This window comes from Erpetoichthys calabaricus, chromosome 2 (genome assembly GCF_900747795.2).
Source record: "Erpetoichthys calabaricus chromosome 2, fErpCal1.3, whole genome shotgun sequence".
Lineage (NCBI taxonomy): Eukaryota > Metazoa > Chordata > Cladistia > Polypteriformes > Polypteridae > Erpetoichthys > Erpetoichthys calabaricus.
Genome location: NC_041395.2, coordinates 288896028 through 289145037, shown reverse-complemented (window position 1 = coordinate 289145037; position 249010 = coordinate 288896028). Strand labels below are relative to the sequence as shown.

Below are 249010 nucleotides of genomic sequence, written 5' to 3'. Positions count from 1 at the left end.
GCAACAATTCTTTTTTTCAAATCCTCAGGGAGTTCTTTGCCATGAGGTGTCATGTTGAACTTCCAGTGACTAGTATGAGAGAGTGTGAGAGCAATAACACCAAATTTAACACACCTGCTCCCCATTCACACCCGAGACCTTGTAACACTAATGAGTCACATGACACTGGGGAGGGAAAATGGCTAACTGGGCACAATTTGAACATTTTTCACTTAGGGGTGTACTCACTTTTGTTGCCAGCGGTTTAGACATTAATGGCTGTGTGTTGAGTTATTTTGAGGGGACAGCAAATTTACACTGTTATACAAGCTGTACACTGACTACTTTACATTGTATCAAAGTGTCATATCTTCAGTGTTATCCCATGAAAAGATATAATAAAATATTTACAAAAATGTGAGTAGTGTATTCACTTTTGTGAGATACTGTACCATCAAACTATTAGAAGTCATTTTTAACAAAAAATCTGTTTTTGAAATGATGTAAACATTTTTAGAATTTCTGTGTAAGTTTTCAACCTTTCTTGTCTCTGTTTGTTTTATTTCTTTCTGTCAGTTGCTAGATGTAACTGAGAAGGCAAAGTTCATGTTTTCTACAGTAAATGTGACTAAATAAAAAATCATGAACCTTGGAAGCAGTACCAGTCCATAAGAAGACACAGTATCAGTCATCGAGACAATCAAAAATGAATCCACCCAACTCACAGGAGGAGAACATGTAATAACAACAACAACAACATTTATTTATATAGCACATTTTCATACAAACAATGCAGCTCAAAATGCTTTACATGATAAAGAAAGAGAAAAAAGACAAAATAAATAATTACAATTAGGAAACACTAATTAACATAGAATAAAAGTAAGGTCCGATGGCCAGGGAGGACAGAAAAAACAAAAATCTGCAGGGGTTCCAAGGCTACAAGACCGCCCAGCCCCCCTCTAGGCATTCTACCTAACATAAACAACCTCAGTCAGTCCTCATGTTATTCAGGGTTCACATGGAAGAACTTGATGATGACAGTCATGTGGACTTCTGGCCTTTAATCCATCAATGTAGGGACATCACAGTGCTTTGATTAGGTGGTGGTGGCGCAGATCATCTAATGTATCACCTGCTTTGTGTGTAGGCTGACTAATGTGCTGGCTCAAATCAAAAGAGTCCAGGAGGTTCATGAATTCTTTTACTTTTGGGTCACACTGATTATCGATATGAAAGTTAAAGTCACCGACTATTAGGAACGTGTCATAGTTCGTAATTGCAATTAATACCAAGTCTAATTTTTCCTCAAAGAAAGATGCATTGTATTTAGGAGGTCTATGCACACAAACTCCATATAGAACACAGCCCATTCAAGAAGTGAACCAAAATAGAGCTGATGTGGTTTATTAATGCAGATATTTCTTTCCCTATACACTATGTCCTGGAGGAAAGCAGTGGTTGCAGGTTTTTTGTCCCAGCCACTTTCTCTATTATTAAACATACTGTGTTGCCTTGATTTTAATTGACTTGTATTTTAATTGTTTAATTTCTTTTTTAACCAGTAGCCAAACAATAATAAGGAGATGTAAAGCAAGTCATCAGGTGACCAGGGTAACGAAGATTCTTTTGGCCCCTATGTCTTTCATTCAATAGCTGTTGAAATGTCTTAAAAATAAAACAAGTGAAGATCTGATAAATATTTATATGTTGTGGTCCACAAAGATTTCCAATGGTGATCTAAAAAAAAAGCAAATTTTTGGAAAATCTTTTGAAATGTCTGGTGTGGTAAAATGAGAACACTAACAAGCCATATAATTAAATAACTGGTTTCATTAACAACTAAGTAGCAAATTGATCCACAGTGAAAATGCTGCCCCCCAGGACTGTTTGAGACCAGGATTTAGTTTGTCATCTGCTTCTTTTGCATCCCTTTGATGGTTAAGGAAAAAAACAAAAATAATTAGAGAAGTCAATTATAATTAAGGCAAAATATATAAGTTAAATTAGCAGCAGTGAAGGGTTACTAATTAAGGAAAGTGCCTTGAATGAAAACCTACAGCTAAAGTTACCCTCCAGGGTCTGAGTTTGAAGCCTCTGCTATATACAGCAATGAGTGGACTGCAGAAACTAATACTAAACAGCATACAAGTCAATCCAAAGGTAAAATCACACACACTCATACAGGTCCTATTCAGCAAAGATAATTAACCACATTCATAGGAATTTGGGGAAAATTTGATAATTTTACATCTTAGAAGGAATCAAAGTCAGGAACTGAAACTTGGATTTAAACAACATGAGATGACAATGCCAAATGGTGTATCACTTTGCTGGATATAATTACATAATTATATTTTGTAAAGTGCTTCTCACAGGTTTGCATGGGGTTGCCACAGCGGATCATCTTCTTCCATATCTTGACGGGTGATAGTGGATTCAGGGCAGGTTTGTAGGGCAGTTTTATGCACAGTTTACATTACATTTCTATTATGGTATATCGTAATAGAAATTATACATCTTACCATAATGCAGAATCAGTGGGAGCCCTGAGCTTGTTTTCCTGCAACCAGGCGATCCCATCTGGGGACGATGGAAGACAGTGACACATGAAGTGTGTTTCTTATGTTCAGTCTACTCCGTAATCTCGTTTTGGTTGCTGTCACTACAGAAAACGCTGCCTCACAAAGATAGGATGTTGGAAGTGGAAGCAGACTTTTCATTGCTTTTGTGGCAACCTCAGGATATTCTGCCTTGACTTTAATCCAAAACGTATGGAAATTTGAAGTTGTCTCAAACATACTTTTAAGGCCACCATCACTTGCATCCTTAAGCAGCTGAGCCTCTTCAAGCACAGACAAAGTTGATTCACCTGGCTTATTCACAAATGGGTCACAGATCCATTCCTTCCCATTTCGGGTGTCTTTTGTGGTTGGGAATAATGCTCAAACTCTATTGAAAGCTGAGATAGGTTATTATCACCAGCTGGAAGAAAGAAGGCCCTGGCTTGTTATCTTTAACAACCTCTGCACTTTATCTGCCAACTTGAACAACAGGTATCTTCTGCCTCTGCCCCGTGCTGCTGCTCCACCACTGCCTCAGATTTTCTCCTCGGGCTCCTCCAGCACTCCTCCAGCCTGGCTGGATACTGAATCTGCAGAGTGGGTAAAGGTGGGGTGCCCAATAGTGCCTGTATGCCTGTTCATATTATGAGATTTCTGAACACTTTTTTGGGACGCTTTTCGGCATGTTGTCCTGTTGACGGAGGTCCCAAGAGAGTTTAGAAACCTCACAGTTTCCTGAATGAGTGCCGCATTAATAGGAATGTTTCTTGAAGAAGCAACAGCAGTGAACCACATAAAAACTGTCTTCAAATGCAGCAGTTTGCATATGTTTGCAATCTGAGATTTTTCTTCTTTTTTTGCATATAACAAAGACATATGCATTGCATTTGTCATTCTAACAGATTGTACATCACAAACATTAACACTGATAGATAGATAGATAGATAGATAGATAGATAGATAGATAGATAGATAGATAGATAGATAGATAGATAGATAGATAGATAGATAGATAGATAGATAGATAGATACTTTATTAATCCCCAAGGGGAAATTCATCGCTCTGTGGATGATTCATACAAGCATTTCAAGGTCACTTTGTTGTAATGAAAGCATCTGCTGAATGTACTTCGTAGTAACGAGATTTCTATATACTCGTGTCATATGGGGAAACTGTCAAGACCATAAAAATACTTCATTGTAATACTCTCTCACCTCGGTCTCTCTCCTCTCTCTACGCCACTGCAAAACCCTGCCCGCCTAGCATTCTGAAAAGTGTCCTCAGTGAAGGGGGCAGCCATTTTGCTGTAGCCCTTCACTGAGTGAGTCTCCGTTGCTGGCAGACAGCCACAGCCATCTAGTATTCATTCATACAATACCACAGCTCCTCTCAAGGCACCCTGTCATATGCTTTCTCCAGGTCCACAAAGATGCAATGCAACTCCTTCTGGCCTTCTCTATACTTCTCCATCAACATCCTCAGAGCAAACAACGCATCTGTGGTGCTCTTTCTTGGCATGAAACCATACTGCTGCTCACTAATCATCACCTCACTTCTTAACCTAGCTTCCACTACTCTCTCCCATAACTTCATGCTGTGGCTCATCAATTTTATTCCCCTGTAGTTACTGCAGTCCTGCACATCCTCCACATTCTTAAATATCAGCACCAATACACTTCTTCTCCACTCCTCAGGCATCCTCTCACTTTCCAAGAGTCCATTAAACAATCTGGTTAAAAGCTCCACTGCCATCTCTCCTAAACACCTCCATGCTTCCACAGGTATGTCATCTGGACCAACGGCCTTTCCATTTTTCATCATCTTCATAGCTGTCCTTACTTCCTCCTTGCTAATGCGTTGCACTTCCTGATTCACTATCTCCCCATCATCCAACCTCTTCTCTCTCTCTCTCTCTTGTTCTCTTCATTCATCAGCCTCTCAAAGTACTCTTTCCATCTGCTCAACACACTCTCCTCACTTGTGAGTATGTTTCCATCTTTATCCTTTATCACCCTAACCTGCTGCACATCTTTCCCAGCTTGGTCTCTCTGTCTAGCCAATCGGTGTAGGTCCTTTTCTCCCTCCTTAGTGTCCAACCTTTCATACAACTTATCATACACCTTTTCTTTAGCCTTTGCCACCACCTCTCTCTTCACCTTACGCCTTGTCTCCTTGTAGTCTTGTCTACTTTCTGCATCTCTCTGACTATCCCACTTCTTCTTTGCCATCCTCTTCCACTGTATACTTTCCTGTACTTCCCCATTCCACCACTAAGTTTCCTTTTCCTCCTTCCTCTGTCCAGATGCCATGCCAAGCACTCTTCTTGCTGTCAACCATACTACTTCTGTTGTAGTTTCCCAACTATCTGGTAATTCTTCACTACCACCCAGTGCTTGTCTCACCTTCTCCCTAAACTCAACATTGCAGTCTTCCTTTTTCAACTTCCGCCATTTGATCATTGGCTCTGCCCTCACTCTCTTCTTCTTCTTGATCTCCAATGTCATTCTACAGACCACCATCCTATGCTGCCTAACTACATTTTTCCTGCCACCACTTTGCAGTCTTCATTTTCCTTCAGATGGACTCTTCTGCATAGGATGTAATCTACCTGTGTGCATCTTCCTCCACTCTTGTACATAACTCTATGTTCCTCCCTCTTCTTAAATTATGTATTCACCACAGCCACAGTCCATCCTTTTGGCAAAATCCACTACATCTGACCTTCTTCATTCTTTTCCTTGACACCATACCTACTCATCACCTCCTTGTCTCCTCTGTTCCTTTAACCAACATGTCCATTGAAATCTGCTCCAATCACTACTTTCTGTCCCTTGGGTACACTGTTCATCACTTCATCCAGCTCACTCTAAAAATCTTCTTTCTCCTCCATCGCACACCCAACTTGTGGGGCATATGCACTAGCAACATTCATCATCACACCTCCAATTTCCAGCTTCATAATCATTACTCTGTCTGACACTCTTTTCACCTCCAAAACACTCTTGACATACTATTCCTTCAGAATAACCCTTACCCCATTTCTCCTGCTATCCACACCATGATAAAACAATTTGAATCCACCTCCGATCAACCTGGCCTTACTCCCCTTCCATGTAGTCTCTTGCACGCACAATATATCAACCTTCCTTCTCTCCATCATATCTGCTAATTCTCTCCCCTTACTAGTCATACATTCCTCCTGCCTCCGGACACGTCTCCCCCCTCTTCTTCTCCTTCTTCTTCTTCTTAGGCCAACAGTAGCCCAATTTCCTCCAGCACCCTGTTGGCTAACAGTACTTGTGGCGGTTGTTGTTAACCCGGGGCTTGACTGATCCGGTACGGAAATTTGCATTGTCCACATATTGATTTGGCAAAGTTTTACACCGGATTTCCTTCCTGACGTAACCCTCCTCATTTATCTTGGGCTTGGGACTGGCATGAAGAAACACACTGCTTTGTGCATCCTCTGTGGCTGGGTTGCAGTTTCTCCCTGTATCTGTGTGAATTTTCTTTAGGTATTCTGTGTATGTTAGGTTGTTTGATCTTTTAAGGGTGAGGTATAAGCATGTGTGTTATTTTGTGATAAATTGGCAACTCATTCAGGGCTTGTTTTGTCATTGACCTGCTGTAGCTAACTTGGACATTACATGGGAATATAAAAGTACAAAAAATGGATGGCTGTTTTGTCACTGTTTTATAAGTTTATAGGATCATTATTTCCATGTGTACAAAGTACAGTGAAATCCTTACTTGCAATATGCAACACAGCCCCTGGATTAGTGAGTGTAACTACTTTAGCTTGAAACGTCTGTGATTTTTACCTGAAAAATCTTCAAAAACATTTGTCATAACCTAGCAGCAATAAATTACATATATTATTATTTACAAATGAGGCAAAGGCAAGTTATTTATATGTTTGAGACTTTCTATTTTAGATTTAACCATTTCAAAAAGAATTTTTTGAATACGTTTACAAATTTTTATTGCCACTCAATAGTCACTATCACTTTTGCAAGATCTAAAATGGTTTATAATTGCTTTTTGCATTCAGACAACCTACTCTTTTCCCAACAGAATTAGTCATGCTGTCCAAAATTGCTTCTTTATTGTTCTTTCTTTTGCAGCACTTGGTAAGAGACACTCAGACTTCCTCTACTATAGGACTGAAACTGTGTGTAAGGTAAGAGTTGTATATACTACTGTTAACGGCTGCATGCTAATACTGTATAGCAGTTTATTGTAGGCTTTGTGAACGGTTAGATTTTGGTCAATCTTTTCTGTCCATAGCTGCCATGACTCAGGCACTATATAAAAGTCTTAGAATTAGTTTTATTTTAAGCAGTCAATAGGTTGTGGATGGCTATAGTCACTGAAAATCATTGTTTTATTTCTCAGTAAGTTAGAAAGAGGTACTTTGCATTTCTAGTGATAGCAATGTGTACCCCACATTTAATTCTTTGTTTTTACAGTAGAAGTATGCAGTTATTGTCTCTGTGGATCTATTGTTATATAATTTATCAAACTGAAAGGATGCATTAGATGGAGGAGCTTTAAATGGAAGAAAACCTCTTGTGTGCTCAAGCACCTCAGCTGATGATAAACAACTGGTGAGTTTAGAAACTGCAAAGGGGGTTAGTCTGGGCTACAAACTGGTGGGTAAGCCAAAACATTGAGAAAATATTTATTGAGGAAAGGAAAATTAATCACATTTTGTATAATTATTGTTAAAACTCATTATCTGTGTGGTGTATCATAACTTGATAGTTGTTATGGAAACAAACAATGAATAATTGTAATAGGCTTAAAAAAATAAAATTAAATATGGTAAATTTGTGTCTAGAATTATTAGTTTTAAACATCCTTAATAAAGATTGACTTGCACTAGCAAAAGTAACAGTAGCAGATTAATATATTTAATTGGCCAGGTCACCCAGACAGTTCATAGCAGCATGTAAAGTATTAGCCTGTAGTAACTTACAGAGCCTAAAAGGTTCAACTGACAAAGTTTTCACAATTACAGAGTAGATCATTCATAACAGCAAAAGAAATAGTCTACGCATTTTGTGTAATTACACTGTAATGTGTATAATGTAGTACATACAATCAAGCAATTTAACCTAACAGACCACAATAAAATAATAATAAAAAACATAATCCAAGAAAGAAAAACAGCATACGAGTAACACAAGAGATTGGTTAGACTAACTGGTACTCAGTAATCATTAATCTTTAAAAATTGTCTAATTGCCTTTTTTGTTTATTTGTTGTCATATTATTAATTTATTGTTTTCTTTGTGTATTAGTCCATTGTTTTGTACTAATCTAATTATCTAAATGCCAACATGTGAAAATTTGCATTGTCTTTTATTTTTACATAGTATGCTTTCCATAGTTGTGCTAGAAAAAAGTATATACATTTCTAAAGAATAACTCATTTAAATAAAATCAACAGAGATAGGGGAATGTCAGTTTTATGTCACTTTCAAGTTAACACAACTGGGATTGGGTGTGCAGGAGTGGTACACTTGACTACTGGATGGACAGAAAGCCTCAAGGATTGTTTCAAGTTTCTGAATTTAATTTAAACATTTGGTAGATATGGATTGTTTTATCTCACTCTTTGGTGACTAGCTGTCAGTGGCTCTGCTAACCTGATTTTAGGTCAGCATGGGACACTTTTTTTGGCCTCCCTTACACCAGTTGAAAAACTCAGCTCAAATGATAAAATGAACCAATTAGGCAATTTCTATAATGAAAGAGAAATCTGTAAAAGTGAAACAGGCTAGGGAGAAAAGTACAATTATATAAACAGTGTCTTTTAATAAAAATAAAAAGAGCTGATGACTTAAAACCCCCTAGTGTATAGTTTATAGATTCTTTTCTGTCACGTGTACAGAGTACAGTGAAATTCTTACTTGCAGATGCTCAACATGCAACATGCTGCCTCTCCCAGGCACCTAAAAAATTTCTAGATTTTTTTCCATTATTATAAAACTGACATTCATTTATCTGTATCACATACAGTATATTTCTGTTTTTAGTTTACTCCAGTCCTCAATGAAGCTCTAATATATAGTGCATCCGGAAAGTATTCACAGCGCATCACTTTTTCCACATTTTGTTATGTTACAGCCTTATTCCAAAATGGATTAAATTATTTTTTTTCCTCAGAATTCTACACACAATACCCCGTAATGACGTGAAAAAAGTTTACTTGAGGTTTTTGCAAATTTATTAAAAATAAAAAAATTGAGAAAGCACATGTACATAAGTATTCACAGCCTTTGCCGTGAAGCTCGAAATTGAGCTCAGTTGCATCCTGTTTCCCCTGATGATCATCCTTGAGATGTTTCTGCAGCTTAATTGGAGTCCACCTGTGGTAAATTCAGTTGGTTAGACATGATTTGGAAAGGCACACACCTGTCTATATAAGGTCCCACAGTTGACAGTTCATGTCACAGCACAAACCAAGCATGAAGTCAAAGGAATTGTCTGTAGACCTCCGAGACAGGATTGTCTCGAGGCACAAATCTGGGGAAGGTTACAGAAAAATTTCTGCTGCTTTGAAGGTCCCAATGAGCACAGTGGCCTCCATCATCTGTAAGTGGAAGAAGTTCGAAACCACCAGGACTCTTCCTAGAGCTGGCCAGCCATCTAAACTGAGCGATCGAGGGAGAAGGGCCTTAGTCAGGGAGGTGACCGAGAACCCGATGGTCACTCTGTCAGAGCTCCAGAGGTCCTCTGTGGTGAGAGGAGAACCTTCCAGAAGGACAACCATCTCTGCAGCAATCCACCAATCAGGCCTGTATGGTAGAGTGGCCAGACGGAAGCCACTCCTTAGTAAAAGACACATGGCAGCCCTCCTGGAGTTTGCCAAAAGGCACCTGAAGGACTCTCAGACCATGAGAAAGAAAATTCTCTGGTCTGATGAGACAATGATTGAACTCTTTGGTGTGAATGCCAGGCGTCACGTTTGGAGGAAACCAGGCACCGCTCATCACCAGGCCAATACCATCCCTACAGTGAAGCATGGTGGTGGCAGCATCATGCTGTGGGGATGTTTTTCAGCGGCAGGAATTGGGAGACTATTCAGGATAAAGGGAAAGATGACTGCAGCAATGTACAGAGACATCCTGGATTTAAACCTGCTACAGAGCGCTCTTGACCTCAGACTGGGGCGACGGTTCATCTTTCAGCAGGACAATGACCCTAAGCACACAGCCAAGATATCAAAGGAGTGGCTTCAGGACAACTCTGTGAATGTCCTTGAGTGGCCCAGACAGAGCCCAGACTTGAATCCGATTGAACATCTCTGGAGAGATCTTAAAATGGCTGTGCACTGACGCTTCCCAACCAACCTGATGAGAGGTGCTGCAAAGAGGAATGGGCGAAACTGGCCAAGGATAGGTGTGCCAAACTTGTGGCATCATATTCAAAAAGACTTGAGGCTGTAATTGCTGCCAAAGGTGTATCGACAAAGTATTGAGCAAAGGCTGTGAATACTTATGTACATGTGTTTAATGCAATTTATTGTTCAGTATTGATTGTTAATGAATTTTAGGGGATAATTATAAATAATAATGCAAATAAATTGATTCAAATAAAGGTTGATTCCATCATTTGCTACATCATCTGAGGATGACAGTGAAAACTAGTTGCTTACAGTGGTGACAAGTGAAAAGATCTAAAACGGACAAGAAAACACAAACAAATAATTTATATTTCTTTATCCAGGACAGTTATTGTAAGTTAAAGATGATCACTTGGAAATGCTGGTTTGTTATGATATAACCCAACCAATGGCACTATATCTTCATTCTTTATATCTTCTTTATAACTTAAATTTGTGTAAAGAAATTAATTTAATATACCGGTAGTAAAGAAAAGGACAGAGATGTAAACTCATGGCTATTACCACATCCTGTGATATGAATGCAGCCAAGTTGCCTTTAAAAATGTATTTATTTTAAAAATATATTTTATTTTTTATTCGCCTGATATTTTCAGAAACACGTTAGCAACAATTGCACATATGAAGATGTTCAGGTTTATTATATAGAGTCTGACAGGTCACATAGTTAGTCTGAGATGTTGCAGAGTGAGATGATCCCCAGATCATGATCATATAACCCCATAGACTATGTTCATGACCATTTGTTGCTCACCAGTCTGTATTGTAGCTCTTGAGGTGCTCCGTTTTAACAATTTATATTAACCATTTATACTTCATATTTCAGCACAAGGATAAACAACATAATTTTCCTGTTATTGTAAATTAAATGTTGCAAATTGTAAAATTTGAGTTATTTTCCTCTATGGATAGATTCAATGGGGAAATGTTTTCATGCCTGCTATTTCTGGGTGTTATACCAAATTCCTTAATATGTAAGAATAATTAATTTTATGGGATTAAAAATCAAGCTAGTATTTCATCTAAGTCAATACATGAAACAAATTGCAAAGCCAAAAAATATAAATCTATTGTATATTCATTACCAGTGAATCAAACTATGCACTTGCAGGAAAAGTTTTGAGAATATCCACAATCCTGGAAAATGATCTGAGTGCAGTTCCCATATATATAATGTTGTGCCACATGTCTTCCAGGATTATGCACTTTAGCAACCAATCTTGTTCCATAGCAACCATGTTACAAAATGACAGCACCCACATGAAGCCTGAATGGCCTTGTGGTAATTGGAAATATAAATGAAGGAATAATAAGTCTAAAAACACATTGTAAGTAAAAAACTAAAAAGAAAATGAATTCTCCACATTACAGTAAAATAAAACATAGTAGAAAATAAGAAAACCTCCAGGAAAAATTAATTGAGCAGATATCAAACTAAAGAAAATTTAACATAATAAATATTTCACAAATCAATAATAGAAGTACTGACATTACATATAAGCTGACATCAGATTGTTCATGATCAGTTTTACTGAAAGCAGGGAATAAAACAGTAAAACCAGGGCACTTTAATGCACAACTAAAAATTACTTGCCTGTGGCCTATTATGATTCCTCATCAATGTCTAACAACAAACACTAATTAAATAATATTTTTTTAATTTTTATTTTATTGATTTTGGGCATTACGTAAGTAGTACAAATCAATTAGTCACCCATCTAGTACGACGTCATGTACATTTATGTTTCATATCAGTTTCAGCACACTTTCCCTACTGAACCCAGAGAGATGTGATCAGAGAATCCAATAGGAAGAAGTCCAGTTTAATTTTGAACAGAAATAATAAAATTGTGCCAAATTATTAAAAATCTCCTCTTAGAGAAAATGTTTTTTTTTACTCATATTAAACAAAGTAAGACATTATTTTTCCATTCACTTAAGAAAGGTGGGTTAACGTTCTTCCAGCTGAATAAGATAAAATTACAAAGTTGCTGTATAGTGTATACTGTAGATACCACAATAAATATTGTGTGAGAAAATGTTGTCTTTTCATGTTATTTGAGGATATAGGGTAATTGCGAATTGAAAACTGACTAAGCAAAGATTTTTGCCAGTATGATCTGAATCATTACCTAAACATACAGTTAGGTCTATAAGTACTTGGACAGTGATACAATTTTCATAATTTTACCTCTATATGCCACCACAGTGGATCTGAAATGAAGCAATCAAGATTTGATTGAAGTGTAAACTTGCAGTTTTAATTTAAGATGTTTAACCAAAACATTGTATAAGCCATTTAGAAAAGACAGCCATTTTTATACATGGTCCCCCATTTTCAGGGCCTCAAAAGTATTTGGATAAACTAACATAATCATGAATATAATGATCATTTTCAATGCTTGGTTGAAAATTCTTTACAGTCAATAACTGCCTGAGGTGTGGAACCCATAGCCATCTCCAAGTGATGGGTTTCCACCCTACTGATGCTTTGACAGTCCTTTATTGAAGCTATCTTTAGGTGCTGCTTGTTCCTTGGATTTTCTGTTATCAATTTTGTCTTCAGCTAGTTAAATGCATGTCCAGTTGGGTCGAGGTCAGTGGATGGTCTTGGTCATTGAAGAATATTCCACTACTTTGCATTGAAAAGCATTTGGTTTGCTTTCACAGTATGTTTTGGCTCATTGTCCATCTGTACTATGCAGTGTTGTCCTGAACAGCCAGTATAGCCCTGTACACTTCAGAAATCATCGTTCAGCATTTGTCAATAGTCATATCATCAATAAACACCAGTGACCCACTTGGCAGTCACACTTTCCCATGCCATAACACTGCCTCCACCATGTTTCACAGATGATGTGGTATGCTGAAATTCGTGAGCCTTCTCTTCTCCATACTCTTCTCTCTCCAAATTCTGGTATATTTTGATCTTAATTCCATTTATCCGAAGAAAACTGTTCCAAAACTGGAGTTTTTTTGTTTTTTTTATATATATTTTCTGGCAGTCTTATCTGCCCTTCCTATGCTTGAGGTTTACCAGTGTTTTGCACTTTGTGGTAAACCCCCTTTATTTACTTTCATGCAGTCTTCTCTTAATTGTAGACTTTGGTGATGATAGATGTACCTCCCAGAGAGTGTTCTCGGTTTGGCTAATGTTGTAAAGGGTTTTTCTTCATCAAGGAAAGAATTCTGTGATCATCTAGCACAGTTGTCTTCCATGGTTTTCTAGGCCTTCAGTGCATTGCTTCTCTTAAAGAATGCACTAGATGGTTGGTTTGACCACTCCTGGTGTTTCTGCTATCTCTTGGGTGGACTTGTTTTGTTTTCTTTGACTAATGATGGACTGTTTTTACTTGCATGAACAGGTCTTTGGACCCCATATTGGGAATTCACAGGGACAGCTTCCAAATGCAAATTCCACACTTGGAATCAACTCCAGACCTTACACCTACTTAATAGTTAATGAAATAATGTGGGACCAGCTCAGACCTGGCTATGGAACAAATTTTCAGTCAATTGTCGTACTAGGGTGTTGTACCGTGTTAGCCATTATGAATGTAGAGAAAAGCCAAGCAAAATGACACCTTTTATTGGCTAACTAGAAAGATTACAATATGCAAGCTTTCGAGGCAACTCAGGCCCCTTCTTCAGGCAAGATATAATCAGTCAATTGTCCAAATGCTTTTTAGCCCCTAAAAATTGGTATGTATAAAAATGGCTATAATTTCTAAATGGCTCATACAATATTTTTGTTAAGCTCTTTGAAATATTGCAAAAAGTCTACACTTCAATCATGTAATTATTTCTTCATTTCAAATCAATTGTGGTGATGTATGACAATTTTGTTACTGTCTAAATATTTATGGACCTAAATGTATGACCTGTGGTGATGATGCATTTGTTTTCATAGAGATCAAACTGTGGTTTCAGATGAAATTTAAAGCCCATGTGTTAGTACCTGGAACTTCTTATTTTTCGTTACTTAAGTATAATGCTAGTTTTAAAAACACTAACTTTCTCATTCATAAAGGACTACGTTATTTTACAGTAACTAACACTAATGTTGTGGTTATCCTAAAAACACTCACCTTTCCTCTTGGGAATTAATATATAATCTATTCTATAATAACTGGAATTTTAACAGTTAAATGGTGTTGGCTATTGACAATCATAAATAAAATCACAAAACCAATACATAGTTTCTTTTAGCTAAGTCCCTATCTAGGATATATATAGTGCAGCAGTTTTTCCATCTCACTACTTTAGCGCCCCAGAGTTATGGCAGGGTTGTCCATATGGAGTTTACATTGCTTGCCACTTTTTTCACTGAAGACTTCATTTTCCTTCAAAAGTCTATCAAGTTAATCAATGTCTGAAAACTTCCATAGTGTCTGCCCAGTGTACCCTGCTATAAACTGGTGTTCCGTTTGGAGCAGGCACTTGTCATTTTTTTGTGAGACCTCAGAAGGAAATTCAGTTGTTGCTTTTGGAATCAGTCTTCTGTCTAAGACAATAACTCTCTTTTTTGGTTAGGCCTCTATCAAAGGTTATAGCCAGATACTTCATTGTAGACAGTCATAACTACTGTTTCCATAGTGCTGATTTATATTTGGATTTATAGAGGAGACAGGAACCAAGTAAAATATAAATGTGAAATGCAAGTTTGTTCATGGCCAGGTAAGTACAGAATTTGAGGGACAAATCAATAAATTTGGAAAATTAATAATTCTAAGCTCTGCTGTATAAGCAATTTCAAGGAACAGAAAAACTTGTTATGAATTTGAATGACACAAGACAGTTTTAAGACTAAGTTATGTCACACATTTTAATGCTGCCTGAAATAGTAACTCCCACTAATAAAGTAAAAACATACTCCAAAAAACTCTCTTTCTAGTCAATCTCTAAAAATGAAAATGATGCCCCTCAAAGTTATTTGATGACTAAATCCTTGAGTCACAAATCTTCGGACAATGTGGGCAGCAGTTGGGATTTGTACTTCATTATTCTAAACAGAGGATGCTAAAATCATTATGATATAAATGACTAGCTGCTCACTAGTGTCCATTTTCCACTCCGACTTATCTAGAACAGGGTCACAGAGAACCTAAAACCTATTCCAGCAAGCACTAGGCACAAAGCCGGAAAAATCTCTGAACAGGTGCCCGTCCATGGCAGGGTGAATACACACACACATACATACATCAGAGGCTAGATTAGCATTACCACTCAACATAATTTGCATATCTTTGGACTGTAGGAGGAAACCCATGTAGACAGTGTTCTGAGCTATCAGTCAAGCGCACTATACAAAAATAAATTGAATGGAATTGAATCAAATATGCCATCACTGATAATCAGCTTTAGGATTTTCTAATAAAAATCTATCAAAATCTTCAATGACAAGGATTGCATGACTGCTTTCTTAGAATTAAGGTGCAATATCATTAGCTGGATACAAATGTTAATCAACATAGAAGGAAGTCAACCTTTTATCCAAAACTGTGTGATTGTTTTGTTCTGTATAATAATACAGCTGTCTGCCTAGAAGGGTATTATAGCAATACCACTGTATGAAAGAGGTATATATATGCTAGGTAATGCTTTTACAAGAATAAATGATGATGTCCTGGATGTAGTATTGCAATTTTTTTTATTCCACCGTTCCAGAACATCATTTCATTGTGAGTATAAACAGCTAGCAAGTATCTTTCTTTAGGCATGTTTAATATCTGAGCATGCTCTACCCAACTTAGTTGGTGGGTCTGTAAACTATAGCAAAAAATGTACATCTTACAGATAAAAAAAAGAAAGAACCACTCTTGTACATAGCCTGAAGAATGTATCCCTAGGGAGCGGTTGCATAAATACTTGTGATATTAAAAATGGTTATTCAATGACTATAGAACTTTACATATGATAGCCAATAAACAGGGATGGTTCCATGATGCAATGTTTTCAACAGAAAAAAAGAGCGCAGATTTAGATTTCCTTCATTTTTGATTGCAACAGTTTTAAATCTGAACCGATAAATTGCACAGACTGGTTGAGTGCTCTTGAAATTTCAAATTTTTAACTTCATGTAAGAAAGCCTTAAAATACAGCTTTTTCTTAAAAAAGTACATCTTCTTGGACATTCAATTCATTATACAGTGGACTCTTCCTGAGCAGAAATACCTGAAAGTTCTATATACATTCTGTTATCTAAATTGTCAAAAAATCAAACATTCCTCTGTTAGTCAATCATATACTTCTTTATTTTTAAACCCTCTTATTCCATTAAAGAATTGCAGGATGTTAAGAGCCTGCATCAGGTTGAAGGCAAAAATCATTCCTTGAACAGGGCACCAGCCTTTTCCAAGAGTTGCTGACGCACAGACCCACACTCAGTACTATCCGCCTTATTTAGAGGTGTCAGTCAAGTCAACACATAGATCTTTGTAATATGGGAGCAACCTGAGTAACAAGATAAGAAACACAAGAATTCCAGGAAAATTTACAGACTCCACATAGACAGTGACTTGGGTCAAGATTTGAACACTGGTTGCTGCAGCTTTGAGACAGCAGAAATAAACACTGCATTACCAAACACCTTGAAACGCAAGCAGTGCCACATTAATATTGCTTACACACGCTAACACAGTTGGGTACTTTTGCATATAAAAAAAATTACAGTAAAACATAACATATCCACTAAAATATTAATATCTAATAATAATAATAATAATACATTTTATTTACATAGTGCCTTTTCTAATGGGGTCTTTCAAAATTCAGGTTGTCCACTGGTCCTATACTATGATTTTTTTTATGGAATAGGCAAAATAGTTGTATGATGACATTATCACACAAGGCGATTCATCTGCTATTATGCATTTTATATCGTTTACTCAATTAGTAATTTTCATGAATATACATTCCTAAATTATAGCATGATGAACTTTGTGTGGCTGAATGGCTTTTTTGTGTCAAAAAGGTTGTAATGTTAAGATCTACAGCATGGTTCTCAGAAATTAAAAAGATTACATTTTGACATGTCCTTTATTAAACAAGACACAAAATGCAAGGCTTTTAAGAATAGTATGACTGAAGAGATTAATTTGCATTGTTGCTAAATGAGATCTGAACATTTACGTATTTATTGCACAATTTAGTTGAGCTATAGTGTTTTACCTAGCAGAATCATCCTGAGACACCTCTTTGCATAGTAATGAGAAATACCTAATATGAAGTTGCTACTCATCACACTTTTGTAATTCACAGAAGTGACTCATTGTACACCACAAACCTCCATTCACACAAAGATACAGGGGACTTTCATTACAGCTGTAACAGTGAGACTAAAGGTCTATACATGTTGCTGAGGCAAAGTGTGACTGGTTTAGGTGAAGTTCTAATTATAAACCTGGCACCTTTCATACTTTGCATACTTTACATTAAATTCACACATGATCACACTATTCTGAATTCACATTTCATTTAAAAAAATAAACATACAATTTAATAAATAACTTTTTGTGAGTATAAGACTTTGCTTTTGAACAAGTTGTTTCACTAGGTACAACACTAACATTATTACTTGTCTTGAGCTGGGCACATTCAGACTACATGTCCCGGAGATCTCTTGTGATGTTCTTTTTCCCTGAGGTGAGAATTAAACTCATCCTGAACAAATGGATCCACCAGGTGCTCCCAAAATGTTTTATCTTCCTATGTGCTTTTTCCAGGTTTATCTTGCCAAATGCTTGAATTAGGCTAGTTTGCAAACTAGCTGCAGTTAGTTGACAGTTCAGCATCCTTCTTTTGGACACTCTTTACCAGACTGTCCAGATCCTACAGATTTAGGCTTGATGACACAACTGCAAAGTTGATTATTGAACTTTGGAGCAAAGTAGGCCTGAACCAAATACATTGATTAGCATTCTTCTGTTGGAACATGGTGTTTGCTACAGGCTCTCTCTCTGGCTAGTGCAGGGTGTAAAACACAAATCAAACACAGCATTATTTACTTACATTGAACTAATTTAAAGATGCATATACAATTAATCAATACATTTTAGGATGTTAGAGGAAAAAGGTGGAAATGAGCAAGCTCTACCAAGATCATGCCCAACCTGGGACTTGAACCCGGGACTTGGAGATTTGAAAGAACAACACTAAGCACTGGAATATCATGTTCCACATTCAGTTAACAGTGTTTGCTTCTTCAGACAAATACACATACTTTGTTTCTCCATCCGTTTTCTCCAATCACTTTTAGGAACAGTCAGTAACAGGGGAAAGCAGGAGTCTGGACAGGGAAAAGGAAAGGACAGGGCACCAGTTCATCGCAGTGCATACTTACACATTCATCCACACTGATTCATCTTGTGCCTTTTCAGAGTCACTAGTTCTTCTTACACATATTTTTGGGATATATGAGGAAAACCAGAGATGATCACATGCATGCAGACACAAGGTGGAATTTCAAAAAGAGTAAACTGGGCTTGGTTTCAAAACAAGTCACCTGGAGCTTTGATGTAGAGAGGGATAACCACTGCTCCAACAAATGTATGTCTATTTGATAAAAGTTATAGTGGTAAAAAAGAAAGAAAAAAGTAACAAAGTAGTGGATTAATTTACTGAATTTCAGAGTTAAGTACAAAGGCCAACAGCAAAGTCATTAATTAAATTTCTCCGCTAACACTAGGATCCAAAATGACTATCTGGTTCTAGGTGCTTTTCTACTACAAGCAAAACTATTAAATGAGGCACTGTTTTATAATACTTAAATTAAATGTAACCAACCAATATCTGCGTACTAATTGAAATGGAGGATGTAAATTACTACTATAGAAACACTTCTGTTCTACTGCCTTTTATTGCCTTGTTTTAGTTACCTTTATTCTGCACAAAATATCTATTTCTTACAGCTTCTTTGATATTCATCTCTCTGCTTTCTCCATACAAATTACAGTTTTCAAGTTGTATTAGCATTGTCATCAGTTTAAACTACAATAAGTGCCTACACTTTGTTTGCAGTCCATTGCATTTGTATCGAAAAAAATTTTGTACCACAAAATAAAATTGAAGCAAACAATCACAGCAAGTGCTTAAAGTGGTGCTGACAGAAACAATGCCGTGACAACAGACTTGTTGTCTGCATGATGACACAAGTTAAAATATGATCCTACTTTACTCTGTGTTTTCCATCTATAAATGTTATATGATTTAATATTGTACGTTTAGTGCATTTTAGTTGTAAATATGCATAGCTTTTCAGAGTCTGTACTCAGTAAAGACTGGCATACAAAAATAAATAGAAATCAATTTGTACGTCAAAACAGTTTCATTGAGACACACTCAGGTTAACACAGCATTCACATGCAAGCAAGATGTAAAATTTTATGGTTGGTTCCAGGAACCTTTATAAAAAAGGTATTGGAAATAAAACAGATGTCAGACATACAGTACCATAATTCCTTGTTATTTCTGGTGCTAGTGTAAAAATCAGTATCTTGAAATAGTAGTAACATTTCTAGTTTGATTCCACAATGCAGTTAAAATCTACTTGAAGATATTTTCTGCAGGGAGCAAAGAAGAATTTTCCAAATGCTATACCTTCTAAATCTTAGTTTCTGTAACCACAAGGGGTGCCACTGAGCCCTGAACCTTAGACACAATTTCACCCAACACAATCACAGGTTCAAATTAAGGAGTTTTATTTCTCATCAAAACTCTTCCAAGTGAACGGAGCCAATCTTAAGACAATGCACAAAACAAGTGAATACTTTTTCTCTACTTCTACTCATTCTGGTGAGTGACACCCTCTGGTGAGGTGGTGGGCTCCTTTTAAGCAGGACCTCAGCACCAGTTGTTGAGACCTCTTCTAGGTTGTGTGGAAACCAGGAATGTCCTTCCCCAGCAGCACCCTCTAGCATCATCCAAGAACCCTGACAGAGCTGCTCTTGTGCACTTGGAATCCCATGCATCCCTGGGGGTGTCCATACTGGGATGGCTTGAGAGGAATATTGCCACCTGTCATACAGAGGGATGAACTATTCCTGGCTTCTAACTTCCTTCAGTCAACACACTTTTCTGTTTTCTGAGACGAGGGTTGCAAGGCATCCTGGCCAGGTTGTGTCTCGAACTACTCAGTCTTTCCAGTACGGCCTCCCAGCCAGGCATTGTATCATCCTTCATCCCAGTCAGGATGTCTGTCCATCCTCCTTGGCACTTACACTGCACAATAACAGCTTTTACCATAAAATCACAAACCAGTTTATAACAGCTTAGTGGCAGTTAAGCAAAACCAACTTGCATTCAGCAAATACAGGATGATATGACACACAATAGTAGCCACCTAATTACATATTGTTGTAGAATTTTTTATAAGATGTCATGGGACAAGATGTCATGACATAAACCTTCTCCCAGACAAAAAAATATGTAAAGATGGCCAATTTACAAGAACAATAAAAAAATCCATGCAAAAAAAAAAATTGTGCTCTTCGATGCTATGACCAGGATAGAATACATACTGTACTTCTTTCTAGATGTAAGGATTCCCCCTGAGTCTCTGTTCTAGAAACTTTGTCTATGCTTTCTCAGTGAGGCTGAAGACTGTAATCTGTCAATAATTGAAGCACACGCTCTTCCACCCCTTTTTAAAAATGGAGGTTACCGATTCAGTGTGGTCCAATGCTGGCCACTATCCTCACCTTCTATGCAATATTGAAGATTTGTATTTACAAATAATAGTAAACACTTTTTAGCAGTGGGTGGCGCAGGGGTAGCGCTGCTGCCTTGCAGTAAGGAGACCTGGGTTCGCTTCCTGGGTCTTTCCTGTGTGGAGTCTGCATGTTCTCCCCGTGTCTGCGTGGGTTTCCTCTGAGTGCTCTGGTTTCCTCCCACAGTCCAAAGACATGCAGGTTAGGTGCATTGGCGATCCTAAATTGTCCCTAGTGTGTGCTTGGTGTGTGGGTGTGTGTGTGTGCCCTGCGGTGGGCCGATGCCCTGCCTAGGATTTGTTCCTGCCTTGTGTCCTGTGTTGGCTGAGATTGGCTCCAGCAGACCCCTGTGACCTGGTGTTAGGATATAGCGGGTTGGAAAATGACTGACTGACTTTTTAGCAGTTGTCTATGTATTTTATTTCACCATTTTGTCTCTCCTTGGTTGAATTTTTAATTCATTCCCACCAGATGCAGACAGAACCTATCAACTGGTATTATGTACAGAAGTTGAGAATGATGTTTGTGCATTATAAAAAATGGTGTACCACTTCAGTTTCCTCTGTGTGAACAATATGGTATATGTTAATAATTTGAAGCAGAATGCTTTCAGAAATTATATAGACTCCTTCACTTTTTACATATTTTATGTTTGCAACCTAAAATCGTTTACATTATTTTTTTCCTACATCAAACCACATTCAATATCCCAGAATGAGAAAGTGACAAGATTTTTTGATATTTTTTGCAAATTTAGTAAAAATAAAAAATTAAAATATCCCATTGACAAAAGTACTCTTTGGTCAGTACTTCATTGAAGCACCTTTGGCAGTGATTATGGCTTGGAGTCTTCCTGAGTGTGACACAACAAGCTTTGCACATCTGGATATGGGGATTTTCTGCCATACTTCTCTGCAGATCCTCTCAAGCTCTGTCAGGTTGGATGTAGACCTTCAGTAGACTGTTATTTTCAGGTCTCTCCAGAGATGTTTTATTGGGTTCAAGTCTGGGCTTTAACTTGGCAACTCAAGGACTTTTCCAGAGTTGTCCCTAAGCCACTCCTGTGTTGTCTTTGCTTTGTGCTTAGTGTCATTGTCCTGTTAGAAGATCATTCTAAGGTGCAGCATGCCCTGGAGAAGGTTTTCATAAAGGATATCTCTGTGCTTTGCTCCATTCAGCTTTCCCTAAACACTGTCTAGTCTCCCAGTCCCTGCTGCTAAAAAAACAATACCATAGCCTGATGCTGCCACCATTGGTTTTCTGCAGATTTGATGCTTAGAATTGAAGCCAGATAGTTCTATATTAGTGTCATCAGACCAGAGAATCTTGTTTGTCGTAGTCTGGGAGTCCTTTAGTTGTCTTTTTGCAAAATCCAAGCGAGCTTTCATATGTCTTTTGACCGCTGTGTCATGAAGCCCAGAACAGTGGAATGCTGCAGTGGTGGTTGTTCTTCTGGAAGTTTCTCCTATTTCCTCACAAGTTCTCAGGAACTCAGCCAGAATGAACACTGAGTTCTTGGTTACTCCTCTTACCAAGCCCATTCTTCTCTGATTGCTCAGTTTGGAAAAGGCTATAGGAAAAGTTGTGGTTGTTCTGAACGTCTTCAGTTTAAGAATTATGAAGGCCACTGTGCCCTGGGGAACCTTCAATGCTGCAGAAAAATGTTTTATAGCTTTCCCCAGATCAGTGGCTTGAAACAATCCTGTCTCTAAACTCTGTAGCCGCCTAATGGCTTGGTTTTTGCTCTGAAGCACATTGTCAGTTGTGGGACCTGATATACTGTAAATAAGTGTGTGCCTTTCCTTATCATGTAGAATCAATTGAATTGACACAGGTGGACTCCAAACAAGGTATAGAAACATCTCAAAGATGATCAACAGAATGAGGTGCACCTGAGCCACATTTTAAGTTGTTTCACACAGTTAGAATAATTGTGTCAAAGTGATATTTCATTTTTTTTATTTTTAACAAATTTGCAAAAAAACCTAAAATCCTGTTTTTACTTTTGACATTCTGAGGTATTATGTATTGTTTGATGAGGAAACAGTGAATTTAAATGATTTTAGCATAAGGCTGCAACATAACAAAATGTGAAAAATGTGAAGGGCTCTGAATACTTCAAGGTACTATGTAACTCTTTTACTCTAGATTTCACTGAAAATAAGAACTAATCTTGGCAGGTTCCTTAGACTGGCGGTATTAACAGATAACATGGTGTAGTAAGAAAATGGAAGAGATCAGGCACCAATACAATGCAAAATTGTGAAACACCATATTTAGTGTAACTGTGATCTAATGATTTTAAGGCTCTAAAGAATATGTTATTGCATTTTATATTCAACAATTATAAAAGCTGTGTTGTTTTTAAACATCTGCGTTTATATCCCTGTCAATGGATATAGTTACCTATAATGTGCAACACAAAGCACTTGGATCTAAACAATGCTGTTGGCTGACAATTTGAAAAAAATATTTTCTTTATGGAATATGTAGGTTTTCTGTGAACACAGAAGCCAATGTAAAATTTGAACCATAATCCAGTGTGAGATATCTGACTTGAAAATGGAGAACCACTACATTGAGAGTTTTCTTGAAAAAACTAGGAGCAGTTCCGCAAGGAGAACATTTACTTTGTCATGTTATGCAGAAATCTTTTAAGGTGAGAGGTTGATAAATAGCAACTATTAAATAACAGGTAGCTAAAATAGGGAAAAATTACTTCATCACGCATAGGAGTTTCAAATATGAGATACAAGCTTAATATGAAAAAAAAACATTACTATTGTGATGTTCTATTGTATCATTTTCAATGACATTTTGAACCTGTGTATCAACTGTTAATAATGTGTTTTGACTTTCAGGGGCGTTACCTTGCTTCTTTAAATAACAGGCAAATTGAATACATTAATGTCACTCTTTGTATGAATGGAAGACAATGTTATTGTAAATATATTACAATCAGTGTTGAAAGAGAAAAAATGTGGACAACAAATAATACAATAAATTACTCCAGTATGTGTCACATACTTCATGTTGAGAAAGATGCAAGTGTTTGCATAGAGAATGAACACTTATATTTATATGAAAGAGTATGGGGCTTCTATAGAGTTAAAAGAATTCAAGACACCTGCTTGCCTGGAGGAGCATATTTTAGGGAGTGCAGACAGAATAATGGTTTGCCTTGTGCCCTTCTGTATCACAGCTCACAGTTGCCATGGCAACAGTGCCCTCTCTTGGAATGTCTGTAAGAGAAGTTTTCTGAATGTGTATCATATATATTACCCCAGATTTGTAATCCTGCATATCAAAAATGTTCTATATTTGCTTAAAGCAGGTAGCAAATCCATAGGTGCTGCTTTAACCCTAACTTTAACCCTAACTTGTTTTGTGGATTAAAGAGAACATTAACAGTGTTCTCTTTAAAGAGAACAATGAACTTTATACCCATTAAATGACTATATATATATTCAATCTCCTTCCATCTTCCTTTTGAACCTATGAATTGAATAAATTAAGAAATAAATGTGAAAGAATACAATTTATTTTATATGGCATTTGATTACCTTCTATTTTTGCCTAAAACAGACAGTATTATTCAGCTTATATTTTTCCTTTATTTTGAATCTTTGGACATATCCTGTAAAATATATACTTCCAATTTCTCATATGTTATGTTTATTAATTTAAGGCTTTGACAATAAATAAATGGTGCTACACCCACCCGTCCTTAATCTAAATAATTATTGATCCAATTTCAGGGTTTTGGAATGGTTAAGTAAATACTGGGAAATAACAGTTCTTTCATTTAAGAATAACATACAACAAAGGACATATATAAACAAGAAGAAAGGAAAAAAAAACATGTCGTGCACATGTAGCCGTCATTTAAAAATGCAGTCTCACTCCCAAAATGGTGAGCTGTGACATCTGTGCTACTGTAAGCTTTATAACATCAGGCAGCATATTTCTGTTCGTTGCTCAAGTGATCCAGCCAAATTCTTCCACAGGCATCCCAGTGAAGAGCCCCTGCTGTAAGTGAGTGGAAAAGAGAGAGAGAGAGAGAGAGAGACAGAGGGGGCAGAGAGAGAGAGAAAGGGGACGGGAGAACCATGAAGAAGAGAAAAAAATAGCTAGTACATCTTTAAAAAAATCTTCATCACATGGTTGTTATTCTCTGAAATCTGTCTCACAGGTCACTTTGACAGCCCCCCCCCCCTCTTCCCTCTCACTCTCTCTCTCTTCCCCTGTTTCTCTCTCTCTCTCCCTCACTCATTCTCTCCTCCCACCAGCATTGTAATTTGCATATTAATGACTCAGAGCACAGCTAGCTGTACAGGAATATAATTCCTTCTTCCTGCTTCAGAAAGGACCCTTATTTGTGCATTTTATTTCTTGACTGATCCCCCTTTTTCTTGATCTGTAGAGCAAACCCATGCTAGCACCGTGCGAAGTGCACACAACCATTCCATTCAGAGCAGGGTCAAACATGTGAGAAGATGTCTGTAGGCTGTGCTTGCCCTGGTAAGTGCTGTTTTTCCTGTCTAATTCATGTGTAGTCAATTAGCTACAATATCAGGAGTGTTGCAGAGTCTAGGACTTGAGGCCTGTGCATTTTGACAGATGTAGAGCTGGAATGCTAGAGCAGTTGCTGCTTTGTTTCTGTTTCTTTTCCTTTTTTATATCTACTAGAAAAAGAATCCCGATTCTGATTTAAAACAAAAACAGTGTTAAAAGAGACAATATCTCTTGTCTGTGTTTTTGTAGTCTGTATATGCTTGGGTAAGGATTTTTTTCTGCTACAATAAGTGAATTGTTCAGGGAAAAGTTGGATTGTTTGTGTTTTGGTTCGCAGCTTGCATTTGTGACTCCACAGCTGACTAAACAAACTGCAAAGGACATTTTTATTTCTGAGGCACATTTAGAGGGCTGTATTGTTCACAACCATTATAAAATACAAAGTGAAGCTGCTGTTGTTTTTCATTTTTGTTTGAAGGATTGTAGTATATCTGGAGATGAAAATGGAAATCTTTGTTCATATTTACGGTCTAACCAGTGATTTGGCAAGCTAAATATTTCATAATTTCAAAGGTTCAAGTTTATTGTAGTACTTGCCTTTCCAAGGTATTTAGTCATTTATTTGGTTCAGGTGCATTAAGTATTCTTTATGCATATATTAAAAATTTGCCTGAAGTTTTAAAGATGTGTTGTCATGTATTTAGGAACAATTGTTTTTAAGGTTTAGTGATGTTTTTGATTTGAGATTACCTAACCAGATTTCAAATATATGTATGGTATATAATATTCTATACACTTCATATACAAAAAACTGTCATTTTTTTTTCAACAGATGTTTTCTGATATTTATGTTTTCTCACAAATCACAGTCCTATCTAGTAGTAAACAGTTGATAAGCATCCCTGTTGTCATCATCAACCATATGTGTTAGATGTCCAGCTGAAAATCAGGTCATTTCCACTCCATGAAAATTGAATTTCTGTTTGTTAGTACAGATTTGTGATATTATTTATCATAAAATGTTTATTTTTTCTTTGTATGTGCAAGATTCTGGGATTAACTGGTGGAAGTTTTCTTCAATGGGATGTAATGGGAATTCAGGCTTAGCAAACTGCTTTGTGTTATTCTTTTCGGTGTTTGTTAAATCCAACAAGTAAAGCATAACCGGTTCAATTTGTAATTTCTATGTAGTACCTATTCAGGAGACTTGTCTAAAAATGGAAGAGCAGGTGTCTGATCTCAAAGAAGAACAGAATATTCACAGAGTGAGAGAGATGTATTAGGCTGGGCAATAACATCCCTAATAACTTGTCTGTGACCAAAGATCTGTACTCAAAGGTGGACTCAATTATTGTAATGTTTCTCAGGTCAATGGAAGATCATTGTCATTAGCTGACTTAAATGTGATGTTACTTGGACATTACATATGATGGGTGCACACCAGACTTAATGAAGAAGAGTTTCTGGAGGATGCATTGAAGTAACATACCTGCATATCCACTAATGTCTTGATGATTGCTGTTCACAAAAGTGACTTCATCCATCTGTTTAGAAGGCTGTTTTATACAAAAGAAAGGTAATCTGTTGGCTGGAGGCATAGCACAGTTGCTTTCTATGAGGAAGTATAGAAGACGTATAGTGGACATGAGAGTAATGCAGATGTTTCAGCTGGGAAATTGGTGAGCCAACCCAAAAGTTCTAGGGACGAAAAATCATGTTTTTTGTGGTCCTCACCATATAGTTCAAGTTTTGTTCTGTCTCAGTTGTAACTCTACCCTTGTGTGTAAATTAAGTTTCTTTACTTAAGAAAAAAAAATACAAATTTCTTTAGGTGGTGCTGATACATGCACACATTTGTGCAAACTATCTAAGTTAAAGTGTATATAGCACATCGTGTATGTAGCACATCTGCTTTTCTCTAGTGAAAAGTTTCTTGAGATATTTTAAAGCTTCAGTAGATTTTTCCACAGTATATATATCTTTAATTGTCAAATGTTCTTTTATGTGACTTGTTCAATATCATTTACTTAATAGGTGGTAAGAACTCTACTTTTGTGAATTAGTCTTTTAAAATTGTTGTTGTATACATATTTCTATCATTGGGTAATCATCGAGCATGTGAGGCTCAGAAAAAAGAAGGTTTTGATCAGTGGAATCTTGTCTGTCTGTCTGTCCACATGACAATAAGAAGAACAGTTGAATTCAGATTGCTAAAAAAATAAATGTACTTGGGTAAATGTACATATGGTATCCTGCAAATTAAATATAATTTAATGGGCCAATATATATACCTTCAAGTTAAATCTTAAAACTTGTACTGTATTATTTGATTGCAGTGTTTAGACTCTGTTTTGTACTAGTGATGTTGCTTGGCATGTTTTATTTGTTTGTAGTTCTAATTCAAAGATGCTAAATTTAGACATTTAAAATTAGAGTTGTATTTAAAAGTGTATGGGGGTGGATTAATAAATTGATGCACATTACATCTCCTAGTGGTTTAAAAAATAATAAGGATTTCCTATTTTACGTTTTCTGTTGATTTACTGTTTTCATATGTCATGTTGCTTCATTTACTGAATTACTTTATCGGCGCCATCACTGAAGCCTTTTTACTCATTTTAGTTTCATTGTATTAAAATGTTAATTCAGTATAGATTACCACAGCAGACAATAATAACAACATTACCCTGTTTTGAATGTTATTAACAGTATCCTGCAATTGATGGCAATATGCAGATGGATATGCATGTCATTTGTGAGTTAACTGAATGTCATTTTAATAGTACCAAAGCATTAAGCATTTTGATATAAAAGTAGTTTTTGGTAATGTCAAAGTTTATGTTGTTTTAGAAGTACAGAATCATGACAGAACACTTTGAAATTGAACTTGCACATTTTTCCAGGTCTACTGTACTTGGATTTTTCCTATGGAAGATTGATTTGCAAGGCTGGATTGCCCTAGCTTGAGAAAGTATACTAAGATGTTTGTGTGTGACTGGTCCAGTGAAACTTCCTACCCTGTACATAATGCTGACTAAAAAAGCTTCAACCTCCAGACACCCTAAACTGAAAAATGAATGGATGGAAATACTGTATGTATTGAAAGTATCTATCATGGCAGTCTTTGGCTGGATAGTATTATTTTGATCTAAAAGAAAAAGAGTGTACCAACTAGGTTAAAAACATCATGCCAGCAGAACGTTCTGGATCCATGGTAATGAGGAATATTAGGAGAAGTTGCCCTTGATTATTATGTAGCTGTGTTTCAGGCCTAGGAAAAGTATTCTTCTGTATCTAATGTAAAAGGGTAGCCTCTAAGCAATGGTTGTCCTTCATTTACTGCTGGGGGTCCAGTTTGCGCATGAATAGCTGGTTGTAGCCTTGTATGGATAATCATAGATCAGAGGTATAGAATAGGGCTGTCTAAGGGCTGTACATGTGTTTGTTTTAAAGTTGAATGGCAAGTAAGTCTGACTTTGACTCAGAATTAGTTTGTCAGGAACATACAAACATGGGCAACAAAAGTTCTTTGTCAGATGGGTGATTGCCCAAAACAGGAAAGAATGATGGGACATTAGTCAGAGGCTAAGGTCATGAGGAACCGTGCTAGCTGCTCCCAGCTGTATAGTATGGTCCAGATGTATTATCCAGATTATTTATTTTCTTAAGTTTACCTTGCAAATTTCTCTTTCTTTATTTAATAAAATTGAGTATTTATTCTTTGTGCTCTGATGGTCATTAGGTTCAGAATTCAGGACAGTGTTATGAAGTAGCATAAAAACATTTATTATATTCATAAATATATTTAAAATTATCAAGTTTTCAGAGTGGTGACAAAGTGGTTCAGTGGTTAGCACCACGGCCTTATGTCTACAGGATGTTAAGTTAACTGAATAGTATAGATTGGCCTGGGTTGAATAAGTTTGGAAAATATAAAAAAGAGTCAGTTCACAAAATACAATTTAAAATTTTTCTCACCTTGTTGAATGAGTAGATTATCATTTATTGATCAGCATAGAAAATCTGAAGAATGCAAAGACTGAATTTCTAAGCCAAATTCAGCTACAGATATTACTTACAGTATCTGAAAGTTAGCAAATTTAACAAAGAGAGACTCCCTTTGGGAATTTTACATCTAGGAAGTCAATTTGAAAAAGTCTGTCTTGTTATATTTTCATAATATTATCATGTTTGATATGTATAACTCTTCATATAACAGTCATAAGTTCAATCTAGTGTTCAGTTGAGAGAAACCCTGATGAGTAAGGAAATCTTCTTTTAAATTATAAAAGGAAAGAGGAAATCCTTGGAAAAATAATTATCTTCAACTGCTGGTAGATAATACTTCTTGATTTACAGTTTCAGTGAAGGCTCTTTTGGCAGTACATATTACATGATTAGTACAATGTAAAAAACATGCACCGTTTCCTTGAAAACCACGTTTCTCTTTATACAAATACATTTAAGACTTAACTTAAAAAGGGTTCTTTTATTTCACGTTACATTTTATTTATAGCTTAAAAAATGCAGCATTAGTCTTTTGTTTATGCATTTTTACAGTAAATGCACTGTAAAGGAAAAAAGAAACTTACATATTCTGTCATATTTGTTTTGGTTTACTGTACACAAGAATAATATGAAATATTAATAGCGCTCGATAATTCATCATTATTAGACTTGCGGTAAAATAATAACAGCGAAACGTCTTTAGTTTAAGATTAATTGAAAAACACACTAAGACCTTTGTTTGATTCTTTAAATGGTTACTTAACAAGTTTATAGAATTTGGGTGTGGCAATTTAAGAACTACTCTTAAGAACTCCTTTAACTACACATTATAGTTACACTTTAAAGATTATGTACATACAGTTTGGGCTGCTTATGCTAATTATACTTTAGAATATTTTACTTTATAGTAAGACAAAGTCATATGCAATTGTTTGCTATCTTTACACCAAATTAGCAAGTCGGCTTCAATAGAACTATGGTTTATTATCAGATTTTACACATTCATCCTGTTTTCAAAGTAATTCAATATTTTCACTTGTGGGGTATACTGTAGGTCTTTCTCTTATGTTTTAAGTCTTAAGTCTCTCAGTAAATGTGTTGGCAACGAAATGATTTGCAGTAGGTCAATCACTCCACCTTAAATTTAATTTACTCCAGGTATCTGTCATGATTTGATTGCATATAAATAGCAACATTGGATAACTTTCTATGTTTAAGCATCTGCAGTTGTACTAAACAGTGAACATTTCATGAATCTGTGTGATTACTAGATGTTTTAGTTCTTGTTCATACATGTTTGACATCCCAGGGTAACTCAAAACACAAGTAGAATAGAGTAGAATATGAACTGATAAAGCAATTTTAATGCTAGATACTATTGTATGACATTTAAATCATTACTTGTTTGATGCAGAAATTTGTCCGCTTTATCATTTGTTCATCTGGTGTGGCTATGATTGTATGGCGTTATATAAACAAGGATATTAGAACATTGTAAATGTGCTTTAAGTAAGGCTTATTGACATTGGAATCATTTCTTCTTCCTTCCTATTTGCATGTTACATTACCTTAAGAGTAATGTAACTTGAGTCATCTCAATGGAGACCATAGTCTTGTTTTGCAAAATCTAAACAACCTGAATTTTACCTTCCTTTTTGCCTTTTAATTAAAGATAGTTGTTCTTCCTTTAGTGACTGCTGTTGGCATATGTTTTTTACATATTCTATCTGGGTTCTTTTTTATTGTATTTTCTGTGATGCTTGATTTTTTGCAAGATATGTTTCAATGGTCTTGAATGTGTACACATTTTATTTTAAACATTAAACTGTATTGTGCAATATATTCTTGCATCATGTTACTTTAGTGCTGATTTTCTTTCTGATTTCATATTAAAAGAGCTGAACTGTTAATAAAACTTTTTTTTTCATTAGCTAAAAATAACAATAATGAGCAATAAGAAACCCTTGTGAAAACTGCTTATTTTACAGAACATAATAGAGTATCTATGAAAATAAGGTTTTGTGTACAGTTTATGATACAGTAAACATACACATTTAAAAGACATGTCTGGAAAAGGGTTGGTTTTAAAACAGTAACCCTCAAACACTTTCATTGATACTGGGAACTTATCTTTTGATGACTTTTTATTTTTAGCTTTGAACATTTTCATTGCATCCTGATGTGAAGCAAACCAAAACATAGTACACTTGTTAATGAAATGTTTTAATCTTAACTAGACCACTGATGAAAAGCTGAATGGAATCCCATAACCTTTACTGTTTTTGCGTTGGCTTGTGTAGGTTCAGTTACCCATTTTAGCAATCCACTTTCAGTTGTCATAATGTTTATAACTATGATATTAATACAGTGTATGTTCAGGTATACTATTATATTGTATATGTTAGTCTATATTTAAGAACACAGAACATACGAAATTTTACAAACAGTTGAAGACCTTCCAGTCCACCTTTTTCAAGACTGTTTCCTGCCTCAGGGATAGGGTTTTAACATCCCACAACCCTAGATTGGATTAAGCGTAGTCTGAGAATGTTATGTTTATCACTATTTCAAAGAAAAAAAACAAAAAACTTCAGACCGTCTCCTCATATCAACACAAAAAAGGGTCCGTTTGCTTAGCCTGACATACCTGGAATCCTCACAGTCGCTCTTCTCTACACGCTGCCGCAATAGCCCATTATAGTGTCTGAGTATAACATCTGTTAATTTATTTTTACATATTTTTTGGATATACTGTATATTGAGCTAGCATTTTATTAAAGTTTTTTAGTCACAAATCACATTTGTGAATTGTCTAGTATTTTTTTTTATCTATTTCCTGCAAGTCAGCATCACCCATATTGTATTAATAATTAATGTGTATTTTAGCTGCATATTTTATTTTGCACTTTTTTATCAAGCTGCAATTTATAACTGTCTAGTTTTGGAAATTTTAAATTATATTTGCTGCGTTTATTGAATTTTCTTTTTTGTTCAGCTATATTGTTATTAGCAAATTTCACAACTTTACTCAGTATATTCAAATCTGTACCATTAATATAAATTAGAAAAGGTAATGGTCCAAACACAGAGTCCTGAGGCATTCCATTGATTACCACACCCCATGTGGAGTATTCTCTTCTTATTTGTAATCTTAGTCTTTTGCCCATTAACCAGCTTGCAATGTAATTTCATAAGTACTGCAGAAGCCAATAACTTCTAGCCTTCAGGAGTAATCTTTTGTGCAGATCCATTTTTTTGTGCTTTTTTGAAAATCTAAGTAAACCACGAACTTCGCCTTGGCCTAGTATTCTAGTTGCCTGTTTGAAAATGTCTAACAAATTTGTTTTGTGTGATGTTCCCCTTACAAATCCTTTCTGGTTATTTAAAATATAGTTTCAGTAATTTTATAGGAGATAGTGGTAAGGCTTATTTACTAAGATTCATTTTGCCTCCTTTCTGTAGTAACATTTGCAGCTTTTCCATTGTCAGATATTTTCCAATTTGAAATTTATATATACTGTAATACTGTTACTTTGCTTCAGCTGAACTGAATAACTTTCATGTATGGATATACATTTTGGTCATATTTTACAACCAATAGTTATCGCTAAGTTATTGATTAATGATTGTTAACCTTGAAATACCTTACACACAGAAAATAATGTAAAATTAATTTCCCAGAAATTGTTTTATTTATGCACATACAGGGGTACCTGGTATTGCCCATAGTGCAATGAAGTATGTGTGCAGTCACTAAGTAAATTCTCTAGGGTAAACATTTTGCAGTGTATGAAAAAATCAAGCCATTGAGGCCCAGGTGCTAGGGGCTTGTGAATTTGTGGCCATTACATGTAAAAGTCATTTATGGATATGAACTTACAGTTGATGTAAGTGACTCTAGAAATAAGTAGTAGCCTAGGTCAAAATAATTATTTGAATGACTTTGCCATCAGCCACATTGATTTCTATCACTATATACAATGTGATTTCCATTAACAATTGGTAATCACAGTTTTCCTTGGTAAAGCTATGTCATGCTATTGCTCAAAATAATCCCAGGTTAAGCTACATTTGCCACACTTACATTTCACTATCTGAAAAGCTTAAGTGCTGCACTCAGGTGTCTTTTTACTCATTTCGCTTAAAGAACATGTCTCAAAGTAAGTATATATTGGGTTTTGTAATGCAGCATGCAATTACATTTCTCAACACAAAATTCAAATTAGTTGTATAGGCAATATGATTGTTAAGCTAATAATGGTTAATTTGCTCAATTAATAAGGTTGGCTTTAATTTTGCTGTTCATGGATTTCTTCAAAAATTTGTATTAAAATCAGGTATAATATTTATTTAAGTATAATTTGCAGTATCATCTAGTGGCCAAAGTCTAGGATTTGAAACACTAATACTGTCAGTTCTTTCTCTAGCCCTTTACAGAGCACACTTGCACACAAATTCACACTCATATATAAAGTGTTAATTCAGAGCTATCAGTTAACTTAATATGAAAGTCCTTGACATGTGGGACCAAAACATTTGCAGACATTGGGATAATATGTAGACTTTTCAAAAAGTAACTGGGTCAGGATTTGAATCCAGTCTTGTTAAGCAGTAATAGCTGAGCCATTGTGCCACCTTAATGTTTATCTTCTTTTTCATACTGGACTCTATCAATAAAGTGCTTAATGAAGGTTTCAGAAACAGTAATATGAATACAGATGTTCATGTATTATTTTTTACTTGTGTCAGCATGCAGCCTTATCATACAAATGATTGCTGATAATGTAATACAATCCTATGTATTTGAGTTAGCTGTGAAACAAAAAAAATCCTGTGAGAATTGCTTCTCAGCAAACTTTTAAGAATAAAGGAAAATGACTTGATCATGTTTGCTGTTTTTAGATCAATCTCTTCTATAACAATGATTACTTTCACATGAGCACAATATTAATTTGTAAAAAAAAAACACTTTCTTTATTATTTTGTTTCTATGGATATACATTCTGCACACATTTATACTAAGAGACTGTGAAAACATTTGTTTAAAGAATGCTCACTTTGATTTTTATCTAAGTTCTCGTTATACTGCTGAATGTCTTTTTGGCAGTTCATTTGATAAACAGGCCAAATTTTAGTGGATAACATTTGTTTAAAATTAACTAGATTATGTTCACAAGAGTACATTTTTTACAAGCATAGTCATGGAATTTTCCAGAGATGCATGTCCTATTTGGTTACTTTTACTGTTTGTGAGGAGACAAGAAGAGAATTAGGAAACCCAACCAGTGGCACTGATGGTGTTTCTAAAATTTAAAATTGTACTAAGGTATCTGACCTTTTAATTTTAACTCCTCTTGTTCCAAACAGAAAACTAATCAACAGTTTTAGTTTTGCATGATTAGCAGAAACAAGTAAGAATTTCACTGTACTCCGTATATGTGACAATAAGGATCCTATAATGACGGTATAATAAAAACAACATAAGGAATTAATTTATTAGTGTAAAATGTAAAGAATAACATTTTTCTTCATATTTCTTGATAAACGGCTTTTGATATTTGGATTATGAACATAGCACAGATTCATTAGTAAGCAGAAATAATATAGGGAATAATAAGTTCATTTAAATAACCAAATATCATACATCAGTAAAATTTATTGACCAAGGGAAGGACCCTGAAGTTTTCATGACTGCATTATTCAGATTTTCCAGTAGCTTAAACCTTGTTGCAGATGCCTTTATGTAAGGCTGAGATTTTATAGCTCATTGTACACAGGTGGCAAAATACAATGAATATACCTTTAATTTCATACTTAACTGCCAGTGTTTTATTGCTGACAGGTTTATTTTTAGTGTCTGATTTCAGTACAGACATCATATTATACATTTGTATGTTGAACATTCCAGAGTAAACATTTGATAAAATGCTGCATGCAATGTGAAAACATGAATTTTTAGGTTTTTCAGAAGTTCAAAAACAGAAAAAACGGTTTTGTTTCTGATTAAATCTGGGAGAGAAACAACAGCCATTAATCCTCTGCCTGTCTCACTGATGTTTCTGAAAAGCTGTGCCTCTTCAAGCATAAAGTCACATGATTCCCTTGATTAGAGGAAAATTATATAAAGCACTAAAATGGCAACCAAACAAAAGACAGGCTGTTTAATCCTGCATAGCTTAGTGTGCTCGGGCCTTGGTGCACTGACAAAGGTGGAAAGGGGGAGATTTCTTAGGAAAAAAAGGTCCAAATTATACAGTAGGAGGACAGTTTTAAGGTAGCAACATATAGCAAAATGACCTTATATAAACAGAATCAAAGCCAGTTTTACTTTGAGTTATGCTTTGTTTTGTGTTTGCTTTATGAAAAAAATGCTCAGAAAATATAAAAGCAAATTTTACTCTCCATGTATAAGCATAGTAATAAAGGTTGTTGTTTCCAATATTTTAATATGCGTTTGTCTTTTATTTCCTTGCATTTTTTTTATATTTGTAAAGGACAGAAGAATTGCTTGTTTATTTCCTGTGTGATAAAATGCATCTGGTTTGTCTTCCTACCAAGAATTTTAGCAAGGAGTCTAAATGTAAAGAAAACAGTATATTTAATCTACCATACAATACATATAAGTGAGGTATAAAACAGATAAAACAAGTGCTGACAAAACCGACAAGCATCCATGAAAAAAGTTAAACCATTCCTTTCTAATCTGCAATCACTATTTTTCTTATATGGGACTCTGGGCTCTTCAAACACACCTACAAACCCTTTCCCCAAACTCTTCTGTCTTGTCCTGTCTCATCTACTCGTCTCTCTTTAAATGTTATTCTTATTCTTATTTCTGAAGTGGCTTGCTTTGGTTACTAAGAAACACCAAGCTAGAATGACCTGTAGCCACCCATAATTTCCCAGCACCCCTGACTCCTGTGTAATTGTCACAGGTCACAGTTGTGTTTTCAAGACAGCCCAATAAGTTGTCAATTTCCTTGAAGAACAGCAACGTTCCACTCTTCTTAGTCAGGGACCATATGCTGGTCTCTAGACCTTGGGTGACAGAGTCGTGCCAGCCTGTAGCAGAACCTGACCTTCCCAATGTGGCAGATAAAGGACCTTTTTGTTTTGCCACTGTGGTTTTTATTGTATATAAAATCATTCTATTTTTGCCATACTGGTAACTAATAATATTCTTATTAAGACCTTAGCAGCTCTCCAAACCTGCCGGAGAATAAATGTTGTCATTATTTCTCTTTTTTTTTTGTTTTTTGATTTAAAAACATGATCATAGAGAAACATTTTCCAAATAAAGAAAAAAGATACACCAAAGTATAATACATAACTTTAAATGGCTATGTTAGGATTATATTTAAAAAATACTAGATCGTGGATTAGTTGAGGAAATGACCTTTTATTATTTAGATGGGTGTGGGAGGAATTTGGCGAATGTAACATGTTTTTCCTTAATTAACATTAAATGTATTGTATTGATGAATACTCTTCATTCCACTCTGATTTTAAATCAGTGATTTTTGATGACAAACTGCCTAGCTCTAAAACTTACCTAATCATTTTTGTCTCCAAATGATGTTTACATGTCTTTTTAAGCAATTTTGGTGGTCCTCTGAATATAGGTAACACTGCTTGGATATTTGAGTACTACTGGGAGATTTTCATAAAAGCTGAGAGTTATACAGATGGATACCTTAATTTTTTTTGTTTGTGAACAGTGTGCAAATTATACATGTAAAATATTATTTGTTGTGGACACTAACAAAATTGGGGAAGTTTGGCTCCTTAAATTTGAATGTCAGGTCCAGCCAATTATTCTTATTCTGTTTCCACAAAGTATCCATATATATTATCTTTTGAGTGTTTGAAATTTGATGCTTAAATCACAGCTCATTTGGTTAAATGGACAATAGGATGTTTCTGATGCAGTAGTATGTTTTCAAGTATTTGTCAATACTTGGTTTTAATGTTCCAGGGTTTCTTTTAAAAAGTGCTAATAGAATCCATCAGATCCAAAACATTCCTTCCAGACTACTGACTTGCATCAAAGAATATTTTAAATATATATATAAATATTTATATGTAACTAAGGACTTTTTCTGGGTACATTACAATATATATTCTGATATTTTTACCAAGCCTTGTCTGTTTTATATAACCCAAGAACATTCAGACAGCTGTAACACCAGTATATATTTGCAATTTATTGAGATAAATCCTGCAGAAACCACCTGGAGTATTGGGAAGACTTTATTTTATCAGATTGTGTTAAACAAAATTATAACTTTCAGGATTTATTTTACACAAATTTGATGGCATCTCTGCAAAGCATTTCATTGCACAGCATGACTTTCAGAAAGAAATCTATTTATTAGAGAAATCTATCTATTCATCCGTCCTGAAGCTGCTGATTTCAGTCCAGACTTATGGAGAGCCAGAATTAGTCTGAACCAGCCTTTTATACTCATTAGTAATTAATTTAGCTGCCCAGTGTGGAGGGTGCTGCAGAGGTTAGCACTCCTGTGTGCAACTCTAGAATCTTGTGTTTAAATCCCTGCCTAGACATTAACATTTTGGAGTCTGAACATTTTTCCTTTGTCTCAGAGGATTTTTCTCTAGGCATTCCATATTTTTTTCTCGTATTCCATAGATATGCTTATTAGGTAATTGGTGACTGTAAGTTACCTTTTAATATATTTGTTATTTTAGAATCAAACACTCACCTGCAGCACGTCATGATTATGGAATACCCTTAACTGATTGCAAAGTAAAGAAAAAGAATACCCCCCCCCCCCCAATAAAAAAACCTCTGGTTCAATAAAACTAAACAAAGTCCTTTGAATATTTAAATTTTTATTTAGAAGGTTACAAAATGATTAAAAATCATTACAAAAAACAGGAATGTACTAAAAAGGGGTATCAGGCAAACCTGAAGTGAACAAAATCCAACAGATGTAAATCAGAGTCAGTGTCTTATAGCATGGGTCAAAACCACAAAATTTAAGAATGAAAACAAAACGTATAATCTTCAAACTTCTTCTTAAGTACCCCTGAGCATGAACCCCCTGTTGCAGTGTTGGGTGACCACGTTCCCCCTAGGCTGCATACAAAGGATACAAAAAACAGGTATTAAAAAAGAATAGACATTAACAAACTAACTTTATACATAAATACTAAATCAATAAAAAATATAATACCTCAGAAAACAAAATAATTAATATTTACAAAACATTTCTTAAGTGAAAATAGCAAAAATATTAAACAAAATGAAACAATTAAATTAAGGATGAAACCCTGGCTGAAACATAACAAAACTCAGCAAGATTTCTGGGATCACACTTCCTTGTAACAATTAGGCACATTATGGAAACCAAAACCAAAATGGTGGTGCTCTTAAAAAAACTCGTTTCAGAAATATATGCATAATTTTAAACAATCAAAATGAAAGTGACATAAAGTGAAACTAAAGTGCACCCTTCAGTCAGCAAGGCAATTCACTCCCCCAGGTGTCTTCTTGTCCATTGTAATATAAATGCCTTTTATATGTATGCTTTTGTGTGTTCTATAGTGTTTTTAAAAAAATGATTCTGTTTTTGTGGTCTTTTTCAAATTGACTTCTTTTTTGTAAAGTTTAATATTATTATTGTCTTGTTTCTATTGCTAAACAGTGCCTTGCATGACCATCATGCTGCTGATGTTACGGGATTTGATAAATATAGTGATGGTCTAAACACTCACTATCCCTTGATGAATGAATTTACATCTCTCAAGTATTACCATAGTTGCTTTATTTTCCAATTAGGCCCTAACACTAGGTTTTCTGGTTCTTTTGACTTTCACTTTGACTTCTACTTCTGATTCAAAATTTATTCTTTGGTTCATGGCAGCTTAGTTATTTTGCCTCTTTTTGGCTTTGACTCCTGGCTTTTCCGACCATGTCTTTCACATATGTGTATCTTCTCCTGGTCTTTTTGTTTCCTCACAATAATTCTTGGACATTATATATGTCTCACAACACCCATTTTACCAACCCAAGCTTAAAGTAACTGGATATCTTGGTTGATTTATTATTGTGGTTGCTTTTCTTTATATGTGTTATTAAAAAATTGCCATTTATCATTGTTTTTCATTGTTCATACAATAACAGTAATATCATATTCAGGAATACATTAGTTTTAATGTTTCTTTGCTTTAGTGTATTAATAATTTTTATTTTTTGCTTTTATGATTCTATTTTGTTCTCTTAATGGACACTGTGATTTTCATGGTGCAAGATGTAGGACATTAGTGGGCACAATGATGGAAGTGATACTGAAGAATTATATCAATTCAACTCCAGTATCAAAGAAGGCAGTAGGCAACCACTTGAAGGAAGGACTTTGTAAGGCACTAGCATGCCAACAACATAAAAAATGAAAAACATTCCAAGAAAGAACTTTGTGATATTAATTCTGGTTCAACTTTAATAAAATAAAGAAGGATATAAATTAATTTTGTGTACTAACTTGGCTAACATCCCGGAATATTTTCCTGCAGACTCAAAATACATGTGTTCTTAGGTGGCATGATTCCCTGAGATATTCTGAATTATTTTAATACTTATTGAAATCATTCTTTTATTCAATAATTTGCTTTACCATAACATCATTTTGATTTTTTGCAGGTGCATATTGTTGCTATACTGTTGTTAGGCCAACACATGGGTAATGTGACATCTGACATCATGGCAGCCATGATATAAAAATCTGGTAGCACACAGCTCACAGTGTCCACATTTTTGGACTTTCTATATAAACCCTTGCCAGTTAGTAGTTTATTTGTCTTTTGGTTTTGAACTCAAATTAAAGTCCATTTTGAATTATTTTTATTTTGCATTTTGGATTTGGTGCATAATCTTTCTTGAATGCACAAATTTTGGGTCATCTTTTGCTTAGCCCTTTTCTGTACTGTTTTTTTTCTTTTCTTTTGTCCTTTTCTATTTTAGTCACAGGTAAAGTACCTGGAAAATCCAGTCTGTTCCATTACATAGGACTTTAGGCAAGAGGTGACTTTAAACCTCTGTGTTGGACTCACATCCACATTAAAGTCAGGCAGCCACCAAAACACAGTGCCCTCTGCCAGATTGTCAGACAAATGCACCCCTGAGTGATAATCAACATGCAACGCTCTTTAGGTGGTATTTGGTATTTATGGCACCTATTGTGTCACCAGAAGTCTATTACCCTACCATAAGCTTTCATATTTACTCCCAGTCTGTGCCTCTCTCTCAACCTCTTTTAAGGGTTTTCAGTAAAATATTTCTGTCATGTGCTGCCTTTTCCTGGTCGGTAACCAAGCCATCTTTGAAAATATACAGCCTGCATAAAGAATTTAAATGTCATTACCTACTATGCCATCAGTTAAGTATGGATGTTTGATATAATCTCAGCAGAATGGTGCTGAAGTTTGTTTAGGTTGCTGCAAGGGCTATTAGATCATAGCTCATATCTTGGCTTCTTGTATGTAAGCTCTGGTTATTGGCAGTATTATTTAATGCTGATTGTATTCTATTTTTGGGAAGGACAATGGAAGTAGGGACCCCTGGCAGATGTGCCTAAAGTAATCAGTTGTCCCATATTTGAGGGGTTTTTAGACTAGTGGTGGTTGGTTCACAAAAGGCAGTATGTTGGCTGTATGCACTGTGTTTCCTCACCTTTATTAACTGTTGCTGGATATTGTTCTTGTATTTAACATACATGTATAAGATAAAATAATATTACTATATCATATGCAGTAATTTAATATGATTTATACCAGGTGTAGGACCACTGTAATCTGTATTTGGAAGATCTGATTTATACCAGGTGTTGGACCACTGTATTCTACAGTATGTTTGGAAGGGATGGAACAGTGGAACAAAAATTATAGCTGCTGAATACAAAAACTTAGGGTTACCATAGTTTTTTTCACATTTACACAATTTTTCTATGAATTACTTAATACCCACTCATTTAACTGGGACATTTAGATTACTTCCTAGAGCTATGCAGGAAATTAAAAAAAAACAAATACTAGTATTCTACAGTAGACACAGTTATGGCTACTGCTTCTGCTTCATAATTCCAGAGTCCTGGTTTCAAATCCTAACTTACCTTTGACATGCATGGAGTTTGTACATTCTCTCCATATTCAAGTTGGTTTTTCAATTGCATTTTTTGGTTTCTTTTTCTTGTACCAAAATGTGTGTTGTCCTTTAATTGGTGGCACAAAATTGGCCAGGTGTGAATGAGGGTGTCTGTCTGAGTATACCTTGTGATGGTCTGCTGCCCCATCTGAAGCTGGTCCTTGAAACAGCACTCAGTGTTATGGGAGAGGCTTAAGCCTAAGCCTATGCAACCTTGAACTAGATAGGTGGATTAGAAAATATATAAATGCATGCCTTATACTTTATTTTTATTAAAATAACTGAATAATAGAGTATTTAAGATATAATTTAAAATTTAAAAAAGTTTAAAATGCCAGGTTATAGTATCACAATACTAACTTAGCTAAGGTGTACTTCATAAGTAGAATCCTTATTTAGCATCTAGCCAGATACATTCAAGGTTTTTTTTACTCTGTTTTAAGTTTATAGATACACCTAGTACAAATAACCCAACATGCCTCTTCTTCGTTATAGTGAGAAGGTGATTATCAAAGTTGACCTGTGCTTGTCTTTAATTGAGACTTGATTAATAAGACCAAGTAGTTCTTTGCAAAGTAAAGGCAATGCTATCTTATAGCCATTTAATTTACTGTTATGAGGCTGCCATGTGCCTTTAAGTGTTACCTACAAATGGTTGTGGCAAATAACTCATGCGCATTGTAGATTGTAGACCTGTAAAATGAACAAAAACATTCTTTTGTTGACAGCAATATTTTTTTCTAGGTGTACATTTAAATCATGAAACTTTTATCTCTAGTGCCATCTTTTGAATATGTGTTGATGTGCAAGTAAATACTCGTATTTGCAATAATTACTCCTACTGTTAAATCATTTTTAAACATACAAGAATAATTAGTGAGTTATTGACATGACCAGTGCCTGGATGCGTTTCCTGCTGTATGTTCCAAATATGCTGCAGCAAACACACACTACTCAGGATGTTAGTGGCCTATCAGCTGCTGTGATTATTGATTTGTCTCTCTCTTTGACAAAACCTGTTCTTGTGCCTCTGTTAGCCTTCATTTCATTTTCACCTGCCTACTCTTTTCAGTCTACATCTAGACACTCAGATTAGCTTATTAAAATTTATATTTGAGTGTAAAAGAACATACCCAGCATAGATATTTCAAGTGCAAATGAAATATTTGCTTTGATTTGTCCGAAAATAAAAAATATTTCACAGTAAAATGTGACAAAACTTGGTTATGAGGAAGTTCATGTTTATTTAAAAGAAATAAAACTACTAAAATCAGCAGCTTATTTAAATTTTTATAAACAATTACAATGGAGTCTGAAATTAAACCTAATAGTTACGGTCATTCTTATGATTGTTTCTGTGGTTTAACAAAGTTCTGCTCATAATATAAACATTTGTATATATCGAAAACATTTTACAAAATCATTTCTAAATGTATGCCATTATATAGAATGTAAATAAGAGAAAGTACTTACTGATGAGAGGTGTAGGTAATTTACATATAGTTCAGAAAATTATTTCTGAATATAGATTTGATTAATGAGCAAGAAACAGTCAGTGTTTAGGCACTCCATGAATATTAATGTGAATTAATTTGAAAATTGACAAGAAATATGTGCAAGAGACAGTGGTCTTTGTGGTCTTGTTTGCACAACTCTGTGCATTTACATTATGATTTTCATTAACATCACAATACTTGCTCAGTAGTTTACCTTGTGCTTTTTGAGAAATAAATTTTTCCAAGGTTTGAGAATTTATATTCAGATGCCGAAATAACTGTGGTTACAATATTGTACATTTATTACTGAAAATATATCTTGTATGAGTTAAGAGTAAGCAGCTGTAAAAATTGAATGCAGTAAATCAAAACGGTACTAATTAATAAAAAATAAAAAAAAACTTTACCATTAGACAGTAACAGAAAGATGTTCTTTAAGCAATTTTGCATATACTTGGAATAAAGGTTTTAAATAAAATACTATTTTTCAATGTTTTTAAAATATTGAAATTAATAAATCTTTATCAGATATGCATTTAAATATAGGGCTGGCAAAGTGGTGCAGTGGTAGCGATGCTGACTCACAGTAAGGAGACCAGGGTTTAAGTCCTGGGTCCTCCCAGCATGGCATTTTCATGTTCTCCCCATGTCTGTGTGGATTTCCACCATGTGCTCTGGTTTCCTCCTACTGTCCAAAGATATGCAGTTTAGGTGACTTGGCAATGCTAAATTGTCCCTAGTGTGTATTCGGTCTGTGACTGTATGTGTTCACCCAGTGATGGACTGGCACCCTGTCCAGAGTTTGATTCTGCCTTGTGCTCTGTGCTAGCTGGGATAGGCTGCAAAACCAACCCACAACCTTGGTCTGGATTAAGCAAGTTAAAAAATGACATGCCATTTAAAAAAATATCTAAATGGCCAACCCCAGGAGGCCCAGGTTCATCAAAGAGATTAGAGCTTTAAAATCCCATGTACTCATATGCTCCAATATGTTTTGGTACTTAAAACAGTGACTCTGGAGCTTAGAAATAGGGTGAAATTATAGAAAATTGTGAGAAGGGGTGGAAAATTGATTTCTGTTATCTTGACAAAATTTCCACATCTTAGGGAGTTGAACATTGTTTAACAACTCTTCTCGCCTCTCTTGTGTGGGAAGAAAGTAAATTAGTAAGTCTATCTGTAAAATTGGTAGGTGGATACCCTTTATTATTGTTAGACACAATTCTGTTTGCAACAAGGTTATACAGACAGACATAGTTAGATAAAGTAGTGTAACATAAATCAAGAAATACTTCAAGGCAGCAGTGTTTCCTTATGCATAAAAGTATGGAGAGTTCAAGTTTGGATATGGAACATACAGGGTGGTTCAGATCTAACTTTTAATGCAATGCAATAATTGCATAATTAGATCTGGACCACCCTATACAGTAGATCTGCTAGCCTAACAAAATTATTATGTTGCACCTTATATAATTTAGAAATTCTACATGGAGACAGTGCCTTTTTATTGTTTCCCATACAGTTCCAAATGTGAAGTTACATTTCAGAACTGGTCAGGTTAAGTTATTTTTTTCTCTTTGTTCTCTGACACATGTAACATTTCTGAATGCAGCAATATGTGTAAAAATAAATGTAACAATCAGGTTTTAAAAAGTGTTTTCTGTGATTAACAACTAAAAAAAGAAGTGAACAATTACAACATATTTTAAAGCAAATAGATAAAAGAAAACAGCCCCCTGTGAGGAGAAGAAAGGAAAGGCAGGACAACTACAGTGCAAGAAAGGAAAGGCTAAGAGGAAAGTCTGAAAACATTAAAATATCCCACTTCACAAATCCCTGGCATGTCATGCAGCAGACATAGAATTTTTGATCACCAACCAATCCAGGACATACACAGTTCAAGAAGAACCAGATTATAGAAAGAAGGCCTGCAGAAATTAGGATGTAGAATTAAGCAATATTCAAAGACCAACACAAGGAAGAGAAGAAAGGTACAGGAGAAACATATATATATAGAGAGATAGAAGGGAATATCAAAATAAGGACTGAATAAAAAGGGTCACAGACAAAGGACCAGAAGTTGGAAAAGGGAACGGTCCCAAAATACAGTAGACATTTTGGGAATAGTCTTTGGCTAGTCCCACTGTGCATCACTTTTCGTGGTGTTAAATGTAGGCAATACTGGAGTTTAAACTGAATATATTGATAAGGTTTTTGAAGATGAATAAAATGTTTTGTTTTTTAACTGAATTCTGGGATAAAGGAAGAGAGGATGGGAGGTCATGCTTCCTCTTTATTTAAGCAGCATAAAAAAGTGAAGAATTGCTTTGTATGGGGTGATAGGGTACAAAGAATTCATAAAGAAGGTGAGGGGAAACAGGGGAAGATAGCTAAACTGAACTGTTCTTAAGGACTGACTTCAGCTTGAGATAAAAGAAGAAAGAGGAGGTGAGAATAGAGAACCTGAACCTCGAATACTAGAATATTCCAACTCCTGAGCCATCAAAAATATACCAAAGGATGTCAAATCAATGAAAAGCCCAGGGCAGAAAGGAGAAAGAGTAACCGTCAGAAGAGTATCAGCTTGAAAGGTTGCTGTATAAGTGCGTCATCTTGGACAGTACCTCAACTGTACCTCAACCCAAAACTGTAATGCAACAACATAAGTAACAAGATGACTAACTACAGATCAAACATAGGGTGTATATGCAATGTTATAATTCTAAATCAGATAAATACAGTCCCACATCAAAAATGTAATGTATTAGTTTACTTCGACAGAGGGTCTTTTTGCATTTCAGAAGTTGGAAAGAAGTGATCCGATCTCACACTACCATTTGACAGACAAGGGTATCAGACTCACTTGCCATCTCAGCTTGTTTTATTAATTGGTATCATTATATTTTTAGATTTTTTCAGTTTTTGAGTAATTAATATATTTTTGAACATACTTTGCAGAGGTATGATTGCACTACTCATAGGTCAGTTTAGGTCAGGTTGGGGAGCATGCACTAGTACAGTGCATTGCTGCACCCTCCACACAACGAAACAGCTAAGGATCCTGGTTGGTAACCCCCAAGGCAGACATGTGGTCCAGTCCCACCGCACAGAAATGACCATCTATCTGCTGCAGCTATGTGTTACGTGGGCATCCCCTTGGCCTGGTCCAGCCACCCTGGTTCTCAACAATGAGGATCCTGTGAGCCAGATAACCCTCAAGGAATCATGCCACATGGCCTTTGTGCCATAACTGGCACTCCCTCACAATGCAGGTAATGTGCCTCATTTGGGAGTGCATGAGCAACCACTCATTTGAAACAAAGTCAAACCAGCAATACCCAATGACTCTCTGAAGAGACACAGTACCGAAGGAGTCCAGTCTTCATTTCAAGTCATCGGATAGCGTCCATGTCTCGCAGCCATATAGCAAAAACAGGAAGCATCACGACTCTAAAGACTTGGACCTTCGTCCTTTTGCAAAGATATCGGGAGCGCCACACACCACTTTCTAATGACCTCATGACCCCCCATGCTCTCTCAATCCATCTAATGACTTCATAGGAAGAGTCGCCACAGACAGGAATGTCACTGCTGAGGTAAGTAAACCTCTCGATGTCGTTGACATTCTCTCCGCAGACAGACACAGTGCTAATGTCTGTGCCCGTGAGGTCATTAAAGGCCTGGATCTTGGTTTTTGTCCAGGACACTTGCAAGCCCAGACACTCAGACTCCTTGCTCAGTCTCTTGAGAGCCCCAAACAGAGTTCATAGGTATAACTCAGAGGTATACACTATTGAACAAAGAAATGCATTACCTTTCTGATTTCTGCCTTCATTGCTGAAATAACAACAAACACATGAGAATATAAGAATATCAGGAAAATATTAATAACTGTGAACAATGACAGTAATCTTATAGTCCTTCAGTATCTTGCATGTCCATCTTTTGCAGCCACCACTTGTGCTTGATGCTCTGGCACAATTGTGTACGTTATCCCATTCATACAGCAGTTGCTGGCCATTGGCAGGCAGAGGGGCATGTCTCCAAATGTTTCAATCCAGGGCATCAAAAAGGTGCTTTATGGGATTATGGAAACAAGCTAATTTCAAGGCAGCATCTGGATATCATCATTCTTCAGGACATTTATAACCACAACAGTAGCATCTGGCCTGCTATAGGGCCAGATCATGTTATCACACATAGGGCTTGATAATTTGCATCAAAGTCTTATTTTGTATATTAATACACTGGCATCAGCATACCTTTCTCCTGTCCTCCTCTACACTCTTACAATACGGTCTACATGTAACTTACTGAAGCGTGAATCAACAAAAAGGACCCAATGCTAATGCTGATTCAGCATTTCTCTTCCTTAGAGAAAAAATTTTATACTGTAGTAACTATACTAACTTTACTTTGAGATGGGCTTTATATTATTTCTGTGGTACTTAGTGAGGAGGCTATGATAGGAGGATATTTGTATGGCAGCCCAGGTAAAACACACTCAGTCGAACAACAAAGAGGCAAACAATAAACAAAAATGGTGCTAAATATTCATGGTTAAGACTTACCCATTTATCCATCATGATATCACACTAGAGCACCCTCTTCCCACGTCTGTTTATCTCAGACACTTGCCACTTTCCTTCTGCCAGTTGACCCTTCAAGAACAAATACTGTATCCTTCTGACTGTAGACTTACAGTATTTAGCCTCTGGTTGTGAGTTGGCTTTCAACCCCATCTTTAGACCATTTCTTGCCAATCTATGGAATTACTTCCAGTTAGAAGTGACTTCTTATATATCCCTTAAAGGACAGCATGTGTTAGATAGCTTCCAAACTACCTCACCCTACTGCCATTTCAGACAGCCATGTACCCTGTAGCCAAAAGAACATAATGCCGCCTCTTGCATTTCTTCTTTTTCTCACTGCATCTCTTTGTATAGAGACTCACTCATGTTTATAAGTCCAGGTGTCACCTTCTAGTCTCTCTCATTCAGGTGGGGCCCCTTTTTAAGGCCCTTCTGAGGTCTAAATCACTCATGCCAGGCATATTACTCTGATCATTCCTTGTGCTCACACATTTGAATAAAGAAAGTTTATTTCACTAACAGAGCCCTCTTTGAAGGCTACTGGTGAAAACTCCTGTCTTGTGCAACCCTGGTGTTAACCTTGGCCTTATAGCCTCCTACCCTCTAGTCACCTCCTTGTAAGATGGTGGATGTAATTTTTGCAAGAATGTGGGTGTATTTTAGAGATTAAATTACAATGTAGCTTGCTTAGCACATTCTTTGCCACTTTATAGAAGCCTGTTTAACTTTCCCAGCCATACCTTAGATTATATGCCTAGTGTCATGGAAAAGATACCTAATTATTGAAACAAAAAATTGATATCATATTGTGAGCTTTACATTTCCAGTTACATAGAACAAAAAAGGTTGTAATAAAATGTAAAGTTTAAGTCAAAATGTTATTCTCAGTCTGTGCTTCACAATTAACAATGACATAACATTTTTTCTGTTCACACATGTCCAGTGTTGAACTCTGTTTTGAAGTTAACAAATATCATTGTTGTGTAGATATAAATCTGTCTAAAAGTATAAAAACAGAATTTTTTTTCTGAGCCAGTTTAATCCAGCAGAGTGTTACAGAGAGTCAGAACCTGCCCCAGCTGCAAACAGCACAAAGCAAGAAGGAACCCTTGACTGCTGAAAGCAGATTTTAGCAGAGACCAGCAGGTGGGGATGACAGTTCACAGACACAGTGTATCATTATCTCAAAGAGTCCTGTGAGGCTGCAATTTGTCACATGTACTGCACGTGTGACTGGTAGTGAGTTTAGAATTAAGTACTGTTTTGAGAAGAATGCAATATGTAGTCCAATTAGCCTGAAACTAGAAACAAGCTGCTTCCAGCTCCTTTTTCAGTTTTAGCAAGGAAGTAAAATTGTTTTTGAATTTGCAGGCCTGACACCACTACAGTAAAATACATGCATAAAAGTGTTTGTACAGGAGTCTCTTAATATGAGCATCACACAATGGGGCAAATAGAGAATTTTACTTAATAAACATTGCACTGAATAATCTTTTGATTATTAGATTTTGTAATGCCTATTTTGGTACAATACAGAATAGAGGAATAAAATGTTTCAGTAACCACAAAGTAGGGCAGTCACACATTCTCTTATTGTAAGTGAAACAAATTAATTACATTTCATAATAAATATTTACAAATACACTGTGGAGTGTAGGAGGTACTTGTGAGTATCCCAGAATGATAAAAGTAATAAAAGAAAAAGGGTTTTATTAACAAACCAAGTGAACAACATAGCTGGATCAAAAGGAAACATGTGAGGGAAGAAAATAAGAAAACCTAAGCCATCTGGCCTCCCGAAATTCCCCTTGCTTTGTTCCCTACACCATTTTGACCTTTTCTCTCTACTCTTCTGGCTTACCTTCCTTTCTTCCTCCTACCTATCCAGTCATCTGCAGTGGATATTTCTCAATTCCATGACCTCCTGTATAGCAAATAATAGATGATTTTAAGCCCGAGTCCAGGAACCCTTCTGATTAACCTTTTTCAAGAACTTCTAAGGTACCTTACCAGCAATCAAAACCCTGGTGGTACAAAAATAAATGCAAAGAATACATTAATTAATGGAAACAAACTCAACAGCAATATAAAAATGCTTCACATGTGCAACATTAAGCAGGTGACTTGTGTTGTAAAATAATACACATATGCAGTACAGATTGGGCAGCATTGAAAAACCTAATTTTTAGTGCACTTGTGAAAAAGGGGTGCAAAGCTGACATAGAGTACATCACATACGCAATGCAAATTGGATGATTGCTCATGTTGTAAAATAAAAGACTGATAGTGGGCAGTGTTGTAAAAGACAATCAAGGGTACACATACTTGTAAGTTATGCACATGTGTAGTGCAAATCAGACAGAGAGTAGAGATCAGGTAAGGAACACTCAGTACCAGCACCAGGTTTCCCAGCAGGTTCCCCATACCACAGGGTGTGACCAAGGTGGACTAGACTGTCAGTCCTCCACAGTATTTCTATGAATCTAACCCACAGTGCTCTCTAGTGGCTTGTGGGACATTTACAAGGGTAATAAATCTGTTTTTACCAGTTGCATCTTCACAATATTAAAATCTTTCAGGCTTGACTTTTTGTGAAAGAAAACAGTATCTGTTTTGTTATTTTTATGAATAAATTTTGAATAAATTTTGAGGGATTACTTTGAAAAGTGATATAAATAAAATGTAATATAGCAATATTCTCTAAACTTGCTTGATTGATTTTAGAATTGAAAAGGATAGGAGCAAAATAAATTATGATAAAAAGATGAGCTCATGTTGTTCAAGATTAATTAATTTATGGTTCTCTACTGCAAGTTGACCAAACATGGAAATGAGAATTTCATTTTACTTTGTACCGCAACTATTAGTACTACTACTAAATATGTCAGAACAAGTTATAGGGTGGTACACTTAAAAATAATTTTGAACCTCTGCAGTATGTTATAATGTTTACCACGTGAACATGTACCTAGTAATAAAGTAAAGCTTTTATGTTGAAGTTGTGGCCTGTAGGAGACATCTGAAATCCAAACACCAAACATGAGTAACCCAGGTTAAAAATGAGTTTTTTTTTTATTAGAATACCTTTTCCATAACTGCAGTGGGTTGGCACCCTGCCCAGGATTGGTTACTGCCTTGTGCCCTGTGTTGGCTGGGATTGGCTCCAGCAGACCCCCGTGACCCTGTGTTCGGATTCAGCGGGTTGGAAAATGGATGGATGGATGGACCTTTTCCATAAATCAGCAAGTACAATAATATGTGTTCCTTACTTTCTTCCTTTTCCTCAACCACCTACACTCCAGGTTAGCTTTGTCCTTCTCCACTCCTGACTTTGACTCACCTGGGTACGGTGGAAGGACTCCCTTTTATGCAAGATCCTGGAGCATTTCCTGCAGGTCAGTGTCGTACCCAGGAAGCACATCCATGTCAGGTGGAAACTCCTCCTAGCAAGTCCTAGTGTCACTAATTTACTCCCAACAATACAACTCCCACATAGCTCAGTGGGTGTCCAAATGGAAACCTACCATTCCATTATGCTGAAATCCCTATCTGAAAAGGGGACAGTAGCCATCCCGGCCGAGATGCCAGCCAATCCATTTCCTCCTTTGCAAAGTAGATAAGGTGCAGTTTTCTGGTAAAAAAATAATTTTTCCTTTAAGTTTTTAAAGTAGTCCACATTATTTAGTTATAGGAGACGCTAAGTGTCCTTCTCCAAATCAAGACACTGTAGGGAAATTTTGCATTTCTCATTTACAAGATCTCCTCCACACTTTCAGATAAGTGGTACACTTCTTAAGCATTTTTAATCTTAATTTGCATATTGGTGGAGTAAATTTGGGTACTTGTATAATATGCTGTTTCAGATCTCAGAGCCAATTTTTCCTTCACTATTTTAACATGGTTTGGACATTGTACCTAATTGGCACAGGTGAGTTTACGCAAAGTAAAACATTTCTTTCAATAATACATAAAGGAACCTTGTTAATCATCATCTTGTAAAGCTGAGTGATATGTGGTACTTCTACTAGGTGTATTTATTAAAATGATTTTCTTCTTTTTAGGATAGAGTAGTGGTGAAATGTTTAGCACTGGTGCATCTAAGCTTCTGATTCTGAATCCTGCCATGGGACCTTTCATTGTGGAGCTTGCATTTTAATCTATATCTGCACCGTTTTTTTCTTTTTTTCTCCCGCATCCCTAAGATGTGTATTAGGTTAATTGGTGACTCAAAATTGGCCCTCTTTGAGTAGGAGTGGGTCATGTGAGCATGTGGAAAAGGATGGTGTCTCATCCAGGTCTGGTTCCTACCTTGCACTGAATACTACTAGAATAGTTTATGGCTACTGTGATGCTGAACTTTAGTTAGTGGGTTCAATAATGTATGGATGTTTTCCTTATTTCTGCTTTTAAAGTTGCACAGTATGAATACTGTAACATAAAAGGAAGTTAATCATTTTTGACATATGAGCTTATTGAAGAAGTGCTAATAACCAAAGCATTTTTGTACTTTATCGTCACATTTTTGCTCCTTTTTTATTTTTCCTGTAAACTGCTTATTTTAAAAGGTGGCTAAAAATTAAAAAAAAGTATCAAATGCTGTTAACATGGTATAATATATTGTCAGAAAATATTCAATGGATTAAATTTGAGTTCATATAATATGTGGTATGTAAAAATAACATGCTGAAAGCTGCTTACTCCAATTTGGGGTTATGGAGGGCATAGAGTACAAGGCAGGAAGCAACCTGTATAATCACCAGCCTATCACAGGGACATTCACACACACATACATCCATAGGTCCATTCTTGTTCACACCAAGGACCAATATAGAATTACCAATTAATCTAAAACCTGCATAGAGAATGTGCAGACTCTACATACACAAGAACTAGTGCAGGATTCGAACCGGAGGTAGCAGCCCTAACCATTGTGCCACCATGCACAAATATATATTATGTTTTTGTGGAATACATTTCTGTGTGGAATGATGCCATATGGTTGAAGAATGATTCAGAGCTCATGGAAGAGACTGAAAAGTATCCATTAGACTGTGTTCTCTAGTAATCTAAAGGAAGCTATAGTGGAATTCTCCATGTGTGTGTATAGACAGTCACAAGTCTCCATCTGAATACTAAACCGATGGAATTTTTTACCATTCAAAGACAGGTTTTCCTCAAAACTTTTAACTGTTGTTGGTGCTTATGCACCAAATGGTTATTCTGATTATTCAGTGTTTCTAGAGACTTTTTTTTTACTTGAAAGGGTACTATCTACGATTTTAGTGCTACTGGAAAGGCTTATTGTTAATTTATTAACATTAAGACACCTGCAGTGTCATGACTGAGTGTAGCAGCCAGTCTGATCTGATTCCAAGATGTGAATTGCTATTGTTACGGATTGCCTGTAATAAACTATCTTTGAAAAACAAAATCATGTGACCCTGACCTTAGCAGTGATTTTAGGATCTATCCACAAAGTGAACGCCTGGAAGGATATAAAACCACTCACTGCTGATCCAATTTTGGATAAAAGTTGGTTTCTAATAGTGATATTCTAGGTTCACAGAGGCACAAGGGGTATTTGCTTGTTTTATTACAAATAGAAAATAATTATATCAAAAAAATAATTTGTATTTATTACCAAAACCCATCCCTAATATATAAAATGAGCTTTAATTGCAATCACAAATACTCAGAAAGATCTGGACAATGACACTATGACAAACCTACAGTATATAGTGTGCATCGGGATGTGTTAGTTTAATTCATATCCTTTACTTAGGTATACAAAAAGATTACATATAAAAAACATATAATACTGTAAAAAGTAATTAGAAAGGTGCCATACCATAACTATATAAAGTTAAATATTCAATAGGCACCCTATGATCATGTCACTCGTATGACCATATAATGAAGATCTTTCATTTTGTATATTGTGACCAATAGAGGCACTGTCGACCCCTTGTACCCTCATACCAGACGTCCGACACCAGATAAATGTCCAAATATAATATTTATTAGGACAACAATGTGCACAAAGCACCCTCCACTCCACTATACTTAATAAACAATAACAAATCACTAATCAATACAATCTTCCACTCCCAGACGCTTAGTCACCCTGCCTCCCAACTCAGCTCAACGTCTGGGATTTCCCACAGTCCTTTTATAGTCCTTGACCCGGAAGTGTTTCGCCTTCTCTGTCCACGTGACATGGGACACTTCCGGGTCAGATAAAAATCCTTTTTCTTCACCCCGGAAGCACGTCATGCCTTGTGTCGCTGTGATTAAGACGCACTTCCGGGTTATGGTGCAAATAACAATCCCTGGGCCTCCCTGCAGCGACTCCTGGCGGCCCCCATGGTATCCAGCAGGGCTGTGCATTAAAAGTCCACTGTCCATAATTCCCTGCTGGCATTCGGGGTAGCTCCATGCTGCAAGGAGGGCTGCATCTGGCGGCCTGGGGGTATTGACCGGGATAAACAGCCGGCCATATCTCACAATATATAAATCAGAAACATGGTAGGGTCTGCTACAGTGTAAATAGAAAAGCCAGCTCTTTGCCCTCTAATGTCTAACTATTACATAAAATGTGCTGTAATAATAAATGCTGAACCCAAAATAAAATGCAAATGTGACAACCCAAATCCATATTGTAGTTGAGTTTTCAAAAGTGTGAATCATGAAGTATATAAAACATACTCAAAGAAAAAATGACAACTGCAAGTGTGTCCTTGCCTCTTCTATTTGAAGGCTGTGTCCATATTTAACTTCACTCATCTATCTTTATCAACCTGTTGGTGTGAAAAGCAACATTGTTACACTGATCAGGCCCCTTCCTCGTGAATTTACAGTATATGAAAAAAAGCATATATCTTAGAAAAATAATGCAAAATTAATATCTCATTTATCCTCAACACATGGCCTTTAAGGTAAATAATCGTGTTTCTATGTATTGAACACTTTTCATAAGAAAGAGAATAAATTCACTGATCTTACCAAAGCAGTCCACATATTAAGATATAAAAAATGATGATTGAATTAACAATCTGTTTTCTAATTAACATGCTAAATTATTTGTTTTATTCATTCCATTGGTCTACAGTATATATAGCAGTCGTTAAACCCCCACCCCATTGTAGCTTTTGATCAATAAGTACCTGAGGCCATTCCTTGAATTGCCTTCCTATCACAATGTGAATAGTTTGTCTTCATATATTAAGACTTAGAACAACCAATATACAATAGCTTTAATTCCTTAATCCAATGAGTGTTTTACCTCTAATGAAAAAGAAAAAGCATGGTTATTTTTGATAGAATTATTTAATTAATGAATTTATTTATTTAATCAGTTTATACCATAGATTCAATAAATTATCTTTATTAAGAGAAACAGACACTAGAAATACAATGAGTTTGGTATTGTTACTTGATCAGGTGTTTTTATTTCAGTATTTGTGTTTTAATAGCTAAAGCTAATAGTACACAAAACATTACTGAACTCTAGTGTTTGTATTTGCCTCTATATTATGTAAACTCTTAATAATATATTTTTTTCAAACATAACACTGTTGGAATAATTTAAAAGACTTTAGGGAGTAAACACTGTAGAATGGCTCAAATTTAAGACTTAGATGGTACAAATGCTTAAATTAAGCTAGAAACTACTCCATTTCTTCAATAACGTTTTTGTGGCACAATCATCTGAAAAAATAATGGTAAATTCAAGTGAAATTGAAATTATTTCCCAGGCACATAAATATTTTATTGTGTAGTTTTGTTTTTATGTAAAACTTTGGAAGAACTGTAAAAGTTAATTTACATTTTCACAATGTGATATTAATAATTCACCCTTTTATCTTTTAACAAATGTTGTACCAGCTTATACAAAAGTCAACTAGAAGACATTATTTCACTATTTTCCGAAAATATTTTTGAATGAAGAAGAAACTAAAAGCCAAAATATCTGACTCTTTTTAGGCAATAGATCCAAGTTGCCTGGTATTTGTTACAGTACATGCCAAGTGTAGACTTTTATTTTAGCAAATATTTTTTATTTCATGTAAACATCCAAAGAACTTTTAAAATTCAGCATTAAAATCAGTGTTAAGTGAATGTTGCACATGTACTTTCCTGGACATAGCAGTCACTGATTGTCAGGTGAATATCAGTTCAAATTAAATACATCCCTTCAGATGGACAGGGTGTTTGATTTGACAGACGGATATAAAATCTTGGATATTAATAGTATTTAGTCATCATGGATATTTTTATCATATAATACAATGCAACCTTGAATGCACTTGGAAAGAATCAAAAGCAGATAGCCTTGAGAAAGTTACACACAGGCAGAATGAATTATGCTCATTTAGTGCATATTTGAACTCAGTTATTTTTAACGTGTACTTACAGTTTGTTGACTTAGAGTCAGGTGAAAGAATTAACCTCATATAGGCAAGACTTTCAGGCCTTTGATAGGGCCTCTTGCTAATATATTGGCACCAAGCGTTTTTTGGGCCCACTGTGGTTGTAAAGATCCAGACATCTCAGTATCTCATACAGTGCCTCCAAATTACTTTTTATTCTGTTTTTATTTATTTTTTGTACCCACAAGGACATGACACTAAAGACTACATTTCCCAAGTAAAATACTGTAGCAGCCCAGCACACAGAAAACATCCTTAAGCTAAAATAATAAATTTAGGTGAGCATAACATGCAAATGTGCAAACCAATAACAATGTTGGTAGTAATGTATATAGTTACAATTATATAGATATAATTAATTAATACATGTATAAATATTCTCAAACACCGTGAAAATGTGAAAGGGAAGAAGGAATTCAATTAGACTAACAAAAGAAATAATATTTTGACTGGACTTTTTAGAGAATGGCATCTGTAAAATTTCACTAAGTATATGTAAGAATAAATGTGGTAAAGAAAGTACAGTAAGGTGGACATGACAGTATTTCAAAAAGATAAATATGACACAAACGTAACAATGAAATGTACAGAATGCACAAAAGATGGGATTTGTGTACATCTAGCTTCTTCTTTCATACATATTTCTAGTTTAACTTGCAGTAAAGGCAACTGGCTTTTATTTCAGCTAAAGAAACATATCAAGTAGAAAGTGTGAATGCCACATGGGATAGACTGGCATCACTACCAGGAGAGGGGAAGGTTCCTCACCTGGACAGAGGCGACAACTGGATGGACAGGCATCCTGACCAAGAGAGAGAAAGGTAACTTACTCGAGTATGTCGGTGCGGGTTAGCCCCACGCTATCGGATTCCACCCAACACCACCAATAGTCATGACTGGGATGAGCTTGGAAGATGAGGACAAAAACAAAAAGCAAGGGGATGGTGTACAGGTGTTCAATGCTTTTATTAAAACCAGTTCAAAAATCACAGTGTTCAACAAAGTGCAGTGCTCCAAAATTAAAAAATAATCCAATAAAAGAGTGGAAATCTGTTATATTAAAAACGGAATTTAAAATGATAATAAAAAAAACTCCATCACAGTCATAGGGTCAATATTTCTTTCCCTCCTGGACAGACCTAACACAACTCCCTTATCATCTCCCCTGCTCACCTGTTGCTTACTCAGCTGGCGAAGACTTTAACAGCTGCTGTTCTCTCCAACCCAACCCCCATCTTGGCTGCCTCGAGCAGCGTCGGCCAGACAACTTGGGGTTGGTTTCCCTCTTGTCTTCCTTCTTAATCGCACTGGCATACCTTGGATCCCTGGAGGGGACACCACCTTGATTGCACCCACTCCTCTTAATAATTAGTGGGGATGATCCATCCCTAGAGCGCCAATCCTTCATTACATTGCAGGACCAACAACCACACTGCCTTTCCCCATATTAGCTGGCTGGCAGGCTTGTTCTCACTCTCCACCCCAATGCTGCTCTTTTGATTCAGTTTGCGTTTTTCATTCCTCCTTTCTGCACTCGTGCTTCCCTTTTAAAGTGGGGATGTGGCACATCTGCGGCAATCAGCAGTTTTCAGTGCAATTAGGGTTATGGGTGATCCTGCACCTGTGTACTAATTGCAGGGCCATCTCCTCCTACATCGTGCATGGGAACCACTCTCGCCACACTACCACACTTCCACACAAAGACGTGAGTGTGGTATTTATCTATTTATTTAAAACGGCCACTTTTTGAGCCACGTGAAGTGACTGACATCCCAGTCAATAGAGAGGATGATTCCATACACGGACAGGAAGCTCCAAGCCAATGGACAGGCATCCCAACCAGGCACATGTGTAACACCTCCCTGGCCGGAATAGAAGAAGAGGACAGGGAAGGACTGTCTCTGGGGGGTGTTTATTCCCCTCAGCTGCTAGATCGGCGACCATTTGGGAACTAGCAGTAAATGCTGGGAGTTGTAGTCCGGCAGCACAATCCTGCTGGGGTCTGTGGGCGCTACAGAAGGACGCTGCAGGGAAAGATACTCCCTATTATGTGGGACTTCTGTGTGACCTGGAAATAATTCCAATGGTCAGTACCCCTGGCAGCAGAAGTACTCGCGGGTCCTCAATAAAAGGGACTGCACTCTCTTATCCAGGTGAGTCTGAACTGGGAGGACAGACAGCAACACTCGACTGGAGGAGGGCAGTGAGGTGGAGAGAGGAGAGGTGATTGTGAAGAGAGAAAACATGTGCTTTGTTACTTTGTGGAGGAATTGTGGTTAATAAACCATCTTTTATTTGAACCCAGGACTGTATTGTGTGATCGTGTTGGAGTTTTGGGCTTGCTGGCGCCCTGGTTCAATCACACAAGTTAATTATTATTGACTAATACTTTCTTGGTGTCTCTGTATTGCACCACAGACCTGTTAGTGCTATGAGGTTTTGTAGCTTTTAAGAAAAACCACATAGTTAGGTCCATAAATATTTGGACAGAGGCAACTTTTTTCTAATTTTGGTTCTGTACATTACCACAATGAATTTTAAATGAAACAACTCAGATGCAGTTGAAGTGCAGACTTTCAGCTTTAATTCAGTGGGGTGAACAAAACAATTGCATAAAAATGTGAGGCAACTAAAGCATTTTTTAACACAATCCCTTCATTTCAGGGGCTCAAAAGTAATTGGACAATTGACTCAAAGGCTATTTCACGGGCAGGTGTGGGCAAGTCCGTCGTTATGTCATTATCAATTAAGCAGATAAAAGGCCTGGAGTTGATTTGAGGTGTGGTGCTTGCATGTGGAAGATTTTGCTGTGAACAGACAACATGCGGTCAAAGGAGCTCTCCATGCAGGTGAACAAAGCCATCCTTAAGCTGTGAAAACAGAAAAAACCCATCTGAGAAATTGCTACAACATTGCGAGTGGCAAAATCTACAGTTTGGTACATCCTGAGAAAGAAAGCAAGCACTGGTGAACTCAGCAACGCAAAAAGACCTGGACGTCCACGGAAGACAACAGTGGTGGATGATCGCAGAATCATTTCCATGGTGAAGAGAAACCCCTTCACAACAGCCAACCAAGTGAACAACACTCTCCAGGGGGTAGGCGTATCGATATCCAAGTCTACCATAAAGAGAAGACTGCATGAAAGTAAATACAGAGGGTGCACTGCAAAGTGCAAGCCACTCATAAGCCTCAAGAATAGAAAGACTAGATTGGACTTTGCTAAAGAACATCTAAAAAAGCCAGCACAGTTCTGGAAAAACATTCTTTGGACAGATGAAACCGAGATCAACCTCTACCAGAATGATGGCAAGAAAAAAGTATGGATTAGGCGTGGAACAGCTCATTATCCAAAGCATACCACATCATCTGTAAAACACGGTGGAGACAGTGTGATGGCTTGGCCGTGCATGGCTGCCAGTGGCACTGGGACACTAGTGTTTATTGATGGTGTGACACAGGACAGAAGCAGCCGAATGAATTCTGAGGTGTTCAGAGACATACTGTCTGCTCAAATCCAGCTAAATACACTCAAATTATTAGGGCGGCGTTTCATGATACAGATGGACAATAACCTAAAACATACAGCCAAAGCAACCCAGGAGTTTATTAAAGCAAAGAACTGGAAAATTCTTGAATGGCCAAGTCAATCACCTGGGGCCTCAAGTATAACGCCGTGCGTAGAACTCACGCTATAACATGGCGTAAGCACAAAAGCGGGATTGTGCGTATGCACAGAAAAATCCAGATGCAGGAATCTGTGCGTACGTAAACTTTCACGTTCTTCCACTACATAAATCCCGATCAGTGTGAAAAGTAACGCACGTGCACGCACCTTCTGTCCCGCCCCAACTCCTCCCAGAATTACGCCTCTTTGAATATGCAAATCAATATAAATAGCCTTCTGTGAAAAGACAATGGGAAAAGCATGGGGGAAAATATAAGAATTTCAGCGAATACCAAATGGAGGCAAAGGAAAAACGTACTATTTGTTGGTTTAAACAGTGGTATAATCAACAAAAGGAAGTTGATCGAGTGACAGAGTGTCGGAGAAACTCGAAGGCTCAAGTTCACAAAGTCGCACAGTGCCCGAAATAAAAAAGAAATCACATATCAAAGTCGCCGTGAAAAGGAAAGTCGTAGCCCACCGTCTGAGTGTCATATGAAAGCTTATTAGGGTACAGAGAAAACAAAATAGGCACACAGTTGGAAAAAAGCATGAAATGTCGAAATTTCCACTTTAATCACGTAGTTTATTTTGCCATTAAAGTAGAACATCATAAACTTCATCTTAAAATCGTTTAATTTACTAGTTTCTAAAATCCCATTGTAACTAAAGTGGCATGTGAAATGCTTTGTTCTGTGTTTGATCTTCTTTGTGCTCTGTGTGTGAATCACTACCTGCTTCTTAAACGGGCATTCTTTTTCTCCGACAGGACACATAATCCATTACATTCGTGATATTACAGCTCTCTGAATAATTAAAATACTGAGATGTATACGTGATATCTTTTTCATGATGATAGGAGTCAAAGCATGTTATTAAACATGGGAACACGGTGGCGCAGTGCTTGTTCATGTCTCACGCAAGAGGCTTGCTGCGCCATGCGCAACCTTCGATGAAATAATTTATTGCAGCAGTACTGTCTCTTTCAAACTAACCTCCAATTCCTGTCCTTCCTTTTCTTTCTCCAAATACCCAATCGCCACACAATCAGCTCTGTAATAGACGTGAAGCCATTTGTAAGCTTAGAACGCCGATTCTTCAAAACTTTTAAGGAACATTGAAATATCTTCGTAGTACGTGTTTAATTATTCTATCCGTCTATCCTTCCAGTGTCACGTCAGCACCAGCAAGAATACAACGCAATGTAGGAACAATCTATGAACTAGCTAGCGCTGCGGCATACAGATTATTTAAATGAAGTTAAAGTTTTATCTGTATAATATAATCAACATATTTTGCTGCATTTCATCTTAAAAATTATATCGTCGTCATATGTAAATACGCGCTTTATAAAGTGGCACAGGTTGTGCAATATTATAACTGTAGTGCAAGTTTACAGTGGAGTAATTGTACTTATAAGTACAAACAGTTCTACAAGGAGCACTTGATTGAGTGCGTTTATAGTTCTTGGGATGAACCTGTTTCTGAAACACGAGGTCCATGCAGGAAAGGCTTTGGCGCGTTTTGCCGTGGCTGAGGTAGTGTGTGCTTGAAACTGTATACCGATAATTCTCTTTCTGATCAGCTGCTGCTGTGATTCCCCACTCAGATACAGTGATATAAATACTCCGAGTGGTGCAATGAGAGTAATATGGAAAAAGATGATCTGCTGTGGCAATCCTTAACGGGAGCAGCTGAAAGAAGAACAAGATGCAGTGAGAGTAACAACGCTAAAGCAGTTATGGTATTTGGAATACTATGGCTATTCCCTGGACCAATATATTGCTACAGGTTAATTACAATCAGATGCATTACACTAATAAACAATATGCAGTTAATTTCAGTGTATTTATAAAGCCGCGTCAGGAATGTGGGTCTAAGAAAGAAAGGGTGACCACACAGGAACAGTAGCACTGCTTTGACGCTGGGTGCCGCCAGTCTGCAAAACCGAGCGGAGAAATTGCGTACGCCAAGGTATGAGTTACCGTGGAACTGTGCGTGGCTTTACGCCAAGTTTAGATTTTATACATTGCGATTTGAGCGTGGAAACGTTCGTACGGAACATTTCTGTGCGTACGCACCATTTATACATGAGGCCCCTGATCTTAACCCAATTGAGCATGCATTTCACTTGTTGAAGACTAAACTTCAGACAGAAAGGCCCACAAACAAACAGCAACTGAGAGCCGCTGCAGTAAAGGCCTGGCAGAGCATTAAAAAGGAGGAAACCCAGCATCTGGTGATGTCCATGAGTTCAAGACTTCAGGCTGTCATTGCCAGCATAGGGTTTTCAACCAAGTATTAGAAATGAACATTTTATTTCCAGTTATTTCATTTGTCCAATTACTTTTGAGCCCCTGAAATGAAGGGATTGTGTTAAAAAAAAATGCTATAGTTGCCTCACATTTTTATGCAATCATTTTGTTCACCCCACTGAATTAAAGCTGAAAGTCTGCACTTCAACTGCATCTGAGTTGTTTCATTTAAAATTCATTGTGGTAATGTACAGAACCAAAATTAGAAAAAAGTTGTCTCTGTCCAAATATTTATAGACCTAGCTGTAGCAGTAGGTTCTATACAAAGGAGAGACAATATGTTGCTCTTTGTCATTATAACAGAATTACAAATCCAGTTACCAATCCAGTAGATACAGTACATGTATACACAATTCTGTTTTATTGTAAGGGCACTTTCAGTTATATAACAACTAGGAAAGATTGCATTTATAGCAAAGAAAAAATTGAAAAGTGTTTTTTTTTTCACACTCACTATGTGCTAGTTGCCTTTCTTTTGTTCTGTTTCATGTTCAGATCACTTGATCTCTTTATACTGAACATTTTTAGTCTTTATATATAAATTATCTTTTATATTTAACAATGTTCAGAAATAAGGCTAAATAAAGAAGTTAAACCATTATTAATGAGCTCAGTTAATAGAGTCCTGGCACAGCTGCAAATGTTTATTTGTAACCAATCTTCAACCTGAGCTGCTTTCTAATTAGATTTTGGTGTTTACCACTTGTGTACACTTTATGTAAAATCAGAATTCATTTTAGCATAAAAAATTGAAAAGTTATATATTTGGTTGAAAAAAAGTTCAAATCAACATGCAATTTACAAAAAGCCATGTATTGGAGTGGTACGTCCTTTTTACTTTTGCAATGGCTTTGATTTTTGCACACTTACTTCGTTCTTTTACTGCCTTAGTTAAAATATAGTTAAACATGTTTTCCTTATTAGGCTACTAGGAATTGCTCAAAATTAAACTTTGCTGGGTCAGTGCCATTACAAAGCATCTGCATATTCCTTATTATTGAGCTGCTGAATAATTTGTGGTGAATGTTCAAGTACTGTGTTATATATATGTCCTCCTTATACTTCATACAGCAGGTCTGATCACACTTTTTAAGTCAAGATCTGTCATTGATATTCTGTTTGTCTGAAATGTTTATATTTTTATTGGATACTTGGATACTACTCAGATTATTTATTACATATGGAATCAATTGTGTTTTTACCATAACATACTCAAATACTGTATCTCAATTTCAGTTTTTAGCGGGACACACTCACTGTCTTTTCATGTGGAATTGGAATGGTCTGTCCATATGAGTTAAACTGTCTCTGGGAAAACAGTTTTTTTTTCTTCAGTATGGCAAAGATGTACATTTTAAATTAACTAGCAGTTCTAAATTGACACAATGTAAGTGTGATTATGGGCATTTATTTGGATGGGCCCTACAGTTGACTGGTATCCAGTCCTGTAACTCTTCCTACTTTGCAATTAATACTTCCAAAAAAGTCCCAGAACCCAGTGACTCTGAACAGAATAAAGAAGGATAAAGAGTGTTACATTATATAATAATCACTTTTGCTATCTCCTCAGGATCATGAAAGTATGAATCATTTAATTAATTTTTGATACCACAGCTATTATGCATTATGCTCAGGATGTTGTAGAATGTATTTTAATGTGTGATGCAGAGCTTTGTACATTAATTTCTTATTTTAATTTGCCAAAATAAAAAGTTAGCATTATAATCAACTGTTTCAAAACTGTGCCTGAAAGGTTTTCTTTATTTTTCATTCTGCTCTAGAAACATTTTTGTCAAAAACACATTTTTGGGATTGGTCTATAATGTTCATGAGTTTTAGAATATTCAAAACTCCCTCTCTCTACCCCCTATTCATTTCAAATGGATAAATAAACAAATTTTTAGTTTTATGGTTACATACAAAAAGGAACCAGAACTTTCAAATAGAGTAAATGTGTGTTTTTTGTACTCTAGATCTCCAATGACCTGTGTTTATTGTGTTGCAATGAAAGGGTAGTGTTGCTGTGTTATCAGCATTGTAACACGTCTTATTTGTGGTTTCCTGCTGGCTGAAATGGGTGCTGTGTAGAAGCTTGGGTGGGGTACATAGCCCATGTGTCTATCAACGTAATTTCTCTCACAAGCCCTCTGCAAGTAAGGCATCAAATGATAAGTCCTCTTAGTCACTATAGGCCACGTGGTGTACTGACAAAATACAAAAACAGGGTAACAGAACTGCAACAGCATACTATGAGAGGAGCAGTATAGATAAAGTGAGAAAAGAACCATGGCTGATGAATTTGAAATTGCAGGTAAGTAATGTATTTGAGTATAGTTTTAAATAATTAAAATAAACAATTTCTAAATATGCATTTGAAAAACTCATCACATGATGTCGTACATCAGAGTTTTCTGACCATATCACATTGACCCAATTAATGCTTCTAAACTTCAATTGTAAAAAATATTTTAAAATTTACTGAGTTGTGGCAGATATTACATTATGTAAGTAAAAACATTTACAATAAAATCAGTTTATAAACCCCCAAACTTAGCTAAAATTAATCAGATTTAGTCTAATTTAAGCACTAAAGAGAAAATCATACACTTTGTGTGTGGTAACTGATGCTTTTAATATGATCCCAAATAAAACAATGCTTTATGAAATTCTGTTATACTTATTTACAATTTAAAGATTTAGCATTTCTTAAATGCATTAGCATTTTACTTTTTAAGGAAATGGTAATTGCATGTTTATGTATTACATGCAAATATGATAAATATTTTTGAATTTTTATCACGCTTTTTAAGCAATGTTATAAAACTTACATAATGTTTCATAAATATTATTTAAAGGATTATACATTTATTTCACCACCTTTTTTGAACCCATTTATTCTGGCCCTTGTTAATGGCAGTTCAATTGGAAATTCATTTATGATATTTGTAGCATGTTAACATGATGCAACACATGTAAAAAAATGTCTTTTACTCTAGTGTACTATGTCTTCATTAAGAAAGCAGAGATGGAAGTCATATAGCTTGTCTACAAGTATAATTGAAAATAAACCCAACATATAGATACATGCCATTGTTGAACAAAAACAAAACTTTACCTTGTCAATATGCTCTGTTAAATGAACTTGAATTTGAAAAGGATTCTGATAATGCAAATTTACAATAGGAACATGCTTGTAATTGTGTGGTTTACTACATGAAACTGCTTTCTTGTGTTTGACCTTTGAACTGCAGCAGGATTTTTTATTTCTTTTTCCATCTAACCAACAATATTTAGTCTATTTGTCCATTTTCTTACTTGCTTAGCCAATTCAAGATCACATAGAGCCTGTACTTATGAACACAGCACTGGACACTAAATGGAAACCATCCATGGATAAGATGCCATTGCATTTTCAAGCACATACAAACCCACAGACACATGCACAAGGATAATTTATCATGTTATTTTCTAACCTGCTTAATACTGAACATAGGACGCATGGCAGGAACAACCCCAGGACAGGGCGCAGTCCATCTTAGGACGAACACATACCGCACACCCACATACACACACACTAAGGGCCAATTTAGCAAAACAAATCCACCTAAACTGTGTGATGACACCAGAGCACCTAGCGGAAACCCATGCATACACAAGGAGAACATACAAACTCCACGCAGGGAGGACCCAGGATGTGAACCCTAGTCTCCCTCCTGCAGCACAACAGCATTACCTCTGTGGCAACATGCTACCCAGGAGAAAAAAATTTAAGTCTCCAAATAACCTAACATACACATTTTTAGGATGTGGGAAGAAAACCATGAAAACATGGGCAGAACATGCAGACTTCATATATAGTGTCCATATGCAGGCTTCAAACCTAGGACTCTGGAACTGTGAGGCAGAAATGATAACCACTATATTGTTCTTCTCTAAATTCATTTGGTTGCATATCAAATTACTTCAAATACATTACTATTACTTTAGAACCATTATCATTTTAGCTGTTGGAAGTCACCTTTTCAATAAGCACAATCATAAAGCAATAATAGTAATAATAATAATAATAATAATAATAATGCAATTCAAAACAATGTAAATTAAAAAATGAGTGTTTACGATAAATGAGAGGGATATCTGAGCTTAAAAATAAAAAAAATAAATTAAATAAAAAGTATTTCAAGGTAAATAAAAACAGACAGCACATTATAGAAAATCTTCATTGTAGAAAAAATGGTTATGATAAAAATAAATATAAGAATAACAGGTATGCTTTTACCATTCACTTAGGGTTTGACTATTAAAAATTCACTAAAAGGCAGGGAAGGTAATTTTGAAGCCCATGAGAATTTTCTGCTGAGACTTTGGGGGAGTTAGTCAGCTCAGAAGTTCTATGGGTGTCTTATGTGTACAGTATAGTATACAGATTCTTGTGTTTTTAATTTGAACTCTGTAATGTAGTAGCCCTATTTAGGAAAAGAAAACACTACTTCAGGCAGTTGGGAGTTGGTGTTGTGGTCATTTTACTTGGTTGCAATAATGACTCAGTCAGTAGCATTTTAAACCTATTACAGACTGCAAGTGCTTTGTACAGGAAGAACACTAAGAAACAAATAGTAGTAAATTGGCTACAGCTAGTGAACTGCCCCCTACAGTATTTAAGAGGAAGCAACCTTTATTGTTCCTGACCGTTTTTTGATGTTTGTTTTTTTCTTTTTGATTTTGGATTTCCTGTTTTTGAACTCCCTACTCACAAAATAAGATAATTTTCTGGTTTATCAGATTTGGCTTTGTTCACTTTTAGGTTTTGACGCCCTAATCATGAAATAAGGTACTATTCTGGTTTATCAGATTAGGTTTTATTTGCTATTAAGTTTGACTTTTAGGACAAAATATTTTGTTAACTTTTTTTTTCTGTTACCTGCATCCTTATAATAATTATTTTAATATTGAGTGAATCTTGTTTCCTGTTCTGGGGTAAGAAGTTTTTCTTTATTTTCTCCTTTCCTTGTGTGGGCATTTTGATATTTAAATCCTTTGCCCCACTTCTGGGACTGTGCTGACTGAAAGCCTGCCCCCTGACATTGGGGCCCAGTCTGCTTGAAGTGGTGAGGCCCACTAATTTCGTGCAGACATGTAAGTCTGGCTTTTGTTTTAAAACTTGTCATCATTTTTGGGTTTCAAGAACAGGCAGGATCTCAACACCAGATCTGGATCCTGTTGTGACCTTGCTGCTCGGCAAAAACAAAAATAAATTTATATAGCCATATATTGATCTAATACTTATTTAATACTTACTTTGCTGTATTACTACAGAAGCTCAGTATACTTAGAATGCTTCAGTTGATTAAATACAAGCAGTCTGTACTTAAAATATTCATTGTGTGAATTTGACTTCTATTTTTAATTAAAAACAACTTTACTGTGTTCATATAACCATTGGAGGGAGCTTGGGAACCCAAGAGATAACCCCAGTTATGATAAGTTGAGTTTCAGATATGCTGGATATTTATTACCAGTAATTTTAATAAATAAATGTAAGTCCTCTTAATCTCAGTTAACAGAGAGGTTCCTGCTAAAAAAATCCATATTACTAACCGAGAATGGTAAACCAGATGGCATGGACGCAGGTAACCGGATGGCATGGACGCAGGTACACGGCGATGGGACCATGAGATGTACTGTGCATGCGCGTACAGCTCAACTATCGGAAATAGCAAATAAAAGCAGGCGTCACCGCCATATTGTGAGTGGCACTACTGCGAAGTGAAGTTAGGAATAATGTGCTGCTTGGGATTGTACAAACCGCTGAACGCTTTACACCAAATTCAAACACAATACAGCTCAACGATACACACACGAGCCCACCTGGATAAGATCAATGAACGCAGGCGCCTACAACGCGCGTCTCAAACTGCGGAAGCAAAGCAGGCACGGGTTCAAAACGAACAAGCTCGACTGACGGATATACAAACACGAGCCCGCCTGGATAAACAACGCGCCCATAGCTAACGAGTAACGACACAGCCACACAGAAAAGAGGATTCTGCACTGCACCCCAGAGTCAAACGTAAGACACTACGGGGTCCGCAAAGGTCCACAAAGATAGTACGGAATATATAAGAGCACACCCATCAAAAAAACATCAATCGTGTAAAATCACATAGTACACACAAATCATGTGCTCTCAGCGCATATAAAGCGTATAAGGACAATACGGAGAATAGAGACCCAAAGGCATTGGAGAGAAAAAAAGGCAGATAAGAGATTATGAAAGCAGTGGAATTCGAAAGGCTCAAACAAACGATGGCGCGATACACATGCAGACAAAAGTACAGAATATGAAAGCAGTAAAATTCGAAAGTATTGTAGCGTCCCAGCCAGGTTGAGGGCTTTTTGGTTTTAAGTGACTGTTAGGTCCGATTGAGGGAAGGTGGAGTACAGCACGGAGGACTGATAGCGGGGTATTGATTTGATGCGGTAAGGGGGGGCGTTGGAGAGGGTGCTAGAAAGTTGTGTTTGGGGTTAGGAAGTCAGCGATTGTTCAAGTAAAACTTTTGTGACACTTTATCATGTGAAAAGATAAAAACGATTGCATCACCGCAAACAAAAGGTGATTAATCATCAGAACCAGGTGTAATTGAAAAAATACCAGGACAAATTGAGGTCTGAAAAAGGAGTAGACAACAAAGTCTTTCTGCATTTACATCATTCAATGGACAAAACGTTGATTTACACAATAATGGACCATATGCTATGAGAATCTGTGGTCCCACAACAGTTAAAGGAACGACAAGTTAAATTTCAAAGAGTACACAATTCGGTCGGGTATATATTGATGATCTCTGATTGATGAAGCGATGCACATTTTAACAGGCAAAAAGAAAGGTGATGTATATATTCCACGAATAACTTTACACACCAAAGGAGATCGTGATATGCCACTCGTAGTAAAATGTTTAAAACTCGGATTGTTTATTACAGAAACAGAAACAATATTCACTCACGAGCAGTTATATGTTGCGTTGTCACAATGTGTCTCCAAAAAATATTGTTTTTAATGAAGCTTTAAAGTAAAAGTGAAAATAATGAAATTGAAACAATTCCAAAAAAAAAATGTAAAATTGTATATCCAATTAACCAAACACAGGGGTTGGAGAGCGAAGCGAGCAGGGGGCGAAGCCCCCTAGTAGATTTATGTTCTAATCAGGCTTGCATGGATTTTTATGTGCGGGATAGGTTAATTGATTATTTTGCCTGGTCCAAGTGTAGATGTTAGCATGAGAGGGCCTTACATGGGACTGGAAGTTTCATTCTTTGTGTCGTATGCTTCCGGATAGGCTATATCCCTTAGCTATGCATAGCTTGATTAAATGTTATAATGCTGTTTCTTACTTATTTTTTTCTAACCTCCTGAAAGGATTTTTTTTTAAATTTCCTTCCCCATTTGGGGTTTTGAACCTTGAAGATTATGTTTTCTGCATTGGTTTTTCATTTTCGCAATTACAGAAAATGTTTATAACTTATTTGTACTGTTCTTTGGGGGGGGGGCTGCCATAGTTATGACTCAGACCACCAAATCATGTGACGCTATCAGGGAGACAGAATATAAGGTTGATTCATTTCAGAATAATTTTTAAATTATTTTTCATCTCCCATTTAAGAATTTATGCTTGTCCTTTTGACTTTGACGTTATGCTCTCGTTAAAGGAACAATCCATTATATTTTTATGTGTTACTTACCCCATGTATTTTGTAGTGGTGGCTGAGGAAAATTTTTAATCTCATATTTTCATGCAGAATGAAGAAGAAAAAAGTTTATGATATAATAGAAGTCACTAGTGACCAGTGCTGTACAATGGCAAACAATGTGAAAAATGACCATGAAAAAAAGAAAAAAAAATCCCATGTTACTCTTGTCAAATAATCTACATGTTAATTATCCAGGTGTACTCAAAACAAGCAAAACACATGATTTTTTTCTATTATATTATTAAAACAATATATATATATATATATATATATATATATATATATATTGCATAGTTTACTGTTAAATAATGTAGAGAAAAGCCAAGCAAAATGACACCTTTTATTGGCTAACTAAAAAGATTACAATATGCAAGCTTTCGAGGCAACTCAGGCCCCTTCTTCAGGCAAGATGTAAACTAGTATGCCAAATTTAAGCTAATACAGTATCTTTACTAGTTTCTGAGATATGGAAGCTTTAAAATGGGGGTTAGAAAAAAACAAGTGCTACTAAAAAAAATGACAATTATACATAATTCAAAACTTTTAACCTGTTAATCCTAGATTGACAAAATTTTCAGAGATTGTTCTTTAGTATTAGATGTCTTTAACTTTTAAAATAATTGGTCCACCGTTGCATATTTGCAAATTTAGAGCAACTTTGGCCCCCTATATGTCCACACTAAACTACATATGATCTTTCTATTTGTATTATTCATGTTATAGTTCTTATTTAGCAACCAGATGCTTATCTGAAAGAAAACTGTTATTTATGAGGTATTCAAAATGGAAAAAATCATTTCACACACATTATTATTCAGTATGCCGCTAGTATACATAAGTAACCCCTATTTTACCATCACTTCACATTTTGCCTGCTAAGGAGATGATCCATTTTATGGTCTTATACCTTGTCTATAAATGTGTTACTATGGCTTCTCTTTATCTCCAGAATCTACTCAGCTTACATACACTGATTGGTTCTCTTTGATGTAGATCGTACCTGGCAGGTTTTCTAATTTATTGGATTTGCCACAAATGAAGCTGCGCACTATAAGTAACTGTGCTTTTTTTCTATTGGTCTGCGCTCACGAACAATCTTTTACAATCTGTTCAGTCCTCGGCATTATTGGCTGTTTTTCAAAAGAAACTTAACATACATTTCCTTTTTCAACTTGTATTTATTTATTTATTTTTCAATGTTTATAGTTTTAAATATATTTATTCAGTTTTGCTTTATAATTGCTGTTTATTTTGCAATGCACCTAGAGATTACTATGCTATTGGGAGTGTGCTATATATGTAAAATGTATTATTATTATATCTGTGCATTACAAAACTACACAGGCAGTAAAAACTGCATAATGCTGATCGTTGTGCACATTTTCCTTTTACTGTTTCCCACATATCGACACGTTTTGCCCCAGTCATCTATGATAAATGTTTTATGCCTTCTTTTCAGTCATATAATCATACCTAGTAGTTAAAGGAGCCAGGCGTGTTTTACTGACCTTCTGGCCTATTTACGTATTTTTTTATCTTATTTAAGGACGCAGCATTTGGTAGTCCTCTTCTAAACGCACGCGCGTTTAAATTTAAATGTACTGGCGCTGTTGTGGTGAGTCTGTATGAGGAGCGATTTGTTTTGCCTGCACGCAACAAGGGAGGGAGAAATATTGATGGAAGAGCCTACATTCTCTGGGGACACATCCAATTTTGTACTTCCGCTGCACGCGAGAAAAGGAGAAAGGGGGCAGGGGAGACTACCACTGGGAGGTCTGTTTGCTTGCGCATGCGCACACTTCACCAGCAGCGACAGTGCTACAGATAGGCGCCACTCAGTCGAGAGAGACTGGCGGAGCGAGTGGGGGATGTTGTCGCATTTGACATAGTGTATGGCTGGAATCTTTTAAACTGGACCTGAAGAAATTAGTATTTGAAAAGTTTTCTTAATATTATTTTTAAATATTTAAAAATGCCGTTATTATAAAAATATAAAATACTATAACGGAACATGTTTTATCAGCAACAATAGAATAAACAAAACTACAGGTTTATAGGGTCATTTTGTCACATGTACAATGACCGGAGTAATATTATCACCGGCACTTAATTATACCAGTTTACATTTCATAAATGAAATAACTTTGTATTTACAAAAAATATACAATGACAATCTATTTAAGAAAAAAATACACGATTTTAATGCACTGTGGCTTTTTCTAATTAAAAAGCACTAATTAATGCTACTGTATCAGAGTTCCAATAGAATATGCTCAAATTCCACCTAGCTCACTGTCTGTGTAGAATTTGTATTTTCTTAGCTCACTGTCTGTGTAGAATTTGTATTTTCTTTGTGTCTGCCCTACTTTTTTCTGTGTGTTTAACAGATTAGGCTAATTGTCAACATTAGGTTCTCCCCCTGTGACTGAGAGTGAGTATGCCCTGTGATAGATTAATGCCCTGTACTGAGTTGGTCCCTTTCCTGCATTGCAATTAATTATGCAGGTATGGGCTCAAGCTTTCTGATTCTACAGTTGGAGTTAATGGGTTTAATAGAAGACATTCTTTAATATAATACTAATAATTACATGTATACAGCTCTTTTCTAACCTCAAACCACTTTATGTAGACAGTGTGGAACCACTTCTACCACCACCAATGTGTAGCGTCCTCCTGGATGATGCCACACATTAGATATTTATTGGTGAAGACGTGAGTGAGACAGAGAGAGATAGCCAGTAAGGGACAGGGGATAATTAGGGGGCATGAATGACCTGGCCAGTAAGAGCAATTTAACCAGTACAGTACATCCGGAAACACCTTTCCTTTATTACCACAGAGTCAGGACCACGGTTATACATCTCATCTGAAGGATGGTACCAATTTGTACAGCACAGTGTCTGTGTCTCTGTCACTTCACTGGGGCATAGGATTCCACACACACCACATGGTATGCACTTCCTGAGAGCCTCACCAACACCTTCTCCAGCAGCAACCCAAGCTTTTCCTAGATGGTTATTAAACCCTGGTCATTTTTAGAGATTGCAGCTCTTTTTAATTCCTTGTTTAGTTGTTTTTTTCTGATATTTTAAGTGTTTTATATATATATATTCAATTCTATGTTTGAAGCAAAGAAGAATAGCCCACAGTGAAAACATGTATGCAATACAACGAAACTTGAAACAGTAAGCTACACAGAAAGATAAAACAAATGCAGAAAACATCTGTAAGATACTGCAAATCTGCTGACTTCAATGGGTAAATAAAAATAAACAGAATAGATACATGATACATTTGAAAATAAGAAATGAGAGGCAGCATACAAAGAGACTGCAAGGCCGACATATCAGAGATAGAAAAAAAGCAATGAGCTGAAGCCTACTGCTGTGGCAATAGGTACAAAATAACTCCCATCTTTGGTCAAGTCAAGATTACTGTCAAGTGTACATAGTCATAGATCACAAAAATACCAGGATAACTTGCAGTCACCAAGCAATCTAAGACTCTGATTTATTTTGAAAACATATGTTGATTTAAAAGCTCATCTACTAAGTGTGTATTTTAATTTTTATCTTCATAAATCAGCTGACATAAATTGCATTTAAGACATTGTATTATTCTCTCACATTAGTTGAGATTATTTCATTCTGATAATCTGTGGTGTTGATTTATTGCTTAAAAAATAATCTTTGTATAGGTAAAGGTCATCTTTCCAGTACATGTATAATTAAAGTAATGTTTTACTTACTGAAGGTTTTTACTAAACTAATTAAATTCTGTCTCTATGGCTTTTTTCATTGATGTAGAGTAGAATTGCTGGTCTATGAATCATTTTATGATATCCAAGCCAGTGAAGATGCCTATTTTACTTGTAGGATTTTCCTATTATTATATTTTTATTATTGTTTGGGAATCCATCAGATAAAAGTATGGCAAATATGCTAAAAAATAGTTGCTTAAAAATACATCAAAATTCATGGCTATATACCATTTGGTTGAATTTAACATTGGAAATCTCATTTATGCAAACTCATGGTCATCTATAACCACATTGAAACATTCTCTTTCTGTATGAGATTTATTGGCTTCAATACCCTAGAAGCATTGTAAGTCAATAAATGACTTACTGTATTACTTTGATTATGCTATTTGATATATTTCCCTCTACTACCACAAAAACAAGAATACCAAGAAGTAGTCAGTCAGAAATGTAGAAAACATCCAGATGCCATGCAAAAGCTAAGAATGGTGTATAAAGTACTTTGGTTGCTTTAAGAAGAGAATTAGCTGAGAGTGAAATTCATAGGCACTGTCTATGGTGGGTGCATAGGGGTAATTGGAGCAATGCTAGAGAAAATCTGCAGTGGTAAAATATGAGTTGAGAAGTCCATACAGGCTGAGTTTGCATTTATACAGTTGCTACAGATAGATAGATAGATAGATAGATAGATAGATAGATAGATAGATAGATAGATAGATAGATAGATAGATAGATAGATAGATAGATAGATCTTTATTGTCATTGTCACTTTTACAAAGGAACAACGAAATTGAAGTACAAAGGAACAACGAAACTGCTTAGGTTACGTTTAGATTATTTAAAAGTGACTCAGTTACGATTTTTGGCTCATATTCAGTTTCTCTGTTTGACCCTTTAAATTATTTTTGCCAACAGTTTATATATCTGATATAACTGTGTACCGATACCTGTTCTGGAAAATTAATAAAAATGCATTCATCAGACAGAATAGACAACCACAAATCCCAGCTACATATTGCAGCCTTCAGATTGTTTAGAGTGCCGGACATCTGCAAATTAATCCGCTGACAATGGCAAGTGCTCAAAGATCCATCAAGCAGAATCATCCCTTCCAGTTCTACACATTAAAACTTGTGGGCATGAGAGAATAGTCAGGACTGGTGAGAATAAAATGTGGAGGGATTTGATGCAAAAAAGCAGTCTGACAATTTCAGAATTTCAGTGGGGACATTCAAGTACATATGGCAATGTCTGTCTGCAAGATAATATGCATTTGAGATGTGACATTTCAGAAAATAACTGTCTGTGAATTGTATTTTGTGTGCTGTATCTCTCTTTTCCTACAGAAGTGTATAGCCATTTGGAAAGAATTTTCCCTCAGCTTGTGATAGTAGCTAGGAAAAATTCACTGTGATGCTGTGTTTTACTTGAGTTAATGTAGTTGCAACTGGAGATTCATGAAAATCCTCTCTGGCCCTTGCACAGTCTGTCACAGTTCAATCCCCTACTTGGAAAGTCTTGAGCATACCTCATGAAGAAGAAACTGTTTGCTGCTTAATACACACAAAATGATGTGAGAACACAGAGAAACACATATCTTGTCAGGAAAGTCCACTGAAGATGTTCCACACATATAGGGTACATGAACTGCTATAGAGAGTAGCACCCTGGAAATGTTATTTGTGATAAGTTTAAAAATGAGAGAGGTGGATGTACCCATAAATAATATTGTGGTCCTTTGCTTAGTATAATAAAATAACTTTTGTGACCAGCACGGGGTGTTGCAGGACCCCAAACTCCAGACACAAACACAACAACACAAGTCCTGTGTTGAAATCCAAAGTCTATTAACCACAATACCTTACAAAAGGCTTCTCACACATTGTATATAAACAAGTGTTTCTTACTCTCCTCTTCCTTTCTGTCTGTCTCGTTTATTCCTCCTCTCATCTAGTGTTGTCCAGCTCCTCGCCTGACCCCATCTGAATGAGGAAGAGTTGCTCCTCTTATATATGACCCGGACATACTTCCTTTAGCAGGGCATTGTCCATAGGAAGTCCTTCTGGGTCAGGTGGAAGCCTCACAAAAGTACATAGGGAGCAGGGCCAGTCCACAGAACTACAGCCACCAGCATGACCTGCGGGTGTCCCTATGGGTTCTGTAGTCCAGGGGGATGCTGCCATCTAGTGTCTCCGGGAAGCAAATAGTTCACATAAGTTATCTCCCCCTGTTGTTCCAGGATACTGGCTTCCTGGCTAGGTAAGGATACTAGACTGAATCCATCTGGGACACCAGCATCACCACTGTGGTGTTAGCACATTCTGACAATCTCCTAGAACTTTGTTTGTTTAATGTGAATGTACTGTTTTGTTTTTGCCAAAAGGGTTTAACTGTAAATAGACTCTCTCAATTCTCAAATTTCTTACAGAAACCTTAAAAATATCTGTCCCTCTATCCTTTCTGGACCCATTTCTGATCTTTTACTGTCTTCAGCTATTCCCTCAACACTAGATAGTCTTGTTGACCACTATAACTCAGCCCTTCATTCAGCATTAGATAAAACGGCTCCTTTAAAACATAAGGAGGTTTCCTTTAAACGTTCAGCTCCTTGGTATAACTCAGAATTGCGATCTATGAAAGCAGCTGGCCGATGCCTTGAGAAAATGTCACGTAAGACTGGCCTCACCGTGCACATCCAGGCTTTCTCTGACCACCAAAGAGCTTACAGAGAAACACTAACTTCTGCCAAGAACACCCATTACGGCAGAATAATAATTCTTACCTCACAGCCTGCCTTAGTGAAATTAAAACCTGAATGGAGCAGAACTCTTTAAAATTAAATTGCAATAAAACTGAACTCCTGCAAATTGGGACTAAAATGCAACTTAATAAAATGAGCTCCTTCCCAGTCTATCTTGGCGGTGATCTCATCAGACCTGCCTCTACTGTAAAAAATCTTGGTGTCATTTTTGATTCTTCCCTCTCTTATTCCGCCCACATAAATCACATTAAGAAACTTTCTTACTTTCACCTCCGTAACATTTCCCGTATTCGCTCCTTCCTCTCCTTCTCTAATGCTGAGAAAGTTGGCCATGCTTTTATCACATCCCGCATCGATTATTGTAATTCCCTACTGGCAGGTGCCCCTTCTAATCTTATATTACAGCTTCAGCTTATTCAAAACTCAGCTGCAAGAGTCCTTACTCGAACCAGCAGCAGCGAGCACATCACACCCATCCTGCTCCGTCTTCACTGGCTCCCTGTGTCTTACAGAATCGAATATAAAATTCTACTAATAACTTACAAAGCCTTAAATAACCTCACGCCAAACTACATCAGTGACCTTCTCCATCACTATGTGCCTGCCCGCCCACTAAGGTCCACTGATTCTGGCAATCTTGTTGTACCCCACACTAATCTACACTCTATGTGTGACAGGGCCTTCAGCTGTATAGCGCCCAGACTCTGGAACGACCTACCAAAATTAATCAGGTCAGCTGACTCCACGAATTCTTTTAAAAAACAACTCAAAACTCATCTGTTCAGGAAGGCTTTTAGCTCTACTTGACTTTATTACCCTTCTCTCAGTTTACCTCTCTGTCAAGATGCTAATGTAACCTGTGTGTGTGTGCTATGCCATCAATTATGTTGTCTGTTTTTTTTTTCCAGAATTCACTGTCTTAATCTTCTTTATTTATTTATCTGGTTTGTACAATGCTATATACTGTATACGCTACCGTTCTTTATTATATTCTGTAAGTGCCTTGAGCATGGGAAAGGCGCTATATAAATAAAATGTATTATTATTATTAAGTTTAATCTTGAACATTTGTAGACCCGAAACTTCTTCTCATCCCCCTTTCTCTAATGCTCCCATTGAATGCTGTCATTTCTATTGTAATAATTTAAATTACAACATGATAAAATTTCTTGGGACTGAATAGCCTTTATTCCTCAAATTTTCTCTACTGTTTAATGCTTTGTGTTTAAGATCAACTGTTATTACCACACTTGAGGTTTACTGCCATGTACAGGACTGCAGAGTTGACATTCTGTCCTGCAAGAAACAGTTCAGAAGCAATATTTTATTCATCAACACCAGCTAAAGTTATTCTTTACAAGAACTATACTCCTGTCTATGCAATTCTGATATTTTGCTTATAGATGTTGTTTTTTCTTGGACTGTTCATCCTATAGTAATATTAACAAAAATAATCTTTAACACTGGTAGAAACTAAGGAAAGGTACATTTAAGATGGAATCCACAAAGCACTTCTTCACACAAAGGGTCATTCATGGAAATCTGTATAAAGCTACTAGGTTGTGTAGCTGGAGCAGAAACATTTATAGCTTATAAAAAGAATCTGTACTGAATAATGGAGCAACCAACAGTAGCTATTAAATAATTAAACAGCAGTCTAGAAGTGAGATGTCTTGCACTGCATGTTTGAAATCCTTCCTAAATTTTATCATAATATTGTAAGTACAGTATTTTATCGGCATGATGGGTATGATTGCTTACAACCAATTCCAGATGCAGTAGCATATATTTTATTGTTTTAACATCTTTCGAATTTTGCATGCAACGAGGCCCGCCATACTCTAAAAGGTTAGGTTAGTCAAATTAAACATAGCTTCTTGGTGTAACTCTATTTACTTGTATTGTGAAAGATTTCGGTTTCCATAAAATAACATCAGGAGGACTTTGAAATGCCCGTATAGTTCTAATCTTGACCCCTTTACTTGGTAATTTATTCTTTGTGCCTAGTGTTCTCTTTTCATAACTTTAAAAATTTTAATCATTTCACCTCTTAATCTTCATTTAGGTAAGTTGAGACGGTTCACCTCCTTCAGTCTTTAATCAAAAGCACACCTTGGAGTCCTGGAATCAGTCTAGTTGTATTCTCTGAACGTTTTCTAGTGCTGATATATCTTTTTTGTAGCCTGGAGACCAAAACTGTATACTGTATTCCAGATGTTATAATTAGCATGTGCTGACAGATTTTTGTTGGATCCCCTGAATTAATACTTAAAATGTATGCATGTAATTGGCAGTTTTGGAACCAAGTGATTTTACTTTTTTTGATTAATTGAAAAAGTTGAAAATAATTATAATTATACCTTTTGGCCACTGCTATTTCAGAGCAAAGTCCTTGTGTGCTTTCATGGCAATTGTTCACAGAATTCCCCAGCATGTGTGATGTCACTGGAGTGAAGATATATAAGTCAACCCGTGTATTTCCACAGTATCCAAGACTGAAGGATAACTTCTCGTAAAGAGTGCAAATTAAAATTCTTACTTATTGTCTTCCTGGTTTAAAAATTGGCTCTAAATTTTGGCCTTTAAGTTTTAGTTAATGCTTCTGCTTTGACTCCTGATGGGCTTGATCTTTGATTTTGACATTAGTTTGTTCTTGACTATGTTTTTCTCCCAGTCACTATCATAAAATCTTAACAGTCTCTATCTGAGTCAGTAAACCTTACGAGGACCCACCAGTGCGCTATTATAGCTTAAACAAAACCTTCTTTGAAATGTACTCTACTTATCGTGCTATATACTGTAACCTAACATCTTGTAAGCCTTTACAATGACTCATATGTGTTTCTCATAAAAAGGTACTTTTAAGTTTAATTCCCATGTGTATAATACCTTACATTAACTTCATCTGCCATCCATCAATCTGCTCAAGCTTGCATTCTGTCCAAATTCCTCTGTAATGGTTAGCTAAATTCTAGGTTATCTGGCATTCCACCTAGTTTAGTATAATCTCCAAACTTAAACAGCTTGGTATTTATATTGTTATCCAGAATGTTTATATATTTTAAAGGTCAGAGGTCTCAACATTGACCCCTGAATGATTCTGATAAGGTTTCTTTTACCATCACTCTTTCCTTTGTTTGAGACAGTTTTTTTTACCAACCTACAGACACCATTATATATTTCCACTTCTTTATTAGTAAAACATGACATGCCCATCTAAACCCATGTTGACTGTTCACTAATACACCAGTTATTGCCATCAGTCTTTTCCTTAATAATTAATTCCATGGATTTACCTATGATGCACGTTAAGCTTTTTGGCTCTTGTTTACATGGAACTGCCCAGTCACCTTATGTAACAGGGTAATATTTGGTAGCTTCCAGTCCTTAGGAACATCACCAGTGTGCAGTGATCTTAGCAAATTACATGTCAATAGTTTTTGTATGTACTAACTAACCTCCTCAAGCACTTTAAGATACACATTTTGCTCAATTTTCAGCCTTTGAACTCCACCTTCCACAATTTCCAGAATCACTACATACCTTACTGGCAGTGTCTGTTACTACTGGGATGTTATCCATTTCTTCACATGCGAAAACCTAAGAAAAATCCGAGGTTAGAACATTCACTATTTCCCTGTATATTTTAATTTTCTTTAGTGTTCCTGATACACTCCTTCCCTGTTCCTCTACTGCTAAAATGGTAAAAGAATCTCTTTGGTTATCTTTGACTTTTCCTACAATATTGCACTACTTTTAGCTTTCGTAATAGCTTTTTAACCATTTCTCTCATAAGTATGATTAAGAGTTATTAGTCTTAATACCTTATGTATCATTTTTTCCTTTCCAGCTCTCCATTTTATCCCATTTTATTTTTTGATTTCTTACTGCTTCTAAATTTCTAATTTTCTATCTAGTTTGAAAAAGAAAACAACTATCATGGCACCAAAATAAAAAAAAAACTAATGTACACTGTAATAGTGATTACCAACTGATGGCATTCTATCCAACTGAGACGAAATGCTCTGAAAGACTAGTGCTGGGACACATTAAACAATTTTCCAACTACGTTAAACCAACTCCATTTGGCATATCACAATCCCTTACACTTCATATCACAAAACTGGCACACGTAGATAATAAATCTGCTAAGGCAGACCACTATTTATAGAGAACAGCTAGTTTTTAATATTGTTATTCCATTTAGAATAGAGCTTATAGAAATGGGACTTACAGCTAACTGCTGCAATTTGATTTTGGACTTCTTAACTGACAGACCCAAGTATCATTGTCACTCGGGTCTTTAAACCTGCACTTATCTTCTGCATTCAACATGTCCACTACAAGTACTTAATGTCAGCTTACCATCGAATATATCCCTTAACTTGACAAGTGCAGTTGTTATGAGATGGTCAACATAATTTGTTTCATATGGGAGTGATCATAATGTTTTGGGTCATCTGTTATTCTGTTCAAATATACCGCATGTTGTCTTAGAAAGACAAGCAGTATTACTAAAGATAAACAATATTATTAAAGGCATTAGCCAATCTGCACAATCATGTTTCTGTCTCCCACCATTCTGGCTAATTATACAGGACTATTACCATTTACACTGCTAGGTTCAGGCGCAGCTTTTCCCTCAGGTCATAAAGTTAGTCAGCAGTGGTTGTAATCACACAGTACTAGCAATTGACTTGGCTGTTCACATCTTTTTTTTCTTTCAGAATAGTCTAATTTATACTTTGGCTTTAATGTGGTATTTATTGTTTGCTTTAGAATCTTTTGGATTTATTTATTTTCTAACCTATCATACAGCTGTCACTAATCTTTAGGAGATATACAAGTAAGAATGTTATTGTACTGTGTATACTTTAGAGTAAATGTAAACTTGGAAACTCATGCAAACACAAGGAAAACATCCAGATTTCATGCAGAAAGTGTTAAGGTCTGTAATTAACTCTTGGCCACTGGAGCTTTGAGGCAGGAGGGCCAACAACTATGATGCTTATTATATGTAAGCAGTGGATATCAAGTTTTGACACATCCTTATACACATCCTTATTGAAATTTAAGATGTTGTTGACGTAAAAAGGTTGAAATCAAGACAAATCATAACAAATATTTTTTTCACCTTTAACAAGATGTTTTAACTAGGAATGTTTAGTTGAAAACCAAATGGATCCTTTTTTGAAATTTTAAACATGTATAATCATATAATCTGGCTTCTAGTGGAGGTACTCAACAAATAAAGATTCTAAACCATTATGTACTTTACTAAAACTAGGAATACTAGTTGTTCATATTTGATGATGATATCAATCATCAATTTATACCTTTCCCTGTCTTCCCACTCCATCCAGCTCCTTTTCTAAATTTTCACCAGTTACATCTGCATTTGTTAATGACCTGCTTTATAAGATGATGCTGACTACTTGTGTACTGGACACCATCCACACCACAACTCTTAAATTCTGCCTTCATGCCATAATCCTGATTGTTACAACAATAATAAATATATCTCTTGACACCGGCTTTATAACAGCCACTTTTAAAATCGCTTCTGTATCCTCAATGTTAAAAACTTCTGGTTCTGATGCAATCTTAACAATTTTCAACCTATTTCTTTCTCACATTATCTGTCAAAAGTTCTTGAGTGTGTTATAGTCACCCAACTCACCAATTACTTAACTTCTAATAAATTGATAGAACCCTTTCAGTCTGATTTCAGAAAACTGTGAAACTGCTCTGCTTTGGGTAACCAATGATTGTTTATGGCAGCAGACTCTGGACAGACCTGCAAATTAATTCTGTTAGACCTCACTGCAGCATTTGACACTATGAAACATGATGTTCTACTGTCCAGAATGGAGAACATTTCTGGATATCTCTGGCATTGCCCTCCAGTGGTTTAAGTCCTGACTGACTGATGGGAAAGAGTTTGTTAGTCTTGGGAACAGCAGGTCCAGCTCAGTGCTGGTCACACAAGGAGTTCCTCAGCGCTCTGTACTCAGCCCTCTGCTCTTCTGTATCTACAATATCTACTTCCCGTTGGCCATATTATTTGTAACTTTGGACTGGATTATCATATTTATGCAGATGATACTCTACTATATTTCAATGTTAAAAGTGAAACTTCATTAGAGATTTCTCAGCTCACAACTTGCTTCATTGAAATTATAATTCTTTAATTATTTAATTATAAATTATTACTCTTTAAAATTAAATTGGAACAAAACTGAACTCTTGCAAATTGGCACTAAGACACAACTTAAGAAAAGATGATCTTGCTGTAATTTTTGATTCTATTGTTTCTTATTCCAATCACATAAACTACATTAAAAAACTTTCTAATTTCTACCTCCGTGACATATCCTGTGTTTGCTCATTCCTCTCCTTTTCTAATGCTGAGAAAACTTGTCCATATTTTTATCACATCCTGCATCAATAATTGTTCAGCTCTAGTTGATTTAAAACTCTGCTGCAAGAGTCCTTACACGAACCAGCAACAGTGAGCAAATCACACCCATCCTGCTTCGCCATCACAGGCTCCCTGTGTCTTATAAGATTGAAAATAAAATTCTATTAATAACCTACAAAGCTTTAAATGGTCTTTCACCAGACTGCATCAATGACCTTCTCCATTACTATGCTGTGTTCGCTCACTAAGGTCCTCTGATCCTGGAAACGTTGCTGTGCCCAAAACTAACCTGCACTCTGTGGGTGACAGGGCCTTCAGCTATATAGCACCCAGACTTTGGAATGAGCTCCCGAAATTAATTAGATCAGCTGACTCCATTCATTCTTTTAAAAACAACTTAAAACTCATCTCTTCAGGAAGGCTTTTAACTTATTCTGCTACTTCTTTCAACTTACCTCTCTGTCCATATGCTCAGGATAATCTGTGTGTGTGTTATATCACAAATTATGTTACTTGTTCAGGCTTTTCTTCTAGTATTGAATTTAGTATTTTACTCTGATTTATTGTCTTTTATTCTACTAGGGGGCTCTGCCCCCTGCTCGCTTTGCTCGCCAACCCCCATGCAGGCGCTATGCGCTAGCCACTTTGCGGCTCTGCCACTTGCATGGAAGCGGATGTACAATTTAAACAGGTTGTTATTTTCATGTGAATTATTACATATGCATAATAGACCTAGCTATTTTACATTACAGAGAGTAATTAGGACAATGCAACATATAACTGCCAAGAGTGAATATCGTTTCGTTCTCTCTAATAAATAAACCGACTTTTTCAGGATATTGTAAGTTGAACTGTTTCGGCATACTTAGTACGCATTTAACCAATTTGCCATGTAACCGATTGTCATTTTTGGTGTTAATTCGTTTGACTTCATTGTTTCTCTGCGCCATAAAATTTATAAGAGCTGAGAGTGCAAGAACTGTGTCTGTCAAAAGCATTCACACGAATGAGAGGTGAGAATACTGTGTGCGTGGTTAAATATGGTTGAAAGGAGGGAGTGAGTTGAAAAAATCTCATGGCCAAAGTTTCGTCTTGTGGGACTTGAAAAAACCTCTTGAAAAAAGTTGTTTCGTCTTGTCCCTTGAAAAAATCTCTTGAAAAAAGTCCTGTCTTGTCCCAGGATTTTTTTATATAATAGAGAGATTTAATGCTTTGTATATCCTGAATTTATCTGTTTTAGTGTTCTATGCAGAAGATATTTGTATTCAATGCTACATATAACCTGCTGTTCTTTCTGAGACTCCATGAACTGCCTTGAGCATGGGAAAGGCGTTTTATAAATAAAATGTATTATTATTTAATATTATTATTCCTTCTGGAAATTATTTTTTTATATGTCAAAAAATAGCAGATTGAAAGATGTGAATTAATTTAGATTTCATGTAATGGGCTGGAATTCTGTTCAGATTTAGCTCCTATTTTTTCGCTATATGCTTCAATATAATATGGGCTCAAAAGATGAATTGATGAATGCAGTACTATATATACACATAATTATAAATATATATATATAAATATAAATACAATATATACACATATAATAAATGAAGTCCGATTGTCACTCCTGCAGTTCTTCAGCTGAAGCACAAGTATATATTTATTTTTTCTATTTGATGTACTGTTAACAGTATACATACATTAATGATTTTATATTGATTTTAGTAATGTGCATTGTTTTTATTATAATAAGAATATACAATGTGTTTTCTGTGTGACTTATACAGTATGTACACCAATTTAAACTGACTTAATGAAAAAGGTGCTATGTATGAATAAATATAATAATAACGCTTAACATGGTTAATATGTCAACACTAACATGATGAATATTCATTTTCCTTACTTAAGTAATGGCAGCATGTGCATCCGAGAGGCTCGCATTGATTTCTATTTACAGCAGCACTGCTGAGCTCCGTAATGGTGTCACCGTGTTTCAAAGGCCGCGCCGCGGAGGGAGGCAGCCGGAAGGAGCGTGGCTTCTGGGCCTCTTTCTGAAAGGGTCTTCGGCAGGGTGTACAGTCGCTGTTGGAAAGATGGAGGGGAAGAGAGAGAGAGAGAAGAGTGTGTGTGAGTGACTGAGTGAGTGGGAGGGGGGAAGTAGTGAGAAAGAGGAGGGCCTAGAGCTATTGTTCATGTCTATTCAGGAACAAAGGGCTGTTCGGGCACTTTACCTCAGTCTACATCAGGCTTTTTGTAACCTGTAAGGCCCCAATCTCCCAGGCGTTGCGCCAGGAGAGACGAAGCAGCTCATATTTTACCATATTTTTGATTTCCCCTTTCTCTTCCAAAGAAAGTTAACACAAATAGATGAATATTGCGTGCAAGGAAGAGGGGGTGCGTTGCTTATTGTGGAATTCTACCAATCGTTTAAGACCCGGACTTCTGTGCAGGTACGATGCGGCTCTTCATTTGTGACGTTTTGGTGCGTGCGTACGGGAGGGCAGTAGAATGGCGAGCTTTATTTCTAGGCAGCGGACTTTTCTGTTTCTTTTTGGTGTGTACGAGCAGCCCCGCGGCATGCACGGGATACTTCCACCTCGGGCCTCTGTTAGTTGTGTGTTCATGTTATTTGACGTGCAGGGCAGTTCCAGAACACTGTTCTCAATTGTGAATATATAGGAAGGAGGCCCAAGTAGTGCTAACGAAATGTAAGAGTTGGTTCGTCCACTGTTTATGACCCAAAGAAACTTCAAAGAGCCGTCAGAACATTTCTATCTAGCTGGAGGCCTGCTGGTAGTGTTCAGGCCAGAGATGTTTACAGTCTTGTGTTTCATCATTGGGGCGGGAGATGGGAGGCATACAGACAACGTTAAGTAGTACCTGTGATTTGCGTACATAAAACTATAAGTTTAAATAGAGGAAAACTTTACATAATTCTTTTGTCGCTCGTTATTAAGGGTTATATATATAAAAAAACAACTTGAAACCATTTTTGATGCCTAAGCTTTTGCGGTTCTTTCGGGGTTTGGTTATTACCACGATGATAAATAAATTCAAAATGCTATTTTTTTTTCTTTTTAAATCGCAAGTCTGTTATCTATACAGGAGTAGTGATATATACCTAGTGCGTTTTAAAGAAAGCATCCTGTGGCTGATTTGTTTCGGTGAGATTAATGAATGGAGACTGTCATGGACGCAGTGGAGACAATAAGAGGGGGCTGGTGACTTTAAATCGTGCTCCCAAACTGCTTCTTGAAATCTTTAGTTCCGGTGGGTTATACTTCACGTACGTGTTAGCTCCAACAATTGTGCTCATTATGAACATGCAACCATGCCTGTATTGCCAGTATGCCAATATTAAACATACTTTGAAGAATCAAAACAACGTGGTTCTGTCTGTACTTAGTAACCTTTTGGCTATTCGTTTGTATCATGGGAATCTTCGGCGTTCCATTTACAACGTTCAGCTAAGTTGTGTTAATAACCTGAAAAGTGTCTTCTGAAACCATGTTAAACTAAATGAGAAAGAGCAGTTTGCCCTGATGGCTACAGGTTATTATTTGAGTTACCTTACTTCAGTAAATTTTAAAATGCCGTTAATTATATTTCGTTTACTAGCATAATGGGATTAATAAAGTATCTATCTATCTATCTATCTAATGTAATCATTTATAACAAACCATATTACTACAGATATGGTTTTGTTTAGTAGTGTAAAATACATTGTTTTTGTATAATTATGTATGTTGGTTGTATACATGTTATTTTATATTGTGTTTCATAAGTGGGCATCCACGAAAAATAAATATTTAACATAAGTTAGTCACTTAGTGCGCAAACTGTAACATTTTAGATGAGTGTACGCATGCAAAAGATGCACTTTACTGATGAATAGTCTTAAGTATATGTACTAAAAAGTTAGTTAATGTTAAGTCTAACAATAGTACACATCTCTATTATAGCAATACTGCTCCTAAAAATATTTGTTATATACTGTATGTTCCTTACCCCATGTAATTGCATAGTTTAATGCAGAATGGAGATAAATTAGTTTATTATGTAACAGAAGCATGTAGTGAGCAGTGCTGTGCAATGGCAAACAATGTAAGAAACATCAATGGGGGGAAAAAAGGAAGAAAACCTCATGATACTTGTCACATAATCCACACCTGTTATCTAATCTCTTGTGCAAAGTGTGTAACATGCATGCTTTTTTATCATGATGTTGTTAAATTTCTGGAATTATCAACATGCACATAAACGGAAAACTTAGACTCACAGAAGTGACTCTCTTCTCCCTGTCATTTGATGGTCATGAATCTTGTCTTCCATTTAAACAATCACATGAGGCTTTAGTTTTCTGTTTACTCCCTGTGCAGATTATTACAGAAGTAACTGTTTAACAAAATGCTAGCAAAAAAGTATTTGTTTTTTGTGTTTTGAACAAGTAACTGGATAATGGACATGCTGAACTTTTTTGTAATTTATAGTAGTATGGCATTTGAACCTCAAAAAAGAATATCTTCTGAATTGTTAATGGGGTTTGCATTACTGAGTGCAGTTAAGAGCTGTTCATCACGGCCTTAAGAAAGATATATTTGTACTACACATAGACTCAGATTTTACAAAGAAAAATTTGGTGGCATTTGATCAGTCCTAATAATTTCCCAAACTTAAATTTTCCAAAATAAGCTCACAAGGCTATTCTGGATGCAAAGGTGGAACCAACCTTCACCAGGACACACAGTGTTGCAGGAAAACATTAATGCTTCACTTAGATTAGTTATAACTAATTATAATGAGTTACATTACGACCAACTAAATAGGGCTGCAACTAATGATTATTTTGGTAGTCGACTAATCGTTCAATTTTTTTTCGATTAGTCACGATTATTTCATGCCTGACTATTTTGAAGCCTGCGACCTGTGGTTGCACATCCTGTTCTGGGCTCCAGTGCACGTCTTACCTCATCTGCTCACGTCTGTCCACTTGTGAATATCGCCCTGATGTCTCTGCATTAACACGATTAAAATTAATAATAAATTAAAATAACAACCAGTGAAACATATAAATTTGAAAATAATCAGATGTTTTTATATTAGTGTGACCATCACAATAAAAAAGAAATACATTAAACAGTACAAATTAAAGTGCACATAGTCTTTAAACAAAAAAAGTGCATTTAACTTAAAAAAAAAAAAACAAAAAAAAAAAAAACCGTTAAAACAAATGTTTTTCATATTTTAGTAATAAATGACAAATACATGTATTTGAAAACGAACAGATCGGGTGTAAATTTGTTACTTGTAAAAATTAGCTTTTTTCACTTTTATTTTCTCAGTCTCGTTCACGCTCTCCCTCCCCTCCTGATCTGACCCTAACTAACTAACAGCGCCAGCATAAATTCTCAAGAGATGGCAGCATCACAGCTCCAGGATGCTTGCGTTTCAGATGCTCATGCATCGCGGTGGTGCTGCTGTGAAAAGAAAGCTCTGCTTTGCATAATCTGCATTCAACCTTTTTTTTTCTTTTTCGGTGAAGTGCTCCCACACTTTAGAAAGTTTCTGTATCCATTTTTTTCCATCTCCTTCCCCCTCCTCTATCCGACTCGCCATTTCAACCACGTTTATTTTCCTCTACATTCTTCTTCTCCTCAGACATTCTTTCTTCATTGGTAGGACTATGTGCAGTCTTGACAAACAATAAACGATACTGTCCCCCCCCCCCCCCCCCAATGTGGTTCTTTGTGCCTGGAGCCTCTATTGAAGGTTCTGTTTATGACGCATTGACAATTTTTTGTAGTTAACATCATCGATTACGTCGACTAATCATTGCAGCCCTACAACTAAAACTGTGTTAGATATTGTGACATGAACGATTTTTAAGATTTGAATTGCAGGTGCTTTTAATTTGATTTCATTTAATTCCCTTTAAAAGTAGCATTATTTTCAATTACATTTTAATTAGTTAAAAGTTTGACACATTGATGGTAAAGATTGCCAAGTTAGATTTGCTAGTTAACTTAATCTACTGTACATGCAGGCATAGTAGTTAACTTTTGAAAATCTGTTTAAATAGGGAGTATATCCTTCCAACTATATATACAAATAGGGACATGGTGATTACTTCAACCCAGGACTCCAAAGCTATGAGGCAACACCAACTAATGCTGCCCTTGCTCCATATTCGTCTAGGGCAAGATATGCATACAGCAGCTTAAGAAGATTCTGCTTTGCTTTTTTTTTTCTTAGTAAAGTAGGGATATAGCAAAAATAAAGCATTTGATGTTTGCAGTTGTATGGGGTGATCAGTAGTTGGATGCCTTAAGTTATTCAGCTTTTTGAAAGTGGCTGTGAATGAGAATTGTAACCAGGAGTGCTCAATCTTGTTCATGATTTGCTACAGTACATGCAAGTTTTTGTTCCAACCAAGTTGCCTGATAAAAACCCATCTTTGCTTGGAACAGGACTTGTGTAACTTGGTGTCTTAGTAGTGACTTCATTCTGCCATGACACATTATTCTCTATGTTGAAGATTTTTATTTTCCAAGCATATCTTCTAAACGATTTGTGGCCTTTGGCAGATTAATATCTTTCAGTCATTTCCTCTTTTCTCTATTGTTTCTTTCCAAATATTGTATTAAAATGGATGCTTCATAATGAACACACACAGGTGTAAATGGAACCAATTTGGGTGGTGAACTGCAGGCTCCATTGTCATTTTAATATTATGTTCTGGTTTATTGGGAATCTTAACAACTTGGCTAACTAAAACGAATCACAAACATGTCGCTTGTGCAATGACTGGTTTCTAATTAAGAAATTGGGTTGGAACCAAAATCTGCAGCTACTGCTGTTCCCCAGGAGCAAGAGTGCCCTTGTGTAAACATTTCTGATTTTGGAGCCCTTTACGGCATAGTTTTCTCAAGTGGCTGTAGTGGATACATGTGAATGCCATTATTATATGTAAGGACAAGCTTACATGAGTTTTGAGTGGTGCAATACTCTAATATTCATTCGAAGAGCTAGTTGTGGTGTTGTTTGAATATGCATGATGCGTGGTGGTGGACTGGAAAACACTGAGGGTTTTGAGGGCAGGCAGGGGTGGGTGTCATGGTTTGAATATTAATGAGAGCCGCTATGCACAAAAACACTGCCTGCATACACCTACTAAAAAATGAGAAGTGCCACTCCACACTTCAAGTCCTGTTTGTATCTATATCTGTATTAAATGTTTTTATGAACATATACTGTACAAGATTTTTGATTGGCATCCCTCCATTTTTTTTCATAATTTGCCAAAACTGGCATAGATGAATTGAAGTTCTTCCCCAAGTGCACCACATAGAAAAATGGATGGATGCATTAAACATGCTGAAGGATTTTTCCAGGTTTTTTTTTTTTTTTTTAACTTGCTTTTTCCTTTGTGGAATAATGAGAAGTAGTAGTAGTATGCCGGTACTAAAAACAGTACAGAACTTCTAAATTTTTAAACCTAACTTTTAGTACTATATCAGCATTATGCCAAATTTGGTAATCGTACAACCTGGGCTTGAAGTGACCTGGTATACGCCGCAACTTGTTACAGGTATAATTCTGATTCAGGAGTGGAATACTGGCAGTTAATGGTTTCGTATCGGCACCTTATTCTGTGACAACTAAGGGGGATCAGACCCCCCCCCCCCCCACCCAAACCAAACCATTAATGCAGTATGCGTACACTAGCGCGCTGAAAACTCCATGCATAACTCATTCAATATATACGAATAACACAACCAAGAAGCCAAGAAAAACAGAGTATTGGCAATTATTTGTTTCCCCTTTAAGCACTGCTTACTACATGAAAATATGACTGAAATTTCTTTATGCTGCCTTTCTTGAAAAATAAGCTCTGTGTCTTTTAACCAGTAGGGTTTGTTTTTGGCATTATTGCCAATGGTTAATATTCTGATTATGTAATGAAATGAGCTGGAAGTAGCTGAAAAGTACTAAGTATAACACTTCTATTTTTTTAAAAGAAAGTATGTAGAGAGTATGATTATTATTGGTTTTCACCAATATCAACTAAATAAAATGCACAAAAATGCCAATTTAAGGATTTCTATCTAAAAAACTGGATTTTACAGTACATAACCAAGGTATTTTATGATGCACAACCATGGGATCAATTTAGTTTTGTGCCCCAATCTGGCAGCTATCACTGTGTCAATTTTAGATGTCATATCCTGTAGCACTGCAAAGTTTGGAACAAGGTGCTCCCCTTTTTTTGGAAACCTTTACTTTCTTACACCTAAACAAGCTGTTTAAACAAGTATTGTAGTTGCAGTTCAAATACATATATATTCACACACACACATTGTATATTACTGTGAAGTAACAAGTTAACAATGTGTCACTGCACATACAATTAAATACTTATCCAAGTGTTTATTTTTGAAATTATTTTTCTTGCCCCTCCTTGAAACAATTTGTTTACCACTAGACTATTTTCTAGTATAGATTGGGGTTTTTATGCTGCAATTCACACATCTCCTGTCTTCTGTTACAGTTGCCCTACAGAAGTGTAGTGTGTGTTTTATATATTTTATTTTTATTTTTTGCATTTTACATCTGGAGTAAAGTAATCACATACATACATTTTCATACCAGCTGGGTTACAGGGAAGGGGACAGTACCTTTCAGAAACATCCCTGGACAGTGCCCCATAGCTGTCAACACAAAGATCACACATATGCCTGAATTGTTTACAGTATAATCTGCCCCACACAACACCCCCTCCCCCAACTGAAGGGATCCACAGAACTGAACGAGATTAAATATTTTTTAATCTCATTTCTAAACACGCTCATTTCAACCTCCCCTCCACCCCTTAAGCCACTCTTCAGTTGTTCCCATTGATAAAAATAAGTATTGCATGTCTTCAGTCCCTGGTCTGGGGATTATACCATGAGCAAGTTGGGAAGCTGAAACAGGTCCCAGAACCCCAACACCCCCATACCCCGCCCCCCTGTGCTCTTGACCCAGTGAAATGAGTGGTGTGATATAGTGACATTTGATCAAAACGGGGGTCCCTATGTAAAATTTATAAGATGCGGGTACACTGGAAGGCCAAGTTTATACTTCACGCAACGCTTGTTCCAGTAGACGCTACGCAAGCATTGTAGTGTTTATACTTGTGCGTGTACTTTACATAAATCTGGAAGATTCCACTAGGTGGCAGTGCAAGATATTATTATGATGAGAACAGGTTTGGCTTCGCTGTGTTGTGAATTGTCTGAAACACCCATTCAATTCCGATGACACCTGGCCGCAATATTTCTAAAGAGGAGGTTTAGTGATTAAATCCATCAATCCAGGGAAGTGCCCATTCCAGCTAGCATTGGGCATGTGGCAGAAACAATCCCTGGACGGGGCATCAGCTCATGAAAAGGTGAATACAAGAACTTGCATACACTAGCGTCATTTTAGCGTCAAATCTATATATCTATATATCTTTGGAAGGAAGTCGGAGCCCATTGTGGAAACCCAGCAGAAAAACATGTAAACTCCAGGCAGGGAACACCAGTGACGTGACTCCCTGTGAGACGGCAGCACTACTACTCCGCTACCATGTCACCCCCATATGTGTAATTATTAACAATTTTATTTAAATAATGAATACTAATGATTTATCTGTAAAATATAACATACATACATTAATGCATTTCATCATGAAAGTGATATCAAGTATAAATCTAAGGATCCTAAATGTGCAGGGAGTTGGAATATCATATATTAAATGTCTTCTGTGTGGCGATCTATTGCTTCTTGCCGCTGCTGTCTGATCAGGAGGAAGCCCCAGAAGCACGTAGCGATTAACAACTAGGTTGGTTTTAAGGTGATGATTATGACGGTCTACTTTAATGCTAAAGTAAACTACGAGGTTAAAGTGGATATTTTGAGATTAAAGCCAAAATTTCCACTTTAATCACAAAATACACCTTTTCACCATGTCCTTAACTTTTTTCTCTGTGGCTCAAATACAGCGCTGTACATTCTGTTGCTGTTGTGAAGGTGCCAAAAAAAGACTGCACAGAAGATGGTATGTGAGACTTTTAAAATGTATCATGACCTTGCGATCAGGAATATGCGATGCTTTTATATAAAAGCACCACAAATGCATCTGTATGTCGGGATTTTGCTTCACCACATCGAACCATTCATCAAATATTGAAGCAGGCATAACGATCCTGTAGGATCTACAAAGCGGCTTTCTGTCACATGTAGATAGTAAACAGAGACTCTGACGTTGCATTCCAACTTTTATCACACTACGCCCCCGATTTTTTTGCTGGTACTGCATCTTGTGCACGTGTCGTGTTAATTTCAGAGGATGTGCTCAGAGGATACGTCAAATGAATGATGGGAACATGTGGCAGCCATGATGCATATGTGTTCTGAGCATGATGTATAAACGAGTCCTAACAGTACTCCTTGGTATTCTAAGTAGGTAGTCTAGGTTGAAATTAAAGAGCACTGCTCAGAAAAATAACATAGGGAGAACATGCAGCAGAAAGTGTCCGTATATAGTAATTGAACAATGAATGCTTAAACTGTGAAAATGCACTCTATGATGCTACGTATAAGCAGTACTTACACAAATCAAGTGAAGCATTGAGTCCTTTGGCAAGGGGTTGCTCTCAGCAGAGTCAAAACTGATCAGAATCTGACTCAAGATCTTCATATTCTGTACCATTAACATTTTGTCTATTTTCTAGGATTTTGTTTTCTTTTTTTTGAAGACGGCACTTCCCCAGTACAAACTTAGTCTTATTGTGCAACAACCAAAAATCCCCATGCCCTGTCACAGAAGCTTGTACATAACCGTGAATAAAAATGAACAGTTTCACCCCCAATTTATTTCTTGCCTTTCATGCATAGCTGTGACATGTTTTATGAATGTTCAATTATAGACAACTATACATCATTGGAATGCTTTGAACTGCAGCTATCCAGTGGTAATGAGCATTTCAATGGGTGTGACTTGACATAGGTGGGATCATTGATAAAAACAGATTTACTAAGCTGTGATGCGCTGCTTGTCTCAGCATATTTTTGTGGAAATTGCATACAGTATTTTTCTAATGAAAGAGCGCAGACAACATAGAAATGTATAATTTATTTGAATCTCCCTTGGGTGTGTAAAAATACCATTATTGCTAGGGATGCTCCAATCACGTTTTTTAAGATCGATAACGTTCACTGACTTCGTGTTACTTGATCGAATGATTCCAATTTTTTTGTTTTCCCTTTATAAAATTTTTACACTAAGCTCCCGCATAACCAGGTGCATAGAAGCCTTATTTCCTAAATTAAATTGTAGTTGTATAATTAAACTTTAGACTATTTTTTTATTAACTAAATGGAGTTCTGTAGGCTTATTGTTAGGTAACCTTAAAAATACAAATATAAATAAAATTTCCTTAAAATAATACTATAATAAAAATGTATCTGTAATGCATATGGCAAAAAATAAAATGCTTCTCTTAATTACAGGTTTTGATATTGTTTAGTTTTTTCTGTAATGCATCTATCTGAAACAAAGCTTAATTTAACAACAAAAAATAAAACAACAAATTATGTATGTGTATACACGCACACAGTGAGTTAATAGATATTGAAAATTAAACACTAAATGTAAATATATATGCGCTTACGATTAAAACCTATAATTGTTCACAGCTTTTTTTGCTGTTAAAATATACATTTACTGTATTCTATAGCTGTTTTTTTCAGTGTATTCATAATTCTTGTTGTGTAATTACAATTATGGATTACCATTTTATTTATGTAGTACTTGTTTCTTACCAAAACTTATGCTGTGTGACTCAACAGTAACAAGTAACAAACACAGTACAGATGTTGTTAAAAGCCACACATGTATCAAATGTTCACAAGTTGCTTATGAAGAAGAGAGAAGACCTACTTGCTAAACAGGTTTATAAGTAGAGAAAAGTCAAGCAAAATGAGACCTTTTATTGGCTAACTAAAAAGATTACAATATGCAAGCTTTCGAGACAACTCGGGCCCCTTCTTCAGGCAAGATGATTGATTACATCTTGCCTGAAGAAGGGGCCTGAGTTGCCTCGAAAGCTTGCATGTTGTAATCTTTTTAGTTAGCCAATAAAAGGTGTCATTTTGCTTGACCTTTCTCTACATTCATAATGGTTAACACTATACAACACCCTAGTACTACAGGTTTATAAGTAAAAGACACATTTTGCTTTTAAGCTAACAAGCCTGTTGTTTACTAAGCAGAAATTTCAAATTCGTCACTGCTCTTCAAACAAGCTCCCTGTTCAAACTAAAATGGTGTCCGTTTTAAAGGACAAACTTAATAAATTCAAAATAATTTCAGTCCATCTAAAATAAAAAGGGTCTAAATTCATTAAAATGGATTTTAAGTAGCTTTTCTTGACATTTGTCTAGCTACACATGACAACTTTTCTGTTTCTTTTTTCTCAGATTATCACTCCACTTTCTTTAACATAAAGGCTAATTTTTCTAATCGCCACTTGCTCTCTTGTATAACAAGCCTCGACTTGCTACTCTTTGTTTACACTGCAAGAAGCTTGCTGCAAAAAAAAAAAAAAAATATATATATACAGTACTGTGCAAAAGTTTTAGGCAGGTGTGAAAAAATGCTGTAAACAAAGAATGCTTTCAGAAATGGAAGTGTTAATCATTTATTTTCATCAATCAACAAAATGCAGTGAATGAACAAAAGAGAAATCTAAATCAAATCAATATTTGGTGTGACCACCCTTTGCCATCAAAACAGCATCAGTTCTTCTAGGTACACTTGCACACAGTTTTTGAAGGAACTCGGCTGGTAGGTTGTTCCAAACATCTTGGAGAACTAACCACAGATCATCTGTGGATGTAGGTTTCCTCACATCCTTCTGTCTCTTCATGTAATCCCAGGTACACTTGATGATGTTGAGATCAGGGCTCTGTGGGGGCCATACCATCACTTCCAGGACTTCTTGTTCTTCTTTACGCTAAAGATAGTTCTTAATGACTTTGGCTGTATGTTTGGGGTCGTTGTCCTGCTGCAGAATAAATTTGGGGCCAATCATACGCCTCCCTGATGGTATTGCATGATTGATAAGTATCTGCCTGTATTTCTCAGCATTGAGAACACCATTAATCCTGACCAAATCTCCAACTCCATTTGCAGAAATGCAGCCCCAAATGTTCAAGGAACCTCCACCATGCTTCACTGTTGCCTGCAGACACTCATTATCGTACCACTCTCCAGCCCTTTGACGAACAAACTGCCTTCTGCTACAGCCAAATATTTCAAATTTTGACTCATCAGTCCAGAGCACCTGCTGCCATTTTTCTGCACCCCAGTTCCTATGTTTTCATGCATACTTGAGTCGCTTGGCCTTGTTTCCACATCGGAGGTATGGGTTTTTGGCTGCAACTCTTCCATGAAGACCACTTCTGGCCAGACTTCTCCAGACAATAGATGGGTGTACCTGGGTCCCAGTGGTTTCTGCCAGTTTTGAGCTGATGGCACTGCTGAACATCTTCCGATTTCGAAGGGTAATAAGCTTGATGTGTCCTTCATCTGCTGCACTAAGTTTCCTTGGCCGACCACTGCTTCTACGATCCTCAGCGTTGCCCGTTTCTTTGTGCTTCTTCAAAAGAGCTTGAACAGCATATCTTGAAACCCCAGTCTGCTTTGAAATCTTTGTCTGGGAGAGACCTTGCTGATGCAGTATAACTACCTTGTGTCTTGTTGCTGTGCTCAGTCTTGCCATGACATGGAAGATCTTCCACAACCTCACCTTGGTAGCAGAGTTTGGCTGTTCCTCACCCTGTTTTAAGCCTCCTACACAGCTGTTTCTGTTTCAGTTAATGACTGTTTCAACCTACGTGTGACATTGATGATCATTAGCACCTGTTTGGTATAATTGGTTGATCATACACCTGACTATAATCCTACAAAATCCATGACTTTGTGCAAGTGTACCTATAAGAATTGATGCTGGTTTGAAGGCAAAAGGTAGTAACACCAAATATTGATTTGGTTTAGATTTTTCTTTTGTTCGCTCACTTTGCATTTTGTAAATTGATAACAATAAACAATCATTATTTATATTTCTGAAAGCATTCTTTGTTTACAGCATTTTTTCACACCTGCCTAAAACTTTTGCACAGTACTGTATATACAGTGTGTGTCTGTGTGTGTGTGTGTGTATGTGTATGTATATATATATATATATATATATATATATATATATATATATATATATATAATATAATGTGTGTGTGCTGTCTCAACTACCATAATACCTCACGTAAAGGAGCACTGCTGAAAAGATCAGTTTTTGTGATTGGCCAATTTACCGTTCACTGAAAAAGTCTCTTTTTAGTGAAAATCATCTGATTTAGATTGGTGCACCATTGTTTGGAACATCACTGATTATATTGCTTTTGATTGACTTGTGAGTTTTCTGCAATATACACAAACAACTTTAAAATATGGTGGTGTCTGGCCGACAGAACACTATGTGTAAGTAGCTACAAAAAAGGCATTTAGAGCCTAAACCGAGCAGTCAAAGTGAGATATGGCAATGCTTTGCTATTAAGGCAAATGAAAATGTTCAACTTGAAGAAATTACAGTACCTTTTTCCAAATGGTTACGGTGTTTGTCTCATTAAAGGAGGCTACACAACAAGTCTTTTTAAGTGTTTATCGCTTGCTCATCCCAATGTCTTCTCAGAGCTCAACATGTGTGAAGTGGTGTTTACAGTATAAATAAGAAAAGTTAAGATTAATGAATGTTGATGGGTTAACAAGTTCAACAGTTCAACTCAGAATTCACAAGGAATGCTTTCCGAACTTGCTTAATGAAATGCAAAGTAGTTCAAGCCTGATCATTGTGATTCTGTAAATCGTGATGCAAAAGATCATTATAAATAGTGATAATCCACAATGTAGTCTCTACACACACTATTTTTATTAATGCGCATTTCACTAATGATGTTGTAGGGCTCCTGGGTCTGGACTTGTGTTGGACACCATCGTCAAGAATCTGCGAGCTGCACAGGGGGTGAGGGGTTTCAGATTCAGCAATGTGAGAAGCATGTTGTTTATGTGTTGGTGGTAGTTATCCATTATCTACTTCAGTGTCATTTTGGTGCTGGTACCAAAGTCAAACTTTTATTATAGATCCAACATTAATGGGGAAGTCTTGTCTTGGGCCAGTGTCACATACAAAAACAGAACCAGTTCAAACTGGGACACATACTGTACTATATACAGCTGATTATATTGGGCCAGTTGACATAAAAAGTACATATTTGGGATGTGGGATAAATTTACCATACCTAGAAAAAATTTATACAGAAACTGGGAGTGCATGAAGACTACAACCCACACAGCTAAAGTAGCAGTACTAACCACTGTACTGTCCTGCCAAGAGTGTTCAGTTTGCATGATGTGGTAGGAAAGTGTTACAGTAAGGATAGAGAGAATGGCCAAGAACAACTTCCAAAAATAGTAGCTGAACTTCTGATGGCATCATCCTTCATATTTCGAGTGGCAGTGGGTTTAATGGAAGAAGACACAGGAAGACTCCTGTTGAAAGAAAAGCACAAAAAAGCCATACTGGAATTTGATAAAATGCATATTGATAAACCACAATGCTTCTGGGAGAATTGCCCTTTGGACAAATGAGACAAAAGTGGAGCTTGTTGGCAAGTTGTATCAGCTCCATCTCCACAGAAAGGAAGGAACACCATACATACCGTGAAACATGGAGGAGGCTCGATTATGTTTTGGGGCTGCTTTACTATTGGTGGCATAGGGTGCTAGAAGTCTTAGGGGTAACAACACATTTGTCCATGTTTGTATGTAAATGAGTCATTAAATTGTGAATAAAAAGCACAATTAAATAAAAGCCATCAAATTAGTATGAAAAACATTGTCATTAGTTTATTTTGGTTCAGCAAAATAGTTAACTTACATTTAATTATTGCAGGATATATTTCAAAATGGCATGTTAATATTTAATAACTAGCCAACCCGCGCTGCATAATTATTTATTGATGGGTGAACACTTCCTGAACGACACAGTTGTCCAAATGGGATGGGTTTGAGGATATGACTGTGAGTGAATGAAAAGCTGGAACTCTGGAAAGAGCAACATACAATTGTCCGTTACTGAAAACTGGGTTTGGCAGATACAGGCATATCGTTTTGAAGGTTTGTCCCTGTGCCTTATTAATTGTCATTGCAAAGGCCAATCTAACAGGAAATTGTCTGCGTGTAAAAGTAAAAGTCAAATTTGAATCTGATGGGGGTCAAGGATATCCAGGGAATAAGGACAGTTTGTGAGGTAGGAGCTCCAATAGTTTTACACTCCAGTACATTGCGGTGAATGCTGGTAGCAGTCCGTCTAGTGCCATCACAGAGACTTCTTGCTGGCATGAGGTTTCTGAGAAGCATGATGACTGAATCTATTTTAATTTTGAGTTTATGCGGAGGCATGCCAGTGGGAGTATGACTGTTAAGAAATTCTTCGGGGAATGAAACTTGATCTGCGGGATCGTCTGTGATGATGGAGGCAACACTGGTGAAAGTTACTTCATCGGTAGGGATAAGTTTCAGTACTTGTTCATTAAGGTGTAGCGAGTCTTCGTTGGTGACGCTTAATATAGCGTACTGAGTTGTTCTGGAGTCACAGTTGAGAAACACTTTTTTAATGATTTTTAAGCACATAATAAACCACCAAGAAAAGTAACATTGCAACAATGCACGCTACGAATCGATCGCTGTAAACAGAAGTGAAAACAAAATCAAGTCCGGTGCATTCTTTAACTGCCTTATGCGTCCAGCCCTCTCTCTCTCTCGCGCCTGTGTGTGTGTGTGTGTGTGTGTGTGTGTGTGTGTCTCGCTCTCGTGCCTGTGTGTGTGTGTTTCTCTCTCATGAGCCTGTGTGTGTCTATCTCTCTCTCTCACGCCTGTGTGTCTCTGTGTCTCTCTCTCTCTCGCGCTGTCGCGCGCCTGTGTGTGTCTCTCTCTCTCTCTCGCGTGTGTGTGTGTCTGTCTGTCCGTCTCTGTCTCTCTTGTACCTGTGTGTGTGTGTGTCTCTCTCTCATGCCTGTGCCTGTGTGTCTCTCTCTCTCTCTCGTGCCTGTGTGTGTGTCTCTTTCACTCTCGCGCGCCTGTGTGTGTGTGTGTCTGTCGCGCGCCTGTGTTTGTGTGTCTCGCTCTCTCTCTATGGCTCGCTAGACAGGGAATGCACAGGGAGAGACTAAACACGTGCGGAAATCATTGGCGTGCATGGCTGCTTAGTGAATTATTGTTGGTGGGCGGGCATGGCGCTGTCTTGCATGCGTCTTGCTTGCCATGGACGGTTTCAGAGAAGCATGACGACTGAACCTATTTTAATTTTGAGTTTATGCGAGAGGCATGCCAGTGGGAGTAAGACTGTTAAGAAATTCTTCGGGGAATGAAGCTTGATATGTGGGATCATCTGTGACGATGGAGGCAACCCTGGTGAAAGTTACTTTGTCGTTAGGGATACATTTTAGTACTTGTTCATTACAGTGTAGCGAGTCTTCATTGGTGACGCTTAATATAGCTCGCGTACTGAGTTGTTCCGGAGTCACAGTTGAGAAGTCAATGTCACCATATAGTTGTTGAACGGGATCAGAAATAAAAGGAAAACAATGTGAAGGTAATGGACGTGGGAGGATTGTTAGAGTTGGTGGGCGGGGCTCTGTCGTGTGTGCCATGGTCGGTTGCTTAGTGAATTTTTGGTGGGCAGGGCTCTGTCTTGCGTGCGTCTTGCTTGCCATGGACTTAGGAAATATCCCATCTATATATATAATTTACTAACGTTAATTTTTGAATGGCCACTTTAAAGCCCTTGGTATTTATTTGAGATTTTTCTTTTCATGATGGTTTCCTCACTTGGCAGTCGACACCAACTGGCTGAACCTTTGGTTAGTCCTTGGCTGCCGATTACTTTTTCCCGCATTATAGACAATAGATTACCAAAGATCTTTAGAACTACTTTTCTCACATTCAAACTGGCAAAAAAATTTCAGGCAGCAACAGTTGCGATACTTAGATTTGCAGATTAAATATGTGAGCTAATTTAGTATATTGTAACTGTTATAAACTGTACTTTAAATGCCTAACAACCTAGTTATATTTTATTGCTGTTATGATGCATGGGAAATGCCATGTTAAACATCGAACACACTTCAAAGACGAGACACTGCTAATCTTGTGCTGTTTCCCCTCCTTAAATTAATACTACCAAGTGCCTCTAATCAATCCCCTCTCACTGTTACACACTCACTTTCTCATTTTCCTTGGTTCACCAAGAACAACCCACACACAGCTCCTGCATAGGGCTGCTTTGTATCCTCTCTCTGAAAGTCTCCACCTATCTTCTTGAATATTCTCGAGACTTGTCTCTGTCTAACAGGTTATTATCACTCCACCATTTAGCCCCCATCAATGTAAAGAATAGTCTGTTAGTCACAGTACAATGCTATTTTAAAAGAAATTGACAATATATTGGGAATACTCCGGCTGAAGTGCTCTTCAAAATATTCATTTTGATGAAGTGGTTGTCCGTAGTTTAAGATTGATTGAGCAAAGTGTCCGTACAAAAGGTCATCTAAAAGCATGCCACCTGGAATTTAGAGCTGCAGACATTTAATATTAATGTGTGCCTATATGATTTCTTCCTGTGTGCCTTCTGTGCAGACATTCAGCTCAATCAGTCTACTGACTACTAACAACTTCCTAATTATCGTCAGCAGTGTAAGAGCACTTAGGCATCTGAGCATTTCCAATATATTGTCACATCATCTCTAATCATGTGGTAAATTATGTATTTCTGTTTTTTAGGACTATCTGTCCTGTCTGTTTTTGCCAGCTGGAATGCAATTGCCACTAAAGATCTTTGGTATCTACCACCCTCAGTCAGGAAAAAGTAATATACAGCAAAAGTGTTAGCCATTAGGAACAGGTTCAACCTGGTGGTCTTTTGTCTCACTTAACAAGTGATGAAACTTATCAAAAAATGAGGCTTGTAAAAAGAAGTGTTTTCAAATAAATAGGGGTGGCATTAAAAGAACCATTCAGAAATGTGCTGTTTGGAAAAATCCCATTGTTCAATAAAAACAATCATTTAAAACAAGGCCATTTTGATTTAAAACCTGCAGTAACTAAATTCAAGGTAACTACAACATTAAACTAAAATAAAATGATGACATTGTATTGATACATGGCAGGAAAAAATACCATCCTAATGGGGTTTCATTAGTATTTTTTATGGCCTCCTATTAGTACATCATTTGATACAGAATATGTGTAACACATTTTTCAGTTCAGGTTTTATTAATTTTTCTTCTGATGCATCAGAGCATGTAGGGGCAATGGAATGCTGTTTTTTTTCATCTGCTTGCAATTGTGCTGCTTCTCTTTTTGATTTTTTTTTTTGATGTTTAAAGATTGTACCTGCCAAAGCAGCTTGCTTCATAGTTGATATTTAATTATTCGTAGTTTTCTACTTGACAAATCAACGTTTGCTGCTCTTTTCAGTTTAACTTTTTTTTTGTTGTCTGAAGATTGTATGTACCAGCCAAAGCAACTTGCTTCATGCTCGATATTTAATTATTTGTAGTTTCCTACTTAACAAATCGGTGTTTTCTAGAATCACTGTTGCTTCCTCTATTTGTTTGTTTTCTCAGGTCACTGTCAATAAAACCTTCCTGTTTTGCTAAACAACTCATTAGTTTTCATTGTTTGAGAGGAGTGAACTGATACCTTCTATATTATTTGATACTGTTATATTATAGATCAAGTCTCCACTTCTGCATTTTAAGGCTAACACTCTCAGCTTCTCGCTATAGGCCCTTAAAGATGTGCTGACAGTTGTGGAAAATGTTTTGTCAAAGTACTGACTTTCCCATTAGTAAGATAGCTCATGGTTAACTTGAGCATTCTGAAAATTGACTGTAGAAGGCTGTCACCAACTCTGAAAAGGAGGACATTTCAGCAGAAAAAAGAACTTTACTAGCATACCACAATTCACTTTTACATTTTGTTATGGCCTTTTGGAAATGTATATTAAAAGTAAATGTGTTCACTGGCAAACTAGTAACAGTCATAGTTCTTCTTGAAACTACATCAATTCAAATGAGCAGGGAGTAGTAGGCACAAAGCAGAAAATAGCGTAGTCAGGGTACATCATAGTGTACACTCATGCACACACCTACACTCATATTAACACTGGGAGGACCATTTAACTAAAGTGGAGTACTCAGGTGAAAAATGGACACATGGAGAACTTTCAAATTTCACACAGATAAATCAGGTGCTAGATTTGAACCTACTGTAGTACGCTGAATCTGCAAAGTGGAAGAGCTGACTAGTGTGCACTACTGTAATACCTAAGCTAAAATAAAGTATGTTAATATTTTTAAAAATATCCCAAACTTCTTAAATAATCAATATTTACCAATTTTATGTTGATTACTTATCTGTCATAAAGTTTCAGCAAATTATACTCTGATATGAAAAACATTATAATATGAATAAAAAAAGTATTAGTATATTTTATTTTCAATTCTCTAAATTGTTTATATTACTTTTGTGGTGCAATGTTTCCTTGGAAACTGTTCTTTTAGCCAAATATGAGTGGAAATTGCAAAATGTATGTAAAGTTACTGTAGCTGAATTAATAAACATATCAGCCAGTCTTTCAAATAATTTATCTACTCAAAAGTTGAATAAACTACTGTAGACATAAGGAAGAATAAGTTGTGATATTTAAGAAAAATGCCTGAAATATTAAGAGCAAAGTGCCTTTTAAATTGTGGATTTTTTATCTCCTCAAACACAATTGCGCCATAAATAAAGCCTGTAATCCCCCCATTTTAAATTAGAATTGGGATTACCCTCAGAATTTCAAAAATCAATTTTGAGTACTGTAATAGATACAGTATTTGTGTATTGCATAGCTGTTGACAACACTAAAAGTGTAGGCTAGTATTCAGCTTTCCTGCTAAAAACTCCAATCTATCTCATTATGCTATCTGATACTTCAGAAAAATGACTAAGCATCTTGTTTTGAAACTATGAAGCTGCAAGTTCATTATAGATAGATAGATAGATCTTTATTATCCACAACTGAATCAAAATGACTTCATCTGGCAGTACTCAATTTGTATTCAGGTTATCTTTGCAAGACAGAAAATATTTCTCTGTGGATTTGTCTGAATGAGGCTTAAAAAACTTAACAAAATGTATGCTGAATACATAATACATTCATCTATATTAAGATAAACTAAAGCAGCCCTACAGGAATAGTCAGAAAAGAATAGACTTGTACATTATGCATAAACTGCGGTGGGTTGGCACCCTGCCCGGGATTGTTTCCTGCCTTGTGCCCTGTGTTGGCTGGGATTGGCTTCAGCAGACCCCCCGTGACCCTGTGTTCGGATTCAGCGGGTTGGACAATGGATGGATGGATGGATTATGCATAAAAGTAATTGTTTTTTGCTTGAATTTTCGGGAATTGCATTGAGCATTGAATTGTGACCACTTGGCTTGGCTTCAGAAAAGACGAGATACACATACCATGAATGCAGTACAGGATAGTGACCAAGCATGTTACATTAACCCATACTTCAGTCAAAATGATCCATTAGTCATAGTACAAGGGGGCTCCGCCCCCTGCTCGCTTCGCTCGCCAACCCCCGGGGTTGGGTAACCCGAAATACATTGATGAATGTATGAGATATATTGGAGTGTAAAGGTGTAGATGACGAACAAAGGAAGTAAAGAACCTATAGCATGGCACATTAGAAAGATCTATTGGAATGCTTCTTTATACACAACATTTGTAGTAAAATTGTTGATAGATTGCGTCATCTGGATCTAACACATAGATCTGTGCATATTTGCGTTCGTGATTTGGCTCAGGGTGCACTGTTCCAATCCGATGTAATATTTGTCCACATACGCGAAAGCAGTATGGGCCATTGCCAGCTGGTGGCCTGATATTTACCCCGGTAGATGCAAAAGCAAATGAACTATTGTAGGATCAAATGCAGTCCATAAAGTTTTTACTTTCGGGTACATTGTTAGTTAGAGACATCCGTAGATATTCAGGATATTCATCTAAAGGAGGCAGTCCAACCTGACCCCTTTGACAGCAACGTGTAAACTCATTAGTTGTATTGCCAGTTGTTTCTTCAGGGAAGTTAAGTGAATGACAATGACAGCAAATGATATTCATTAATCCTAATGAGTGTTCATTAATAGTGGACGCATTACAGAATGCGTTGTCAGCTTATTGGCGGAATTGTTTAGCAGCTGTTTGTCGTTCCTTTCTTTGCCGTTTATCTATTGCCTCTGCTGTTTGAGAGGCGTGTTGTAGGCGCCTGTGTTCATTAATTGTATTCAGGCGGGCTCGTTTCTGTATGTCCGTTAGTTGAACAGTTTCGTTTTGGAGCCGGAGCCGTTACTGTGACTCCATTAGTTATCCGTTGTCTACCGTTAGTAATATGGATAATTGCACTTACAGTTAATACGGAGTGTTTTCTATGGTTGTACTGTTAATAATGCATCACTGTAATGTGATTCACGTATGCTATATGGTTTGGACGTGTGAGGATGCGGTACGTTTAATACGGAGAGTTTGTTTATTCTCATTACGCGGACCATGCTGTGTAGTGTGGACGTTTATTTCAGAAGTGCATTGTAGGCGCCTGCGCCTTTCGTACTTTCCCGCGCCTTCCGTACTATCTTTGTGGACCTGTGGGGCCTCCGTAGCCTCTTCCGTTTGACTCTGGGGTGCAGCGCAGAATCCTCTTTTTTGTGTGGCTGTGTCGTTAGTCGTTAGCTATGGGCGCGTTGTTGCTTCATGTCTTATTTACGTTAGTTGAGCTCTTTCGTTTTTGGGCCGTGACTCCTTCATTCGCGGTGGATCACACTTCGCTTGCGGTGTATGAGACGCGCGCTGTAGGCGCCTGCGCACTATGTCTCATGGTCCCATCGCCATGTACCTGTGTCCATGCCTTCCATTTTCGGTTAGTAATATGGATAAAAGCAAAATATTACATTTATAAAGAGCATTACAAAATTATGTGCAGTTATTTTTTTGTACTATACTAATAAAATTTCCTGCTGCAGTATTTAAGATTCCTGCAGAGATTTCTGAAAATTGTATAGTGTTTTCCGGAGTCTCTGTGGGAATGATAGTGACCCAGAAGTGCTTTGCTGTGGGCTGGAATAGTGCTGGAAGTACTCCTGAGAATATATTTAGAAGGGCCTGTAACTGTTCAGTCAGAGGAACTTAAAGTTGGTTGTGGAGCAAGTACTTGCTCAGTGACAAGAAACAGTATGCATGTACTTTTGGATGAGGTATGCAGGGAGGTAAAACACCATTGATTATATTCACCAAAAGTAAGATTAGAGAAATGTAAGAAAGTTCTGAGTATTATTTACCTCATTCCTTTTTTCCCTCACTTGTAGATATTTTGTTTGGTACAGTGATCCCTCGCTATATCGCGCTTCGCCTTTCGCGGCTTCACTCTATCGCGGATTTTATATGTAAGCATATTTAAATATATATCGCGGATTTTTTGCTGGTTCGCGGATTTCTGAGGACAATGGGTCTTTTAATTTCTGGTACATGCTTCCTCAGTTGGTTTGCCCAGTTGATTTCATACAAGGGACGCTATTGGCAGATGGCTGAGAAGCTACCCAACTTACTTTTCTCTTTCTCTCTCTTGCGCTTTCTCTGATCCTGACGTATGGAGATTGAGCAGGGGGGCTGTTCGCACACCTAGACGATACGGACGCTCGTCTAAAAATGCTAAAAGATTATCTTCACGTTGCTACCTTCTGTGCAGCTGCTTAGTGAAGCGACATGCTGCACGGTGCTTCGCATACTTAAAAGCTCGAAGGGCACATTGATTTTTGCATGTTTGTTTTTCTCTCTCTCTCTCTCTCTCTCCCTGCTCCTGACGGAGGGGGTGTGAGCTGCCGCCTTCAACAGCTTTGTGCCGCGGTGCTTCGCATACTTAAAAGCCAAACAGCCATATTGATTTGTTTGTTTTCTCTGTCTTTATGACAGTCTCTGCTCCTGACGCACACTCCTTTGAAGAGGAAGATATGTTTGCATTCTTTTAATTGTGAGACAGAACTGTCATCTCTGTCTTGTCATGGAGCACAGTTTAAACTTTTGAAAAAGAGACAAATGTTTGTTTGCAGTGTTTGAATAACGTTCCTGTCTCTCTACAACCTCCTGTGTTTCTGCGCAAATCTGTGACCCAAGCATGACAATATAAAAATAACCATATAAACATGTGGTTTCTACTTCGCGGATTTTCTTATTTCGCGGGTGGCTCTGGAACGCAACCCCCGCGATGGAGGAGGGATTACTGTATTTAATTACACTTATCTTAATATGGTCTATACTGTTTTCTGTTCTGTGAATTGGGTTGGCTCAGTAGTCACAGTATGTTTGTAGACTGTTAAAATTAGATGGTAATGTAAGTAGGATTGTTTTTTTCTTAAACATTGTCTTATTAAAAGAAATTCCAACATAGTACAGTACACCCCCAAAATTCGCAGGGGTTACATTCCTAGAGCACCCGCGAATTGTGAAAAACCGCAAATTGTGGATGTGGTTAAAAAAAAAAATACCTATTTTTATTGTTTAAACCCTAAATATGCCCCCAAAACACATTAATTTAATTTCAAACTCCGCTTAATACATTACCTAAAAATAATGTAAAGGTAAACCTGTATACTGTACTGCTATGTCTCCCGCAGTGCTAGAATGTAAAATACCAATGTTACCGCTATATGTACTGTACTTCATGCAAGCACGTTTTCATTGCCAGAACCTTAGAAGGTGCAGGGCGTTTCGGTGGCATCTTGGGGCTTTAACTCTTAAACTTTCACATACTTGGGGTTTAATGCATCCCTGGACGCCAAATACTTTAAGTAAACGTCACAATTCACAAAGAAAAAGTGAAATTTTAATGGAACACTTTTTTCATGCAAAGAGCATCACAATTACTGTAACACTGATCATTTTACACACTGCTAATGAACTGTAAAAACTATTTAAAAAACTACTGGAACAATATGTACAAGATGCAACTGACGCCATGGATGAAATTAAGTAAATCACCGAGCCAACTGAGCTTGAACTGGCTGCACTCAAGCACACAGAGGTAAACGCTGATGCTGGCAGGCTAGTCTAGTGCAGCGGCTGAATCCCAAGAGACGGTGAGGCTGCAGTGTGTCACGCTTAGGTCACAGAATTGCACAGAAACACTGGAGATTGTAGAGACAGGAACTTTATTCAAACACTTCAAACAAACAAACATGTCTGTTTCAGAAATTAAACGAGCTCAGTATGCAGTTAGTTCTTGATTAAAGAATAGACAAACATCATAGGGGAGTACAACGGGATCGGGACAACCAACAAGAGCAGAGGATGTCTGGGGGAGGACAGAGAAACAAAGCAATCAGCCAGAAAAGGACAGGTGCTGTTCAGGCTTTTAAGTATGCGTAGCATCGCATGAGAAGCATATCACGCGACAGAGCAGCCGCAAGTAAGCCCAGCAAGTAAGAAGGCAATGTGAAAGTAGTCTGTCAGCGTTTTTTAAGAAGGGTTTTTTTGAGGAGCGTCCGTGTCTTCTAGGGGTCCGTTCAGCCCCCCTGCTCACATGGGGCTGGCAGTGGTCATGAGCTGGCTGCTCACTGACTGATCAGCTCCTGCGTGTTTGCAAATGGCACTGGGAAACGACTATAGCCGGTTGTGGCGGTTTAATGGTTAAGAGGAACAAAACAGAAAACACAAGAACACTCAGCTGGAGATGGATCACAGCCAATCAGCAGCAAGGAGAAATGAATAATGCTGTAGCGGTCCGATGCTGCTAAGATTTACACCATCGAGAAGATGGCAATTTATATATTTTTTAATGGTATTGCGCATTAGTACAACCCGTCTCTAACTGTTCCTCATTAATTTGTTATTTTATCATTACACTTGCAAGGACAAGGAAGTTTTGTGTATTTTTTTAGTATTGGAATTAAAGTCGGAATACCTGTAAATCGGTACTGTTACAAATTCACACCTGCATATTTATAGTGTAGTAATGTTGGTACAAGAGAAGGATCCTTTATTTGTATGAACTCCAACATGTTATACAAATAGACACTTCTTGGTAAAATTTGTTAAAACCCCTAAATTAATAATGCTTTCTATCTCTCTTTTTTTAATTAGGTGTTCGTGCATTTGACTTTAAGTTTAGTATGTAATAATGAACCCTTTTTCAATATGTGACAATTTTCTGGTCTTGAGTTTTGAAATAAAAATCATAAAGAGCACAAGGTCCATTATCCCTTTTCCACATACCACTTAAAACAACTTTCTAACAGTATTGCAGATATGTTCTTTAGTATTGTAGTTTGAGCAAGAGGTCTCGGCATTTACAGTTGGAGCATACTGATCACTCACACTTGTTCTTTGCATTCTCAAAAGCAATTTCTAACTGAAGAAACCAAAGCTGTATGTTTGCATTATCTGTATCCTCAGACTAACCTCTGCCAAAAGAATTGATCTGCAAGGTTCTTTTCTGAACATCTGTTCTTCTTAGAAGACAAGAGCATAGAATTTGATGATATGGGTATTCTGTTGACCCTAAATGCCTGAGCATTGAGTGAAGGTGCCCTTGGATAAAGTGCTTCATCAAGAATTGGTTCCCATTTGTGCCTGATAACTGCTGACTTAAACGTAAGCCCAAAACCCCAACAATATATTAGTGGATAAAATAGGTTTAGGAAATTTTGTAGGGGTACAAAGCTAATCTGTTCTGACCTCTGATGCAACTAAATTTTATCGGGGAACTAATGCATTAATGTAAACTTCCTGTAAATGTCCTATATTCTAGTCTCATATTTATCTCTAAATGCCACTGTATATCAATTTGTACTTGTCAAAATGTGAACGTTATTTATATAATCAGTTTAACCTATTTGATGTACAAGTGTGTATGAGAATAATGTACTTACAGTGAGCTCTCTGGTGAAAGGTGGAGACTAATTTAATATGAAATCTAAATGTTTCAAACATATTTCACCAGATAAATTGTGTCTCACTCACTACAGTATAGTTTAAAGAAAATAATTGTATTTTCACAGTTGTTAGATTTATGTTTTATTTGGTAGAAAGAAAAAAATAGTGACAAGCAAATAATGTGTAGTAATTACTTAGTCTGTACTTAATTTCAGACTTTCCATCTGTTGAATGACAGCTTAACTTTTTCAGATCTGTAATTTTTCCTCTTGAAGGGTTCCAGTCCATACCTGTTTCATAGAATGAACACACCTTCTTATACTATATTTTAAGACCATAGTGAAAAGGTTAAATTTGCAGGCTCTGAGTCTTCCTTTAGTGAGTGTCTTACAGCAGACAATTATTCAAACTGTATTTGATATAGTAACTTTCAGGCATGAAGACATTTGCACAAGGCGTGGTTCATAGCAAATAGAAAACTAGTATTATGTTTGTGAAATGAGATGTTTTTAAAAAGTAAATTCTAACAGTCTGGCACTAGTAGGAACTAGACAGGTGTTCCCCCAGGGAGACTACCTGCCAGCAAATCCTGCTGCTTTGCATATATTTTTTATTTTGTATAAAAATTAAGGCTGTTGATTAATCGCTGTTAAGGTGTGTGATTAACGTGGTATGTTTCTGCGATTACATTTTTTTAATTCATAACCTGAATGCTTAAGTTAATCCAGTTACTTTGACCATGCATCACACATTATTAATGAAGCGGCACCAAATGAATCCAAGTCTGTTAATAGTATTATTGGGTCCGTGTTGCTTGAACGTTTCCTGTGTTGTTTTTGATGATGATCTCCATAATGATTCACAAGCACCATAAGAATCACCTTGAAAGAAAATATGAATACATGAGCTGTTATCAGACTTGAAGTTGAGCAACTAATGCCTCGTTCCTCCTCCATGAAATCAGTTGTTGAGCGATACAGATCATACCATATTCTAAGCCTGCTTATTCTTTAGCAGGGTCATGGGAGGCAGGAACCTATACCCTGTCTGTATTTGTACATCTTGTTAATAAAAAAAGGATCCTTTCAACTAGTGCTGGGCGGTATGACCAAAATTCTATATCACGGTATTTTTCAAAATTATACCAGTTTCACGGTATTCAACAGTATTTTTTTTCCCATGCATGAGTGGATGTTAACCACATTTTCCACTGCAATTACTGTACATGAGAATTGTACATTGTACAAAAAAACATTTTAATATACACACAAGTATTAATAAAGGTTTGCATGGCCCCATAAAGTGATAGTTTTCAAGGGGGTGGCACTAATGAAGAGAAGGAATCACATTGCATGACAGTTACAGTCAAAATATAGAACCTTTTTATTGAACATATTTTGCAAACAAGTTAAGATAAAATTTTGACAGCATATTTTCAACCATCCAAAGAGGCATTTAGACTTAGTAAAATATCCAGAGGTGCTTGTCAAAAGTTGCATTGCACTGAACATGTCTTAGAAAAGAAATAAAGAGTAAATATGTTTTGTAAACCAACTACACTTTCTGTTAATGTTAACCATCTCTGTCCACTGACACGTTAAAGTGACTTTTTAAAACAACTTTCCCATCATTAAACTGCATAATATTTAAACTAATAAATAATAACAATAAAATAAATAATAATGTAACTTCCAGTAATAATACTATTCCTTCAAGACTTTAAGCCCAGGTGCATTACACAGTACAGTATTCACTAAATAAAAATAAAATAAAATAAAACAAGTGCAACTTGGTGATGACATCTTTACCAACTGAACCATCATTAAGGCAAATTGCATTAATATGGACCTTGCTTCAAGCTAAGCTATACATAAATAATAAAACTGCAACTTGCATTTATAATTCTATTTGTGGTATAGCCCTACGGAATCGTATTTGGGCCACAGTGAAGAAAAAAAAAAACGTCAACTTTATTCTCATAGTTTATTTTGTCATTAAAGTAGAATGTCATAAACTAAACTTCATCCTAAAATCAATGTTTAATTTACTAGATGTTCTCAAACCCCGTCATAAGTTAATGTAGCACAGTAAATACTTTGTGTTGTGTTCCCCGACCCAGTTGTTAATCGCTAAGCGTGTTTTAAACTGACTTCCTCCTCACTAAGAGGAGGCGCTGACAGCAATCGCCGCACAGAATACATTCACTTCGTGATATTCCTGCTCTCTGAAGATTTAGAACGCTAAGATAAACACTTGATGTCATTTTCATGATGAAATGCATTAAAGCATGTATTAAACATGCATTGTGGTGTGGCAGTAGTGCTGCTCCCTCGCAGTAAGGGGTCCCCAGGTGTACGTTCAGTGTAGAGAACTTTATGGCAGGTGTGACGAGGCTCCGAAAAACTGGATGTATGAATGGGTATCGCACAGGTTTACCTTAAATATTGTGTAAATGTTGGGTTTGTGATCTGGTGGTCGGAGACACGAACACTGAATTCAATGGATGTTCTTCTGAGCGAGCTTTCTTTATTGGATGCATGCTGTCCCTATCTGACGTACCAAACCCCCAGTTCCTATCCTTTTACTTTCTCCACATAACCAATCACCACACGATAAACGTCTTTGTGAAATTAAAACTAGTTATAAACTTAGACCACGGAGTGTTCAGAACTTTAAAAAAATCTTCGTTATACATGTTTAATTATGCCATCCATTCAGGATTGAGACCATCCCAGCAAGCATTGTGTGCGAGGCAGGAACAAATCCTGAACTAGGCTCCAGCACATCGCAGGGTGAAACATGAGCAATACATACACTAGCAGGGTTAATATAGCAGAACAAAACCCCACATCCTACTTGACTTTGAAAGGAAACTGAAGCACGCCGAGTAAACCCACCAGAAAAACTTGCAAATTCAAAGCAGGGAACACCCGGGACCCCTTTGCTGCGAGGCAGCAGTGCAACGTCCATGCTTTAATGCATTTCATCATGAAAATTATATCAAGTACTTATCTTAGCATTCTAAATGTTCAGGGAACAGGAATGTCATGAAATTAATGTATTCTGTGTGCTGCATGTGCCTCCTCTTAGTGCAAGAGGAAGTCAATTTAAGAGGCATGTAGCGATTAACATGGCTCCGGTAGCACTTAACACAAAGCATTTAATGTGCTACATAACTTACGACGGGGTTTGAGAAAATCTAGTAAATTTAAATATTCATTTTAAGATGGTTTAGTTTACAATGTTCTACTTTAATGACAAATTACGAGAATAAAGTCAACATGTCGACTTTAATCTCGACAAAAACGGTGAGAATAAAGTAGAAATGTCGAGAATAAAGTCAACATGACGACTTTATTCTCGTCATAAGCGTTGAGATTAAAGTGGAAATGTCGAGAATAAAGTCAACATGTCGTCACACTATTATACAGTACCCAGGTACATTACTCTGTATTGAAAAAAATAAAACCAGTACAACTTGGCTTGCAATATTATCCAGTAGTATAGAAACAGTATTCACACATTTGAAGATAATGGTCCACATCTGACCTTATAAATCCAAAGTATCTCCAAACAACAGACATGACTCCTTTTTCTTCTGTGTCATCATGTTCAACTTTATCGTCTGCTACAGCTTCAGTTTTAGAATGTTCTCTCTCCATTTTCACTGTGCAATACCTCCACTACCGCATGTACTCTGTTGTATGCCTGTTTAGCGGTGTAGCAGTGAAAAAGGTCCCCCTTAAACAGTTTCCCACTGGGCCACATTCTGAACGTTGTTTAGGCAATTTAAACCGGTGTTGCGGTATAAGAAAAATCCATATCATAGCAAAAATAAAAAACGGTTTTCGGTATGAACCAGTATACCGCCCAGCACTACCTTCAACAACCAGTGTAAATAAACGTGTTCTTAACCAGCTGGTTGGAAAAATGGTCAGGAGATCAATAATGTCTTATTTTGTCATCTTCATATTATTTTAAAGACAGAATTATTTATAGGACTAAAGTCCTAGATGAATTTGCATTATGATGTGGCTCAAAAGTAAAAAAACAAAAAAAAAAACATTTGAGTGATTAGTGTTTCACTGTTTGATTGTGTCAAGTAATTATGAAAATGTTTGTATTAGAAATCAGGGTTATGTCTGCTTTAAAGAAAAATATTAATATGCTTGAAAGAGATATGTAGTATTATAATAATATGCAGTTAATTTTGATTACAAATTTTAATCATGTGTAATTCTTTTTAATTGAACAGCAGCCCCAATAAAAATCAAATAAAATCTAAAGTTTTACGTTATGTTTGTTAGTTTTGTTTAATGTGCTTTTTCAGAAATGGTTAAGAATAGGACTGAGTTAGTTAGTTGAAGTAATTGCTTTTCTTTATGTATCACGCTGTTTTTTGTAAAGGGGCATGCTCATTCATATAAATAAATTATTTATTCATAAATAATATAAAAATATTGCCCATTTTCAGATTTCCTGTGCATGTGTAACTCTTTAACATGTCTCTTAATTTGCAGTATTTGTTTTACTGGTGCTTGGTTTAGTAGAAGAAAAACTGTAACCATTTGAAGATCACCTATTGAACCCTCAGTTCCCAGAAAGTCAGTTTTTTACTTTCTCATATCTACAGAGTATAGAGAAAGTATAGGAATCATGAAAAAATTCTACCTTGAGATTCTGATGAGTCTTGACATTTTAGACCTTCCCGAGTCCGAAAATACTATTTTTGAAATTGTTTGTCTATGTGTCTGTGTGTAAACATGACAACTAAAAAATGCTTTGACATAGGTCAATGAGATTTTTTACACCTGCTTTATATCAAAAATAAGGAATCTTATCAACGTTTGAACTTTATCTAAATACTTTAACGAATTTTAAAGTAAATTGTGGTTATAATTACAGATGATTCAGATTTTATATAGATATTTATAATGACAAAAAGAAAACAGGTATGAAATTTGAGATAAATTACTCAGCTGTAAAGTAGTATTTTATTTAAACAACCATCTGAATTTTTTGTATCATGGAAATATAAATGTGTACACGATATTAAAAACTGTATTCAGTATAACGCACAGTCTTTCAATAACTTATAAATTGTATTTTAATTTATACATCATCAGTTTAATAACAATGTATAAACTTTGAACATGCCTTGTAAATATAACGATATAATGGGAACAATAAGCTGCTACGTCCCCGTCGTGTTCCTGGTAATACATTTAATTTTATGGTATTTTTTTAACTTCCGCCATCATTATCATAATTAAATGCAGTTTTACCTATAGCAATGTATTGCAACAAGTATTATATAATACTAACACTTTTTCTGTGTTTTAGGTGACTACTCTTTTTCCTTTGCACGTAATCTAGGTAATACATATGTAATCATGAAAAAATTCTGCCACTGTTTTCAACCTGCCTAAGTGCGAAAATATTATTTTAATATAAGGTTTGATTATAAATGATAAATAATTGTTTATCAATATTATCAGTTAGTTATGATGAGAAACAAAGAGATATGTTATTTAAGAAGTATTGCACAACTGGAAATAGTTCTGACTTTTTTCTCTATCTCAGTACACTAGAAAGACAAGGGGAAGCACACTCATTTTTTTTTTAACCTTAGGAAAATTTCAGAAGAATGTTCTGCTCAGTACAGACATGTTGAAGATAAACTGGATTATTTTGATTCAGTAGTTAAAAGAACTTGAGTCAGGAGCATTCTGCATTTACAAAACTTAATTTTAAATGTCCACCTTCTAGACTTTCTGACCACTGTATGAGAGGGAGAATGAGAAAGAGATGCAGAATGAATAAACAAAATTTAGTTTCTTGATGCACATAATATTCGGTTGACCATGATTGTCTACTGATGAAATGCTGAAAATAATATAAATTGTTTGAGAGACAAGCAGAAAAATAATAGTGTAGGTGCCTGCTCATGAAATAAAATTCTAATAACAAAAATGAGTAGGGCAGCAATACTGAGTCAACCTACTTTGTAAATTAAAAGGGGTTATGAACTATTTCTTACTTTTCTGCCTAATTTAATTGTCTGGTGATGGGATTTTATACAGCAGTGTTCACTGCATGTTGTGAAATTTCTAACTGCCATACTTGGTGATAAAATAACACGGGCCCTCTGGACTTGTGGGCAAACATATTTACACACACGCATAAAATTAACAGTCTGAAACAGGTTTGTTCCCTCTGTTATGTTTTAGCTATTTTGATGGAATTATAATGTTGCAATTTGAAGATAGTAGGTAAAGAAGAGGAATAAATACAAAGAAAAAATAAAAATAAAGAAAAATAATGAACATCACTTCAAATGTAAAGCGAGGGTGACATTTGCCAAGAAAGCCCTTCTAATAGTAATAATAGTCTATGACATATCTGGCATCACTGATAGACTTTTTATCCAAATATGCTTCAGATATGTGTGTGATCATTTCTGCCAGAAATATTCTTCCAGGCAATTTTCAAGACAACTAAGGAATTAAAAAAATATTTTTTAAACAAATGAAATGGGTTCTAGTGTTTCTGTACAGATGTAAGTAATAATTTGTCTCTGATAATTAAAAGAGTACATTTTATTTTAATGTAAGTTTAAATTAATACATAATTTGAGACTTTGTTTTCTAAGTCAAGGTAATACAATACATAATAAAGATTGTATCATTGAGTAAAATATGTATTTTTAACAAGGTGCATATGGCCTGGATTAGTCATCATATTTTTGCAGTTTTAGAACTTTTAAAAACAAACAAAAATAAAAAATCAAGCATGGCAGCGTGAAAGTCTTTCCAAAGTTGCTAAGAGTGCGCAAGGTTTATGAAAATTTCTTTGAAAATCATGTGGTAACCTGACAGAGTCAAGTGATGGAAATTATAAAGAATAAAAGAATATTAGGTCAGATTATAACTATGACCTGCTACCTAAAAAATTAATAACAAGATATTGTACTCAGTATGTTAGCTTTTATTAGCAGTAGATCATTGTAGCTGGCACATGACTACTGTAAGGTATGAACTGTGTTATATTTGTATCCTTAAAATTTTAAATAGTTTCACTTAAAGTTGTAAAAATCTGACTAAGGGAAAATCATTCTTAATTGAAGTTTGGATATGTTGAAGCCATCTTAATGGAGGCTTACATTTGTGAGAAATGCAGTCTAATCCAACACCTTGAGTTCTAGGTCACTGCATTTGAGGAATATCTAACTAGCTTATTTTGTAAGAGCATGTCCTTGTTTGTTTAAGAAAGATGTTGTGCACTCTAGAAAATAGGTAGAAGCTGCTGGGTGATGGTGGGATGTAGTACAGAAGATGGTTGCTTGCAAATGTAATTTGTTTTGACTGATACGGAGCTGAGTGAATAATAAGTATAGAAAAATTACAATTTAGTAAAGTTGTGTTAGTCAATTTAAAGTAAATGCTGTTTTTTTTTTTAAGCAGACCCTTCATTTTTATTCAGTAGAAGAGATTTAATTAGTTTGGTACCAAAATCAGTTCTATTTGAGCCTTGTGTTGTACGCAGTAAAAGTGTAATTCAGAAACCGAACACTAACTACAGTTAATTGTTAATAACACCCAGCTGTATTTATAATTTAACCTTAGTTACATCATTATTTAACTTATTTACTAAAGTAAAAAGGTGAATTACTAATTAACTGACTCAGGTACACAAATACCAGGGAAGCATCTGGGTGGAACCTGGGCTACAAAGACAGAAGCCATATAGAGAGATTGCCAGAATTGACTTTGTTTCCTGAGGCTGTTTGGGTCTTTTAGTGTCTCTGGAAGATTTCAACATGCAGTATACAGTACTTCCTTAGTGGCATATGTATATTTTCCCACTTTGGCATTTTGAGGCTTTAGCACAGGAACTGAAGAACATGCCAGTAGATTTTGTATATTAATCAGAAAGGCTGACTCTGTTATGGGAACTTTCCTGAACTTTATGGAGGAAGCAGCACAGAGAGTTGGGTGTTGGGTAAGCTGGTGATTATCAATAAAAGTGTCTTGCACCCTCTGCATGACACTCTGGTCAAATGAAGGAGCTCTCTAACTATAAGGCTGATTACAGGGTGGTGTTCCATGGAGCATTATTAGAGGTTAAAGATAATTAAGCGATTTGAGTCATTTGACGAAAATAAACTTTTCATTTGTTTTAAATATCCTTATGTTCAGTAAGATTTTTTTTTTCTTTTCTTATAAAATATCTTAAATGAGAAAAGCCTTCTGTGTGTATGTAATTTATTTACTGAATGGTTTGAGTTACCGGTTTAAAAGTTATCATTTGTTTACATTAACAAATTACTAAAAACAGAAAACACGGGTATAGTAAAAGACTTAACCAAAACTTGGAAATTCCTTCTAGCACCTTTCATGATAACTTTACATGGGTAATTCTTCAGTGTTTTTCCAAGTTTCCTGTAATCATTTCTATTATGAAGCAGGCTTTTCTTTTTTTATATATTATATTATAGGCTTACAAGGACATAATCCAACTAAAGAGGAAAAAAAGATAACTGATGAGAAAACCAGTTTCCTAAGCCCAGTTTTGCTGTGTTGTGACATATTATAATGCTTAAAGTAAGAAGTCTTTTTTGTCATTCATTGACCAAAATTTTACAGTAATGTCTTCTGGAAAGCTCCAAACCCAAGACATTTTAACACATCAGATGTTATATGAATAAAATAGTAGATTTTATTATCCTTACAAGGCACTTCTCCCAGTCCTCTTTCCTGCAAATCTGACACAATTACATAATAAACAAACAATAATCAACCAAATCTTCCTATATCCATCCTATGCTGAGTGTTACCTCCTACCTCCCAACTTGACTCCACCATGTAAGGCAGTGTTTTCCCTTTTATGCTGGAACCAGGAATGCTTTTGGTGCCACGCCATGTCTTCTGGTTAGCAATTCCGGGCTATAAAGAAAGTAGGGAGGTCCTCCCCTGGCAGCTCCATCTATTTGTACATAGGGACCCTGACAGGGCTGCTTTTCCAGACTCCATATCCCAAGAACTCCTGTGCCGTCCCAACGGAGTTCCTATGTGAGTGAGGTGTACTGCCGACTAGCATATCGGAGATGGAATTGCTCCCGACTCCTGGCTATCGCTGGTCCTTCCATTATTTGATACTGGCTGGAGAAATAGATATTTTTTTGTTCCACTGCCCAATCTCTTTACGTGCAATTGCAGTGGTCTCCCATCCGGGTAATTACTGTAAAATCTTGCATATAATATGTGTGATTTTCACTCGTTTTAGTTCTCTAAAAATTGGGTTGCATATTATACACAAGACATGATATTAAAGCAATAGTTTATTGCAGAAAATCAACGTAAAACTTTTTTTGCTGCGTGCAGTGTGCTATTGCCACTTGTTAGCCGTCTTTGGCTGCTGTGGCAGCAGCAGCGTGGGGGATGCGGGTGGATGAGTGACTTTGGGCTGTTTTCTGAAAAAGCAATGGTTTCTCATATATAACAACATAAAACATCTGTTGCTGGTTCTGTGGCCTCTCTTGCTGCATGTTCACCATCTCTGGCTTCTGCGGCATTGGCGGATGTACGTTGGCAGCGGTGGAGGTTGCAGTGCGACGCAGTTTGGTTTGTACCTCTTGTAATTGCAAGTTGCAGTCCTCCCAGGTGAATATTGCTGTAGACATATCATTTACACAAACATATGTAGCACCACAGTCAGCTGGGAATCGATCAGTTGACACCGACATGTCAGAGTCCAGTTCAAAATAATAAAATATATGCAAAACGTTGTCCACTGAGTATTTTGCTTTGCGCATTCACTTTGCTCTCTTGCCATTGTTTTCTATGCACTACTCATGCACACGTGGGAATTAGACATCACAAGTCAACGAGTCTAACATTTCTCCAAGCAAAGAGAGTCTACCTTTACCATAACGGCGAGAATTTTCAACTTTTACTACTGATTATTGTCCTTGCCCCTCTTGTCAACAAAAGTCGACATCCGCTCTAAAATCTTGAAAAGTTAACGGTGTGCATTATATATGAATTTCTTTTTTTAATCTGTAAATGTAGGTCTAAATCAGCATGCGTAGTATATGCAATATTTATTTTATATTCTCCATTACTGTAGGGATGCAAATTGTCCTCCTACTCTGATAAATTTAAATATTGTAGAAATGTTCTGAAAATGTGTAGGTCTCCAAAAAGAAAGATTCAATATGTTTAACTATTGCTATAAATGTACATGGATCTGCATAATGGACACTGTGGTGCATCTTTGTGTTTATCCATCCATCCATCCATTTTCCAACCTGCTGAATCCGAACACAGGGTCACGGGGGTCTGCTGGAGCCAATCCCAGCCAACACAGGGCACAAGGCAGGAAACAATCCTGGGCAGGGTGCCAACCCACCGCAGCTTTGTGTTTATATCTTGAATTTGGTCTTGCTGCATGGGAAGCAGTTTCGGTAATCAATCATAAGTAAACAAAAGTGGAACTTGCTGTCTGAAACCAAACGAGCACTTGAAGTAAACAAAAACTTGTGTTCTTATCTAAAACACATGGTTATGTTCAGAATCTTTTTTTTTTTTTGCAACAGATCTATTATTGGATTTTAAGGTTAACATACAGCAGGTGGGCAAATCACTGTGTTTGGCAACAGGATAAAAAAATAACAGTCTGGTGCATAGCTCTTATGTATGTTACACATACACCACGGAGCTGCATTAATACTTCATTTGCATGTAGTTTGTGCTGTGTTGCCTAGACTACGTGGTATCCCTTGAAAATGTTTAAACCAAAATCAAATTTGCAGTTACTTTTATCAGTGTGGATTAGCAAATAAAAAAAAAAAAAAAAAAAAAAAAAAAAAAACCCTAACATATGTCAGGGTGCAGTTGTAGTCCTGCTTATTCTTCATACTCAAGTGCTTGAATTAGGAGGGGGGATTTACTAACAACACACATTTGCTGCTGGAGTTTTGATTTTTTTCTTTCTTTCCACGCATTTGTTACAGTGTGTTTTTGTCCCACGCACTTATATCGTGCCACAGTATATTTACTTTGACATGCTTTGATGCATATTTCTCTTTGATGGCAGTGTTCCAGGTTTACTGAACATGTATTTAGATTATACACTAGTGGTGCAAATACACATTTTTTAAAACTGTTTTTGTCTGTTTAGAAATATTATTTTTCGATTTGCAAATAAAAAAGATGTATCTGTTGTATCTAGTACATCCTCCTGTAAATACAGTATCTCACAAAAGTGAGTACACCCCTCACATTTTTGTAAATATTTTTTGTATCTTTTCATGGGACAACACTGAAGATATGACACTTAGATACAATGTAAAGTAGTCAGTGTACAGCTTGTATAACAGTGTAAATTTTCTGTCCCCTCAAAATAACTCAACACACAGCCATTAATGTCTAAACTGTTGGCAACAAAAGTGAGTACACCCCTAAGTGAAAAATGTCCAAATTGTGCCCAATTAGCCATTTTCCATCCCCGGTGTCATGTGACTCGTTAGTGTTACAAGGTCTCAGGTGTGAATGGGGAGCAGGTGTGTTAAATTTGGTGTTATCGCTCTCACACACTCATACTGGTCACTGGAAGTTCAACATGGCACCTCATGGCAAAGAACTCTGTGAGGATCTGAATAAAAGGATTGTTGCTCTACATAAAAATGGCATAGGCTATAAGAAGATTGCCAACACCCTGAAACTGAGCTGCAGCACGGTGGCCAAGACCATACAGCGGTTTAAAAGGACAGGTTACACTCAGAACAGGCCTCGCCATGGTCAGCCAAAGAAGTTGAGTGCACGTGCTCAGCATTCTATGTAGAGGTTGTCTTTTGAAAATAGACTTATGAGTGCTGCCAGCATTGCTGCAGAGTTTGAAGGGATGGGGGGTCAGCCTGTCAGTGCTCAGACCATACGCCGCACACTGCATCAAATTGGTCTATGTGGCTGTCGTCCCAGAAGGAAGCCTCTTCTAAAGATGATGCACAAGAAAGCCCGCAAACAGTTTGTTGAAGACAAGCAGACTAAGGACATGGATTACTGGAACCATGTCCTGTGGTCTGTTGAGACCAAGATAAACTTATTTGGTTCAGATGGTGTCGAGCGTGTGTGGGGCAACTAGTGGAGAGTACAGACAAGTGTGTCTTGCCTACAGTCAAGCATGGTGGTGGGAGTGTCATGGTTTGGGGCTGCATGAGTGCTGCCGGCACTGGGGAATGAGTGCCAACATGTACTGTGACATACTGAAGCAGAGCATGATCCCCTCCCTTCAGAAACTGGGCAGCAAGGCAGTATTCCAACATGATAATGACCCCAAACACACCTCCAAGATGACCACTGCCTTGCTAAAGAAACTGAGGGTAAAGGTGCTGGACTGGCCAAGCATGTCTCCAGACCTAAACCCTATTGAGCATCTGTGGGGCATCCTCAAACGGAAGGTGGAGGAGCGCAAGGTCTCTAAGGGCTCATTTATACTTCACGCTCAGAACGCGTACGCGACCGCATCATGGCCGCCACGTGTTCTGAGTGTTCATTTGATGCGTCCTCTGAGCAGGTCCTCAGAAATTAACGCGACGCGTGCGGGAGTTGCAGTACCAGCAAAAAGGCGGGGGGGGGGGGGGCGCAGTGTGCTAAAAATTGGAATGTGACGTCAGAGTCTCTGTTTACTATCTACATATGACAGAAAGCCGCTTTGCGGATCCTACGAGATCGGTGTGTGCGCTTCGATATTTAATAAATGGTTCGATGTGGTGAAGCAAAATGCCGACATACAGATGTATTCATGGTGCTTTTATATTCAAGCGTTGCATATTCCCGATCGTAATGACACAATACGTTTTAAAATTCTCACATACCGTCTTCTGTGCCATCTTTTTGTCTAGGGCTTCCTCTGCTCCTGACAGCAGCGAATCGCCAGCAATAGATCGCCACACTGAGCACATTAAATGTATGATATTCCAACTCTCTGCACATTTAGAATCCTTAGATTTATACTTGATATCACGTTCATGATGAAAAGCATTAAACTATGTATATTACATTTTACAGATAAATCGGTAATTTCGTTTAAATAATGAATACTGTTAATAATTGCACACATGGGGTGACACAGTGGCGGAGCGTTAGCGCTGCTGTCTTGCAGGGAGTCACGTTGCTGATTTTCCCTGCCTGGAGTTTACACATTTTCCTGCTGGGTTTCTTCAGTGTGCTCCAGTTTCCTTCCAAAGATATGCAGATTTGGGGATTTGGTGCCGCTAAAATGACACTAGTGTAAGTGTGTGCTTGTATTCACCTTGCGATGAGCCGAGGCATTGTCCAGGGATTGTTTCTCACTCGTGCCCAATGCTTTCTGGAATGGACACATCCCTGGATTTAATCAATAAACATCCTTTTCAGAGATATTGCGGTAAGGTGTCATCGGAATTTAATGGGTGTTCTAGGCAATTCACAACACAGAGAAGCCGAACATGCCGAACATGTTCTCACCGTGGATGTACGTAAAGTACGCACGCAAGTATAAACACTTCAATGCTTGTGTAGCAGGAGCGTCCACTGCAGCATGCGTCGTGTCGCGTGAAGTATAACTCCGGCCTAATATCCACCAGCTCCGTGATGTCGTCATGGAGGAGTGGAAGAGGATTCCAGTGGCAACCTGTGAAGCTCTAGTGAACTACATGCCCAAGAGAGTTAAGGCAGTGCTGGAAAATAATGGTGGCCACACAAAATATTGACACTTTGGGCACAATTTGGATATTGTTCACTTAGGGGTGTACTCGCTTTTGTTGCCAGCGGTTTAGACATTAATGACTGTGTGTTGAGTTATTTTGAGGGGACAGCAAATTTACAGTTATACAAGCTGTACACTGACTACTTTACATTGTATCAAAGTGTCATGTCTTCAGTGTTGTCCCATGAAAAGATATTAAATATTTACAAAAATGTGAGGGGTGTACTCACTTTTGTGAGATACTGTATCTCATAAATTAGTCACTTGTATGCACTTAGTGGTGTGTGCAGCTGAAGTCTGGGCCATTTACTGTTTTTTTCAAAAGTATACGGAGAGACTTCTTTTTCAAAGGAGAGTGCATTGTCAGTGGAGATGTGGCTGTTGTGCCTTTCTTATCATTACTTAGTTAAAAATAACATGCATCTTAATATATACATTAGATAATGCCTTAAACTTTTTACAGGTTTGAATCACTTGTGATCTGATTGTTCCAGGAATAGATTTTGTCTTTAGCTCCTCAGTGACATTAAACTAATTAAGCAGGTATGATAATAGAAGGATGTATGAATAATTATGAGCTTATAGTCCTTAAACACTGACCCAGTTTTAGAACTTTTGAATGACTGCTTACTTTTTTTCTGTCCGCATGTAAATTGGTTAATTATTGATTTTTTTTTTTTTTGCTCTTTTCCCTCCATCCTTTAAATTTGAAGATTGCTAACATATGATAGCTTTGCAGCTGCTCTTCTCATTTTTGATCTCATTATAGTAATTTTCTTAAATTAGTACACTTTTTGATTGTTGTATTCTTCATGAATTTCTGGCCCCAATGTAAAAGCTGTTTTATGGTAAATAAGGTGTTAGCAAAACAAACATGCTGGTTTTGTGTTTAATTTTCTTTCAAATAATACCTTTCTGTAGTTAACCTAATACATCTCTTTTTTTGACACATTTTCCCAGTATTTTTGTTCAGTATTCTGAGTGGATCTGTTCTCCGTCTCTGTTGCTCTTGTATTATTTCACTTTGTGTAATTCCCGTTAAGTCTTAATTTGTTCATTGCCTGAATGCTATTATTAGTGCCTTTATATTCACTTACTATTTCTTAAAAGTCTGTTATAAAGTTAGAGTGAAATTTACTGCCAACAATTAGTTATTAACATTGTGACTTATTTTCTACTAATGAATTAATATATGTGAACACAACTTTCAGATATTTGTTCTTGTGACTTAATTGTGGCTCTTTTTAACTCGGATATGAGTGGAAATTACTTAGGCACAAGCACTTCATTTCAGGCAGGCTGATTTTACTGTATATACATACACACTCGCATCTTTATTAACTCTTTGCTTCTGATTCTCATTAGATTGGGTTTTCAGATTATTATAACATATGTAATAATTTCTCTTGCTGTTAGTGTAGGTTACAGTGTGTCTTTTATAGAACCTATCAATTTCACACATTTAAGGGATTGTTTTCAATGTATCTTTGGCTTTCTTCTTACTGTTTGTGGCTCTAGTGAAGTCCTAGAAAGGAAATGTATGTGCATGTCATTTAGAATGTTGGAAAACAAGGCTTAACCTTTATTTGACAGTATCTTTGAGAGGAAAGAAGAAGGAAATTTACAGTTGATTCAGAAAGCGTTCCGACTTCTTCACTTTCTGAACCCTTTGTGTTGTACATTTAATTTTAAGTGGATAAAGTTGCATTTTGCCTATCAGTCTATACTCAGTAACCCATTATTACAAAGTAAAATATGTTTTCTGAAATGTCTGCAAATTTTAAAAAAATCAAAACTGAAATCTCTCATTTAAGTATTCAGTCCATTTGTTGTGGAACTTTGAATTGTGATCAGGTTCATCCTGGTTTGTTTAATTATCCTTGATGTGTGTAGTAATTGGAGACCAGTGGCAAATTGAACTGATTGGATATTGTTTTGAAAGACACACACCTATGTGTATAAGTTCCCACAATTCTCACTTCATGTCAGGACATACACCAGGCCATGAAGTCCAAAGAGCTCTGTCTAGAACTGTGCAATCAAATTGTGATGAGGCATAAATTAAGGCAAGAGGATAAAACCATTTCTAAAACTTTGAGTGCTCCCAGGAGTGCATTGACTTCAGTAACTGTGAAACACTAGACGTTTGGAACCACCAAGACTCTTCCTAGAGTTGGTCATCCAGCCAAACTGGGTAAATGTGACAAAGAACCCAGTGGTTACTCTAATAGAACTTCAGAAGTCCTACAGAATGTCAACCACCTCAGCAGCATTCTATCAATGAAACATTTATAGTGTTGTGGCTAGATGGAAGTTACTGTTGACTAAAAGGCACACGACAGCTCGCTTGGACTCTGAGAGCAGGAGAAAAAAGGTTCTATGGTCTAAAGAGCCAAAAATTGAACTATTCAGGCAGAACTCCAATCACAGTTTCTGCTGTAGACCGGGCACTGCTCAATCCCTGCATAATGCCATCCTTATGGTGAAACATGGTGGTGGCAACATCATGCTATAGGGGAGCTTCTCAGTAACAGGGACAGAAAGACTGGCCAGGTTTAAGGGAAGGATAAATGCATGGAAGCCCTAAAAAAAATCCTGCCCCAGTGTGGAAGGTTCCTCAGATTGGTGCAAAGGTTTACCTTTCAGCACAATGACTAGAAGCATATAGCCAAGACAGTGCTTTGGGACAAGCAGGCTGAAAACCCATAGACTGTCTATGGAGAGACATGACGATGGCAGTTTACAGACATTTATCATCCAGTCTAACAGAGCTTGAGAGGATCTAAAACAAAGTAGGGGATAAAGTGTACAAATCTAGGTGTGCAAAGTTTATAGAATCTTACCCTAGAAGGCTCAAAGCTGTCATTGAATTTGAATTTTAATAAATATGCAAACATTTCACTATGTCACCTTGGGTTATTGATGGGCATAAAATGCAAATTCATTCATTTAAAATTAAATCTTATAAAAATTAAATTAAAATTAAAACACAGTCAAATGTGCAGAAATGATGGAAAATACTTTCTAAATTCTTTGTATACACTGCCCATTTGCTTAATTGACTATTGATGTTTGACCTTTGCATAACTTTTAATAAATTTAAATTTTAAATGTGCTAGTTTATTGGAGTTTAAAAAAATTTCAAATCAAAACTTTTTATTTTGTGGAAGACAATTCTGACATTAATAGTAAATAGATATAAATAATGGATAAGGAAGGTAAGGAGCACTTGATTTTTCCTGGAGAGCAGTTTCTTAAGCAGTGCTTCATGGCAGTTACTTTACCTTTCTGATGAAAAACTAAAGGTTTATTACCGATTTATCTAAAAGTACATTCTGAGCACATGAAGTATCCTAGATGTACTTTGTCAAATGCTTTTATCTAAAGCAACTTAATTCATAACAATACAATACAATACAGTTTACCTATTAATTAATTTATATAACCCTATACAAGCATGTAAACCTATATTTAATCTACAAAATATGATCTCTCTTACCATTGCACAACAACAAAAATGTATTTTTATGTAGCCCAAAATCACAGAAATAATGCCTCGATAAGCTTTAATGGACCCGGCTTAATTGATAGCCTCCCACCCTTGTCTCCTTAACAAGACAAGAAAAAAAACCTTGTCAAAAGAAATGAAAGAAATCTTTGAAAGGCCACTAGTGCCCAAGAGTTGCTAGGTGTTTTCATGAACATCCTTTGTGTAACTTTTAAACAAGCATAAGGTTACTATTTATTAATGTTACTATTATTAAAGTTTATGTTATTATTGCATTGTAATGTATTTTTTCATTCTTTTTGTGGGCTTTACTTTTTCTTTTATTTGCCTAAATAGATTTTAATGTGAGAGGTAATGTAAATTTGAGGTGTAATGTGAAGTGAAAATTGCCCTGATACCCTGATTTGCAATTATTCATTTAGTAGCACATCTATCTGAATATTTTACCGTTTATTATAATAGAGCTGGTTTATGTAATCCATGGTTATCTGAGGTGGGCGCAGGGGGTGGATACTTGAATTTTGTATATATTTTGTTTATATATATATATATATATTTTTTTTTATACAGGTTGTTCCTCTAAGTCTTTCAAGCTGTACTCTCCAAAGGAGCCCCCAAACGGCAGCGCCTTTCCCCCCTTCCACCCAGGCACTATGCTTGACAGAGATGTGGGGTGAGTGTGCATTTTAATACCTGGATATTTTTAGGTAGTGTGGGATTTCTGAAAGAGACATTTAAATGTGTCATTGCAGTGAAAACTGCAATATTGCAGGTGGAGGCAAGTAGGAAAAGTAAGCAGTTAAATACAATATAAGCTATTTGTATCAGTAACTAAGCAACTTGCATTCACCTCTGTCTCTTGCAAATATGTGCAAGTTTTTCCTGTAAGACTTTACAGTGAAATTATGAGACATAATTTACATATCCATTTTTGCAGTTGTTTTAGGAGTAAAAAAATTAAACCAGAATTAAAGATAAAAGTCTGTATGCATAAAGTAGTCTTGCCATAGTGTTTCTTTTCATACATAACATGTGTCTCTCTGCTAGTGCAGTCTCTTCTATTTTAGGCTGTTAAGCCTGAGTAGTTGTCCTATGTATTTCATTTCCTACACTTTGAAGCAGTTAGTGTGGGAAAACTAGTGAAGTTTTAAAGGGTCGATGGGTTTTCTGACACACTTAATTTTTTTAGCAAATTTTTACACATTTTTACACAGGTACAGTATACAATATATAATAAACAATGACAAATGTTCTTTAATGAAAAGTTAAAATAACTTCATAAAATGTAACAATCAATATGCATTTAACTAGTATGAAACTTTTATTTTGAGGTCATATTATAAGCATGCAGTTTAATTTTGGCTTTTCACAGTGTTGCTCTCAAATGCCATGTCACATTACACACCTTTTCCAGCGATTTTTTTTCAGTTGTTACCTACATATACATAATCATAGCAAGTTGTGGTAGTTGGGGGGGTGTGCTCACTCACTAACTAGTCCACAACTCACCCCAACAAAATCAAACAGACTTTAGTTGTAGAGACATGCTCTGTGTGCATGAAAGCCAGCAACCAATAAATGCATATCTGGATGTATTGCAACAATGAGCAATATGGAACCAAGGGTGTTTTGGACGTCATGGAAAAGAAGCTCATCTGTCTTGTCTAATGTCTTACGTACCACAACAGAATGGAAAAAGAAAAGAAAGGGACGAGAATGTATGAACTTGTTGTAACTGTTAACCATTCATTCAGTTCTGGCTCTGTTAGGCCAGGTTTATACTTCACGCGACGCATGCTCCAGCGGGCGCTTCTGTTACGCAAGCGTTTTACTGTTTATACTTGCGCGCGTACAGTACTGTGCAAAAGTTTTAGGCAGGTGTGAAAAAATGCTGTAAACAAAGAATGCTTTAAGAAATCTAAATAATGATTATTTATTGTTATCAATTTACAAAATGCAAAGTTAGCGAACAAAAGAAAAATCTAAATCAAGGTGCACGATCAACCAATTATACCAAACAGGTGCTAATGATCATCAATGTCACACGTAGGTTGAAACACAGTCATTAACTGAAACAGAAACAGCTGTGTAGGAGGCTTAAAACTGGGTGAGGAACAGCCAAACTCTGCTACTAAGGTGAAGTTGTGGAAGACCGTTTCATGTCATGGCAAGATTGAGCACAGCAACAAGACAAATGGTAGTTATACTGCATTAGCAAGGTCTCTCCCAGACAAAGATTTCAAAGCAGACTGGGGTGTCAAGATGTGCTGTTCAAGCTCTTTTGAAGAAGCGCAAAGAAATGGGCAACGTTGAGGATCGTAGATGCAGTGGTCGGCCAAGGAAACTTAGTGCAGCAGATGAAAGACACATCAAGCTTATTACCCTTCGAAATCGGAAGATGTCCAGCAGTGCCATCAGCTCAGAACTGGCAGAAACCAGTGGGACCCAGGTACACCCATCTACTGTCCGGAGAAGTCTGGCCAGAAGTGGTCTTCATGGAAGAGTTGCAGCCAAAAAGTCATACCTCCGACGTGGAAACAAGGCCAAGCGACTCAAGTATGCACGAAAACATAGGAACTGGGGTGCAGAAAAATGGCAGCAGCCAGCAGTCAGTGCTCTGGACTGATGAGTCAAAAATTGAAATATTTGGCTGTAGCAGAAGGCAGTTTGTTCGTCAAAGGGCTGGAGAGCGGTAAAATAATGAGTGTCTGCAGGCAACAGTGAAGCATGGTGGAGGTTCCTTGAACGTTTGGGGCTGCATTTCTGCAAATGGACTTGGAGATTTGGTCAGGATTAATGGTGTTCTCAATGCTGAGAAATACAGGCAGATACTTATCCATCATGCAATACCATCAAGGAGGCGTATGATTGGCCCCAAATTTATTCTGCAGCAGGACAACGGCCCCAAACATACAGCCAAAGTCATTAAGAACTATCTTCAGAGTAAAGAAGAACAAGAAGTCCTGGAAGTGATGGTATGGCCCCCACAGAGCCCTGATCTCAACACCATCGAGTGTGTCTGGGATTACATGAAGCCTACATCCACAGAAGATCTGTGGTTAGTTCTCCAAGTTGTTTGGAACAACCTACCAGCCAAGTTCCTTCAAAAACTGTGTGCAAGTGAACCTAGAAGAATTGATGCTGTTTTGAAGGCAAAGGGTGGTCACACCAAATATTGATTTGATTTAGATTTCTCTTTTGTTCATTCACTGCATTTTGTTGATTGATGAAAATAAATGATTAACACTTCCATTTCTGAAAGCATTCTTTGTTTACAGCATTTTTTCACACCTGCCTAAAACTTTTGCACAGTACTGTACTTTACGTAAATCTGGAAGAATCCACCAGGTGACGGTACAAGATATCATCACGATGAGAACAGGTTCGGCTTCTCTGTGTTGTGAATTGCCTGGAACACCCATTAAATTCCGATGACACCTTACCGCAGTATCTTTGAAAAGGATGTTTAATGATTAAATCCATCAATCCAGGGATGTGTACATTCTTGCAAGCATTGGGCACGAGGCAGAAACAATCCCTAGATGGGGCATCAACTCATCGCTGGGTGAATACAAGCACTCACATATACTGGCATCATTTTAGTGTCACCAGATTTGCATATCTTTGGAAGGAAACTGGAGCACACTGTGGAAACACAGCAGGAAAACATGTAAACTCCAGGCAGGGAATACCAGCGATGTGACTCCCTGCGAGACAGCAGTGCTGTCACAGCTCCGCCACCATGTCACCCCCATGTGTGTAATTATGAACAGTATTTAAACTAAATTAATGATTTACCTGTAAAATGTAACATACATACTTTAATGCATTTCATCATGAACGTGATATCAAGTATAAGTCTAAGGATTCTAAATGTGCAGAGAGTTGGAATATCATACGTTTAATGTGTTCTGTGTGGTGATCTATTGCTGTTTGCCACTGCTGTCGGGTCAGAAGGAAGCCCCAGGAAAAAAAAGACGGCACAGAAGATGGTATGTGAGACTTTTAAAATATATCGTGTCATTACAATTTGGAATAAGCAACGCTTGAATATACTGTAAAAGCACCACGAATGCATTTGTATGTCAGCATTTTGCTTCACCACATTGAACCATTCATCAAACATCAAAGCGAGCTCATCAATCCTACTAGGATCTGCATAGAGGCTTTCTGTCACATGTAGATTAAACAGAGACTCTGATGTCACGTTCTGACTTTTATCACACTGCGCCCCCCAACTTTTTTCTAGTAATACAACTCGCGCACGTGTTGCTTTGATTTCTGAGGACCTGATCAGAGGACGTGTCAAATGAACGCTAGGAACGCGTGGCAGCCATGATGCGTGCGTGTACGCGTTCTGAGCATGAAGTATAAATGAGCCCTTAGGCAGCACATTATTAGTTGTCACAAAAAAGGTGAGTACAGCTGTACTGGAAGGTTGAAATTAAGTCGCTAAATGTGTCATTCCCCATGATTTTCAGTTATTTTGATTGATATGGTCCAACACAACAAGATCAGCAGATGCATTTGGCAAGTCATGCAATGTTGCATGGGCTTAACCTGATGTGTGTATGTATAGGTGTGTGTATATATACAGTATGTGTGTGTATGTGTATATATATATATATATATATATATATATATATATATATATATATATAATATACACATACATACATACACAGGTACATGCTGAATGTATTATGAGTACTTAAAGCATGCATTGATGCTTATGTAATGAGCCTGAGCACATCTGAAAAGTTAGTTCCATATGTATTTTGTGATTATAGGCTAATTTTAAATGTATTTATTAAGCATAGAAATGTAGGTTCCAAATATTAAGCTTGAATTGACATAGCTAAATGATTTTCATCCATTTTTATGGTGTATTTTTTATTCTACTATCACTCATGTTTATTGTTACTTATGTGATGTGTGAATACTTTTAGTTAGTGCTTAAAAAAGAAAGTGTACTAGTAAATGTTTTTCAAGACCTTGTCCCCCACCCGTTTTGAAGTGTCTTTCCAGTCCTTACTCTTTTTAAAAACATGTTCATCATGGTGACTACAACATTTAAAAATATAAAATGAAGTCCTTTCATTTATTTATTAATCTATTTATTTATTTATCAATCCTTACAAAATCCACCTCGATTTACACCAAGCTGAGCTTACTCAGTAAATGTTGTGTTTTGTTTCGTGCATTTCTGATACATATTGAATTGGCTTTGTTTTGAGTTCAGTTCAGGTCAGTTCATGGCTGTCCAGCGATTCAACGACAACACTGTCCATCCATTTGTCCAACTCTGTTATTCCCCCTCCTGTGTATACACTGGAGGGAGAGCAAGCCAGTTCACGAAGGGCAGACCCAGGGGCACAAATGGCAAGGTAATAGACTCCCAGGCACAGTGGGTTGGTTTCGATGGTGATGTCTTGCCATTGTCTTCTTCTTTTGTTGATATATCCATAATTGTTCAAAGTGATGGACTCCTTCATTTATTCTCTGTCTCCAAAGTGTATGGTCCCCAGCAAGTGTCTCAAACTGCATACGTGGAATGGACTAGGCCTTGAGGGAATGCTTCAAGTAGTCCTTCCAGCATTTCTTTGGGTCCACCTTGAGGTCAGAGAATTCACCATACTGGACCATCTGGAGAAGCCAAGACTCATCCATGTGGATAATGTGCCTAGTTCAGCAGAGGACATGGCTGAGCAGCATGGCCTCAATGCTAGTTGATGAGCAGTGTGCCAGAATTTTAGTGTGTGGAACCGGACTCTCATCCATAAAGGAGTGTTGATGTACATACCGCATGATATACCACAACCTTGGTTGCCAGAAGACACATTTCTGTAGGTGGACGAATGCAAAGGAAGCTAGTCAGAGGCGGTTCGCTACCTCCTCAGTCACAGAGGTATCAATAGGAACTGTGCTTCTGAAGTAGGGGAAGGATTGTGAGTTCCAAGGTGTCTTGCTGCCAATCTTGATGTCCACTGGAGGAGCTGTGTGATAAAGGCTGTCTAAAGGGTCAGTGTCTTGGAGGTGCCAATTTCCTGGTTCATCCACTAATAGGACTCAACGGTCCTCAGAAGGCTTTCCAGGTGAAGAGCTACAACAGCAGCTGGGCATACTGGAGCTCAGAGATGATGATTGAGGAGGTTTTCATGTGGGCTGACAATCTTCGGAGGTTGAGCATACTGCCATTCAGTCGGTACCGGAATCCACACTCCATCAGTGGTGTTCAATGCAGTTCTGAAGAGAAGAGTGATGGCAACAAGATAAATATTCAAAAGCACCGGAGCCAGGACACAACCTTGCTCAACACCAACAGTGATTTCAGAGGGAGTAGATGTTTCCCTGCCAATAAGGACCTTCACTCATTCCGTCATGGAAGAGACGGAGCATAGTGAGGAATTTTGAGGAACATCCAAATTTACGGAGTACTTCCCAAAGAATTTCACATTTGACGGTGTTGCATGCTTTCCACAGATCAAAGATGGCAAAGCTGTTGTCTTGTTGTTGTTCCTGAGGCTTCTCTAGGAGTTGGCAGATGATGAAGATCATGTCAGTTGTGCTTCATTTGGGATGAAAGCCAGCTTGCGACTCTGGAAGTACTCTGTCTGCAACGTGACAAAATACCCAGAGAAATACGACAAGGCCAGCAAGGACTTTGCCAGCATCATGCAGCAGTGAAATACCACAGCTTTTGCCATAGTTAAGCGGCCTCCCTTCTTATAGATGCTGACAATGATGGCATGTTTCCATTAGTCTGGAATTTTGCCAAGTGTCTAACACGGTGTGGAGAAATTGGCTCACTTGACATGATGATTAAGTCCCCCATATTTATAATGTAGCATTGTAGCTCTGAAGCTACAAGAGCTGTTCTCTGAGGGGTTGGTTGGTTAGTCGTGGTCAAATCCATGAGTGTGTGGACATTCCAAGAAGCTAGGATGAAAGATTTTGAAGTTTTTCAACTACATGTTGAGGGATGACTCACCAGGTGCGGTTTTGTTGCTGAGTGGAGATGGGAGAAATTTTGTTTAGGACACCATTTATTGTCGTTTGCCCCAGTAAGGGGTAGGCAGTGCTATCCTTGAAAAAAGGTTGCCTAGTCACACTGGCAGGACACAGATGAGGCACTTATCCTGAGTATGCCTCTACATAGCCATCACACCAAAGGTTTTGATTAAAGAAAATGTGCTTTCTGCTTTTCTGAAGCATGCTTGTGACAATAAAACGTACCTGGAAGTAATACATTTTATCACAGATTCCTGGTACTATTTTTCTAGAAGTACGAACACATTTCTGGTTAGTCACCTGCTGACAGTGGCTGTTGTGAGTGGAGTTTTACTTTTTTTCAAAGGTGCACCACCAGTTGTTGTAGCTTCAGACTGTGTATTAACTTACTTTTGTCTCTGCAGTTCTCTTTCTCTTAATGTTCTTCCATGATTTACAACATTTTTTGCTTTGCACAAAAGTGTGCAGAGTGTCAGGTATAGCGACAAAGGTGTCTGTATTCTATGACAAAGTATCTACTGATAATTTTTACATTTTAGATGTAAAGGAGCAGAGTACGTTTTGGGTGGTGAAAACCTAAAGGTAAATGGTATAAGTGACAATAAAACTGATGATCATCTTATCTTAATCTCCCATCTTTAAGTTATTTCATCTTATTTTTAAGTCAAAAAAAAAAGTTTCTGTACTAAATACCACAGGACAATATACACTCACCAGCCACTTTATAAGGTACACCTGTTCAACTGCTCGTTAATGTAAATATCTAAGCCAGTCCCATGGCAGCAACTCAGTACATTTAGGCATGTAGACATTGTCGAGATGGCCTGCAGAAGTTCAAACTGAGCATCAGAATAGAGAAGAAAGGTGTTTTAAGTGACTTTTAATATGGCATGGTTGTTGGTGCCAGACAAACTGGTCTTGAGTATTTCAGAAACTGCTGATCTACAGGGATTTTCATGCACAACCATCTCTAGGGTTTACAGGGAATGGTCAGAAAAAGGGAAAATATCCAGTAACAATAGAAGATTGGAAAAACATTGCCCTAGTATTGTTGCTAACCATGTCCATCTCTTTATGACTGCTGTATGTCCATCTTCTGATGGCTTCTTCCAGTAGGATAACGTGCCATTTAACAAAGTTCAAATCATCTCATGGTTTCTTGAACGTGACAGTGAGTACACTGTACTCAAATGACCTTCACACTCACCAGATCTTAATCTCACTCCAATCCAAATGCCACGAAGAAGGCAAAAGGGTTCTAACCCGGCACTAGCAAGGTGTACCTAATAAAGTGACCGGTGAGTGTAAGTGCATGGAGTTCATTAAGCTTTGTTAATATCAGGCATGTTTGACAAGGCTAACTATTTTATTTATTTTTACCAACATTTGGTCTGTTTATCTTGTTTGTTTATTGTGTTACTGCTGATGTTTATAAAATATTTAAAGTTAAAATGAGATTTTTCCTAACTCCTTTTCTATAAATATAATATAATATAAAATGTGTTTTTTTTCTCTCTTTTCCAGTCCTACACCTATGTACCCTCCAACGTATCTGGAGCCTGGGATAGGGTAAGGATTTTTTTCCTGTATTTAGCCCATATTGGCCCAAATATCATACATTACAAAATTTTTATGATATACTCACTTTTTCCATACAGGCAGTCCCCAAGTTACGTACGCAATAGGGACTGTAGGTTTGTTCTTAAGTTGAATTTGTATGTAAGTCGGAACAGGTACATTATTTTAATAAATGCTATTGTTGTCCGACAGTAACCAAGTGCTCTGCCAATGAATGATGGAGTTTCACCTTTCTCTGACCTTTTTATTATTTCTACTTTATTTTCCATGGTGATATTTTTTCTCTTCTTTACTGTATCACCAGCACTTGCATCAGATTTGTGTTTCAGAGGCATTGTTGAAGGGTGAAGACAAAAGGTTAAGCTGAGCTCTTCTGTACAGCACTGGACACTGTTATCACAGCAGGAAGGCACCCCTTGTCAGCACGTCTGGTGTATTGAATGAGAGACAACTTCCTGCTATGTACGTAACAGTACAAGCAGGATTGCTATTGAGAATGAATGGGGGCAACGAGTGGCGGTTCACCACCCGCCCATCTCACGGTCACCTCCACTTGCATACAGTATGCTGCATGCAGCGTCAGCCTACCAAGAGCGAACAGGGTGAGGCTAAAGGCGGGTAATGAATCGCCCACCACCGCCCCCATTCAACAGGTAGCCACCCGAGACACATTACAATACTGCTCTTCGCCGCCCTATTCACCCTCAATGGCCTTGGTTCAGCCACACCTGGGTCACCACTTGCAGCATCACCAGCCACCCACCGAGAACAAACAGGGCAGCCATTCGAATGACACTGCAAGGCTGTGTGGTGGGCGAGCAATGAAATGCCCCCCTCTGCCCCATCCAGCCTCTGTCCAGTCAGGAGCAGTAGCTGCGGCGGCATCTTCTCTCATCATGCTAAGAATCGTAGTTCGCTTGCAGGAATGATATATTTGCGCTAATCCGAGACATAGCCTGCAGGCCGAGGGGAGGGGGAAGCGTGACATCAGGAGAGCGGAGCTAGGCAGGGCCCTCCTTACCCATGTGCCAGGCTCCGTTCGAGTCGCTGGTAGGTGAGCAAGTGATCACAGATCCAATTGAGGATGACCCTAACAAGGACCTTACTTTGCATTGAGAGCAGTGTTATCCCCTGTAGTTGCCGCAATCCAGGTGATCACCCTTCCCTTTCCAGATAGGAATGGTACGTCCAGTTTACCAGGCAGTTGGGATGATACCCGTCTCCCAAATTGAAGCAAAGATTGCTTGCAATGCCAGAAGGACATCCTCACCACCAACCTGGACAAGTTCATCCCGGATACCACAGATCCTTTGAGCTTTCCCTCCCCTCCGCTGTTTCACCACCTGTGAAATCTCGGTGAGATTGGGTGTTTCACAGCTAAATCAAGGATCAGCCTCAAGAACCTTGGACCCAGTGGATCAGATTTAAACAGCTGCTCAAAGTAGCCAGCCTAGTGGGTCACAATTGCACTGTAGATCCTGCAATTCTGTAGGAACCTCCATTGTCTGCCCAAGAGGATGTGATTGATCTCCTTCACCACACCACCAGTACTGGAGTACCAAGTCCAACGATGTGGCTTAGGGTGCTGGAACCAGGATCCAGCAATCTGCAGCCCCTGACCTTTTGCAAAGTTAAGAAACATGGAGACACTTTCACCACGATTGTCAGACCCACAGGGGCCAGCACAATCCTCATAGCCGTCCCTCGCTATATCGCGCTTCGCCTTTCGCGGCTTCACTCCATCGCGGATTTTATATGTAAGCATATTTAAATATATATCGCGGATTTTTCACTGGTTCGCGGATTTCTGCGGACAGTGGGTCTTTTAATTTCTGGTACATGCTTCCTCAGTTGGTTTGCCCAGTTGATTTCATACAAGGGACGCTATTGGCAGATGGCTGAGAAGCTAGATTGCTTACTTTTCTCTCACTGTTGTGCTGACTTTCTCTGATCCTGACGTATGGGGATTGAGCAGGGGGGCTGTTCGCACACTTAGACGATACGGACGCTCGTCTAAAAATGCTGAAAGATTATCTTCACGTTGCAATCTTTTGTGCAGCTGCTTCCTGAAACGACATGCTGCACGGTGCTTCGCATACTTAAAAGCTCGAAGGGCACGTATTGATTTTTGACTGAAAAACAAACTCTGTCTCTCTCTATCTGTCTCTCTCTCTCTCTCTCCCTGCTCCTGACGGAGGGGGTGTGAGCTGCCGCCTTCAACAGCTTTGTGCCGCGGTGCTTCGCATACTTAAAAGCCAAACGGCCCTATTGATTTGTTTGCTAGAGATTGTTTTCTCTATCTATGTGACATTCTGTGCTCCTGACACGCACTCCTTTGAAGAGGAAGATATGTTTGCATTCTTTTAATTGTGAGACAGAACTGTCATCTCTGTCTTGTCATGGAGCACAGTTTAAACTTTTGAAAAAGAGACAAATGTTTGTTTGCAGTGTTTGAATAACGTTCCTGTCTCTCTACAACCTCCTGTGTTTCTGCGCAAATCTGTGACCCAAGCATGACAATATAAAAATAACCATATAAACATATGGTTTCTACTTCGCGGATTTTCTTATTTCGCGGGTGGCTCTGGAACGCAACCCCCGCGATGGAGGAGGGATTACTGTCCTCTCCTACATAAATCTGGCAAATCCCAGGTCTGCGTATCTCGGAGAGTGTTGCCACTGACATGCTGAGTTTATGAAGCTCCTCTGATAGTAGAAGATAATGAGCATCATGCCAGAAAGACGAGACATTCAACACACCTGCTCGGATGGGCCGCCTTTAATTGGGACCTGGGTGGTGCTGTGCTGTGGGCAACGGCTCAGCACCACACCAGCTCCAATCCCAAACAGGCCTGACCCCATTGGCTATCCAGCAGTTTCGACTCTTCCGGATATGAGACTCGCCAGCGCTTTCCCCCATCCCCTTCATAATGCAGTTTTTACAACAGCTGGAGTGCCATTCCTGACACCAGCCCGAAAGTTAGAGAACCACTTGCAGGACTAGATGCATTTTAACGTCAAACTCAGAACAAGAATGATATGGAGAAGGTGTATTAGAAATATTTTAAGCGGCCATACATGCAGCCTGAGCTGTTTTGACAGTTTTAGCAGTGGTTAATAAGATTGATTAACACAGATAGACATTGTTATTAAGTGACTTGATGACACAAAAGTTAGTGGTTCTGGCTCACATCTCTAGAGTCTCAAGTTTGAATCGAAGCCTAGGTTTACTGTGTTAGTGTAGTTTGCTCTGTGTTCTTTTCACTGAATATTTTAGTTTTCTTATACATCCCAAAGTTCTGCATTTGGCATAGTGTGAATTTGTGAATTTAGGTGGGTGTGTGCATTAAACTGCTGTATTCTGCCTGTGAAGATCGCTTTGGAAACTCTTGTATGCCAATGATTTTGTGTTGATGGCAAAAGTGAAGCTGATTTGTAGGAGAAGATACTTAAATGGGAAGACAGTTTGGAAGTGATAGGTCTCAAGGTAAATGTAGAATAGACTAAGGGTAATGGTTATATGTGTAAAAGCAGGTAATGTGGAAGTAGTGGGTGAGTACAAGGCTGTGCAGCTTGTGCGGTAGAGATGTTAGGAGAAACTCAACTTAATGCATGGAGAAATGGGTGTGTAAAAGATGTACTGATGTAAGAGGTAGTCTGCTGGCAGCAAAAGTGACTTCTGTTTGTACTAAGCGTGTGACAGAGGTGCAGAATACTATAGTAAATGTAAATTTAGGTATCAGCTAGGGGTGGGCGGTATGACCAAAATTCTATATCACGGTATTTTTCTAAATTTTCCCGGTTTCACGGTATTCGACGGTATTTTTTTCCCCCATGCATGAGTGGATGTTAACCACATTTTCCACTGCAATTACTGGCTAAGAATAACTTATTCCACTGTCAAGAGTATTGTACATTGTAGAAAAAAAAAATTTTAATGTGCACACAAGTATTAATACAGTTTTGCATTGCCCCATAAAGTGATAGTTTTCAAGGGGGTGGCACTAATGGAGAAGGTATCACATTGCATGACAGATGCAGTCAAAATATAGAAACTTTTTATTGAACAAATTTTGCAAAAACAAACTATAATTTTGACAACATATTTTCAACCATACAAAGAGGCATTTAGACTTAGTAAAATATCCAAAAGTGCTTATCAAAAATTGTATTGCACCGAATATGTCTTAGAAAAGGAATAAATAGTAAATATTTTTTGTAAACCAACTACACTTTCTGTTAATGTTAACAATCTCTGTCCACTGACACGTTAAAGTGACTTTTTAAACAACTTTATCATCATTAAACTGAATAATATTTAAACTAATAAATGATAACAATAAAATAAATAATAGTATTATTACTGATAGTTGCACTATTACTTCAAGACTTCAAGCCCAGGTGCATTACACAGTATTCACTAAAATAAAATAAAACAAGTGCAACTTGGTGATGACATCTTTACCAACTGAACCATCATTTAGGCAAACTGCATTAATATGGACCTTGCTTCAAGCTAAGCTATACTGGGAAGAAAAAAACAAACTATATGTCGAGAACAAAGTCAACATTTCCACTTTATTCTCGCCATTTATGTCGAGATTAAAGTTGACATTTCCACTTTATTCTCGCCGTTTATGTTGAGATTAAAGTCGACATTTCCACTTTATTCTCATAGTTTACTTCATAATTAAAGTAGAATGTCGTAAACTAAACTTCTTCCTAAAATCAATGTTTAATCAATTACTTAATTTACCCCGTCATAAATTAATGCAGCACATTAAATGCTTTGTGTTACGTTACCCGACCCAGTGGTTAATCACTACGCTTCTTAAACTGACTTTCTCCGCACTAAGAGAAGACAGCGATCACCATACAGAATCCATTCACTTCATGATATTCCTGCTTTTTGAAAATTTAGAATGCTAAGATAAATACTTGATATCATTTTCATGATGAAATGCATTAAAGCAGGTATTACACATGCACGGTAGTGAGGCGGTAGTGCTGCTCCCTCGCCGTAAGGGGTCCCCAGGTGTATGTTCAGTGTAGAGAACTTTATGGCAGGTGTGACGAGGCTCCAAAAAACTGGATGTATGAATAGCTATTGCACAGGTTTAACTTAAATATTGTGTAAATGTTGGGTTTGTGATCTGCTAGTTGGAGACACGAACACAGAATTCAATGCATGTTCTTCTGAGTTGGTTATCTTTATTGCATGCATGCTGTCTCTATCTGACGTACCAAAACCCCAGTTCCTATCCTTCCTTTTTCTTTCACCATATAACCAATCACCACACGATAAACGTCTTTGTGAAATTAAAACTAGTCATAAACTTAGCCCACGGAGTGTTCAGAACTTTAAAAATATCTTTGTTATACATGTTTAATTATGCCATCCATTCAGAGTTGCGCCCATCTCTGAACGAGTTGCCAGCACATCGCAGGATGAATACAAGCAAAACATACACTAGCAGGGTCAATATAGCACAACAAAACCCCACATCCTACATGACTTTGAAAGGAAACTGAAGCACGCTGAGTAAACCCACCAGAAAAACATGGAAATGCAAGGCAGGCACGCCTCCGTGCCCCCATATGATTAATGCATGCTTTAATGCATTCCACCATGAAAATTATATTAAGTATTTATCTTAGCATTCTAAATGTTCAGAGAGCAGGAAGATCATGAAGTGAATGTATTCTATGCGGCGATTGCTGCCGGCGCATCCTCTTAGTGCAAGAAGAAGTCAGTTTAAGACTCACTTAACACAAAGCATTTAATGTGCTATATAACTTATGACGGGGTTTGAGAAAATCTAGTAAATTAAATATTCATTTTACGATGAAGTTTAGTTTACGATGTTCTACTTTAATGACAAATTACGAGAATAAAGTCAACATGTCGACTTTAATCTTGACATAAACGGCGAGAATAAAGTAGAAATGTCGAGAATAAAGTCAACATGTCGACTTTATTCTCGTCATAAGCGTCAAGATTAAAGTGGAAATGTCGAGGATAAAGTCAACATGTCGTCACACTATTACACAGTACGCAGGTACATTACACATTGAAAACAAATAAAACAAGTACAACTTGGCTTGCAGTATTATCCGGTAGTATAGAAACAGTATTTACACATCTGACCATTTAAAACTAAAGTATCTCTAGGCGACGGACGTGACTCCTTTTTTCGGCAAAAGTTCTTCTGTTCATCATGTTCAACTTTATCGTCGGCTTCAGTTTCGGAATGTTCTCTGTCCATTTTCATCATGCAATACCTATGCTACCGCTACCTATTTGGTGGTGTAGCAGTGAAAAAGAGCCCTAGTGCAACAAATCTGTGTTTAGCGGTGTAGCAGTGAAAAAGGTCCCCACTTGAACAGTTTCCCGCTGCACCATGTTCTGAACGTCGTTTAGGCAATTTAAACCGGTGTTGCGGTATAAGAAAAATCCATATCATAAAAAAAAATAAAAAACGGTTTTCGGTATGAACCGGTATACCGCTCAGCACTAGTATCAGCAATGGAGTTGTTTTGGAGAAAGCATTGAAGTTCTGCTACTTAGGTAACATGTTGAGTGCAGCAGGAGGTGCAAGCAAGTGGACACATCAGGAGGGTTAGGGATGCAAGTAAGAAATTCTGGGATTTGTCCAGCATTTTACCTTCTTAAAGAGTCTCTGGTGTTGAGGGGAAAAGAGAATGAAAACTGCTTGAGTAGTATCTTGCTTTTTGGGAATGTGTCTGAAGAAGATAAAACGTATAGCAAAGCTGGAAAAAATAGGAATGAGAATGATCAAGTGGATGTGTCTGTGCCATGGAGTGAGAGGAATATGTTGTAAAGACTTGATATGCAGGCAATACATGTTGTGTTAAGGAAAAATACACTAAAGTGGCACGTGAAGTGAAAGTTGAGATGATTAGTTGAAAAGGTACTTGAAGATCAAGGTGGAGAGGATGAGTCCCGGAGGGAGCCTGGATGTGGTGTCCGATGGTATGAAACGAATAGATTTTACTTCAAAGAATGCTGAGTACTGCGAAGAATGTAGGAAGATTTGGTAGGAACTGACTATCTGAATAAACCTGCAAAATGGCTGTTAAACTAGGGATAATGATAATTTCCTACATTGCAGTGTGGTCAAAATGTAAATATTCAATAGATTTACACATTTTATAGGAAACCCTAAACCCAATGGCAGTCCATATATGTGTGTTTGCATGTCTCCTCATACAGTGTATGTTAAGATTTGGATACAATAACTAAAAAATAAATCATGTAATCCAAATTAAACTTAGCACAGTTGTTAGCATTCCAGAATGATAGAAGCATACTAATTTTGAGCAATATCACTTTAGAACATCTGTGGATACAATAATTAAAAATGAATCACTGAGACTTGGCAGTTTTGTTTATTGAAAAATATTAGAAACCAATTGATTTTGAACATATGCTTCATTGTCCTTTACTTTAAAGAGATCAGTGATTTTGCATTTTTTGTGTACATTTGTGTGTCAACTTGAGCACAGTTGGGAATGCAGAATATAAATTATTCAAACAAAATAAAATTCTTAATTTTTACCCCACAATAAAATACTGGCTTAGGATATTTTACTTTTTAAAGTTACAGCTTTTCATGTGAACTGGACAGACTTTTATTTATTTACATAATTGAGCAAGTTTACAAAACATCATTTATTTATAGTCAATCCTTCCAAACAGTTTGCTGTTTTTTTGTTAATTTGATGCTTCTAATGTATTATCATTAAATGATGAGTGTATTGTACGTGTAATATTGTAAACTAGCCAACCCGCATAATTATGTATTGATGGGTGAACACTTCCTGAACGACACAGTTGTCCAAATGGGGTGGGTTTGTGGATACCACTGTGAGTGAATGAAAAGATGGACCTCTGGAGAGAACAACATACAACTGTCCGTGACTGAAAGCTGGTTTTGGCAGATACATGCACATCTTTTTGAAAGTTTGGCCCTGTGCCTTATTAATTGTCATCGCAAAGGCAAATCTAACAGGAAATTTTGTTCGTGTTAAAGTAAAAGGCAAATTATCCGCGACAAACAAACTGTTTTACACGCTGCATACCAACCCACAGCGTAGTATATGCCGCATTATCATGCTGCTTTTTTAATGTTTTTTAAGCAGAGGGAAAAAAATGAACATTTGCAAAATCCGTAACGCTGCTTTCAATAAGTACAATGCACACGCGTTTAATTTGTCGGCCACTTTTTGCCAGCTGTCTTTTCTGGTTTGGGCTGCTTTTGCAGTGTTACCGCTTGTGCATATTAAATCTTAGCGAGGGGCGTGGAAGTGTGGCTGAAACGGTTTCCGGGTGCAGTCGTGCTACGGGCATTTCTCCCCTGTGCAGTGTGCGAGCGAGTGAGGAGAGAGAGAAAGCCGGTACGTTAGAGTGAGCGAGAGCAGGCTCGAAGGCAATGTGTTCCTGTGGTATAGCGGGTCCATAGCTCCCCTTCAAAAGGCCATTTTTAATCAGGCGACTGACAGTAGTGGAGTCAGGCACAGAAAAGGTCAGCTGCTGAGAGAGCGTCTCGACTGTTGCAGGGCCTGCATCGGTGAAGCATTTGAGACGCTAATGAAAAAGAGGCACAGGACTTATTGGTTTTTAAAGACTGCTTCCTTCATTGTGTTTTAAGCTCAGTTTTAAAGGATTGTTTTAAGGACCCCATGGGATACCCCTTGCAAACTGTTTTACACGCTGCATACAGCCATTCACATCCGCGAGAAACATGCCTCTATGAACAGTCAACGTGGCTCAGAGGTGCATGCGGACTCTAGCACAGACACACATAAATGACGGCGTGTTTTCCGAGGCGTCGCGTCCGAGTTGGTGGGCGTGGCTCTGCGAGTTGTCGTCGTATCCAATGGTCTTAGAGTTGGTGGGCGTGGCTGTCTTGCGTGCTTTCCATGGGTGTCTACTTGTCGGCGGCTTAGTGAATTATATATATAGATTGTTGTGCGACTTACTTTTTGAAGTACCTTGAACAGTAGATTATCCATGGCACACTTACAAGTGTGGAAACATTAGAATAATTTTTATAAGAATAGGCCGTTCAGCCCAAGAAGAATCCTATACTCCTGACTTTTCAAAATAACTTTTAGTTACGTTTTCAATGTCCCTAATAACGTTCCTAATGTCCTACTTTTTACCAGACTGCTTGATAATTCATTCTGTGATTCTATGAGTCTCACTGTTTCTATCTGTTTGTGTGTGTTTTTGTTTAAAAGCCTAATTTAAAGTAACAATTTGGATCATAATTTTTAAAACTTCAGTCATATCCCATCTTATTTTCCATTTGCTCAGCTCCTTCAGTCTTACCTCAAAGTGCTGCCTTTTTTTTTTTTTTTTTTTTGCAATTTAGAAACCTAAACTGCACTCAGCATTTAGGTCTCAAGACTTATACTGTACAAATCAATTATAGATAGATAGATATACTTTATTAATCCCAAGGGGAAATTCACATTCTCCAGCAGCAGCATACTGATACAAAAAACAATATTAAATTAAAGGTTGATAATAATGCAGGTAAAAACAGACAATAACTTTGTATAATGTTAACGTTTACCCCCCCCCCCCCCCCCCGGGTGGAATTGAAGAGTTGCATAGTTTGGGGGAGGAACGATCTTCTCAGTCTGTCAGTGGAGCAGGACAGTGACAGCAGTCTGTCGCTGAAGCTGTTCTTCTGTCTGGAGATGACACTGTTTAGTGGATGCAGTGGAATCTCCATAATTGATAGGAGCCAGCTTAGCGCCCGTCGCTCTGCCACAGATGTTAAACTGTCCAGCTCCATGCCAACAATAGAGTCTGCCTTCCTTACCAGTTTGTCCAGGCGTGAGGCGTCTTTCTTCTTAATGCTGCCTCCCCAGCACACCACTACGTAGAAGAGGGCGCTCGCCACAATCGTCTGATAGAACATCTGCAGCATCTTTTTGCAGATGTTGAAGGACACCAGCCTTCTAAGGAAGTATAACCGGCTCTGTCCTTTCTTACACAGAGCATCAGTATTGGCAGTCCAGTTTAATTTATTATCCAGCTGCACTCCCAGGTATTTATAGGTATGCACCATCTGCACACAGTCACTTCTGATGATCACGGGGTCCATGAGGGGTCTGGGCCTCCTAAAATCCACCACCAGCTCCTTGGTTTTGCTGGTGTTCAGGTGTAGGTGGTTTGAGTCGCACCATTTAACAAAGTCATTGATTAGGTCCCTATACTCCTCCTCCTGTCCATTCCTGATGCAGCCCACGATAGCAGTGTCGTCAGCGAACTTTTGCACGTGGCAGGACTCCGAGTTGTATTGGAAGTCTGATGTATATAGGCTGAACAGGACCGGAAAAAGTACAGTCCCCTGTGGCGCTCCTGTGTTGCTGACCACAATGTCAGACATGCAGTTCCCAAGACGCACATACTGAGGTCTGTCTTTAAGACAGTCCACGATCCATGCCACCAGGTATGAATCTACTCCCATCTCTGTTAGCTTGTCCCTAAGGAGCAGAGGTTGGATTGTGTTGAAGGCGCTAGAGAAGTCTAGAAACATAATTCTTACAGCACCACTGCCTCTGTCCAAGTGGGAGAGGGATCGGTGTAGCATATAGATGATGGCATCCTCCGCTCCCACCTTCTCCTGATATGCAAACTGCAGAGGGTCGAGGGCGTGTTGAACCTGTGGCCTCAGGTGGTGAAGCAGCAGCCTCTCCATGGTCTTCATCACATGTGATGTCAGAGCAACAGGCCGGAAGTCATTCAGCTCACTAGGACGTGATACCTTTGGGACTGGGGTGATGCAAGATGTTTTCCAAAGCCTCGGGACTCTCCCCTGTTCCAGGCTCAGGTTGAAGATGCGCTGTAGAGGACCCCCCAGCCCCGATGCACAGACCTTCAGCAGTCATGGCGATACTCCATCTAGACCCGCTGCTTTGCTGGCACGAAGTCTCCTCAGCTCTCTGCTCACCTGCACTGTTGTAATTATGGGTGGGGATGTCTCTCATATGCTGGTATCAGCAGAAGGATGTGTGGAGGGTGCAGTACACTGAGGTGAGAGTGAGAGTGGGTTAGGGTTATATAACCTAACATCCTAATAGCCCTCTTGATTGCTTCTGTACACTATCTGTAGATAATATCAAATCCACTGTGACTCCTTGTTTCAGACCTCCCATTGTGTATTCAAATATAACAGTTTTACTTAGTATATCTACAACCTTACATTTGCTTATAGCACATTGTTTTATCAGACACAAGCCCAATCCATTTAACCTGGTTTAGTATCATCTGCAAACTTAACCAGCATGTTATTTATATTCTTATTGTTATATGTATGTAAGTATGTATGTGTGTGTACTGTGTGTATATATATATATATATATATATATATATATATATATATATATATATATATATATATATATATATATATATATATATATACAGTACACATATATCCACCTGGTGGATTCTTCCAGATTTACGTAAAGTACAGTACTGTGCAAAAGTTTTAGGCAGGTGTGAAAAAATGCTGTAAACAAAGAATGCTTTCAGAAATGGAAGTGTTAATCATTTATTTTCATCAATCAACAAAATGCAGTGAATGAACAAAAGAGAAATCTAAATCAAATCAATATTTGGTGTGACCACCCTTTGCCTTCAAAACAGCATCAATTCTTCTAGGTACACTTGCACACAGTTTTTGAATGAACTCTGCTGGTAGGTTGTTCCAAACATCTTGGAGAACTAACCACAGATCTTCTGTGGATGTAGGCTTCCTCACATCCTTCTGTCTCTTCATGTAATCCCAGACACACTCAATGATGTGTGGGGGCAATACCATCACTTCCAGGACTTCTTGTTCTTCTTTACGCTGAAGATAGTTCTTAATGACTTTGGCTGTATGTTTGAGGTCGTTGTCCTGGTGCAGAATAAATTTGGGGCCAATCATACGCCTCCCTGATGGTATTGCATGATGGATAAGTATCTGCCTGTATTTCTCAGCATTGAGAACACCATTAATCCTGATCAAGTCTCCAACTCCATTTACAGAAATGCAGCCCCAAACGTTCAAGGAACCTCCACCATGCTTCACTGTTGCCTGCAGACACTCATTATTGTACCGCTCTCCAGCCCTTTGACGAACAAACTGCCTTCTGCTACAGCCAAATATTTCAAATTTTGACTCATCAGTCCAGAGCACCTGCTGCCATTTTTCTGCACCCCAGTTCCTATGTTTTCATGCATACTTGAGTCGCTTGGCCTTGTTTCCATGTCAGAGGTATGGCTTTTTGGCTGCAACTCTTCCATGAAGACCACTTCTGGCTAGACTTCTCCGGACAGTAGATGAGTGTACCTGGGTCCCACTGGTTTCTGCCAGTTCTGAGCTGATGGCACTGCTGGACATCTTCTAATTTTGAAGGGTAATAAGCTTGATGCGTCCTTCATTTGCTGCACTAAGTTTCCTTGGCCGACCACTGCGTCTACGATCCTCAACGTTGCCCGTTTCCCGTTTCTTTGTGCTTCTTCAAAAGAGCTTGAACAGCACATCTTGAAACCCCAGTCTGCTTTGAAATCTTTGTCTGGGAGAGACCTTGCTGATGCAGTATAACTAACTTGTGTCTTGTTGTTGTGCTCAATCTTGCCATGACAGGAAACTGTCTTCCACAACCTCACCTTGATAGCAGAGTTAGGCTGTTCCTCACCCAGTTTTAAGCCTCCTACACAGCTGTTTCTGTTTCAGTTAATGACTGTAGTTCAACCTACATGTGACATTGATGATCATTAGCACCTGTTTGGTATAATTGGTTGATCATACACCTGACTATAATCCTACAAAATCCCTGACTTTGTGCAAGTGTACCTATAAGAATTGATGCTGGTTTGAAGGCAAAAGGTAGTAACACCAAGTATTGATTTGATTTAGATTTTTCTTTTGTTCGCTCACTTTGCATTTTGTAAATTGATAACAGTAAACAATCATTATTTATATTTCTGAAAGCATTCTTTGTTTACAGCATTTTTTCACACCTGCCTAAAACTTTTGCACAGTACTGTATATATACTGTATATATATATACAGTAATCCCTCCTCCCTCGCGGGGGTTGCGTTCCAGAGCCACCCGCGAAATAGGAAAATCCGCGAAGTAGAAACCATATGTTTATATGGTTATTTTTATATTGTCATGCTTGGGTCACAGATTTGCGCAGAAACACAGGAGGTTGTAGAGAGACAGGAACGTTATTCAAACACTGCAAACAAACATTTGTCTCTTTTTCAAAAGTTTAAACTGTGCTCCATGACAAGACAGAGATGACAGTTCTGTCTCACAATTAAAAGAATGCAAACATATCTTCCTTTTCAAAGGAGTGCAAAGCAAGCAGTCAAAAAAAAATCAATAGGGCTTTTTTGCTTTTAAGTATGCGAAGCACCGCCGGTACAAAGCTGTTGAAGGCGGCAGCTCACACCCCCTCTGTCAGGAGCAGGAAGAGAGAGAGAGAGCCACAGAAAAACAAAGTCAAAAATCAATACGTGCCCTTTGAGCTTTTAAGTATGCGTAGCACCGTGCAGCATGTCCTTCAGGAAGCAGCTGCACACAGCCCCTCTGCTCACACCCCCCTACGTCAGCGCAAGAGAGAGAGAGAGAGAGAAAGTAAGTTGGGTAGCTTCTCAGCCATCTGCCAATAGCGTCCCTTGTATGAAATCAACTGGGCAAACCAACTGAGGAAGCATGTACCAGAAATTAAAAGACCCATTGTCCGCAGAAACCCGTGAAGCAGCGAAAAATCCGCGATATATATTTAAATATGCTTACATATAAAATCCGCGATGGAGTGAAGCCGCGAAAGGCGAAGCACGATATAGCGAGGGATCACTGTATATATATATATATTATATATATATATATATATATATATATATATATATATATATATATATATATATATATATATATACACACACACAGTACATGCTGTGTCTATGTATATTAATAATGTTCAGCTGTACCAGCACTGTTCCCTGAGGCACCCCACTGTTAACACCAATTAATTCTACAAAAATTTCTCTCACCCTAACCTTTGTCCCAGTGTTTAGATCACAGTGTGCAGGTGGCTGGAAAATTGGTTTCAGTAAAATTTTCTTTTAAGTTTGATCACTAACTTGTCATGTGGGATATTTTCAAAAGCTTTCTGAAAATCAGGATAAATAATAGCATATACACCTTACCAGGTGTATACATGTATTAGCTCCTCATTGAATTCCAGTATACAGTAATCCCTCCTCCATCGCGGGGGTTGCGTTCCAGAGCCACCCGCGAAATAAGAAAATCCGCGAAGTAGAAACCATATGTTTATATGGTTATTTTTATATTGTCATGCTTGGGTCACAGATTTGCGCAGAAACACAGGAGGTTGTAGAGAGACAGGAACGTTATTCAAACACTGCAAACAAACATTTGTCTCTTTTTCAAAAGTTTAAACTGTGCTCCGTGACAAGACAGAGATGACAGTTCTGTCTCACAATTAAAAGAATGCAAACATATCTTCCTCTTCAAAGGAGTGTGCGTCAGGAGCAGAGACTGTCATAAAGACAGAGAAAACAAACAAATCAATAGGGCTGTTTGGCTTTTAAGTATGCGAAGCACCGCGGCACAAAGCTGTTGAAGGCGGCAGCTCACACCCCCTCCGTCAGGAGCAGGGAGAGAGAGAGATAGAGAGAGACAGAGAAAAACAAACATGCAAAAATCAATACGTGCCCTTCGAGCTTTTAAGTATGCGAAGCACCGTGAAGCATGTCACTTCACTAAGCAGCTGCACAGAAGGTAGCAACGTGAAGATAATCTTTTAGCATTTTTAGACGAGCGTCCGTATCGTCTAGGTGTGCGAACAGCCCCCCTGCTCAATCCCCCTACGTCAGGATCAGAGAAAGCTCAAGAGAGAGAAAGAGAAAAGTAAGTTGGGTAGCTTCTCAGCCATCTGCCAATAGTGTCCCTTGTATGAAATCAACTGGGCAAACCAACTGAGGAAGCATGTACCAGAAATTAAAAGACCCATTGTCCGCAGAAATCCGCGAACCAGCAAAAAATCCGCGATATATATTTAAATATGCTTACATATAAAATCCGCGATGGAGTGAAGCTGCGAAAGGCGAAGCGCGATATAGCGAGGGATCACTGTACTGGTAAAATACACACTCTCCTGCCTGAATTCATGCTGTTTACTAATACACCTGTACTTGTCATGTGATGCTCCATCTTTGCTTAATAGTGATTAAATTCTTGAAAGTCAAATCAAATTCTTAAAATCTGTGCTCTGTTTGCATAAATAAACTTCAGCTGTTTTAATTACTTTTAAACTGACAGGGTATTTTTATTACATTTTATTTTTGTATACCTATTAATTGTTTCTAAATTGTTAGTCCTCAGATATCCTATCTAATTATTAGCAGTTTGGATATTAACATTGACTAAAATATGATTCTTTTTTTGCTATCAAAGAGGCACAGCTTGATTTGAACTGTAGTTCTGACCATAAAATTTCTAAACTAGTTGTTGGGATATCTGATAAACAGTAGAGTTTTTCCTACTTACCTACATTTCTGCGTATGTCTGTCTTTTGACTGTTCATGGTTTAAATTATTCTGCTTTTGGTGTTGGAATCTTATTCTTTGCTGTACAACTACATATCTCTGAATTTTGGAGACCCAAATACATACAGTACATAACACAACATCACTAAACACATTTTAATCCAAGTCTGAGTTGCAGAGGCAGTTGGAGCCGTACTGGGATCAAGCCACAAACCAGTCATTAATGGGACATAAGTCCTCCACTGATACACACTCATTCAGGGTCAATTAACCTTGTATACAACGTCTTTGAGATGTAGGAGTGGGGAAGTTAAACCTGAGTACCTGAAGGAAAATACACACAGGTGTGTGGAAAAAGAGCAAACTCTATGCAGGCACTGACCAGGAACAAGAGTTGAACCCTGGGTGTGGCATCTTTGAGTTGGCAGCATTAACCACTGTACATCCATGCTCTGGATAAAAGCATAAAATACCCTCCAACTGCATTCCATCTTTCTGACCAGTTCAGGTACAAATGTAGCTCCTTTTATGGCCTTGTAATTTATTGTTAAGGAACTGTGAATTAGCTATTTGTTACACGTTTTGGAATTTGAAACACTGTAGTTGATTTTGTTTCTAAAACAAATGTATATTGTTCAGAAAGCTTTCAATTTTTGTATTATTTTGTTTTGTTACTCTGTTTTGCAGAAGGCACACGCCGTATGGGAACCAGACTGATTACAGAATATTTGAACTTAATAAACGTCTCCAAAACTGGACAGAGGTAGCTACCTTTTCTAGTAATATAGTAGAAATGTGTTGATTTGGTTTCTGTGTACTTTTCACCACTAGAACCATTGTTTTCTGATGATGGCTTTGCAGTTTGATAATTTATGCTTAGTGTTCCCTATATTTACATCTACTTTGGAAAGTGGAACTGGAATGATTTAACATTTGTTTTGCTTCATTAACCTCTGTAATTATCAAAGTATGTTCAGAAAAATGGATTAACAAATGCATATTTATTAAGGTATTTCAAATTTAATTCATTTAAATTTGTTTTATTAACCTATTATATATGAGAAACATTCTTATAAATCAGGTCTAAACTGTGTAAGTATAATTTATTTGGATTTTTATACATTTCTTTGTTCATTTATCTTTAGAGCGACAACTCTGGTTCAAACATGATTAACTTTAGGAAAACTGTCAAATATGTATAATTTTATGGAAGGGTACACAAGCAGAATTTTATTAGTGCATTCCAAATCACAGTAGATTTTATTAAGTAGCATTCTTCAACAGTTTATTTTTTGCTGAGTGAGCTTTATTTCAAGATTATGATCATTTTCATGTTCATTTCTGGGTGCATGCTGTATGATGGTGATCAAATTTTGTATTTTTAACACTAGAATTCCTGAAGCCTATGGAAAAACTTGTAATCCCGGCCCACCTTAAATCCCTTCGCACCTCTCCATCAGCTAATAGACTGCTCTGCACCACAATGCAACACAACTCCACACTCAAACTTTAAACCGGCTGTTACAGACTGAAATCAAAGGCTTCTTTTTGGGCGTATATACCATCAGCAAGGCGCTGTCAGATCTAAACACTAGCATGGCGAATTGCTTACGTACTAAAGTGACTTTGGTTGCAGGTGGAAGCCCCATTTTACTTATGGTGCCAAGCAGAGTTGTGTTGCAGTGCAGCAGTCTTTTAGCCAGCGAAAGCGCTGCGAAGAAGCTATCTGTTGCTATGGTCCTGCCTTTGTCCAGTCTGATAGTGGTCACGGGACATCGTATCTTTCATTGCCGTTAAAACAAATAGTTCTGAGCATGTGTCAGCAACAGTGCTGCTCTTGTGAAAAGAATGGAGATAAATGCCATCAACTCAGACAGGGAGAGGCAAGTTTGTTGTATCATGTGAACGTCATTGAGGGAATAAAACTGAATAATAAAAAAATAAGCGCTAACTTTTAGAAGTTGCTAAAAATTACACCAGGTGTTACAGACTCAAATCAAATGTATGTTTTTATTATATTGTAGAAATAATAGCAGCTCACTACTCGAAACACAGCATGCCCGGTCACGAACCCGGGACCTTTGGGTTATAAGGCAGGAGTTCTTGCCTCTGCACCATTCAAGAATATGTGTAAACTCACTAACGATTGATATTTCAGCTTGAGTTTTTAAGTCATTGACAGCCACATGGTTATATTCTTGAATAAAAGCGCATGTGTTTATTTGATATTTGGACTAAAGTTTTCACACATTATACACCCATCCATCCATCCATTATCCAACCTGCTATATCCTAACACAGGGTCATGGGGGTCTGCTGGAGCCAATCCCAGTCAGCACAGGGCGCAAGGCAGGAACAAATCCCGAGCAGAGCCAGCCCACCGCAGGGCACACACTAGGGACAATTTAGGATCGCCAATGCACCTAACCTGCATGTCTTTGGACTGTGGGAGGAAACCAGAGCACCCGGAGGAAACCCACGCAGACACGGGGAGAACATGCATACTCCACGCAGGGTGGACCCGGGAAGCGAACCCAGGTCTCCTTACTGCGAGGCAGCAGCGCTACCGCTGCGCCACCGTGCCCCCACATTATATACTTCACGTCATTATTAGTATAACGTGGAAAAAGTTTCTGTTTTTAGCTATATGTTCAGCATTTCTCACATTTCCTTTCATCCTACACTTACCCAGATCTTTGTAAACATGGAACACACATGAAATACATGTGTTCCAAATAACGATATACTGTATTATTTACGCTATACAACTCCAGAACATGCAGATAAGGAGCTTTGTCTTGAGCTGGGAGAACTTTTTGCCCGAGCTGTACTCTGTCAAGGCAGGGGTATGGGACAGCTGGCTGCTTGTGCTGATTGACGCATGTATAAGACAAAAGATGCTGATGAAGAGGTGCGAAGGGATTTAAGGTGGGCTGGTATTACAAGTTTTTTCATAGGCTACAGGAATTCTAGTGTTAATACCCTATTTATAGTTGCAGAAGAAAATCCTCCTATCAGACAATAATAATTCATCCCAATTTAATAATCTATTAAAATAATATCCACATAAAAGTGAGGTCTGGCAGTATTCTTAATTACCAGGCTCACTTAATACAGTAGAATGATGTAATGGATTCAAAAGTAACACATAAGTGTAGGGCAGCAGTAAACAAGGTTGGTGTAGTGAATTGAAATATTTTAATAACAAGAGCTCTAATTTAATGATGTGGAGGGGGGACTTGGTAAGACATTAAAAGGTCTCTCAGTATATTAAGGCTTTTGACACCCGTGTAGCATGGTTGTAATAACCATGCTTATTTGTAATTATTATATCTTTTTCCTAAGTTGTCAATTGGAAAAACCCATAGTCATTGACTCAGTTCAGCTAATCCACAATTTACCCTGACGTTTAAATTTTATCTCAAAGTTCTGTGTGCATGAAAGGTGACAACCAATGAGTGCCCACTCTGAAGTACAATGTATATAATACACCAACAAGATATAAAGAATGCATGTGTTTTGGAACTCCCAAAAACAGTAAAGAGAAAAAAGAGATGGTTTGTGTTTTATGTACCACGACAGAATGGAAAAAAGAAAAAAAAGGCTGATGGAAGAGCTAAGATTGCAGCGGAACTTGCCATACACGTAACCCTTGACAAGGGCACCGCCTCTGTTAGGCAGCATGTTATTAGCCGTTAGGAAAATAGGCAAGCTCATGATGCTTTGTAAGTGTGAAACTGTGCTGGAAAGTCATCACAGAGTCGGGTAATTTGACATGTCCAGAGATTTCTAATCATGTAAATTGACATGCTCCAGCGACAAGATCCCTCCTTTTCCATCTCATATTATGTGAGTGCTCCTAAAAACAAGTATTTTGTTAGTGTTGCTGTTACAGGTACAAAAGATTATTGGACTGCGTTGTACTTCAGTTGGTGACAGTTTATCAGTATTGCTCCAATGTTACTGAATATGTATGAGAAATGTCAGTGATTATATACCAGTGTAAGAAGCCATGCTCTGTTTGTCTTTATTTTTTTAACAAGTTACTTGGGTTGAAATAAAGAATAGAAATTCCTGACTTACACTAAACTCCTTTCAAATTATTATGACTTACTGAGCTGTTTAGGCAATTTCTACCTGTACTTAACTAAATTCTATTGTGTATTTTTTGTCTTTTCTGACTATTCAAAGAAATATGAATTAAACTGGATTAAAGGCTAAGTTCAGTATTTTTCAAGTCAATGTTATTTCTTCACAAACATATATACATGGTATTTTTTTATTTTGACGTGGGACATTTTGAGCATGGGAAAGGTGCTATATAAATAAAATGTATTATTATCTTCTGGTGGCGCCCCATGCTACATTAGCCTCCATTGTAAAATGTGAGTGCAGGCAAGATATTTTTTTAAATTTGTAGAAAACGCTTAACTTTAGAACACAAATTTGCATGGCAAATGGATATATTCCATGTTTGTGAGGTAATAGTAAACAGAAATAACTTCAGCTTGAAAACTAATGAAGTTATCTTTTAAATTATTTTGATGATATAAGAACTACTGTACATTCATACTCCTTGGCCTGTTATTTTGGTGAGATCTTTTTTAGGTTGCTATTGTATAGTGATAAGTCTGTCTTTACAAATGAAAAGACTTGCCTTCCAGTGGGTGAGATGGAAGTAAATTTCATTAGAATTTATACATAAAAATCCAGTGTGAGTTTGCTCATCTGTTTTTCCAAAAAGTATGACACACGTGTGTTAGAGATAATGTTAATCCAGAATGATTTTATGATTTTTTTTGACTAATAAAGCATTTTATTGTTTTTTGAACATGATTACTCCCTAACGTAAAGTTAAAATTTGAAGTGGCTGTTTTTCTTTTTCACCCAAAATCTGCTAGCCTAAAGCAAGATTCATAAATTAAAGGTTTAACACTTGTATGGTGCATTTCACAAAGACGTTTCACTTGAATGAACCAGGCTGAGTAAAAGATGGAAATTTTACTTTAATCTTATTAAAGGTTACCAGCAATGAAAATCTAATTGCTGTTGGGCTTGTCTACTCCAACTAAGCCTTACTGTGTTTCCATTTTACTTATCAAATGTTAGTTTATGTCACAAAAACAATATGCTGTTGTAATAGAAATAAGTCTCATCTGAGTTGGCTTCTAATGAAGCGTTTATATTAGCACAATATTCTCATTGGATTACCAAAGTAAAACAAAAAACTACTTGCATTTTACTATGATAAAATAAAAGGTTTAATGCATCCTTGAAGTTGGTCTTACATTATTTAGCTGCTGCTCTTTAGTTACATGCAGAAATTACTTAACAGTTGCAGCCTGTTTTTTTGTCCCACCCCATTTCTCTGTGTCTTGTTTTTACTACAGGAATGTGACAATCTTTGGTGGGATGCCTTCACAACAGAATTTTTTGAAGATGATGCCATGCTGACCATCACATTCTGTCTGGAAGATGGGCCAAAACGATACAGTATGATCCTGACAACTTTTTATAAATTTATTTATTTTAATATAAATTACACTATACTTTCACAATGTTCAGCTAAAAATAACTATTCAAGCATAGGTAATACAAAAAGTGCCCAAACAGACAATACCTCTCACCCACATTAAATACAGTGGTGTGAAAAACTATTTGCCCCCTTCCTGATTTCTTATTCTTTTGCATGTTTGTCACACAAAATGTTTCTGATCATCAAACCATTAGTCAAATATAACACATGTAAACACAAAATGCAGTTTTTAAATGATGGTTTTTATTATTTAGGGAGAAAAAAAATCCAAACCTACATGGCCCTGTGTGAAAAAGTAATTGCCCCCTTGTTAAAAAATAACCTAACTGTGGTGTATCACACTTGAGTTCAATTTCCGTAGCCACCCCCCAGGCCTGATTACTGCCACACCTGTTTCAATCAAGAAATCACTTAAATAGGAGCTGCCTGACACAGAGAAGTAGACCAAAAGCACCTCAAAAGCTAGACATCATGCCAAGATCCAAAGAAATTCAGGAACAAATGAGAACAGAAGTAATTGAGATCTATCAGTCTGGTAAAGGTTATAAAGCCATTTCTAAAGCTTTGGGACTCCAGCGAACCACAGTGAGAGCCATTATCCACAAATGGCAAAAACATGGAACAGTGGTGAACCTTCCCAGGAGTGGCCGGCCAACCAAAATTACCCCAAGAGCGCAGAGACGACTCATCCGAGAGGTCACAAAAGACCCCAGGACAACGTCTAAAGAACTGCAGGCCTCAATTGCCTCAATTAAGGTCAGTGTTCACGACTCCACCATAAGAAAGAGACTGGGCAAAAACGGCCTGCATGGCAGATTTCCAAGACGCAAACCACTGTTAAGCAAAAAGAACATTAGGGCTCGTCTCAATTTTGCTAAGAAACATCTCAATGATTGCCAAGACTTTTGGGAAAATACCTTGTGGACTGATGAGACAAAAGTTGAACTTTTTGGAAGGCAAATGTCCCGTTACATCTGGTGTAAAAGGAACACAGCATTTCAGAAAAAGAACATCATACCAACAGTAAAATATGGTGGTGGTAGTGTGATGGTCTGGGGATGTTTTGCTGCTTCAGGACCTGGAAGGCTTGCTGTGATAGATGGAACCATGAATTCTACTGTCTACCAAAAAATCCTGAAGGAGAATGTCCGGCCATCTGTTCGTCAACTCAAGCTGAAGCGATCTTGGGTGCTGCAACAGGACAATGACCCAAAACACACCAGCAAATCCACCTCTGAATGGCTGAAGAAAAACAAAATGAAGACTTTGGAGTGGCCTAGTCAAAGTCCTGACCTGAATCCAATTGAGATGCTATGGCGTGACCTTAAAAAGGCGGTTCATGCTAGAAAACCCTCAAATAAAGCTGAATTACAACAATTTTGCAAAGATGAGTGGGCCAAAATTCCTCCAGAGCGCTGTAAAAGACTCATTGCAAGTTATCGCAAACGCTTGATTACAGTTATTGCTGCTAAGGGTGGCCCAACCAGTTATTAGGTTCAGGGGGCAATTACTTTTTCACACAGGGCCATGTAGGTTTGGATTTTTTTTCTCCCTAAATAATAAAAACCACCATTTACAAACTGCATTTTGTGTTTACTTGTGTTATATTTGACTAATGGTTAAATGTGTTTGATGATCAGAAACATTTTGTGTGACAAACATGCAAAAGAATAAGAAATCAGGAAGGGGGCAAATAGTTTTTCACACCACTGTAAGTAATGTGTGTAATACAATCTTAAGCCTCCTTTTACATTTACTTGACCTCAGGAGTTTACTAGTAAATTTCCAAGTGAAGACTATATTTGAATAAAGGTAAATTCAAGTACACCATGGAAATTCAGTTCAAGACCTTTCCATATCAATACATTGTATAATTCTGCAAATTTAAAGGCAACTAAAGTGATAAACTCACCAGGTCTAGAGTGTGTAACATCTGAAAGAATAAACATGAGGTCCTTCAACTTTGATGCAAGTAAAGCCCTAGAATACTGTGACTAACTTGATTCTTGGGCTGACTTGTTTTAAAAAGTTAACCATTTCATGCATGTATAATATTTAAGGATTCTAAAGTCTGGAAGCTATTCTCCATACAAGCTATTACAAAACTTGTTTATCTCAGTCCGTGCATAGCTTGTATAGTTTTTAGTCTCCACTGAGAAAAGAAAGTGAAATGCTTAGACAGCAATGATTCAGTGGCGAGACTGAAGTTGTTTAGCACTCAGTAGGCAGAAATTGAGCTCCTGAAACAGTAAAAGTGCCTTAGCATACACAAAAACATTTTTGAATGCCTTTAAGTAACCCTTGTTTGATTACTGTTAGCTGTGATTAACTTTTGCCAAGTTGTGCAGATTGCCCTAACAATCCTTAAGTGATTCTCCTAAAAAGTCTTTAATAGGGACAAAGTTTGATTAATTTACTTGTAACATGCTGATATTGGATTCATTTATTGCTAATGTTACAAATTTAAAGCTGACATAGGATTAAAGTGTTAATAGCCGATTCATAATAACAAATAATAACAATAACAAATGTTTTTCATACTGTAGTAGATAGGTGTTGTCCTTGAATGCATAGTTTTGTGCATCCTCTAAAGAGTTACTACATATGTTTGGGAATTTGTGCTTGGCTACCAAACTAATCAATAAAAATCGAATGGATTTTGAGGTTTTAGGTCTTTTCATTGTGGGTTTTATTTAATAGTATTACATAATTAAATTAGTGTAACAGTCAATAGAGTGTTTGGCTCGCCACAATATGTTGAACTTTAATGAAGAATCCTAGATATAAATGATACAGGTCCAAATATAGCTGTACCTGAGCAGCAGTAGCAACCTGCTACTGAAAATGCTCAGGCAATAGTGAATGTACAGTTATTAGCTGAGGACATGAGATGAGCAATTACAGTTTCAAGGGAATTAGATTTTAAAAAAAGAACATAGACTGCTAAATAAATAGTGGTAGTAAAGTGGTCATCACACTAGGCAGAAAGGATTAGAAAGAAATTTGCACTTAGTCAAAAAAATCTTAAAAACATGTTGATTACACACTGTACACAGAAGGAAAAAAGAAACTGGTAAGAAGGTAAAAAGGTGATTCAGTCTCTTTTTCTCTTGTTTATTTGAGTATGTTCAAACTATTGTTTTATGTATGTTTGTATATAAACTGCTCAAAAAATGAAAGGAACACTTTGAAAACGCTTCAGATCTCAATGGGAAAAAAATCGTGCTGAATATCTATACTGATATGGACTGGGTAATGTGTTAGGAATGAAAGGATACCACATCATTTGATGGAAATGAAAATTAACAAACTTACAGAGGGTTTGAATTCAAAGACACCCTGAAAATCAAAGTGAAAAAACAATGTGGCAGGCTAGTTCATTTTGCTGAAATTTCATTGCAGCAACTCAGAATCATACCCATGTGCTTGTATGCATGCCTGATAATGTCAGGGGGGCATGCTCCTGATGACACATCGGATGGTGTCCTGGGGGATCTCCTCCCAGATCTGGACCAGGGCATCACTGTGCAACCTGGCATCGTCAGATGAACCGAAACATGACCCAAATGTGTTCTATTGGATTTAGGTCAGGTGAGTGTGTGGCCCAGTCAATCGTATCAATTTCTTCATCCTCCAGGAACTGCCTACATACTCTTGCCGCATGAGGCCAGGCATTGTCGTGCACCAGGAGGAACCCAGGACCCGCTGCACCAGCATAGGGTCTGACCATGGGTCCAAGGATTTCATCCTGATACCTAATGGCAGTCAAGGTGCCATTGTTTGGCCTGTAGAGGTCTGTGTGTCCCTCCATGGGTATGCCTCCCCAGACCGTCACTGACCCACCACCAAACCGGTAATGCTGAACAATGTTACAGGCTGCATAACGTTCTCCTCGGCTTCTCCAGACCCTTTCACATCTGTCACATGTGCTCAGGATGAACTAGTATTCTATGGCAAATGCCAGTTGAGCTCCACGGTGCCATCTCATTGTTGCCCCTCTAGTGCACCTGTTGTTAATTTCATTAACACCAAAGCAGCTGAAACTGATTAACAACCCCCTCTGCTACTTAACTGATCAGATCAATATCCCAGATGTTTCATTGACTTGATGCTATACTCTGATTAAAAAGTGTTCCTTTTAATTTTTTGAGTAGTATATACAGTGCATCCAGAAAGTATTCACAGCGCATCACTTTTTCCACATTTTGTTATTTTACAGCATTATTCCAAAATGGATTAAATTCATTTTTTTCCTCAGAATTCTACACACAACACCCCATAATGACAACGTGAAAAAAGTTTATTTGAGATTTTTGTAAATTTATTAAAAATAAAAAAAATTGAGAAAGCACATGTACATAAATATTAACAGCCTTTGCCATGAAGCTCAAAATTGAGCTCAGGTGCATCCTGTTTCCCCTGATCATCCTTGAGATGTTTCTGCAGCTTAATTGGAGTCCACCTGTGGTAAATTCAGTTGATTGGACATGATTTGGAAAGGCACACACCTGTCTATATAAGGCCCCACAGTTGGCAGTTCATGTCAGAGCACAAACCAAGCATGAAGTCAAAGGAATTGTCTGTAGACCTCCGAGACAGGATTGTCTTGAGGCACAAATCTGGGGAAGGTTACAGAAAAATTTCTGCTGCTTTGAAGGGCCCAATGAGCACAGTGGTCTCCATCATCCATAAGTGGAAGAAGTTCGAAACCACCAGGACTCTTCCTAGAGCTGGCCGGCCATCTAAACTGAACGATCAGGGGAGAAGGGCCTTAGTCAGGGAGGTAACCAAGAACCCGGTGGTCCTCTGTGGAGAGAGGAGAACCTTCCAGAAGGACAACCATCTCAGCAGCAATCCACAAATCAGGCCTGTATGGTAGAGTGGCCAGACGGAAGCCACTCCTTAGTAAAAGGCACATGGCAGCCCGCCTGGAGTTTGCCAAAAGGCAACTGAAGGACTCAGACCATGAGAAAGAAAATTCTCTGGTCTGATGAGACAAAGATTGAACTCTTTGGTGTGAATGCCAGGCATCACGTTTGGAGGAAACCAGACACCACTCATCACCAGGTCAATACCATCCCGACAGTGAAGCATGGTGGTGGCAGCATCATGCTGTGGGGATGTTTTTTAACGGCAGGGACTGGGAGACTAGTCAGGACAAAGGGAAAGATGACTGCAGCAATGTACAGAGACATCCTGGATGAAAACCTGCTCCAGAGCGCTCTTGACCTCAGACTGGGGCAACGGTTCATCATTCAGCAGGACAACGACCGTAAGCACACAGCCAAGATATCAAAGGAGTGGCTTCAGGAAAACTCTGTGAATGTCCTTGAGTGACCCAGCCAGAGCCCAGACTTAAATCCGATTGAATATCTCTGGAGAGATCTTAAAATGGCTGTGCACCGATGCTTCCCATCCAACCTGATGGAGCTTGAGAGGTGCTGCAAAGAGGAATGGGCGAAACTGGCCAAGGATAGGTGTGCCAACCTTGTGGCATCATATTCAAAAAGACTTGAGGCTGTAATTGCTGCCAAAGGTGCATCAACAAAGTATTGAGCAAAGGCTGTGAATTCTTATGTACATGTGTTTTGTCGGGTTTTTTATTTTTAATAAGTTTGCAAAAACCTCAAGTAAACTTTTTTCACGTTGTCATTATGGGGTGTTGTGTGTAGAATTCTGAGGAAAAAAATGAATTTAATCCATTTTGGAATAAGGCTGTAACATAACAAAATGTGGAAAAAGTGATGCGCTGTGAATACTTTCCGGATGCACTGTATGCCCATTTAGGAGATGCTTATTCTTTTCAGTTAATTCAGTCTTCAGCAATACTTTCAAAGTCAACAGTTGTTTTGATCTTTTAATTTTTACTTTGACACATCTGTGACTCATGATATGGCAATTTGATAACACTTTGGCCACATTTTCTTTTTTCCTTCTTTTTAACTTAACTTTTAGGAAGGCATTCAAATTCAGGTTGTACTTGCTCAAGTAGTATTTTGTTAAAAATTCAAGTTTAAGATTGTTGTTTAAGTTAAAACTATTCTATTTTTTAAAATTCCTTTCTGGTGATTCTACATTAAATTTGTGATTCAGTGTGTTTTTAATTCATGATTTATGTATTAACTAGCCGACGCCCGCCGTAGCATACGGCGGTGTAAGAATAGGAACGGAAAACGGTGAGAAGGGAATTCAAAAATCAAGAAGAAATAAATACTTCTTGAAAGATGCAGTGTGCATGTAGAATTTCCGGCCAAGCAGGATTACATGTGAAAGTGATAAATAAATCAGGCTTTCCGAATTTACATACTATGGCCATTGTATCCTGATAGTTTTGTTGCATGTATCTTGGTTTTCCTGAAATGTAGACAGTAATATGATAATTTTGCCTACACGTATATTGTTATTTTCAGCATTTGCTTGCAGTGCGTCTGATAGTTCCACACACAGATCTTGTTGATGTAATCTGAGATAATTTAGTATACGATAATTTTTAGCTTCTGATGTTTGCTGTGTAAGTAGCTGTTGTAAAGACACAGGTGGCTCCCGCAAAAGTGGTAAAGCTACTTTACCGTTGTGGTAGCACCTTCGAGTACTTTTTGGATGTATTACGCTCAGCTGGCCAGTATAGTGCATGACATGGAAGAGGACGAATAGGAATCGAGAAATGCCGTGTCGGCTGCGTGTGGGCAGGACCGGTTTTGAAGTGGAAGCAGGACGAACCAGAAAAGAAATATATATGAGATTTTGTAATTACATTTTGTTTAACATGTTAGATGCATTTAATCTTGATTAAATACATTTATGCGATTAATTTTTTTAATGTTTCCCAGCCATTTATATTTATTTATATTGATTATATATAACATATATACATTTTGCCTGAATATGTTGACAGTTATTAAAAAAATACTTGTTTAAAAAGTCTTTGTTATTGTCCCATCTTCAATTTGGTTTTATCCTTAGTGTGTTTTATGCATGTTTTTACATACATATATCAAAAATAAAAACATTCCATATCTAGTCAATGGAACTTAAAAAAAAAAAAAAAAAAAAAACAGCCTTGGAAAAGAAGAAAATTGCTTACCTGTAAATTAACTAAAATGTGTGTCTAATTTCTTTGTTCAATTTATTCACATTATCTATATGTTTTTATTTTGATGAACAGCATGTCAACCAGCAAAAATCCCTGTGGAAAATACAGAAGAAAAAATGTTTGTTTGTTAAACCACTAAATTATATCCTTCTTTTACTTAACAGCAATTGGCCGGACGTTGATTCCTCGCTATTTTCGCAGTATCTTCGAGGGGGGAGCCACAGAACTCTATTATGTCTTAAAACACCCTAAGGAGTCTTTTCACAATAATTTTGTGTCTCTGGATTGTGATCAGTGTACGATGGTTACACAAAATGGAAAACCCATGTTCACACAGGTATTTATTTTCACTATGTACTGTTTTCTATTTGGCTATGCAACTGCTAAAACGGCTTATTTGTTTAAATTGAGGTTACTGGGATTGTGCAGTTGCTGATTCTGACTTTCACAGAAGAAAATAATGGCATTTATTATGTTTGGTTTTAATTTTTCATTTTCTTGTAGCTTTGTTCACATTTCTGATGCAACATTTGAACTTGAAGTATTATCAGTTTTTATATACATTTAAGGTTATTTGTATCTGGTTTGGAAATAATATTTATTATTGTTAAAATTTCTGTTTTACTTGCTCATTTAAATGGTGACCATGAATTTACTGAATATTATCAAATTATTTGTGCTTTCCATTATCCGTTATATTTTCTTACTGTTAAAATTATGCTTTTACAAATGCCATTTGGAAATCAATTAAATCTGTCCAAAGAATGTTTAATCTCTTTATTTGCTGATTACCTTTCATCATTTTACACTTTTGACTTTACTGCTGTTCTTCTACCAGGATTTTTTTCCTCTGTTTCTAGGTATGTGTAGAAGGCAGATTATATTTGGAATTTATGTTTGATGACATGATGAGGATAAAGACGTGGCATTTTAGCATACGACAGCACCGAGAACTTATTCCTCGCAGTATCCTGGCCATGCATGTGAGTTTATTTTATATTGACTTTCTCCGGCATCACACATGATGTCTGACTTTACTCTGTAATGCTGGGGAATTGCCTAGCAATTCATTTAATATTGCTGATTAAAATAATTTTGTTGATGTTAAATAAATTCAGAAAAGCGTAATGTTTAATTATAGCATTAAGTGATTTTTTAAAATACACTAGAAGAGTTTATTGCTGTATTTGCTTTCTCATAGGCTCAAGATCCACAAATGTTAGATCAACTTTCCAAAAATATTACAAGATGTGGCCTCTCAAATTCCACACTTAACTACCTCCGAGTAAGTAAAAAATGTGGTCATATTTTTTTTATATTACATTTGTTTTACTGGAAACAAACATATCAGGTTATTACATTATTTTTAGAATTCTGTAACTGTACCTATTATGACCTACACCTGAAATCATTAACAGACTAAAGGCGAACAGCATTATATAGGGTGTGTTACAAAAAAGTTAAAAGGGAAACAGTTATCAGAGATTAAGTCCAATGAGGTCTGTATCAGAATACTGCAGAAACAAAGTAAATTTATTGATCTTGATTTTGAAATCGACAAGATATGTTTAAAGATTTGTAACTGGTAGGGACACTGTTGTTGGAAAATTCATGATAAAGGACATAAGAAATTAGTTATTTAGAATCCTGGGTACAGTACTCAAAGATTATTACTTTGAGTCATTTGACAAATGTAGTCTTAAATTTGGAATGTTTTATGTACCCATCCATTACCAGAATTCAGGGAAACTGGTTCCATGTCCTTGGTTGTAGTTGAATTTAAAAGACGTAGTTCAGTTGGTTAAATGACCCAGATGTGGTACATGTGGACATTAAAGAAAAGTGGATCAAGCAAAGGCTTACAGACACACTGTTAGAAGGATATGAAGAACCACCAGGACAAACATTCACTCCAGTAGTGAAGAAAAGATTGAGCACAATGGCTGATTTGCATTTTGGACAAAGTAATTTTTAGCGCAGAGCATTTCACTAATACTTAAAAGATTCCTTGTCATGTCCTGTAGTTGAGTAGAATTACTCTGTTTCATTGTTTCCATTACAGAAGGTGATAATATGTAAATATAATATATAAATGTTATAATGGACTTTTATGAGCATGTGTAATTGTCCAGTTAGAGACACTGTACTTCTGGGGTTTTATTCATAGCTATTTTTGAGTTTTTTTGTTTTTTTTTAATGGTAGGACAAAAAGAAGCTTATATTTAGTTGGATAAAATAAAACTTGGCTGTAGATTTTATTAGAGATTTTTGTCATCTTAAATTATTCATCTTTTATTAATCCAAAAAGTATACAATTACTCCAAATGGTTTTTATTTCCCCCAGACATTAGTATGCATTGCTGCTTGTTTGCTTATTGTCCCTCAAATATTTTTAATAATAAATGACACGCTAACTAACATGCTGATGCTTTGTTTGCAAACAGCTTTGCTAAGAAAATGTATGTGATACCGTAAGAGCTCTGACCCATAATACTGTGCAGTCATTGTGCTCTGGTTGCGATGTGTGTACCATAACTCAACTAGCACACCATTGCCATTAACTATACTATTTTCCTCTTGTCCATCCTGCTTCAATTTTTGTTGTTCTGTTTATTCTACATCATCTACAAACTGGTACCACACTACCTGAGGAGTCTTAAGTGTCAAATTCACCTGTAAATATCATTAGCCTAATATCTCAATGCACAGATTTGCCACTAAAATTAAATGTCATCTTTGATGTTTGAGGTATGTACTCTGCTAATATAGTACAAAACCATAAAAGTGTTAAAAACCATTATGAAGATGTACTATAATTTACTAAGAATGTGAATTTTACATCTGCTTTTAGCAGATGAACGGAATAACTTTTTTGCCAGATTTGAAACAAGTGATTTCAGCTCCCAAAATACAGAAATAAAGGAGATGCTTTATAGAAACACCAGAAATTCTACTGTGATGGAGTTCAGTTTAACTGAAGTGGAGAAAGGCTTGTGGCAAGCCAAAACAAACAGTGCAGTGGGACAAGACGGCATATCAGGTCGGCTCTTATAGTCTTGCTTTAAGCAGCTCTCTCCAGTTTTTCATTTGCTTTTTAACTGGTCTCTGACCTGTGGTATTGTACCTAATCTGTGGAAACAATCAATCATTACCCCTGTATCTAAGGTTTCTAGGCCAAGCTGTTTAAATGACTACAGACCAGTGGCACTTACATCTATTCCAATGAAATGCTTTGAACATTTGGTGAAAAACATTTTAATGACAGAGACAAAGTCTTTTCAAGACAACAATCAATTTGCTTATTGTGCAAACAGAAGTGTGGAAGAAGCTCTGCTTGTTATCTTACATCAAATCTACACCTTTCTTGATCAGCCTGGTTCATATGCCAGAGCACTATTTTTGGATTTTTCTTCAGCATTCAATACTATACAGCCTCATATACTGATTGGGAAATTGAACAGTATGAATGTAAACCCATTTATTACACTGTAGATTCAGAACTTTCTTTTAAACCATTCACAGACAGTTAAAAGTTCAGGACACTTTTTCAATAGTCATTCATTCAAACACAGGAAGTCCGCAGGGGTGTGTCTTATCACCATTACTGTTTACTCTGTACACAAGTGACCTGAAACAGAATAACGACCGCTGCTCCATTATCAAGTATGCGGATGACACCATGATCATAGGACACATATCTGGGGAGAATGAAAGACACTATATACAGTGCATCCAGAAAGTATTCAGACCATCACTTTTTCCACATTTTGTTATGTTACAGCCTTATTCCAAAATGGATTAAATTCATTTTTTTCCTCAGAATTCTACACACAACACCCCATAATGACAATGTGAAAAAAGTTTACTTGAGGTTTTTGCAAATTTATTAAAAATAAAAAAACTGAGAAATCACATGTACATAAGTATTCACAGCCTTTGCCATGAAGCTCAAAATTGAGCTCAGGTGCATCCTGTTTCCCCTGATCATCCTTGAGATGTTTCTGCAACTTAATTGGAGTCCACCTGTGGTAAATTCAGTTGATTGGACATGATTTGGAAAGGCACACACCTGTCTATATAAGGTCCCATAGTTGACAGTTCATGTCAGAGCACAAACCAAGCATGAAGTCAAAGGAATTGTCTGTAGACCTCCGAGACAGTATTGTCTTGAGGCACAAATCTGGGGAAGGTTACAGAAAAATTTCTGCTGCTTTGAAGGTCCCAATGAGCACAGTGGCCACCATCATCCGTAAGTGGAAGAAGTTCGAAAACCACCAGGACTCTTCCTAGAGCTGGCCAGCCATCTAAACTGAGCGATTGGGGGAGAAGGGCCTTAGTCAGGGAGGTGACCAAGAACCCGATGGTCACTCTGTTAGAGCTGCAGAGGTCCTCTGTGGAGAGAGGAGAACCTTCCAGAAGAACAACCATCTCTGCAGCAATCCACCGATCAGGCCTGTATGGTAGAGTGGCCAGACGGAAGCCACTCCTTAGTTAAAGGCACATGGCAGCCCACCTGGAGTTTGCCAAAAGGCACCTGAAGGACACTCAGACCATGAGAAAGAAAATTCTCTGGTCTGATGAGACAAAGATTGAACTCTTTGGTGTGAATGCCAGGCATCACGTTTGGAGGAAATTAGGCACCACTCATCACCAGGCCAATACCATCCCTACAGTGAAGCATGGTGGTGGCAGCATCATGCTGTGGGGATGTTTTTCAGCAGCAGGGACTGGGAGACTAGTCAGGATAAAGGGAAAGATGACTACAGCAATGTACAGAGACATCCTGGATGAAAACCTGCTCTAGAGCGCTCTTGACCTCAGACTGGGCTGACGGTTCATCTTTCAGCAGGACAACGACCCTAAACACACAGCCAAGATATCAAAGGAGTGGCTTCAGGACAACTCTGTGAATGTCCTTGAGTGGCCCAGACTTGAATCCGATTGAACATCTCTGGAGAGATCTTAAAATGGCTGTGCACCAACGCCTCCCATCCAACCTGATGGAGCTTGAGAGGTGCTGCAAAGAGGAATGGGTGAAACTGGCCAAGGATAGGTGTGCCAAGCTTGTGGCATCATATTCAAAAAGACTTGAGGCTGTAATTGCTGCCAAAGGTGCATCAACAAAGTATTGAGCAAAGGCTGTGAATACTTATGTACATGTGATTTCTCAGTTTTTTTTTTTATTTTTAATAAATTTGCAAAAACCTCAAGTAAACTTTTTTCACGTTGTCATTATGGGGTGTTGTGTGTAGAATTCTGAGGAAAAAAATGAATTTAATCCATTTTGGAATAAGGCTGTAACATAACAAAATGTGGAAAAAGTGATGCGCTGTGAATACTTTCCGGATGCACTGTAAATCAAGTGGACTGTATGGTAAACTGGTGCAATAAAAACTCTCTCACTCTGAATGTAAAAAACACCAAAGAAATGATATTTGATTTTAAGAGGCAGAAATCTGTATGTTCACCTATTGTAGTTCTGGGAGAGGAGGTAGAAATGGTGACTGAATATAAATACTTAGCAACTTACCTAGCTAACAATCTTAACTGGAATACATCCATCCATCCATCCATTTTCCAACCCGCTGAATCCGAACACAGGGTCACGGGGGTCTGCTGGAGCCAATCCCAGCCAACACAGGGCACAAGGCAGGAACCAATCCCGGGCAGGGTGCCAACCCACCGCAGGACACACACAAACACACCCACACACCAATCACACACTAGGGCCAATTTAGAATCGCCAATCCACCTAACCTGCATGTCTTTGGACTGTGGGAGGAAACCGGAGCGCCCGGAGGAAACCCACGCAGACACAGGGAGAACATGCAAACTCCACGCAGGGAGGACCCGGGAAGCGAACCCGGGTCCCCAGGTCTTCCAACTGCGAGGCAGCAGCGCTACCCACTGCGCCACCGTCCCGCCCTAACTGGAATACACATACAAAAAAAATATTTTCTTAATGCAACCAGCGCTTATTTCTCCTCCATAAACTCAAACTATTTAAATTAGACAAGGACCTCATGTTGTCCTTCTATTGCAGCCAGTGTGTGATCACTTCCAGTTTCATTGCCTGGTTTAATAGTCTAACAAACCAAAACTCAAAAAAGCTCCAGCAGATTACAAAGTATGCAGCTAAAGTTATTGGGGCTGATGTAGATGATTTGACTAGTGTGTGTCAGAGGGCAATGTTAAAGAAACTGGAAATCATCTTAACTGATGACAGTCATCCATTACATGTAGAACTAAAGTTCAGTAAATCAGGAAGGATAGTCGCTTTGAAAACCCACACAAATCGCTCCAGAAACTCCTTTCTTCCTAGTGCCATACGACTTTTCAATAAGAAATATCGGAGATAATGATTAAGGTTTTGTTATATATCCTGTAACCATTTTTTTGGGTGTAAATATGTATTATCTAACTACCTTACCTTAACCTTTCTTGTTTCTATTTGTCTGTTTTATTTCATTCTGTCTGTTATTAGATGCAACTGAGAAGGCAAATTTCCTGTTTTCTTGTGTAAACATGACTAAATAAAGAAACCTTAAACCTATATTCTGTTCACTATCACTGCTATTCTTTCAGCTGGCATGCTTGTAATGTATGTGGTGGCTGACTTTTTTTGGCTTTCACAATTTCTTTTATCTACTTCATGGACATTGTAATAGTGGCTAAAGCTTTTCATTCTAGAAGTAATTTTTGCTGATGAAATTAATTTATCTTTTTGGTTTGATTTCAACTGTTATGTAGTGATATTCAAAATTTTTCATAATAATAGCAGCTCACTACTCAAAATGAGGAGTTTCCAGACTTGGACCCAGAACCTTTTGGTTATTAGGCAGTAGTTCTTACCTCTGCACCATCCAAGAATACATATCAGTGTTCTATCGATTGACATTTGAGCTTGGGTTTTTAACTTATTGACAGCAACATGTAAATTGAATGATTTTTTTTCTTTGGTTATATTCTTGAATAAAAGCACACGTTTATTTGATATTTAGACTAAAGTCTTCACACATTATACACTTCACATCATTAGTACTATACCATGGAAAAAGTTTCTGTTTTAGGTATGTGTTCAACATTTCTAGCCTCGCATTTACTGTCATCCTACATTTACACAGATCATTGTAGACACATGAAATGTATGTATTCCAAATATTGATATATTATTTACCCTATACAAGTCCAAGCACCTCACACCCAAATAAGCATACTTTTACTCTGAGAATTTTGTGACTGACTTCAGCTCCTTTGGTGGTGGGATAGGATAGCAGGCTGCTTGTGCTGATCAACACAAAACAAAAGACGCTGATGGAGAGGTGCAAAGTAATTTAAGGTGGCCCGAGATTATGAATTTTTTCGTAGGCTTCAGGGATTCCAGTGTTAAATGCCACCCATATGTGGTTATTGTCTGCTTCGAGTTTGCATATTCTTCCCATGCCGCATTGGTTTTCCTCCAGTTACTATGGTTTCCCACCCAGTCCCAAAAGATATGCAGGTTAGGTTAACTGGCAGTTCCAAATTAGTCCAGTATGGGTGTTTGTGTATGAGTTGGCCCTGCAAAGAACTTGTGCCCTGTTAAAGGTAGTTTCCTGTCTTGTACCCAGTGCTATTGGGATAGGCTGCAGGACCCTACAGTGACCCAAAATTGCACTAAGCATGTTTAGGGATGTTATCATTTTTCAGTTTGTAGCACATGAAAGATTATTAACTCATTCAAAAAAATGAGTGTGTATTCTTCTATTGCTTTGCTTGTGGTTCTTATGCTGATGAGACTATTAGGTGTCAATAAATCACACCATTTTGCTGCCAGTTGCTTTCTGAGTTTTCAGATATGAACTGATATGCCCAAGATTTAGTAAATATTCTTTAAATGCATAACATTTTTTTCTTAAATCACCATTTCATTATCAACTAACTCAAATATAATTCTTTCAGTGTCATTTAAACCTTTAATTTTAAAATATGGGAATATCATTTCAGTACTTCATTTCAGTGTTGGTTCAGATCAAACACAAATAAATAGATCACCTAGGAACAAGTAGGTAGTAAAAATCTTGCTGTTGATAAGAATGAAAAACTCAGTCATTAAAATATTTTGATCTACCTCACATGCAGTCATCACTAGTTTTTAGTGCAACATTAAAGCTTCATAATTGGCTCCAGTGCAGAAAGGTGACACAGTAGTTATTTTTAAAACCAAAGTAGTATAACTACAGATTGACTGATTGAGCTGCTAAAGCCTTTAGTGCATTAACTCTTGTTTTCTTTCTCCAGCTGTGTGTGATCTTGGAGCCCATGCAAGAACTAATGTCCAGACACAAAACTTATAGTTTAAGCCCCAGGGACTGTTTGAAGACTTGCCTTTTTCAAAAATGGCAGAGAATGGTAGCACCACCAGGTAAGAGTGTAATGCTTGTTAACCCTGTAGAAGATATTAAACTGCTGTTAGAAAACACTATAAAACTCTGAAAACATGTTTTAATCTCTTAATTGTGTAGAAATATGGTAATGAAACAGCAATAAGATTTTCAAAATAAACATTGAGAGAAACATTGGATTGTTTACATACTGAATTGATGTGTCAACGCAGATTGCCTGATGCATGCCACACATATCTTTACATATATAGTGTGTCTATGTATATGTGTGTATATGTATATATATGTATGTTGGGGTGTGTGTGTATGTATATATATATATATATATATATATATATATATATATATATTAGTGTGTGTATAGCAGTGTAGCAAATGTCCATTTTTCCCTCTTTGTGGTCATCATTTTTTGTTCACCTTTTTTTTTTTTTAGCATGTCTGACTAATCAGTCAGACTGTTTTTTTTGTGATTAAAATGGTACTGCATACTTTCCAGACATATTAGAATAGGTTCAGTGCTCATATTTTATCACTTAAAGTCAAAAGTTGGTAATTTAGACAATCCTGAAAATTGTTCATTTAATAGTCAATTAATTTAAAATATTGGATTTCTTTATTTAAATTTGAGTTACAGCTTTTGATCTTCATTGTGTTCTGCAGTTTGCTCTAGTTAATCCAGCCCTATTTATCAGTTGATTGTGGTTCCTTAGCTAGCGGACTTGGGGCATCATGTATAACGGAAATGAGTAGATTTCACGCAAAACATGATGTTCAGACAAAATTGGAAATATGCATCTGGATTTTTTGTGGGTACGTACAAGACTGTGCAAATGTCAAGTTCCATGCACTTTCCCTTTATAAATCCCAAACAATGTGAAAGTGGATATCAAAGTTGATGTGAAAAACAAGTCACAGGCCCATGCCTAAGACATGAATCCAGGCGGGGATAGTGCTACTGTGCCCTGCACATCTTCAGGCGCTGGCTGCACGTACACACACCTCTGCCCCGGAAACTGCTGGGCCACCATCTGGCTGTGTGCTGATGGATGCCGCTCTGGAGTCTCAGAAATCAATAGTGGATGCTGTAAGAGATGTGGCCAATGAACTAAGGAATATAAGGGCTTAACTATGTGATATTGACCACAAATCAAATAAATTGGTGTATCCGATTACCTGTTTTTATATTCTGCTATTTACATTCAATCGAAGTTCTAATGCTCTCCTGTTAAACACTTTGTTTTCAAAATATCTTATATGACTGATAAGACCTTGTTATTGCTTAGCCTGTTTACTAATCCAGAAGTAAATGTTAACTGAACCTTCAGTTTAACTGGTACCATTACACTCACCAAAATACTTTTCAAACATGTTACCTATGAGCTTTCACTACGTTTGTCACATTTTGGGGCTTATATGAATGAACATTAGTTTGGCTTCCAAAACTAAACAAATGACAGAAATTTAGCATTTGCATATTCATATTTAGCAGTGAAGTATGTTGTTTTGCTCTTCCTGCTAATTGACATAATTGCATTGCTTTGTGATTTGACGCACTAAATAAGTTTTAGTTTGGTAGTAACAAATGGGGCTGCTCATTTCATCGCCAGTGCAAGCCAAATAACCACTTTGCCTGAAACTTGCCTTGAAATTTACTTGCTGCGGCTGTTTGCACTGCCTATATGCATGGTGCATGCTATGGGCAACATTTCTCTCATGACTACAAACTGTATAAACCGGTTAGAAAACTGATGGGTGTTTAAAATTACATCCGTGGACAAGTTTGACATAATCAGAGAATGAAAGAGAAGCCTCCGTTTCTTTCTAGGGTCGTCTGTATAGGACATGATATTAAAAAGCAATTCGTCAAGTGATCATTTTGTCTTCTTTTACAACATCATGACACTACAAATTGATCAATTAAAATTCATACAGTATCTCACAAAAGTGAGTACACCCCTCACATTTTTGTAAATATTTTATTATATCTTTTCATGGGACAACACTGAAGATATGACACTTTGATACAATGTAAAGTATTCGGTGTACAGCTTGTATAACAGTGTAAATTTGCTGTCCCCTCAAAATAACTCAACACACAGCCATGAATGTCTAAACCGCTGGCAACAAAAAGTGCACCCCTAAGAGAAAAATGTCCAAATTGTGCCCAAAGTGTCAATATTTTGTGTGGCTACCATTATTTTCCAGCACTGCCTTAACTCTCTTGGGCATGGAGTTCACTAGAGCTTCACAGGTTGCCACTGGAATCCTCTTCCATTCCTCCATGACGACATCACGGAGCTGGTGGATGTTGGAGACCTTGCATTCCTCCACCTTCTGTTTGAGGATGCTCCACAGATGCTCAGTAGGGTTTAGGTCTGGAGACATGCTTGGCCAGTCCAGCACCTATACCCTCAGTTTCTTTTCAAGCCAGTGGTCATCTTGGAGGTGTGTTTGGGGTCATTATCATGTTGGAATACTGCCTTGCAGCCCAGTTTCCGAAGGGAGGGGATCATGCTCTGCTTCATTCAGTATATGACAGTACATGTTGGCATTCATGGTTCCCTCAATGAACTGTAGCTCCCCAATGCTGGCAGCACTCATGCAGCCCCAAACCATGACACTCCCACCACCATGCTTGACTGTAGGCAAGCCACACTTGTCTTTGTACTCCTCACCTGGTTGCTGCCACACACGCTTGACACCATCTGAACCAAATAAGTTTATCTTGGTCTCCTCAGACCACAGGACATGGTTCCAGTAGTCCATGTCCATAGTCTGCTTGTCTTGCGGGCTTTCTTGTGCATCATCTTTAGAAGAGGCTTCCTTCTGGGACGACAGCCATGCAGACCAATTTGATGCAGTGTGCGGTGTATGGTCTGAGCACTGACAGGCTGACCTTCAGCCTCTGCAGCAATGCTGGTAGCACTCATACGTCTATTTTCAAAAGACAACCTCTGGGTATGACGCTGAGCACATGCACTCAACTGCTTTGGGCAACCATGGTGAGGCTTGTTCTGAGTGGAACCTTTCCTGTTAAACTGCTGTATGGTCTTGGCCACCGTGCTGCAGCTCAGTTTCAGGGTGTTGGCAATCTTCTTATAGCCTAGGCCATCTTTACGTAGAAAAACAATTCTTTTTTTCAGTCCCTCAGAGAGTTCTTTGTCATGAAGTGCCATGTTGAACTTCCAGTGACCAGTGTGAGAGCGATAACACCAAATTTAACATACCTGCTCCCCATTCACACCTGAGACCTTGTAAAACTAACGAGTCACATGACACAGGGGAGGGAAAATGGTTAATTGGGCACAATTTGGACATTTTTCACTTAGGGATGCACTCACTTTTGTTGCCAGCGGTTTAGACATTAATGGCTGTGTGTTGTGTTATTTTGAGGGGAAAGCAAATTTACACTGTTATACAAGCTGTACACTGACTAACTTTACATTGTATCAAAGTGTCATATCTTCGGTGTTGTCCAATGAAAAGATATAATAAAATATTTACAAAAATGTGAGGAGTGTACTCACATTTGTGAGATACTGTATCTGATCACTCACATCATTGCATTCATAGAGCATGCATGAAGCTATTTATGAACTGAGTACATAATGGGATATAAGTGTAATAATGAAAGCCTATGGATGGATTCCATTATTATGGTTTTGGCTAAAGTTTTATAGCCACTTGTCCTTCCTGACACTGGGCTTGGGAGACAGGCACCAAGTTGGCCTGGTTTGACCCCCTGGTGGCTAACTTTTGAATAGCTAAGGCTAGGAATAAGGCTGGTAAGGATTTTAGTCAGACAAAGCAGATGTGAAAGATGAGCAAGATGTGGTCTTAAGTGATCATGTTGGGATCAGGAATAGATGGAATAGGTACTTTGAAAAGCTCTAGAATGAAGAAAATGCAAGTGTTTTATTTTGGGATGGAGGCCCAAATGAACGGCTTGTACCAAGAATAAGGAGGGAGGCAGTAAAGGAGACACAGAGAAAAATGGAAAAGCAACGGGACCTGATGAAATATAAGCAGAAATGTGGAAGAGTTTAGGAGAAAGGGAGTAGATGTGTTGTGGGATCTAATGGGAGTAGTGATTTCCTACTAGCTTACCACTCTTACTTTTTGCACTTCCTGTCTTATATTAAGCTGAATGAACATTTGTTTTAAAAGCATGTGGATGGAGCCATTTTCCATGTATCGTATTCCTGCATCCAATGTTTATATATATATTGTTGTCCTTTTATTGTTCCAGAAAATACGCATGTAACAGGACATTCATTGTTCCACAAACAAAACAAAAAAAATATCGTTCATTGTGCCAAGTCCCTCTAGACTTGAATTCCATGGGTCTTTGCTGTGATTGGACTTAAAGTCAGACGGGTCATTCTGACCAAACCAAGAAGCTGCCTTCTGCATCACAAACAATAAATGTTCAATTTTGCACTTCATGTGGAAAGGAAATGAAAAGAACTTCAAACAAAGCAAGATGTGAAGTTCAAAGAATTTGCTTTATTATGAGAGAAATGAAAAAGTGATTTTCTCACTTTTCAGAAGTAAATACTATAGCTGCTATCCACACAGGTGGTGAATTAGGTGCCTCTTACAGTTCTACTTTTAATTAATTCCCTGCCACTTTTTTAAATATGTGCTACTGTAAAAAAAAAAAAAAAAAAGAAGTGTAATAAAAGGGTGTTTCAATTTCAAAGAGATCACATTCCCCAGCCACCCTTACACGGATATTTGAGGTGTCATTTAAATTTTATAGGAGTGTCCATATGTACTTTTCTATTTAGTTTCACAATTCTTCAGTTTGAAAATAACAAAAAAATGGAATGGAGTCAGGATCAGGGGGGAATCCAGTATCAAACAAATGAATTAGGCCACTGTTTTGGAAAGTAGTGGTCCAGTGTCACTGTCGCTAGTAAGTTTTAATGAAGGAGTCATCAAAAAGATTTGACCTGGGCCTAAATTGTAGCGGAGCAAAAACTGTTGATCACCCACACATTTTCATTACATGCATGTTAAGTCAGTTCAAGCCTACCATATTTGTATCCCTCACAGATAAAAAAAATTAATAATGATATGTTTCATTGAATTAATTCTGTTGTTGTTATTATTCCAAGCAAGCTCAGTGATTTAACTTGGTTGTGTATATATATTTTTTCATGAAAATCCAGTGGTTGTAACTTTTACTGAGTAGCCAGGGAGTAACATTTAGATTTCATGTTGCAAGTTGTCTATTAAAATAGAAAATTGATACGGAGAATGTCATTTCTATAACCAATGGACCACAAAGTATGCTTTTATAACGTCGTCATTCAGAGATGCCCAGGAGATATACCTAGTCTGCAAATGAAACTCTCACTATCATAAAACAGTCAAATGTGAGACACCACTATCTTTACAAGCATGATACTTTCAATGAATCTTAACCACCTCTGTCTGAAGTCCAGAAGCATAGAAGCTAAGATCACACCAGGAAAATATTCAGGCCATTCACTGACTTAACAAGAATAAGCAGAATGTTCTTTCCTTCCAACTATATGGAGACTGGCAAAGCACAATAAAGCCTTCATTAATTCAGAGTTATTAAAAGAAGAGTACATTATAGTCATTTTATCTGAGGATGATAATCAATGGATAAAGTTACTGAATCTTTGTATTATCATAGTACCCTTACCCTTTACCTGTTTTCTCAAGGGTAAGTGTTTTTGTCAAGTTTGTTATCAGGTTGGTCTACTGTTGCACTTTAAGATGAAAACACTGATACATAGATATATACGCATACACACAGACCCTAACCACAACAGTGTCCCATGAATGACACACACACTAATTAACTTTTAGCACTTTAAGCCACACAAGTGCTTTAGGAATAACACAGCTTGCCACTCAGCACTTCAAGAGACTTACTTATTATCGGCATGAACAACATACAATGTTTTAATAATATCTCAGACCTAAATATTACTTTTGGTCTACAAGAATACATTTAAACAGCAAACAGACTCAGCACTCTTGACTATAGTCCATTTTTCAGCCAAGAATACCTTCTTTACATACTGTTCCCTACTATTGAGTGGAGCTCTCACTCTCAGCCTTAATGAACCTCGCAGCACAGAGGTAATGGCGAATCTCTGGCTGCACTAGGTGCTCAAAGAAATCTAACTTATTATTTCAATCACTCTATAGACATTAAGACAAAGCATAGAAAGTTAAAAACAGCATGGTATTTATTACAGGAATAATAATAATACCACTGGAACGAAGAATAATAGAAAATAGGTACTGATAGGAAAGTCTGGATATATGTAGTCTTTAGAAGAAGCTTACAAAAAAGTTACAGATGACAAGGATGAATGTCCCAGGGCGGCTTTTGATTTAGCAATCAATGTTCATGATGCTTTTCTGACGACCAGTGACGTCTTCGTCCGTTTTTCTTCCTCCCTGCTTCCTTACGTCCTTGCTTCCCTACTCACTCCTCACGACGAGGCATATGTATTCTAAAATTGTACCAGGGGGTTTTGCAATATGTGATTGATAGATATTCTGATTGGCTGGCTGTCAATATGAAGAATTAATTCACTGTCCATTTTCCCAAACAATAAAACCTTTTATATTCTCTTGAGGTGTCAGCAGATCTTCCTTTCCCAGGTTGTAAAATAATTAGATGTCCATCCTTTCTCAGGTTATAAAGTAATTGAGCCACCAGCGTGTCTTCCTTTCTTTGTTGGAACAGCTGTTTTAAAAGTGAGGTATAACTGAGAAAAAAACATGCTTTGATTTGTCCTGAATGTAGTTCATCCGTTGTCTTGTCTTGAACAAAATATAATGAAATTTAAAACCAAAATGTACAGATTTTGTACCCCACAACACTCCATCCCTATTTTGGTCAGACAAACTAAAGATGAACTGTGAGTCCTTCAAACCCTTGGCTGTCCGGGTTGGTAGTTTGTTCCCATGCCCTTCCAGTTGCCTCCTACTGCCCAAGTACTCAGTCCCTCAAGCAGATTTGGCTCAACAAGGACATTTAAAGTACTTCACAGCTCCTACAAATAGCAGAAAAAGAAAAAAATATCAGCATATACAGTTCTTATGCTAGGATCCCATCAGATATACTGCAAAATTTGCCATGATCATTTCTTAATGATTCTATAAGCATTCTGAATCCTTGGCTAGTTGATGCTAGTAACTCCTGGAGTGTTCTGTTATTTCTTCAGCTCTTGTCTTTATTTCTTCAAGTGCTAGAGATGCTGTATGCAAGATGGAAGCTGGATTGCCTAAATCTTAAACACCTTTTCCAAGTTCGAATGATGTGTCAATTCCAAATTGTTTGCCACATTACTATGTTTGACCTAAACAATTTGAACTATTTACTCCACCCCTTGACCCCTAAGCAAAAGACAATCTATCTAAGTTATAATTGGAGTTGCTATGTAAACAACATAAATGGTTTTATAATGTCTTTGTATCTGATTACAAAATGAATGGTCCTATGAAAGAACACATTTTCTCAAACGAGGCCTTCATCTCAGCTATCAAATAAACCAAAGTAATTTCCCCTGCTCAATTTTTTCAGTTGGTAGCGAGGTCCGACTACCACCAATTCTGGCCAGAATAAATTGGGACAACCTGTATGGGGCATCAAGTGTCTTCCTATCCAACGGATCACCACTGGAAGCCTCACCCAACAGACGGACACCCTCTCCTGTTCCCTACTTGAGCAGTAAAAAATATTTTTCGATCCATTTGACTTATTCCACTACTTGGTGTTTATATTAAATGCCTCCTTCAATTTCTTAGTGTCCTTCTCTAATGTGGTCACTTTCCCATTCAAAAACTAAAAATTAACTATTGCATTGTACTTTATATTACATTTCCAAAGTTTCATATAAATTCTCTATGATAAACTTCACATTTCTCTACTCTGTTTTATACAATTTAGGATACCAGTTTGTCAAAAGGCCCAAAAAACTTCTCTAACCTTAGTTGTTCTAACCAAATTGTGTTCAAGCTTTCTTTACCTTGTTATTTTTTGTAGCACACATTATTGGACCAATTTACTCACTAAATAATTTCATTAACAAAACAGCAAATCTAACATTCTAGTTTAGAATTTGAAGCTGAAATGTATCCAATTAATTTAGCTTTAATGTCCAATTCCTCATGTTATATTCCTGAGTTTTATGGTTCCCTCTGAGACATGCACTACCCCCAATACCTAACTATGGTAGCCATAAAAGGCACACCAGGTGTGAGGTGGTTTGTGGCGTGGTGCATAGCTCAGCTGTAGTTAGAGTGGGACTAGCCTGATGGAATCACAGAACTCAGTGCCATTTGCCACCCCTTCAAATGTAGCAAATGTTATAGTGCACCTTGAGCACAAATCTTTGGAGGACCACCAGAGGAATGTTAACTGCCTTCATGCTAGAGCATCACTTCCACTGTCACAGTCACTGTTGTGCAGCTCCCTGCCTCTAAGTGACTAAGATTATAGTCCTTAGGGCATCCAGCATTCCATTTATCCCCCTCTTTGTACTCACTTAGCATACTACAATCCTTTCCAAAACTGGCCTTCCACTCATGCCCCTTTACACCTTTCCATTACCCACAAAGCACAGAAAATATCTGTGGCCTAATAGGCCTCAAAAAGATGGAGGGAAATAGCCTGTTTCAAAGTTACCATTAAAACACAAGACATTATATTGACATTTAACCAAACTCAGAATGGACATCACTGTAAGTCACCTAGTTCAGCATAGTGGGCTTACACGTCAATTTACAGGCTACAAAAATTAAAACAAATGCTAAATAAGGCATAACCTATCTGTCTAGGCCTTTTGGACAAAGTGATTCCCTCATAGACTTTTTGATTGTCTTGTTCATTGTTCTCTCTTTGGGCCCTATGAAATCCCTAAAAATGTGTCCTAAACTGTCCTGTCTTGCCCTTAGAAACCAGCTTCCCTCTGCATGCAGTACATCCCATGTTATGTGCTTATGGAAAGAACACTTAGCTTTTGTCTGTCAGTGTCCAGTTGTCTTGTCCTCTGTCCAGTGCTTGACAATGACGGTGATGCAGTCCCATGGCCTCTTTCAGCAGGATTCTGATGCTTGCTTCAGGTCCTAGTGTAAAAACTTTGTCGCACACAAATTCAGTTCAAAATAAACAGTTCATTCCGGTTCTAATAAAGTGTATAGAAATGGATGCAAGAAAGTATTTTCTAGCTTTCAGTCAAATCAAGTCTAATGTCCTTTTTATTTTCAGCAGCCACTGTTTCTCATTTTCTGGATGTTCTTCCTAGACTATTAATCCAGACCTTGTTATCAGATGTAATTTATTAATAGTGCTGCAATTCGCCATACCTTGTCCACCTAGCCAGAGTGATTGAAATAACACAAATTTCTTATTGAGAGAGAGCGCTCACATATTTTATTAAAATGTCTGCCTTCTGCCCCTGCTTCACAATAACTCATAGAGCTCTTTACCTAGCAAACAGACTTAACAAATATGTGTCACCTGACTTACTTCCTGCTTTGGTGCTCATGTAACAAGACCCTAAAAACCACCTAGTTGTTAGTGTGAATCACAACAGGCCTTTCGGTATGTCCTTCTTAACATCAAAGCAACAGCTTTCAACTCAGCTCACTAGCTAGGTTCTCCACCCCTTTGTTCTACATGCTGAGCACTAGAAACTGAATATTAAGCCGCAGCCTTCCATTTTCTTATTCCCCATATAAATGTGCTGCTTGAAAACCCAAAAATAATTTAATTCCAACTAACTGCTAAAATGGCCATTCCAAATTCACTTTTAATTCAAATACTTTCAAAAGCTTTCATATAAAAACACTTACTTTGCTTTCATTTCCTCTATTTCTTTCTTTAATTCACTTAGTTTTCAGTCCCATTATTCAACTCATGAACTGCAGTCTGCAATGGCTATACAAATCCGCCAGTTGCTCCAAATTCAATGTCCAAATCAAATTTTATCTTAGCACTGGTTACTAAGTTATGGATTAACTATTGGTATAACATATTTTTAAATACTGGATAAACATCACAATTATACAGAGAATGCAGTACAGTAGAGAATAATGGAAGAAAACATTCTTACTCTTTTCCTTTTCTTTCAGTCCTCTGCTTTCACTTGCAGTTTGGCATTGGCTGTTTTTTATACTACCACATGCCATTTTTCATACCAATTGTTGCATTTGACCATCACTAAACAAATGCACATCATATTGTCACTTACACTTTCCTTCATTACCACATACAAGTAACCCTCACATTATAGCAGCTTTCCTTGTACACTGTGTCTCCAATATAAATATTGTTTTTTCTGCAGCACTAATCAACATTGGCTTTGAAAGGAGTGCTCCCAATAACCAGCTTCATTTCTACTGCTATTGCTGGATATTTCACTACCCTATAGCCTGCAATAGCTGTTCACCTTTAAACTTATCAGGATCAATGCTCCTTCAGTTTTAAATGAAAATCAATGTTTAAAAAGCGTCTTTCCTTAAAACAATTGTCATATGTGTGCAGGTCTCCACTATCACACCGCTTATGTCAGTTGTAGGGGACCACCTGTCAAACGCTGGCCTCAGGGGTTTTCCCCCCCCCCCCCCCCCCTCGCTGAGACCTGAAAACTGCTTCTCCCCCGCTGTTTTCTGCTGCTGCTGCAAGCTACTCTTACCAAGACGCTCGCTTTGCCACCATAAAACACCTCTGCCTGTTCTTCTTGCTCAACTAACAACATACTTGAGCGATTGCCTCCTATCCCATCAGCAATCTGCACTGCTATAAACTGTGCTCCCGTGTGCAGCGTTAACAGCTGCAAGTCCTTTTGGAGAAGGGTCTGGCTGCAGACCGTGCACTCTCAGCCACATGCACGCTCAGCCACTGACGTCAGATGCACGCTCAGCCACAATAGGAAGTGCAACAGGGGAGCCGTTTCCTGATTGCTAAGTTGGTACGTTTGCTAGTTATAGTCTTACCATTTATGAACGATATGGAATATTCTTAATCATGTTAACTTGTGCATATTCACGTTGTTTGGCTGGCTTGTGTTGGTTTATTAACATGTTTACCATTTTAACAGATCAAGTTAACCAAGGTAAATGCTTGCCTGTTATTGTGATTACTAGCAGCATGGCCGTGGTAGCGTAGCGAGAGCGCTGATGTTTAGAGCGTGCTAGTTTAGTGTTCCCGCTGTTATCCCAAGGAAAAAACAATTATGCAACCATCATAACTTGCTAACATCATTTAAATTTAATGTATACAGTATTTACGTGTGAATAGAGTAAAATGAAAATAAAACAAATAGAACAATTCTGCGTTGTTAATAATCTTATATATCAGAACTGTAATACGTACTATACTTTACATGTCATGAGGTACCAAACTGTGATTAATAATTGGTGGAGGGAAAAGGACATTGGACACATCAGTAATCAAATGTTTATATATTTATTTATACATAAGACCTTCCTCCCCCTTCAAAAAAAAACCCCAACAACAAAACACAAACCAATAAAAAACATTAATTTAGTTAAGGAGGCAGCAGTACATAGTGAACTTCCTGCAATTCACCATTTCATCTAAAAATCTGTGCATGTCTTGCACATGGCTAAACCCAAAACAAAATGGAGCCAGAACATCATCTCTATTAACTAGTGAATCTTCCTCTGCATTCATTGCTTCGTACTCCTGCAGAGCCTTCCCAGCATCTTCCTCTGTCATAGTCAGTATCTGGGGCAACTGGATCAGACCAATGAATTGGTGTTGGCTGTCACTGCACCACTGACTGGCTGTTTTTGTGTGTGCAAGGACAGATACCTTAGACAGGAATAAAAATTTGGTGTATGTATGTGTTTTATGCAATTATTATTGATATATAAAAAACTGATAAAAAAATTTACTTGTACTTCTGGCGGTATTGATGCATCCTCACATTCATCCTGTGCCTGCAAAACATAACACTTAGTTACAGTTATCTGGCTATGTGGTGGTTTCAGGACAGTACTACCTCTCTGGGGAAAAAAATAACTGGACCACCTTGGATTACGTGCAGACATCCCACATTTTCTGTACTTCCAGATGTCCACTGCATTCTGATATAAGCGTCATGACTCCCTCAGACAACACAGAATATCGCAAATAGGTGGTTTTTGTGGGCAAGAGTCTGTATGAGACTGAGGGGGCATTCTGATTGGCCTCTCTTTGTGCTAAGTAAACCTACATGATTTTTCTGTACATGGGGCAAACACACCTTAGGGTCCAATTTGGATTCATATAATTTGTGGCTACATCTCATAACTTTTATTTATGCTACCGTCCATTACGATCTTTTTATCACAAAGGAGTTTTCAATTTTCTAATGTGTTATACAAGTACCATATTGGTTATCTCCCTGAATTGAGTTTTGCTGGGTTGGATATCTGCATCTTTGCCAGCTTTCAAAACGATACGAATTAGCCAGATAAGTTGACAATGTTGGGCACATAAATACCCACTTGCATTGTTTGTGCATCTGCTGATTTAGATGGTCCAGTCTTGAAAAAGTCTCTATTAATTTGAAACAAGTGCCATTTACCAATGTTTTTGTGAGTACAGGATGTGCCATCAGTCGAATTATAGCAGACCATGACTCTACCGAGACGGCTATAATAATGTATTGTAGGCTCATGTATGGATAGCGTAATCTGCTTATTGGAGCCACCAAATTCCACCAGAACAGAAAATGGGACACAAGCTGCCCGTGCTGCTTTTTGCCGTTTTAGGCAAACTGCCTTCTTTTCATTCCCAAAAAATTTAAGGGCCACCATTTCATCTAGCACAATGGGATTTAAGATATCTTCAAAAGCAGTGTCCTGGCAATAATCAAGTGAGCCGAGATGTTCACACTGACTAAAAGGCAATCCACTTCTCTGAGCCAAAAGGTGGAATTGGCAGCATTCCTCCAGTTCTCATTTAACATGTTGAATGTTGCCTGTTGTCTTCCTTTGTACATGGACCGGAACAGAAAAACCATGGCCAGTTCGTTGAACTACTGACACTCCATTAGATACATCAACACAAATGCTGGAAAGATGAGACATGAGTGTTGCATCCTGGGATATGTCTGTATGTTTTCTTAAGATGTGTGTGTCCAAATTCTTTTTGAGCAAATCTAATGAGCAATGAGGGCACTTTCTTGTATTTCTTGTTTTAGAACTGTTTTCTGGACCCAGCTCATTAGCTTGGGAGGGCTCTTGTACTGGTAGCGGTATGGTATGGGAAGGTTTTTGTGCCGGAACAGGTAGGTTGTGGGAAGATTCTTGTGCTGGAAAAAGTAGGCTGTGGGAAGGCTCAGATGCAGATTTTGAGCATATTTTTAGATGACAGTCCATACTGTTTCTTCTAAGTATTGTCTTCATGCAAAATGGACAATGGTAGTGACCCTCAGACCTACATGGCAGATGGCAACGACATATTCTGTTATGTGTTAGAAATAAGAACAAGTAAAAGGTAACAAGTCAGTAAATAAATTAATCTTGAAACAAAGCATTCAGATGCTAAACAATGGGACTATTGTGGCTATTATGTGGGCTGTATCATGGTCTGTGTCCAGTAAATTTACAAGCACCTTAAGTGATTTTTTTCCATGTCTGTACAATGCCTTAAAGTAGACTGAAAACAGACTCTGTTACATGGGGGACTCTTACCAAATTTTTAAAATAATATTTTTCTCATGTCTTGCTAAAGTTTCCAGGTTTTTTGTACTTTAACATGCAAGAGTTCAGTGTATTTTTGCACATTAATTATTCATTCACCCTAGTTATATTGTAATAATCCACCTTGCATTACCTTCAAAAATGATTGCATTTTTTAAATGTCCATCTAAATGCTGTTGGATTCTTGCCAACCTCATAGACTGTAGGGCAGGGCATAGTGAACAATGATACAAAGTGCAACAATTCGTGCACTTTTGTGGCACAATAGCCTCACATCTTATGGAGGGGTGCATCTGTAAAAGCACAAAGAAACGACACATCTTTGTTTTGTTAATAAGCTTGATAAACATTTTTAAATCACTTTAATTCACACGAATTTAAATACGCTTCTGATATCTTAAGGTCGTAGACATGTGTCTATTTAACGGTAAGATAACGTGAGCTAACTGGCTAGTAGTCACCGTAACTGAAAACAAACTCACTCCAGTCATTAAAGAAAGAAGTTACTTAACGCACTTGACCAAAGCATTTACACTGCAATAATGTGTGTATGGCATGAAATAAAATAAAACGTAACTATATAATTCGGTAAAAGAAATAATAAAACGTAACTATATAATTTGGTAAAAGAAAAAATAAAACGTAAATTAACGTTCGTGTTGGCCTCGAAAACTAAGTTGGTGCTTGAGCGTCGGTTGCACTTCCTATTGTGGCTGAGCGTGCATCTGACGTCAGTGGCTGAGCGTGCATGTGGCTGAGAGTGCACAGTCTGCAGCCAGACCCTTTTGGGTCCTTTACTTTCAACAAAAGCAGCTCTCTTATCAGCAAAAGATCCCGTAATTAAAGAGCATGCTTTAACACTGAGCGGTCGTTGCTTAATCTGTATGGCATTCTCCTTGTACATCGTTACGTGTACTGCTAGCTGCTCAGTGACTTTTTAGCCAGGTATTTCTTATCTCTCTTGCCTCCTCAACTAACTGCTTTATAATGATTAACCATACACAACCTGTATGAGCAGCAGACAAGTATAGGTTTTCTATTTTAGCCACCTTTGCCTCCACTTTATGCAGGGACGGCTTATCTGCGTGTTTGACTAGCGCAGCTGCTGCGGCTGACTCCGCCCTCCTTGGAGAAAGCACAACAGCCTCCGATTCTACACTGTCTACAGCCATTGCCGTTAACGTTGCTGTTACCTCCGTTTTTAGAGGAGAAAACACAGCTGTAACAGCTGATTCTACCTTACACTTAAAAAAACTTTAGAAATGCTGTTGATGCACGCTGACATGTGCCGGCTGTATGCCAGCAGGCGATTACAACATATTCGCCGCCTGTGGACGATCCAACCCCGTCTTTGAAAAATGTAACCAAACACACAAAAATGCAACACACGATTACTCCGTGAACCCTGCAGCTTTGCCAAAAATGTATTAGCCTAGTATTTCCCTCTACTTACCCTTTACCTGTTTTATCAAGGGTAAGTGTTCTCCTCAAGTTCGTTATCAGGTTGGTCAACTGTTGCACACATACATAGATATACGCATACACACAGACCCTAACCACAACAGTGCCCCATGAATGACACACACACTGATTAACCTTTAGCACTTTAAACCACACAAATGCTTTAGGAATAACACGGCCTGTCACTCAGCACTTCAATAGATTTACTTATCATCGGCACAAACAACATACGATGTTTTAATGAGATCTCAAGAATGCATTTCAACATACAAAGACTCCGCACTCTTGACTATAGACCATTTATTAGCCAAGAATACCTTCTTTACGTACTGTTCCCTACTATTGAGTGGAGCTCTCACTCTCAGCCTTAATGAACCTCGCAGCACAGCGGTAATGGCGAATCTCTGGCTGCACTAGGTGCTCAAAGAAATCTAACTTATTATTTCAATCACTCTATAGACATTAAGACAAAGCATAAAAAGTTAAAAGCAGCATGGTATTTATTACAGGAATAATAATACAGTAATCCCTCCTCCATCGCGGGGGTTGCGTTCCAGAGCCACCCGCGAAATAAGAAAATCCGCGAAGTAGAAACCATATGTTTATATGGTTATTTTTATATTGTCATGCTTGGGTCACAGATTTGCACAGAAACACAGGAGGTTGTAGAGAGACAGGAACGTTATTCAAACACTGCAAACAAACATTTGTCTCTTTTTCAAAAGTTTAAACTGTGCTCCATGACAAGACAGAGATGACAGTTCTGTCTCACAATTAAAAGAATGCAAACATATCTTCCTCTTCAAAGGAGTGTGTGTCAGGAGCACAGAATGTCACATAGATAGAGAAAACAATCTCTAGCAAACAAATCAATAGGGCTGTTTGGCTTTTAAGTATGCGAAGCACCGCGGCACAAAGCTGTTGAAGGCGGCAGCTCACACCCCCTCCGTCAGGAGCAGGGAGAGAGAGAGACAGAGTTTGTTTTTCAGTCAAAAATCAATACGTGCCCTTCGAGCTTTTAAGTATGCGAAGCACCGTGCAGCATGTCGTTTCAGGAAGCAGCTGCACAAAAGATAGCAACGTGAAGATGATCTTTCAGCATTTTTAGACGAGCGTCCATATCGTCTAGGTGTGCGAACAGCCCCCCTGCTCAATCCCCATACGTCAGGATCAGAGAAAGTCAGCGCAAGAGAGAGAGAAGAGTAAGCAATCTAGCTTCTCAGCCATCTGCCAATAGCGTCCCTTGTATGAAATCAACTGGGCAAACCAACTGAGGAAGCATGTACCAGAAATTAAAAGACCCATTGTCCGCAGAAATCCACAAACCAGCAAAAAATCCGCGATATATATTTAAATATGCTTACATATAAAATCCGCGATGGAGTGAAGCCGCGAAAGGCGAAGCGCGATATAGCGAGGGATCACTGTACCACTGGAACGAAAAATAATAGAAAATAGGTACAGATAGGAAAGTCTGGATGTATATAGTCTTTAGAAAAAGCTTACGAAAAAGTTACAGATGACAAGGATGAATGTCCCAGGGCGGCGTTTGATTTAGCAATCAATGTTCATGATGTTTTTCTGATGAGCAGTGACGTCTTCGTCCGTTCTTCTTCCTCACTCCTTCCTTATGTCCTTACTTCCCTACTCACTCCTCAGACGAGGAATATTTATTCTAAAATTGTACTAGGGGTTTTTGCAATATGTGATTGATAAATATTCTGATTGGCAGGCTGTCAATATGAAGAATTAATTCACTGTCCGTTTTCCCAAACAATAAAACCTTTTATGTTCTTTGAGGTGTTGGCAGATCTTCCTTTTCCAGGCTGTAAAATTATTAGATGTCCATCCTTTCTTAGGTTATAAAGTAATTGAGCCACCAGCATGTCTTCCTTTCTTTGTTGGAATAGCTGTTTTAAAAGTGAGGTATAACTGCGAAAAAAAAAAACATGCTTTGATTTGTCCGGAATGTAGTTCATCTGTTGTCTTGTCTTGAACAAAATATAATGGAAATATAAACCAAAATGTACAGATTTCGTACCCCACAACAATCTTTCAAATCTACCTGATTGTTACCAGCAACTGCTGTATGTCATTTGCATATCTTGGCAGAGAATATCCAAAGTCAATTCATAGATGGTGTCAAGCTGATCATGTTTCTTGACTGATAATCAAATCTGCAAATATGTCCAATATTTTGACAGAGGAGAAATCGGAGGATAACAATAGGCTTGTGTATGGGGGAAGTCCAGGTGTATAGCACAAGCCCTTTTTGTGCTAAGTGCTGCTTTTGTGTCATTTGTTTAATGCTTTCCAAGGGGTGCACCCCTGGTTGCAAGGCTTCTGAATCCTGACTTTATAGCGCCAAACATGGAATGAATTTTTAAATTGCCTCAATGAGTATTGTAAGGTTTGTGCTCTGAAATTGATGTCTCAAACATAGAATGAAAATTTAATTTTGTTACAAATTTTCTCCTGTGCCTTGTTAACATGAACTCAGATCACCATGGATGAATTGAATGTAATCAGTTGTATTCAGCCAGTCATCTTTAAATTCAGCCTCTGACATCATAAATCTGGAAGTGCATGAAAAGAACACAAAATCTCTATTTCATAAAAATGACCTCTCATTCTCATTCACAAAAATGTATGGAAAATCCTCTGAGCATGGACGAAGAAAAAACACTAAATTCTGAAGCCAACTTTTTTTCATGAAACTGTCTGATTTTGAGTTCTTTGATGATCTAGGACTGGTAGTTAACCATGGTGCGAGGACTACTTGAACCTATGACCAAGAGTCCCTGAAATATCTAATGCTGAAAACAGCCAGCATGAAGAATAAGTGTTTGACCAGTTCTTTAGATATTTTGCATGCGTTCACATTCCTGTTCTATTATCTGTGCCACAATATTTGTGATGGAAGGGAACTCATATTGTTAGAAACGGGGCTGGCATTTTTCATTAACTGAACTCATCCAGCAGGAGATTAACTCTTTGAGGGCTGAATATTTTTTCCAAAAAACAGTTTCTGAAAAGCAATGGTTTCACACAGAAATCAACATAAAACATCTGTTGCTGCATGCTGTGGCTGCCAGTTTGCCAAGAATGTGCAGCAGGCTGTCTTTGCGTGGCTGGGACAAAGTCGCAGTGCATTGCAATCTGGTTTCTACCTCTTATCATTGTTAAGTGGCAGTCCTCCCTGGCGAACAATGTCAGTACAACAATTAGCTGGGGACCAATCAGCTGGAGCTGGAACCTCACATTCATTTTCAATCACTTGTATCAAAATCTGAGTCTGACAAGTCATAGTCCAATTCAGAGATAATAGGCAAAACATTGTCCACGGAGTATTTTGCTTTACGCATTCGCTTTGATCTTTCACCAGATGTCAGTGCCATTTTTGCCGTTGTTTGCGGCTTGCTACTCACGCGAGCGCAGGAAATCTCAGTCATACCAATGAATCTAACTTTCCTTCTAACAACGAGAGTCAAACTAAAACATAACGGTTGGTTTTGTCACAGTTTACAGTCCGTTACCATCATCAACTCCTCCTTTTGACAAAAGTCAACATCAGCCCTGAAAGAGTTAAGGACAGCGTTTCGTTTTATTGACATCATAGACCAATTCTGCCACCACCTCTACATGGACCTCTGAGTGCATGAAAATATGTCTTGAAAATAAAATTATACAAGGGAAACATGGAACACTCACACTGAATGACAGGCTCACTTGTCCAGCAAACAATGCAGATATGCAAAGCTTTGCTTATATCTGATCTGACACAGTCCACTATACAAATGTTGGCTTGTCTGTTAAAATCCACCTGGGAGAGTTCATATTTTTTCCACTTTAAAGCATGAAATGTATATCAGAAATTCGTTATTGTCAAACAATTTTTGGTTGTAGTGGGTATTTTCTCTTTGTGACACATTTTCATGTGTGAAGATTGTGGTATATTTTTTCTTCATTTGTTAGTTGTTTCTAGTTCTGTATGAAGTTAATTTCAGTGTTTTGATTGAACCAAAATCATTCTTTGAGTTAGCACCTACAGATTACAGTGTGTTCATTATTTCATCATTTATTTATTTTTAATGCACTTTTAACTCACTATTTACCTAGCGGAGCCAGCAAGGCAGGCACCAAGCAAACGCAGAAAACGGAAGATGTCAGGAGGCAGTACTATGAGCTCTGGAGGAGGGACCAATAGTAACAGTAACAGCAAGAAGAAGAGTCCTGCCAGCAGTTTTGCTCTCTCCAGTCAGGTACCTGTAAGCATCTGGTTTTTCATCATTTATAACAATAAACAACCAAAGGGAGAAATCATGTATAGTGAGCAAAGCTACAGTTATTTTTCAGGAATTTTCTGGAGTTGGAAATTAGAAAAGCAGAGAACTTAGTTATTCCAGATAGTATTAATTTGAGTATTGAAAAGAGGGGTGGTGAAATATGACTCAACGGTAGGCCATTAGTTATACATTTAAGTAACATAGTTGTTCTGGAGAAGTGGGGCTGGATGATGTGACTCTAATAATTATCACAGTAAATTTTTCACAATGTGCAACTAAGGTCTTGTGTACATTGTGATTAGAGCAAAAGTAAACAGCTCAAAAGTAATGACACAAATGCACAAAATATAAGGACTGAGCCATGTTCCTTTAATAAGAGTAGAGGAAGTGATATGTTAAGGTCGGACTCCAGATCACATGTTCTATATTGTAGCCTGTTTTTCTCGATCTTTATTTATTGTAATGTAGTCACCTACGTTAAGATACTGTGCATTTTAAATATTGGTTTATTTCTTTTGTTTTAGGTATGTTTTTGTGAGTTTATTAAGTAGTAAGTCACTGTCGAAGCTGTAGTTGATCCTATACGATGTTGCTTGCAGTAGGTTCCAGGTGATTAATAATTTTGCTTTTATGTGGAAAACATTTTTATATTCACACATGCTTGGTCTGTTACATTATACACCACTGCCTAAATATACAAGTAATTGGAACATTCATGCATCTCAGTACAGTCCTTTACACTCCTGTAATGCAATTAGCCTAGAGTCAAATGTAGTATTAGATAACTTTATTTAAGTATCCTTTTTCCCTATCATATAGATACTTTTATCAAACGACATATTGAGATTCAAAAATTACTAACGCTATACGTGTCTCAATAAATCTATTGTCAAACCTACTTAATCCAATTCAAGGATACAGAGGTTTGAATATATCTCGGCAGAAACATCATGTAAAAGAAAGAAACCATCCCTAGACAGGGCACTAGTCCACATCAAGGCACAACCCACACTCAAACAGTAAATTTACATTTGTTCTTGTGTTGTAGTCATTTTAGATTCAGTGCAGACATAATGGATTTTCATAGTATCAGGGGGAGAATACAGCACCACACTCTGTGTACCTAAATAAATTCACACATTAGTACAAATCAACATTAATATATACAGAATAATTTAATAAATACAGAATAACTAAGAACTGTTTATTAACTCTTTGAGGGCTGAATATTTTTTTCCAAAAAACTCAGTTTTCTGAAAAGCACATAAAGTGATGTTTTCACCTATAAATCAAAACAAAACTTCTGTGGCTGTGTACTGTGTCTGCTGTTGGTGCCTGTTGAACCAGTAGTGATTTTCAGTGTTATGAACGGCGTCTCTAGCAGCAACGGCTGCATGGGGTCAGTTCGATAGCCAGCAGGTGGGTCACAGTGACCGTTTCACTGCGACGCAATCTGGTTTATACCACTTGTCATCGTAAGTGGTGGTCTTCCCAGGCTAATGTTGTTGTAAGTGCATCAGCTACACAAATGTGTTTGGCACCCCTGATCAGCTGGAGAACGATCAGCTGATACTGGTACCTCACTTTCATTTTCGATCTCCATGTCCACATCACATTAGAACTGGAGTCCAACAAGTCAGAGTTTGATTCAGCGATAATATTCAAACCATCATCTAAGGAGTATTTTGCTTTGCACATTCGCTTTGGTCTCTCACTAGATGTCGAGGCCATTTTAGAGGTTGTTTGCTCTTTGCTACTTATGCGTGCGCAGGGAATCAAGGTCAAATCAGTGAAGCTAACTTTCCTTCTAGTAAACAGAGTTGATCTAAAACGTAACAGCAAGCTTAGTCACAGTTTACAGCTGATTACCATGCTCTCCCCCTGAATTTTGACAAAAGTCAACATCCACCCTGAAGAAGTTAATATTCTTAATGACAAAATGTAAAAAAATGTGTAGTGATGTTCAGTGTTATGTACGATAAATAGTAAGCCGTTGATAACAACAAATCTTGCTTTTGGGCACAAAACGCGGAGTAAATGGCAGAGCCTCCCTGTCAAGTCATAAAAAGGTGGTGAAATCAAGGCCTCTGAGAGTTTGGATACTCATAGCAAAATGCTGTGCTGGCTATAGTAAATTTGTTTATCTATAGGCTTAGAAAAGGTCTTACTTCTTCAGTCAGTATGTAAAGCATACTGTGAAGTTACAGATATCAAAATATTATGTAAGGTGAAGCTAAAGTGAGAGAGTAAGCGATGCTTTTCACACCTTTTGTATATCAGGAAGTTGATTAAAGAATAACTGGAAACTGGTATATAGAGACTTAAGAACAGATGTCAGATGGATATCCTTCCTTATTCTAAGTATGGTTTTTACAACATTTTAAATGAATGCCAGGCAGGAATAAAATTTCTTTGAATAAGCCTGTAAGTGCAGCATTGCAGTGTTGAGTGAAACAAACAATTTAAATAAATGTTTCTGTATACCTCCTAATGAGAAATTGTAGAGGAAAGCAAGGATAACATCAACCACAAAAAAATGATCAGTTTCAAATATAAATTTTTCCCTCAAAATGAGGTAACAGTAGAACTATGCCATTTATGTATTATCCTGGAAAAATTTAACTTGTTTGGATTTCCTTAATTTAAAAAGCAAACATTGTTGTAAACAGACTTGATATTTGTACTTACTTGTCTAGTTAACCTAATTTTACTTTGTAGAATTCTGTACTTGAGCATTAAGTTTTAAGGTGTTTTTAAGCTGGGTAAAACTAACCCCACTTGCTCCAATCAGCATTTTTATTGAAATCTCATATGTGCAAAAAGAGAAAAAATAAGTACAGAGTTTACTACAGTGACATGCAAGAGTTTGGGCACCCTTGCTTAAAATGTCCGTTACTGTGAATACCGTAGATACTCGCGTATTAGTCAATCTCGCAGATAAGTCGAGTGTATTGTTTAAGCCGAAAATTATGAAACTTGTTATGACCCACGTATAAGTCGAGGGTAAAACTTGACAGCTATCAGAGATAGAGGGCGACAATCAGCTGTTAATGGCGACAAAACTCACTGTCACGTCACAGGCATTCCCTCTGTGCTTGGAGAAATGCTAGACTCGTTGACTCAGCAACTAATCCTTGCGTGTGCGTGAGTTGCGAAATGTAAACAAAGGCAAGATGGTGTCGATATGTCACAAGGCAGCGAAGCGAGTGCAGAAAAGAAAACACTTGGCAGACGATGTTTTGCACATTATCGCTGAGTCGGACTGTGATTTTTCAGAATCGGATTTTATTAACAGTAATCAGGAATCGAGCAAGAGAGTGAGAAGCTGGCATCAGCTGATCGGACACCAGTCGATGCCGCGCCAGCTGATCGGCTGCCAGCTGAACGCATTCCCGCAGCCGATGCAGCTACGGCAAGGTTCGCGTGGGAGGAATACCCAGACATTGATCCGTGGTAGCCGAACTGGCTACCGGACTTCACAAGACAGCATGGCTTGCTGTTGGACACGACAGATCACCCGCTGCTGGACTATTTCAGGCTGCTCTCTCCTGATGCTGCTTTTCAGCTACTGTCAGACGAGGCAAACAGGTAGGCAGAGAAATTTTTTGAATCGCGGGCTGCGCTTGCATCGCATTGATAGCGTGCGTTGCCTTGGTTCTTTTGATTCCAAATCTGGTTGCACATGGCAGCTAATGGTATGTTTGTTATCCAAAACCTGCAAAAGCTAATGCTCAAATTCAAGTATTTCACAGTGTAAAGAATTATTTAATGAAATTAGAAAAAAATTAGCTTATTAGCAATAGTATTGCTGGCTTATAATTATTTCAAAGACCATGGGAAATGGCAGATGACCGGTGACTTAACACCGTGAAGCGTTGAGTGTACGATGTCATTACCCAAATTCTATGGACAATTGTGTTGCCCCGCGGATAAGTCAATTCTGTTTTTTTGAATGAATTTTAAGGCATAAATTTTTCGACTTATATGCGAGTATCTACTGTAGTTAAGTAGCAGAAGATGAACTGATCACCAGCAGGCATACATTTAAAGATGACATATTTCTTTAATATTTTAAGCAAGATTACATTTTTATTTCCATCATTCAAAGGTATAAAGTACCAAAAAAATGAAAGGGGCCTGAAGCAAAAGTTTGGACTCCCATCATGGTCAGTACTTAGTAACACCCACTTTGGCAAGTATCACAGCTTGTCAACACTTTTTGTAGCTGGCTAAGAGTCTTTCGGTTCTTACTTGCGGTATTTTCGCCCATTCATCCTTGCATGCATCGCTCTTTTGAGATCTATCCACAGATTTTCAATGATGTAGGCGAGGGACAAAGCAAAACCATCAACTTGTGCATCTTGAGGTATTTCATTGTAGATTTTGAGGTGTGTTTCAGATCATCTTGTTGTAGGGCCCATCTTCTTTTTAACTTCAACTTTTTTACAGAAAGTGTGATGTTTGCTTCCAGGATTTGCTGGTATTTATTTGAATCCGTTCTTCCCTGTGATCAGTCCAACCCCCATGCTTAATAGATGGAGAGGTGTTTTTTTCCTTGAATTCAGCACCCTTTTTTTCCTCCAATCAAACCTTTGCACGTTGTGGTGAAAAACTTATATTTTGACTTCTTCGGTTCACAGGACTTGTTTCCAAAATTCATCAGACTTGTTTAGATGTTCATTTGAAAATGTGCTGAATTTTGTGGCTAAGATGGAGGAAGGGTCTTGTTCAGCTGACTGTACCGTGAAGGTCATATTTGTTCAGGTGTTCCTGCACAGTAGAACAGTGCACCACCACTCCAGTGTCTGTTAGATCTTTCTGAAGGTCTTTTGTAGTCAATGGGTGGATTTTATTTGCTTTTCTAGCAATCCAATGAGCAGTTCTTTCAGAAAGTTTTCTTGGTCTTTCAGTCCTCAACTTCATCTTCTTGTAGCCTTCTTGTGCTTTGTGAACATCAATTATTTTATTTTTCAGAGTGCTAGGCAGCTGCTTAGAGGAGTCCATGGGTGCTGATTGTCGGGACAAGGTTTGAGGAGTAGAGAATTTATACATATTTGCATCACCTGGGCTTTCCTAATGATGACTGGGAACAAGCCATAGCCCTAAGTAGCTAATGAAGGTGTGAGACCTTGGTAAAAGTTATCTGTGAGACCTTGGATATCTTAAGTACCAAAACTTTTGCATGGTACTCCTTTCCTTTTTTTCACTGTACAATTGTACTAAACAAAAACAATAAATTAATCTCTCATAAAATACTAAAAAGAAATGTCATCTCTAATTTTATGTTTTTTGGTGATCACTTCATCTTTTGCTCACTTAACTATTCACAGTAATGGACATTTTAAGCAGTGGTGCCCAAACTTTTGCATGCCACTGTATTTGTCTGTAGATACTGTATGTTCAATTCAAAAACTGAAATATTCAGCTCAAATTCTTATTTAGCTTGCAGATCTTAATAACTGGTTAAGCCGCATCTTTCCACATTAACAGCTTTTAGCCTTTCATATGGGTGCAAGTGCCCCATACCCCACAAATAGCTCTTGGTAGTTTTGAGGCTAGCTAGCTGTCACTACTCAGAGCATTTCACAGATTCTTGTTTGAATTGCGGTCAGAACTGGAAGTTGACCTCTCAAGGAAGCTTAAATAAATCGCTCAGTCCTTGTTATACTTCACTTTTGGGTGGTAGTTTTGGGGGACATATGCACAGTGTTGCATTTGTAGCACTTTGAGATTGGGCCAAATATCTAAATCTTAGTCTTCTTTTTAATAAAGCATTTGTTTCTTGCCACACTCCCATATAGGACACCGTTGTGCAGAGCTTTTAATACAGCTGAGCAGTATAGCTTTACTTTGCACTAAATGTAATTACAGTTCTTTCAACATAACTTCTGCTCTCTCAGTGGCTTCCCTCAACCTGACTGGGTTGATGCTGCTTGAATTGATCGATTCTTGCGCCACAGAGGGACATAAAAGTACTTCGATGAAATTCTATGCTGTTCTTCTATCCTGTGCATTTTAATAGTATCTCACTTTAATGTCTTTCTTTTTCTCCTTTTTGGACCTTTTATTTCAGATTTACTGTTTACACTAACCAGACAGAGCTTTATGTATATGTCTGTATGTACATCATTTATATAAACAGTAAACATAATTTCAGTGGTATAGGCAGAGCATAATATTGAGGCAGTTTTTTTCTTGTTAGACAATTTGGGGCTGTCAGAGCACGGGGCCTTAATTTTCATGCAAGCTTTAAATTTCATTTTTTGATTAATATGTCTGCTGACAAATTTGTCTTGGATTTTTTTTTCATTTGTCTTAGAATCATTTTTGCAATAAAGTACAGATTGGAAAACAATGTAGTATTTATAATTCAGCAAACTCTCAAACTTTTAGTAGTCTAAATACCTTATAAATCACTGTACCTTGTTAAAAATTACTTAGTAGTAAGTTTTTCAACTATTTGATTAAAGGCATTATACATTTATAAGGCGAGGGTAAGAGAAGCAATGAACTTCTTCCAAGGAGCAATTTTGTGCATTTGTTACTTTCCAGTAAGAATAAAATGTGATATATTTATATTTTAGACCACATCACCCACCCCTGAAAAAGAATATCTGTTGTTCTTCTGTTGGGCATATGATTTAAAGAATAGCAGTAATGATAATAAATGTATCAGACTGTGTGGTTCAGTGTATGACAGGAGCTGATCTTATCACTCACACAAGGAGAGAAAGTGATAGCATTCTTTATAGGGTGTAATTTTTTTTTCTTTCTGTTTACTCTTTCATATTTGAATGTCTGTTGGGGGCCACAATAATCCACGTATTAGCCTTGTATATGTGAACAGTAAAACAATTTATACAGCATTTTACAAATTTTACAGAATTTGATAGAGTAAACATAAGTTAGCAGTAATCATTAATAGCAAACTTTGGTCTCAATTGCTTGGCCTTTAACACATATATACAAAAATAGGAACTTATGAGAAATTTGTTTGAATTTGCCATTAAATTCATTTTGCACTTTCAAGCATTTGATAAGTTATTTATAATTCTAAGATTCACTGTAGTTCAAGCCCCATATTGACTCCAGTAGACCCCACCACATCCTTTTCCCAAGCTCCCTTGTCCCTTTCTCCTTTGTTATGGGGCCTCATCTCTGCTCCCGCTATTGCGGGGATAATGTTTGCGCCCCTTCCTGTCCCCCCCTGCAGGACGTGATGGTGGTGGGAGAGCCCACTCTGATGGGAGGGGAGTTCGGGGATGAAGATGAGCGGCTGATCACGCGGTTGGAGAACACGCAGTTTGACGCAGCCAATGGCATCGACGACGAGGACAGTTTCAACAACTCCCCAGCGCTGGGTGCCAACAGCCCCTGGAACAGCAAAGCCCCCTCCAGCCAGGAGAGCAAGAACGACAACCCCACATCGCAGGCGTCTCAGTAAAAAAGAGAAAAAAAAAAAGAATTGGGGGGAGGGGGGGCGAGGCAAGAAGGAAGGGGGCTGGAATACATCCGTGTTTTTTAAATAAAAAAAAAAAACACTCATCTACCTGAATAAATAACATTTCAAAAGAATGGCACTCATTTCCGGTCCTGTAGGCTGATGCATCTTGGGAGTTCCACAGTCATGCAGAAAGTTCAGGTTCAATCCTGTTGATGCATTTCACAGTAGTTTTTCAACAAAGCATATTCTGGACAAAATGTGTAGCCAAGGTTCAATAATACGTAAGGCCTTGGCTACTTTTTCTTTCTTTCTTTTTTTTCTTTGCCCACTTACCCTCTCTCCCCTGAAAGTTTGGGCAATGGTAACCATACACACACAAAACAAGAAGAATGTTGTGAAGGACATTCATGCATGGGTTGAGTATAAGCATCTATAAAAACTGGCTAGTTGAATGCAGCTTCTTCTAACCAACTGTTACAGCCTATAAAGGAGGATTTTTGTTCCAACCAGAACTTCAATTGCATATTTCCAAATAACATTTTCTTTCTTTGTGCATACAAGTCAGCAATCTCATGCTGCTCCCGAGACTTTAGATAGTCTATGGACATTATTCTGTGCACTTTAGTGTGGAATACAAAGTTTTAAAAATTAAAATTATTTTTTTTTTAGGACCTGGTTGGAACAAAAACCCATTCTGTCCTGGAGCTTGAGGACCGGAGTTGAGAACCACCACGTTAAAACTTAAATATACAAACAGTAAAGCATTGAGGTACTTGGGATTTGGTTGTGCACATCAGGACACATTGTTATACCTGTGAACAAAATGTGAAAGATATGAAAGTGGTATTAACGGATGGAGAGATTGACCTTACAAACAAAATTGAATCTTGACACACAAGAGTTTGACCTGTCCGACTTATTTCTTTTTAAACTCAAAATGTACTGTTGTATCTTACTTTATTTTTATATATATATTTTTAATTTTCACTTTTTAAATGAGCCTGATTTATGAAATGAAAATAAATTATGATGTAATTGTTGAATTGTATGACAGCCATATATTTTTAACATTGTGATACTGTGCCCACTAATGAGTAAATTGTCTGATTGCTATTAATTTCACTTATTATCAAGCACTGCAATTTTAATGTGTTTGTCTTTAATGACATTTTTCCAGAATGTGGGTGTGAAGATTTGTATCTGTTGTAACTTTAAATGTATGCAGGGATGGAAACTCGGGAGTGTCAATAGAAACTGAAGTATGTGTTCATCTGCCAGTTTAAAAAAAAAACCACAAAATGAACACCCGTCTTTCTACTGGTGAAGTTTTAGGATAAATAAGCCAGATAACATGCAAATAGTGTGTGTACAAGTAATATTTGGATTGATATTTTTAAAGAGAAACACATGTGTAAGCATTATTTAAATAGCCTCTGATTTTTCCTTGGGTTCTTTCTGATTGACTCAACCATTCAGAGTTACTGTATATGCATAAAACGAACCTTTCTTCTTGGCTCTACTAAAGGACATCTCCAAATATCATCAATGTGGTCACAAAATATTTAAGCCTAAACTAAATAATGTGATGAATCAGAAAAATTGTGTTAATGCTTGACAAAAGGTACAGTTGTAGGATCTAACAGGTTTTAGAAGTCCATTAAATATCTTTTGTTTATATCCATTGTCACAGTACAACGCAGACCTGAATTTAGCAGTGCTAATAACTTGGTGCTCTAGTTGTGCTCAACAGGATTATGTGGTACTTTGGAAAAAGTACCAAATTAAATAAGAAGCTTGTATTTTTGTTTTGCTTTTTGGAGACCCTTCACACCACTAAAACCCAGTACCTCAATCTGTTTACTTAATGAATTGAGAAGTATTTTATACTGGCCTGTATATCCCTTTTTTCTATTTTTTCTTTCTACCAACACCGAAAGCTACAGACCAAGGAACTACTTGCAAGATCCTTTAAATCCCTACCCCCAATAAATATTGGTTTTTATTATTTTTTTTTTATTGGACTATGTAAACTTGTGTGGACTTTTACTTTTTATCATTTTATCTGTTTTTGTGTATTTGTGCTTGTATATTTAAGGTAGTAGCAGAAGTTCTGTATAGCTGTAATTAAATGTATTCCTTCTTAGTGTACCCCAAAGCAAAGCCCTGTCTGTAAAATGTTTAAATAAAGAAATAAACAGGAAAAAGGTCAAATGTTCATTTTGAAATGTGCTTGAGACTTGAATTATATTCTGGGTACATACACCTCTCTGGTTGTCTATCACACTACCCATTTTCTTTGGAAATTTACTTGTAAAGCTTTTGCTAATGCATGTTTAGTTGAACCCTATTATTCTTCCTTCCTTTGTACTCTTTGTTTCACTGAATCAATGTCCTTTTTCTTTAGCTCATTGACAAATGTGACTATATTATTTTTTAAGCCTCAACCTTGATTCCTAAAGCTGTAATGTTTTCCTCATAACTCATAACATTTATAGTTGCTTCATAAATACTACAGTATTGAATGGAAGTACTGGTCCATGCTTTTGTAAAATATTTTCATTTGGTTTACAAAACAGGGTTCTTGTCCCTTCTTGTGGCTTAGCTCTACATGATTTTCCTTTGCAAGTTATGGGTACGATTTCTGACACTAAACCGACGGGTGTTTTGTATCCTTTAGTCTCACAGTAGGGCCCCTTGACTTTGGGGCAATGTAATATTTTATTATGTTCATTTTTTTGCATAGTTTGTGCCATTATTAATTAATGTATGGTACCAATAAAGATGAATTTTCACTTTAATTTTGTGGGCTTTTTTGTTCGTCTACAACCATGATTTCATTCAACTTCGTAAGCAGATGAAACCATACAGTTCAACATGTTGTTGTGTTTAAATGAATGATGCATACCATGTTTGAAGGTAAAGTTTTAACAGAGTCTGGATGTACCCATTACCTTAACTCCAAGGTGCATCAGATAGAAAGATTTGCTTTTTCCAATTGTTTACAGCACACATTAATGTATTGGTTCAATATGTTATTCTGTTGTTTTCATATTTATTAAAGCTAGCTTTACTGAAAATGCTAAAGTTGTAAAGGTGAAATTTAATTTGATCAAGTTTTTTTTTAATTTTCTTTCTTCTAAAACAGTAACAGACCTAGAATTTAAAATTTACTGAAAATAGCACCTCCTGCTAGCCTACAAACATTGACATCGGCAGTCATCTGGAAGTTATGCTTGCCTCTAAAGCCGCATCAAGTAAGATTGTGATAAAGGTGTTTCTTAAGGACCGGAGTGACCTGAAATCAGATCTTTGCTTGTCATGAGGTTTGCACCATGAGCCTAGAGGTTTTAAAGAAGACAGTAACCTGCCTGAAAGCATTTGCACAAAGAATACCAGTTATGTATTGTCTTTTCACAAACAAGGTTTCATCTGGTAATGCAGCCCTGAAAGTAGAGGTTTTAGTGCTATAATTAATAAATGCCAAATATGGACAGTGCAGGCTTACTGAAAGAACAAGGTGTGAGTAATTCGACTTGAAAGCAAGGAGCTCTCTGATTTAAGGTTCTCCTGTCAACTTACTGCTAGCATGAAAGGATATTCTTAATCAGCCCTGAAAGCCGCACATCACATTGCCACCAGAAGAGCCAATCGCAAAGACACTTGTGAGTATTCTTGTCCAGTGTAAACTCCTCAGTTTGCCGATGTTATTTGGACTGCAAGTGATCCGCTCAATTGACCCACTCAACACCTCGAGCCAGATAGAGCCCAGTGTCTGTAAACAGTTGTGCCCTTTGGTCTGCTAGACAAATGGCTCATGATCATGTCTGTTAGTACAGGTTCTTTCTTACTAAAAGAATATATAATTATCAGGTACAGCTTTCAGGTTTTTGTGTCCTAAACCTAACAGATGTACAAATAATGTCCTCGCTCAATTATTGTAGCCAGCAAAATGCTTTAGCCATTCCCATCCTGGAGAACCCTTCTTTATAAGGCCCTGGCTGTGAATTAGGAGTAGAGGCGGAGTGAGAGTGAAAAAGCAAATTTTGAAGGTTGAGATCTGCTCAGGAAGCTTGTAAGGATACTAAAAAGTTATGATGTCTTTTTGTTTAGGTGAGTCCAAGATTAAGCCCATATGGTATTTAATGGTGCATTTGTTTGTAGACATGTATTCAGAATTATATTTATCATATATATATGCACGCCACAGTTGGTATTAAGTAATTCTTATGCCTGTCAGTATACTGCATTACTCTGTTTGACCACAGGTATTACTTTAAAAGCTACTCTGTCAATGGTGACACTGCCCTTGGGACCCTATCCCTCTCTGCTTTCATGTCCTCCTCGTACAGGCCCTCTAAATCAGTAACCAACAGTGATTTGTCAGGTTGAGCAAGCAGGCTTATGACTTCTTGTGCATTTGCAAGGGTATAATATTCTCCAGGGGGCTCTAACTCTTTTTTCCACCTTGCTGCCCTTTCAGTACTGTAAACATACACACAAGCTGTAAAATGTGTGACACCTCAGTGTATCTCCAAAATAGTTAAATTAACCTCCGCCCCAAATCACAATTCTAATAAATATCCAAAGTTATAGTAAACCAGCATGAAGCTGGTAAACATTGGAAGTAAAATTTTTAAAGCCTTCCTGCATGGGTAGGAGTGCCAAGTGATACAATGGACTGTACTGTCTGTGTTTGGAATGCAGTGATTGCTATTAAGTAGGCCTGCTGCATTCAAGAGATGTTAGCAATCCTAAATGAATCAGCTAAATGGAATTCAGGCATTACTTGTTCACTATGCTGAAGCTCTTCAACACAAATAAGATGTAATTGGCCCAATATGCATCATGAAGCCTAAGCATTCCTGTGGAAATAATTTGATAAATGTTGTTTTGATCAAATTTAGAAACGATGCAAAGAAGCAGAGAATCTCAGCTCAGAAATTGTGGTAAGGCAGGAAGAGGAGCACCTCACTAGGTTTAAGGAAAGGAAGGACAGGATGGGACAGTTAGAGGTGTCCTGAGGTCTCACTGTGCCTGATGCTGTTTCTTTTCTGTCTTCTTTCTAAGTTAATGATCTGTGAGTAATTTTACTTTTGTTTATTTCATTGTTTGTTTAATTAGCTGACCCTTTTCCTTCTCATGTTCAATATTCAGAATAGTGCAGTAGTATGAGATTTACATTTGTAAGAAGTGAAGAAATACTTGCATGTTTTTCCATATCTTTAAATGTTTTCTTGGTTTTGTTTTCTATGGAGTTTGCTCTCTTAATTGTATGGGGAGCTGAGCAGACACCCAGGCAAACAACACTGAATATTAGGGATAGCATAAAAGTTAACTGCTGGTGTGTGTGTATTAGTAGATAATGGCATAAATAACCAGAACATTTCAAACGGTTTATTTTAAAGAATTAATTCTTATCCACCTACCACACATGTATCCCAGCTTCATGAATTAAAATTTAGAGTAACCAATTTCAAATTTATACATTCATACAAAAAAATACACCAATCAGCCCAAACATTTGCCTAATATTGTGTAGCTCTGACCCATTGAGGCATGGACTCCACAAGACCTCTGAAGGTGTCCTGTGGTATCTGGCACCGAGATCTTAGCAGAAAAACCAAGTAAGTTGTGAGGTGGGGCCTCCGTGGATCAGACTTGTTTTTCCAGCACATCACACAGATGCTCAGTTGGATTGAGATCTGGGGAATTTGGAGGACAAGTCAACATCCTGAACTCTTTGTAACTTTTCTCAAACATTCCTGAACATTTTTTGTAGTGTGGCAGGGAACATCATTCTGCTAAAAGAGGCTACTGCTACAAAGTGGTGTGCGTAGACTGCAAAAATCTTTAGGCATGTGGCACCTGTCAAAGTAGCATCCACATGAATGCCAGGACCCAAGGTTTCCAATCGGAGTGTTGCTTAGAGCATCACACAGCCTCTGCCATCTTGCCTTTTTTCAATAGTGCATCCTGCTACCATCTCTTCCCCAAATAAACAATCCAAATGCACCCAACCATTCACGTGATCTAAAAGAAAAAGTTAATTCATCAGTCCAGGCCTACTTCTTCATTGATCCATGGTCCAGTTCTAATGCTCACTTGCCCATTGTAGGCTCTTCTGTGTCATCAGATCAGACGAGCCGGCCTTCACTCCCCGCATACATCAGTGAGCCTTTAGCATCCGCAATCTTGTTGCCATGTTACCAGTTATCCTTCCATGAACCACTTTTGGTAAGTACTAACCACTTGCTTCCAGGTACACCATTTTGGAGATGTTCTGACCCAGTCATCTATCTTCAAAATTTGGGCCGTGCCAAAGTCGCTCAGATCGTTACACTTGCCCATTTTTCCCGTTTCCAACAGATCACCTTTAGGACCTGACTGATCACTTGCTGCCAAAAATATCACACCCCTTGACAGGTGCCATTGTAATGAGATAATCCATGTGAAAGACTTCACCTGCCAGTGGTTTTAATGTGGTGGCTGATCGGGGCGTATATACTGCATATATTACAGTGGGCCAGGACTCCACTGGATATTAGATAACTATTATTCGTATACTACATTTTTATTATCAGAGTATTTTACTACTGTTACAGCATTATTATTATACTATGTGATTGTTATTAGAGTATTGTACTTCTATTATTAGTGTATTAGGAGTGGTGGCTCTGAGGCTAGGGATCTGCACTGGCAATCGGAAGGTTGCCGGTTCGAATCCCGTCAATGCCAGTAGGGACTCTGCTCTGTTGGGCCCTTAAGCAAGGCCCTTAACCTGCAATTGCTGAGCGCTTTGAGTAGTGAGAAAAGCGCTATATAAATGCAAAAAATTATTATTATTAAAATTATTATTATTATTATGCGATTGTTATAAGAGAATTATTCTACAATTAGGACACTATCATTCTTATTAATAGTATTATACAGCAATTGGAGTATTAGTATAATAATAAAAGTTGTATATGTGATTATTAGAGTATTATACTACTAATATTATTACACTAAATTACTGTTATTAGAGCGTGAAAGTGGTTTCAAACCCCTACATACTCTGCACACTGTGTTGTAGATTTAATATTAAATGAATACTTTTGCCATTTTTGCCATCAGTCTACCCTCAATAACCCATAATAACAAAGTGAAAACAGGATTTCAGAAAGGTGTGCACATTTCTTAAAAATCAAAAACTGAAATCCCTCATTCGTGTTAGTATTCAGACCCCTTTATCAGCCCCTTTGTGTCTTCTTGGGTTCAGCTTCTACAGGCTCTGCACATCTGGATGTGGGCCATTTATCCCATTCTTCCTGATGGGTTCTTTCATCTCCATTAGACTGCCATCTTGAGGTCCCTGTTGTACATAGGTGTTTTATGGGATTGAAGGTGGGCCACTTAAGGACAGTCGAGACTTGCCCTGAAGCCACCCCAGCATTGTCTTGCTTTGGATCGTTATTGTGCTGAAAGGTTTAAATTGTTGCAGTCTGAGGTTGCATGCATTCTGGGCCTCTCCCTTAATCCTGAGCAGTCTCTCTGTCCCTGCCGCTGAGAAGCACCACCAGAGCACGCTGTTGCCACCATCATGGTATTAGGCAGGTAATAAGCAGTGCCCAGACAGTTCAGTTTTTTCTCCCCAGACTAGAGATAATCATTTTCCTTGTGCTCTGCCACTCCATTAAATGATGTTTGGCACTCTACTATAAGTGCTGTTGACGTGGCCATCCTGATTGGCTGTCACATCTCAGCAGAGGACTGCTGGGACTCTGTAAGTGTAACCATTAGGTTCTTGGTCCCATCCCTGAACACGGCCTTTCTTGCCCATTTACTCTGACATGCCGGAGAGCCAACTCTAGGAAGAGTCCTGGTGGTTCCAAACATCTTCCATGTCACTATTATTGAGGCCGCTGTGTTACCAGGAACACTGGAAGCTGTACAAGTGGCTTTATATCGTTCAATGCCTCCAGTGTGTATCATGCAGGATTTGGCAGAAATAAAACATCACTATTAAGAAATGTGTTGCCTGAAGCATTGAGGCAGTCAGAGTGGAAGGAACAATCTTCTCAGTCTGTCAGTGGAGCAGGACAGTGACAGCAGTCTGTCTCTGAAGCTGCTCCTCTGTCTGGAGATGACACTGTTTAGTGGATGCAGTGGATTCTCCATAATTGATAGGAGCCTGCTTAGCGCCCGTCGCTCTGCCACGGATGTTAAACTGTCTAACTCCATGCCAACAATAGAGCCTGCCTTCCTCACCAGTTTGTCCAGGCGTGACTGTGTCTTAATGCTGCCTCCCCAGCACACCACTGCGTAGAAGAGGGCGCTCGCCACAACCATCTGATAGAACATCTGCAGCATCTTATTGCAGATGTTGAAGGACGCCAGTCTTCTAAGGAAGTATAACCGGCTCTGTCCTCTCTTGCACAGAGAATCAGTATTGGCAGTCCAGTCTAATTTATCATCCAGCTGCACTCCCAGATATTTATAGGTGTGCACCATCTGCACACAGTCACCTCTGATGATCACGGGGTCCATGAGGGGTCTGGGCCTCTTAAAATCCACCACCAGCTCCTTGGTTTTGCTGGTGTTCAGGTGTAGGTGGTTTGAGTCGCACCATTTAACAAAGTCCTTGATGAGGTTCCTATACTCCTCCTCCTGCCCACTCCTGATGCAGCCCACGATAGCAGTGTCGTCAGCGAACTTTTGTACGTGGCAGGACTCTGAGTTGTATTAGAAGTCCGATGTATATAGGCTGAACAGGACCGGAGAAAGTACAGTCCCTTGTGGCGCTCCTGTGCTGCTGACCACAGTGTCAGACGTGCAGTTCTCAAGACGCACATACTGAGGTCTGTCTGTAAGATAGTCCATGATCCATGCTACCAGGTATGAATCTACTCCCATCTCTGTCAGCTTGTCCCTAAGGAGCAGAGGTTGGATGGTGTTGAAGGTAGACTCATGAAGGGTTTGGGCCCATCAGTCTGCTCAGTCGCACACTCAACATTTCTTGTTGATCATATGCATGCAGGACGTGACATGGCAAACGTGGCTTGGCTCTTTAAAAAATCCAAAATGCAATGCAGTGTAATCAGTTCAAGCTCTGTTGTACTGGTAGGAGTACCAAGTACAATTAGACTCCCATGTGCCGTTTCCACTATGCTGCTACTCGTCCTGCGTCTCCCTTTGTGGCCCGTGCAAAATAACTACACAGATTGTAAAGCTGCAGGGGTTTGGGGGGGCTGCAAGCACCCCAAACGAGCAGGAAACAGGACCAGGAGTGATAAAGGGACTACGTCTAGTTTCTCTCCATTATCCAAGGACACCTCATAAACGCAGAAGGCTTGTCTTCTAAATCAAAGCTTTTGCTGTTTCAAAGTGGACACATTTGGTAAGTTTCAAGGCTTTTTTTTCTTTTAATATGCTCAGTTCTATAGAGCTTCATTGTAAGCTTTTACAACACACAAAAATATTTTTAAAATTTATGCAAAAAGAACACAATTTCATGGGTAAAATTAGTACATAGCATGATTGTAAAGAAAAAATTTTCTCTTGAAAAATACCAAACCTCTCCTTTAAATCTCTCCAGGCCACGATTGCTGCTGCTTCAAAGCCAATTTGCCTGAAGGCAGGTCTGAGTCAGGACGGAGGGGAGGCACGCAGGCCTATGTCCGGAGCGCCGCACTCCCGCCAGTTCAACAAGGCTTCTAATAAAGAAAACGGGGGGCATCATCTTGGGTAGTACGGGCTGCTTGTTACCCACTTCACAAGAAGACTACATACAGCTGCAATCGGAAATGTTCAACCCTCTCACCTTGGAAGACATTACAGTGATGTGAATCGAGGCTAGGTAAAACACACAGCAAAAAAGTCTCATTCAGCAGTAAGAAAATACGTTTGGGACAAAGACACATTTGTACAGAAGCGTATTAGGGCCACAGTGAAGAAAAAAAAACTTTATTCTCGACATTTCTACTTTATTCTCGTAGTTTATTTTGTCATTAAAGTAGAATGTCGTAAGCTAAACTTCATCCTAAAATCAATGTTTAATTTACTAGATTTTCTCAAACTCCGTCATAAGTTAATGCAGCACATTAAATGCTTTGTGTTAAGTGTTCCCCGACTCAGTTGTTAATCACTACGCTTCTTAAACTGACTTCCTCCACACTAAGAGGAGGCGCAGGCAGCGATCGCCGCACAGAATCCATTCACTTCATGATATTCCTGCTCTCTGAACATTTAGAACGCTGAGATAAATACTTGATATCATTTTCATACTGAAATGCGTTAAAGCAGGTATTAAACATGCACAGTGGTGTGGCGGTAGTTGACTTTTTTCTCGTCATAAGCATCGAGATTAAAATGGAAATGTTGAGAATAAAGTCAACATCGACTTTATTCTCGATGTATACTTTTCTTCTTCACTGTCCGTATTTTTTTTTCCTTCTCCGTGGCCCTAATACGCTTCTGTACATTTGTGATTTACTAACTGCTCCACACTTTCAAATTACAAATCAAACAGTTCAGACATTTTCATTTTACTTAAAGTCAATTTATGTTCTCAAAATAACTCAAATTCATTGCCCTATGTATTGTTTGGGACAAAGACACATTTGTGATTTACCCCTCTTGTTCCGCTCCACAGTTTCAAAGTACAATTAGAAGTGTGCTCATGGCACACTTTCATTTAAGGGGATTTGCATTCATTTCGGTCACACCATATAGAAATGACAACACTACTTCTACATGGTCCCCTCCATTTCAGGGCACCATAATGTTTGGGACAATTTGCGTCACAGGTGTTTGTGGTTCTTCAGGTGTGTTTCATTGCTTCATAAGATTCCTCAGCCTGCTTCTACCCCTCAGTGTCTGTAGTTGCCATTGGTCAACATGAGGACAAGACCTGTGCCAATGTAAGTCAAAGAAGCCATTATGAGACTGAACAACAGGAATCAAACTATTAAGGACATCGGTAAAAGTTTAAGGTTACCTAAATCAACTGTTTGGAGTATCATTAAGAAGAAAGAACGAGAAAGAACGCACTGTTGAGCTCAGTAATCACAAAGGGACTGGCAGGCCGAGGAAGACCTCCAGACTGATGACAGAAGAATCCTCACTAAAGTAAAGAAGAAGCCCCAAACGCCTGCCGGCAGATCAGAAACAGTCTTCAGGAGGCAGGAGTGACGACTATCAGTGGAAGACTTCATGAACAGAAATACCGAGGCCACAATGCAAGATGCAAAGCACTAGTTAACCAAAAAAACAGATCACAGTTTGTGAAAAGGGACTTAAACGAGCTTGCAGAATTCTGGAAAAAGGTCTTGTGGACAGACGAGGCAAAGATAAATGTGTACTTGAGTGATGGTAAAAGGGAAGTGTAGAGATGAAAAGGAACTGCCTAAGATCCAAAGCTTACCATCTAATCTGTTAAAGATGGTGGTGGGAGTGTTTGGCTTGGGCACACATGGCTGCCATAGATACTAGCACACTTATTTTAATTGATGATGTAACTGCAGATGGCAGCGGCACAATACATTTTGGGGTGTATAGAAACATCTTCTATGCTCAAGTTCCTGTAAATGTCTCCAAACTCATTAGACAGTGCTTCATCCAACAACAAGATAATGATCCCAAACATACAGCAAAGGCAACACTGGAATTTTCCAAAGCTACAAAATGGACCATTCTTGAATGGCCAAGCCAGTCACATAATTTAAATCCAATTCAGCAGGCCTTCCATATGCTGAAGAGAAAGTGTATGGGGACAAAACCCCCGAAACAAGCAGGCGCTGAAGATGGCTCAATTAGAGGCTTGGAAGAGCAGCACCAGATGACGTCTATGAATCGCAGACTTCAAGCAGTCATTGCATGCAAGGAATATATGACAAAGTACTAAATACGCCTGCCATTGCTGTGCCCCCAACATTATGGTGCCCTGAAATGGGGGGACGTTGTAGAAAAAGTGTTGTCGCTTCTACATGGTGTGACTGAAATGAATGGAAATCCCCTTAAATGAACATCTGCAGTGGGTGCTTTAATCATGTCTGAAATGTTTGATTTGTGAATTTAAACCGTGGAGCAGAGGGGTACATCAAGGACACGTGTCTTTGCCCCAAACGTTATGGAGGGCACTGTATTTGAGAACATAAATTGACTTTAAGTTAAATGAAATATTGAAAGGTGCATCCTTTAGCCTTTTATCTTTTCCAATAAGGATTTTCGGGAAGTGCTGACAAGCTTCTTGCACCTCTCTGCGCCCTTTCTTCACGCGCAGAAGCCCCCAGAACTTTGATGTTTGATGGCTTCCGTACTGCCACTGCCTTCTTTAAATCTCACCAAAAAAGTTTTCTATGTGATTTAAATCGTGGGAGTGAGTCGGCCACTTCAGGACATTCCAGAATCTTCTTTTTCAGCTGAGCTTTGGCTGACTTGCAGGCGTACGTGAGATTGCTGTCTTGCTGGAGTTCTCTTTCGGCAAAACGCTCCAGTGCCATCGCGCAAAAAAGAGTTAAACATCGGCCACCGTGAATCTGAAAAGAAGCCTGACGTCGGTGATCATTTTCTTGTGTTTTTTAAATATGCTGAGTCAGATTAACGCTTTATTCGTAGGTTTCTGTAGCTGGAGGACGCGCAGTAAACTCTTTTCTGCTTGGCCATGTGATTGAGGCCTGCAAATGACCAGCATACCATTATGTGTGCTTCTTGCCGTACAGCCAGTGCTGCTGGAAAAACAGTGCAGGTATTTTTACTTAAATAAAATATGTATTAGTTTACTCGTTATTTAGTAATCTGAATACTTAATGTGTGTTACTTTTAAGGTGCTACCCTACTGCTCTCAGAGAGTGTCGCTGAGTTTGGCATTGTTCATTCAGCATATCAACACACTTATCAATTTCTGAAATATTGAGACAGATTATTTCAAGCAGAAGAAGGAACGATGCACTCGCCCAAACATTTGTCTCTGGAAATTTTAGCGGACGGTCCTAACCGCGGCTGCTGGAAGCGGGAGAAGTAAATGGCAGGCTGGCAGATTGCAACAGACACACACAGACTACAAAAATCCTCGAAAGGGAACCCGGTTAAGGGTTTACATGGCCACATAATCGACTTGCTCGCAGAGATCCACTTCTGTTAATCAGGTTTCTCAAATTGGAGTAAGGGTGTACATGGAAGTGTAAGGTTCCCGTGACTAGTTGGGTTATTGAAGCACATGCAAACGCGCTGATTGTGACCCAACCAGCTAAGAGATTCTGCTGTATGTTTGAAGAAAACATGAGGGCCTCCGCACCTAACTTACCGACTGGAATCAAAATAGCGCACTAATGACACGACTGTACGACCGATCTGTGTGATTTACAGGAGCATCAGGCCTCCCCGTGTAACAGCTCTGTGTAATGTGACAGCTTCGGGGTTTTTCATTTATTCTCTCAAAATCTCTTAAATATCTCATTTTCTCAACTCTGTCCAAGTACAGTAATCCCTCGCTACTTCGCGGTTCACTTTTCGCGGATTCACGACTTTGCGGATTTTATATGTAAGCATATTTAAATACATAATGCGGATTTTTCGCTGCTTCGCGGGTTTCTGCGGACAATGGGTCTTTTTACTTGCTTCCTCAGTTGGTTTGCCCAGTTGATTTCATACAAGAGATGCTATTGGCGGATGGCTGAGAAGCTACCCAATCAGAGCACGCAGTTAAGTTCCTGTGTGCTGCTGATTGGCTCAGCGACGGAGTGCTGCATTAACCAGGAAGTCTCATCTCACTCATTCATCATTAACGTGCTAATGCTTCAGGGGCCGTGTCCAAGCACCAACAGAAGATGCAAATGATTGCAGAAAAGGTAAAAGTTTTGGATTTGCTGAAGGAAGGGAACAGCTACACCGCTGCAGGACATCGATTCTTTTTATTTAAAAAGGAGGAAAAGCATATAAGATCTACGGCCGCAGTGTCCTTTAACCAGGGTGCAAAACGAGTTGCAAGTGGACGTGATAAGGCAGTAGTCTGGATGGAATCTGCTTTAGGAATCTTTGCAACAAGGTCGACGACGTCATGACCTCCTACAAGCTGCTACGTGTACTTCGCTATACAGTAAGTGTAAACTTATCTACCGATTTCATATTGCTTAGCAGTTGTCCCTGTTTTTAATAGAGTAAATGGTGGGTTGTAAACAATACGGGGAGGGTTTAAAAACGTCCAAATACACGTTAAATAATTAAATAAATATGGTGTCCCAACTTCACGGAAATTCAGTTATCGCGGTTGGCCTTGGAACCTATCTCCCACGATAAGTGAGGGATTACTGTATTCAACAGCTTCACCTGACACTTTGTATTTATTAGATAGCAACATTATTTTTCTTCTAACCACTTCTTTGTAAAGTTACACAGCTCAGCATGCTAAACATTTAAAATGGAAACATTTTCCTCCATTGTGATAATAAACTGTTTTCTAGCTTTCCGCTGCTGTACTTTTTTTTGGGGACTGAAAGCCCTAACAGGGTCAGATATGAGTAGAGCAGACGTCCTCCCATCCTCTCCACCAGGGGGAGCTCCAGCCCTTCTAATTGTCTAATTAGTCGCCTTCTCTCCATGTGGTGTGTGCCTGATGGAGGCAGCAGTGGTCCACAAACTCGGCCCTCGGGACCCTCTGTGGCTACAGGTTTGTTTTTTTCTTTTCAAACCAGATAAATAATCAGTGACGATAACAGATAATAACGGATCTCTTTTTATTTGCTGGTCTTTTTCTTTTCTCTTAATTCTGCTTTCAGAAAAGCACAGCAGTTTGATTTTTACATTCATAACACATTTAGAAATGTGTCTGTTTTTGCAATTGCTTTAAATGCCAGAATCTACTTAGTTGCTGTTCTATTATTTTTGTCTTTTTCTGTGTAATAATCTCTAATAATGACAAAATCACGCAGAGCAGACACCCAGGCAGATGACACTGAATAATAAAAGAGAATAAATGTTAGTTGTGACTCACCAGTGTATTCGGTATTCAGGGGTCTCCCCATGTGTAAGCAATCAGCATGACTCCGCTATGACTTTTGGCAACAATTCTCCAAGGGCCCCCACAATCCCGTCGGCGAATCATCAAGGAGGACCAAAGGGCCGGTAGTTCTGGATCTCGAGGACACTAAATAGGGCAAGATGGAGTTGCAAGAAAAAAAAAGTTTAAAAATCATTGGATTAAATAGCCAGAACACTTGCAAAAGCAGATTGAAAATATTGTTAAAAAGTAGTAGACAAACTGCATTATCTTCACATAAGCGCTCAGGTTTTAGTACAGTTAAAGTACAGCTTAGTACATTTTAATCCAAATTTACCAAACCTGGTTTACAATATGCAAGCTTTTGAGTCAACTCAGGCCCCTTCTTCAGGCAAGATGTACAGGGCCCTGAGTTGCCTTCGAAATCTTTTTAGTTAGCCAATAAAAGGTGTCATTTTGCTTGACTTTTCTCTACATTCATAATGGCTGACACGGTACAACACCCTAGTACTACAAACCTGGTTTTGTAATTTCTACATTGACCCCAAAACAGAGACTCTGGGCAGTGACAGCCCACTTGATTAGGCCAGGAGCCCGCTGGCCACACTGGGTCCTCAGTACTGAGTTTGGGAGCCGCTGGTCTTCAGGATCTCTACCCTCAATTGACATTTGTACTTTCTCATGTTTCTGTAAGTAAAAATTAAAAAAGGACATTATTTGGTGATGAAATATGAAATGATGCTCTATGAAAAATTTGTAAACTCTTCTTGCTGGCATGGTGGCGCCCCATGTCCTCCCAGTGTGGAGTTGCCACATTCAGTCCATGTATGCGTGGGTTTCCTTCCACAGGCCCGAGGTCTGGTGGTCCGCCCATGCCAGATCGGCCCCTGATGTGTGTTTGCGTGTTCACACTTGCTCCTGCCTGGTGCCCAATTCTTCCTGGGATGGGCTCCAGCTGCCCCTCAGCCCTGCTCTGGATAAGCAGATGCATAGAGGAAACTTGTCAGAATATCATAGTCTTACCCAAAGGAAAAAAAAACGGAAACTGTACACGTGGGCTTGTGTTATTAATACTGGTGTGAGGGTGGGTGAGCAGAACATATGGTGGCACTGGAATAGACCCCAGCTCCCCGCAATCCTAAACTGGATTAAGCGGGTCTGAGATGCAGTAGAACCTGTTAAGATTAAGGGATACAGGGACAAATCCTAACCCCAGCACCTCCTGTGCAGGTACATCCCAAAGTGTGATTGTTTTGTGACTCCATATTGGCCCAGTGTGATTATACCCCTTTACTCCACATGTGACTACTTCTCATTCAAGCACTCTGCAGTCCCACTGTGTGGAATTAAATGCCACTAAGCAAACCTGTCCAGCTTCTCACTCTCAGATATGCTTAATTGAATAACAGGGTCACTGGCAGCATGGTGTGGTAGGCAGGATCCACCCTGCATGGGACACTTGTCCACTGCTAGACACACTTAAGGCCATGTCACATTACATGATGTTTCCAACGATTTTCAGTCATTGCCTAGAATATATATCTATTATAGAGGAAATCCTGGGACGAGACTTTCTCGGAGATAATTTCAACTCCAGCGAGAGATAATTTCAGGTCCCGTGAGATGAGACTTTTTGACAAGTCCCGCCCTCCTCTCAAACATTTACAGCCACGCCCACGGTCCACTCACTTCTCATTCGTGTGAATGCTTTTGTCAGACACAGTTCCTGTGCTCTCCGCTCCAAGCGGGGTCGGAAATAAAAGACAAAGAGTAGATGACAAAGTAGAATGTCGTAATGAGGTTCGAAAACGTTGGCGCGATACACATGCAGAGCAGGTTAGAGATTATGAAAGTATTAAAATTCGAAAGTCTCAAAAAACTGATAGCAAAGATCACATTAGCACTAACAAACAGAAATTACTACTTGGTGAAATAACGGAACTGCATAAAGAGATCGAATATATGGACATAGGTGATATGACAGAAGTATGTAGATATTGTTCAGCTTTAAACTTTTAAGTCGGAGACTTGTAGATCGGCTAATTCGTGTTGCCATCAGAGAAAAGTGGTGTTTCTTCCCAATGAAGAGGCGTATCCGTGAGAATTAAAAGATTTGTTGTTTTGTGAAAGTGAAATCCACATACGAGAGCGGCAGAAACGTGAAGTGGCTGACGCGTAACGCAGGCCGGGGAGTTGGCAAGCGAAGTGAGCAGGGGGCGAAGCCCCCTAGTATATATATATTTATAATCCTTTATTCGCCATATACAGTTTCTTGTATTAGGAATTAGGAAACATTTCCCACATACCCCAGTTTACTCTCCAGAGACACACACAGAGTTTTTTGGGGTGAGAGCGCAGGGTCAGCTATTTGTACGGCGCCCCTGGAGCAGTTGCAGATTAAGTGTTGCTCAAGATCCCAACAGGAGTAGCATTCCTTCTGTCACTGCTGGGATTTGAAGTGGCAACCTTCAAGTTACCAGCCCAGATCCGTTAGCCAGAAACAGATGGAAGAGAAGCTCGTCTGTCTGATGTCTTGTGTTTTATGTACTACAACAAAATGCAAAAAAGAATAAAAAGGGCCGAACTTGCCGTAATTGTTAACCGTTTGTACAACACCAGCTCCGTCAGGCAACACTCTATTGTCTGTCAGAAAAAGGTGTGAGCTTGACTGTTCCAGAAGGTTGGCACTTGGGTGGTAAATGTGATGTGGCCAGTGATTTTCAGTTTCGGCTTCAGTGACGAAATCGGCAACTGAGGTCAGCTCATTTGATATAAGCCTCAACTAGAAGTCGTAATGTGAGCTTTACACTCACAAGATCAGGGCCTAGTAGAGTCACTTATTACTTGCAGTTTTAAACTTCTAGAAGAAAATGTAGACCATGGCTTACTTCTTCTGACTGTGTCACGTTCTTGAGAGTAACTATTGTAAGAGCACCAAAATAATGAGAAGTCATTCAAGGTGGAATGAAGAAACAAGTGGCGTCCTCAAGGTCTCTGAAACATAAGGGGGCACAGTTCTGGTTTGCCTCACCAATTACAGCACTCCCGGGTGGTTTTGACCACATATGTCATATCTCAAAGGCCATTCTGATGCAGCATTTCTGTATGCAAATGCAAGAACAATGGAAATATGGAGCTTGTTCTACAACATGCGGTGGGTTGGCACCCTGCCTGGGATTGGTTCCTGCCTTGTGCCCTGTGTTGGCTGGGATTGGCTCCAGCAGACCCCCGTGACCCTGTGTTCAGATTCAGCGGGTTGGAAAATGGATGGATGGATGTTCTACAACAGAATGTTCAAGTTAGAGTGAACTTGGGAGATGAAGGCTCTTTCTGAGTTCCTTTAGAATCGACTGATCAGTTGCTTCTGGTGTTCCCAAAATGAAGACTAAAGTGCAGGGGAGATCGTGGCTTTGCAGTTGTAGCCCCCAGACTCTGGAATGGGTTACCACTTCATGTTAGGCTGGCCCCTACTTTGCCTCTTTTTAAATCACTTCTTAACGCCCGTTTCTATTCCTTGGCTTTTAATGAATTATACGAGCTTTGTTTGTCTGTCTTATTGCTTATTGTCTTTTGTGCTGTATTATTCTTGGTTGTACAGCACTTTGGTCAGCGATACTTGTTTTTAAACGTGCTACATAAATACATTAGATATTGACATTAATAAAGTAGAGCGACAGTGTAAGGTGCCCTGCTGGAGCGAAAGCTGAGCTCTGGTGCAGTATTAAAATGATAAAGACGCAGATTCTTCTCAGACGTTTTCTCCAACTTCATAACTTAAGCTCCAAATCAATGAGAGTGAAATGGCAAGTTGATCTAATAGAATGCAATACCATTAAATAATTATTAATTAATTAATTTATTTATTATAGCACTCTTCACCAAGTTCAGGCGCAGAGCACGGTGACCACAAATTCTCAGGTATAATGCAAGCATAGGTTATACCAGGGGTGGGCAGCGTCAGTCCTGGAGGGCCGCAGTGGCTGCAGGTTTTTGTTCCAGCCCAGTTTCTTAATCAGAAGCACTTATTGCTGAAGTGACATTTTGCTGCTTCATTGTAGTGGTCTCGCTTGTTAAGGTTCCCCACCCTTAATTGCTTATTTTAGTCGTAAACATTCACTATTTTTAATGGCTCCCTATTAGCAATAAGACACAAATGACAAAGAAGCCAGCAGTTCTCCATCTAACTTGTTTGCGTTTACACCTGTGTGGATTCATCATGCACTATCTGGTTTAATAAAACTCTTAAGAGAAGAATGTGACAGACTAAAAGGCTTCAAATCATTTAAGTGATATCCTTGGAGAAGAAAAAGTCAGTGATATAAGAACCTAACATTTCAAACTAACAAGCCATAAAATTACATAAGGTCTGAGACTGACAAGGATTGGATACTAATTAAGCACTTGGGTTGGAATGAAAACCTGCACTCACTGCGGCCCTCCAGAAACCGACACTGCCTATCCCTGGATTATACAAAGTAAAAAATACAGAATTAGTACATATAAAGATATAGATTTGTTACACACCCACTGAACGCAAATTAGAAACTAATTAACACTAATGGAAACCAACAACATCTGTCTATTAGCTAATTGTTGAACTATGGCCAGATGACAGTAAAGGAGAGGAAAACAAAAAACTCCAGACATCAGCATCTCAGAGAAAATAAACCTCTAGGGGGTTCCACGGTCAATTGTAAGAGAGAATATCAAATGCAAAGTCAGACCCAGTCAGAGTCCTGAAGACTTTGGCCAGCTGTTGGGCCAGCCCCTCCTGAGTGTCCTAGAGTCAAGTCAGTGCTGGACTGTCCAGTTTTATGAGGGAATTTTTCCTTCCGATGATTCTAATTCTTCCAGTATCTGAGAGGTCTTTACCAGGCAGGAGATCAGCTTGACAATACAGCATTGGCACATGAAGATACCAAGGAAAGGAAGAGAGTAGAGGAGGGTTATTAACGCTTTAAAATATTGTAATGCTTTTCTGTGCAAATGATTGGACTAAGATCTTATTGGCCTACTCTTCGTGTTCGTAATAATGATGCCGTGATTTAAAGAAGAGCTATTCCATTTCTTTAGAAGTCAAGAGGTTATATTGTGATTGCAAAACCAGTCTTTTCCTACAGTGTGCCTCATTTGGAGACCTGGCATATTCTTGATCTGTTCTGGTAATTTTGCTGATTAACTCAGATGTCTTCTTGGTGTCCAGTTTATTTTTGCGAGAAAGATATGAAATAATCTGTCCTCTTAAAAATACCTTCAGAGTTTCCCAGAGTGTATCTGCTGAGACCTCTGTGGATGCATTTGTCTCCAGAAAATAATCAATTTGCTTGGATGGGGGTTAAGATGCCAGCTACGAGATGAGCGTGTAGGACACAGTAAGTTAAGCTCCATGATCAGAGGGGCATGGTCAGAGATAACAATAGAGTCATATTTACAAGCTTTGATAGTGGGCAAAAAAATGATTGTCTAAGAGGAAATAATTCTTGAGTAACAATGATGTACGGGTGAGAAGAAGGAGTATGCTCTTAGGTTAGGATTTAATTAGGATTAGGATTTGATCTGTTACAAATTGTGTAATTATCTTTACCGTATTAGATGTTATCGCCATTGTATCTGAGGATCTATCCCGGTCTGGATTTAAAACACAATTAAAGTTGCCGGTCATTATAATTTTAAATAGATGCAAATACATTTTGTAAGAAGCCTCTATCATCTGTGTTAGGTGCATAGATATTAATCAAAATCATTTTAGTGTTAGATAAATTGCCCTTCACCATGACATATCGCCCTTCAGAATCAGATATTACATCTGACGCTACAAATTGGACAGTTCTATGTATTAAGATTCCCACACCCCTGGTTTTCTTTGTGTAGTGAAAAATTTGGCCAGTCCAGTCTCTTTGCAACCAAAACTGGTCCTTGCTTAATAAGTGAGTCTCCTGTAAAAAATACTGTCTTGGCATTTAGACTTGTTAAGTGAGAGATTACTTTCTTTCACCTTTAATTCATGATTGAGACCCTTGACATTCCAGCTCACAAAGTTCACTATTTGGTCATGGAAATATTTCTTCTGAACTTTTGTTGACATTTTGTAGTCTTAGGTTAAGGTAGTACGTTGTAAATATGATAGCTTTGACGTAGATTTCATATTATTGCCAAGTGATACAGCTAAGTATATTATTATATTCTCAGTAACAGTTGATGGAGTGTAAGGAATAACACAGAAACAGCATTGCTCTTTTTCTCTCCACCCCCTAGCCCCAAAGAAATGATTAACAAACAGAGATGTTTTTCCAGCCCTTCTGGTATTGATGAGTTCACCGTTGTGTTCCTTCTTTTTAAGAATATACCACAGGGTTGCTTTAACCACTCCTTGTGTTTCCGCTATGTTCCTAAAGGGTTTATTTTGTTTTCTCAGCCTGATGATGGACTGTTTCTACTTACATGAACAGCTCTTTGGACCTCATATTGAGAGTTCACGGTGACAGCTTCCAAATGCAAATTCCACACTTGGAATCAATTCCAGGCCTTTTACCTGCTTATTAGTTACTGAAATAATGAGGGAACTGCTGCCATCTGGCTATGGAACGACTTATCAGTCAAATGTCCAAATACTTTTAAGTCTCTGAAAGTAGGGGGACCCAGTATAATAAAATGGCTGTCATTCCATCCATCCATCCATCCATCCATCCATCCATCCATCCTATTCTGCTTACCCGAGGTTGGGTCGTGGGGGCAGCAGCTTGAGCAGAGATGCCCAGACTTCCCTCTCTCCGGCCACTTCTTCTAGCTCTTCCGGGAGAATCCCAAGGCGTTCCCAGGCTAGCCGGGAGACATAGTCCCTCCAGCGTGTCCTGGGTCTTCCCCGGGGCCTCCTCCCGGTTGGACGTGCCCGGAACACCTCACCAGGGAGGCGTCCAGGAGGCATCCTGATCAGATGCCCGAGCCACCTCATCTGACTCCTCTCGATGCGGTGGAGCAGCGGCTCTACTCTGAGCGCCTCCCGGAGGACTGAGCTTCTCACCCTATCTTTAAGGGAGAGCCCAGACACCCTGCGGAGGAAACTCATTTCAGCCGCTTGTATTTGCGATCTCGTTCTTTCGGTCAGTCACTACCCATACTGTACATACATACATACCCATAGGCTGTCATTCCTAAACGGCTCATAAGATATTTTTGGTAAACCCCTAGAATTAAAGTTGAAAGTCTGCACTTCAATCACATAATGATTACTTTCTTTCAAATCCATTATGGTGGCATACAGAGCCAAAATTCTGAAAATTGTCTCACTGTCAAAACACTTATGGACCTGACTGTAGTAATTTAGGACGCTGCCACAAGTGGCACATTTAAGTCTAAATGGGATTATCTTTATATTCCTTATGTAAACGATCAGGCTTAAACAGCTGAGCACTGTATGACTGAGCACAGTTTTCTTGTACTACTTCCTTATTTTCCCAAGGCATACATTAGATTAGTTAACCACATTTCAGATAAACGTACAGTAAATGAGAATGAATTCACAAGTACCATTGTTTGAATCAATACAGCATAAATAAATCTTTTTTATTTGACATTCAGCATTATCAGCCAGGCCTCTGCTTGAGCTCATGTTGACGGCCCGCTCCCTCTTTGCTTTTGTTACTTTGCTCTTTCCACGAATAGAGACACACAGATCTCATTTGAGTTCACTTTTATGCTGAGCCAAAGTCATAAAAGCAGACGGCGGCGTTCAGTCAGGCCTTGGCATACAAAGAAGGAGCGCCCATCAAGCTTTACGATGACAGCTTTGGGAGGTGTGGCGGTTCTGATAAGGACAGTGAAATATCAAGAAAATTGCAAAGTTCTCAAATAGCTGCTTGTTCCTCACATTTCAAAACCCTTTAATTTGTGATTTTAAAAACTGCGTGTGCAGCCTCAAACAACAGTCCGACCTCATGCCCCCTTCACACGGCTTTCCCACCTTGCGTTAAATTTTAATGTGCTTTGCCTGCTGCTTGCATTAAGTTAAAATACAAGCACATGCTTCAGACTGCCGCTTTCCCAACAAGCTCACATCCCATAAGCACTTGGCCGCCTGTTACTCGTCACATTTTAAAATTTCCACTCTGGTGACACCTCACAGACGTTACACGTGTCGTTTCTGCAGCTACCAGCCTTGGAGCTCTCCAGCATATGCAGCACACCAGTCTGCTGTTTATCAGTCGAGCAACATGGGGGTCCGATGAAGGGACACAGCTGACCAGGTCTTGTAATTATTAACCGATGAGGGAGTGCACATGCGCCAGCTCTCCGAAGTCTTGGCAACCTGACTGAAGTTCACCAGGCCGCACATTCCCGCTTGGCAGTGAGAAGCGACCGTAGGCCCTCCTTAAACACGGAAAGGGAAACGTTTAAAGTGGCTCAGGCTTTGATCTTGAACAAAAAAACCCCGCAGTAAAGTCAACCTTTTGAATTTGCACATTTAATGGGAAACGATTTAATGGGTGGACGTGCTGCATAGTCACAAATATTTGTTAGAACATAAAAGAAAGCTTCTGTACTGATGTGAGCACCCATGAGACACAAGGTGTGTCTGTAGCTTGCCATTCCTGCCAGCATTCATCCATTCTTCTTAACTTAACTTAACCCAGTAAAGGGTGGCACCCGCCAGCAGGCACCAAATAGAAATTGTTAACCATCTCTGAAGAGCAAACGTCAGCAGCAGCTGGTGTTTGACATGTGGGGGCACACTCCCCCCCAAAATGATTTTTTTTATGTTACTTACCTCATGTAGTTTGTAGCGATGGCTGAGAAAAATATTTAAACTTGTGGTTTTGTGGAGAACAAAGATAACAACATGGCTGTCTGTAGGGTGTGACAAAAGACACGTTTATAAAACAAACAAATGTTTTTTTCTTTTTCTTTGCCTGTGGGCTACGCCTTCCCCGTTTCCCACAGGCACAGCACACAACCAATACTTCTCTTCTTCTCTTTCTCTTATTCTTTCTCCTCCACTCCTCTCCGGCAAGCTTCGTCTCCCTCCTCCCGACACCGGCTCCCAGAGTGGTGGCTGCTGGTTTCTTTTATAGCCCACCCAGAAGTGCTCCAGGCTGCACTTCCGGGTGTAGCAGAAGAACCGCCGACACGGGCTCAAGGAACCTCTGCAGCGCCCCCTGGCGGCACCCCGTTGTAGAGAACTCCATCTCCCATGGAGCCTTGCTGGAATCCGGGGCACCACTGCTACACATGGGGGCTGCCCTCTAGTGTCCCGGCGGAGGTACTGTTCTATCTATACTTGTTCCCCTGGGCCATACAAAGAAGATGCATCCAGGCCAGGCAACGGCCCAGGCCATCCGCCACAAGGGACAAACGCTAGACGACAGCAAACAATATAAAAATGCCCATGAAAGTTTCACTATCAGAAAGTCCATGAAAATATAAACTTAACAATTTTTCTCTGCCAAGACTGCAAACCACATGGGATGAGTATAGGGAACCAGACTTCCCATTTTTATGCCTTGCATCCCATTATAATAGTTGGAATATAACAAAGTGCCCCATTTTTAACTGGCAGTATTTTTTTATTGAGCCCCATGGCACCCTTTTGAGACCCGAATTTACTTCACATGAAACAACAGGCACAAAACTCTATACGTATTTGTTAACTCACATGTAGTTGCTTCATTTTTAAGTCGTGTCCCATTTAAAAAAAAAAAATAGTAATAACGTGATCTCTACACAGAAGTGAATCCACGAAGAATCAGGGTCTAAACGTGCTGCCCACCGTGACAACCAGTCCAGAATCGTCTACATTTTTATGTGCGATGTGTTTGATTTGCTCTGCTGCCTCACAGATAGGGGGTCCAGGGTTTGAATCCTGCCCCCCAGGTGATGGTTGTGTGGATTTCTACATTCTTTCCACATCAAGGTGGGCTTTTCTCTGGGACGTGTGTCAGGTCCTAACTTAGGCCCTTGGGTGCGAATTGGCCTTTCAGTGAGTGGTCTTGCACCCTGCTTTCTGTTTCTGGGACAGGCTGTGGCCCACCGGGATTCTGAGTTTGGCTTAAGCAGATTTATTTATTTTTTTTCTTAGTTTTGTGACGTTGGTTCAGGGTGGTCACACTTGAGGTGTTTTTAAACAAAAATATACCATGGGCCTCTTACGTATTGTATTTGCAGCACATATTTTTGTCTAATTGGCTGGTTTCATTATATTTTTAAGCATTAAATCTCAGTTATTACAAAGCCATGTCGCACAGAGGACGTTCATGTTTGGGCATTTTTGTTCCTGTAGTCTGGGTATGGCCAGCCCATCGGTCTATGACAGCAAATGTTTGTCCTTTGTGGCCCGGATAGAATGTTGAGGTGGTGACCCCGATTAATAACTGAAGTAAACTAAGACAGTCCATGATGGCACAAACACAAAGGAAAAGAGACGTTGATCGTAGGATGTAAATGCCATGCCTGCATATGGTCGGAAGTTACGACTCTTCCATGATCTTCTCGATTGTCACCATGCATTTCTCTGTTTTGTTCTCATTCTTGCATTTTGTATCCCAGACTTTGTTTTGTAAGCTTGTGAGCCTTCATGGTTCTTTGTCTTGCCTTCTTATTCTTTTTTTGTTCTTGGTCACTTAATCATCTTTTGCGATTTGCTTGACGCTCAGCAGATCTGACTGTTCTTCTTTTTCTTCTTTTTAGTATGGAGCTTTCCACCACTGTATCCAGCAGGGGGTGCTAGCTTCCTTGTTGGAAAGAGTTCTTTTGTAATTGCGGCGTGTTACATAACCCGAACCTATACAGATATAATATAAAAAGGCGTTACCCCTCCCTTAGTGATACGGCGATAAGAAATCACATAGGAGAAATAACTTGGCTTTCTTTAATGATGGTTTACGCGGCATAACAGATGAAGGAAGCCACGACAAGACCTTTGGCAGTGGGGGCCTGATGTATAGAGGTTGTCATTTTCACCGTTGCAGTGGAAGGATTTTCCGGATCGGATGACGTTATCTCCCATCCGTCTGTTGGCTTCAAAGGTGTGCCGGGCTCTATACGCTTTCTTCATGTGCAGGCCCCCAGTTTGGTGAATCATGCCATTGCAAACAAGGACAAGAGAAGATACAATATCATGCTGAGTTTGACACACAGAAATAGTACACAATGGCCCTCAGTCTGACTGCCCATTTCGCAGTTGTCCTTAACTTGTCTTGTCTTAAAATGCTTGCCTAGAAGTTCTTATATGGTGAACTCCTCTGTGCTAAATCTGGCTTTGTGTTAGCTGTACATGTGAGTAGAAAGAAAAGTAGATTGATAAAATATTTGTACAGAGAGCACAGTGACATATTAAACTTACACACTTATTACAACCCCATAGCCAGCCTCTGTGATTTGCTTGACACTTTAATTTCCCTCATGTCACTTGGTTTTGTGCGCTGCTTGCCGTAGTAAACCCATGACCACAGGTCACTTTGCAGCAACTCTACAATGTTTTGAATTTTCAGGAGAGATCAGCGGCTTCCATAATTTGCTTTACACCCAGCAGATGTAGCTCCCCTCCCCTCCCCTTTTACGTCAGTTTGTCTCTGGAGTTTCTCCCAATTACCACACCCAGATAACTTTGGTGAGCTCCACAACATTATTATGGTCTTCTAAAAGTAAAATCAGTGCACTCAGGGTCCAGGTCCAGGTGGGCGTAGGTGCATGGCATAACGTGGACGAGAGGCCTTGGGGTGTTGATGGGGAGTCTGCGCAGTCACCTGGCATTCAGTCAATTTCCTCATTAGTGCTATGGGGTGCGTAATTAGACACCTGCGCCCACTAAAGCCTTAAAGGAGGAGCCTGGGTAGGACAGTGGGAGATCCATGAAGGGAAAGAAAGGACTTGACAGGACAGAAAGAAAGAATCAGGACTATGAGAGCCAGCATGGTCAGAGCTGCTGACTGAGAGGAATGGCACTCCAGGGGTGGATCATCTCCCTTTGAGTATTTACAGAGGAATTGGGGGCAATAGAGGTGCCCTGCTAGGGATCCGATAGATGGCAGAAGGATGTGTGGAAGACGGAGGTCCATCTCTGAGTGTCCATGGCAGACACTGGAGGAGGCAGTCGGGACAAGAGACAGAGGATGGGGCCGCAGCTGCGGTTGTCTTCACCACCTGAGAAGATTGGAAGGGTGAGATGTGGTCGAAAGACACAACACTGGGCTCATCGTGTGGGATTTTAAAAGGAACTCAATTTGGAATTGTTTCATTCAATGGACCTACATAGTTACTGATTTTAACCTTCACGAGAGCACTGTGTTTGTGGAAAGACCAGCATCGTGCTTTATTTAGTATGGCTGAGCACTGTTTGCACCTACCTCTTGTTGTGATGTGTTCTCATTGCCCGGCTCATCCTTGGACATGACTATCGACAGCCCAGGATGTGATAGCAGCTGCAGCCAACCCGGGCCAACACAGGGGGTTCCCATCAACCAAATGTTGTCCTTCACCCGCCTCAATCACGTCTCAAGTTTTTGATGAAGACCAAGATCGAGGATCTAGGCCCAGTATCATGTGACAGGTGGACAGGCCTTGGCATTTTATATTTGGAAGGCCAAGTGCATTCTGGGAAGATTAATCACCAGTCCTGGTCTCTGACTGCATGGCTGTTTCTCTGTCGTCCCAAAGGTGTGCATGTCAGGGAGGGAGTGTGAGTGGAGTCCTGGTGTGGACACCCTGCGATGGACCAAGTGGAGTCATAGATGAACAGATGTTAGGTGTGTTAGCATAAAACCCAGAGGCACCTACTGTTGTCGCCACGTCTGTATGTCTGTCGCTCCATGTGAAAGAACCCATTGGACCAATTCAGATGATAGTTACAACTCTTATTCTTGAAGGACATTCGTTGGGAAAGTTCAGCTTTCATTCATATGTCTTAAATTTTATTTTGCAATTTTAAAAAACTCCCAATTAAAATCATCTTAAGACAGATTAACATTACCGACACGTTAACTCTCAGATTTACCGTGAGAGACGTTATTTTAGCCTTTATATTTTTGTCCAAGAGCTGTCTTGATGGCCGAACAAAAATGTCCAATCGAAGTTACTGAACTGTGAGCTGCAGGCGGTGACCGGGATCTCAGCACCACCGTCACCTCAGCTGCTGGCACACACGCAGCATGTCGGCTCACATTTTGAACTCTCCCATCAGCACTTCTTTCAAAGGTTCGCCAGTTTCAGCCCACGAAGCCTCTGTAGGGTCAGTTGTTAGGTATCCGATACGTAAAACAGCACGAATGTTAAGTACTCTGAATTAATGCATTCCATTATCACTGCCAGTTTTTGAATATCACTGATTATTACAACAATACTTAATGAAAATATGATATCTGTCTGTTTGCTGAAGTAAATATGCAATAATTAAAAATAACTGCCACTTACTAAACCAGTTCTTACGTCCCCAAACACACCCGAATGTCATGCCCTGCTTGTATTTTCCAGCATTTTCTTTGGTTCAGATTTCTGTATGCACTTTACTCATCGGTTGAACAACATGGCGAAAACCAGACAATGACACTTTAATGTTGTCCCTTTCTGTTGGCGGCATCATGACTTCAATAACATGTCAGGTCATTTTCTAACCTGCTTTACCCAGGCTAGGATTGTGGGGGGTGATGGGGCACATCTAGAGGTGGGCAGAGTAGCCAAAAACTGTACTCAAGTAAGAGTAGCGTTACTTCAAAATAATGTTACTCAAGTAGAAGTAAAAAGTAGTCATCAAAAAAAATTACTCAAGTAAGAGTAAAAAAGTTTTTGGTGAAAAGACTACTCAAGTACTGAGTAAATGTTTGAACATAATAAATGATTTATTTTTTAGAAATGTTGTAATAAGACAGACAAAAATATAAAATAATGTGCAAATTCTGCTATTTTCAAATAATAAATTATAAAAAATGAGTACAAATAAATAACATCTTTACAAAATAAAGATACACAAATAACACAAACTTCCAAATCTCAGTTTTTTACAACAAAGCTTTTGAAGCCAATACCTACAGTAAGTAACATGTATGAAAAAAAAAGGCAGTTTCAAATCCATAAAGCCGTGTCAGTCTCTGTAGGCGCAATTGCACGACGGCGCGGAGTTAATGAGGTAGTTGGAGCGAGTCACACTTGCATGTGCGGGTGCGATCGTTCTCAATTGCTTCATTGGCTTTCTGCGGTGTGTGATTAAGGCCCACGGAGACGAGAGTGTATATATACGGGTCAGCACAAAAAAAAGAAGAGGGAATCCGAGAAAAGGAGAAAAGAAAAGAGTCTGTAGGGGACAGGCATCGTCACACACTTGCCCTCCAAATAGCACAGCTGATAGAAAATAACATTAGAACAAGGCAGCTTGTGCACGTACAAGAAGTCTCACTTTACCGTGACTGTCTGTTCTGTACATGTTTGGTTAAAACGTGCTTGTTCTTCACTCAGTCAAGTGATGGTTAAACTCCAGCAGTAGCTGGCTCTCATTTTTCATGTATTCTTTCTTTCCCTGTCCGCTGTCTGTGAGGAGTTTGTGCCGCTATGCCGCCACAGTTTGTGTGTGGTCATGTGACTGCACGGCTACGTCTGATTTGTGAAACAGAGCCATGTGATTATTGTTGTTACATATGATTGGTGAAACAGAGTCATGTGATTATTGTTGTTACATATGATTGGTGAAACAGAGTCATGTGATTATTGTTGTTACATATGATTGGTGAAACAGAGTCATGTGATTATTGTTGCTACGTCTGACTGGTGAAACAGTCATGCAGTAGAGCCCCTGGCGGCTTCTCTTTGGCAAAAATATAGCGCATATATAATAGAAAAAAAGTAACGATTCGAGTGTTGCGTTTCTTTTTCACAAATGTACTCAAGTAAAAGTAAAAGGTACGGTGCAGTAAAACTACTCTTAGAAGTAAAATTTTTTTAAAAAGTTACTCAAGTAAATGTAACTTGTTATCACCCACCTCTGGGCCTATCCCAACTAACATCGGGTGCAAGGGAGGGACAAACTCTGGACAGGCGCCAGTCCATTGCAGGGGAACACACACACACACACACACACACACACATTAGGGGCACTAATTCATGCATCTTCAGACAGTAGAAGAAAGCTCAACCACCCGGGGGGAACCCATGCAGACACAGGGAGAACATGCAAACTGCACTCAGGGAGGTCCCGGGATGCTAATGCAGGTCTTCTTACTGCGCAGCAGCTGCGTTATCACTGTGCCCCCCACTTTACTAAGATTTTAAGGGAAAAAAAGCAAACCCATAAAAATGGAGTGTCATCTTATACAGTATATAAACATCTTACGCGTGGAAGTGTGTGAGTGTGTGTGTCTGTCTGTCCGGCCCAGAAATGAGAGGCTACTACAGCATGAAGCTCAGACCCAAGTTAACAAGTCAGAAGAAGAAAACAACTCTTATAACTCTAACAACCAACCTTTCTTATATTTAAATGTCTACCCGTGGAAGTGTGCGTGTCTGTCTGTCCGGCCTGGAAGTATACAGTTACAATACAATACAATTTATTTTTGTATAGCCCAAAATCACACAGGAAGTGCCGCAATGGGCTTTAGCAGGCCCTGCCTCTTGACAGCCCCCCAGCCTTGAATCTCTAGGAAGACAAGGAAAAACTCCCAAAAAACCCTTGTAGGGAAAAAATGGAGGAAACCTTGGGAAAGGCAGTTCAAAGTTCAAAGAGAGACCCCTTTCCAGGTAGGTTGGGCGTGCAGTGGGTGTCAAAAGAAGGGGGTCAATACAATACAATACACAGAACAGAACAAATCCTCAATAAAAAATAAAAAATAAAAATTTTTTAGAAGTACAGGGCAGAATTTAACAGTAAATGATATCACATAATAAGATTTGGAAATTTTTAGAGTCCTGGAGACCTCATCCATCAAGCTGCCTCTCCCATTTGGCCATTCCACAGCTGAAACAGCGCTGGGCCAGTCAATCCGATGAAATGACCCCTCTACCCCATGATTCCTGCGATCCTCCATCAGGGATGACTTTTCCTTAGGCAGGCAAAACAACTTGGCAGGTGGGCCGTGGCACCAAGTGCCACATTTGAGTACCGAGGAGAGAAACAGAATAGGTGAGGGTTAGTATCCAATTCTAACTATCATGTTACTTATGTTTTAGTGCTAATGACTAACAACAGAGATGCAGTCTGTACAGTTAATCAGCAGCTCTAGTCAGGATATGCTAAACTGAAGTAGTGAGTCTTCAGCCGGGATTTAAAAGCTGAGACCGAAGGGGCATCTCTTATAGTAACAGGTAGACCATTCCACAGTTTAGGGGCCCTGTAATTAAAAGCTCGACAGTTTTGAGACAGTATGAGACTACTACAGCATGAAGCTCAGACCCAACCTTTCCTATATATAAATGTCTACGCGTGGAAGTGTGTGTGCTTGTCTGTCCGGCCCAGAAGTGAGAGGTGTAGTCAGGGAAAGGGCTCCACATCAGAGGAAACAGAAAACTCGCTTTGCTGCTAATAACACAAGCGAGGAGAGCACGTCAGCAAAACAAAACCTCAGAAGAAAGACAAAGTCGCTTAGCTACTAACATTGGCAAAACGGTATCCCTTTTACTTTTCCACCCGCCGCCAATGCAGAAGTGATGCAAGCATGTTAGCAAAACGAATCCTCCTAGGAGAAAGATGCCCAGAGCAGTTCCTTTCAATTACCTGACATCTCTACATTTCAGTTTTTTTCTCAACTATTTTGATAGTTTCTAGGACCCCGGGCTTGCACAGCTAGTTCTGTTTAACTGAATGCTGTCGTGAGGGCGTAATGCGTGTTTAAGACCCTGTGGTGTGATTTGTTTGTCAAGATTTTATTGGTCACACTTAACACTTTTACAGTTTACAGTTCCTTATCTGAAAGAGCTCAGAGCGCAGTTTACAACATTATTTATTATGGCCGCTTTCTTTTTGAATATTGAAAAGAAGTCAGAAGTTGAACAACACAAGACACAATGGACCTCAAATATGCTGAGAGAAATGTCTAAGTAGTTCATTGCAGCTAAGCACAGGACACATCGGACCTCTTTGTTGCTCAGTGGGTGGCATCCACAGGCAGAATTCAGTGGAAGTCCAGCCCTACGAGTCATTTAACGTATCAGGAGGGTTCACAGTTCAAAACCAACAATGTGTTTATTAAGGAAAGCACACAAGGGTGAGGTGGCCACAAAGAGAAAGCTTACAGTAACAGCAGACATAACCGAGGCCTGCTCTCCAGTGCACTGGCTGTCTGCTGGGGTGGCTTTTCCACTTCTGCACCTCCAGAGTGCCCCCAAACTCCCAGGTGTCCTCTTCTGCCACACGTGAAGCCATCAAACTCTTTTCTTGGCTCTAAGGGGCACCAGCAGGAATCGCAGGGTTACTTCTACAGATGGGCAGGGCTGGAAAGAGCCGTCTGAAGCTGATGTGCCACAAGGTTTAGGCGTTAGCTGCTACCCCTGATGTCCCTGCACCTCTAAGTGGTCTCAGAAGGATCAGCCTTATTGGGATGGATGGTGGTGCGATACCATGACAAAACAACACCTTCTAGACAGTCTCACATCCTGCTAATCTAGTCTGGAGTCACAGAGGGCTGTTGCCTATCCTGGAAGCATGAACTACAACATCAAGAAGTGAAGGTCCAAATGATTCTCAAGGTAAATATAAAATACAAAAAAACATGTAGATCCCTGTCCAGTGCTGTGTTTCTTCCTGCCATGTCACTGTGTCAAGCACTGTGCTTTACTAATACAGAGTTAGTTGTCACTATGTCCATCACTGCACGTGTCTCTCACAGAGGTGGCATCACCTTTGATCTTTCAGCCATGTCACTTTGTCAATCATTGTGTCCTGGAGCTGACAATTAGTGTGGCCTGTGCAATGTGCATTATGGCGTTGTTTGTGGCCTTCCTATTAGAGGAAAGCAGACATCGTCATTGCTGCCTCCTGCGAGGTGCACAGGTGTGACTCTGCCTGCCATGAGAGGGACCCAAAGCTGAATTACATGGCGATAGTTCACAGGTGATGTTACAAGTATGACGGCGTAAACTCTTGACTGAGACCAGGATCAAACGTCAAAGCCCAGGGGACAGACAGACAACCCTTAGAGTTTAAGGTAAAGGTAGATAGATAGATAGATAGATAGATAGATAGATAGATAGATAGATAGATAGATAGATAGATAGATAGATAGATAGATAGATAGATAGATAGATAGATAGATAGATAGATAGATAGAGGTGCTATATAAATGACAAGTGATGGCCGCACTCCTGAATAGGCGCGTTGTCGCACTGAGCAGGTGAGGGTCTCCCAAACATGCCCCCCTCTCTGCCCGGTTTCTTTATGGGAGGCTGCATTGAGATGGTAAAGAGAGCGGACTGAGTGTGTAAATGCCAGATTTTCAGAAATGTTCTTTGTGAAGTTGAGAGGCCAGTGACCAAGTTAAGACATGGAGGAGTTGTGTGACTTAGATAAGCAAACTGCAAATAAAGACCTTCACATTTTAATACATCAGCTTTTGATATTCTTCTTACTTCTTCTGCGTATTTCCTTTAACGTCGCTCCTTCTAGAATATTTTACTTGGCACTTGCATTTCCATGAATCTTTTTAGGTACTTGGTGAAAACATTCAGATATTACAGTAATTTCAGGCACCAGGGTGCTCTGTGGAGACGCCCCAGTGAAGTTGTGTGTATATTTGTCTGTTCAACAGACATTAAAGGCAGATGAACAGAAACACTGAACGTTTCCTTTTGATTGCTTTACTTTTATCTGCTGGATGCTTTGTGGGTTTTATGCAAGCTGAATTTAAAGAGCGGTCAGTAACATTTGTGTATGTCGGAAAGTCAATATGCGGATAAACAACATTTCAATCCATCAGAAAGGAGTCAGTTAAATAACGGAAGAGAGGCAGGAAAGGTCTTATGAAGAAACATCAGCAGCAAAGGAAGTGTAAGTCACTGCTGCCTTCAGTAACAACATGTAATGTTCAATGACTCAGGGATAAAGTGGATGAACTGAAAGCTCCAGCAAGCTTCAAAATGAGTTCCATACAATGGTATTAGTGTGTGAGTTCATGGAGTATCAGCTTTCAAGACAGAAACTGACTAAGCTGAAATATTTGGGGATGAGTCTGCATGGGAGTCCCTAAGTGGCGAGGTGTCTGGGATTTTATGATGTCTGTCAATGTGCAGCTCCTGACCTCACACTGGTCAATGGAGAGGCTGTCACATCATTCAGACCGTTTCATGCTCCACTGTGGGCCAATTCTTGTTGTGCCGATACCACAATGTTGGAATTCACTTGAAAACTGGAAAGCCAAAGTTCTGACTCAGTTCAAATAACGGAGGGTCTTTTTATTAATGGCTGTCTGTCGCATATGCATCTGTTAAAGCAAGGTGAGCGCAATAGTCAAGATAACAAGCTTGGGAGATTTGGAGAAAACGCAATCTTGACATGACATCAAAATAATTCAAATGTGAATATAACCAAAGCAGAGCAGTGGTATGCCACAGGAATCCTTTAATTACACAAACTGTAAAATTAGCATTATAAAAATAAAATATATTGAATCATATCCAAAAATATCTTGCAATTTGGTATAAAATGATATGTAGTTCAGATATGTATTGTAATGAGGAGACAAGTCCACATCAGAGAGCTTGGGCCCCACGCTGGTGACCCTGTACACAGGTCAAATCTCGTTATAGTTGTGAAAGGTGCTATATAGCGCCTGACCCGGCACAGACTGAGACAGAGGCACGTACTTAAATAAAACACACTTTATTTCTTCTTCAGCCGTGGGGCACGCCTTCCCCGTGTCCCACAGGCCCAACACAGTCCCAAATACACTCACAATTACTCTCTCTTCTCCCTTTTACCACCACTCCTCCTCAGGCTTAGTCCTCCTCCTCCCGACTCTGGCTCTCTCGAGTGGTGGTGGCTGGCCTTTTTATACCCCACCCGGACATAGTCCAGGTGCCTGGTCACCTGGGCCTAATTGCATTTCCGGGTGGGGCTGAGGAATTGAGCAGCCGGGCTGGAAAGTCCATGCAGCTCCCCCTGGCGGCCATCCAAGCCCCCAACCAGGCTGTGGAGGACTCCATGTCCCATGGAGCCATGTACCAGGCTGGGGAATCATCATCCGCCAGGGAGGCTGCCACCAAGCGTCCCCGGGGGAGGTATTGAGCTGCCCGTGGTGGCTCCCCCGGAACAGATGCAGCAGAGGCGTCCCTGCCGGGCATGGAGCCCGGCTGTCCTTTACATAGTGAATACCAAAATGACTACATTTTCAGAATAGAGAATACTCTTTGTTGGCCCAGGCAAATGTTCATACAACATCATGTTAAACGAAATGATAATTTCAGTATAATGAACGTTTGTTCAACCAAAAATGGCCACTGAAGATAATAATGTGATGCAGAAAATACTTAATGCTGCACCTACAAATTCTGAGTCTTGGGAACCCAGCAACAGGCTCTCTCAAAGAAGGAGACAGTCTGTTATGAAATCAGGCAGTCTCTGCGAGACTCACCTGAGTGTAGGCATGACATCATGCAGGTGTAGCCAAATTCGGAGTCAGTACTAACTCCAGCGAGAGTCTCCTTGGGTAGTTGTGTCGCGTGTGGATACTGTACTGTTCGAGTTTCATAGCAATTCTCAAAGTATTCTTTGAGATGAAAAAAAATGTGAGTAACAGCTATGGACGCTAGAGGCGCTGTTGCCCCGTGAAACCCACCAGACAGACGTCCAGGACACACTTGTAAAAAAGCACCAAGAAGAATTTTAATAATTTTCTTCAAAAATTTGGTGCCCAAAGCACCACACTCGCCACAATTCTCCAATAACAATAATAATATACAATAATCAATAATCACAATCCTCCACTCCTCCCAGCAGCTCCGTCACTCTACCACCCAACTCCGGCTCCTTTTGCTGGGTCTTCAGCAGTCCTTTAAATAGTCAATGACTTGGAAGTATTCCCCCTAGGTTAAACGCCACATCATCCATTCTCAAGTAGCCCGGAAGTACTGCAGGCTTCCGTCCTTGTGACTGCAAAGTACTTCTGGGTTGTCATAACAGTAGGAGTCCCCTGGTTCTTTGTGAACTCCCCCTGGCGGCACCCACGGCACCCAACAGGGCTGAGGAAATGAACTCCAGGATGCCCTGAGGGAATGAGCTGCCACCTAGTGTCCCGGGGGAGGGAGTGTCCTGAAAAGGCTGCCTTCTTCCGTTCTTTTCTTTCAGGGACATCCCGGCCAGACTGAACCGCCGGCTGTCCATCACACAGCGTCAGTTTATGCTGAAAGAAAAATGAACAATCCTAGAAAAAGTTGATTCCGGAATGAAGAAACATGACATGGCAAAAACATTTTGAAATTGCACCTTCATCTTAACCTAACGACTCTTTTTTAGTCTGTATTTTCATACCCGTATTTCTATTTAAAAAAAAAAAGTTACATGTAACGTCTCATTTTCATATAAAATATTTTTTGCTACGAAGTTGTCCTTGTGCCATTTCCGTTAGAGATGGCGACCCCAGTCACAATAGTATACATATTCCCCCCATATTCATTGTAATGAAATTTCCGTTATAACGAAATATTTTTATGGACCCAGGAGTTTCGTTATTACGGGATTCCACCTGTAATTGGAGTAGTGAAATCACGAAACACACTCAACAAGTTGGGGGTGTGTCTTTTCAGACGAGAGTTCAAAATAGAGCTAATTTCAAAATGGCGGAACTTTCGATCATATGGGTTGCAGGCAGGAAGTGGTGGGCAGACAACAGAAGTGACATCAATAGTGAAACAGCCGTCGATCCTCCATTCTGCAAGGTGAGGAAGAGCGAAGGCAATAGAACACAGCGCCAACCCCTGGTGCAGCAGGTAATTACCATCACCAGAGCCCTTAAGCTGCCTCCGATGTGCACACATGTGACAATAAGTTTAAGATAATATTTGAAATAAAGTCAGACATACATCTCTCTTAATATATTGCATCAAACAGGTTTGTGAATGCCTTGCGTATAAGACGTGCCGTGCACTGTTTGTGTGGATCATTTATTGGTGTCAGCCATGTAGCAGGTGATGTACTCCACTCGAACACATGGACTGTACGCCTGATGTTTGGACGTTTTTAAAGGAATATTATTAAACAAAAAAAAAGTCATTTGTTTAAATGTATGTTTCTTCAATATTAGCTTCTTCAGATGAATTAATCCACTGCCAGGCTAACAAATTTAACTGTAATATTAGAGCACCTGCTCCTACCTAAGCACATTTTCTATGAGTGTAAAGTTAATATACAAAAAAGACAAATAAATGTTAAAATATATTAAACTATCTATATACTGTAAAATATATTGTATAGTCTATTTTAACTATAATTTACGGCATATGCAAATGTATGTTGTGATATATATGCTTTACAGTTTTTTTTTCTCTTACTAATTTTAAAGTATATTGAGAAACGTATTTTTCATATTTTTGAAAAATATATTGCAATACACAAAACACAGCAATAATTTACATATCTATATATATAAAATCCCTATGTGCGTCCAGGTGTCCGTGTGTGGGTGTCTTCTGGTGAAGTGCGCATGCGTGGGGCACGGTGCGATGCGTGATATTACTGTCAGAGAAAGTTAGAGGCGTTTTACGGAAATACAAACCAGTATTACTGCGAGAGGAAATTAAAGGTACACAATACAGTGACGCATATTACAGCCACATACAAGCCAGTATTACTGTCAGAGGAGATTAAAGGCATATTACTGACGCGCACGCCTGTATTACCGCCAGAGAAAATTAAAGGTATATTACGGACGTACAAGCCAGCGGACGTACAAGATGGCATCCTTCAATAAGGGTGCGCACAAAAAGGCGAGCCTCAGACTCTGTCATCTCGAGACGCCTCGCTTGCCTCCTGTCTGCTTTTTGTCTACCACCAATGGTGATGGTGGGGGGGTCCTCGTTACCCACTGTGAAAACTTCATTCACATTCTTGGGAATACTTCCCAAATTTGAAGGTAACTCGGGTTGTGCCTTGTTAGTATTTAACTACCCAATATCGCTCAGTATGTTATTCGATTTGTTGTCATTGATATGCTTCTTTTGAACTCGTTTTTTGTAACAGTGAAAAGAAAATCGACACAATTAGGAACTGAAGTCCACACCCCCAACATATCGTGTCATCATTCCTACCACTGAGCCACCAAAGCTAAACTGAGGACTGAGCCTGCTCTGAGGGGCTGGGCACCCACAATCCACCCACCATGAACCCACAAACACCCCCACATGCAGACACACACAAACACAGAAACTCAGACAGACAGACAGACAGACAGACATACAGTAGTGTTTTTTTATATAATACTTGGGGGTTTTGCCCTCTGCTTGATTCTCTCGCCCCCCCCCCCCCCGCCAGCACAACGCACTGTTGTGAAGAGGGGGGCTGAATGCACCCCAAGCAGACAGACGCGGTCGCTCCTCTGAAACCCCTCTTTAACGGTGATAATATGGGAAACAAATAACAGTTTTTTTTTTTTACCTCCTCTTTGCTCGATCAGCTGCTGCTGCCGTGCCGCGTGATCTGCGTCTCGTGCGGAGCTTCGAACGTTTAAAAGCCTGTACAGCAGCTGTCCTTTTGTCTCACTGCCTTGTCTCTCTTCTCCCCCAGACATCTTCAAACACTATTCGATCTCTTTTCGCTGTTCCGTTATTTCACCGACTAATATTTTCCGTTTGTTTGCACTAATGTGACCTTTACTCTCATTTTTTTGAGACTTTCGAATTTTCCTACTTCCATTATCTCTAACCTGCTCTGCATGTGTATCACGGGACTTGCTTCCAAAGGTTGTAAGTATGACGTGACTTGTCAGTCTCACGGGACGTGAAAGGTGACCATTTCTGAGGGCCCAGGCCAAGTTGGGTTCCTGTCTTGCACTCAGTGTTGCCATGATGGCCTCTCATCTCCATGACCCAAAAGTGAACTCTATGGGTTTATGGGTTATGGATTTTTTTTTTGTTTATAAAGCAGTGACATTTAGGAAAAAGTAGAATAGTAACATGGTGATTAGTTTATTGATGAAAGTACTTTACCCAAAGTGACATCTCACAGCGCTCAGGCCTGCACTTGAGCCCATGTAAAACCTGAGCAGTCCTCCGATACCCACGGTCAATCAGCCAGGAGAATTTCAAGATTCGGTGCTGCCATTCAGTCGTAATGAAATCTCTGAGCATATCGTAAAAGGCAAAGTCCTGCTGGCATCACCCTAACCCAAAATAAATGGCATTAGAGTCCAAAACAGCAAAAATTAGGTGCTTATTTAAAACTGAAATACAGGAAGGGATGTCTGAAACAATTTGAAGAAATCATAAACAAGAAAAATCTATTTGTGAAGTGATTAAGGAACAGAAGTTGGGTCTCTTTGGGCACATATGCTGGCTGGGAGAGGAGAGGCTAATCGGAAATTAGAAACAGCAAGTAGATGAATCAACGTCATCAAAGAATGTCTGGGAGTAGGAGAATGGGCAGCAATAAAATAATGAGAAAGGGTTCTGGAAGCCATCTGGAAAAGAATGAAACGCTCCATTGGACCCCACGGACCCCAAGATGGACTGCAGAGGATCTCTGGATCTGGAAGGGAAGGAGAAAGAAAAAAATGATAGAAAAAAAATCCTGCTGCCCCAGTGGGCCAATCTATACTGTCGTTGTTTTGTCTTATCCATCACGTAGGATGGCTTTCCTCCTTTCACACCTCTCAATACCAAGAAAATGTTCTCCTTCTAGCCTCCCGTTCTGCTTTCCTCATCATTGGTGAGATTCCGCCTCTAATTGCCTCCCCATTCTACACTCAGTGGGCTGCTGGTGGGCAGCTTCTAAACACTACTTGTGGTTTCCTTCCAGCTCAGGCTCCTTGTTGTGGGGTCAAGGAGCAGGAAAACAAAGTCTTTGCAGGGTCTTGTTTTGGATTTCAAGCCTATTGTCACACATGTGTACCTGAGGATCACCTTCCAGTCTCAGACAAGGTACCCCACCATGCCAACAGGAGGCGCCACCACTAACAATACCGTCTTTCTCCTCTGTAGCTCCAAGAAGCCACCCAGAGAGTTCACCTAAGCACCTCTTCCAGTCGGGATGATATTTAAGGGTTTCTGGAAGATGGGATCTCCGTCTGAGGAACACAGTCCTGCATGACAGAACTCCCCGACCCAGACCCGCTTGAGAGAGATGATTTATCTGAGAAGCCACAGAGGCTGAGAAGGCAATTGCTACTTCTGATTTCCACTGCATGCCCTATTCTGTTTTTTGGTCACTCGCAGTAAATTGGTTGGCCCCCCAATGTTTCTTTGGATCTCCTCTCCCTCATTTGCACCTCACACCTTCTGGGCTGCTTATTCTCCCTGCGCAGAATGGTCTCAACTAGTGCTGATGGCCACCTTCTGTTCCTCAAGCCTCTAAAGCTGCCAGTGAGATGTTCAGATACTTGTGCTGCCTGCTTTCTACGGCACTACAAAATTCCACAAAATTCTCGTTCTGTGTCACACTCTGAGCTCAGCTAGCTACTGGCAGTGCCAATTGTGCCGCGAAATGCTCTGGTCAAGTCATGTTGGGTGTTGCACATTTTTAAATCTGCTGTGACCGGTGGACAGGCTGTAAGGGAGCCAGCAAGAATAATTGGGGCACCAAACAGATTACCCCATTTGATCAGTGGCTTTGGAACCGCAAAAAAAATAAACAAAAAAACACGCGCTTATCGCTTTTACGCTCAAAAGCAAGTTCCAAAGCATGTTAAGGCCCAAATCTTCCAAAAGCACATCCCATAATGCCCGCTGAGCAGGGACCAACACTGTCAAAAATCCCTGGCTAGACACAAAAACTACCTTGAAGAAACTTTATAAAATAAAAATGTTTATTTTAACTCAATGCTTTTCAATACAAAGAAGCTCAGTGGAGAAAAAGTAACAAAGGAATTGCCCAAAAATGCAGAAGTAATCCTACACCCAAAAGTCCAAACACACAAACCAGTGGCGAAGGTCAAAAACAAAGTAAAGGTTCAAAAATTCACACGAAAATCACAAGGCACAGCGAAACACAAGAACTCACTGAGTCCGGAGCGCATTCCCAATGAACCTCCACGAACTGTGGAAGATTTAGAGGGCGGAGGACAGTTCATGGAGGTGACTGGCAGGTGACCCCGCTTCGTGAGAGACCACCCATAAAACACATGGAACATAGCTGAGGCATTGAAAAAAAGAATCAAAAAATGAACAAAGATGACAAAAACCATGAATCTGAACCCCTGCCAGGGGAGTAACATTAATGAAACTGCGGCCAACTCGAGAACACAGAGAGCACAACGTGTAAAAGGAAGCTCTGTCTGTTTTGGGTTGACTGCTGGGCTTTAGAGTGTCCAGAGCAGAAGGGGCGGGGCCATCTCGGGGCTGAAGGTGGGCCTTACACATCATCTTGTGTGTTGCCTGTCAGAACTGTGGAAGAGAAAGGAGTTGGTGTTAGTGACAGTGCCCCCTCTTGTTGTGGGGTGGTACTGCTTACCTCAACAGAGCCAGGACGAAGACCCCCAGGTGCACATGTGTGACACCGCTTAATGCAACTGAGAAATGCCAGCAGTCCATAAAGGGCACCCTCAATTACACAAGAAGCCAATTTAGAATTAGCAATCACCCTAACATTCACATCTTCTGGGAAATGTGAGGGAAAAACCACGTTAAGGGTTCAGTTTATGTGCCACCACTCCCAACAACACTGAGTGATCTCTGGAATCGCATTGAAAGAGCCATGAGAGTACAGTGACACCTGACGTGCTCAATCGAGTACAGGATGAATTTGACTATCACATTAATGTTGTCCATATCGCTGGAGGAGGTCATATTGAGCACTTTTTATGTAAAATTACATAATAATCTTTATGCTCACCTAAACCATTTACAATTTACTGCATTGTTCTGTAATGATTGTGAGACTTGCCCAGACACCACCAGACTGAGACCACATCTTTATCCAAAGACTTCTTTTTATTTTGTCTTCTCCACACAACAACACTACTCAATTCACAGTCCCGCACAACTCACAGTGCTTTAGCCCCAGTCTCCCTTCTCGTGGGCCTTCTCTCGCCTTGTCCCTGGGCCACCTCTACTCTCTCTCCAGGAGCTTCGTCCTGCTCCTGCTCCCGACCCCAGCTCATTGATAGGAGGGAGGCGGCCCCATTTATCCTCACCCAGATGAGTTCCAGGTGCTCTGTCTGACGTCACTTCCTGGTGTGGCGGAAGCATCAGGAGAGCACCCGGAAGCACTCCGGGTGACCCTGGAAGGATCATCCTCCATTGGTGTGGCAGCATTAAAATAGTCCCAGACTCCATGAGGCTCGGGGCGCCCCCTGGCGGTGACCAGAGGCCCCAACAGTCTCTTCTAGTCCAGGGCAGTTGCCCCCTCGTGGCCCGGAGGACGAATACGCCACCACCTCGTCCTTCCAGGTGTCCCGGCCAGGTCTGACCCGCAGCCGCGTACCACATGATTTACAAGTGAAATCAATCATTTTGAAATCAGATGAATCTGTTTGGATCATCCTGTATTTATGCTCACTCACTTGCCTTATATCTTAGGTACCCCCCTCTTATACACTGATCCTGAGAAATCCGTCTTTCTTTTCCACTCATCTTGCTCCCACACTTTGGATTGTGTAGCTCTTTTAAAACTTAAAAGACCCCAGGTAAAGAATGTTGGCACCCCCTGGCTGAACGACTTCACCTGTGCCCTTAGACGAGATTGCAGAAGGGCAGAGTGTCTTCTTTCATTGGGAACTTAGAGTGAGAAAAAATTATAACGCGTCTGGGAAAAGCATTCACACGAATGAGAGGTGAGAGTACCGTGTACATGGGCCATTAAAAAAAATCTCTTGGCAATAGTCTCGTCTCAAGATTTTCTTTTATAATAGAGAGATATAGTCATGTAGTCACTAGTCTCGCTGATACCTCTAGAGTCAATCAGGAGTGAATTGTGCTTAAAACTGGGTGGGAACAATTAGACAGCTAATTAGACAATTAGACGACTCAGAAAGAGTATGGGTTAGTACGGATTGTGGAGCCATGATAAGAATGATAATTAAATGCATATACAGAATATTAGGGTTACACCAAAATGAAGCTATGAGACGGGCGTGTTAAAATAATGAGTTTATTTCTAACAACTTCATTATATCCATTTTTGCCATTCACTAAGATTTCTGTTTTCTCCTTATTTAGTTTGAGAAAATTACTACTCATCCACTCAGAAATGCAAGTAAGACATTGTGTTAGTGAATCAAGAGAATCGGGGTCATCAGGCGCTATTGATAAATACAATTGTGCGTCATCAGCATAGCTGTGGTAGCTCATGTTAGGCCTTGAGATCATCTGACATAATGGTAGCATGTAGATCGAAAAGACCAGCGGACCCAGGATAGAGCCTTGTGGAACACCATATCATGTATCTTTGAAGTATAATTACCACAACTAACAAAGAATTTTCTACTTGTTAAGTAAGACTCAGACCTTTTTAAGACACTGCCAGAGAGGCCCACCCATTGACTAAGGCGATTTCTAAGAATATTGTGATCAATGGTATCAAATGCAGCCCTCCGATATAAGAGGATGAGAACAGATTAACGGCCTCTGTCTGCATTTACCCATAAGTCATTTACTACTTTAACGAGTGCAATTTCTGTACTGTTGTTTGTTCTGAAACCCATTTAGCTGCATAATGACTGCCTTTTCTAGGATTTTACTTAAGAAAGACAGGTTAGAAATAGGTCTCAAAGTGTCAGAAACAGAGGAGACAAGATAATTTTTCTTGACAGGGGTTTAACTACAGCAGTCTTAAGACAGTCTGAGAAGACCTCCGTATCTAATAATGAATTTACTATGTCAAGAACACTCTCAGTTAGCACATCAGATACTTCTTTGAAAAAACTTGTTGGTATTGGGTCAAGGATGCAGGTGGAGGGTTTCAGCTGAGAAATTATCCATATTACTAACCGAGAATGCTAAACCGGATGATGGACGCAGGCACATCCGGCCATGGGCCGTAGCTGCAAAAAGACGTACTGCGCAGGCGCAAGAAAGGGCGGACGGGATACACACCAAGAGGGGGATTTAACAAGCCCCTGGAACACAAAAAAAAGAACACAAAACCGCCCCACACACCCTACAAGCAACGGACGGGACACACACAAAGAGGGGGATTCAACAAGCCCCTGGAACACAAAACGAAAGAAGACGCTCGCTCAATAACAATCCTCACCCACACACCCCCCCCCCAATCAATAAGAAGTGACACCCAAAGCCACATATCTAAAGGAAACGTCCATATTAAACATACGTCATCTCAAAACCTTCACACTAGGCAGCATAGGTGGATCTCATTAAAATAAAGCACTATTAACCGTTCAACTGGAGAAAAGGCTCCATATTAACAGTGAGTACGATCCTACTAAATACTTATCCATATTTCGCACGCTGAGGAACAAACAAGTCATGCATACACGGTCACGGGTACAAAACTATTCGGATCGGATAACGGAACAAAACACACGAACACGAATGAAACAAAAAGAATACACGGCGGCGCATACAATGCGCTTCGGAAAAAACGTGAGAAAAAATGTCTCGGATCAAAAAACGCAAAGCTCAAGTAACCCCGTTACAGAGACGTGCCCAAATGAACAGACACATTGAACGTAGGTGCATACAGCGCGCGTCTCAAAGTGCTACATCAAAACAAGCACGATTTCAAAAGAAAGAGCTTGCGTCTCAGACATACAAAAAAGGGAGCAAAGCAACGCGCATATGACCAGCCAGAAAACAAGCAAGCAGGACTCAAAAAGCAGAAAGCTCAACTGACCGACATACAAAAACGGACAAGGCTCGATACAAACAATGCACGACGTAGAGTGAAACGGACTTTGCGCAAAGCGGAGGCGGATCAATTAAAACTCAAAAATAGCGCGTCACAAATAATGGACATGCAACAACGCGGCACTCAAACACCACAAGCAAAACATGCCCGTCGCAGACATCAACACCAGACGTCTGCTAAACTCTTACGCCAGTTGGCTGACAACGCTTTCAATAATGAGTCCACTATTGAGGAAAATTCATTGGGATTAATGAATGTCATTTGCAATCATTGTCATTCACTTAACTTCACAGAAGAAACAACTGGCAATACAAATAATGAATTTACACATTGTTGTCTAAAGGGGCAGATTAGACTGCCTCCTTTACATTCATATCCGGAATATCTACAGAAGCTTCTAACTAAGGATGTGCCTGAAAGTAAAAACTTTATGAACTACATTAGATCCTACAATAGTTCATTTGCTTTTGCATCTACCAGAGAACATAACAGGACACCAAAAGGCAATGGCCCATACTGCTTTCGCATATGTGGTTAACACAACGCACTATATTATGTCCAAAAAATATTAATGTTAATCACATTATTAACCAGGTCATTTCATTACTTCCTGGAGAGACACGGCTCTTTCTAAGCTCTGACAAAGTTGACTCTGATGACGACAATGAACATCTGAATTTCCCATTAGAATATTTGAACACTATTAACCCGGATGGATGACCACAACACAACCTTACCCTTAAAAACGGAACAATAATCATGCTATTAAGAAACCTTAACACTAAACAGGGTTTATGCAATGGCACACGGTTAGTCGTCAACACCATAACACACGATGTTATTCAAGCAACAGTTCTTTCAGATTCACATGCTAACAATACTGTTTCTCATTCTTGGAATTGACCTTACGAGTTCTGACCTAGAATTACCTTTTACATTGAAACACCGACAGTTCCCCATTAAACCTGCATTTGCCATGACCAGCAAAAAATCACAAGAACAAACCATGGACAAGGTTGGCATCTACCTCTCTGAACCCGTTTTTTGGACATGCACAACTTTATTTTGCCTCTCATGTGTTCGACGTTCATCTCACAATAAAGTTAAAATTAAAAATGATCCATGCCAAGGAAGACTCATTCAAAGACAAGACACCATCTTTACTACTAATGTTGTATACAGAGAAATATTCCAATAAAACATTACTCTATGCCAAACACTCTATTTTGTATTTATATAGGCATCATCCAAACCTGCACACTATTCTATATCTAATTCATACATCTCACTCTTTGTCATGCCCCAACGCCAGGGGTTGGCGAGCGAAGCGAGCAGGGGGCGGAGCCCCCTAGTTCTGTATAGATCAGGTAAATCTATCCTGGTAAAAGAATTTAATTTGCTTAAAGTGGAATACCAGGATTTAATAGGATCAGCATTAGGGGGATGTATAATATTATTTCTAATATCATTAATTTTGTCATTTAAACATATAGCAAAACCCTCACAAGTTTCACTGGAAGTTTTTGGAGGCATTCCATTGAGTGACCTGGGTTTAGCAGACAACCAAGAGTAGAGAAAAATACTCTTGGATTACTAGCATTGTTATTTATAATTTTAGAGAAGTAAAAATGGCTTGGTGATATGAATTATTATGTACCAGTAACGGTGGTACACTTGACTTGAGCATTCCTAGTTTTCATCCTCTTTCTCTGTACGTTTAGCATTTGTTTGCTCAGAGGTTGATGTGCTTGCTGCTTCCTGAGCAGCTCTGCTTTTCTCCACCCTAGCGGCCCGCTTCTTTCTTTCTTTCTTCTTTCTTTCATCTCTTCTTTCATCGGCATCTTTTCATGTTAAAACTGATTAAGTCAGTTTTTGTGTTGCAATTACTTAGTACGTTTTCTTTAATTTTGCACTTAAGTCTTCAATCTGCCTCAAGAATGATTTAAGACATGAAGAGGGAGGGGAAGTGATGGCGAAGGTGTTTGGGAATGAGAATGGTGCCCATACGCCCTGCTGGCCACTGCCAAGAGTTGATTCTACAATAACATAAAATAAAAATAAAAAGAGGAATAACCTTAAAGGTCATTCATCACCCTCAAAGCGGATAGTAGACATCATGTAGTACATGTGTACCAAATTTCTGGTCAATAGGTCAAACGGTTTGTGAGCTACAGATCCTGGACAGACAACCAGACAGCCATGGTAGCGTATTATATAAGAAGATGTGCGTTGTCGTTTAGCTGGTTTGGCTGTATTTGCCTGCTTGATCAAGGGTGTCCTCATTTTCCCAGTTTCTCTGAAATGTTGCGTACACTTGGATTGGAGCTGCTGTAGTTACTTATGCACATTCCTCATCGGGTTTGCTCTTCTAGTGTGGGAAGAGGCTTGAAATGTGCAAACACAAGCTTCATAAATGGGGTCCTTGGGCACCAATTGTATCTGGAGAAACGTGTTTTTGATGGTATAATAACATCAAATGTAAGAGCAAAAATGTATAAAGCAATGCATACAATAAAGGTAACATTTAAAATATTCTAATACATATTTTAATGCTTCAGTTTGCACTGTAGTCACTATATAAAATTGACAGGTTCTGCACCTGTCAAGACAAAATAGCAAATGAAAGTAATATTCAAATATAATGTTAATGCAAATATACAAACATCACTTTGTTCAGACACGCAGAGTAGAATGTGAGCAAACAAACAAGCAGACGATTCATTTTGTGATATATAAGAACAGGAAATGGCACGCACCCAGGGTGCCAGTCTAGGGACTAAAAAAATCATCTGCAACTAAATTAGCTTTTCCTTGTTTCACTCTTTTGAATTTTATTTGCTTTGAAAGGTGCTATATAAAGTACAGTTGAATTAATCTCAGGGCAGTGTCTGCATGTAATAAGGTGACACACGACATATAATATGAGCCAAACGTTGGTACAGTGTACTGGTTAAAGCTTTGGGCCTCAGACCCTGGGGTTGTAGGACGCTTTATGACCCTGAAATGTACCTCAGATGTTGTACGTTTCCTTGCATTAAGGCGTCAGCCAAATAAACACATGTTATCAGTAAGGACAGCGACCTCATGCCATTGTGACACACTTGCAAATCACTCCTTGTTTATAGTATCATAAAGAATTTAGTCACAAAACACTCTGCATTTACATTTGACATCTTTAGTGACAGAGCGCTGCTGCCTCTCAGTTAGGAGACCTGCATGTTCTCCTCGTGTCTGCGTGGGTTTCCTCCCACAGTCCAAAGACATGCAGGTTAGGTGCATTGGCGATCCTAAATTGTCCCTAGTGTGTGTGTTTGTATGCCCTGTGGTGGGCTGGCGCCCTACCCAGGGTTTGTGTCCAGCCTTGCGCCCTGTGTTGGCTGGGATTGGCTCCAGCAGACCCCTGTGACCCTGTACTTAGGATATAGCGGGTTAGTTGATTGATGGATGGATGGATCTTTAGTGACAGATAATATCACCATTATATGGTATTACCCATAAATCCTTCTCAGGCCTCCACACTCAAAAGCCTGCTGTTGACTAGTCTCAAACATGGCCTAAACTGCTAAGCAACAGAGGATCTCCTGAGGTGGAAAGTAAATTAAAAGTCTCCTTGCACTCTGTGAAGGGTAATGTGCGCTGTAACAGGCTGAACACTATTATGACATTATAGATTGGAAAACACTGATTAGCTCTGTTGACTCACAGCTCCAGGAGACCGATTTTCCCCCTTGAGCCTGGTCAATGTCTACATGGAGTCTGCACAGATGTTCCTCAAAGCATCCCAGACTGCCGTGCTGAGTCGATTGGTCACTCTGAATTGACCAGTATGATGAGTGAGTTTGGGAGGGGGGGTGATTGTATCTGACGATGGACTACATTTAATTTCTGCACTTCTTCGGACGCTGCCAAGATCGGTTTCCCTGAATTTAGAATATACAGATTCAGTTATGCAGGCCCATCTTAATAGCATCATAGACTCCCAGGCAAAGTAGTGTGCTGATAGCAAAACAGAAACATTGTGGGCCCCCTGGCCAGTGCCCATTATGCCCATACATTAAGATGGTCCTGGAATAAAGGATTGAAACATCAGGTAACATAATGCTGAGTTTTTGCCATATGTTGATTTTTTTTGTGATCTTAAATAACAAACACTAAAATATGTGTAAATATCTTCAGTGGAGTCATGACTTTTAATAGCTACTAACTCTGGACATGTTTGGCTACCTAATTTAAATATAGTTATTCTGATATTACAGCTTAAAAAGAATATGTTGAAATATTATGACTGGTTAATGGCCAAAAGTAAATAAAATTCTGCATAATATCATAAAAATGGCCAAACCACTGACATATATCTGTAAATATTGCATAAACTAGTGTGGTAATAATCAAGCCTTGACATAATAAAGAGGTTGGGGCAGCCTCCTGTATAATTGAGAATTGGCTGCTGATGCAAGAAAAACGTTTGATGCAAAGGTCTTTACAGACGAGAGTCCTCAACAGAACTGAATAAGTTAGGAATCATGGCGGATATATACAGTAGTTGAAAACCAGGAAGAGCCGGGATCTTGGGACCGGAACTGGAAATGAGGTCATTGGGCTGCAACGTCTTGGAATGTGGAAATTACGTCATTAGAAGGTGGGCTGTTCTGCTGCTCTGGAAGTGACTTCTTCTGGGGCAGAACCGGAGCCAGGTGGAAATTTCCACATTTGGTCTGCAGGGAGATAAAAGAAAGGATTAGTGCACTCTGCCACCCCCTGGTCTGACCGGGAGTTATCTTTTCTTGAGCCCTTTAGCTGCCTCCCATGCGCATGTGTGTGACATTAGCAATGTGCCAAAAATACAGTAAATATTTCTATATTTCTAGGAAATTATTCACTTCACTCCAGTTCTCAAACATTAAGATTCACTTTAGAGAAACAGCCAAAAGAAAATCAAAATGGAGCATTTGGAAACAGAATACTTAGCTCTCCTCCTAATTTTTATTTTTTGTCCATTTGGCCTAGCTAATGGCTACACAGGAGTCAATTTCCCAGCAAGTCTCCAGCAATTCCTATAGAGCTCCATCCCTCCATCTTGTCCTGGGTT

At 38.4% G+C, this 249010-nt stretch overlaps 1 protein-coding gene across 6 annotated transcripts; it reads left to right on the top strand.

The window, feature by feature from the left end:
* Positions 1–24914: 24914 nt before the first annotated feature.
* ldb1a (LIM domain binding 1a) lies at positions 24915–201825 on the top strand. Of its 6 annotated transcripts, none has more exons than XM_028795725.2 (11): positions 24915–25182; positions 127487–127589; positions 135452–135496; positions 151801–151876; positions 156504–156606; positions 163907–164079; positions 164603–164725; positions 164944–165027; positions 172023–172146; positions 191417–191559; positions 199697–201825. In XM_028795725.2, exons 1-11 carry the CDS (start codon positions 25158–25160, stop codon positions 199748–199750), a joined length of 1053 nt encoding a protein of 350 aa, XP_028651558.1. In that variant the 5' UTR covers positions 24915–25157; the 3' UTR covers positions 199751–201825. The 6 variants fall into 6 exon arrangements, with proteins under 6 accessions (XP_028651558.1, XP_028651557.1, XP_028651555.1 ...); XM_028795724.2 differs by having other exon boundaries at positions 191417–191565; XM_028795722.2 differs by having other exon boundaries at positions 24916–25182; positions 198797–201825.
* Positions 201826–249010: the final 47185 nt, after the last annotated feature.

Coding starts and splice junctions, on each gene's coding strand:
- ldb1a (XM_028795720.2), top strand. CDS start 25,158: ATGTCTGTAGGCTGTGCTTGCCCTG. Junction 25,183..127,486: donor TGTAGGCTGTGCTTGCCCTG/GTAAGTGCTGTT, acceptor TTTTTTATACAG/GTTGTTCCTCTAAGTCTTTC. Junction 127,590..135,451: donor ATGCTTGACAGAGATGTGGG/GTGAGTGTGCAT, acceptor TCTCTTTTCCAG/TCCTACACCTATGTACCCTC.